The sequence below is a fragment of the Bubalus bubalis genome, chromosome 1 (genome assembly GCF_019923935.1).
Source record: "Bubalus bubalis isolate 160015118507 breed Murrah chromosome 1, NDDB_SH_1, whole genome shotgun sequence".
NCBI classification, from domain to species: domain Eukaryota; kingdom Metazoa; phylum Chordata; class Mammalia; order Artiodactyla; family Bovidae; genus Bubalus; species Bubalus bubalis.
In genome coordinates, this window is record NC_059157.1 from 163852394 (window position 1) to 164113434 (window position 261041).

The following is a 261041-nucleotide window of genomic DNA, read 5'->3' on the forward strand; positions in this document are numbered from 1 at the left end:
CGAGGCATCATGTTAAACCCCTATTCCAGAAGAGCCTATGATGCAGAGATTAAGCAATGTTTCTAAGATCACCTAGTCAGGAAGCAACAGGCTTCAAATGCCACAGCTCCTGCTCTTAACCTGTATGCAGGGCTTGCTGTTCTGTTGGGTTTCCTACAGTTCCTTCCTAATAAGGAGTCACAAAAATGCCCAAATAGCTAAGCATAGAGAATCACTAGTAGCCTTTGAATAACAGCTTATTAAAAACCTTTCACTGTGAAAGAAAACCAGGAAGCGCTTGTTTCCTGGGGATGTGATTTGGAAAAGAAATATGCATTTGTTAGTGGTGGGGAAAGTTCTTGTTTCTATATTTTCCTAAAAAAAACATATATTACTGAACTGATAGAAGTCCAGCTTTGGTCAAATTTGGGGGGAAGGGAGGGTTGTTTTATGTCTTGTTCTGTAAAGCAGGATTAGGAAAACTGAAACTTATTTAATTTGTATTTTTCTAACCACCCACTTCTCTGGTTCAAGGTTTCCTAACTTTCTTTGAAAGTAAGACAAAGCCTAATAAAAAATGAAAACCCCATGGCTATCATGAAAAGCTTTGCTCGAAATAGATGGAAACTTTCTATAATTTTTGAGGGGAAGTTAAAATAAAAATCTAGATGTCCTTATCAGGCAAATACAGCAAGATTAATAATTGCTTTGGGAGCCTGCCAAATTTCCGAGAAAACAGTAGAGTGGAAAACTTTCAATATGGAATTGTTTCCAGGCAATACGGTTGGGCAGAGGCAAAGAAGGCTCTTGGGATTACTATAATATAACCTATCTTTAGCCTTGAGTTTCCTACAAGGCAAGAGTATAAACTGGGTGAGACCCCATTGTACTTCAGCACTGGTGCATTTTGGGGACAGATATCCACCTGCCAAAGCAGGATCCCTGGCTCAGGAAGATCCCCTGGAGAAGGAAATGGTAACCCACTCTGCTTTTCTTGCCTGGAGAATCCCATGGACAGAGGAGCCTGGCTGGAGTCAAACATGACTTAGTGATTAAACAACAATATAATTGCCAATGACTAAAATTGCTACAGTGGTTTGGCAGAATGACACTCTTTTCTGGGTTAAGGGAGCCAAGAGTCCTGCTGGGTTTCCCAGTCACTATAGGGGTGGCTTCTTCCCAGACACTGCAGGTCAGATCTGTTATGTTTGTTTGCAAGGCAAAAGACAGTTTCAAAGAGCAAGATTTTTAGTATAGATTGGTCAACTCTGTATGTAGCGTTTAATTCAAAAGTTGCCCACATTGGGTTGGCACCAATGTAAAACTCCCATGACATTATCTCTTAAATCCTTGAGGTTAAAAACCCGCCCTGAACATATAAAAGCCAGCCAGGCCTTGAAAGCTGCACTTTCCACGGCCTCTTTCTTCAGCTTTTACTTGGGAAGGACAACGGTCTGGTTTGTTTAGGAAACACTTTATGAGCATTGTCTAAGCTCTCATTGTTGTTGGCCCAACCTCTGCTGAAGCTGAGATTGGTCTGCTTTGTTTGCTTAAAACAGATTTAAAGCACCGAAATGTCATCATTGTTTGTTTAGCTTGATCAGAACCTGATACTTATTTCATTTTCTTTACAGCAATATGACTGCTAGAAGAATTACCCCAAGACAAACGGAAAATCTTCCTCTGTGTCACTGTAATTTATATATTTTACTTGTCTTAATTTGTAAAACTTTATACTAGTGTATCATACACTACGTGTTCTACTTTTATAAGTGTGTATAAAGACTGGCATCTTCTCCGGATATTGGTGTTTGAACTTAGCAGAGAAATTCTGTTTTTTTGTAAGAGTAAGAAAATAAACCACACTCTGGAGTTAATTTAACAGACTGACAGTGTTCAGCCTACCTGAGATAAACTCTGGCTGAAATCATGTTTTTGAGAAACATTACAATGATAAATATCACATTCCAGTTACTATTCTATATATTTATATGTGCATGTGTTTATTAAATGAAAGATTTCTAGTTGCTTTTTTAAAGACCATTAAGGAGTAAATCCAACAACCTGAAAAGATATATTTTTTCACTGTTTATATGGTGTTTCCCATTTGTATGCAAACCTCTAACAAGGGGCCTTTTGAACGGATTCATGTTATGAAACAGACATGTAATTCCCCAGCTTGGGGGTTGGGGGGCAGATTGAGAATACGTGAATCTAAATGAATGAGTCAAAATAGGCAAAGCAGTGAGTTATAACAAGGACTACCACATCCTGGATTTTTCTGACACGTGGAAAACTTTTTGGCCTTCAAAGACAAGACTGAGGATCATGGACATAAAAAGAGAAAGGCCTGGACAAGAAGAAAGATGGGAAATGGAATAAAGCAGTTGATCATCTTGGGAATATAGGGATGGAGGGGCGGGAGGACCATGAGGAAATACCCCCAAATTTACTTGTTTCGATACAGCAAATAAAGTATTCACTACCATTTTGTTGTTTGGTTTCATCGTCCTTTGTTTCATGTTCCTCCTTTTTTCTTTCTGTTTTTTTTTTTTTTGTTTTTTTTTTTTTCCCAGTCTGCAGATTGTATGGCCTCCATTGTTAGGGGCTTTGTGTCTTCTGGTTTCTTGATCACTTTCTCTTCTTCAGCCTCTTTCTCCTTTTCTATCTTCCTCTGCTATCCATGCATTTGGGCCATCCACCTCATCAGGCAACTTTCCTTTGCCTTGAGTGCTCCAGACAGCAGGCTCCTCTGGAGGTAACAGACATTTTCTCTCTTTACATCTCGCATCTGTTATATTGTTAGGTTCTTTCAAGTGACAGAGTCCCCTGCCCTACTGGGAATTGTATACAAAAACTGTCTGCTTTTGGTGTTTACTGGCCTAGGCAACAGACAAACTAGTTAGTTAATAAAGAAGCCTCACTGGCTGTTAGACAGCAGAGCTCCTCCTGAGACCAAGGTCTCCTGCCTAAAGGGTTCTAATCTTTCTTGTGCCTTGGTCTTTCAGGCAGTCTGGTGAAGGTTATGGACTCCTTTGAAGAATACTGTTTAAAATGCAAAAAACAAAGACATAGGATAAGAAAGTAAACCCAGATATTGACTATTTTAACAAAACATTTTTTAAAATCATAGTTGTCTTGCAAGGCAGCTCCATCACACCAGCACCTGTAGACAGGAAAGCAGTGATCAAGAGTGATCTAGCAGTGAAGGAGATCAGCCCTGGGATTTCTTTGTAAAGAATGATGCTAAAGCTGAAACTCCAGTACTTTGGCTGCCTCATGCGAAGAGTTGACTCATTGGAAAAGACTCTGATGCTGGGAGGGATTGGGGGCAGGAGGAGAAGGGGACGACAGAGGAAGAGATGGCTGGATGGCATCACTGACTCGATGGATGTGAGTCTGAGTGAACTCCGGGGGTTGGTGATGGACAGGGAGGCCTGGCGTGCTGCGATTCATGGGGTCGCAAAGAGTCGGACACGACTGAGCGACTGATCTGATCTGATCTGAAGAACTACTGTACTTTTTATTTATTTATTTGGCTGCATGGGGTCTTCATTTCGGCATATAGGATCTTTAGCACTGGTGTGTAGGATTTTTAGTTGTGACATATAAACCCTTAGTTGAAGCGTGTGGGGTCTAGTTCCCTGACCAGGGAGCAAAGCTGGGTCTCCGGCATTGGGAGCACGGAGTCTTAGCCACTGGACCCTCAGGGAAGTCCCAGAGCTACCGGACTTTTGAAATACGATTCCAATTGAAATGATCTTTTGAGATACATCCAACAATTTCGATGTGATACAAAAAGATGTGTAATTTGGTATTGTTGTTCAAAGTATCCTGATTCTGCTGTGACTTCTTCCATGCAGTCACAATAAAGGATATATTAATACTACATTTTCATTAGAGGTTAATAAAAACAATGATAAAATTTTTTTCCATCCAAGTTTAACAACTTCCCTTACCATAGATAGCAATCCATGGGCCTCTTAGGAGTCCTTAGATACTAGGTTAAGCAGGTGGCGCTAGCAGTAAAGAACCCACCTGCCGATGCAGGAGACATAAGAGACACAGGTTCGATCACTGGGTTGGGAAGATTCCCCTGGAGGAGAGTATGGCAACCCACAACAATATTCTTGCCTGGAGAATCCCTTGGACAAGGGAAACTGACAGGTTACAGCGCATACAGTCACAAAGAGTTGGACACGATTGAAGCGACTTAGCATGCACATGCATAAGAACTGCAATAGAAAGAAAAAACAAATATCATATATTAACATATGTATATGGAATCTTAAAAAATGGTAAGATGATCCTATTTGCAAGACAGGAATAGAGATACAGACGTAGAGAATGAACATGTGGACACAGAGTGGGGAGGAGAGAGTAGGACAAATTGAGAAAGTAGCATTGACATATATACACTGCTGCTGCTGCTGCTAAGTCGCTTCAGTCGTGTCCAACTCTGTGCAACCCCATAGACGGCAGCCCATCAGGCTCCCCCGTCCTTGGGATTCTCCAGCCAAGAGCACTGGAATGGGTTGCCATTTCCTTCTCCAATGCAAGAAAGTGAAAAGTGAAAGTGAAGTCGCTCAGTCGTGTCCGACTCTAGCAACCCCATGGACTGCAGCCTACCAGGCTCCTCCGTCCATGGGATTTTCCAGGCAAGAGTACTGGAGTGGGGTGCCATTGCCTTCTCCACATATATACACTACTCGTGTCAAATAGATTTATAAAGCAATTATACTCCAATTGAAAAAGATAAACAAATACTTTAGAAAAAGAACAGAGGATCCAAAAAAGAGGCATAATGATCCACTGATTAAGCACTTTTTCCCCCTAAATCTATCCTCAAAGGAAATGGCAATAACAATTATTAATGACAGTAATAATAGCAACTCAACTGAGTTCCTTCAACGTGTTCATTACTCTACTTAGTTTCTACACGTATTATTTCACTGAGATCTCTTAACAGAGAGGTGGTGCATGTCTCCCGTATATGGAGTCGAAGGTCAGAGAGGTTGACTAGTCTGCCCCAAGTCACATTTTGCAAGTGACGAAACTATGCTTAAATCCAGGTCAGTCTAACATGAAAACCCACTAGTTTCCTTGGCCCCTTCCTCTTTCTCTGCTGCCCCTGCCCAGATGCTGGAGTCTTGTCTCTGGAACTCAGACTCTTCCCCCACCAAAGGGGGCTTTGGCAGGCTTCTGTGACCCTTTGGAAAAGGGTCTCATTGGAAAATGAAACTCATTGGAAAAGACTCTGATGCTGGGGAAGACTGAAGGTGGAGGAGAAGAGGGCAACAGAGGATGAGATGGTTGGATGGCATTACAGTTCAACAGACATGAACTTGGGGCAAACTCTGGGAGACGGTAAGGGACAGGGAATCCTGGTATGCTACCATCCATGGGGTCTCGAAGAGTCAGATACTACTTGGCAACTGAACAACAAAAGTGACCCTTTAGTCATCCCCCTCAGAGCCCGAATTTGAGTGGCTCAAAGTTTCTCCTAGTTTGTAGATCCTTTCACAGAAATTGTCCAGAGGAAATAGCTTACACAAATTGCCTTCTACCCTAGTTTATTTCTATTCATAGCTCGTATTCTGCATCTGTCATATACTAAACCCCTCAGTTTGGCTGGGAATTCCCCCAGGAACTGTACTGAAACAGCTTATTATCACCTGGCAACATGAAAACAAAAATTTCTTTAGAAACTGAGTCACCTGAACAGCATATATGGCTTCAAGGTTAGATAGTTTCCTCTGAGGATCATTTCGCTGTTGTTACCAAATTTACAGGAAACACTTGCATCAAGGAAACCTCTCGAACCGAAATCTAAGGAAATTGGTGGGATGTACCTTCACTACAATTTGGTTTTTGTAGGTGTGTGAGAGCTCTTCGATTATGTTTTCTCTGGCACTTAATGCTAGTGGGAACGGGTATGGGACTTGGTGCAATTTTTCAGAAAGATGGCAATCTAGAAAGTCTGCCCAACCTTTTTAACCCAATATTTTTGCTTTTAGAAATTCAAGAGGCTCATCAAAGATGTTCAGTTTCCAGGAATAATTTTGGGAGTATTGTTTATACCTAGAAAACTGACAAGAGCCTTAGTGTCTGACAACAAGGAACTGGTTTGATAAAACATAGTCAGCATAGTAAAATATTATGCATATTTATATTTATAGCATATATGTACACATATTAAAAAGTATTTTGGATCAGATTCTCGGTGACTTTGGTTTTAATTCATTTTACTTATCTGTACTTACTGAAATGTCTTCCATAAACACATATTACTTTTGGAAAGAAAACAAAAAAGAGGAAAGAAAGATTCAGTCCTAAAATTTGGGGAGCAGTCCACAGTCTTTAAAAGGACAGTCCCCAGGTGTATGAGAAAACCATTGTTCTTGTGGGCGAACAGAAGAGTCACTCCATGGTAAATCCTGGAGAATAATTGTGCCTGCGATTAAGTAGAGGGATGGGCCAGGTGAGACAAGCAATAACCACAGGCTAAAAATATTACAGGGAAGCCGTAATTCCCACTCTGTGTTTGGGAAATGTAAGCACATGGTATCTACTTAGTCTAGCTACTAAATGAGATTTTTCTAATAAATAACAAATATATACCTTTTTTTTGTTCATTTTAAAAATGAAAGTAATGAAAAGCTCTACTTTGAGCAGGACATTTTGTAGCACAGCCTGAGTTTTTCTCACTTCACTTCTCTGAGATGAGAGGAGGATTAACAACAGCCTAGGTTTACAGGACTTGGCCCAGCCTGGTTTGTGAAAATGATCCAACATGTCTTAACAAGTAGAGGAATTGAGTCATCTACCCAAAGCTAGTACACATTGTTCTTCTTTCTCTTTTCACATGATATATTTTTGTGTGTATGTGTCTGTTAATTTAGATACTTATTTCAATTATTGCAGTTATAGAAGTCTACTAGGCCTTACTGGAGCTGGGTTTCATGTGAACTCTTGGAATTGATTAACCAATATCTCACACTCTTCCTGTCACTTGCTCGCTCTCTCACACACACACACACTTGCCACATACTTACATACATACATTTTCTGGCAGTCTGGTGAAGCTTATGGACTCACTTGCATAAAACAGAGACATAGGATGACAAAATAAACCCTGATATCTGACTATCTTATCAAAATACTTTTTAAAATTATAAGATAGTTGTTTTTGATAGACAGCTCCTTCACAGCCAATTAGAAGGAACAGACTACTGCAAATGAGAAGCCATGGGTGAATCTCATAAATAATGAGAGCAGAAACCTTCTGCACTACCCCCTTCCCCAATTTTATATACAAGATTCTGGATGTAATCTTGACTGAGGTAGCCAAATCTTTAAAATAGAGGGAGAGGTGGTAAGTCCCCTTATACAATATGTCACATATTAGGTTTTTATAGGAACAACACTATTAAGTCCCCAAGAGGGGCTGTTTCAAGATGTCAGTATCCACAAGTTGCATCCTAGAAGTGGAAGACTCTGTGTCAAGTGTTCCACTTGCTAATTTTCACCACAATCCCCTTTGTAACATGTGTACAAATATCACTGATTCGTGTGCAGGGTTTAGGGTCAATTGTAGTGACCTCTCCTGTCTCAGCTGGAGACAATGCTAGAAGGGTTTGAGAGTAAAACTGAGGTCACCAGGCTCAGATTGCTCTCAGTATCTGACTCCATGTCATTTAGGGCAAACCTTTAAAAGCAATAGCTTTATTATTTTAATTTTTATTTATTTATTTAAAAATTTTATTTATTTTTAATTGGAGGATAATTGCTTTACAATATTGTGTTGGTTTCTGTCATACAGAATGGCCATTATCAAAAAATCTACAAGCAATAAATGCTAGAGATGGTGTGGAGAAAAGGGTACCCTCTTGCATTGTTGGTGGAAATGTAAATTGACACAGCCACTATGGAAAACAGTATAGTGCTTAGTTGCTCAGTCATGTCCAACACTTTGCAATCCTTTGGATTGTAGCCAGTCAGGCTCCTCTGTCCATGGGATTTTCCCAGCAAGAATACTGGAGTAGTTGCCATTTCCTCCTCCTGGGGATTCTCCCAACCCGGGGATCAAACCAGCATCTACTGTGTCTCCTGAATTAGCAGGCTTATTCTTTACCTGCTGAGAACAGTATGGAGATTCCTTAAAAAACTCAGAATAAAACTATCATATTAAAAAAAATGTTTTTTAATGTCGGCCATTTTTAAAGTCTTTATTGGATTTGTTATAATGTTACTTCTGTTTCATATTTTGGATCTTGGCCCCAAGGCATATGGGATCCTAGCTCCCTGACTAGGGATTGAACATGCGCCTCCTGCAATGGAAAGCAAAGTCTTAACCACTGGATCACCTGGGAAATCCCCTAAAACAATAGTTTTAAACCTACAGGCAGCTCTCCCCATAATCCCTAACATTTATTATATTTTGAACCTTAAAATTTTTTTTATCTTTTTGTTACATGAAGTAACATACATGCAAAAATGTACAGCTCAACAAAGTTTTACATGTGTTTATTTACACACATGTAACCACCAACTACATCAAGATACAGGACATTTCCAGCACCCAGAAAACTCATGTCCTCTCCCAGGAAATAAGCACTCCTGGAGTAACTACAGTTCTGATTTCCGTCAGCATAGATTAGTTTTGGCTGTTCTTGAACTCAGTGTAAATTGATTCGTAAAGCATGTTTTTCTGTGTGTCTGGTTTTTGTCACTAAACATTATATTGTTGATTGCTGACTCCCCAAATATTACCAGAACAATCTGTTCATAAGACAAAGCTGTGTGTGTTACTCACTGCCATCAGGAAGAACATCGCCTTGAAAGAGCTTTGGTTGGAGCAGGGAGGAAAAAGATGAATTTGAGATTTTAATTCTGGTTTAAAGTGAGTCTTTTGATGGGAAGGCTTGACTAGGATTAATAAAAATTATGATATCTTTTTAGGATTGATGAGAAGAGCAAGGCAAGGATTTTGAGGTGAGAGTTTCAAAGACTCTTTGAGATGGAAATTGCTGTCATTCACTGTTGAAGAGATAATGGGTCTTTCAGGAAGTTCCTATAATGAATAAAGTTATTTGTCTAGGCAAGAGTATCATGGAATAGGGACCTCCATTGTGCTCCAGTGGCCAAGACTCTGTATTCCCAATGCAGGGGGCCTGGGGTTTGATTCCCTGGTCAGGGGTCTAGATCCGGCATGCCACAACTAAAGGCCCTGAATGCTGCAACTAAGACCTAGTGAGAGCAAATAAATACAAATAATTTTTTTTTTAAAAGAGTATCCTGGAAGAGTAAAGCTATGCTAACAAAGACTGTGTGTAGGTGCTTAGTTGCTCAGTCATGTCTGACTTTGTGACCCCATGGACTATAGCCAGCTAGGCTCATCTCTCCATGGGAATTCTCCAGGCAAGAGTACTGGTGAGGGTTGCCATGCCCTCTTCCAGGGGATCTTCCCAACTCAGGGTTTGAACCCGGGTCTCCCGCATTGCAGGCAGATTCTTTACCACCTGAGCTACTAGGAAAGCCCATGCTAACAAAGACTATGGAATAATAAACCATGAAGTGGTTTATAATTTCAGTCTTCAGTATCCAAGTTCAGAGTGGGGGATAGATGGTTTGAGTTTGTGATATTTTTGAGATTCATCTGTGTCATCTCATGTAGTGGTAGTTTGTTTATTTCCTTTGTTGTATAGTACTCCATTGTTTGAATATACTACAGTTCATTTACCCATACAATTATTCATCGATATTTGTGTGGTTTTCCAGGAAATACATTGCTAACATCATTCTTGTACATGTTTTTTGGTGAATATAAGAACTTGTTGATGTAAGTTTATTTTTGTCTTGTTAAGGAATCAAACTGTCAATGGAGATCCTTTTGTTGGGCTTTAGTTGGCATCTCAGGGGACCCAGAGATTCCCCTTGGCCCAGCAATCCCACAGCTTGGTTCATATCTTCCTGCCAGGGGACTGTCAATCACTTACTGGTTCAATATTTCTGGATTGTACATTGTGAGTTCTGTACTGCACAAGGTGCTGAAGACACAGCTTGGAGATTTTTCCAAGCTCTAGGAGACAGAGTCTGTGACTATGTTGCTCACTATTGTATCCCCAGCTCCTAAAACAGTTCACAGCATGCACTAATTGCTTGATGATCAGAGGTCAGCAAGCCATGGTTCATGGGCCAAATCTGGTCTGCTGTCTGTTTCTGTAAATAGAGTCATGGCGACACAGCCCTGCTTCTCTGTTTACTTATTGTCTATGGTGCTTTCCTGCCACAATGGTAGACTTTAGTAGTTCTGACAGTGAACACATGTCCCACAAGGCCCAAGATATGTCCTTATCTAGCCCTTTACAGAAAGTTTGTTGATCTCTAGCCTAGCTGCCCATTTGTCTAGCTAGAAGTTGATACTTCTACCCTATGGACTGTAGCCCACAAGGCTCCCCTGTCCATGGAATTCTACAGGCAAGAATACTGGAGTGGGTTGCCATCCCTGTCTCCAGGGAAACTTCCTGACCCAAGGATTGAACCCATGTTTCCCGCTTTGTAGGTCTATTCTTTATCATATGAGCCACCTGGGAAGTCCCATTACAATGGGAGTGGAGCACAATGAGTATTGTTATTTTTAAGCTTATTATAAAATTTCTCAAAAAGTTACAAAAAGAAGCAGAGAGAGAAAAAAAATGAACCCAATTTACCTGCCGTCTAGCTGTAAGGATGGATATTAGAGGATGTATTGGTCCCCCTGTGGCTCAGTAATAAAGAATCTGCCTGCCGAGAAAGAGAGGCAGGTTCAATCCCTGGGTCGGGAAGATCCCCTAGAGAAGGAAATGGCAACCCGCTCCAGTATTTTTGCCTGAGAAATCCTACGGACAGAGGAGCCTGGAGGGCTACAGTCCGTGGGGTCGCAAAAGAGTTGGACATGGCTTAGAAACTAAACAAAAGCTAAACAACAATAGCTTCCTAGTTTCCTAGCTGTAACAAACTACCACAGCTGGATAGCTTAGTACAACAGGAATTTATTGTCTCACAGTCTGGAGGCCAGAAGTCTGATATCAAGGTGTCAGCAAGACCTCAGTCCCTCTGAAGATGCTGTTTCAGACTTCTCTTAGCCTCTGATACCCTCAGGGATTTCTTGGATTGTAGACAATCATCTTCTCCCTGTGTCTCTTCACATCGTCTTTCTTCTGCGTATGTCTATCTCTGTGTCCAGATTTACATGGACACCAGTTGTGTTGCCTTAGGGCTCACTCTAACCATCTAGTTTCAACTAGATTACCTCTACTAAGACTGTATTTCCATATAAGGTCACACTCTGAGGTGCTGGGGAGTATGACTTCAACATATCTTTTTTGAAAGGGGACACAATTCAACTCAGAACAGAAGAAGGGATAGCAGTCTCTGACAGAGACTTTATCAGCATCTTCTAAACCAAACTGATGTCCTATGCCATGTCCTTGAAAAGTCTGGGAGGAAAAAAGACAAAAGAAAAAGTTTGGGAAAGAGTGCACACAATACACAGCTTCCTGAAGATCCATCACATGCATTTCTTAAGCACTGAGAAGTCTTATTGAAAAACCTGTTTAACTCAAAACTTCCCAAATTATCTAACTATCAAACCCTACAGTTGCAGCTTTGGAAAGAAGTGAATGACAGATGAGAAGAAAAGCACAGAGCTGGAAACATGAGAAAATCATTAAATGATGATTATATCATTAGAGGATACAGATTAGAGGAGTCCTTCCTTGCTGGCTCAGAAGGTAAAGAATATGCCTACAATGCAGGAGCCCTGGGTTCAATCCCTGGTCAGGAAGATCCCCTGGAGAAGGGAATGGCTACCCATTCCAGTATTCTTGCTTGGCAAATTCCATGGACAAAAAAGTCTGGCAGACTACAATTCATGGGGTCTCAAAGAGTTGCACATGACTGAGCAACTAACACACTCAGTGACAACGAGGAGTTTAGAATGAAAAGAAAATTTCATAAAATTAGCTGCTGCCTGTTCAATGGACAGGAACTCTGATATGTATTCTATCTTTTACCCTTGAATAGGCGTGCAGGGTACCACCTTTGCAGATCTTGCTCCAATTCTATAGGAAAATATTATGTGCCCTTCAAGCAATACAGCTCCCTAGGTTTGGAAGGAATCCTGACTCCCAATTTTAGAGAAAAATTTTCTCCCAACATTTTCTATCGTAGTTATCTTGGTCTCCAAGGGGAAGACCTCTCTGAGTGGGAAAGGCAAGAGAATTTCAGAGATATAATAATCCAGTTGCTAGACATTTCATCCCTCCATAGTTTAGGGTCAAGTCAGTTGTCCCGCAAATTCCATTTGTGAGTCCATATGTGTTTATCACAAGATATTCTTGTATTGGGTTGGCCAAAAAGTTCATTTGGGTTTTTCCATATGATGTTACAGAAAAATCCAGATGAATTTTTGCCCAATCCAATATGTGCATATGGGCAGCGGTATATGTAATCTACAAAGCCCCGCAAAGGTTGAAAAACAACTTCTATCTGGGCATTGGTACGGGGTGGGGGGGCAGGTAGGGGAGAAGGACATTCCAAAGGTGTGTGACAGGCAAAACTGGAGGTTGGAAAGAGACAGAAATGAAATGACATATTAGTAACCAGTTTCTGCAAAGGCAATCTTGGTGATTCAGTCTTCAGCGTCCATGGCCAGAGGATCAGGGAGTCATGAGTCAGGTAACCTGTGAACAACTGTGTGTTTCTTTCATTCAGGGAAGCGTCACCCTAGAGGCAATGATGAGTCTCATGCTGTATAATGAGAGGAATATTCATGTCCACATCCTCAGGGCTCCCTATGCAGGTGAGGACATCGGAGTTTGATGGTTTGTGGAGATGGCCCAGATGGAAGAATGGGGCTCAGGTATAGCATGTATAACACCAACAGTGAATCCTAATGTAGCCAATGGACTTTGAATGATTATGAGGTGTCATTGTAGATTCATCAGTTGTAACAAAAGTACAATCTGGTGGAGGAAGTTAATAATGGAGGAGGTTGTATACGCATGGGGGCACAGGGTATATGGGAACCCTTCATACTTTCTGTTCGGTTTTCCTAAAATTGAACCTAAAACTACTCTAAAAAATTAAGCCTGTAGAAAAAAAATTGCTGTAGCTTTTGAGATTTCCAATGTCTAGGCCACACCCCAGATCAATTAAATCAGGACATACAGGGTTGCAATCTAGACATCAATGAAGTTTTCATAAAAATTTACATACAATTTCATACAACCCATGTAATCCCAATGTATGGTCAAGACCGAGATTTACTGCCCTCAGTTCAGTTCAGTTGCTCAGTTGTGTCCGACTCTTTGTGACCCCATGAATTGCAGCACACCAGGCCTCCCTGTCCATCACCAACTCCCAGAGTTCACCCAAACTCTTATCCATCGAGTTGATGATGCCATCCAGCCATCTCATCCTCTGTTGTCCTGTTCTCCTCCTGCCCCCAATCCCTCCCAGCATCAAAGTCTTTTCCAATAAGTCTTTTCCTCACTCTTCGCATGAGGTGGCCAAAGTATTGGAGTTCCAGCTTTAGCATCAGTCCTTCCAATGAACACCCAGGACTGATCTCCTTTAGAACGGACTGGTTGGATCTCCTTGCAGTCCAAGGGACTCTCAAGAGTCTTTTCCAACACCACAGTTCAAAAGCATCAATTCTTCGGCGCTCAGCTTTCTTCACAGTCCAACTCTCACATCCATACATGACCACAGGAAAAACCATAGCCTTGACTAGACGGACCTTTGTTGGCAAAGTAATGTCTCTGCTTTTGAATATGCTATCTAGGTTGGTCATAACTTTCCTTCCAAGGAGTAAGCGTCTTTTAATTTCATGGCTACAATCACCATCTGCAGTGATTTTGGAGCCCCCAAAAATAAAGTCTGACACTGTTTCCACTGTTTCCCCATCTATTTGCCATGAAGTGGTGGGACCAGACGACTGCCCTAGGAGTGATAATTTCACAGCAGTGAATCTCAGATCCGGATGCCAGTTAGACTCACCAGCACTTTAAAAATATGTAGATAGACTCACTCCCTGAAATTCTGATTCAGTTGGTCTAGGATGCATCCTGGGCACTACTGTTTTTTAAAAAGCTCTTCTACTGATTCCAATACGCAGCCAAGGTTGATCTGCAGCAAGAAGGACAACTTCCTGGAACATATGCTTTAAACTCTCCAGGCCTGTCCCCAAGGGAGACATCACCAATCAGTGCCAGTGAGCCCAGACATGGCCTTAGCATCCTTCTCTACTCAGCTCATCAGGCAGTCACCAACAATGGATCAGAATAGCCAATGGAATCCCCTTGGCAGCCCTGTGTGAAAGATTTACTCCCTCTCCAAGGCAGAGCCAACAAAGCCATCTCTGGTTTGGAGATCAATTCTACCTCCATCTCCATAACTTGGAAAGTCTGACATTTTCATAGAAGAACTCGCTAAGGCTGTGACTCTGTGGCAACTGTTTGGGCTTTAGAACAATGTTGTACCTTCATACTGTGCCTATGGTCTTCAGATCTCAAGGACTTTTCTGCAAACATTAACTCATTTGTTTGAAAAGCTGTGGTGCTGTAAAGACTAATGAGATAATGTTTATGCACTCCTGTGTTCCCAAGATGAAAGGCAGCATGCTATTCATGTAAAAGATTCAGAGGCCACTGAAAACTTTCCCAGGAACTGGCAATTTTTTTGCTTTGCTGTGAATATTGTTTAAGGCCAGGAGAGGGGCCACACCACTGTTCTTTGGAGAAGGCTCAGTGATGTGGGAGGGATAACAGCAAGAACAGCTTGGTAGAATCCCAGGCTTTGTCACCTTCTAGTTTTGTTACCTCAAGCAAGTTTCTTAATGTCTCTTCCCTCATACGTCCAGTGGGAGTGATGATGCCTAATTATGTGTGAGAATGCTGGCTTGGACCCTCATGTCAGCTTAAGGAGCTTAGAAGTCGTCTTGGGCTGGTGTGAAAGAGCCGTATGTGCAGTACATTTTCTCATCACAAAGAGGAAATGTACAGGACAGTGCTGAATACGAATCCAGAAAAGAGGGACTTCCCTGGTGTTCCAGTGGCTAAGACTCTGTACTCCCAATGCAGGGGGTGTGGGTTCAGTCCCTGGTCAGGGAACTAGATGCCACATGATGTAACTAAAGGTTCCCATGCTAACTAAAGACCCCATATGCCTCAACTAAGATTCAGCATAGCCAAATAAATAAATGAGAAAGTGAGGGTATTAGTCACTCAGTCATGTCTGACTCCTTGTGATCCCATGGACTAGCCCACCAGGCTCCTCTGTCCATGGAATTCTCCAGGAAAGAATACTGGAGTGGGTAGTCAATCCCTTCTCCAGGGCATCTTCCTGACCCAGGGATCGAACCTGCATCTCTGACATTCTATCATTAAAAAAAAGAAAAAGATCATTAGGCACTATGTGTATGTGTATGTTAGTTGCTCAGTTGTATCGGACTTTTTGTGACCCCATGGACTGTAGCCCACCATGCTCCTCTGTCCATGGGATTCTCCAGGCAAGAATACTGAAGTGTGGTGCCATTCCCTTCTACAGGGGATCTTCTGGACCCAGGGATCGAACTCACATCTCCTGCATTGTAGGCAGATACTTTATCATCTGAGCCACCGGGGAAGCCCAAATAAATAAATATTTTTTTAAAAATCAGAAAAAAACTCCCTTGACTAACATGAGAATTGTGAGAATTTATGTCTTTTAGAATTTTCCCATGTAGATCTATAATTAAGAACAAAATCTATGCTGAGTCCAGCTTGGCCCTAGCAATCATACTGATCTCTCTAGTGAAAATAAAACCTCTCAACAGGTGGCCACTCCACAGAAAGCTGAATAATGGGAATGAATAAGAAAGCTTTCATTTCTCCAATATATTCAGAGAAACTCCTGCCTTAAAAAAGCAGACAACGTGTTTTATCAGTTCTAAGATGGACATTTGATTATACTATAACATACCTGAGCTTGGAGCCTATCTTACTAGTGAAGGTAAATCATAATCTAACAGCTATTCTTTCCTTTCCTTCTTTTTTTTTCTAAAGAAAAAAATTTTTTTGACGTGGACCGTTTTTAAAGTCTTTATTGATTTTGTTACAATACTGTTTCTGTATTATGTTTTGGTTTTTTGGCTGGGAGGAGTGTGGGATCTTAGCTCTCCAACCAGAGACTGAACCCACACCTCCTGCATTAGAAGCCTAAGTCTTAACCACTGGAAGTTCCTCCTTCCTTTCTTAATGGTTCATTGAATAAATGTGGCATCATGAAATCAACCTTAGAATCTAAGATTGAATCACCTTAGGGTCAGTGAAACATGACAGTAATAATCCCTCAGGGCTGTTAGAGGCTTCAGTGGGGGTATTATTGGAAAACACCTGTATTTATTATTAACTGCTGCATTGAAGATTACACCCAAATTTAGTAGCTTAAAGCCATAAACATTTTCTTTTCTTCATGGGGGTCAAGAATCCAGGAGCAGGTTAGCTCCAGCTCTAGCTCAGGATCCTTCTTGAGGCTGGGGTTACAATGTCATCTGGGTCCACTGTCATCCAAGGCTCGACTCGGGGTGGAGAATCCACTTTTGAGATCACATGGCCCTGGGCAGGAAGCTTCAGTCTCTTGCAGTGTGGCCCTCTCCACTGAGCTGCTTGCACCAAGGCAACTGGTTTCTCCTAGAATGAGTTATCTGAGAGAAAGAGAGAGAGAGACCAGGATGGAAAGATGGGAACTGCAGAAGTTACATGCCTTCTCTTCTGCCATATTCTACTGGTCACAGGCCCTCCTTGGTATAAGAGGGGAGAGCATGGAAGGCAGGGATCCCTGGAGCCATCTTGGAAACTGGCTACCACAACATCCAACACATGGAGTGATGAAAAGGAAATAAGAAAAAAAACAAATTTAGTTTTTCTCCCTTGTACAGCATTTTCCTTTTTACTTTATATGAGTTTTGTTGGAAGAGATTGAGTCTTCCAATCTCTTGATTGATTGGTACTACTTTAGGTTGTATCATCATCAAACTTATAGTTTCAGTTTATTCAGCATATAGCTATAGTGGCGAATGGGATGAAGGTGAAAGGATGTTGAAAAGAACATTTTGTGTTTGGTTATTTGGTATAGCTGGAGGTGAGAATCTTTCCTTCTGGCTTCCAGCAAAATGGAGACTCTTATGATTTCAGTAATCTCTCTCTTCAAAGAAATGTGTCCAACCTCTAGGGGCTAGTCACCCAAGAGAACTCGGGCACCCTGGTTCTTCTGACCTTTGTAGAGCAGTCATTTGGCACCAGATGGGAGCTCTAAATACAGCGAGAGCTCATAGGACATCAGACCTAGGCTCCTCTGGTTGAGCATAAGGGGATCAGCTAAGCAAATCACCGTCAGTTGGCATAGTGCAAAGAATAAATATGGGCATTATAAAATTCTGGAGCCATTGAACCCTGATTTTCACAGTATTCTTAGAAAAAAGAATTTTTTTTCTGGTTACTATAAGATGAATTTATGACATCCCTGGATATTATCCCACATATCCTGAGTATATGATTCTCAAAGTGTGGTACTAACCCAGGATCATCAACATCACTTGGAAATTGGTTTGAAATGCAAAGTCTCAGTCCTCACTCCAGATCTAGTGAACCACAGCCTACATGGAAATGGAGCCCAATGAGCCATCTGTGTTTTACTGAACCCTCTAGGTGATTCTGATGCTCATTTAAGCTTGAGAACCATGCCCTGAAAAGCTTGAAAAGCACTGCCCACTGTAAAACCCTCTTCCTTGGTGTAAGACATATTATTTCTTCAATACCACACCCCACTCACCAAATACACACACACAAAGGCAAAACTAAATTTTAGTATATGGGGATGCACTATAAAGAAAACTAAGAACATGATTACTATAAAGTCAGGATAATGGCTATTTTTAGGGAAGAGGGAAGGACAAGCGGGCTGTGCAGGAAAAGGCACAGGGAGGGCTCCTGATGTGGTGTTACCCATTTGAAGGAGAGTGGGAGCACCCATTGTGTGTCTAGCTGGGCTTCAGGAAGACAGACAACACAAACATGATGGCTGGGGATCTGATACACATACATACCTGTTCCCAGCACAGAAGAGCTAGACAGCTCTCCTCATAAAGCTAGAGTCTCCAGCAAATGAAACCCAGTATATTTTGACAAAATATGGGATGTTTTTCAACACCAATAATTGGTTTTCCAATTCTCTGGACACCAATTAGGGGTCAAACAATTAAATACAATTCTGATACTAACTCTCTGGAGTTAATTCCACAGATTTAAGGGTTTGGTCCCCCAAGACTGCCCCTACTTCAGATGCCAGTTGCAAGTCTTGGCCACTCACACTTCTGACCAAATGGCTATAGTTTGGAGGTTCTCACCACCCTCTTCTTAAGCTTGATAATTTGCTAAAATGACTCAGAGAACTTGAGGAAACACAATGTTTGCTAATTTACTATTAAGATATAACTCAGCAACAGCCAAATGAGAGAGATGCCTAGGGCAAGGCCCAGGAAGGTGGACACAGTTTCACTCCATCTCCGGCTGGACCACCCTCCCCAGCACCTTGCTGTGCTCACCAGCCTAGAAGCTCATCAAATCTTATTGTTCTAGAGTTTTTATAAAGCTGCGTCTCCAGCCTTCCTTCCACTTCCCAGAGGCTAGTGGGTGGGGTGGGGCTAAACCTTCTAACCCTCTAATCGCTGGGTTTTTCTGGTGACCAGCCCCATCCTGAGGCTCTCTAGGGGCGTCACCCTAAGTCACTGCATCAGCACAAACTCAGGTCTGGTCAAAAGGGGTTAATTATGAATAACAAAGACATTCCTATCACTCAGGAAATTCCAAGGGTTTTAGGAGCTCCGTGCCAGAAACTGGAGACAAAGGCCAAATATATTTCTTATTATACAGCACAGAGGAAAAATCTGAAAGGGGCAATATGTTAAATGTGACAGAAACTGGACTGGGAAGTCAGTGAGTTCAGGAGACTCCAGGCCTCACCCAGGGCTGTCTGCGCACCGTGTCCTCTTCCTCTCTCCCATCTTCCATCTGCACCACCTGCCCTGCTGCCTTCATTTCTCTTGTTGCAGATGACCCTCCTCCATGCAGTAGTGTGTGGGCAGAATGCACGGTGTCACATAATTCCTGAATTAAATGATTTATCATCCCAGCTTAGGGACGCCAGAGGAAAGCATCATCTCTTCCAGTGTCCATAAATACAATTCCAGGGAGGGGCCATATTTGCCTTGCTTGGGCCACAAAACCAACTTGCTGTGGCCCTGGAGTTTGGGTATCTTGACTGTCTGGTGTAGAAGGAAAATAAAAATGAAATGAATATTTCCAAGAGAACACTCTAAAATAGAGCCAGGAGGCCGTTGACAAAGTCTGACGTATACCCGTCTCAGCCTGGATGGAATTTGACCTTTTGACCATGCATTGTCCTACGCCAGATACTTATCAGACCCTTACTCTAACATAACTCATGGTAGCCTGTCTACTTATCAAACTCCTACCCTAAAATTATTTTCTGACGTGTGTTAGAGTGGATCACAATCTTCACTGGGCAACTTTAACCACCTTGTGGCTTTTGTCTTTTTAAGCGTTTGACCTTTTCTTTTCCCCAGAACACTCTTTAGATTTATTTGAATCTGTGTCTTCTGAATTGTAATTCTTAAGGCCTCATACAAGGCTCTCTATTCTTTGTGGCCTCAGTACTGGGCATGGATCATACAAGTGGGTGACTAGGGGTGGTTGGGACTGGCCAAACCCACTAGGATCACATGGAATGCTAGAGGGCAGTTCCCCAAGGAAAGAGAAGAGGAATTCCAGGTGGCCAAGACAATCATACATGTTTGCTGTAAGTTTTGATGGAAACCCCACATGGGGTATTTTGTACCTGGGATAGAGAGAGGGACAAAGTAGGGAGGAGAGTGAGGTTATTCTGAACATAGGCTATAGTTTGAACTCATCAGTCCCTGGAAAAAAGACATGTGTGTTCAGTGGAGGGATGCAGAAAACTAGAACAGATGCCTTGAGGTCTGCCTTGCCCATCTACCTTGAGTCATTTCTACCTCTCATCAAACGTCTAAGAAAATCCTTGACCTTCCCAGCTGGGAGTATTCTCCAGAAATGGAGATGCAGTGTTGTGTGGCGGAAAGAGCACTGGACTAGAAGTCAGGGCCCTCCGTCCCTGACTTGATCGAGTTCACTCCCTTCTCAATAAATATGTCATTAGATCAGATCAGACTGCATGCTGCAACCCATGGGGTCACAAAGAGACGGACATGACTTAGAGACTGAACAACAACAATAAGACCAGATCATAGTTAAGCAGAGTATTGTGAAAACAGGGACAGGTCTGGGACTGGGGAGAAATAGAAGGATGAAACACCCCAAGGGGCTGGATACACTGACTATCACAATGTTATTGTATTACAAATCTATAACTTCATTGAAAAATAAAAATGATAGATAGAAATATATTTTGTATTATTTTATTTTAGACCCATTAAAGGAAATGATCTTCTCTTGTATCTCTTCACTTCTTTAGTGAGAAAACTACAAGCTACTTTTCCCTGTGTACCAGGATGAAAATACCTTGTGGACTCCTGGGGAGAGTTTTCCTTTAAGAGAACACATATCATTTATGCCACACGGAGTCACGTAAATGAAGGGTGAATAGCCCAGACTGCCTAGGGAAAGGCAATATTGAGAGAGCCTTTGTTTGGGAAGTTGGGAGTCAGGAGGATAAATGGTAGAAAATATGCTGCCATCTTCGCCCTTGGCCATTACCGCAGAAAGGTTGGGAGGGAGCTCTGTGAACAATAGAATGTATTTCGGCTCAGAGCTCCAGGAGCCAACTCCTGGTGTACAGAAGCTAAAAGACCTTGGTTGAAAGGGCAGCCACGCTGGAGTCCACAGGAGAACTGAGTGCTGAGAGAGGTCACTGACCTCTGTGAAGAGCCCCCGTGGCGCTTTTAGGGACCAGCATCCTAAGGGCTCCTCAGAGAGGAAGCATTTTAAGGTGAACCAACTTGTCTTCGACAGCGACACCGTGTGGCTGAGCGAAGTAAAGACAGCGCTGGGTCAAACGCCTTTTCTCGGGTTGAGGCTGCCTGGCCAACCTGCGTTCAAACTTAAATAATTGGAGAGGGAGCGCTTCAAAAGGGAGACAGTGACCTCATTTCTAGGCTACAGGGAGCTACAGGGATTTTTTCAGAATTGCTATTTTGAGTTGTTGGAACAATTCGTTTTGGTTACATATATTCTGAAACAAATGTTAGAAATAGACTAACATTTCTGAAAATCTATAACCACATCATTTAACTTTTGTAGGTTCTGCTGGAGTCCTGAGCATCACGCTCCAGGCCACTGGACACAAGCTTTGTTTCACTTCCTCTTTCACCAAATGATACGCCGACTTGTTTTCTGAAAAGGGGGAACAGGGAAGAGGGGGAGGACTCAGTTTTTTGACTTTCAAATGGGACTCCTCTGGGATCATTACATTTTCCTCTAAGGTAACTTTAGCTCAAGGGTCTACATACTTAAACGGAACTGTTTAATATTTTAAGAATTTCCTGGGAAAGTTACTCATGCTACTCACTGTAGATTTCCTGTTGAAGAAATGTTTCATTTTTTTTTTTCTAGCTGAACACCACAGCGTTGATTTCTCAAATCACTTATAGATTTATTAGGAATATGTGTTTGTGCTCAGTTGCTTCAGTCATCTCCAACTCTTTGTGACCCTGTGGACTGTAGTTTGCCAAGCTCCTCTGTCCATGGGATTCTCCAGGCAAGAATACTGGAGTAGGTTGCCATGCTTTCCTCCAGGGGGTCTTCCCATCCCAGGGGTGGATCTGGTGACTCCTTCATTGCAGGCGGATACTTTACTCACTGAGTCACCTGGGAAGCCCCCTTATTAGGAATAGGGCTGTGTAAATTAGTCAACTGTGTATAGACCACGTGGCTTGGAGTGTCATACACTCAAACAATAGGGAGTGTATGAGCCCCACCGTCTATCAGGTGGGGCTGGGCATTGAAGCCCTGAATTGGTACCAAACAAAGCATAGCCTCTCTTGGCTGGAGACAAGCACAGAAAGAGGAGAGAGGAGGAAGATCCCAGTCAGTCTCAGCTGCCATTTAATTAATAAGTGGCATAGAATTAATACCCAAACATAGAACCAGCCCATGAAATCAGTCATTCACATGGTGGGCAGTGTTGTTCTGAAGTTAGGTGTGTTGAGTGCTAGATTTGAATCTCTCAGTTCCATCACTTAGCAGCTTGTGTGATCCTGGGCATGTCACTGAGCCCTAAGTACCTCAGTTTCCTCGCCTGAGAATTGGAGATAATACCCACATCTAAGGAGGTTTTAATCAGATAATACTGGCAAAGTGCAATGTTGGCAGAAGTGCTCTGTAAATTGAGCTTGATTGTAATAATGATAGTGACTCAAAAATTTGTAGACCAATCAGATCACCCCTGTATTTTTCTTGGGTTCAAATCAAGAGTTGATCCATTTAATAAAGAGTTGTGGGTTTAAACCAGATTAGATTCACCATGTTTCTCTAACTCTTTGGGTCTTGACCAAATACAGACTACATATCAGACTCATTGGGGGGAGTTTTGAAACTATAGATGCCCCAAATTCCAACTCAGAGTCTGATGCTGTTGGTCTGGACTGTGCGTTGGGTTTCAGGATTTTCGATCATGAATTAATGGGCAGCCAAACTTGGAACCCACTGGTCTAATTGAATATGAAGAGTGAGAAAATTTGAGTATGAAGAGTGAGCAGATTGGTCCTTTGGTCCCAGGCAACCAGGGAAGTTGCTAATGGCTTTCTCCTTATATATCTACATTTGTGCTAGAAGTTGTCTTGGAAACAAGCAGTGGGAGAGAGCGCTAAAATGTGTCACTAAAAACTGACCGATGGACCAATAATTCTAACTTCCTGAGGCATTCGTGAGTTCTTTCAGTACTCAGGCATGTGTCTCAGCCAGCAGTTCTGGGATGCCTGGAACAGCTGGAGTCAGAAAGATGGATACGAGGAGCAGCTCTGCCACAGCTCAGTCAAGGGAGTGTGTGCAAGTCCATCTGCCTATGCCATCTCAGCTTGGTTATCTGTGTGTGTTTATGGAGGTGAAAACGTTCTTCCTGCAAACCTCACAGAGCTGTTCTTAGGTCACCGAGATTCTGTTGAGAAAACATTTTGCAAACTGTAAAATACTATATGAATGAAATCCAATACCCAGTAGAGATTAGACATTGCGGTTTTTTAGACAACAAAAAAATCCCCTGCAAATTATGGTTTTTGTTATTTAGAGCTAAGTTTTCCACTGCCCTGTAGCAAAGTTGTGATAGAGACCATTTTATATAGCGATTCTATATGCAAGGATTCACAAAAGCAACACTGCAATGCACTTTATTTTCTATTCTAATCAGTAACTTATCATGATAAACCTTCTGCAAAACACTATCTAGGAGGTGGGGGCTTCCCTAATGGTTCAGCTGCAAAGAATCAGCCTGATAGTGCAAGAGATGCAAGTTTGATTCCAGGGAGAAGGAAGGATCCCCTTGAGAAGGAAATGGCCACACACTCCAGTATTCTTGCCTGGGAAATCCCATGGACAGAGGAGCCTGATGGGCTACAGTCATGGGGTGGCAAACATTTGAACACGACTGAGCGACTGATCAGAAACATGATTAGGAATTAGGCCTATCTGGTAAAAATGACTCCCTTTTTTGCAGAAAAATAATTACTGTAATGAGTTTTTGTTATGCAAATATAAAGCACAAAGTCCATGCAGTTTTACTGAGGATGAAGTCATGGGCATTCAAATGAAGGGTTTTAATTTGTTATGTAAATCTAGGGGTTTTGTTTGTTTGTTTGTTTGTTCTTTTGGGATTTGGGTTTGTTTGTTTGTTTTAGCAGAATTATTTCTTTCCAGGTTATGGTGACTCTTGAAAGCATTTCTTTTGTTAAACAACAAAATGTAGTGGAATAAGTTTTAAAGATCTTATTGGTTCATCAATTAATGAATCTGGCAGTATCCTATCTAGCAGATAGAAAGGAGCTCCAATTAATTGTACAATTCAAGGTGGGGGTGGTTATAGACCAACATGAGCTGGAACAAGAAAGTTACACTAGGCAAAAGCAGATTGGTTATTGCAAGGCTATTTCCTTACACAGAGCAAAGAGAAGCCTTGCTTAGAGCCACGTCAGGTACCTTGTGCTGAGCAGAACACTGATTAGTTGATGTAAACCTTCCTTTTCTGGGAGAGCCCAGCCTAGAAACCTAGCTGAAAGTCCTTATTTCCTGACATGGAAGCAAGCTTCAGCGAGGGCCCAATCTGGTTACTTTAACACTTTCCTAAATCTGATTCAGACTGCCTAGCATGTGTACATTATTGCGTGTTCTTAAGGGGTTATGTGTGTTGTGTTATGAACACCTAGATGCAGAGGTGGAGCTTGTCTGTAGGGACCACGGAGGAAAGCTGCTAGCTGATTTCTTTATCTCACACTGCAGAAGAAGGGTTATATGGAAAAGGCAACTGCCCATCTAAGGAAAGGTTAAAGGTATATTGAGAAGCCGGCTAGAGCACATGTTAGGAGAAGTGCACTGATTGAAACCGCCCACCCTGGCCAGGCACCATAGTAACCATTTGCATGAGTTGTTTTATGACAAGAGATCCTGATAAGGAATATGGAACTAATAAGCCACCACCAACCGGAAGGGTTCAGGAAAGGTCTAAAGGAGACACCGCATGTCCATCCACTTCCCAAAATCCCTCTCGCTAGCATCCATCTTGGCTGAGCGATGCGTGAGCCACCAGGAAAGACTCTGAATTAGAATGATTGGCCAAAGACCACCTGGAAACTAATCCCATCACCATAAAACCCGACATTGCAAACCACGCGGCAGAGCAGTTCTCCTGGGTTCCCTTACCCTACTGCTCTCCATCTGGGTGCCCTTTCCCAATAAAATCTCTTGCTTTGTCAGCACATGTGTCTCCTCGGACAATTCATTTCCGAGTGTTAGACAAGAGCCCAGTTTCAGGCCCTGGAAGGGGTCCGCCTTCCTGCAACACACAGACTCCATCTAGAGTCACATTGCCTTGTTTGAATCCCAGTTTTAATTCTTACCAACTGTGTGACTTCAGTCAAAAAATTAACCTCTCTGTGCCTCTTTCCTTTTTCATTAACTAGAGATAATAAAAGTACATAAAAGTCATTAACTTGTTATAAGAATTAAATTAGTTAATATTTATAAAATGCCTAAAACAGCCAGAACACTGTAAGTACCTTGTAAGTGTTAAATAAACTTTTTCATATGAAAATTTTTTTATTTGGGAAATTAACAATGAAATAACCAGTTTGAGAGTCCACATTCCACAGAAGGCTAGAGCTGAGTTTCGTTATGTAAATATGTACCAGAAGGTGAGCTGTTTGATTTATTGGTAAGAAGAAAATATGGCAAATGATAACAATAACAAGCAACTTATTGGATAACGGGCTTTGCACAATGTCTTTAATTAATACATTCATTAAAAAATTTTTATTAAGAATCAGCTATGCACGAAGCATAGTGAAAGGCACTAGATATACTACATTTGTCTAGGATGGGTGTGAATCCTGCCCTGTGGGCTCCAAGAGGAGACGTGAAGGATGAGATGGTGCCCAGGAGCCAGGACAGGTAAGGACAGAGCTTTAGCAAGGCTAGGACCTGGGAGCAGGACACACTTGAGTTTTTATTAATAGCAGCTGAAAGGCAATTTGGGTGGTTGATAGTGGAGGCAAGAAGATGGCCAGCAGGGGATGATTCTCTGGGCATGTTTCACTTGATGTCTCTAAGGCCCTAGACCTGACATTGACTCCCCTTGATTTTCATGTTGCTTCTACCCCCTTGGTTTTCTCCCTTCTTATACTGGGGTGACTGCAGCCATGAAATTAAAAGACGCTTACTCCTTGGAAGGAAAGTTATGACCAACCTAGATAGCATATTGAAAAGCAGAGATATTACTTTGCCAACAAAGGTCCGTCTAGTCAAGGCTATGGTTTTTTCCAGTGGTCATGTATGGATGTGAGAGTTGGACTGTGAAAAAACCTGAGTGCCGAAGAATTGATGCTTTTGAACTGTGGTGTTGAAGACTCTTGAGAGTTCCTTGGACTGCAAGGAGATCCAACCAGTCCATCCTAAAGGAGATTAGTCCTGGGTGTTCACTGGAAGGACTGATGTTGAAGCTGAAACTCCAATACTTAGGCCACCTGATGCTAAGAGCTGACTCATTTGAAAAGACCCTGATGCTGGGAAAGACTGAAAACAAGAGGAGAAGGGGATGACAGAGGATGAGATGGTTGGATGGCATCACTGACTCGATGGACATGGGTTTGGGTGGACTCCAGGAGTTGGTGATGGACAGGGAGGCCTGGCGTGCTGTGGTTCATGGGGTGGCAAAGAGTCAGACACGACTGAGCGACTGAACTGAACTGAACTGAGAACCTCAGACTGTGACCTTATTTGGAAATAGGATCTTTGCAGATGTAATTGGTTAAGATGGTTAGTTAGATGGATTAGGATAAGCCTTAATACAATGACTAGTGTTCTTATGGGCTTCCCTTATAGCTCAGTTGGTAAAGAATCCGCCTGCAGTGCGAGAGACCTGGGTTCCATCCCTGGTTTAGGAACATCCCCTGGAGAAAGAAAAGGCTACCCACTCCAGTGTTCTGGCCTGGAGAATCCCATGGACTGTATAGTCCATGGGTCACAAAGAGCTGGACATGACTGAGTGATTTTCAGTTTCACTTTTCAGTGTTCTTATAGGAAGTCCATGTGAAGACAGAAAGATGAAGGCCATGTGATGACAGAAGCAGAGACTGAAAGGATTCAGCTCAAGCCAAGGAATGCCAATGATTGGCCAGCAACCACCAAAGCTGGATGATTCAGCATAGAATAGATTCGGCTTCAGAAACTCCAAGGAACCAAACCTGCTGGCACTTTGATTTTGGACCTCTAGACTCCTAAACTGTAAGACAATAAATTTCTGCTGTTCTAAGCCACCCAGTTTGTGGTGATTTGTTATGCTGGCCTTAGGAGACTCTTACGCATCTCTTCAACTGTGCATTCTCAGTCCTTTCTTGTTTTCCTCTTCCTGTGCATACTCTTGGTGTGATGCAGGGTTTCCATTCTTTGTTGATCTGCTTTCTTTACACCCTTTCCTTGGCTCCTGTTGACAAACAGCTTTACTACCAACTCATGGCAAATAGGAAAGAAGTCTGGGAGTCAGCTTGGATACTTTCCTCTATTTCAACTCCCACATTCTGTTGCAGGAAGGAGGACCCCTTCCAGGGCCCAAAAGTGGGCACTTGTCAAATACTCAGAAATGAATTGTCTGGGGAGACACATGTGCTGACAAAGCAAGAGATTTTATTGGGAAAGGGTGCCCAGGTGGAGTAGGGCAAGAGAACACAGGAGAACTGCTCTGCCACCTGGCTCACAAGGTTTTACGGTGATGGATTAGTTTCCGAGTTGTCTTTGGCCAATTATTCTAATTCAGAGTACTTCCTGGTGGTGCACACATTACTCAGCCAAGATGGACGCCAAACAGAAGGATTCTGGGAGGTGGTTGGGCATATAGTTCACCCTTTGACCTTTCCTGAACTCTTCCAGTTGGTGGTTCCATGTTTCTTACCAGGACCTCCTGTCGTAAAACAGCTCATGCCAATGGTAACCATGGTGCCTGGCCAGGATGAGCAGTTTCAATCAATCTGCTTCCCCTAACAATTCCACTAGTCATCAGGTACATGTACACTGAACTTTTACAAAAATTAATTTTCAAGAGTAATGGGGAATAACATTTGCATATGATTTTTTAAAATATATCATGAATAGATGATATTGTTGTAGCCATGCATTCTGGGAAACAAACTCACTCAGAAGGACAATGCAGATAGTGGAACGCAGTTTATTACACCGGCGGGCCCAAGGCAGAGTCTCCTCTTAGCCAAGGACCCCGACCAGCATTTGTGAAAACCTTCTATACCCCATGTGTACATGTCTGAACCCACCACCCCAATTTCCTTGAGACTTACATAAAACAAAGGAAGGGTAAATACAATCACAATAACCCCATCATTCATGTGTTATGTGTTCAAACAGTTAATAATCAAAAGCCTGCGGTTACATTCCGATAGATACAGAAAGAATTTATGACCTGTCCGGAGGCAGGGGTGATTAGAGTATGTTTTCTCTTAGGCCATGAGTAACCTGCATGTGATCTTCAGGATTCCCCTGTCCAGAAGGGGTCTTATCCTTCTATTGTAGTTTCCATAGGCTCTAAGCACAGAGTTCAGAGTCCATTGGAGAGGTGGCCAAGCATGATCAGCATGAACAGGCCGAAGATGGAGTCCAGCTCTGTCTGTTTTGTCCTTCAATATCTGTTAATCTCATACTCCTAATTTGTCCCACTCTCTGTTCCTCTCCCCTTTGATAAACACAGATTTGCTTTTCATATATTAATGTTGTAAATCAACTAAACTTCAATTAAAAAATATATGACTAGATAGACGTACAGACCAATGGAACAGGCTAAACATCTCAAAATAAGCCCAAGTATATATGGAAATTTAGTAAATGATTAAGGGAGTCACTAGGGAAAATATTAACATTAACTTTAAAAAAATGCTGTAGGGACAACTGAACTACCACTTCAAAAATGATAAAACTAGATATCTATCTTACACCATGAAAGTGTGAAAGTGTTAGTTGCTCAGTTCAGTTCAGTTGCTCAGTCGTGTCCAACTCTTTGTGACCCCATGGCCTGCAGCACACCAAGCTTCCCTGTCCATCACTAACTCCCAGAGCTTACTCAAACTCATGTCCATTGAGTCAGTGATGCCATCCAACCATCTCATCCTCTGTTGACCCCTTCTCCTCCCACCTTCAATCTTTCCCAGCATCAGGGTTTCTTTCGTATCAGGTGGCCGAAGTATTAGAGCTTCAGCTTCAATATCAGTCCTTCCAATGAATATTCAGGACTGATTTCCTTTAGGATGGACTGATTGGATTTCCTTGCTGTCCAAGGGACTCTCAAGAGTCTTCTCCAACACCACAGTTCAAAAGCATCAGTTCTTTGGCACTCAGCTTTCTCTGTAGTCCAACTCCCACATCCATACGTGACTTCTGGAAAAACCATAGCTTTGACTAGATCGAACTTTGTTGGCATAGTAATGTCTCTGCTTTTTAATATGCTGTCTAGGTTGGTCACAACTTTTCTTCCAAGGAATAAGCATCTTTTAATTTTATGACTGCAGTCCCCATGACAACTTGACAGCTCATCTTGAACAAATTCCTTAACCTCTTTGTGCCTCAGTTTTTTCCAGTATAAAAACTGGGTCTAACAAGAGTAACTGCTCTGGGAAAGGTTAGCTGATTTAGTATAGTTAAAGCATTTGGAATGATGACTGGCATACTACTATCATCAACAGCATTATTATTTTACAATATGAAATTCAGTATAATGCATTAAAGAAATTTTGCAATGCCCCTCTGCCAAATCAAACAGTAGCAAGACGTGCATTGAAATGTAAATTTCTCTTTCACATCTGAGCCTGATCAACCACTTTTCCTCCCCAGGTACAATTGTTACCAGCTGTGGCATTTATGAATGTATTACCTTTTAGTCCCAAATCGCCCCTTCATTTCTCTGCCGTGATAATGAAACATCTTTCCCTTGCCAGCTGACACAGTGTTAAACTTTGCCAGTAGAGGACGCTGAGAGACTCTGGAGGACAAATAGGCTTTTTTTCCTGGTTCTGTGGGCTTGCTGGTCTTCCTCCTGTGGCGCTAGGCTGGTCCCGACAATGGATCTCATCCAGCAAGTTCCGCGGGCACCCCAGCCGGCTTCCCCTGGGCCATCTCAGAGACACTTCTGTAAAACAGCTTCCTGGCAGCTTTCCAGTGAGTCCAGTCGTGGCCCAGGCAGTTTCCCATCAAGTTCCACAGCTCTTGCCACAAGGCAGTTTCTGGTTGAATTTCATCAGCTCTCCCACCCTACCCCCTGGCAAGTGATTTCTTTCCCACAAGCATCAGCCTCCAGGTTTCCCAGTTGAGGAATTCCCCGCTTGTCAGCCTGGCCTATGACCTGAAAGTTTGTCGACTGTGAACCAGTTCAAGCAATCCAGCAATCTAGCAAAATACTCCAGCATCAGTGGAGCTGCCCCTTCTCCAAGGAGGTCTGTGTCCAATGAAGCTCACTCTTCCAAGTTCATCCCTTTCTTGGGTACCCTTTCTCAGCCCTAGTGTGTGTTAGTGACACAGTCATGTCTTACTCTTTGTGACCCTATGGACTGTAGCCTGCCAGGCTCCTCAATCCAGGAAATTCTCCAGGCAAGAATACTGGAGTGGGTAGCCATTTCCTTCTCCAGGGGTTCGAACCTGGGTCTCCTGCATTGCAGGCAGATTCTTTTCCATCTGAGCCACAGTTCTTTTTTTTTTTTTTTTTTTTTTAATTAAAGTGCAGTTGATTTACAATGCTATATTAGTTGTAGGTATACAACACCTCAACTCCATATTTTTATGCATTATATTCCATTTAAAGTTATTATGGGGACTTTCCTGGTGGTCCAGTGGTTAAGACTTCATGCTCCCAATGCAGGGGGCACAGGTTCAATCCCTGGTCAGGGAACTAAGATCCCACAGGCCACATGGCATGGCCCCAAAAAAAGTTTTAAAAAGTTATTTTAAAATAATGGTTACCTTCCCTGTGCTATTCATTAATCCTTGTATAGTATTTATTTTATACATAATAGTTTGTACTTCTTAATCACTTCTGTCTATCTTGCCCCTCCCCAACTTGTAATCACTAGTTTGTTCTCTATACCCATGGGTCTGTTTATTACTTGTTATATCCATTCGTTTCTTTTTTTAGATTTTACATATAAGTGAAATAGAAAACATTTGTCTTTTTCTGACTTACTTAACTATGAATAATAACCTCCAGATCCATCCATATAGCTGCAAAGATAAAAATTTCATTCTTTTGTATCACTGAAGAATCTTTCATTAATATTTCATATATACATATCACATCTTGTCTCTTCATCTGCTGATGGACACTTGGGTTGCGTACATAGTCTGACAGTTGAACATAATGCTGCTATGAACATTGGGGTACATACATTTTTTCAAATTAGTGTTTTCATTTTCTTTGGACATCTACTGAGGAATGGAATTGCTGAATCAAATGGTAGATCAGTTTTTAATTTTTTTAGGAACTTCTATACCTTTTCATGGTGGCTACACCAATCTACATTCCCACCAACAGTAAACTAAGGTTCCCTTTTCTGCATACCATCAGCAACATTTGTTGCCTGTGATCTTTGGGATGATAGCCATTACAACACAGATGATACATGACTGTAGATCTGATTTGCATTTCTCTGATGATTAGTGATGTTGAGCGTTTTTTCATGTGCCTGCTGGCCATCAGTATGTCTTCTTTATTGCTTTTTATTCAGTTCAACTTCATATATATGAGGTTGTCACAGCAAGTATGCTGGGGTGGTTTGCCATTCCCTCCAGTGGATCCACTTTGTCAGAACTCTCTGCTATGACCTGTCTGTCTTGGGTGGCCCTCTATGGCATGGCTTATAGCTTCATTGAGTTACACAATCCCCTTCACCCCAACAAGGCAGTGATCCTTGAAGGGGACTAAATATTAAAAAAACAAACAAACAAACAAGCTAAAATCATGGCATCTGGCCCCATTACTGCATGGCAAATAGAAGGGGAAATGTGGAAGTAATGACAGATTTCCTCTTCTTGGGCTCCAAAATCACTGCAGACGGTGACTGCAGCCATGAAATCCGAAGATTGCTTCTTGGCCAGAAAGCAATGACAAACCTAGACAGTATGCTAAAAAGCAGAGACATTACTCTGCTGACAAAGGTTTGTGTAGTCAAAGCTAAGGTCTTCCCAGTGGTCACATATGGTTATGAGAGCTGAACCATAAAGAAGGCAGAATGCCAAAGAATTGGTGCCTTTGAACTGTGGTGCTGGAGAAGACTCCTGAAAGTCCCTTGTTGGACACCTAGGAGATCAAACCAGTCAATCTTAAGGGAGATCAACCCTGAATATTCACTAGAAGGACTGATGCTGAAGCTGAAGCTCCAGTATTTGGTCATCTGATGTGAATAGACGATTTGCTGGATAGCCCCTGATGCTGGGAAAGATTGTGGGCATAAGGAGAAGAGAGTGTCAGAGGATGAGATGGTTGGATGGCATCAGCAATGCAATGAACATGAACTTAGGCAAGCTCTGGGAGACTCTGGATGCCATCCAACCATCTCATCCTCTGTCGTCCCCTTCTCCTCCTGCCTTCAGTCTTTCCCAGCATCAGGGTCTTTCCCAATGAGTCAGTTCTTCACATCAGGTATTTTAGTTATTAACCCCTTATCAGACATATCATTTGCAAATATCTCCTCCAATTCAGTAGGTTGTCTTTCTATTTTGTTGGTAGTTTTCTTCACTCTTGAGATAGCTTTTAAATTTAATTACGTCCCATTTGCTTTTCTTTGCTTTTGTTTCCCTTGTCTGAGGTGACAGATCAACAAACAAACAAACAAAGCATTGCTGCCGTGATCCTAGCAAGGGAAGCCAGCACCCCGGGTACTTTTCCACCTGCTGCCGCCATGCTATGAGCACACTCTTCAAGAGTGGAGTCTTGGCTTCTTACAGCCCTAAGGCAAACTCCACAGCTAAGTCTTCTCAGTGTTGGAAGCCCTAGAGTTTTCTTCAGAATTCTCTTACATTTAGTAAGTTATTCATCATTTTCCACATTAAAGCTTCACTACTCAAATTATTGTGCAATTTCTGTCTCCTGAATGGATCGTGACAGATAAAACAGCTCCTTGTCATGGTCTTCCAGAGATATCCTTCACCTATATAGTATATGCATGTAGATAGGTATCTAGATAGAGAGATAGATCATATCTTTTTATTATATAAATAGTAATGTAACGTTCTGTGTTTTTCTAACTCAGACGTCATTGCATATCAGCACATATAGATTTATCTCACTTTAACAGTTGTATAGTATTCCATTATTATATAGACTGCCATTATATGGCAAGAATTATGCCATAATTTATTTAACCAGTTTCCTACTGGTAGGGAGTGAGATCATTTCCAGTCCTTTCTCTTTACAAATAGTATTCTTACTTGATTGGTCCATATGCCCGTGTGCAAGCATATCTTACCTGAAAAATCACTTCTTGGAAAAGATTCTACCTTCTTAAATTCTCTCCAAACTATCTCCATGCCCACTTCTGTCACTGTATTATAGGCATTTTTCATTTTAAAATTAATATTTAGTACTATTATTAATTAGAAGTAATAAAGTATTTTGATACATTTTAATTGTTTAAAGAACATAAAATCAGTGAAAAACAAATTCCAAGGAAAAGTATCATCAGATGCTTTGAGACAGGCATAGGCATGCATATTTATATACACAGAACTTTCTCTGTGTATTCCCAGAACATAAACTTCTCAAGAATCCATTATATGCTTTTAAAAGTTAGTAACACTTTCCTCAGACTTGTGCCAAATTGGCCACTAAAGTAATAACATAAGAATGGATGAAATTATTTTAATACATTCTGAAATACTCCTCAATGTAACTCAGTTCAGCATTTCATTCTTGCAGCAGTTAACTGGCTATATCAGGTACTGCTTCTTTTATTAGTATTTATGTTTTCTTGACCATTGAAATATATCTTGCCTTTCTTTCCTTTATTCTCTATTCAGTCATTCCTCAAGTCTTATTATTCTTTTTCTCTTTTTTCTTAAAGTGGAGTATGTTGAGATATGATTTCTATATAATGAAGCTCACACTTTATAGGTACACAGCTTTGATAAATGTATACAACTGTGTTATCTCCACCACAATGAAAATGCTATATAAACTATTTCTATCACCCAGAAAGTTCTATGTGCCTCTTTATAATCAACTCCTCCCTCCACACCAGCCCCTTTAAAACAATGATCTTATTTCTATGCCAATAGCTTTGTGTTTTTCAGGATGTCCTATCAATGGAATCATCCAGCATATAGTCTGGCTTCTGTCATCTAACATAATGCTTTTAAGAGTCATCCAAGTTGCTGTGGTATCAGTAGTTCACTCATCTTTATTGTATAGTATTCATTCATGAATGTAAAATTTATTTATTATCTGTTCACCAGTTGATGCTTCCAGGTTTCAGTGGTTATGAAAAAAGCTGCTCTAAACATCCCTAAACATATTTTCACTTTTCTTGAATAAATATCTCAGAGTGAGATTGTTGGGGTTTTATGGTATGTGTACATTTAATTTTGTAAGACTCTGCCAAACTGTTTTCCCAAGTGGTTGTACCATTTTGCATTCCCATCAGCAAAAATGAGAATTTCTGCTGCTCTGCATCCTCACCAGCATTTGGCCTTCTTTATTTCTGATGAAATCGCTGCAGTAGTTTCTGGAATGATCTCTTGGTTCCATGCCTTCCAAACTCTGATTTATCCTTCAAATTGAAACCAGAACCAGTCTCTAAAATGTCCTTCACTCTTTGGTGACTTTGACTTTCTCAGGGTAAGTCAAAGTCAGACTGACAAGTTTCTCAGGCTCTCCAGACTGACATACAGCTCAGACTTTTCTAGCTCTGAGTTCCTTCTCACCAACCCCCTCCACCAACAACATCCATTGTGTCCTACCTGGGCAGCTGGACACACCCAAGCTATACTGACTCCAAGTTACAGCATGGACCATGCTCTCTCCAGATTCAGTGCTTCTGTGCAGCCGAAGGCAATTGTTTGGGCAGAGCATTTATTCTCTATTTTGTATTCCCAAGATGAAAGTACCCTCTGAATTTTGGGTAGTGTTGGTATTTACTCAACTGTCTACCAGGGAACTATTTTTTTCAACTATTTTTCATGAAAACTTTCACAAATTCAGAAAGGTTAAAAACTAGGACAATGAACATCCAAATTCAGTTCAACAATTGTTGTCATTTTGTTACATTTGCTTCATTTGTCTGTCTGCATTGCATCCTTTCTTCGTCTCCCCCTTCTTCTTCCGCAAAGCCATTTCAGATTTCAGATTTTTGCTAAACCACTTGCTAAATATGTTTCAGGCATATCTGTCCCCTAAAAACTAGAACAACCTACTTTATAACTATACCTCCACTATCTCCCAAAAAAGCTTAAAGCCACTTTTAATATTGTCTAACATTATTTACATTGATATTTTCCCAGTTGTCCCCAAAATGTATTTCATCACATTTGTTTTCCAAATCAAGATCTCATTGAGCTTTATACATAGCATTTATCCACCAGTGAGCATTTATCTTGGATTGGGTATCAGTTTGCCCTGCTACCTGCTTCTGTTAAGCTAGATGATTCAGTTCTGTCCCTGCCCTTCCAAGGAATCTTCAATGAACTCCCAGCTCCATTCAGGCAGGTTCCTGTGAATTTCTGTACTTTCCAGAAGCTTTTGCTTAAATCTATTGGAGAGCCAAGATTTTGTATTACAAAGGTTTTGTTGAACTTTTCTATTTATTCTACCAGACTCTGGGCAGAGCATCTTGAGGGCAAGGACTAGTGTTCTTTGCCTTGGTAGTCTCCCTGCTTTGTAGTATTTGCTCAATATCTATTCAAAGAATAAATGAGGGCCTGGGACTTCCCTGGCAGTCCAGTGGTTACGACTTCACCTTCCAAAAGAGGATGGGGCTTTGATCCTTGATTGGGGAGCTAAGATCCCACATGCCTCATGGCCAAAAAATCAAAACATAAAACAGAAGCAACAAATTGTAACAAATTCAATAAAGACTTTAAAAATGGTCCATTTTTAAAATGGTCTTTAAAAAAGACTTTTAAAAATCTTTTTTAAAAAAAGGAATAAATGACAGAATATGGTTTCTCTTCACTGTGAAGAGCTGGGGTAAATAAATGGACTCAGGGCTGGGAGCCAGGGAGAAGAGGGTAAAGGGAAGTACAACAAGGTTCTGAGAGGTCATTCCAAATACAGAATATTGCTTGGGGAGCTGTGGATAAAAATTGCATTAATATATGCCTTCCTGTCTCTCAGGAGGCAATAGGCTAGATATTTATCATTTGTTGGTGATAAGCATAGAATCTAGCAGCCCTATAGACATTTTGGACCAGATAATTGTAGAGAAAGAATTATAAACACCCAAATCAAGGGGACTGCATTCCAGTGGTCCATTTCTGTTTACACAGCTATTCAACTGCTGCTTTCCTGCTGTGCTTTTAAGGAAACATCCATTCCCAGTGGGTCCCTATACTGGACTGGGACCAGAACTTTGTGCCCACGGTGAAATAAGGGAAATCCCAACGCATCTACTCTGAACTCCCAGAATGAACTTTCTTTCTGAATATTAGCCTTTTCTGCAGTTCAGCTTTTATCTTGGTGGCAGATTTTTCTCTTTGATAAACTTCTTTCAGATACTTCCTTCTTCTCCACTTCCCACCACCTGTGGGATTAATTCCAGGATCATATATTAATTCTGATCCCAGAGTGACTCAGAAACTGCACACCAAGACTATTTTAGGTGGAGTGTTTCCTCCTGAGTCACCCCATCCCTTCATAGCAGACATCCTGCGGATTTCCTCAGCTCCGCTGTTGAGAACAGAAAACCAAAGCCAAAAGCAGCCAGTAAGCACAGCAAACCAGTGATGCTTCCTGGTTCCTGGAGGACTAGCAAGAAAATCCTGATTTAGGAAGAATTTCTTGGCAAGAAAATTGGGATTTTGCTGGAGACACATGGCTTTAGGAAGGTTCTTTTAAAATAAGTCCAGATATTTTTTTAAGGAGACAGGTTAAGAATGAGCTCTCTTAGGAATGAAATTAAATAACTTTTTAAATTGTCCGGGGAGACTTCATTAGATGCTCTCGTTAATGAGATAACCAAAGCCAAGGAGCTTATTCATCTCCCCTTTTCACAACTTTATCAAGTTTTTCATACCCTCTTCATTCACTCCTGTCAGTCTTCCAAATGGTGATGGATCCTACACCTCCCACCCCCAAAAAATACCTATAGCTATCTGTGACATGGAAGCATCATTAGAGACATCTTTTGGGGCTTGACTAAGACTGGGAAATAGTAGCCAGGCGCATTGCTTTTCCGTGACCCCATGTCCACAGACATCAGCAATCTATCTAGCCAAACTATCTGGCCTGTATGTTTCTCCCATTGAAACCAACGTGTCTTCAAAATAGCAATGTAGGCAGCCATTATCGAGGAATCCAAATATCCAAACTTGAAACCTATTTGTGGACTTCCCTGGTGGTTAAGAATCTGCCTGCCAATGCAGGGGATGTGGATTCGATCCCTGGTCTGGGAAGATTCCACATGCTGTGGGGCAATTAAGCCTTTGCTCCACAACTAAACACATCACGTGCCTAGAGCCTGTGCTCTACAACAAGAAAAGCCACCACCATGAGAAGCTGGCACACCACAACTAGAGAAAGGCTGCACACAGCAACAAAGACCCAGGGCAGCCAAACATAAATAAATACACTTAAATAAAATCATTTTTTTAAAAAGAAGAAAATAATTTGCAATGAAGAAGAGGGGGTTTAATATATAGAGGTATATCAGGTGAACATGGTGGAAGAGTCCAAAGATTATGTCTTAAGTCTTGGGCTTAACTTCTAGTTCCTGGGCAAAGTTTTAAAAATGTTTCTTAGAGCCATTGTTTTACATGCAAAATGGAGTTAAGGCCTTCACCTCAGTATAACTGTGAGAATTCATTTTGTGATTGTTTTTAATGTATGTGAAAGCTTTTAGCACAGTGCCTAGGACAAAGATACTCAATGGATGTCAATTCATTATGATAATTTTGAGGGGGGGCTCTGATTGGGAGCTCACCTTGCTGACACTAAAAATTCCTGGAAGCCACAGCACTGATACAAGGTAGGAACTGCTCAAGGATTCCACTCTCCATAAATTTTATCGAAAGGTCTTAGTCACTCCTCTCCAGTGCAAAATATTGGCAATAAGAACTTTTATGAAGTTTCAACTAAACCCTCTTAGAGCCTCACAAAGAAGTCTGGTAAAACACCATTCTTTCTGGGTTTCTTGGTAACCAGTTACCCTCTTTAGGGATTATCCTGTTCTCCCCTTCATGTTCACCTTGTTTCAGTGCCGGTTAGAATCTAAAACTAAAAGCCAAATCAAGCATTTTCATTTTTTTTCAACATTTTTGCTTAAAAGTTGATGGGAGAGAGATGGTTGACTATTGGCTGGAGAGACTGTACATTTCAATGCTAGATGATACTGCAGCCTTCTGCCCCACCTCAGTTCACTTCCCATCAAAGTTACTTTCTTTTGTTCCTTGAAGATTTTAGTACCAGGCTCACAGTCATTGTCTCTCGGACTGCCATTGTCATAAGCATTGATTTTAATATTCATTTCAAGGCATTAATACAATATCCAATCGTCTCCACTGCTTTCTTACAATTCTCTTGCTTGGGGTAAAGTAGCCACCCTACTTCAGCTACTCACTCCCATGGTCACACCTTGTATTAGTCTGCTAGAGATGCCATGACAAAATAGCACAGAATAGGTGGCTTAACCAACAGAAGTGCATTTTCTCACAGTAATGGAGACTAGAAGTCCAAGATCAAGATGTGGGCAGGCTTGGTTTCTCCTGAGACTCTCGTCTTGACTTGCAGATGACTATCCTCTTGCTGAGTCCTCCTATGGTCTTTTCTCTGTGCACAGGCACTTCTGGTATCTCTCTGTGTGTTCAGATTTCTTCTTACAAGGACATTAGTCAGATTGGATAAAGGTCCACGCTACCAGCCTCACTCTAACTAATGCCTTCTCTCCAAATATAGTCACGTTCTAAGGTTATGGGGCACCAACATATGAATTTCAAGGGAACACAGTTCAACCCAAAATACACCTCTAGACTTTGTCTTCACCAATTACTGAAACATCTTTTTTTTAAGCTTTTCTTTATGGTAAAATCACATAATATAAAACATACTATTTTAACCATGTCTAACTATATAATTCAGTAGTAATAAATACATTCTTATTGCTGAATACTGAAACATCTTAATTTCAAATTCCAGCATCTCTTCATCTCAATCACTACCTTCTACCTTTTCAGCTCTTTATCTCTTTGCTACCCCAAACCAATAATTCTTCAACTCCACTAGGACACACAAATCCAGCCCTCTTTTTTTTTTTTCAGACTGTCGCTCTGATTCTTTCATGTCCTTACTTCCCTCCTTCCTTGGATTAGATTCCATAGTTGATCACTATAATCACTCTCATATATTTTCTTGAATCCTTTCCCCCGTTTCTCTCTCTCTTTATGATGTTTGCTTGGCAAAATCCAAATCCTGGCTGATTTTAGCTTTCTTACTACTCTCTGCCCATGCCTTTGCAGTTGCACTGCCTTGGGAAAAGCACTTGACCATGTTTCTAGTCTCACTATAAACTCTTGACCTTAAGTGGGCCACCCGTGCCTGCTGGCATCTGCTACCTCTCTCTAGACCTCTCACCATCTTGCTTTTCTAGGCAACAGTTTCATACCTTCTTCTCTCTCTAAAAACCTGTAATACCCTCTCCCCATCTTTATTCTCAGCCAATAAACCTGCTTCCAGTTTCACTGAAAAAACAGGAGCCCTCAGAAGTTCCCACAATTCCAATCCCATGTGTCCCATCTTACTTCTGTCACTGAGCATGAATGACCCAGGCTGCTAGCTTAGGCCAGTTCCTCCATTTGTGCATACACTCCTGCTGCTTTCCACTGACTCAAGAACACAGCTCCAGGGACTTCCCTGGTGGTCCAGTGACGACAAATCTGTCTTGCAGTGCAGGGGACACAATTCAACCCCTAGTCAGGGAACTAAGATCCTACATGCCGTGGAACAGCTAAGCCCATGCACCCCAACTACTGAGTCCACTCGCCGCATCTGGAGTCTATGCACCTCAGCGAAAGATCTCGCATGAGGCAACAAAGAGCCTGTCTTCCATGACTAAGACCTGATGCAGCCAAATAAATAAACTAAAAAAAATAAACACCACTCTATCAATTCTCCCATTTTTCTCTTGCCCTCCCCTCCCCTCCACCACTCCCAACAAAAAATTCCTATCAGTATACAAATGTGCTATAATTTTTCCCTTTAAACTTTTTCCCTTGACTCCCACTTTCTCTTTAGCTAAACTCTCCAAAAAGTGTTATCTCTTCTCTCTGTTTCCAATTTCTCCTTTCTTCTTCCCTCATGAACCCATTCCATTTGGACTCAACGTCTGTCCTACCACAAAGGCTCCTCTTATCAAGCTCATTGATGACCTCCATATTGCTAAATCCAATATCCATTTCTCAGTCCTCCCACATTACTTGCTCTATAGGCAGTCTTAACTCTAACTGACTACTTCTTTCTCAACTTAGGAATTCAACTTCCAGGATAAGTTCCTGGTTCTTCTAACTCACTGGCCACTTCTCAGTCTCCTTTGCGGACTCCCCCTTCACATCCCCAAACTCAGTTCTCTGGACTTCCCAAGACCTAGTCCTTGAACCTCTTTTCTAATCTACATTTACCCCCAGAGTTTTGTGACTTTAGATACTATCCATACACTGACAACTCTCATACTCCACCCCAGACCTATTCTTTGAACTTCATGTTTGTGTATCCAATAGCCTGATTGGCATCTCCACTTGGATTCTTAGAAGTGTCTCAAATGAGAAGTCTGGAACTAACCCTCTTCTCTTCCCCTCTCAAACCTGTTCAACCTGCTGTTTTGCTCATTTCAGTAAATGAGAGCTTCATTCTTCCTGTTTTTCTGGCCCCAAACCACATAGTCATCTTTGACTCCTCTCTTCTCTTCCAGCCAAAGTCTCACCAAATACTGTTGGATCTATCTTCAAAATATAGACAGAACCCAGCCTTTTATCACCATCTCTGATTCTACTATCATTGCTGAACCACTGTCATTGGTGGGAACACTGGATTGGTGAAATGGCTTCAGAATTCATCTCTTTCTTTCACCCACACCCTTTATAACCTAATCATGATGCAACAGCTAGAGTGAGCCTTTTAACATGTCAAGTCATTTTTCTATTCAAAACTAATCTCAGAGACCTAGTTAGAGGGTCAGAAATTTCAACCCCACCCTGCAACCTCTGGGGAGGGGAAAGGGGCTGGAGACTGACATATCAACTAATTGCCAATGACTTAATAATGTCTATAGAATAAACATTATTAATGTTGAAAATTAACAGAGGAGCCTGGTGGGTTACAGTCCATAGAGTCACAAAGAGTTGGACACAACTGAAGCAACTTAGCTTGGATGCAATTTTGATATTGGGGGCTTCCCTGATGGCTCAGTGGTGAAGAATCTGCCTGCCAAGCAGGAGACTTGAATTTCATCCCTGGGTTGGGAAGATCCCCTGGAGAAGGAAACGGAAACCCACTCCAGTACTCTTGCCTGGGAAATCCCATGGACAGAGGCGCCTGGTCGGCTACAGTCCATGGGGTCATAAAAGAATCAGACATGACTTAGGGAAACAACAACAATATTATAGTTTAAGACAACTAGTTTCTGGGTTTGTTTTGTTTGAATCCAAATGTGGCTCCATGTAGCTCGACTTTTTTAAAACGTATAAGTACAGTACAATTTTAAATATTTATATAAAATAAGTTTTTTTCTCTTGAATTAAAAGAAAATATGTTACAGAGTATTAATACTTTCCAAAAGATAATAAATTAAACATAAATACTTCTGGGATCAACATTTTAAGGTTTCATGATACAAAACTCTTTGGGTATCAAGAAAAATAAATAAACAGACTTTACTTCTGATTTCTGTACCATTTTTCCCATTATGTTCCTGTAACTCCTGTCTTTATTATTAATGATAACTTGCATTTATTGTTTGCTGCTTCTCTATCATCTGACACTGTTTTGCACACACAATCTTGTTTAACCCACACATTTATCTTTGCGGGAAATGTACCATTTTTTAATTCCCATCTCACAGGTTAGGAAGTTGAGACTTGAGAAAGTTGTCAAGCAGTGTTCTGAGGTTACCAGTAGAAAGAGTGGCAATGAGGTCAGACAACCCTTGAGTTCTTTTGTTTCATTTTGTTTGGCTGCACCATGCAGCCAAACTTGTGAAATCTTAGTTCCTCAACCAGGGATTGAACCCAAGCCCTTGGCAGAGTCCTAACATTGGACCACTGGGGAATTTCCAAACCTTGAATTCTTTAAACCACTGTCTACATTATATTTAACATATTAGAGCCAAGGTTCCTTCCCATAACCTTCTCCTTATCTCATCAGAATTAGAGGGGTCTGTGGCTCTTTACGGAGAAGGCAATGGCACTCCACTCCAGTACTCTTGCCTGGAGAATCCCATGGACAGAGGAGCCTGGTGGGCTACAGTCTATGGGGTCGTGAAGAGTCGGACACGACTGAGCGACTTCACTTTCACTTTTCACTTTCATGCATTGGAGAAGGAAATGGCAACCCACTCCAGTGTTCTTGCCTGGAGAATCCCAGGGATGGCGGAGCCTGGTGGGCAGCCGTCTATGGGGTTGCACAGAGTCAGACACGACTGACGCGACTTAGCAGCAGCAACAGTGGCCCTTTAAATTTAGGGCAATAATTTGGAAGGGAGCATTCCTCAATTCACTTCAGTCTTATTACTCATAAAATGATAATCAAATCACTCAACTTTTTTTTACTTCCTTTTCCTAGACAGTAAGAGATATGAATTTATTCCTGTTATTATTTCTCAGAGAAGTAGAGACAAAGATGCGAACTCTTAAGAGGAAAGCTGTTCCAGTTTTCTACCAATAAACTCATCAACTGTAATGTTTCTTCAGCCACCAATTTGCCCCTTTCTTTGTCCTTTTTGTGTCCCCTGTAGTTTAAACAGTGCTTGGTGAATAGTGAGCATAGAGAAACAAAAAGAATACTAAAAAAAAGACAGATACATAGAGTCAAAATATTTGGGCAATTTGCACATCCCATGCCAGTATAAAATCCCTTGGTCGTTTCCTCGTTAAGCCCTGTCCTTTGCTTGGTATGAAACTTGCCAGACTCAATTCCAACCCCCACCCCAACTTCCTTCTGCAAACACGCTCAGGGTTCCGTCTTGAGTGCTCTAACTCAGAGGAAAATGACTTATTTTAAAAAGCGGTAAAAGCATCGCATTCCTTTGGCACAGGATGAAGACCAGCTCAGCTCTTCAGCCAGTTGATCTTTGTCTATTGTTCTCCAAACAGTAAACCACTATTTCCACATCGACAAGATCCTGGGCTGCATTTCTGTCCGAGTCCTGGCTCCTCATGAATATGAACTGAAGGGCTCTGACCCAGAAAGTGGTAGGTAATCTCGAGAAAGAAAAAAAAAAGACAGGTAGGGGGGAAAACAAAACAAAAAACAGGCTTGATGTAATTCTACACTCTTGAAATCTCCTGCAGGTTCTGAGCAGGGTAAAATGGGGTCTCGGAAATGTGGAAGCTGCCTGAGTAGTTTGCTGATTCCTCTTGCACTTTGGAGTATAATTGTGAACATATTATTGTATTTCCCCAATGGGCAAGCTTCCTATGCATCCAGCAATAAACTCACCAACTACGTCTGGTATTTTGAAGGAATCTGTTTCTCAGGTATCATGGTAAGTGTGACTTTGGAGAACTTGGGATTGCCGAAGGGGAGTTTTTACTAAGAATTGACTTGTTCCTAGTGAAAATGATGAATCATGGAAAAATCATTCTACAAGTCCTGGGTTTGGGATTTGGAAGATGGAAGGGGATAAAAAGGCAGGAAGTCTGTGAGGACTTGGAGGGTAGCTTTGTATTCAATAAACTGCTTATTTATATAGCTTCAGCAATGCAGGAAGTTAGTCCTATTAAAAGTTGATGGGACGTAGAAATATTATGTCCTCATGAAAGCTGTGGACATAATATTATGTCCTCATGAAAGTTGTATGTGAACTTATGCTATTGAATCTCCAGTAGCATTGCCCTTTTCCAGAATGGATTTTCTGTTTACACTCAGGATTTCTCTAGCTTGGAGGGGTATTAAGATAATAGAAAAGGCATAAACTTGAAGATTCAGACAAACTTGAGTTTCAGCCTAAGCTCTGTGATTTGTGTCATGAGACTTGAAAGCAAGCGACTCAGTGTCTTTGGGCCTCTGTGTCCTCATTTGAAGAATGTGAATGATGACATTTACTTTTGAGGGAAATTGTGGGGATTAAATAAAATCTCATGTACGAAGTGCCCAGGATAGAGACTGACATGTAGGCAGCCAGTGACTATTGTGATTATTAATACTGACTGAAGGATGGGCCATACCATTATTAAATTGTCTGACATTATACCCCTAATGATAGTGGTGTTTTTGAGAACTAAATCAAGATATCTACAGTAAGAATCCACGAATGAACGTTTTCCTGATGACTTTGTGCTGTTTAAGAACAAACTGATAAAAAATCATGTTGGCAATTCAGAGGAAAAGACATTTTTCCTGGTCGTATCATTTCTAAAAACTCCCACATTGTGTGCTGTAACTTTGCTACACTAATAATAGCAGAAAAGAAAATCCACTGTAGTCTATCTCTACACTTTTGTGGGTGTTTAATTTTGTAATATTTGAACAGCTATGTTGAAAAATGGTTTCATTTAGTTTCCGCTTTCACATTAAATTAATAAACTTTGAATTATTAATACCCAGTGCTACTGCACGTGCTATATGCTAGGTATATAATCGATGTTGATGGTGATACTATAAATAAATGTAAGCCTTTGGGAGAAATTTTTGATATGATATATGAAGACCTATGAAAATGCTTATGTGTTTTGACTCGGTGATCCTAAATCTGAGAATTCATTCTGAGGAAATAATCCAAAATAAGGAAAGAAATGTATACACAGATGTTTGTGGCAGCGCTATTTGCATGCATGTGCTCAGTCACCTCCTCAATTGTGCCCGACTCTTTGCGACCCCATGGACTGTAGCCCGTCAGCATTATTTATAATAGCAAAGCTAGAAGCATCATAGTATAGACATGGCCAAATAAATTATGGTCTATTAATTTCATAAGTGATGAAAGTTATGATTATGACCATGTAATAACATGGACAAGTGCATATTATTTTGTGTTAAGGAAAACAGATATAACGAAATTGTGAATACAGTATGGTTGCAGCTATGTAAATTACACACATGTGGGAGTAAATAGTCAAAACATGAGAAAGTAGTGGAATTTTTGGTAATTTTCCTCCATTATTCTTGAGCCCTCTGTACTGCAGTTATACTTTACAACAAAAAGAGAAAGCAGTTTCTCTTTCAACACAGAACTTGCCTGTGTTTCTCCTTTGACACTGGACTCTAGGGTTTAGGTTTAATTATTTCTAACAGTATTGTAATGAAGCTGATTTTGGCACCTAGTTTACTGTGTCTTATCTTGATGTTCTTTCTCTCAATATATAATTGTAATAAACAGGAGATTTGCAAGGCATTATTAAAGTTAAACCAGAATCTCTTTGAAACGGTGATAACTAACGGTGTTGAAAGGAGGGGAATGTAGGACTAACTTTTGCTTATAGTCCATGTAAAATTTTAAAACTGTGAAAAGAACTTATTCTTTATTTTTCACTGTTTAGGACTTCTTAAAAAATACTCTTTCAAGCGCAAATCCTCTTAGGAGAAAAGAGAGGAATATAGATAAATAATTAAATGATGGGCTGAAGGAATTTGGAAACTGGGAATGCTCACTCCAAGCAGTAAAATATCAATGGGCTAACTCCACTGCAGGATTCAGTACGGAACAGTAGGAGAAAAGGATAGGTGGAGAATTTGCCAGAAACAATTCACGACTCATACTTCACCAAACCAACAACTGTAACATAAAGAAATCCATGTTCTTTCCAGAACTTAAATCTTTTGCCTAAGATATCAAGAGAGGGAAGTAGAATACACTGAATTCTTTCGGTTTGTTGATACAGGCAAATACATTGGAAAATTTTAATCTGAGATGATCTGAATGTACTCTCCTTTGGATTAAGATTTAGTTTCAGATTAACCATACCTTTCACCTGCCTTCTCAGAGGGCAGTAAGTGAAAGAGGATGGAAAATGCCAAGATCTGGAGGATGGTTTTCCTTTGTTCTACAACCGAGTCAGTAAGAAGTGTAGGTTTGCTACAGAGAATGGTAATCTCATGTCCATACTATTTATTCCTACTTAATCATTATTTCTTTAAATTTTTGTTTATTTATTTTAAAAATGTTAGTTATTTATTTTTTACTGTGCTGGGTCTTCCTTGCTACGTGCATGCTTTCTCTACTTGTGGCAAGTGGGGGATACTCTCTTGTTGCAGTGCATAGGCTTCTCATAGTAATGGCTTCTCACGTTGAGACCCATGGCCTTAGTTGCCCTGGGTGATGTGGAATCTTCCTAAAGCCAGGATAAAACCCGTGTTGCCTGCATTGGCAGACAGATTCCCAACCATTAGACTACCAGGGCAGGCCAATCATTAGCCTTTCATAGTTTATAACCATGAAAATAATAGCTAATATTTATCAGTCACTTGTTATAAATCAAGCACTCTGTTCAAGATTTTACATGCAATACCTTATAATAACCTAAAGAGGTGAGTTCTCAGCACCATTTTATAGGAAAGGACTCTCAAGTTTACACAGCTATTAAGAGGAGGAAGAGCTGGGATTTGAACCCAGATCTACGAGATCCCAGAGTCTATGCTCTGAAACACCGAGTTCTGGTTATGAGCTTGAATGCAAACTAGTATTTCATTTCTTATATTTTTTCTCTTCCTTACAATAGATGCTTGTAGTAGCAGCAGTTCTTCTTGTATTGGAGAATGACAACAACTATAAATGTTGCCAGAGTGAAAACTGCAGCAAAAAATACATGGTAAGAGCAAATAGTATTTTGAGGATGGTTGAGTGGGCTCTGGCTTTCTTTCCTCTCACTCAGAAACACGAAAATACTGGCAGTATTGTACCCTTTCCGTGATCCTTTCATTTCAGAGTCCAAGAGTTTACTTGCACAAAAATTCTCTTCCACTTTGCATACAGTTTTCCTCCGCTTTTGTTCTGCTTATATTCTTCTAGAAATTCAAGATTTAAAGATACATGAAATTAGAATATAATACTACCTCTTCCTAACTGGGTTTTTGTGGTCTATTTTTTCCCTTATCAAGTTTACAGAGGCTAATTTACAAACAGTGAAGTGAAGTGAAGTGGCTCAGTTGTGTCTGACTCTTCGAGACCCCATGGACTGTAGCCTACTACACTCCTCCGTCCATGGGATTTTCCAGGCAAGAGTACTTGAGTGGGGTGCCATTTCCTTCTCCAGAGGATCTTCCTGACCCAGGGATCGAACCCAGGTCTCCCGCACTGTAGGCAGATGCTTTACCTTCTGAGCCACAGGGAAGTCTGACAAACAGGAAATGGCTTCAATTAAAAGTGCAAAATTCCATGAGTTTTGACAGTGAACTCCACGCATGAAACTACCATCATAGTCAAGAGATGGAACATTTCCATCATCCCCAAAAGATTAATCTTTGATCTGCTTTTTATCATTATAGATTAGTTTCTATTCTATATAAATGGAATCACAGAAAATTCATCTTCTGTGTCTAGTTCCTTCCAAGTAGTGTGAGATTTATCCCTGTATTTATTATGTACATTTTCAAATTGGAACTTTAAAAATAATTAAAATAGAATCAAGAGAGAATAATACAACCACATTTTCTAAGCTTATGCTCAACAAGTAGGTGTTCAGTTCAGTTGCTCAGTTGTGTCCGACTCTTTGTGACCCAATGAATCGCAGCACGCCAGGCCTCCCTGTCCATCACCAACTCCCGGAGTTCACTCAGACTCACGTCCATTGAGTCGGTGATGCCATCCAGCCATCTCATCCTCTGTTGTCCCCTTCTCCTCCTACCCCCAATCCCTCCCAGCATCAGAGTCTTTTCCAATGAGTCAACTCTTCGCATGAGGTGGCCAAAGTACTGGAGTTTAGCTTTAGCGTCAGTCCTTCCAAAGAAATCCCAGGGCTGATCTCCTTGAGGTGTTGGGCTCCTGTATTTCCATCATTATCCAACTTCCCCTCCTCATGATCATTATCACTTATTCATATTTGCATCACACTTCACAGTTCGTTCACATTTACTCAGTGAATTATATTATTGCTATTCCTGTTTTATAGATGAGTCACTTGTGACTCAAAGAGAGTATGATGCATTAACTAGGAGGAGCTTTACCAGAGGTCTTGGAGGCATTCTTTGCAACAGTGGTTCTACACAAGGGCTGTACACTACAATGATCTGGGAGCTTGGTCTTAGAATCCCACCCCCAGAGACCCTGACTTAGTTGGTTCCAGGTGCAATCAAATTTAAATGTGCAGCCAGGATTGTGTGGCTTGCTTTCCTTGACCGTTGCTTTTGAAAGATTGAATTAGTTGTGTAATTTACCACTGTGCCTCTTGTCAGGGAAGAGTTAGAAGATTGAAATATGTTCCCTCTGTGTGTCTATTTTTTTAACCAATTGACTCAAACAGCCCTCAGTAATTGCTGGTATGATACTACAGAAAAGTTTTCAAAATTGTTTAGGTGAAACAATGGATTCAAGTAAATTTTAACTTATGATACTCAGGAAATTTCTAGAAAATAAATGTTTATACCATTAAGTATCTAAAAAAAAATCCATGTGTTCAGTTTGCCTTAACTCGCTATTAGCATTTCCAGCACAAAGTGATGCTAGAAATATTGTAGCATTTTGACACTGTCTTATAATTGACATTGCATGAGACAACTGGCATCTCAGTGAGAAGAGCAGGAGGAAGGGAGAAAGAATTCCTTGGATTCCCTGCTTGGTTCTTTCAAAGTACAGTCTAGAATAGGGATTCCAACTGATGTACTCCCAGATGCCAAATATTTGATAGCAATGATATATGTAAGGCTGTAGACATTAGAGAAAATTTTCTATTTAAGGAGGAGAGGGAACTGCTACTCAGATCCAACCAATGGCTACCACTATATTGGTAGCCATATAATTCTCAGCTTTCAATAGGAAGTGGAAATACGGAGTTTTTAAGTAACACTTTACAATTATAAAATGTTGGCAATTAATTCTCGTTTAAACACACCGTGCAGGGCAAATTTGGGCCTGCACCGGTTTGTGACTTCTGAAGCTCTAGAGTGGAAATTTAGGTCAGCCAAGATTTATTTCGTAGAGGAGAAAGACGTTTTCCTCAACCCTCTTAAAATCTCTGGTTGGGTATGAGAATTAAACTGATGACATATTAACATGAGAAAAGCATACAAATTATATTGAATTTTTACATGTATATGGTGATTTTCGTAAGAGAATGAAGACCCGAACATGTGATTAGAACACCAAGCTTCTAAACTTTTTAGACAAAGAAGTAATAAAATTGTGAAGAATGACTAAGACAGAGAGATTTGGGTTAGTATAAAGAAAGGTGAAGAAGTAACTAGGAAAAGAAACGTTTATTAATACAGATTTCTTGACCCCAAATTTCAGACTCTGTAAGAATGTCTTGTTTCCTCCTGGTTCAGGGATGGTACCTCTCACCTGGGTGTTTTATGGGGAAGAGGGGTGAGAGGGTAGGGGAGGTCAGAGTGAACATTCTGCTTCTGTGGTTTCCTCAAACTCCTTCAGCTTAAGATATTAATGTGCCAAGGTGCCATATTTTGGGGTAGTGTGCCCTCAATCCCATTATTCTTCTGTCTGAAACTTCCCTGAAGAAGTTTCACAGTCCAGAAAATGAGGGCATAAATTGTCCAATAACTCAATGAATCAGTCTCTCAGTCCTGGGCATTTGCATGAAAACAAACAAGCAAAAAGTTAATAGCTAGAATGAACTATAAACTCAGGTTTTGAGTCCCGAGGGTGGCTAGTTGAGAAGGTCTGTAACTGAGAAATCTTCTAGTTGTTGAAACTCCAAGTCAGATGGAGTGAGAGCAGGGAAAGTTAATCTAACCGAGTTTTCTGCTTTGTAGCTTGAATGTCTCTGGAAAAGTCATCAGGTGTTCTGCTGAACTTTCTGAGAGGCTCACAGCAACAGGAACAGATTGTCTAACATGAGCTATGGTGGTGTTTTCTCTAACGTTTATATCAAGTTGCCTAGCTTTAGCTTGTCCAGTTTCAGAAAAGGGGAAGTTTTAGTTCTTAATGATTCCAAGTCAGAAGAAGGGTGGAAGAAAAATTGGAAACATTAATCTGGGGAATTGTAGCCAGATATTGAAAGAAACTAAAAGAATTTAGGATCCAGTCCAGTGTATAGGTGGATAACAAAAACTCAAAGACAATGAATAAGACTAGAATCTGATATCCACAAAGTGTGTTATGATTTTCCAATGATTTTCCATATTTTTTCCTATACAATAACCCTCATTTCTACCAGAAATAGCCAAAGACTAATTCATTTACGAAATAAATCTAGTTGCATTAAACTTTGCCTGATTATTTACATAAGTTCAGCAAGAATAGTGTGACCATGTAGACTCTTTTAATGTCCTCTTTGCTGGAACTTTTCATAAGGAATCTCAGATGAGACTTTTCTAATCCTCTCCCCAGGCTAGAAAGACAAGCCAAGGATTGCCATCAGACTTGATGTAAAATTCCCATAGATTTCAGTTAATTTCTTTCTTCTTTAGGTCCCCCAAATATCCTGAGATTTCTGCACCTGCCAGGAAGTGACTTTCGTTACCCACCTGGTAAAGCCGCTGGGAATCCTGTAAGCAAGGTACCAGGCCACTTTTTCCAAGGGACTTCATTGGCTCCATAAAGTCAACCTTAGTTCCTTAAAGTTGTCTGGTCATATATAATTCCGTGCATATTCTCAAATACGACATTCTAGTCAAAGCCTTGGTAATATAACCAATTTTTCCAATTGTGTCATGTTAAAGAAGAGCAGATTCTTATTGAACTTATGCAAATAATTATATTGCCAGAAAAATAAAAATAATCACTAAGAGTTTTCAAATTTTGGAGGGATCAGGTAGGAAGATAAAGTAATTATTTCATCTTTGTTCATAAAGGTATACTTTACAAAATTGCTCTAAGATATAGATAGCTGAAGAGAAAAGAGAAAACAGTTTCCTTAAATATGGAAAGCAAAACACTAAGGAACCAGCAGTGTTTTAAAGAGAAAGTGATAAAGAATTATAACTCATCAGTTCCGTGTACTTAATTTTTCTCCTCCATGATCTTGTGTTAACTATTTTATGAATCCATCAGTTTCTCTATAAGAGTTTTGGAAAGTTTTACTCAGTTCAGTGATATGCTGTTAAAGTTATCACAAACCTGTACCTGTTAGCATTCTTTCTATGAATCTCCTTGAAAATAAACACTTCTGCAAAAGCATCAGAATAAAACAATGACTCTCTGTTAATGACAAAAGACTTTAAAATGGCCAAGGTTAAAGACTTAATGAGAGTTTTTGTGTGTTTAGTTAGTCATGTCCGACTCTTTGGGACCCTTTGGCCTGTAGCCCGCCAGGCTCATCCTTCCGTGGAACTTTTCAGGCAAGAATACTGGAGAGGGTTCTCATTTTCTCCTTCAGGGACTCTTTCTGGCCAAGGATTGAGGTCTCCTGTGTCTCCTGCATTGCAGATGAATTCGTTACCCATTGAGCCATCAGGGAAGCCCTAATGAGAGTTTAATATAATACAAAAGACAATAAACTTTGATTCCTTTTGAGACATACAACATTTTAAGATAATAACTAGAATTATGGCTGTTAACATTATACTGGGGCTTCCCAGGCAGCACTAGTGGTATAAGAAGATGCCTGGCAATGCAGGAGATTCAGGTTTGATCCTTGGGTTTGGAAGATCCCTTGGAGGAGGAAATGGTTACCCACTGTAGTATTCTTACCTGGGAAATCCCATGGACAGAGGAGCCTGACAGGCTAGAGTCCACGGGATCACAAAAAGTCAGACATGACTGAGCACACGCACACACATTATATTAGGACATACTTTTCTAGGAATGCCATATAATTTGTGGAACATTTATATTAGTAACATGCACCCTACAAATATAACCTAAAAAGGCTAAAAATCACTTCTTATTTGACAAAGCTTCCCATGTAATTTAATATATCAAGTAAACCTAATTATTCTCTCCCTCTCCTTCTCTCTCTCTTTTTAAGGAAAGAGAAAATATTACAGAGATGTTTCACTGGTCCTCTGGAAAATCCCAAATTTAGTTGGAGGTCAAAAAGACTTAAGAATTTGATTTGGGGGTAACTTTGTCAAAAATATCAAACATTAATAGGATCACAAGTCACTGTGAAACAATACTTGTGATCCATTTCACTAAAGATAAACAATTTCAAAGGTAAATACAGAAAGTTACATAATTGTAAGACAGAATAGACAAACAAGCAAAAACCTTTGACTCTAAGTAATGAAGACTCTATTGTCTTAAATAATCAAAGATGTGGTAAAAACAACATGAAGCCCCGGAAATTATTTTGATAAAACACAAAATCTTTGCTTCTGGGTAGATTACACAAAAGGTTAAACACCTTTCATGATTTCTTATCAAGAGGATACCAACAGTCCAATAAAATTTGTGATAAGATCCTATTCTAGCTTTTCATCCATGTACTTTTGACATTGAGGGCTTCCCAGGTGGCTCATTGGTGAAGAATCTGTTTGCCAAGCAGGAGACACAGGTTTCTGATCTCTGGCTTGGGAAGACCCTTTGGAGAAGGAAATGGCAACCCACTTCAGTATTCTTGCCTGGGAAATCCCATGGACAGGGGAGCCTTGTGGGCTACAGTTCGTGGGGTTGCAAAGAGTCAGACATGACTTAGTGAAACAACAACTTCTCATGTTAAAGCCAGATTGACCACATATGATTTCCTCTCTCTCTCTTTTTTCAACTGTCTATATTCAGCCAATTTGTCCTTTTTTCTCCTCTTCCGCTTTCTGAAACAACCAATTATTTTATTTGGAATTACTCTTTTCCCTTAACAAAAACTCATCTCTATAGCTCATACCTTTAATCAAAAGCACATCTTACTTTCCTTCCATACAGAGTCATTCCTTAATTACTTCTAGTAACTTTGACTGAGTAGGCTCTGGGAGTTGGTGATGGACAGGGAAGCCTGGTGTGCGGCAGTCCATGAGGTTGCAAAGAGTCAGACACAACTGAGTGACTGAACCGAGCTTTAATTATATATGTTAATCAGAATTCTTAACCTTTAGAAATTTTAATTTTTAGTGTAAACTAAGAAGTAAGCAATTATGAACTGTTACATATCAACATTCTATTGATTGGAAAGTTTATGAATATATCATATTATTTCATAATTTCTGGAAGTATACATTTCCTCATAATATTAATACAACTTTTCAATGTGGCACAAGACATTTCACTAACAAGCTCAAATGATTTGTCTATTATCAGAGGACTGGGGTAACCCTGCTTAAATTTTTTCTTCTTTTTCTTAAGTGCAGAACTGTTCTGTTTCCAATCTTTTATAATGTCTTTTATAATTGTTTCTTATTTTTTATAATTTCTGCCAACATTTTGTGTTAGAAGAGGTTTGGGGATTGGTAGTTAGGTGAAATTTTGGTTTTACAGCTGCATTTCTGGTTTTGTAAAGACTCAGTTTGTAAGACAAAGACAATTGTATTTTCATTCCTTTAAGAACTGAGTTGTAGCCTGAATGATGGCAAGAGGCTGACCTGCCCATTAGACTACATTATCCTCAAGCTGTTTCCTTACATCGGGGAGAAGATTTCCAGCTATGATGCAAATGGAAATATCTGCATGTTCTAGATTTAGATCTCTGTGTGTTTGGAACATTTTCATAAATCATTCTACAAAGCCTTCCGCATGTTTTCTTTTCCTGTGAGTAGAGTGTTATTGCCACTTGGGAGAGAAAGCTTTTTTAAAAAGGTTTCTATCAGTCTCTGAATATCAACCTCCAATTCAGCCAACTTCTAACCATACAACTCTTTAAAAAATGTTTCAAGTATTTAAACCAAAGGTATACTTATCAAGTGACTCAAAATCAGCACTTAACCATGGGTACAAATGTGAAAGTTGCTGAGTCGTGTCTGACTCTTTGGACCCCATGAACTATCGCCTGCCAGGATCCTCAGTCCATGGAATTCTCCAGGTCAGAATACTGCAGTGGGTAACCATTCCCTTGTCCAGGGGATCTTTCCAACTCAGGGATTGAACCCCAGTCTCAAGCATTGCAGGCAGATTTTTTTATCGTCTGAGCCACCAGGGAAGCCCATGGGCACAAAAGATGTCCCTAAATAAGGTATAAGAGATACAGCCTTCTTAAGATCCAAAACCTCTTCCAAAGATAGCTGTTGGGCTACACCCCACAGGCTTTCAAGCTTCAAGACAGAGGAAAGCTCCTGGAGTCAGCAACTGAGACATTAGAGATTTAATGGATGGGAGCCCTTACACACTTGAAGCAAGGTCCTGGAGTGACAACCCCCATCCCCATCCATGTGCAGTGGATGGCAGGCAGGGTATGGTGGCAGTCTTCACTCCCTGGCGTGGTGGTGGGGGGAGATTGCCAGCTATAGTAAATTTACTTCAGTTGGCTCATTAGTTACCAAGGAAACCATCAGAAGGGCACACCTCTCACTGGTCCTTTAATAAGAACAATCATTAACTGAGGCCTGAGGCAAGTATATAGGAGGGTCAGTCTTGTGAGTAAGGTGTAGGTGAAGCAGGCACTGGTTGAACAGGATATGTACAGACAGCAAAAGAGTGGCCATCTTGAGGGGCCTGACTATACAATAGCCAAAAGAAAAAAGATTCAGACAGTCTCTCCAAAGAGCAGCTGGGAGGATTCTAGCCACAAATGGGGCACAACCACATTTTTGTATAGTCATCCTTACAGGGCTTACAATCTGACATTTGGCTGTCTGCTAAAGCAAGAACTGACATTTGCATGCCCTGATGGACAGAAAGCCCAAGCCAAGTTTTGAGGACACAAAACAAGAGACAATCAGGAAAGCAATACCCATTTTTGGGAGGGAAAGGATCAATAACCAATTCAGGGACTTCCCTGTTAGTACAGTGGCTAAGACTTTGAGGTCCCAATGCAGGGAGCCTGGGTTTCATCCCTGGTCAGGGAACTAGATCCCACATCCTGCAATGAAGAGCAAGGATCCTGTGTGCCACAACTAATACCCAGCATGGCTAAATAAATAAATAAATAAAAATAAATATTAAAAAAAAATAACCATTGCGTACCCCCAAACCAAATTGTAATCAGAGTCACAATCTCAAAAACTAATTCTTACAAATGCTTTTCTCCTGCCAGTCTGAATCTGGAAAGGAATGGATCTTTATCACCTTCGTCCAACTGGCCCACCCAGTTTCTTAGAGAGTTAAGAAACTAACTCAGCAAGAATTCTTCTGCCAGCTTATGTCAGAGGTCTAGGGTCTCTGACTGCAACCTCAGGATTGAACAGGGTGTCCTCAGGAAATGGCACTCCATGGTGGGTGACAGAAACTGTAAGAAAGAAAAGGAAGTTTTCCTCCACATTTTTAGGGTCCCTAACTAGGTCTGAAAATTAAACTGACAAAGACAAGTTGAGAAAAGCATACAGATTTTATAGAATATATCCATGTTTTGGTGAGACTTCCACAGGAGTCTACACAAAAGAATGAAGATCCAAAGATAAGACCAGAGTAGGAAGCTTCTGTACCTTTTAGACAAAGAAACAACAATTAACTTGCAAAGAACTGGCAAGTCAGAGGGGTTTGGGCTAGGAGTACTAAATAGTGAAAAAGTAGCTTGGAAGGTAAGGTTTAGTTTAACAAGGTTTACACAGATTTCTTGGTCCCAAATTTCCAGTCTGGTGGTAGGAATGTCTTCCTTCCTCCTGGTGCAGGGAGGGTACTTTTCACATGGGAGTTTTATGACCCGTTTCAAGGAAGAAGAGTGGAAAGGTGGGGGAGGTCAGATAGAGTGAACTTCCTGTTTCTGCCGTTTCCTCAAACTCCTTCAGCTTAAGATATTAATATGCCAAGATGCCATATATTGGAGCACCATGACTTGAACCCCATGAACTTCTTGGTTGCTATCATTTCCTCTGTGGAGTGTCATTTTCTGCCAACATTCTGTGGGTCATTATCTTTGGAAAACAAATCTTGGCCAGATAAGAGCACTTGAAATAATAGATAATATTTTGATTATATTGTTCACTTTTCAAATAATTTTTATATGCATTCTATCCTTTAATTTTTGAACCAACCCTAGGTGTTCTAACTATCTGCATCATCTAAATTTTATAGAAAATGAAACTGTGACTCAGAGAGTCTTATTCCCACTTTATTTTGAAGCTACTTTGTTTGATTGTGCAATTGTATCCTCTCATTAGAGTGTAATCTATATATGTATACATATATATGTATTATGCTATGGCTGCAACTTTCCCAAATAAGAAAATTCTCTACTTATCCTTTTAGCAAACTGCTTAAGGCTACATTTGGTAAATAAGAACTCAGTCTTTTGAAAACATCCTTCTTCCTTTTTCAAAGATGGCTTTGATGAATAGGTAATATTTTTTACAAAGTATAACAGAAATCTACTGGAAAAATAACTATTTATTTCATCCTATGAGGAGGCAAAACTCTATTGTAATCAATATGAGAAACATAATTTAAAAGAGCTTTCATCCTATGTGAAGCTACCAAGGAGATCACTAATATCAAATAGGAAAACAAAGCATAATTGTTTTTTCTTTCTTTCATTTTTAAAATGCTTCTTTCTAATTTTCCATAATTATCATGTATCAATGTTCGGTTCAGTTCAGTTCAGTCGTTCAGTCGTGTCCGACTCTGAGACCCCATGGACCGCAGCATGCCAGGCCTCCCTGTCCATCACTCCCGGACTTTACCCAAACTCATGTCCATTGAGTCGGTGATGCTATCCAAACGTCTCATCCTCTGTCATCCCCTTCTCCTCCTGCCCTCAATCTTTCCCAGCATTAGGGTCTTTTCAAATGAGTCAGCTCTTCACATCAGGTGGCCAAAGTATTGGAGTTTCAGCTTCAACATCAGTCCTTCCAATGAACACCCAGGACTGATCTCCTTTAGCATGGACTGGTTGGATCTCCTTGCAGTCCAAGGGACTCTCAAGACTCTTCTCCAACACCACAGTTCAAAAGCATCAATTCTTCAGTGCGCAGCTTTCTTTATAGTCCAACTCTCACATCTATACACAACTACTGGAAAAACCATAGCCTTGACTAGACGAACCTTTGTTGGCAAAGTAATGTCTCTGCTTTTTAATATGCTGTCTAAGCTGGTCATTACTTTCCTTCCAAGGAGTAAGCGTCTTTTAATTTCATGGCTGCAATCACCATCTGCAGTGATTTTGGAGCCCCAAAAAATAAAGTCAGCCACTGTTTCCACTGTTTCCCCATCTATTTGCCATGAAGTGATGGGACCGGATGCCATGATCTTCGTTTTCCGAATGTTGAGCTTCAAGCCAACTTTTTCACTTTCCTCTTTCACTTTCATCAAAAGGCTCTTAAGTTCTTCTTCACTTTCTGTCATAAGGGTGGTGTCATCTGCATATCTGAGGATATCAATGTTACATTCATCTAACATCTAAATAATTCTAAACAAAGACATATAATTTGAGATAACTTTTGTTCCACAAATCACAGGTTTTTTCTTCTCATTTTTAATTATCTCAGCTTTTGAATTTATCAACTGGCTTCTGCATGTTTTTGTTTGGCCATCCTACTCTCACTTGAAATCAACATTTTAAAAACTAAATTAAATTTTCTCCCTAACCAAACTACATTTCTTAACATCCCAGTTTCTGTCTCCTTTTCATTCAAGTCCCAAACTTTAGAATTTTTTTCAGCCCATTTCTAGCTACTCATTGTCTCTTTAATGTCTCTTTCCATCCAGTGCATATCTTTGTCAACACAACTTGAAGTTTTCTCTACTTGGAATTCTTCTTTGGGGCTCACTCACTTCTGGTTGTTAGGCTACCCTTGTTATAAGAAGTTTCCAAAATAATTTATTGGCTCATGTCACTTTGTTGCCCCAAAGCTAATCCTATGTCTTGTTGGGAAAAAGGCTATTCCAGGTCTATGTTCTAAGTTACTTCAGTTGTATCTGACTCTTTGTGACCCCATGATCTATAGCCCACCAGTTTCCTCTGTCCATGGGATTCTCCAGGCAAGAATACTGGAGTAGATAGCCATTCCCTTTTCCAGGGAATCTTCCAAACCCAGGGATCAAACTCACATCTCCTGCATTGGCAGGTGGATTCTTTACCACTTCCAGGTCTAGGGATACCTTGTGCCAGAAAGCAAGGATGGGCTCAAGAATGACAGACATATGTCCAAGGGCACAGGGATTGACTTGAAGGGATGTTCCCACTGGTCATATTTGGGCCATATGAGCACCTAAAAGAATAACAATTATGAGTTATAACACAATGAATTAGAAAATCCATGAGTCCACAATAAAGCAGAAACAGAGAGGCAGAGAAGAGAAACAAGAAATAGAAGTTCTTCTGTGCAGAAAAATGATAACTTACAAATGAGGAAAAATGATAGAATTAGAAAGCAGCATTGGGCTTCCCTAGTGGCTCAGATGATAAAGAATCTGTCTGCAATGCGGGAGACCTGGGTTTGATTCCTGGGTTGGTAAGGTCCCCTGGAGGAGGGCATGGCAACCCATTCCAGGATTCTTGCCTGGAAAATTCCCCATGGACAGAGAAGCCTGGCAGGCTATAGTCCATGGGGTCACAAAGAGTCAGACACAACTGAGCAATGAAGCACAGCACATAATGCAACCACTGATTATGATAATTGGCAATCAGTGAGTATGAGGATCAGTTCACGTCAGTTCAGTTCAGTCGCTCAGTCGTGTCTGACTCTTTGCAACCCCATGAATCACAGCACACCAGGTCTCCCTGTCCATCACCATCTCCTGGAGTTCACTCAAACTCACGTCCATCGAGTCGGTGATGCCATCCAGCCATCTCATCCTCTGTCGTCCCCTTTTCCTCCTGCCCCCAATCCCTCCCAGCATCAGAGTCTTTTCCAGTGAGTCAACTCTTCGCATGAGGTGGCCAAAGTACTGGAGTTCCAGCTTTAGCATAAGTCCTTCCAAAGAAATCCCAGGGCTGACCTCCTTTAGAATGGACTGGTTGGAGCTCCTTGCAGTCCAAGAGACTCTCAGGAGTCTTCTCCAACACCACAGTTCAAAAGCATCAATTCTTCGGCTCTCAGCTTTCTTCATAGTCCAACTCTTGCATCCATACATGACCACTGGAAAAACCATAGCCTTGACTAGATGGACGTTTGTTGGCAAAGTAATGTCTCTGCTTTTCAATATGCTATCTAGGTTGGACATAACTTTCCTTCCAAGGAGTAAGCGTCTTTTAATTTCATGGCTGCAGTCACCATCTGCAGTGATTTTGGAGCCCAAAAAAATAAAGTCTGACACTGTTTCCACTGTTTCCCCATCTATTTCCCATGAAGTGATGGGACCAGATGCCATGATCTTCGTTTTCTGAATGTTGAGCTTTAAGCCAACTTTTCACTCTCCTCTTTCACTCTCATCAAGAGGTTTTTTAGTTCCTCTTCACTTTCTGCCATAAGGGTGGTGTTATCTGCATATCTGAGGTTATTGATATTTCTCCTGGCAATCTTGATTCCAGCTTGTGCTTCTTCCAGTATGAGGATCAGTAGATGCCAAATCCATCCATTGAAATGTCTTTTGGGAACAAGATATGACAGTATCTAAGTATTAGCTTACAAATTATTTCTAATTGAAAAGTAGAAAATATCCATTTATAGATCCAAAGGACACCACTTTAATCAAGAGATCAAATTTAGCATCATCGGTAGCAGTAAGAAGCCCATAATGGACACACACAGATCAAGTGTTCTTGCCAAAACATTTCATTCAAGTCCAGTTGTGAGAAACAATCAGAAAATTCTTAAATGTGAGACTTTCTACAAGAAAACTGGCTGGGGCTCTTAAAAAATAATTGAATATCCTAAAAGAAAAAAGTCAGTATGAATAGTATAGATTAAAGGAAATTAAAGAGATGTAGCCTTGTGCATAAACCTTCATTGGCTCCTGTACAAAAAAGTGAAAACCAATTGCAGAGTAATAGAATATATTTCTTCTTGGAAGATAAGTACTGGTGTTTAGGGATGAGATATCCCAATACCTGCAAGCTATTTTCAAATGGTTAAGCAACAAAAATGTAACAAATGTATTTTTAAATTGATGTGTGTATAGATGTACATATACATACAGAGAAGAAGGGAGGAAGAGCAAGCAAAAATGGTAGATGTCACAAGAGGTGAGTCCAAGTAAAGGGTAGTATATTTTCAACATCTGTGTAAACTTGAAAATTTTTTAATGAAAGGTTGTGGGAGGAGAGAAGCCACTTGCCTAGAAGGATGATGTCTGATCTCCTTGATCCAGCATCCAAGGCATCTTTTGCCTGGATCTCCTAAGCTGCATTTACTTTATAAGCTGGATCATGTCCTATTGACCCTGTTTTCTCAGTATCAGCACCATGCCCATTTGGTCTTCATAAACTCCCCTCTACTCCTCTGCAGGAATTCCTTCTTATTCTTTTTACTGGAGTATAATTGCTTTATAATGTTGTGTTGGTTTCTGCTATACAATGAAGTGAATCAGCTGTATATATATACATATATCCCCTCCTTCTTGAGCCCCCCTCGGCACCCCCATCCCACCCTCTAGGTCATCACAGAGTACCAAGCTGAGCTCCCTGTGCTTTATAGCACATTCCCACTAGCTATCTATTTTATATATGGAATATTACTCAGCCATAAAAAGAAACAAAATTAGGTCATTTGTAGAGATGTGGAATTCCCTTTTAGATCAGACCAATCTACTTAATCTCACAACTTAGCTTGTATAGATCTATCAGTAAACATTGCTCATTCTTTCTACTCAAATGAAAACACCCTGCTCCTCATCAATCCATTCTCACTTGAGTATAAACATGACCATATAGGCTAACACCTGCTATTTCCCTGCATATTCCTGTATGTGAAGATATTCAATTATGATCTAAGAGAAATACAAGGATCATAACTTTTGATTCTTAGAGAATCCACCCTACCTAGGAAATAACATCTTCAATAAAAAAGTATAGATTGATTGATACACATCCCTTTATTGTATTCATATATGAGTTTAACATTATTTTGATATCAAACTTCCAGGAAAAAAAGGAAGAAATTAATTTTCTCTGTGACATGCCAAGGGAAAAAATCATTTAAAAACTTATTTTTCAGGTCAAGTGGGTTTCGACTAAATGTTTCTATTTTTCTGTGGACATTGGTTTTGCACAGACTTCAATAGGCTTGGATGAGTAGGGGAAGGTTACCTATCTGATCATTTGCTTACAATATCCTCTTATCTCATTCTATGGCACTAACCTCCTTCTATGTTTAATTTAGACAGTGCTGTCGATGATCTTTTCTGCTCTTGGAATTGCTTTCTCTGGATACTGCCTGGTCATATCTGCTCTGGGCCTTCTTCAAGGTCCGTATTGCCGTACTCTTGATGGCTGGGAGTATGCCTTTGAAGGCACTGCAGGACGGTAAGGAATAATTCTCTGATTTGGGAGGATATCTGAAAGTCAGAAATACCTGACTTCATGCTCATACTCACTTTCTGTGATCACTTTGTGGTTCTGTGCATCTACCTTAGTCCAGAATTTTCTTAATAGTTTACTGATATTCTGACCAATTTGTTCCTACATAGTCATTGTTTATATATATATTTTTTCCTCCAGTCTTTTAATCCCACATGCATGACAGCATGTTGAGGCTGCCATTAGCATTTCCAGATGAAAGCCATGTTTATGCTCTACTGCAGAACAACTTCATGGTTATTGTGGTCTGGCAATTGCTGGAGCTTTGGGGATCTAAGTTGTTCTGAGAAGTCAGTCTTGTTTTGTGGCCAAAGCACATTGGACATGTAGACTCTTACAGATGTAAAATGGCTTGGCTGGGATAGCATCACAGTGCCCTCAAATGGTGCCATCTGGGGCTATACCATCAGGAACCACACAGAGATAGAACCAGGCAGAATGGGCGGTGAAGTGTGGTCTGAGATCCAAGGACAGAGTAGGTGCAAGAGTTTGTGGAAGCAGCCAGGAGCTTACTGAGTGTGTCACAAAGAAGACTCCAAGGGGTGGCCTTGCTCTGAAGGCTGGTAGTTCAGTCAGGTGCTGAGGGACCCAAGCCTGGATTACAGAATGCCTCATACTGGCATTGTACTGGACTTATAGGTCCTTCAGCTCGAGAATAAGAAGGGCCTGGACAGAGATACAGGAGAGATCCACTGAATCTCTCCCTGTCTCATTCTGTGCTCAGAATTCTAACAGAATAAATGAAGGGGGGTCTGTACCTTTCCTTGGGGAAGTTACACCTTCTTCTCAATTCCCCATGACTGGCTCTATTGTTCAGTCTCATTCATGGGACTGCCCTGGTGGTCCAGTGATTAAGAATCCACCTGCCAATGCAGCATGAGCCTTCCAATGGCAAGAACTAAAGAGGCTCTTTAGTTCTTGAAAGTGAAAGAAGTGAAAGAAGGCTTAAAACTCAACATTCATAAAATGAAGATCATGGTATCTGGTCCCAGCACTTTATGGTAAACAGATGGGGAAACAATGCAAACAGTGACAGACTTTATTTTCTTGGGCTCAAAAAGCACTGCAGGTGGTGACTGCAGCCATGAAATTAAAAGATGCTTGCTCCTTGGAAGAAAAGCTATGACCAACCTAGACAGCATATTAAAAAGCAGAGACATTACTTTGCTGACAAAGGTCTGTCTAGTCAAAGCTATGGTTTTTCCAGTAGTTATGTATGGATATGACAGATGGGCCAAAAAGAAAGCTGAGTGCTAAAGAACTGATACTTTTGAACTGTGTTGTTGGAGAAGACTCTTGAGAGTCCCTTGGACTGCAAGGAGATCAAATCAGTTGATCCTAAAGGAAATCAGTCCTGAATATTCATTGGAAGGACTGATGCAGAAGCTGAAACTCCAATATTTTTGCCACCTGATGCAAACAACTGACTCATTGGAAAAGACCATGATGCTGGGAAAGATTGAAGTCAGGAGGAGAAGGGGACAACAGAGGATGAGATGATTGGATGGCATCACTGACTTGATGGACATGAGTTTGAACAAGATCCAGAAGTTGGTGATGGACAGGAGTTGGACACAACTGAGCGACTGAACTGAACTTTCAATGCAGAGGACATAGGTTGGATACCTGGTCTAGGAACTAAGAGCCCACATGGGTACATTCTGAGTCATGTCTGATTCTCTGCAATCTCATGCCCACCAGTCTCCTCTGTCCATGAGATTCTCCAGTCAAGAATACTGGAGTGTGTTGCCATGCCCTTCTCCAGGGTATCTTCCTGATCCAGGGATCAAACCCAAGTTTCTTGCATCTCCTGCATTGGCAGGTGGATTCTTTACCACTGTGCCATCTGGGAAGCCCAAGATCCCACATGCCCTGGGGCAACTAACTGACCAACTACTGAGCCAGTGCAGCCAAAAATAAAAGTAGATAAATAAATATTTTAAAAAGGAAAACAGAGCTCACATCCATTTCAGGCCTTACATACTCACCTCATCCTGCTGGACAGCACAACTGCTTCTGTGCCCATAGTTGCTTTTATTCTAAAGCTTCCTCAAGACTCCACATGCTGTGAGCAGAGCTCTCCTTCAGGTCCGAGAACCTAGAAAATTATTTCAGGTTTTTTCTGAACACTTGAAGGAGACACTCCTTTGGGACTGAAGGGGCTAGGAAAGGGGGCCCTAATGCAGAAAGTCCCACTGGGTACAAAGACTCATTTTTTATGCTGTCAACCCTTAAAGTTTTCCCCACCACCAAACCAAATAAGGCTCCAATTTCAATGCAAAAGTTGCCCAAATCAGTTCTTTTTTTAATATTTATTTTTATTTTATGTGTTTTTTGGTTGTGCCAGGTCTTAGTTGCGCCTCGCAGGATTCTTGATCTTCGTTGTGGCATGTGGCATCACAACTGGGCCCCCTGAATTAGGAGCTTGGAGTCTTAGGACCACGAGGGAAGTTCCCCCCAGACTAGCTATTCATATGTACATTTATTCAACAAATATTTATTAAGCACCTACTATGTCCAGGCCTTGGATTAGGTGCTAGAGAATCAAAAATAAATCACACAGGTTCACTTCCCTCTAGAAACTCACACAAACCTAAGAGAACATTCTGCTGAGATGACAGCCTGAGAATGTACATTTCCCTTGGAGCACAGGGCTTCTATGCTTGTGAATCTGGGTTCAAGTCTTCCCATCTCCTACTTACAAACTGTATGGCCTTAGACAAATGTCTGGATATCTCTGAAACTCTGTAAACTGGAGGTAATAATCATTTTGCAATTGAAAATTAAACAGAAGTAAAGCACAAATTAAATGTAATAATCTCTCAACATGCCAAGTTTTATTATTAAAATCAGGGCTTTGCATAACCTTCTTTACCATGTGATGCCTTCCATCTGCTAGTGGCGGGCAAGTTCAGCCATTGGTTCAGCCGCTGGCGTCCTGACCAGTGAGAATCCTGAATCAGTCTCATTCAACAAGCATTTGTTGATCTTTGCAATGTGCCAGGCACTGCCTTAGGCCTTAGATGTGCCCGTTCAGAGATGGATAAATCACTACAGTGTTCTCATAGTACACTATTTAGTGAGGAACTAGATACACAGACAAAGCTATGGATATATTTATAACATAATGAAGTAAATGCTGTGTTAAACGGTGTATAGGGATTGTGGAGAGAATGAACATCAGGGCAAACCAGACCCTGCTAGTGTACTCATGCCTCATTCTATTTATACAAGGAAAATAAATAGAACCATATCCTAGGATAAAAATAGAAATCTTGCAAGTCATCTTCCTTTAAGGTGTTGGATGATCTGTGCAAAGGATAGACTGGGAACAGTCTAGAGAAAGGATCTTGAAGTGATTATCTTTCCTGATGGCTGAGATTGAACTAGGATTAGGAGGGTGTATGAAATGGCTCTTGGGAAATGATCACAGGAAATTACATCTGCATCATGCTTTATAGATTCCAAAGCATTTCTACATTCTTCTCATCAAATATTCACAATAATCCTAGGGTTAGGTATTTTACACCCATTGTCCAGATCAAAGAGCTAAAGTTCCTAACCCTAGATCCTACAGATCCAGGAGTTCTGAGTCCATATTCAGTACTGTTTACCACTTCAGACATTCATTAGCAATATTAAGAAATTTTCAAGAGTGCCTCTGAATGTCCCAGAACATAGAGAAAAGGAAATGAAGAAAGGGAAGAAGGAGAGTTACATGCCACTTGGCTGGCACCAAGGTTGCCTGAATGGCTGCTTTGGAAAAAATCATCTTGCTATTAACAAGATATTTACAAACAACTCTGCCCTGTAATTGAACTTAATTGTTTTTCTTCAGGGGATTTTTTTTTTTTTTTTTGAAGCGATCTGTTTTTATTTCAATTTAGTTCAACAAAGAGAGTGTTACATTAGGAGAAATTCCAATGGCCATAACTGACCTGGAAGTGGGCAAAAGTCAGTCAGGATAATTCAACATGGTTTTAAGATTATCTTAAAGGAAGGTGGTTTAATCCTCAGAATCCTGTGCTTAGCTAGATGAATCAAACTGCTGGGTCTTTTGCATTTTCCCTTCATATGCTCAATTTTCTTAAAAGCTGCAGAACATACAGTGGACCCCAGACTAGCAGCATCACCTGAGAACTTAGAAACACAAAGTCTCCAGTCCCATCCAGACCTTCTGAATCTGAAGTTCTGGACTGGGGCCCAGGAATCTGCATTTTCACAAGCCTTCCAGATAATTGATGTATGCTCAAATTTGGGCTTTTCCAATAGCTCAGCAAGAACCTGCCTGTAAAGCGGGAAACACAAGAGACTCGGGTTCAGTCCCTGGGTTGGAAAGATCCCCTGGAGAAGGAAATGGCATCCACTCCAATATTTTTGCCTGGGAAATCCCATGGACAGAGGAGCCTGGCAGGATACATTCCATGGGGTCACAAAGAGTAGGACATAACTGAGCATGCATGCATGCATGCTCAAATTTAAGAATCACTGTTATAAAGGGCTTTGGGACAGAGTATAGGAATAACTAGCATCATTTCTCTTTGCTGTTGTACCACCTGTTATTTTATATCCGATGCTAGCTCAGCCCTCTCAACCCTGAGAGCCCAGGCTAACTTCAGGCTCCTAGGAAATGGTCAATCTCTGCCTCTTTTGGTGTTGACATGTGCAGCTTCTCATTGCTGTTGAATTCTTCAGTATGCATCTTGCCTCCTAAGTGAATTAGAATTGTCTGAGGCAAGCATGTTCACAATAAACATAGCCCAGTGCTGTGTATACCACATGTTCAATATTTATATTTGAACAATTTGATAAATTAATATTGAATAATATTATGTATTAAATATATATATATATTAATTTCCCAAACGTATGAAAACTTACATCCTTCTTCCTTGGATCAAGTCTTTAAGCTTGGCCATGTGTCGTGTTGACCAACTCCTTCTTCTCTCTCAGTTTCCTTACAGATTCCAGAGAATGGATTCAGTGCCTGGAACCCGCGCACGTAGTGGAATGGAACATCATCTTATTTTCTATTCTCATAGCTCTCAGTGGACTTCAAGTGATTGTCTGCCTCATCAGAGTGGTCATTCAGTTGTCCAAGAGTCTCTGTGGAACCTATTCAGTCATCATCCAGGTAACAGACCCCCACTGGCACCTGTACCTCCTCCTTTGTCCAGGATTCAGTGTGTCTTGCTGGAAGACTTTTTGGAATTGCATCATTTTCCTTCCATTCCTACTGCCCTCATCTTTACTCAGCCTCTAATATCTCAATTTTTCCTTATATTCCAGTGTGTCTGTTGGCTTGTCTAAATGGACTGAACCAAAGGAGTAATTGTAAAATCATCTTCTGTGTACCATGGTGAAATGTTGCTCATTCAAAACATTTGAATGAGCAACATTTCTATGTAGAAATAACTCAAAGCTCAAAGAAATCTGACCATTCATTAAGAATGTCCCTGTTCATAAAATTGTCGAAGGCTCACAACCTAATCCCAGTGAAGTAATTTCTCTTTTGAATGCTGCTACATTCAGCTATTCATAATAATCTTTCTTTATTATGGAGTTATTAGTGAGTGGTTTTGAAGAAGGGAAATATGTCTTTGTCCTATTGAAATGACAGTACTTCTGTTTCATCTGCTAAAATATTAATGTTAATTTAATTATGGTTGAAACTGCTAAAACTATTCAGCAAGTTCAGACTAAAGAGAAATCAAGAATGAGACATCTTGCATCTTGTTTAACAACATAGAATGGTTAATACCTTTTCTAGTAATTTCAGATATTTTCCTGTTCTATCACGTTTAGAATGTAAACTATAAGTTTAAGTTGCTACCTGGATTATGGATCATTAATCAAGTCAAGTTTACTCACTTCATTTTTCTTTATTTCTTGTAGCCTGGAATCATTTGAATAAGGACAAGAATGTTTTTCTTCATCAAGATATGGCCATCTACCTATGTCTTCTGAATGGACTTGAGGGTCATTTTCAAATGATGTTTTTTTTCCCTCCAGATGGTATTTGCTGTCCTCACTGGAATGCTGTCCTTCCTTTTAAAATTTTTTTCAAAGCTATATGTGTCAGGATCTTCAGAAATATTCATACCTTTTTGATCAAATAAAATCAAATAAATCCAACTTCAATAAACTTCACTCTGAAAATAAATAAGAATACAAGATAAAACTTTATGCAAACACATATATTAGAACATTTTTAATATTCTGGAAAATTAGAAATACCCAGAAAATCAAACTTTATGGAAAGGATTAAATAAAGCTTGGTACATTCTTTGTAATATGATATAAAATGATGTTTTAAAGATAATGAGTACTGGGACCTTCCCTGGTGGTCCAGTGGTTAAGACTCCAAGCCCCCAGTACAGGGGACAAGGGTTTGATGCCTGGTTGGAGAACTAGGATCCCACACATTGCATGGGGCAGCCAAAAATATAAAAAAATAAATAAAGTTTATGAGTTGTACTAGTGAAAAAGCAGATTACAAATTTATATTTGCAGTATAAGCATAACTATCTAAAAAACACAAAACCAAACAATCAAAATATAGGATAAAAACTAAATCTAGCTGGCTTTACACAAAAATGTCAACTGTGGTTGATTTGGGTCACAGGTGACCCTTCCTACTCTTCTATATTTTTCATGTTTTTTTTTATTACTTTTTACTATTCAAATACTTTTTAAAAAACATATTTTTACTGTAAAAAATTTGCTATTTTTCCAAACTTTAAAGGAATATGCTTTTTCCAAATGTTTTCCAACCTTGACTATCTGTAAACATCACAGAATAACACTTGAGTCAATGTTCAGTGGGGAAAGTAGTGAGATAGATTAGCCAAAAAAAAGTTGTACATAAACTTATACACTCTAACTAGCCCTTGGCCTTATTTTCTCACTCCTGGTGGTGACTATGGTGGGCTACAAGAGGTAGACTTCAATGAATGAGCAGTTGAGGACACGCTCAGTGGTTTAGAGAAAGTGATGACTGACTAGTTGATACCTGTGTCATGGGAAGTTACCACTACTGCATTTATTTATTTTTTAAATTTTTTAAAAAGTAAAACACTTATGAGCTTTCTACCTATACTTTGTATAACCTCCTGGAGGACATCAGTCATGTCTTACATTTTGCCATCATCCATAGGGCCTAGCACAAAGTGGGCATAGGAGATACTTGACATTGCACAGTCATGCCAGGCTCTTCTGCTCTCTGTGGCTGCTCCCCTGAGTGTCTGTCTCCATCATAGGCCCACTGGGCCTTAACACTTCTGTCACTTCCCCATTGCCTCTTTCCATTGACACTGTCAATGTTGCTCTACCAGCACCTACGCCATGCCAAAGCTGTGCAATAGTAACCAGCAGTCTGGAGAATGGCTCTTTCCTTGGTGCCTGTTCAACCTCTTGTTCATTGTTCAGTCACCCAGTCATGTCTGACTCTTTGAGACACCATGGAAATAGCTATAGCTCAACCTATAGCTTCTTTTAAAGAAGGTGCCCTGTCCACAGCCTTTGCTGAAGCTAGTGAGCATCCTAAAGCAAGGCGTGTTGGATACCACATGATCCCCATGCCTGGGACCTAACTAACAGAACTGGGACCAGCACCCAAGTCATAGGCAACCTACTGTTACTTTAGTGGCAGATGATTTAGACTAAAGGCAAACACTGTCCAAATGAGATTGGTGGTTATTTTTCCTTGAAAATTTGAATTGCAAAACCAAAAATGAAGCAATGCAGACAATGCCTGCAGGAAAATAATTAAAGATGAGGAAGGAAGCCAACATCAGAGAGTTTCTCTGATTACTTTATCATGCCCACAAGCTCGTCATATCCAGCAGTCTTGTTTTTCAGGTCTCTGAAAGACTCCTCTTATAAGTGAACTTCTAGCAGGTCAGCACCACCAGATTTGTCAGTAAGATCTCAGTCGTGTTTAGATTCAGTATGGTACCACACATTGAGCGGACAGTGAATTGATGTCAGCTGAATGACTTCCCAATATTCCCAATTGGGAATATTCTCTAACAACAAGAAAGAAGAAAGAAAGTAGAAAGTGTTTGTTGCTCAGTCGTGTCCAACCCTTTGTGACCCATGGACTGCAGCCCACCAGGTTCCTCTGTCCATGGGATTTTCCAGGCAAGAATACTGGAATGGATTGCCATTTCCTCCTCTAGGAGATCTTCCCAACCCAGGGATCAAACCCATATCTCCTGTGTCTCCTGCATTGCAGGCAGATTCTTTACCCACTGCACCATCAGGTAATCCACAAGAAGGGCACAGTCAGTACAGTATTCTATCAGTAAACCAAATATTAACCAGCCATCCAAATTTTTTTTTTTTTATATTTAAAGAGTATATGCTAGAAATTCCCTAGTGGTCCAGGGACTAGGACTCCACAGTTTCACTGCCTAGCCCGAGTTCAACCCCTGGTCAGAGAACTAAGATCCCACAAGCCAGGCAGTATGGCCAAAAACAAGTATATGCTGATGATGCAATTTTAAGTAAAACATCTGTATACAAATCTCTCTATGCAGTTTGAACCCAAATTTTCAAATCACCACGTAACTACATGTGGACATGTACAAACATTCAGACACATAGAAAAAATACTTAAATGTTAATAATTAATAATTATCACCTAAATACAACCTATGGGTTGTATTTCTTTTCTTCATATTGCTCATTACTTGAAGAATTAGAAAAAATAAATGTCATTTAAAAAACAAGTGTCCTCTAATCCTTTCCGAAAAATCCATTTGAGGACCTTAAAATAGGAAAGAACTGGACATGAAACTGTGTATGATAACCTTTTCCTTACACTTTTAAGAAGGGAACTATTTCATTTTTTAAGTCTCAGAGAGGTTGAGTGTTGCCAATTAATCCTAATGGGGAATGATTTCTATTTTGTTCATTTATGCTTTTATATTTATTATCTCTCTCTTATTTTCCTTGCTTCTTTCTCATTGTACTTTCTCTGACTTAAATTGAAAGCCTAGTTTATTAATTTTTAATTTTTCTTCTTTTTTTAAGCATGTAAGCATGTAAGTGGTCCCAGGACTTCCCTGATGATCCAGTGGTTAGGAATTCACCTGCCAAAGCAGAGGAAATGGATTCGATCCCTGGTCCAGAAAGATTTTGTGAGGCAACTAAGCCCATGTGCCCCAACAATTGAGCCTGTGTGCTGCAACTACTGGAGCCCACATGCTTTAGAGCCCGTGGTCTGCAACGAGAGGCCACTGCAGTGAAAAACCTGCATACTGCAACGAGAGAGTAAGCTCTACTCGCCACAACTAGAGAAAGCCTGTGTACAGTAACAAAGACTCAGCACAGTCAAAAATAAGTCAAAAAAAAAAAAAGACTATAGTGGTCTCCTCTTATCTGCAGGAGATACACACCAAGGCTCCCATTGGATGTCTGACACCATGGGTAGTACTGAACCCTATACATCCTATTTTTTTTTCCTACACCTATAAACCAACGATAGTTTAATTTACAAATTACATACAGTAAAAAATAAATAAATAACAGCAATACCTAATAATAAAGTAGAACAATTATAACAACATATTGTAATAAAAGTTTGTGAATGTGATCTCTCTCAAAATACCTTACTGTAGTGTACTTACCTTTCTACTGCTGCTGCTTATGAGAAAATAAAATGACCACGTGATGCGATAAGGTGAATGATGAAGGGATTGTGACTTAAGAGTTAGGCTACTATTGATCTTCTGAAGGAGGATCATCTGTTTCCAGTTATCTGGATCATTGAGTCATGATAATATCAATAATGATCAGATGTGGGGAGTGGATGATGTCAATGGTTGGGGATCTCGAGCAGGACAGAGTAGGACCACATAAGATTTCATCACACTGCTCAGAAGGCATGCAATTGAAAGCATATTTAATTAAACCTTTGAATTTTCCATCTAATATTTTCAGACCTCAGTTGAAAATGCAGAAGGTGAAACCATGGGCAAGGGTGGGACTAGTTTATTCATTTTTATTTAAGTACACTTTGGCTGCATCTCACAAGCTTTGAAATGTTGTCTTTAACTTGTTATTAAGTTATAAATATTTTCTAATTTTCTTTATAATTTCTGGCTCAAGCTATGAATGTACTTTAAAATTCCTAAATATATGAGTTTTTGTTATTTTTTGAGATTTCCACTTTATATGTATTTTGATCATAGAATGTGGCATATATGATTCTGATACTATGAACATTTTAAGGCTTGTTTTCTGGCTGAAATTTATAAGTGTTCTAATGTACTTAAATATTTTGTCTTCTTTAAATACTGGGTATAGGATTCTATAAGTGTCCATCAGGTAAACTGCTAATTTTGTTGTTCATATATTCAATATCTTTCCTTTTGTTTTCTTGATCTAGAGTTTCTTTGAGGATTAAATGAGTATTATATGTGTGTGTGTGTGTCTGTGTGTAGTAACTTTATCTATTATATATGTATGTTTATAGTATATAACATATGAGATATATTTATATATAAAACTATATCATGTATATATATATATATATAATGGTGTCTGACACATGGATGAGATTTATAAGTGGCCTAAACATTGTGGTTTAAAGATGTACTCTGGAGTGAGATAGCTCAGATTCAAATCTGGGCTCTGCCTTATTTGCTGGGTGACCCTGGTCAAGTTTACTTAACCTCTCTGTGTGTCAGGTTCTGAATCTGTAAAACAGGAATAATAATAGAGTTGTTGCAAAGACTGAGTTAGTACATATAAAGCTCTTAGACCATGGTGACTTAAACCTGAATCCAAGTGCAGTTAGAGAAGACTTGAAATTGTTGGACTTGGAAATGCCACAAATACAGCAGAAGGGACAGAGAGTAGAAGGAAGTCATGTTAGAGAGTCATAGGAACAGCACAGGGTGCAGGGTTTGGGGAGAGAATGCAGGTAAAGGTAAGAGAAGGCATTGCTAGGCTAGACAGAGTGCAGGAGAGACCAGCTTTTCTCGCCCGCTCTAAGACTGTGAACATAATAGCCATCATACTCAGGTTCCTAAAACCCCAGCCTCTGGCCAATACACTTCCATCTCACTGAAAAACTGTAAGTTTAGTTCAGTTGTTCAGTCATGTCTGACTCTTTGTGACCCCAGGGATTAAAGCATGCCAAGGCTTCCCTGTCCATCACCAACTCTCAGAGCTTGCTCGAACTCATATCCATCGAGTTGGCAATGCCATCCAACCATCTCATCCTCTGTCGTCCCCTTCTTCTCCTGCCTTCAATCTTTCCCAGCATCAGCATCTTTTCCAATGAGTCAGTTCTCATTAGGTGGCCAAAGTATTGGAGTTTCAGCTTCAGCATGAGTCTGTCCACTGAATATTCAGGACTGATTTCCTTTAGGATAGACTGGTTTGATCTCCTTGCAGTCCAAGGGACTCTCAAGACTTTTCTCCAACACCACAGTTCAAAAGCATCGATTCTTTGGTGCTCAGCTTTCTTTATGGTCCAACTCTCACATCCAGACATGTGATAGCTTATGGTGAATGATGTCAGATTTGTGATCTCCAAAGAAGAAGATTTAGCTTTGGTACAAGGGACCAGGCTTGATCACTCAAGAGCTTTTGTGTAGCAGGGTTTTCTTAAAGTGAAAAAGGGACAGAGTTAACTTCTGACATAGACATCAGAAGGGGGATGGAGAGTGCCCCTCTGCTAGTCTTTAGCCAGATGTTTTCTATCTGTTAGAAAGCTATTAATCAGATAAGAGAGACACCTCAAGGCTGACGGAGTTTCACCAGGCCCTTCTCCTATAATATCCATTTTTGAGATAGGATGGCATGAGGTTTGTCATCCCCCAACAATAAAACAATTGATATGAATACTGTTGTTGAGCTATTATCAGCCCAAGGTCTGAGAAAAGTTAAGTTCTGGTGGAACCAGGTGTTATCATGGTTCCACAGAACCATGAATTTTAAGAGAAACACAGAAAACACAGAATTTTAAGAGACACTTGCAGCCTATTTCCTCCATTTTGGAGACCTTTGGCCTTCCTGCCCGTTACCCACCTCATGTGACTACTAGAAAAACCATAGCTTTAACTAGACGGAATTTTGTTGGCAAAGTAATGTCTCAGCTTTTTAATATGATGTCTAGATTGGTCATAGCTTTTCTTCCAAGGAGCAAGCATCTTTTAATTTCATGGCTGCAGTCACCATCTGCAGTGATTTTGGAGCTCAAGAAAATTAAGTCTGTTACTGTTTCCACTGTTTCCCCATCTATTTGCCATGAGTGATGGGACCAGATGCCAAATCTTAGTTTTCTAAATGTTGAGTTTTAAGCCAGCCTTTTCACTCTCCTCTCACTTTCATCAAGAGGCTCTTTAGTTCTTTGCTTTCTGCCATAAGGGTGGTGTCATCTGTCTATCTGAGGTTATTGATATTTCTCCTGGCAACCTTGATTCCAGCTTGTGCTTCATCCAGCCTGACATTTTGCATGATACACTCTGCAAATAAGTTAAATAAGCAGGGTGACAATATACAACTTTGACCTACTCCTTTCCCAATTTGGAACCAGTCTGTTGTTCCATGTCCAGTTCCATGTCCAGTCATGTTGCTTCTTGACCTGCATACAGATTTCTCAAGAGGCAGGTCAGGTGGTCTGGTATTCCCATCTCTTGAAGAATTTTCCACAGTTTGTTGTGATCTACACAGTCAAAGGCTTTGGGGTAGTCAATAAAGTAGAAGTAGATGTTTTACTGGAACTCTCTTGCTTTTTCGATGTCCAACAAATGTTGGCAATTTTATCTCTGGTTCCTCTGCCTTTTCTAAATCCAACTTGAACATCTGGAAGATCACAGTTCACATACTGTTGAAGCCTGGCTTGGAGAATTTTGAGCATTACTTTGCTAGCATGTGAGATCAGTACAATTGCGTGGTAGTTTGAACATTCTTGGCATTGCCTTTCTTTGGGATTGGAATGAAAACTGACCTTTTTCACTCCTGTGGTCACTGCTGAGTTTTCCAAATTTGGTGGCATATTGAGTGCAGCACTTTCACATCTTTTAGGATTTGAAATAGCTCAACTGGAATTCCATCACCTCCACTAGCTTGGTTTCTAGTGATGCTTCCTAAGGCTCACTTGACTTTGCATCCCAGGATGGCTGGCTCTAGGTGAGTGATCACACCATCGTGGTTATATGGATCATGAAGATGTTTTTTGTACAGTTCTTCTGTGTATTCTTGTCACCTCTTCTTAATATCTTCTGCTTCTGTTAGGTCCATACCATTTCTGTCCTTTATTGTGCCCATCTTTGCATGAAGTGTTCCCTTGGTAACTCTAATTTTCTTGAAGAGATCTCTAGTCTTTCCCATTCTGTTGTTTTCCTCTATTTCTTTGCACTGATCACTGAGGAAGGCTTTCTTTTCCATCCTTGTTATTCTTTGGAACTCTGCATTCAAATGGATATGTCTTTCCTTTTCTCCTTTGCCTTTAGCGTCTCTTCTTTTCTCAGCTATCTGTAAGCCCTCCACAGACAACCATTTTGCCTTTTTGCATTTCTTTTTCTTGGGGATGGTCTTGACACTGCCTCCTGTACGATGTCACCAACCTCTGTCTATAGTTCTTCAGGCACTCTGTCTATCAGCTCTAATCCCTTGAATCTATTTGACACTTCTACTCTATAGTTGTAAGGGATTTGATTTAGGTCATACCTAAATGGTCTAGTGGTTTTCCCTACTTTCTTCAATTTAAGTCTGAATTTGGCAATAAGGTAAGCCATAGTCAGCTCCCAGTCTTGTTTTTGCTGACTATATAGAGCTTCTCCATCTTTGGCTGCAAAGAATATAATCAATCTAATTTTTGTATTGACCATCTGTAGAGGACATCTTCTACAAGATGGCAGAGTAGAAGGACGTGTGCACATCTTCTCCTGCAAGAACTCCAAAATTACAACTCACTGCTGAAAAACCATCCACAGGAGAATGTTGTATCTCACCAAGAAAAGATACCCTGCGTCCAAGGACAAAGGAGAAGCCCCCACAAGATGGTAGGAGGGGTGAAATCATGTTTAGAATCAAACCCCATACCCACCAGAGACATTTGGAGGGCTCAAAGAAAACCTTGTGCACACCAGGAGGTCCCACAGAGACTGAGCCAGACTTGCCTTTGAGTATTTGAGTGTCAGCAGTGGCCTGCCACAGGGGCAGGGGCTCTGGGTGCAGCAGATCTTGGTGTGGCATAAGTCCTCTTGGAGGAGGTCACCATTAACCCCACCATTGAGCTGCCAGAACTTACACAGGACTGAGGAAACAGACTCTTGGAGGACACAAACAAAACCTTGTACATATCAGGACCCAGGAGAAAAGAGCAATGACCCCACAAAAGACTGACCCAGACTTGCCTGTGAGTGTCCAGGAGTCTCCAGCAGAGGCATGGGTTGGTGGTGACCTGCTGCAGGGTCAGGGGCAACTGAATGTGACAGTAGATAAATGGGACTTTTTGAAGGAGGTTGCCAGTGTCTTCATTCAGTTCAGTTCAGTTCAGTCGCTCAGTCTTGTCCAACTCTTTGTGACCCCATGAACCACAGCATGCCAGGCCTCTCTGTCCATCACAAACTTCCGGAGTCCACCCAAACCCATGTCCATCAAGTCAGTGATGCCATCCAACCATCTCGTCCTCTGTCATCCCCTTCTCCTCCTGCCCCCAATTTTTCCCAACATCAGGGTCTTTTCAAATGAGTCAGCTCTTCACATCAGGTGGCCAAAGGATTGGAGTTTCAGCTTCAACATCAGTCCTTCCAATGAACACCCAGGACTGATCTCCTTTAGCATGGACTGGTTGGATCTCCTTGCAGTCCAAGGGACTCTCAAGAGTCTTCTCCAACACCACAGTTCAAAATCCTCAATTCTTTGGCGCTCAGCTTTCTTTATAGTCCAACTCTCACATCCATACATGACTACTGGAAAAACCAAAGCCTTGACTAGAAGGACCTTTGTTGGCAAAGTAATGTCTCTGGTTTTTAATATGCTGTCTAGGTTGGTCATAACTATCCTTCCAAGGAGTAAGTGTCTTTTAATTTCATGGCTGCAGTCACCATCTGCAGTGATTTTGGAGCCCAGAAAAATAGTCAGCCACTGTTTCCCCATCTATTTGCCATGAAGTGATGGGACCAAATGCCATGATCTTCGTTTTCTGAATGTTGAGCTTTAAGCCAACTTTTTCACTCTCCTCTTTCACTTTCATCAAGAGGCTCTTTAGTTCTTCACTTTCTGCCATAAGGGTGATTGTCTTCATTACCTCCACCATAGTTTGGTCTCAGGGCAAACAACAGGGAGGGAACACAGCCTCACCCATCAACAGAAAATTGGATTAAAGATTTACTGAGAATGGCCCCACTCACCAGAACAAGACCCAGTTTCCCTGGCAGTCAGTCTTTCCTATCAGGAAGCTTCCATAAGCCTCTTATCCTTATCAGAGGGCAGACAGAAGACAACCACAATCACAGAAAACAAATCAGACTGATCACATGGACCACAACCTTGTCTAACTCAATGACACTATGAGACATGCTGCGTAGGGCCATCTAAGATGGACAGGTCATGGTGGAGAGTTCTGACAAAATGTGGTCCATTGGAGAAGGGAATGGCAAACCACTTCAGTATTCTTGCCTTGAGAACCCCATAAACAGTATGAAAAGGCAAAAAGATATAATACTGAAAGATGAGTTCCCCAGGTCAGTAGGTGCCAATATGCTACTGGAGAAGAGTGGAGAAATAACTCCAGAAAGAATGAAGAGACGGAGCCAAAGAAAAATAACGCCTAGTTGCAGATGTGACTGGTGATGGAAGTAAGGTCCAATGCTGTAAAAAACAATATTGCATAGGAACCTGGAATGTTAGGTCCATGAATCAAGGCAAGTTGGAAGTGGTCGAACAGGAGATGGCAAGAGTGAGCATCAACATTTTAGGAATCAGTAAACTAAAATGGCCTGGAATGGGTGAATTTAACTAAGACAACCATTATATCTACTACTGTGGGCAAGAATACCTTAGAAGAAATGGAGTAGCCATCATAGGCAACAAAGGAGTCTGAAATGCAGTACTTGGATGCAATGTCAAAAGCGACAGGATGATCTCTGTTCGTTTCCAAGGCAAACCATTCAATATCACAGTAATCCAAGTCTCTGCCTCGACCAGTAACACTGAAGAAGCTGAAGTTAAATGGTTCTATGAAGACCTACAAGATCTTCTAGAACTAACACCCCAAAAAGATGTCCTTGTCATTATAGGGGACTGGAATGCAAAAGTAGGAAGTCAAGAGATACTGGAGTAACAGGCAAATTTGGCCTTGGAGTACAAAATGAAGTAGGGCAAAGGCTAACAGAGTTTTGCCAAGAGAACACAATGGTCATAGCAAACACCCTCTTCCAACAACACAAGAATAACTATAAGGAGTAGAGGCAATTCAAGTTTAGTATTATGAAAACACTATTTATATTCAGCAAGACTCCAGCCAGTTCTGCTTCCTGCTTTGTGAGATGAAAATGGGAATTAGGGACAAGATTCCAGTCTTGGCAGGAAACCTAAGCAAAGAGTCAAGCTTGAGGGTGTGTAATGGGGCAGGTGGGGTGGTTTTGTAAACCTGGCCATCCATGTAAGAGCCAACCCACGCCTGACCCAAGGAACAGAAGCAATTCAAAATAAAAGACTTTTACGGGTTAATATGAAAATACACACATGCATACAAGTGCACACATGCAGACACACATCTAATTTCATTCCTGCCTAATATTACATTAGATGTACAATAAAGAGGTTAAAAAAAAAAAAAGACATAAGCCAACAAATATGGGGAAATTATGGAGGAGACAACAGCAATAAAATTTTGGAAGCTATGAAGCATACTGATGAGATGTAACTGAAAAAACAACTCAAAAAACATGAAAATCCTGAGCTATCACTGGGGAAACTGAGAAAACCTGACTTATATCTTGAAATCTTCAAAATACTCCTAAGTGGATAGCACCAGATTCCTCTGAAACTGGGAGTAGAGGAAGACCTCTAAAACAAGAAGATTTGGGTGCATCCCTATGTCCCCTCTGCTCCCCAAGCCACTGGGAAGGGGCAGACATATAAAGTATATTCTCTGGAAATGGTCAAACAGAGGGTCTCTGAACTAGAGAACCAGGTTCACCCAAGATAGGGCTACTACACCAAAATCAGAGATTAAGGGACTGGTACATCCTTAATGATGACTATGAAGGCACACCCATCTCCAAGCCCTCTCATCCCACTAAGATCTCAGAACAGCAGCCATTATTTTGCTTTCCAAGCTGGAGTCTCTTTCTCAGGAGTCTGGCCAGTACAAGAGGAAAATATAGATACTGTGATAGACTGAATAAGTGAAAAGCCAAAGTGTTAGTCATTCAATTATATCCAGTTCTTTGCCACCCCTTGGACTTTGGCCCGCCAAGCTCTTCTGCCCATGGGATTCTCCAGGCAAGAACACTGGAGTGTATAGCCATTCCCTTCTCCAGGGGATCTTCCTAACCCAGGAATAGAACTCAGGTCTCGTGCAATGCAGGCAGATTCTTTACCATCTGAGCCCCTAGGGAAGCCTGATAGGCTGAATAATACCCCCCACCCCTGCAAATCAGTTCAATTCAGTTCAGTCGCTCAGTTGTGTCCAACTCTTTGTGACCCCATGAATCGCAGCATGCCAGGCCTCTCTGTCCATCACCAACTCCCGGAGTTCACCCAGACTCACGTCCATCGAGTCAGTGATGCCATCCAGCCATCTCATCCTCTGTCATCCCCTTCTCCTCCTGCCCCCAATCCCTCCCAGCATCAGAGTCTTTTCCAATGAGTCAATTCTTCTCATGAGGTGGCCAAAGTACTGGAGTTTTAGCTTTAGCATCATTCCTTCCAAAGAAATCCCAGGGCTGATCTCCTTCAGAATGGACTGGTTGGATCTCCTTGCAGTCCAAGGGACTCTCAAGAGTCTTCTCCAACACCACAGTTTAAAAGCCTCAATTCTTCGGCACTCAGCCTTCTTCACAGTCCAACTCTCACATCCATACATGACCACAGGAAAAAACCATAGCCTTGACTAGAAGGACCTTTGTTGGCAAAGTAATGTCTCTGCTTTTCAATATGCTATCTAGGTTGGTCATAACTTTCCTTCCAAGGAGTAAGCGTCTTTTAATTTCATGGCTGCAGTCACCATCTGCAGTGATTTTGGAGCCCCCAAAAATAAAGTCTGACACTGTTTCCACTGTTTCCCCATCTATTTCCCATGAAGTGATGGGACCAGATGCCATGATCTTCATTTTCTGAATGTTGAGCTTTAAGCCAACTTTTTCACTCTCCTCTTTCACTTTCATCAAGAGGCTTTTGAGTTCCTCTTCACTTTCTGCCATAAGGGTGGTGTCATTTGCATATCTGAGGTTATTGATATTTCTCCCCGCTATCTTGATTCCAACTTGTGTTTCTTCCAGCCCAGCCTTTCTCATGATGTACTCTGCATATAAGTTAAATAAGCAGGGTGACAGTATACAGCCTCGATGTACTCCTTTTCCAATTTGGAACCAGTCTGTTGTTCCATGTCCAGTTCTAACTGTTGCTTCCTGACCTGCATACAAATTTCTCAAGAGGCAGGTCAGGTGGTCTGGTATTCCCATCTCTTTCAGAATTTTCCACAGTTTATTGTGATCTACACAGTCAAAGGCTTTGGGGTAGTCAATAAAGCAGAAATAGATGTTTTTCTGGAACTCTCTTGCTTTTTCCATGGTCCAGCAGATGTTGGCAATTTGATCTCTGGTTCCTCTGCCTTTTCTAAAACCAGCTTGAACATCAGGAAGTTCACGGTCCACGTATTGCTGAAGCCTGGCTTGGAGAGTTTTGAGCATTACTTTACTAGCATGTGAGATGAGTGCAATTGTGCAGTAGTGTGAGCGTTCTTTGGCATTGCCTTTATTTGGGATTGGAATGAAAACTGACCTTTTCCAGTCCTGTGGCCACTGCTGAGTCCTTATACTTGTGAATATGGTGATTTGGGGCTTCCCTGGTGGCTCAGGCAGTAAAAAAAATCTGTCTGCAATGCGGGAGACCTGGGTTCAATACCTGGGTTGAGAAAATCCCCTGGAGGAGGGCATGGCAACCCACTCCAGTATTCTTGCCTGGAGAATGCCCATGGGCAGAGGAGCTTGGTGGGCTACAGTCCATGGGGGTCTCAAAGAGTTGGACATAGCTTAGCAGCTATGCATGCATTTGAATATGTGACCTTGAAATGGACTTTGTGGATGTGATCAAATTAAGAATATTAAAATTGGGAGATTATCCTGGATTATGCAGATGTGTCCAATGTAGCCACAAGGGAGGCAAGAGTGGCAGATTCAGAAAGAACAGAAATGGAAATGGGAGAGGAGAGAAGCTGCTGCAGTGCTGGCTTTGAGGATGGAAGGGGACATCAAGGCACGCAGCCAGCCTGGAGAAGCTGGGAAAGTCAAGGAAATGACTTCTTGCCTAGAGATCCCAGAAGGAATCCAGGCCTGCTGAAGTTTTGCTTTTAGTCCAGAGATGCTGATTTTGGACTTTCTGCTCTCCAAAACTGTAAGACAGGAAACGTATGTTTTATGTCACTAAGTTCATGGTTATTTGTCACAGTAGCCATAGGACAGTATTTTGTTGGCTCAAAAGTTCATTTGGGTTTTTCCATAAGCTGGTATAGGAAAACCATAAATAATTTTTGGTGAACTCAATGTTATAATGATATTTGAAATTACTCAATAAATGGCTCAACCAGTTCACCCAGAAGTGAATTTCAGAGTCCATAAGCTCCACCACCCCCCACCATACACACACACACACACACACACACTCAATTCCAGTCAGCTGTTTCCTCCATTCATTGCCATCAGCAGATAGACAAGGATCCCCAGACATCTGATGAAAACCTCCTATAGGAAAGACAGAGATCAAAACAAATTTAAATAAATACCAATTTGGAGGCAACCAACTTGCAGAAAAGAAAGCCTAAAACAAAATAAAAAAAATTATTACTCATTCCTTAGAAAGATAAGAGAAGATTCTGTGCTCATGAAAAAAAAAAATAAGAAAGCTATTTTAGCAGGAATATTCATAGGACAAAAGAAGAGCTCTGGGGAGTTAAAAATAAGATAGCATAAACAAAATCTCAGTAGAAGACTGGGAAAATTAAGTCAAGGTATTATTCAGACATTCAGTTCAGTTCAGCCACTCAGTCGTGTCTGACTCTTTGCGACCCCATGAATCGCAGCATGCCAGGCCTCCCTGTCCATCACCAACTCCCGGAGTTCACTCACACTCATGTCCATCGAGTCAGTGATGCCATCCAGCCATCTCATCCTCTGTCGTCCCCTTCTCCTCCTGCTCCCAATCCCTCCCAGCATCAGAGTCTTTTCCAATGAGTCAGCTCTTCGCATAAGGTGGCCCAAGTACTGGAGTTTCAGCTTTAGCATCATTCCTTCCAAAGACATTAGAGCAGAAAGAAAAAAATATATTTTTAATGGTGTGAAAATTAAGAAAAATAGAGAACCAGTCAGTCAGAAGTTGAATACTAAATAACAGGAATTTCTACAACAGAAAAAATGGAGGGCAGAAATCATTATAATTCAAAAAAATTCCATGAAACTGAAGAGCATGAGTATCCAGATGGAAAGAATAGACCAAATGAAGTTTAAACTACCCTCTCCCCAACTGAAAGAAGATAGTGTATATGCTTCCAGAGAGAAAAGAACAGGTCACATAGAAACATAGAAAATGTAGGGAATCATATTGGCTTTAAGCTTCTGAACAGCTCTATTAGATAAAGACTGTGGAGCAGTGCCTCTTAAATTCTGAAGGAAATTATTTCTATGATGTTTGTGTGTTAGTCGTTCAGTCGTGTCTGACTCTGCGACCACACAGACTGTAGCCTGCCAGGCTCCTCTATCCATGGAATTCTCCAGGCAAGAATACTGGGGTGGGTAGCCATTTCCATTCCAGGGGATCTTCCCTGACACAAGGATCAAACTGGGGTCTCCTGTATTGCAGGCAGATTCTTTACCATCTGAGCCACCAGAGAAGCCCCCCGGGAGAGAATGCACTTCACCAAAATGAAAGAATTATTCTTCCTCCAAGAAGAGGAAAAAATAGGGTTCAGGAAACAAAAGACAAAGCATAGGAGAGAGGTCAGGGGAAGCCCCTGAAAGAAGGGAAAGAATGTTCTAGAATAAAATCTGTTCACCACATGTAAAGGAACCAGCCCACTGGAGTGGTGTGCCTTGAGAGACAGACATGCCCAGGACAGTCATCACCAAGAACCCTGATGCCAATATCGTATCGTTTTGACCTCAGGCCAGTAAGCCTGGCTGCAATTTCTATCTGTATTTGGTTTGGCTTAACCATGTGCTGCTGATGTTCCTGCTCTTTCTGTTCTCCATGGTTTGGATCTCCTAAGGGCACTCCACTCCTGAGAGCTGGAGTGGAACCAGACTGTGACCCAGAGACTTTCAACTTATTTATTGCCCTTTCCGAACACAAACAGGTTTATGTTTGCTATTATTTTTTCTTCAAAAATAAACAACATATTGTTTAGGGATAGATATCCTAGTGAAAGGACTTCCTAGGTGGTGTTATCAGTAAAGAACCCACCCACAAATGCAGGAGATGTAAGAGATGTGGGTTCAAACCCTGGGTTGGGACGATACCCTAGAGGTGAGCTTGGCAACCCGCTCCAGTATTCTTGCCTGGAGAATAACATGGGCTACAGTCCATTGGGCCACACAGATTTGGATGCTACTGAAGCGACTTAGCATGCATGCATGAAAGTGAAAGTGAAGTCGCTCAGTCGTGTCGGACTCTTTGCGACCCCATGGACTATAGCCTACCAGGCTCTTCCATCCATAGGATTTTCCAGGCAAGAATACTGGAGCATCCTGGTAAAATCTTAAAATGATACAGAATAGAAAAATTTACTTTCCAGGGTATGAGCTGTGTTCACCAAGGTAGATTCTAGTGTCACCTTGGCAATTCCTGGATCTTTAACTATCATTTGTGGCTTTCATACAAAATGTTTCATTGACGGAACTTTCCAGAATGCTCAGTGAGAGGCGGAGGAGCGGCAACAGCCCAAGCTGCACACAGCAATGCGCTCCTTCCCGCTCCAGCATCGGCCCGCACACCGGCTGTATAAAATGGTGAAAAACCACTTACTATGATGATTTGGGGGGTCAAACCCAATGCCACCCAAGAAGAACTGAAAAAGGCTTACAAGAAACTGGTCTTGAAGTACCACCCTGATAAGAATCCAAATGAAGGCGAGAAGTTAAACAGATTTCTCAAGCTTAGGAAATGGTCTCCGATGCAAAGAAAAGGGGCTTATATGACAAAGGAGGAGAACAGCAATTAAAGAAGGTGGAGCAGGTGGTGGTTTTGGCTCCCCCATGGACATCTTTGATATGTTTTTTTGGAGGAGGAGGCAGGATCCAGAGAGAGAGGAGAGGTAAAAATGTTGTGCATCAACTTATAGTAACCTTAGAAAATTTACATAATGGTGCAACAAGAAAACTAGCCTTGCAAAAGAATGTTATTTGTGACAAATGTGAAGGCCGAGGTGGTAAAAGGAGCAGTAGAATGCTGTCCCAATTGTCGAGGTACTGGAATGCAAATAAGAATTAATCAGATAGGACCTGGAATGGTTCAGCAAATTCAGTCTGTCTGCATGGAGTGCCGGGGCCATGGGGAGCGGATCAGTCCTAAAGATAGATGTAAAAGCTGCAACGGAAGGAAGATAGTTTGAGAAAAGAAAATACTAGAAGTTCATATTGACAAAGGCATGAAAGATGACCAGAAGATAAAATTCCTTGGTGAAGGAGACCAAGAACCAGGACTGGAGCCAGGAGATATTATCATTGTTTTAGATCAGAAGGACCATGCTGTTTTTACTGGAGGAGGAGACCTTTTCATGTGTATGGACATACAGCTGGTTGAGGTATTGTGTGGCTTCCAGAAGTCAATATCTACTCTTGACAACCGAACCATAGTCATCACTTCTCATCTAGGTCAGATTGTCAAGCATGGAGATATCAAGTGTGTGCTAAATGAAGGCATGACAATTTATCATGGGCCATATGAAAAGGGTCGCCTTATCATTGAATTTAAGGTAAACTTTCCTGAGAATGGCTTTTTCTCTCCTGATAAACTCTCTTTGCTGGAAAAGCTTTTCCCTGAGAGGAAGGAAGTAGAAGATATTGATGAAATGGACCAGGTAGAATTAGTGGACTTTGATCCAAATCAGGACAGACGGCACCATTACAATGGAGAAGCATATGAAGATGATGAACATCATCCTCGGGGTGGTGTTCAGTGTCAGACCTCTTAATAGGGCCCTTGAATAACACTCACTGCTGGTGTTTTATTTGCAGTAGTGATTGAGTGAAGGACTATAATCATAATATGCTCACTACTTGCTTTTGTTTTAATATTCAACTTTGCTGCTGCTGCTGCTAAGTCACTTCAGTCATGTCCGACTCTGTGCGACCCCATAGACGGCAGCCCACCAGGCTCCCCCATCCCTGGGATTCTCCAGGCAAGAACACTGGAGTGGGTTGCCATTTCCTTCTCCAATGCGTGAAAGTGAAAAGTGAAAGTGAAGTCACTCAGTCATGTCCGATTCTTCGCGACCCCGTGGACTGCAGCCCACCAGGCTCCTCCGTCCATGGGATTTTCCAGGCAAGAGTACTGGAGTGAGTTGCCATTGGTAGTGTTTAAAAGTTAAATGAAGAATAAACTCGAATATAAAAGCTCTGATTTTGCCCTGTATGTATGATGACTTCAATGTGCAAGATAAGTTTAATACTTGTGAAAATTTCCCCTAGCATTTGTCAGGCCATACTTTGTAATTGATTTCAGCTATTGTACATGGAATAGCTTAGACTGAAATGCCAGGTATATGTATTGACTTCAGTGTATGACCCTTAATTACTAAGCTATGAAATTAAAACTGTATTTAACTGACGGTCAGACAAAGAACTTAATTTGTAGAGAAGTGTTGGTCTGTATAGTTGTATTAAGTAGGATTCATTATAATGCTTCTGCATTTATTCTATTGCCTTAACTGTTACCTGAAGATGGCCTGCTGTATAATTTAATTTAGCCTGTGGTATCAGTGCTAGAGATGATACCTTTCTAAAGAAGGGGTTTATCATAATATGCTGCTTCTTGAGAGCTTGCACTTGTAGAATTGCATTCCCTTCTGCTGTGCCATCTTTTATTAATATATATAACTATTGGTCCTGGTTACTTCCCCCCCGACCTCTTCTCTTTGGACCACAGTAAGCCTTAGAGTAGTGACTTCTGGAACAGGGAAACTTAGAGGTTAGAGTGGTGAGAACTTTACATAGAGAAGTAATTTGCATATATGAGATAGGAAGGTGTTTTTGTAGGTATGTTACAGGCTTACTTTAAACCATTTAACTTATGCTCCAGAGTAACTGTAACTTAATGTTGGTAGTATAGAAAATTATGATGAATAGCTTTAATTGTATGTTTAAAGTCATATGTTCACAAGCTTAAATATGGTATCAGAATTTAAGCAATTCTTGAAATTTATGAATGTTTCTTTAATATACTGATTACAAAGCAAAAAAAAAAAAAGTTTCACTGAAAGTCTTGGGAAATTCTAGTTCAAGGAAACCCCCAAGTACAGCATCCAGAGATTCACAATAATATTGAGATCTTTATCTCATATTCTCCAAAATTTGTCTGTGTAACCCAGATCTAGTCCTATAGTTCTCTCTGTGTTGCTTCAGATATTTGAGCTCTGGTGGTAGGAGAGTTAATAACTTGTCACTCTTGACACTAGGGTTTATATATTTGAGCAATGCTCTTCCCCCATGGCTCAGTGGGTAAAGAGTCTGCCTGCAATGCAGGAGACACAGGAGACATGGGTTCAATCCCTGAGTTGAGAAGATCCTCTGGAGAAGGAAACAGCAACCCACTCCAGCAGTCTTGCTTGAAAAATCCCATGGACAGTGGAACCCGGCGGGTCTTCATTCCATGGGGTCTCAGAGTCAGACATGACTGAAGCAACTAAATCCACACAGAGACATGTTTGGAGAAATTTATTTTTATCTGTAGACCAACTCGGAGGCCTGAGAGCTTCAGAAAGCAACTTCTGAACTCTCCCTCCACCCTTTTATCTTCATGAGACTCTGGTTTTCCACTTGCAGAACCACAGCATCTAACGTAGGGTACAGCAGAAGATACTCATTGAAGTTGGAGATCTTTAAGGCTGGGAGCTGAGTTTTTTTCTGCAGATGAAGAATACAGAAACCTACTCATTGAATACTACGGAGTTCTCTTGGCCTCGGGGCACATAAAGTTATTACCAAAAGATCCAGGGGAGGAAAAAAAATAACAGAACTAGAAATAAGCCTGGGAAATAAGCAAGATAGGACCCTCTGCCCTGGGTTACAGGATTAAGGCTTGCATTAAGTGATTTAAGAGGGTGTGGAAGGAAACAAGGCCTTGCTCTGGATTGAATGCAGTAAAGAAGTAGGGATAATTCTACCATTGGATGTCTTCATAAATCTTGTCTATGAGGCAAAAGGGTTAAAACCAAAGGTGTAATTGGTAAAGAGGTAGCCTTCAGTTCTGGCCAGAATAAGGGAATGCTTGGTTACTGTAAAGATTTGGACAATGTTCATGCTCTCTCGTGTGTGTTCAGACATGATTATGGAATGGTCCTGTTTTCATCTTGATCTACCCTGGTCACCAGTGGTGTTGTCTGATATTGGTGTTCTAGAAATTACGTTCAACAGAACACCAGGCCTACCTGTGAATGCCAGGCCAATTCTGGATGTCAGGGGCTGCTTTTCTCTTTCTCATCAGCCCTCCGTATCTTACCTCTATGCCCTTCTATGCCTTGTTTTGTGGACATCTGGTCCTTCATGGAGTCTAGACCATATTGTGAAAGCTTGCAATTTCTATAGTCTTAACCCAAAAAGGATACAGGGATTTATCTCAAATGCACCCATTTGTCCTGGCTCCTAGCTCTTCTACTTATAGAATTTCCTCTAATATCAATATCCTACTTGATAGTTTGCTACAGAGTAATCTAGATTACAAGGCAGAACATTTAGTAGTAAGACCATCCACCAGCCTTTAAGGCCTTCATTTAAATTTTAGCTTTAATATCGAGTTGGCCAAAAAGTTTGTTCAGAAACATCTTATGGAAAAACCCAAATGAGCTTTTTGGCTAACCCAAAACCTACTTGCTTTGGAAAGTTGTTTAAAGCACTCAAGTTTCAGTTTCCTCATCTAGAAAAACAGCTTAGTAAACTTCCCTTTCCGGATTGGCTGACACAATTAGAACCAGTGTTTAGAAGGCAGCTAAGGAAAATCTGATGGCCGTTTCAACAAACAGTAATTATTGGTAAATGTAATAGAAAAAATAGAAATAGGTATGAAAGTTGCTGGCACATTCCTCTTGTTTTTAAACTCCTCATCTTGTCCCCACACCATTTATATTCCATTTGTTTGCCTTGTTGGAAGATATGGTTAGCATCATACATTCTGAGCAAAACTTAACATTTGTTGATATTAATAATATAGAAGTATGTGAAAGTGAAAGTCACTCAGTTGTGTCAGACTCTTTGAGACCCCATGTACTTAAATAGTCCATGGAATTCTCCAGGCCAGAATATTGGACTGGGTAGCCTTTCCCTTTCCCAGGAGATCTTCCCACCCCAGGGATTGAACCCAGGTCTCCCGCACTGTAGGCAGATTCTTTACCAGCTGAGCCACAAGGGAAGCCCAAGAATACTGGAGTGGGTAGCCAATCCCTTCTCCAGCAGATCTTCCCAACCCAGGAATTGAGCTGGGGTCTTCTGCATTGCAGGCAGATTCCTTACCAACTGAGCTAAATTATGAGGACAAGTAAGGTCACTTGAAATAAACATTTGACTTGGAATCCAGTGATTTATATTTGAATCCTGGCTCCATAACTGGGGAGTTTACATCCTGCAACTACATACCTGACCTTTGAGCTGTCCATATCTCAACTGTGAAACAAGTATGAGGGGTGGAAGTTAGGGGACAGTGTTTTGAAGATTACATTGGGTAATTTTTTTTTTTTCTGTAAGGTATTTTAAATATTGTAAAGCTTTTTACAAACATAAAGTTCCATTATCATTGGGTCTTTATGCATAGTTTTATGTGCTCAGTTTATTTCTTTAACTTATTTTCAGCTATGAAAGAGGAAAACCAGAGGAGAATTCAAATTTTGTCCAAGGTGTTTGTGCTCACATGTTGGGACAAAATTCAGTGAAGCTTCTCTAAATCAGTTACATTATGTTCCTGGGCTAGCAACCAAGAATATAGTCAAATAATGATGACTAACATCAAATCCTGCTGTGCCAAAAAACTGACCTACTGAGGGCTAAGCAGGAAGAGAGGGACAGGACTGCAAATATAATTTGCCTATGGGTGCGTGTGTGCTAAGTCACTTCAGTCATGTCTGACTCTCTGTGACCCTGTGGACTATAGCCAGCCAGGCTCCTCAGACCATGGGATTCTCCAGGCAAGAATACTGCCATGCTCACCTCCAGAGGATCTTCCCGACCCAGGGATTGAACCTGCATCTCTTATTGGCAGGTGGGTTCTTTACTACTAGCTCCACCTGGGAAGCCAAATTTACCTATGGATGCTGCTGCTGCTGCTAAGTCGCTTCAGTCGTGTCTGACTCTGTGCGACCCCATAGATGGCAGCCCACCAGGCTCCCCCGTCCTTGGGATTCTCCAGGCAAGAACACTGGAGTGGGTTGCCATTTCCTTCTCCAATGCATGAAAGTGAAAAGTGAAAGTGAAGTCACTCAGCTGTGTCCGACTCTTAGCGACCCCATGGACTGCAGCCTACCAGGCTCCTCCGTCCATGGGATTTTCCAGGCGAGAGTACTAGAGTGGGTTGCCATTGCCTTCTCCCCCTATGGATGAGCCATAAAGTATAATATTACCCAAGACAAAGTGTTCCCCACCTCAACTCCCAAAATGGAAGTCAGTTCTAGTCATTTGTTGAGAAGAAAACAAAGAAACAATGGACATTTACTAACACCATTTTCATTGTCTCAGGGGAGGATGCTAAGTTTCTTTAAATGCATACACTGTGTCAGGCTGGAAGAGGAGCCCTGAAATTTAATTATTATAACCTTCATATTACAAGTAGGAAGGGATGGGAGTTCAGAAGGAGTGTGCACCTCATTCCCAATCACACATCTAGTAAATGGCAGAGTGGGAACTGGAAATAGATCTGTTTGAAGTGATGTGTTTGAACTTACTGGGGTAACTTACTGAGAGCAAAATATGCCAGCTCAATGGCTCTTCTATTATCTACATTCCAGGCTAAAATTAATGTGCCTAAAAGAAAGAAAAAAGAAGTTATAGAAGGTAAAGAAACATCTGAAAGTCCTTTTAAGGGCATCTTGCCCCCTGCCTGATGGGTGGCCCCTTCTATGGCAACTAGTCTAAGACACAGTGGCAGGGAAGCTTGTAAGGTTTTTCCATACACAGAGGAATATGCGTGACTGCGGCATCCAACTGCTCCAACCAAGTTGGATCTCCTTACTGAGGCCAGAGAGCCCATCCCTAGCTCCTCTTTCATGAAACCCATTGTCCATGACCTGGGTCCTCCCCCAACCCTGTTCAGCTGCTTCCCAAAGGGTGCTTGCTCTCCTGGGGCTGATTTCTCCACCCACCATGGTTCCTCCAGGCCTAGCTTTTCTGAATTTCTTCTAGTATCTGCTGGTGACATATAAATCTCCCAAAGCAGTGGTCTGTTTCCCTAGCTTCCTCTTAAAGCTAACCAGAGCACTCACAAATGTGAAAAACTTAGTAATATGACAGCCTAGATGTCTTAGCCTTTGTAGAATTTAGTAATTGTTGCTTATAAGGAAGATACTTATATTCTCATTATTTTTCAATGAAAAAAGGATTAAAAATTGCAAATATTTTGTTGTTTTTAAAATCAAGTAATACGGAAATGTACTCTTCTCATAAAAAACATTTTTAATATAATAATTCTTTCTCTTCCTCTCAGAGCTGTATTTAGTTTATTATGTCCTTAAGTATGCATATTTATCTATATAAACAGCCAGAAAAAAAATACTTTGATCTTGTGTATTATTAAAAAATAAATGAAGGGGCTTCTGCACCCGTGCAGAACAGCAGTTACTTAACCATTTCCTTACCTCCAATCACCTTTCCCCACGCCTCAGATCACTCTGCTTCTTTAACTCATAGGTATCCCAGCTTTGAGGAGACAGATGTGAGACCTGTTCTCCTCTTTGTGTAAAAATCTTTTCTTTGCCACAAACCTTGGCATCTTCGTGTTTGACTTGCTGCCCATTGGACAAATAAACCTGATTCAGTAACACAGTAAATTGAGAAAGAGAGGGATATCTGTAGACTAGACTAAACTGGAGGTGATTCTTATCATGCAGAAATAGATAACAATCTTGAGGGGCTAATGAATAATCTGTGTAGCCCATCTACTCAGTAATTCAAGCAAGCTCTTAATTGGTAAGGTGTACTAGGTCAAGAACCGGCATTCTCTATGTGTTGTGCAACATTTCACCTGAGCTGACTAGTGAAAACTAAATGCATTTGGAATAGAAATGACATATATGTAGATGTAGCACTTGATGAACTCTTATGCAACCCTGACTTATGTAAACAAACATAAATAAATAAATAAAGGAAGAATATGTGGATTATAAAAGGAAGGGAAACATAACTCAGTTAGCCTCTCCAGGTGCAAGGTTTGAAAATGAAGATCCTTTTTTCACTGACCTATCTGATTTTTATTAGTTCTCTAGGTTGGACAATAGATAGGTACTATTACATAGGCATTGAAGAAACTACTTGGAACTATGCTCCTACTGGTAAAAACATGCTCAATGGAGTGCCTTTTTCGGACGATCAGTAAGTAATACCTTTGCGTTGAAAAATTTGCTATCAGACACAAATGTTGGTAATTGTTATACACTGATAAAATGCTGCTGAAGAAGTTTCCATGATAGACTCTTTAAGGGCACATTTTGCTATTAGAACTGCTTCCTTTGAGTTTTTTAGTATAAGCGTACATGGAAGCCAGCTATTAATATAAATCAGAAATTGCTCCTTCCTGGGATTCCTGCCACTCTTGCCTTCACGATACATATTTCAGGGATCATCTCTAATCCTGTATTTATCATAGATTTTGTATAAGTGGTTGTTGTTGTGGTTGTTCAGTCATGTTTGACTCTTTGTGACCCCATGGACTGCAGCACACCAGGCCTCTCTGTCCCTCATCACCTCCTGAAGTTGACCCAAGTTCATGTCCATTGCATTGGTGATGCCATCCAACTGTCTCATGCTCTGACGCCCTCTTCTTTTGCCTTCAGTCTTTCCCGCATCAGGGATGAGTATGAATGGTACTCAAGAGCTAAAACAACGCTTTTCCTTCTGGTATGGAGTCTATGGCAGAGATTGTAAAATTGCAGCTGTCTTCTTGATTTTTCTGTTCAGAAGATCGGGACAAAGAAATCTAAAGGTTATATGAGGGGTTCTGATTCACTATGTTTGTCTGCCAAAATGCTCCCAATTCTACCAACAAATCCCTGAATCATTGAAATGTGTAAAGAATCTTAAATTGTAACATTGATCTAATGTTGGAGAGCTAAAGTAACCTCGAAGTAGGGTCAGAAACCTTCCTCCATACATGGCTCAGTACAAAGAATTTCTAAGTCATTAGAACCGAAATGCCATGCCTATGACTTGATACATTTGCATTTCATCTCTTCACCAGACTTTCCAGGCTTCTCCTTGCCTATGGTATTGTTTCTGACTTATTCTAGATTTTCACCAGTGTCTGGGTTTTCTCTGCAGAATTAGACTGGAAAGATTCTTACTCCTAGTTTCAGCTGATTTGACATTGCTTTGTTTTCAGTTAAAATTTGTTAAAGTTCTTGCTTGTTTGTTTGTTTACAGAGAGTTTCAATCTGAAACATATCTCCAACCAAGCCGAGATAGGATAGGATCTGTTTATAAAAAGGCTTTGTATTTTGGGTACACGGATGATACATTTCAAACCACCACTGAAAAACCATCCTGGTTGGGATTTTTAGGTCCAATCATAAAAGCAGAGACTGGAGACCTCATTCATGTACATGTGAAAAATAATGCTTCCAGAATGTACAGTTTCCATCCTCATGGACTCAGCTACACTAAAGATAATGAAGGTAAGTGAGTTCCTGTTCCTTAGGTTCCTGAGTTTTTGTTAATGAAGAGTACAAACCTCAGGAAAAGCAAGGCAGTCATGAACTAAAGGAGTCGTTTGGGTGAATACAGATTTTTACTTCAGATGTCTCAAATTTTTATATCCCAGATTGTTCTTCAATTTCTCATTTGAAATGAATGAATGACAATCCCCCTCCCCCATTCAACTTCTGGGAAAGAAAACACACTTTTCTCTCATGTAAATAAATAAATACATAAGTTTGGAGGGTAGGAGACACTCATGAGCTAAGTGTTAAGTTGGCAGAAATACCGTCCTGCCATTTCATATCCATGTCCTGTCATCTCATTTTCTAGTGAATGAGGGTTAGCCTCTTAGAAAACATCAGTGTCAGGTGAAGTCACTATTTTCCAGACAGTATCTTCTCTCTTAAACATCCACACTCACAGCTGCTTGATGGTGTTGGGAAAAGGAAGGGAAGAGAATGCTAACACAAAATAGGGTTTTGTGTTCTACACGGAGCAGGTTGGTCTCAAAAGAGGATAAAGGATGAGAGGTTGGTCATGCTTCAAAGTCTCTTATTGAATGAGGGAATGTTATCCATACTTATTAGATTCCAGCCTCAAATGGTGGAGATCTGAGGCAAAATTCCAGGATAATAAAAAAGAAGAGGGCAAGGCCCCAGATTCAGAACAAAGGCAGTAGCTCAGGGTAATGTCACCTGTGCAGAAGACCACTTCCTGACATCAGTGGGCAGCTTGTAGGTAACACAGATGCTCTTTTTTCTTTTTTAAAAACTTTTTATTTTGTGTTAGGGCATAGCCAGTTAACGTGTTGTGATAGTTTTAGGTGAACAGCGAAAGTACTCAGCCATACATATACATGTATCCGTCCTCCTCTAAATTCCCCTCTCATCCAGGCTGCCACATAATGTTGAGCAGAGGTCCCTGTGCTATGCACTGCATCCTTGTTGGTGATCCATTTTAAATATAGCAGTGTGTACAGTAATATGGATGCTCTTGATGCCCTCTGGAAGATGCAGTTCAGGTAAAGCCGGGTCATGGGGCTTCCCAGGTGGCTCAATGGTAAAGAATCTGCCTGCCAAGCAGGAGACGTTGATCCCTGGGGTTGGATCCCTGGGTCAGGAAGATCCCCTGGAGGAGGAAATGGCAACCCACTCCAGTATTCTTGCCTGAAAAATCCCATGGACAGAGGAGCCTGGCGGACTGCAGTCCATGGGGTGGCAAAGAGTTGGACTCGACTGAGCGGCTAAACAACAACAGTAGCTTGGATGCTCTTGATGCCCTCATTCCCAAATCTGATTTGCAATGAAGATGATACAGAGTGCAACTCAGGAACTCTCTGTATCTAAGACCTACACAGATGGTGCACAGTGAATATTTGTGGAATCTATCGATAAAGGTGATGATAGTTCATTCATATGCTCCCTGACTCATTTCAATTTAAGTCTGGAAACTGGCCAAGCTGGGCATTCAGGTAGAAACCAACTAAGGGGAATCTAGGGAGACAGGAGGCAGGAGACAGGAAGGGGGAAACACAGACTTTCTAAAAATACAAATTAACACACTTTCATGGCTTAATGCAGAAAGCATGAGTCACGTTAAGAAAAATGTTGTCCACTGGTTGCTGTAACCACAGTGCAAGTTCCATTTTCTAGGCGCTCTCTATCCAGACAACACTGTGGGCCTGCAAAAGGAAGACGACCGTCTAGAGCCAGGGGCAGAATACACTTACACGTGGTTTGTAGAAGAAAATCAGGGGCCTGGTCCCAATGACAGTAACTGCGTAACACGGATGTACCACTCCCATGTAGACACTCTAAGAGATGTGTCTTCAGGACTTCTCGGACCAATTCTGACTTGTAAAAGAGGTAACATTTAAAAAACTCTCACTGTAGCAAAGAGAGCCAATTAGGATGTGTGGGGTCTCCCTCACTCTCCTAGTGGAATTTTGCTAACAAACTCTCTTCCTGTCTTGACCTTGAGTCTCCAGTCAGAAAAGTAACGTTGCAATTTGGCCTCTGAGCACCAGATGGCGCGCTTGAGTCCAATGTCTCCATTCAAGTCCAAGAGAGCGGGTTGGACACTAGACGGTAGCCAAACCCAGTAATCTTCATCCTAGTCACCCTCACACAAAATTCCGCCACCTTTCTCCTATAGAGAAGTGTTGAACCCACAGGGTGGGGGGAAATAGGGAGAAGAGAAACCGCCTGTTCCTTGCATGCTTAGTTCCTTAGGGTTCTGTCTATGGAGGTGAAAGGTTTTCCTTTTATATTTTGAATATCAGATTCAGAATCACTAGTTTATTTCATAGCAAAAATAATTTTCGCAAAGAGTAAGTTTTGCCATTCTTTTTGTTTTAGGAACCCTGGATGGAGATATGGAAAAATATATCGATGAGTATTTCATTCTGGTGTTTTCTATAACTGATGAAAAACATAGCTGGTATATCGATGACAACATTCGTACATACACTGAAGCTGGTCAAGTTAATGCTAATGATCCTGACTTCGAGGAGAGCAATGTCATGCGCTGTAAGATAATGAAGAAATTTCTCATTCCTTATATCCTATAGTTCTAACTTCTATGACTTTATTTTGTGATTTCCTTTCATTTAAGTTTGCTTCGATGAGTTTCTGTTTTCCAGTTCTTCATTCTGGGTCTGGCAGGCTATGTTTCAAGGGGTCGCAAAGAGTCAGACACGAACATGCCATTTTTGCCGTGAAAGAAAGTGAAAGTGAAAGTCCCTCAATCATGTCAGACTCTTTGCGAGCTCATGGACTATACAGTCCATGGAATTACTCCAGGCCAGAATACTGGAGTGTGTAGCCTTTCCTTTCTCCAGGGGATCTTCCCAATCCAGGGATGAACCCAAGTCTCCTCCATTGTGGGCGGTTTCTTTACCCTCTGAGCCACAAGGGAAGCCCAAGAATACTGGAGTAGGTAGCCTATCCCTTCTCCAGCAGATCTTCCTGACCCAGGAATCCAACCGGGGTCTCCCACATTGCAGGCAGATTCCTTACCAACTGAGCTATCAGGGAAGCTCAGTGTTGCTATGAAGGCATCTAGAAAATCCTGCCGGTTTCCAAAGTGTCATAGCAAGTGAAGTTAGATAGATGCATTTTTTCCCCTAACATCTGATATTGATAAAAATAGGTGGTGACAACAGAGAGATGTAATTCTTTAAATATTCATTTGGCTGTGTCAGATCTCAGTTGCAGCAGATGGGATCTTTTGTTGTGGTGCACAGGACTCGGTAGTTGTGGCACCAGGGTTTCGCTGCTTCATGGCCTGTGGGATCTTAGTTTCTGACCAGGGACCAAACCCATGTCGCCTACATTGCAAGGTGGATTCTTAACCACCGGACTGCCAGGGAAGTCCCCAAATATTTAATTTTAGGGTAATACAATATTATGGAAGAACTAAGACATAACTGACCAGAACTTTTATGGAAATGTGCTTCTACATAGAACTTTTCAGGAAAGGTGCTCTTGTTATCTCAGCCACCCTCAGCTTTGTCTCCTTCTTCCACAGACTTAGCTTCTTTCTATTCTTTTCCCCTTTTCACTGCTTCCTACCTTGCAGCTTAGTTTTCTTCCTCTTGCCTTTAAATTTGTGTTGTCCTCAGTTTTAATCACAGGTAATGTTTATAGCCTCCTTTTGGGGGGAAACAAACCAAATCCTGTTGCAGATTATGCATGAGAACAATGATGGCATGCCAGATTTATGTGATAAGGAAATGCATAGAATATACACCATGTGGCCTTGCGGTAACATGCTTGCTTGAAAGGTTAATTTACTTCTGCTTTCAGCAATAAATGGATACTTGTATGCAAATCTACCTGATCTCACCATGTGTGCAGAAGACAGGGTCATGTGGTATTTCATCAGCATGGGTAGCCTGTTGGACGTACACCCCATCTACTTCCATGGACAAACTCTGATATCTCAGAATCATAGAAAAGACACCATTACCATCTTCCCTGCCTCCATGCGTGATGCCTTCATGGTGGCCAAAAGTGTTGGAGAGTGGCTGCTGGACTGTCGGATACACGGTAGGGATTTATTCCTTCTACATAATACAGGGTCAGGGGACTCCCATAACAAACGCCTCATCTTCCAAATGGGGAAAGATGTCACCATCAGGCACGTGACAGGATTGCCTTTTGCAAAGTCAGTAATACACTCAGAACCAGAACTCAGGTCTCTGACACTTTTAACTTTATGGTAATAAGTACTTTTAGTCATATAGGATTTTTGTTGTTGCTGTTTTTACCAAAAAAAAGTATATCCAGTGAGCCTTGAGTGTCTGACAGAGTTCATATAATTACTCTTCTTTTTTAAATTGAGAAAACAACTTCCAAGAGGTTGAAACACTAATCCAAAACCCTGTGAGAGTCAGAAATTATATAGGGCCAAGTGTTATGTAAATTCTGAACCGGTACCCAGTAATGGTTTCCTGGTTTATTTCCCTCTTCAATCACACTTCATATTTAATAATAGAAAGGCCCATTATGAAATTACTGATCTTCTCTATTCTTAAATCTGACTAAACTCTACATGCAATCATGTAAATGTTTTGTATTATTTTTCAGTCAGAAAACACAATTGTTACTTGAACTGAAGAGTTTAACTTTTCTCCCTTTTTTACAAAAATGGGATTTACTTCTCTGATCAAAACCTTTCTTATTTCTAAGTCCAATACTTTGGTTAGCACCATACTTCAATTAATTATTTAAACAACTAAACAACACGTACTTATTGGGATTTCCTGTGTGCTGTGTTCCTCCCTCCCAGGGTTGTGAGAAAAGGGAGACCCACACACGGCTGTTGTAACTCAAGGACAGAATTTAATGATATTAATACAAAAGTTCTCACTTAGAAAGGAATATTGCTTTAAAATATGTTTTAAAGATTAAAATGTACACCAGACCTACTCCTCCTCTTGACCTCATTTATAGATGTTGCCTTTAAGCCAGGTCTTTCCTCTTCAACTCTGCAGGAAAGATAGGGTCAACCTTGGACACAATGAAAAAAGCCTGGCTAGTGGACTACACAGCTTTCCCCTATGTTTCTTCTCTTCCCATGGTGTAGTTTGGGGTGTTTTTTGGTTTGTCTGTTTGTTTTGGCTTTTTTTGTGTTTGTTTTGTTTTTAGTAATTATAAGAATGCATGAATAGACTTGCTGGAAAGAAAGGAAGAAAGCAAAGAGGAAGGAGTGGAGGGAGGGGAGAATTTGGTGAAGGCAGCAGGCAGAAAGAGCGAAAGTCTAATGTGGTATATGACAGCCACCTCTTAGGAGCTCCAGAGAGCTTCTAAGCTACTTATTAATTAAATAAGCCAGGTGATAAACTTGTGGTAGCTTCAATTTTGGCCACAGGAAAGTGCTTACACCACCAAAATTAGCGCGCGCACACACACACACACACAAAATCAGATTTAGCATTCATCTTTGGAGAAATAGTTTAAGAATGTGCCATTAGTCCAACCCTACCCCACCACCATCCCAGTTCCTGTCCAGTGAATAATCCCTGTAAGCCATTTGTGTTTACACAAATGTGTATTTGTGTATTTGTGGATACTCGCAAAGCTGTTTACTATGTATTTTCATACAATATACATGAACACTTAGAAATAAAAATGCACAGGTACTGTTTTAAATAAGGAGATCGCACCCCATATAATAGGTTTTATTTAACTATTAACTTAAAAAAAATAGGTTATTATTTGTATATAATAGGTTTTTCTATCTTCTGCTGCTTGCTTTCTTCACTCATCCTTATATCTCAAAACCTTTTCCATGACATTCCCTATACTTCTAAGCTACTCTTTTATTTTTTAAGTTTTATTTTTAAAATTTTTATCTTATAGTTGCTGTGTTCCTTCTACTGTACAGCAAAGTGATTCAACTATATATATACATATACATATACATATACATATACATATATATATATATCCCTTCTTTTTTGGATTCCCTTCCCATTTAGGTCACCACAGAACACTGAGTAGAGTTCCCTGTGCTATACAGTAGGTTCTCATTAGTTATCTATTTTATACATAGTATCAATAGTGTATATATGTCAGTCCCAATCTTCCCTCTCCCCTCCTTTCCCATTTAGTATCCATAGGTTTGTCTAGCTTACTTTTCTAAATGGCTGTATAGTTTTCTGTGTTTGTTTGAGATGTAGGCTAATTTATTTAACCATTCAGCTATTGATAGATATCTAAATTGCTTTCACTTTCTTGGTTCACTGTGTGTGTATGTGTGTGTTAGTCGCTCAGTCATGTCCGACTCTTTGTGACCCCATGGACTGCAGCCTGCTAAGTTCCTCTGTCCATGGAATTCTGCAGGCAAGAATATGTCCATGGAATTCTCCAGGCAAGAATCTTTTCCATGACATTCCCAAAATAAAGCTACTCCTTTATTTTGTGTTTTATTTTTAAAATTTTTATTGTATAGTTTATTTACAATGTTGTGTTAATTTTTACTGTACAGCAAAGTGATTCAGCTATACATATACATATATGTATATCCCCTCTTTTTTGGATTTCTTTCCCATTTAAGTCACTAACAGTGTTATAGCTAGCCACTTTTTATTTGTATCTTTTTATGTATGTGCAAATTTTTATCTTGCCTAACTGAAATAAGCAAAAGTTTTTAATGGAAGTGTTCTTAATTTTAAAAAAGGCTGCCTAATCACCTTCCAAAAAGTCTGTATGAATTTACACTCCCACCTATGTTGCTCTTAAATCAAAACACAGGACTTATGCTCTTATGGAAACGTACCTGCCTTGGTTTTCTTCCTGCCTGCCAACTAGTTAATCTAGTAATGAATGGTAACAACTTCAGAACCATAAGGGAAGATACTTTTGATTAAACAGACTCAAATTCCTCTCAGTAGGCAGGTACCATATTCCTTAGGAGTTGGTCCAGTGCTGGTTATTAATCTCCACTAATATCCACTCCTCAACATTCACTTTGGCATCCTGAGTCTGGTACTTGCTTCATACATTTCAGGATTTTAACAGATTCCTTAAATAAAATACCTCAAATTTCTGAAAAGAAAGGGAAGTTGCAATGTTGTTGGCTACAGTTTTAAAAAATATATATATGGACTAAGAAAAATGTTTTAATGTTTTCATAACATTCTCTACTTGGATTTACTATTTTTCAGAGAGTATGCAGGCTTTCTTCAATGTAAGAGATTGCCAAAAATCTCCAGCAGATGTTACGGGGACACAAGTTGTTCATTATTACATTGCTGCTAAAGAAATTTTTTGGGACTATGCGCCATCTGGCATAGATTTCTTCAGTGGAAATAGTTTAACAGAAGCTGGAAGGTAATGATTCAGTGATTAAAATATTCATGGTTAAATAAAGATAATTGGACTTTTTCATAACCTAGCTATTCCTACAAGGACTTAAGCATTTTATAATAAAAAGATACTGATAAAATAAAGATGGTGTACACCTGTGGCGGATTCATGTTGATGCATGGCAAAACCAATACAACATTGTAAAGTAATTAGCCTCCAATTAAAATAAATAAATTTAAATTACAAAAAAAAACAAAATAGAATGAAAATCTCCAAGGTCCCCAAATACTGGCATTCTTTGGCTTTATATGGAGTCTTACTGGATCTCTAATTTCAATTTTAATAATGCTGACGTGTTATACCACAAGCAGTATGTCTAAACACACACTGGTCCTGATAAATAATTAAATCTAGCATTTGGCAGCTGGAGGCTATCGAAAAAAAATAAAGATGGGAAAATAATTATAATAATAATTGGAAAATATTCAGCCGAAGAATCTTTGCTATATAGCATTTTTCTCTAAATGCCTTGGAAGCCACTGCAAAGAAAAACATACTTCTCATCTTTTTCTTAGCATTAAATTTTAAAATGGATTTGTTTATAATTATAAGATACTTAAAAACATAGTGAATTATGTTGTCAATTGCAAATTTACAAAAATTAAAAAATATTTCTCACATGTAATTTGTACTTTCCTGCTAAGATCTGAGGGTATAGTCAATCATTTCTTGTGTCATCCTTAAATCATATTTTATATGTGTGTATATATATATATATATTTACTCAATAACACCTAAGAATTTATTACCAATTATTTCTTTGGTATACCAAAACTAAGTATACCAAAACTAAGTTTTGGTATAACCAAAAACTAAGACTAAAATACATTACTGTGGTATCAGCATTTAGAAGTGCACAAAAGTTTTTCTGTAGTCTGACTGATAAATATATTTACCAACGTGAAAATTACAGGAGTTGTAATTCTTTTGGTCTATTGAATGAAAGTTTTATGTCCGAAAATATTAAGTTCTATAACCACCAAAAAATAATATTCCCATAGCATTTATTTTTTTAATTTACTTATAGAAAATTTAAGAAAACTGAGAATGTTCTATCAAATGAATATTTTCTTACTTTAATATTTAAGAATATTTTCTTACTTTAATGCTCATCAACAAATTATTCAATCTGTGTAATGGAAATTTTGTGTTAATTATGAAAAGCCTATCAGGGCTTAGAACAAAAATTAGATTCAACTCTCATTTTATATTGACTAAAATAAGTATGAATTAATAGATTCTTTCAGCTCACATGATTCTCCTGGTTATGAAATTTGATGCTGTCTCAGCATTGCAAGCCATTATTTCCTCTTGGAAACACTTGTCCTCATTTTATGTTATTACAATAGAATTAAAAAGTTAAGAATGACATCTCTCATCTCAGTACTCTAGCATCTCATCTCAGCACAGTTGTTTTAAAAGCAATGTTTATTACTACCTGCCTTAAAAAAAATCAGTCTTAATGTTTTTAAAATTTTATTCCAAAAGAAAAATGTATAGATCAACTAACAGGTAGTCTACAGACAGAGACTTGTATACATGCACAGACAAAAGACTGAAAAGACATCCATGGAAAATGTTGATAGTGATTATATAGAGATGGTAGAATTATGAGGATCTTAAATTTTTGTTATATGTTTTTTTTATTTTCCAAATTCTCTACAATGAGCATGCATTATTTTTATAAATACATTGCTATTGTTCAGCCTCTGTCGTGTCTGACTGTTTGCAGTACATGGACTGCAGTGCACCAGGCTCCTCTGTCCTTCACTGTCTCCCAGAGTTTGCTCAAATTAAGGTCCATCGAGCCGGTGATGCCATACAACCATCTCATCCTCTGTTGTCCCCTTCTCCTCCTGCCTTCAATCTTTCCCAGCATCAGGGTCATTTCCAATGAGTCAGCTCTTCACATCAGATGGCCAAGTGGAGCTTCATCACCAATCCTTCCAATGAATATTCAAATCAAAGGGTTGATTTCCTTTAGGACTAAAGGGTTTGATCTCCTTCCCGTCCAAAAGTGAAAGTGAAAGTCGTTCAGTCGTGTCCGACTCTTGGTGACCCCATGGACTGTAGCCCATGGAATTCTCCAGGCCAGAATACTGAAGTGAGTAGCCTTTCCCTTCTCCAAGGGATCTTCCCAACCCAGGGATCGAACCCACGTCTCCCACACTGCAGACAGATTCTTTACCAGCTGAGCCACAAAGCTCTAAAAAGTCTTTCAAGCACCATGATTCGAAAGCATCAATTCTTTTGTGCTCAGCCTTCTTTAGTCCAACTCTCACATCCATATATGACTACTGGAAAAACCATAGCTTTGACTATATGGATCTTTGTCGACAAAGCAATGTCTCTGCTTTTTAATATACTGTCTAAGTGTGTCATAGCTTTCTTTCCAAGGAGCAAGCATCTTTTAATTTCACGGCTGCAGTCACCATCCATAGTGATTTGGGAGCCCAAGAAAAGAAAATCTGTCACTGCTTCCACTTTTTCCCCTTCTATTTGCCATTAAGTGATTCCATGATCTTAGTTTTTGAATGTTGAGTTTTAAGCTAGCTTTTTCACTCTCCTCTTTCACCCTCATCAAGGGGCTCTTTAGTTCCTCTTCACTTTCTGCCATTAGAGTGGTATCATCTACATATCAGAGGTTGTTGATATTTGTCTTAGCAATCTTGATACCAGCTTGTGATTCATCCAGCCTGGCATTTCACATGATGTATTCTGCATAGAAGTTAAACAAGAAGGGTGACAATATACAGCCTTGACGTACTTCTTTCCCAATTTTGAACCTGTCAGTTGTTCCATGTATGGTTCTAACTGTTGTTTCTTGACATGCAAACAGGTTTCTCAGGAGCCAAGTAAGATGGTCTAGTACTCACATCTCTTTAAGAATTTTCCAGTTTGTTGTGATCCACACAGTCCAAGGTATTAGAGTAGTCAACGAAGCAGATGTTTTTCTGGAATTCTCTTGCTTTCTCTATTTTCCAACTAATGTTGGCAATTTGATCTCTGGTTCCTCTGCCTCTTCAAACCCCAGCTAGTACATCTGGAAGGTCTCAATTCAGGTACTACTGAAACCTAGCTTGAAGGATTTTGAGCATAACCTTGCTAGCATGTGGAATGAGTGCAATTGTATGGTAGTTTGAACATTCTTTGGCATTGTCCTTTTTTGAGATTAGAACAAAAACACCTTTGCCTGTCCTGTGGCCACTGCTGAGTTTTCCACAAATAGATTACAAGTACTAGATTACAAATACCTTAAAAGATGCATGTAGGTTCTTGCTTTCTTTTCACATGGTTATTGTAAATGTTAAAGTTCTCTGTTTCTACTTTCTCTGCACAGTGAATCCCACTTCTATTTTGAACAAGGCCCAACCAGAATCGGAGGAACTTACAAAAAACTAGTTTACTTTGAATACACAGATGCTTCCTTCCAAACTCAGAAGGCAAAAGCAACACACCTTGGACTCCTTGGTAAAATTATTTCATAGCTTGTGGGATTATAAACACAATTTATACATATTCTGTGCCATCAAAAGAGTACTCACCAACTCACAGTTTTTGGGATTCCCTGGTGGTTCAAATGGTAAAGAGCCTGCCTGCAATGCGGGAGACCAGTATGAATCCCTGGGTTGGTAAGATCCCCTGGAGAAGGAAATGGCATCCTACTCCCATATTCTTGCCTGGAGAGTCCCATGGACAGAGGAGTCTGGCAGGATTCATCCAATTTGAAACTACATTTTTTTTGTCCCTGCAAATCCATGTGAGTTTCTAAGATACTGAATCACCTAGACTTCTTTTCATTGGACACATTTCTGGTTCATGGCATCATCCCTTCAGTTTGTTCCTAGAAGAACCTCACCCAAGTAACACAACCTGACAATGACATTTATGAACACCAAGGACAACTCCTAACTCTGTTGGTTTCCAGGCCCTGTCATTAAGGCAGAAGTGGGGCAGATCATCCAGGTCACTTTCTACAACAATGCTTCCCGGCCGCTCAGCATTCATCCCCATGGATTGCTTTACAACAAGAACAACGAGGGCTCCTTCTACAGAACACCGGGAGGAGGCAAGTACCACAGCTCAACCCAGGTGCAAGCAAGGCAGACAGCAATACAGCGTCAGCAAGAAAATCAGACTCCTCCTAAAATCCTTGGGCCGCTTACTTTTCACATCATCACAAATCTGTGTACTTACGGTGGCAGAGGGGGTCTTTGGCCCTGTTCAGCTGTCACCCAAGGTACCACAGTGTGAGCAGGACACAGTTCTTGATTACAGAGATCTCAGAAGCTAGACTAGGGTACTTTGGGTCGTAGGTCCTATTTCACAAATGTTTCTTTCTTACTAGGTACCCCGTCGCCCTCCTCATATGTAAATCCTGGTGCAACATTCGTTTATACATGGGAAGTTCCAACAGATGTGGGACCCACTTCCACAGACCCCAACTGCCTGACCTGGTCATACTTCTCCTCAGTAGATTTTAAAACAGACATCAACAGTGGCCTTATAGGGCCTCTTCTTGTGTGCAGAAATGGAAGTCTTGGAGAGGATGGCAAACAGGTTAAGTGATGGGACCTATGTCTGGGTATGCCTTGGTGAGAGGTGGCCTGAAACGGATCTTCAGGGGAAAGGCAGTGTACAGTGGGCACCTTCAACTTCTGTGTGCTGGTGTCTCTCAGTTTTACTCTTTCCTCAGCTTCAGACCTGTGTCTTCTCATGCCCAGTGAACTCTGGGCATATTCCAAACACCTTTATTTCTGCTGGACTGTTCTGTAACTTTTTTAAGATTTTTTTTTTATATGGACCATTTTAAAAGTCTTTATTGAATTTCTTGCAGTATTGCTTCTTGTTTTTTATGTTTTGGTGTTTTGGCCACGAGGCATGTGGGATCTTAGCTCCCCTGCTGCTGCTAAGTCACGTCAGTCATGTCCGACTCTGTGCGACCCCATAGACAGCAGCCCAACAGGCTCCTCTGTCCCTGGGAATCTCCAGGCAAGAATACTGGAGTGGGTTGCCATTTCCTTCTCCAATGCTTGAAAGTGAAAAGTGAAAGTGAAGTCGCTCAGTCGTGTCCGACTCTTAGCGACCTCATGGACTGTAGCCTACCAGGCTCTTCCATCCATGGGATTCTCCAAGCAAGAGTACTGGAGTGGGGCGCCATTGCCTTCTCTGCTTAGCTCCCCTACCAAGGATCAAAACCACATCCCCTGTATTGAAAGGCAAAGTACCAACCACTGGACCACCAGAAAAGTCCCCACTTGACTGTTTTAACTCTTTGTCTCCCTCTAGACAGCCACTGCATGTCCCACCCCTCTCTGAGTCATCTCTTTTTCCTCTATCCTGTGTCTTAAAGAAGGACACCACCAAGCCCAGGACTTCGATCAACAACTCCTTGTTTCTCACCTCCAGCATTGGTCACTGGCTCTCTGATCCCATTGCCTTATTTGAGGCAGCATCATCTCTTTCTGAATTCCTGTAACCTCCTAACTCCTATCCCTGCTTCCATTCTGCTTCAGTATAGCTCCACATTCCTCCCTTTCTAATCAGATTATAGCACTCTCAACCCTAAAAATCACCCTACAGTCTGTTGGCTCAGAAGGCATCATATCAGACCCCATGGATCCTTCCAGATCCATGCTCCCCCCACCCCCCGCCCCCCAACCCTGCACACTCTATTCTGGTCTTACTGTAAAGTTAGCCTGTTAGTCCTGAGTAAGGATGGCTAGTTCACATCTCTTTGATTTTGCCCTTCTTCTCTCTGTCTGGAGCGGACTTTCCTCACTGTTTTACCTGCTAAAAGGGGAGAATTTTTAATTAAAACTCAGACTGAGAGTCCCTTCATTTTCTTCAAACAATATTCCGCAACTAAAGTTAGTTCAAGTTCCCACAGGTTATTGCAGTTCCTTCTGTAGGTTTCTGTCAGAGCACTGTGCTCAGTCACTTCAGTTGTGTCTGACTCTTTGTGACCCCATGGACCATAACCCGCCAGGCTCTTCTGTCCATGGGATTTTTCAGGCAAGAATACTGGCATGGGTTGACATTTCCTTCTCCAGGGGATTTTCCTGACCACGGGACTGAACCTGTGTCTTTTGTATTGGCCGGCAGATTCTTTATCACTGAGCCACCTAGGAAGCCCTGTTAGAGCACGTCCCCAGGCAGTTATTTTTACTGGCCTGTCTCTCCCACTAGACTCTAAGTGCCTTGAAACCATAGATAGGGTTTTATTAAATTTTTGGTAACAAACCCAGTCCTTCTGTGGCATGTAGTAGGTGCTCAATAAATGCTTAATGAGTGAATTTCCCTTGTTCTTTACTCACAAGTGAAGTAATATCCAAGTTCTTTTGTAATTCATGTATTGGAAAGTCTTATAAGGGCTTCCCAGCTGGCTCAGTTGGTAAAGAATCCTCCTGCAATACAGGAGACACAGGTTTGATTCCTGAGTTGGGAAGATCCCCTGAAAAATGAAATAGCAACCCACTCCAGTATTTCTGCCTGGGAAATCCTATGGACAGAGCAGCCTGGTGGGAAACAGTCCGTGGAGTCACAAAACAGTCAGACGCAATTTAGCAACTAAAGAACAACAACAAAAAAGCCTTATAAATCCCCAGTGTAAATATATAAAATTGAGTGTATATTTTATTTTAAAATATGGCTATGTATTTATCAGATCAGATCAGTCACTCAGTTGTGTCCGACTCTTTGCAACCCCATGAATCGCAGCACGCCAGGCCTCCCTGTCCATCACAAACTCCCAGAGTTCAACTCAGACTCACGTCCATCGAGTCAGTGATGCCATCCAGCCATCTCGTCCTCTGTCGTCCCCTTCTCCTCTTGCACCCAATCCCTCCCAGCATCAGAGTCTTTTCCAATGAGTCAACTCTTCGCATGAGGTGGCTAAATACTGGAGTTTCAGCTTTAGCATCATTCCTTCCAAAGAAATCCCAGGGCTGATCTCCTTCAGAATGGACTAGTTGGATCTCCTTGCAGTCCAAGGGACTCTCAAGAGTCTTCTCCAATACCACAGTTCAAAATTATATAGCCTCATAATTTTTACAGTACATATAATTTTTCTACTTTATCCAAAAATATAAATATATACATATATTTCTTCAGAAACCCTAAAATACATACTTTCTAGAATTGAAAACATTTTATTTAACTTACTTTTTACAAAGCTTCCAAGAGAAGCCACTATAAACATCTGTGATTATAGTGTTTAGTTTTATGGAGTTAAGATATAGGGGGTCCCTAGAGTATGAGCTTTACATGAAAACAGTGGTAGAGATTTCTCCCAACTTCTTAGTTCTGTGATAAATCTATCACTGGGATTCATACATTTGTATAAAAACTTCCATAAGTGGGGAAGTTAACTGATCAGTTTTTCCAAGAACATACAAATCCCATTGCATGGGAAATCCTATACAAGGGCCAACCATTTGACTAGACTTTGGATATGTACTATGCATATTTTGTGTTTGTTTATTTTTTCTATTCTCCTCCACAGAAAGGAATAGACAAAGAATTTTACCTACTTGCCACAATATTTGATGAAAATCGAAGTTATCTCTTAGATAAAAATATCAGGATATTTACCACAGAGCCTGAAAATGTGGATACAGAGGATCCAAACTTCCAAGAGTCTAACAAGATGTATTGTAAGAGAACACTTAACTTAAAAGATAAATGTATTAAGCAGTTTAATTTCACTAGGCCTAAAGAATTACAGATTTTTTAAGAGAAACATATTTTCCCCTCAATGGTTGGCTAATATGTTTCATGTTTTCTTTAAATATAATTTCCCAATAAAAATAGTGCCTACTAGGGTGATTATGTTACATTCTATCAAATGTTTACCAATGCTTTTTTGGTGCAATACATTATTTTAGCTATTACTAAATATGATACAGAAAAGACATATTTCTCTATTGCCAAAGTAATGGAATGGATAGGTGGGGTGTTTCTTGAGTTGGTTGGTTGGTTTCTGAAGACTTTAAAGTGTGGAGGGAAAAAAGAATGGTCTAGAATCTGGAGACTTGGACTCTGGTCTCAACACTTTCATTCATTAGCTTCATGACACTGAACAAGTCTCTCTGATCTTAGTTTCATCAAATCTAAAAAAAGGGGGTTGGCTTGGGTAATCTTGATATCTTACATGAATGAACTGCTTAATGAATAGTCCTTGGTTGAGTCCAAGAGATGTCAAGTACCAATAAATTAAACAATCTTTTCTTTGTCACAATGTCTTGCAGCGATAAATGGATACATGTATGGAAATCTGCCTGGACTAGATATGTGCTTAGGAGACAATGTTTCATGGCATGTTCTTAGTGTGGGATCAAGTCAAGACTTACATGGGATATATTTTTCAGGAAATACCTTCACTTCCTTAGGATCAAGGGATGACACCATAGTTGTGAATCCCCATATCTCCCAGACACTTCTTATGACCCCTGATTCCACAGGTAAGTTGTGGATCTTCTCCATCAGCCTGAAATATGCCCAAACTATGAAAAAGCAATGTCTTCATATGCACTGAATATTGTTTGTACAGGAAAAAAGGAAGTTATCCAAAAAATGTTTAAGAATACTTTTGCCCTCCTCCATTTAATTTATAGGAGTGTTAGTATATCATTTTCCGTACACAAAAATCCTCTCAGCCCTTTCCATTTTTCTCTTCCCAGGTAGCAGGCTCTAAATCAACTCATACTTTTCAAAAGCAACAAAGATGCTCTGAAGCATTTTAATTTGCTTTCATTCTATTATCTGCTGCATTTCTTACTCTTCTGTCCATTTGTTTCCCAGGTCTTCCTCCTTCATCAACCTTTCCCTTATTTTTTACCCGTCTCTTTTTCGCCTTCCTCTCTTATCCCTCTCCTTGCTAGTTTTGCTCCCTTGGGAAATATTTTTACTTCAATGAGGTTGACTACTTCTGGCAGTTTTTTAAAGGCACCTTGTATCAGAAAATTGTTAAGGGAATCAGAGGAGCCTTCCCTCTCCTCTGAATATAATACCCTCATTTATAAAACAGGGATTGTAATAATTCACAATCCATAAAAAGCAATAAACACAATCATATGAGATAGATGCAGTGTAGTGAAGGGCATGGTATATGTTAGACTTAAAATTTTAGTATTTTCTTTCATCCCACCTTAACAAAAAATAAAATAAACAAGCAAACAAAACCCTCTTTGGTCAAAAAGTACTGACACCGGTTGAATACTGGCTATACAATAAACAAGTGAAAGTGAAAGTCGCTCAGTCGTGTCTGACTCTTTGCGACCCCATGGACTATACTATACAGTCCATGGAATTCTCTAGGCCAGAAAACTGGAGTGGGTAGCCTTTCCCTTCTCCAGGGGATCTTCCCAACCCAGGGATCAAACCCAGGTCTCCTGCATTGCAGGCGGATTTTTTACCAGCTGAGCCACAAGGGAAGCCCAAGAATACTGGAGTGGGTAGCCTATCCCTTCTCCAGTGGATCTTCCCGACCCAGGAATCGAACTGGGGTCTCCTACATTGCAGGTGGATTCTTTACCAACTGAGCTATGCGGGAAGCACTGCAATAAACGTATTACTCTATAAATACCATGGATTTGTATCTTAACTCTTTGTGATATCACAAATTCATCTGACTATATATTTACATTTCAAAATTTTTTATTCTACTTTCCAAACAAACAGTGCTGGTGATTATGAGTAATCAGAAGATTACTCAGCCATTTTTTAAAAAAAGAAATATTGCCATTTGCAGCAACAATGATGGACTTTATTATACTAAGTGAAGTAAGTCAGACAAAGAAAGACACTTATATGTGGAGTCTAAAAAAATGATACAAGTGAACTTCTTTACAAAATAGAAGTAGACTCATAGACATAGACAACAAACTCATGTTTATCAAAGAGGAAAGGGGGATAAATACACAGTACTATGTATCAAATAGATAAACAACAAGACCTACTTACAGCACAGGGAACTATATGCAATATCTTGTAATAACCTATAATGGAAAAGATTCTGAAAGATACATATACATATTACTGAATCACTTTATTGTATGGCAGAAACATTGCAAATCAACTACACTTTAAAAAATAATATTTTAAAAAGATTATCCAAAAAGAAGTAATCACAAGAAAAAAAGAAAGGTCTTTCTTCACTACTTTCTCTTCTCTGCTGTACTCATTCACCTAGTGGCAAGTTATCACCCATTCCCCTCCTACTTCTTCCTCTCCTTTCCTCTGTAGATGTTTCCCTGGTCTTAAAAAAAAAAAAAAAAAGTAGTCTGCTTTTTTTCCTCTTTCCTAAACAGTATCCACCACAGTAAACACACAGCAATGTGATGATAAGTAACAATAACCACAGAAATATGTACAGAGTTGAAAGAGAATGCTAATGTTGATTAAGGTGATATCAATATTAATAGAAACAAAGTCAGAACACGAAGGGCATAAAATTACCAAAATAAAAGACAACTGGAATTTAGGTGGAATTTTCTGGTCTGATCCATGCTGGAATTTGTTGTTGTTGTTGAGGTGATTTGTTTTCATTGTGGTCACTGTTTTGGGTTCTTATTAATAACATATTATTCTGATTTCCTGCAACTTCCTTTCACTACCTCCACACTACCTCTCTGCTCCAACCATCATCATCCCTTGTGGGTTATTGTAATAGCCTCCTAATAAGTCTCCTTCCTTCTTCCCTTGTCCACTCTGGTCTATTCTCAGCACAACTGCCAGAATGTTCTATGTCACTCATAGACTCAGTTAAAGCTACAGATCTTTCAGTGGCCCACAAGGGCCTATGTGACTTTGTCCTCCATTCCCCACCAATCCTGTCTCCTAGTACCCTCAGCCTTGCTCACTCTAATCCAGACCCCCAGGCTTCTTAGATGGCCTTCAAACGCACCAAACAGACCCTCAGGCAGGGAATTTGCTATTTCCTCTTGCTGGATTGCCCTTCCTCTGGATCCACCATCTACCTCTTGTGAATCTTTGCCCAAATGTCACTCACCCATCAAGACCTACCCTGATCATCCTATAAAATATTGTTCATTACCCTCTCCCTCCACACATTCATCCAGAATTCTCAATACTCCTTACACTGTCCTACATTTTCCTTAATCCATAGCACTTATCACCTTCCAACCCACATCAACTTTACTTACTAGGTTGGTTGTCTGTCTCTACAACACCCTGCAATATAAACCTCAAGGGCAAGAATGTTTACCTATTTTATTCATTAATGATTCCCAAGTGCCCAGAAATATGCCTGGCATAAAGAAGATACTCAATAAATACTTGTCAAATTAGTGAAAGAATGAATGAACCATCTTATAGTATTTCTCTGGGGGATGTATATCTTATAGATGACTTAGAGAAAAGAAATCTGAATGCAATGCCTTAAGTATGCTTTTCTTATTCCCCTCTAGGCATTTTTGATGTGGTTTGTATGACCTCAGAGCACTATATTGGAGGCATGAAACATAAATACCAAGTGAGGAAGTGTTCAGAGCCAAACCCAGATCAAACACAGTACCAGGAGGCGAAGGTTATTTATATCGCAGCTGAGGAAATTGTGTGGGATTATTCTCCTAGCAGGGAGTGGGAGAGAGAACTGCATCGTCTCCAAGGACATAAGTATGGCAGTGACTTCCATCTCTAACTGGGCAGGGTTTATTCTGTAGTCCTCCACCCTTTCCTTTCAGTCTTGTGTGTGTGTGTTTGTGTGTGTGTGTATGTGTGTGTGTTTGTGGTGTGTGCATTTTTTTGTGCGTGGTATGTGTATGGCATGTGTAGTTTAGGACACATTTAATTACAAATAACTTCAAAATGTGTGTGTGATGTCTTTAGTTATAAATACTTCTAATCTTTCCAAATAGTAACATAATTCTTCTTTGCTGTTTCTTCTTGTCTCTCTTTTCATTTCTTGTCTTCTCTCTTCCTTATGTATTTTACTACCCAATCTCACCACTTTAGGTATAATAAGTGTAATTTCAGCTACATTTAACATTTGGAATCAGTCAGAATTTTTTTGTCTTCATTTGTTTCCAGCTATTGCTATTCTTCTTTGAACCTCAAATTGAAGACACTAATTTTTATTTTTGTATAAAATTTGATATCTTTCTCTGATTTTTCTTTCTTACTATTTATTCATTTGATCAAAACTGAATTTCATCCTAAAAACATGTTTTAAGGTACAGGATGAATATCCAACAATCTTACCAAAATGAATATTTTTTTTAAAAAATGAAATTAATTTCTAAGGTAAAATAGACTTTCAGTCAGTCAGTCAGTTTAGTCGCTCAGTCGTGTCCAACTCTTTGCGACCCCATGAATCACAGCACGCCAGGCCTCCCTGTCCATCACCAACTCCCGGAGTTTACCCAAACTCATGTCCATTGAGTCAGTGATGCCATCCAGCCATCTCATTCTCTGTCGTCCCCTTCTCCTCCTGCCCCCAATCCCTCCCAGTATCAGGGTCTTTTCCAATGAGTCAACTCTTTGCGTGAGGTGGCCAAAATACTAGAGTTTCAGCTTTAGCATCAGTCCTTCCAATGAACACCCAGGACTGATCTCCTTTAGGATGGACTGGTTGGATATCCTTGCAGTCCAAGGGACTCTCAAGAGTCTTCTCCAACACCACAGTTCAAAAACATCAATTCTTCGGCGCTCAGCTTTCTTCACAGTCCAACTCTCACATCCATACATGACCACAGGAAGAACCATAGCCTTGACTAGATGGACCTTTGTTGGCAAGGTAATGTCTCTGCTCGTCCATGGGGTCACACACAGTCGGACACGACTGAAGTGATTTAGCAGCAACAGGTTGGTCATAACTTTCCTTCCAAGGAGTAAGCGTCTTTTAATTTCATGGCTGCAATCACCATCTGCAGTGATTTTGGAGCCCAGAAAAATAAAGTCTGACACTGTTTCCACTGTTTCCCCATCTATTTCCCATGAAGTGATGGGACCGGATGCCATGATCTTAGCTTTCTGAATGTTGAGCTTTAAGCCAACCTTTTCACTCTCCTCTTTCACTCTCATCAAGAGGCTTTTTAGTTCCTCTTCACTTTCCACCATAAGAGTCGTGTCATCTGCATATCTGAGGCTATTGATATTTCTCCCGGCAATCTTGATTCCAGCTTGTGCTTCTTCCAGCCCAGAGTTTCTCATGATGTACTCTGCATATAAGTTAAATAAGCAGGGTGACAATATACAGCCTTGACAGACTCCTTTTCCTATTTGGAACCAGTCTGTTGTTCCATGTCCAGTTCTAACTGTTGCTCCCTGATCTGCATATAGGTTTCTCAAGAGGCAGGTCAGGTGGTCTGGTATGGCCATCTCTTTCAGAATTTTCCACAGTTTATTGTGATCCACACAGTCAAAGGCTTTGGCATAGCCAGTAAAGCAGAAATAGATGTTTTTCTGGAACTCTTGCTTTTTCGATGATCCAGTGGATGTTGGCAATTTGATCTCTGGTTCCTCTGACTTTTCTAAAACCAGCTTGAACATCTGGAAGTTCACGGTTCACGTAATAGACTCTAGATATTAATAAATTTCATTATTCCAATAAGTTCTTCCATACGAGAATTTGTCTAATTTAATGGTTAAATTAATTAACTGTGATTTTTTTGTTTTTATTTTCTCAAAGCGAAACAAACATGTACTTGGATAGAGTTGAGACATATCTTGGGTCCAAATACAAGAAGGTTGTATACCGCCAATATGATGACATCACATTCACAAATCAAACAGTACGAAATGAAGATGAAATACATCTGGATATACTAGGTATTAATACACTAGAAGATTGGTTTGGGGTTTGTCATCTTGTCCTCAACCATTGGAAATTGTTGCCTACATAAGGATATTGTCAACTTCTACCTCAACGGAGAAAAGTGCCTATAATTCTAACTTTAATTTGTTTGCTGGTAGACACTTTTATTGGGAAAAGAAAAGTGATTCAAATATTTTTAAATGGACAACAAAGATATCATAGACAATGAATACAGTTAGTTTCAGATTATATGGCTTCTTGCACACAGAATCCCAAGATTCTGGGAGGGACCTTAGAAATAACATTTAAAGATAATTTCTTTGAAGTTAAAACAAATCCCAGAAACCCTCATATAGTTAGGAGGGGGCCTTCTTTGTTTAAATTTAAGTGTTTAAACAGTTAATTGCTCAAGATTTAATTTCCTCTTCTGTCTAGGAGTGAGAAAAATATAGCCCATACCTCCACCTTTGACAGATCAGCTAAAAAACTAGTAAGTGCCTCCTAGGCACCCACATGTAACATTTCTATAAGTCACACAGCATTTCCATAAGTCACACAATGTATTCACTTGTTATGTCAAATGGCATGTCCATACATTGCATAGTGTTTCCAGAGGTCACAAGGCATATCCATACGCCCAGATCTTATTTCTGTCGTGATATCTGTGTGTCTATTGGAGGCCATGTTCTGGCATGGCACCCTGAGAAGATGGATGTGCATGCTGACAAGGAGGAATTTTAACTTTTCTTGGCTCCGCGTCAGCCTCTTGGGCTTTGCAACCCCTGGAGGGAGGTCTGTGGTATTCAGTTTCCAGTGCTTTTGAATGGACCCTTCAAAAAAAGTAACAGTATTATATTTGTTTTCTCTAGGATTCTGGCCAAATGCACTAAGATAAATAACACAATATGACCCTCTAGATTCCTTTATTTACACACACACACACACACACACAAACCCCACTTTTTAGAAAAGGAAAAGCAAGCATAGTGTTTGAGATGGTAGAATTGCCATGGGCGGCAAAGAGGTGCTTTACTTCATTAGTATGTAGTATCTACCAGGTCTCTTCGGGGTTCTGATATTAATAGTTATAGCACGTGTTTCAGGAGAGTTCTGTCTGCTTTATTGTTGTTTAGTCACTAACTGGTGTCAGACTCTTTGCAACCCCATGGACTGTGGCCCCCCAGGCTCCTCTGTCCATGGGATTTTCCAGGCAAGAATACTGTAGTGGGTTTCCATTTCCCCCTCCAGGGGATCATCCCAACCCAGGGATCAAACCTGCATCTCCTTCATTGGCAGGTGGATTCTTTACCACTGAGCCATCAGGGAAGCCTTAGTTCATCTCAAAACCATCTCTGTTTCAGAATTTTTAGAGCCACAAATTCTATCTGCCTTCAAATAGAAGTTTTATAATAAATTATATACCTCCAGCTCTTAGCATGGGATAAAAAAGAGAGTAAAACGAAGGGTCAATTTGTGAGAGATAATAGCCCTGGGTCAATGAAAACACCTTGCAGTTTCTCCCAATCTTCCACTAGGGTAAAGGGGGGGTGGGGTGCAGAATAAAAAGTTTTAAATGGTGAGGTTGGTCAAGAAAGAAAATGTTCTATTTCTAAATTGTGTGTTTTCATAGGCATTAACTAATGCTCATCGAAGTAAGTTTTCTAGAACTGGAGCTTATAAAAATTCTAGATGATTTAAATTTTCCAGGCAAAAGCCATGTGTCATAAAACAGCAATGGTCCATTTGTTAAATGTGTTTGTGTTTCATTTGGCTTCATGTTAAGGAATATAATAAGTCATTGTGTATATCTTAAGGGGGCAGATGACTCATAATTTAAAGTAAATAACAACTATCCATCCATTTTTCTTTTTGTATTTCCTAGGTCCTATAATATTTCTCAGCCCTGGTGAGAAAATCTATGTTGTCTTTAAAAATAAAGCCTCAAGACCATATTCTATTCATGCTCATGGAGTGAAAACAGACAACCCCACTGTTGCTGCAACACAGCCAGGTACCTGCTTTGGGAGAAAGAAAAGTCCCAAAGCTTTTATGCAGGACTGTGAGGATAACGTCTGCTCTTTTTTCCCTCTTTTTTTGTTTGTTTCTTTCTTTTGTGAAATACCTACTATATTTCATGCCTATGTCTTTATTGAAGTATAGTAACTGATTTACAATATTATACTAGTTTTGGGTGTACAACATAGTGATTCAAAATTTTTATAAATTATACTCTATTTATTATAAAATACTGGCTTTATTCCCTATGCTGTACAATATATCCTTATAGCTTATTTATTTTATACATAGTGGTTTGTACCTCTTAATCCCCTGCTTCTATCTCGCGTTTCCTCACTTTTCTCTCCCCAGTGGTAACCACTAGTTTGTCCTCTATATCTATGACTGTTTCTTTTCTGTTATATTCACTAGTGCTTTGTTTTTAGATTCTACATATAAGTGACAGTATAGTATTTGTCTTTCTCTAGTTGACATTCCATTAAACATAATACCCTCCAGGTCCATCTGTGTAGTTGCAAATGGCAAAATTTCATTCTTTGTAATGGCTGAGAGAAGTGAAGTCGCTCAGTCGTGTCCGACTCTTTGCGACCCCATGGACTGTAGCCTACCAGGCCCCTCCCTCGATTCTCCAGGCAAGAGTACTGGAGTGGGTTGCCATTTTCCTTCTCCAGGGGATATTCCCAACCCAGGGATCGAACCTGGGTCTCCCGCATTCTAGGCAGATGCTTTAACCTCTGAGCCACCAGGGACTCAATGGCTGAGTAGTGATATATATATATTCATCTCCTTCATCTATTCATCTGTTGAAGGACACTTAGGTTGCTTCCATATCTTGGCTATTATAAATAATGCTGCTATGAACATTGGGGTCCATGCATCTTTTCAAATTAGTGTTTTCATTTTCTTTGGATGTATATCCATAAGTGGAATTGCTGGATCATATAGTAGTTCTGTTTTTAGTTTTTTGAGGAACCCTCATATTGTTTTCCATAATGGGTTGTTCCGACTTACAAACAAAATCCAAGTTAGTAGAAGAAAAGAAAACATTAAGATCAGAGCAGAGATAAATGAAATAGAGATTTTAAGAGTAATATAAAAGATCAATGAAACTAAGAGTTAGCTCTTCAAAAAGATAAAACTGATAAACATTTAGTCAGGTTCATCAAGAAAAAAGAGAGAGAGTGCAAGTAAATAAAATAAAAAATGAAAGAGAACTTACAACTGACACCACAGCAATACAAATTATCATAAGAGATTACTACAAACAATTATATGCTAATAAAATGGACATCCTAGAATAAATAGATAAATTCCTAGAAATATGCAATCTTCAGAGATTGCATCAGGAAGAAAAATTGAAAACATGAAATGAAACTGAATCTGTTGAAAAAACAACAACAAAGTCCAGCACCAGATGGCTTCATGGGTGAATTCTACCTAACTTTTAGGAAAGAGTTAACACCTATCCTTCTCAAACTCTTTCAAAAAATTGCAGATGAAAGAATGCCTCCAAACTTATTCTATGAGGCCAGCATCACCCTGATACCAAGACCAAACAAAGATACCGCAAAAAAAGAAAATTATAGGCCAATATCACTGATAAACATAGATACAAAAATCCTCAACAAAATACTAGCAAACTAAATCCAATGATACAATAAAAGGATCATATACCATGATCAAGTAGGATTTATCCCAGGGGTGCATGCTAAGTCACTTCAGTTGTGTCCGACTCTTTGCGACCCCATGGACCCCATGGACCGTAGCCTGCCAGCCTCTTCCATCCATGGGATTCTGCAGGCAAGAATGCTGGAGTGGGTTGCCATTTCCATCTCCAAAGGATCTTCCTGACCCAGGGATCAAACCTGCATCTCTTATGTCTCCTAGATTGGTAGATGGGTTCTTTACCACTAGCGTCACCTGGGATAGTTCAATATCCACAAGTCAATCAATGTGATACATCACATCAACAAATCATCAACAAATTGAAGATTAAAAGGATATGATCATCTCAATAGATGCAGAAAAAGCTTTTGAAAAATTAAACAACTATTTATGATAAAAAGTCTCAACAAATTGAGTACAGAGGGAACATACCTCAACATAATAAAGGCCATATATGACAAGCCCACAGCTAACATCATACTCAACAGTGAAAAGCTGAAAGTGTTTCCTCTATGATCAGAAGCAAGACAAGGATGCCCACTCTCACCAGCTTTATTCAACATAGTATTCAAAGTCCTAGTCACAGCAATCAAACTAGAAAAAGAAATAAAAGGAATCCAAAACTGGAAAAGAAGAAGTGAAACTCTTACTGTTTGCAGATGACATGATACTGTACATTGAAAATCCTAAAGCCACCACCAAAAAACTCCTTGGGCTCATCAACAAATCTGATAAAGTTGAAGGATACAAAATTAATGTACAGAAATTTATTGCATTTATATACACTAACAACAAGATATCAGAAAGAGAAATTAATGAATAAATTAAGAAATTAATCCCATTCACAATCACATCAAAAAGAATAAACTACCTAGAAACAAACCAACCAAAAGAGGTAAAAGACTTGTACTCAGAAAGTACAGAAAGCTCTTGTACGCCGAGAAAAAAATTTGAAGACAACACAAACAGATGGAAAGATATTCCATTCCTGGAATGAAAACAAACTATCCCACCAAAAATAAACAAACACGGCCAAGTAACTGCTTTGGGGAAAAGAAAAGCCCCAAAGCTTTTATGCAAGACTGTGGGGCTAATGTTCTTTCTTAAATAGGAGTATAGTTCCAGGTGAGAGACATTAGTGGACTAGGAAGGAGAAGGGTCGACAGAGGATGCGATGGTTGGATGGCAACACTGACTCACTGGACATGAGTTTGAGCAAATTCTGGGAGATGGTGAAGCACAGGAAGCCTGGAGTGCTGCAGTCCATGGGCTCACAGAGTTGAGTCTGACTTAGCAATTGAACAACAGCAAGAAGGGCCTGAAGAACAAGTTTGAGAGAGAAGTTCCTTTTGCAAATGAAGTTTGCTTCCAGGATAGGGCACCATGTGTATACAATTTGTGTGCAGCTCTCCCACCTCTTTACCTGTCCAGTTGTCAGGTATTTATGCTGTGTTCAATGTCTCCAACTCAAGTGCTAAAGTAGGAGTTGAGTACAAGGTGCAGTGTGTGAAGAAGGAGGCAAGGGAAAGAGTTGAGCAGCTAAGAAAAAGGGAGAAACCTCATGTGCTAATCATCGTGACATGACCCTGTACAGCATGCCACTCAGCATTCTAAACTTAAAGGAAATGAATGCTTTTTAATATAAATGCCCAGGAGGGAGACCCTAAAATGAAGATTTGTGTGCAGACAGTGGTCTTGGGATAAACAATTTGGGGGGAATAAAAAAAGAAAGAAGCAAAATTGGACAGGGAAAAAAGGTTTAACAGAGATGCAACCTCAACAGAAGTCACAGCCACAACTCTGAGAAATTTCAAAGATTGGGTAGCCTGAAGCAACGTAGCAGCAGCAGCAGCAGCTCTCCTGAGTTGGGGTAAGAGAACTGGCACCTTTGTATCACTTCTGAGTCATTGGATGCAGGCATGGGGGACATGGCTGTTGATACCTGGTGGAGTATTTTTCAAGGGGGATATAAAAGGGGCATCCAGAATGTCCTCTTGTAGAAAGAAATGGCAACCCACTCCAGTATTCTTGCCTAGAGAATCCTATGGGCGGAGTAGCCTGGTAGGCTGCTGTCCATAGGGTCGCACAGGGTCGGACACGACTGAAGTGACTTAGCATGCATGCATGCATTGGAGAAGGAAATGGCAACTCACTCCAGTATTCTTGCCTGGAGAACCCAGGGACAGGGGAGCCTGGTGGGCCACCGTCTATGGGGTTGCACAGAGTCGGACACGACTGAAGCAACTTAGCAGCAGCAGCAGAATGTCCTCTAAAGGTGCCCGTCACAATAAGTAGTTCTGGAAATTAAGGGTATCAAAGAAAGAGTCAAATTCAGAAGAAAAAAAAAGTTGTGGGGCAGAAAGACTAAAGATAGACTTTGATGATAGGTGGAACATTCCCTTTTGATTTAAAAGTAGACAGTCCTACCATGGGACCAAAATGAATCTCCTGCCAAGGGAGTTTGCAAGTCAGCACTTTGTTCTGATTTGCCAGGAAAGGATCACATTACGTGCATTTCACTAACACTTCTGAGTACCTGCTGTGTCCCTGGACCTGTGCAGTGTGCTGGAAGGAGAGGGCTAATACTAAGATGATTGTTCAAGATTTGGAACTGGGGAGGCTGAGGATGGGGTTGGTTAGTGGAGAAGGAAGACTATGTCACAGGTGCTTGGGAACACCTCTGGAAGGGAGAGATGTAGAATGATACAGCAAGGGGTGAGGGTGGGGACCAAAAGAACTTTCCTGCAAGAGTCAAGAAGATTCAAATTAATGCAAACAGCCTTGGGGGTAGGGAGGGGAAGGAGGTGCATGTGATCTTCAGATTGGAAGGTTCGGAGCTGTGATTCAAAACAATTCTGTCACATCTCACAGACTGAGTTATCTTCACTACAAATGAGTATTTGTTGAACAAGTGAATTAGATTTAACAATTGATATTTTTCAATGGCAGAATCACTATAAAGGTTTTTTTTTTAGTTTACTTATTTATTTTTGGTTGTGCTGGGCTTTCTCTAGTTTCAGTGAACAGGGGCTACTCTCTAGTTGCGGTGCATGGGCTTCTCATTGCGACGGTTTCTCTTGTTGCTCTAGAGCACTGGCTCAGTATTTGTGGCAGTTGGACTTTGTTGTCCCTTGGCACATGGGATCTTCCTAGACCAGGGACTGAACCCATGTTCCCTGCATTGACAGGCAAATTCTTTACTGCTGAGTCCTCAGAGAAGCCCCCATTATAAAGTTTTGATCCTGTAATGCTGAGAATCTAACAACCAACACGGACAGTGACATCAACCTTGCCCTGTGGGTCAGATGATGTAACACCAAGGGCTTCCTTTGCACCATCTTGTCTAATCCCTAAATTCCCATTTTATGTGCACGAGGAAAAGCAAAGTGAAGTAAAAGTGTTAGGCCCTCAGTCATGTTCAACTCTCTGTGACCCCATATGGACTGTAGCCTGTCAAGCTCCTCTGTCCCTGGGATCATCCAGGCAAGAACACGGGAGTTGGTTGCATGCCCTCCTCCAGGGGATCTTCCTGACTGAGCATGAAGAAACAGAAGTCTAAACCATGTAAACACATTGACTAAGATCACAAAGCAAGAAGCTGTGGAGCCAGGAGTGAAAACGAGGACTATGCTGTTGAATATCTGTATAGCTTTAGGGTTTGTTCATTTTCTGGTTTTCCATAAAGAAATGTGATTTAAAAGATTCAGTTTAAACACATTGCATTTACCTATTTCAGGAGAGATCCAAACATACGTTTGGCAGGTTCCTGAAAGATCTGGTCCTACCTCAAATGACTTTGAGTGCATACCTTGGTTTTACTATTCGACCGTGGACATAGTTAAGGTAAGCTTCAAATTCCAGTTTTTATACTTAGAAATTATGACGAAAGCAAGGTTTTATTTTTCTTTAAAATCTCAGTTTTATGTAAACTTTCTAAATACTGCTTAGTTTTTAATTCTATACAAGTTTGCATTTTTCAAGAGCAAAAAATTATTACATTATGATTACTTAGATTTAGAATATTTTCCAACATGTTACTGTGGATTGAAGTATATATATATATATGGAATATATATATATGGGATAAACACATATATATGTATAATTATATGATAATACCCTCTTCTTTGTTTCATTGGATAAGATTTAGTTTCCAGAAAATTAAGGATGAAGTTTTAAAATTCTGTAATTAGTTACAAATTAATGGACACACAGTATTTATCTTTTAAAAACTCTCAACTTAAGGTCCAGTTCATTTGTATTAAAAAAAAAAAAAAAAAAAAAAGAGCTCATTTTCTGGCCTTTTAGTTATTTTTGGCCTGCTTTCCACCAAAACCAAGAGCAGACACAGACATTCAACCCCCAAAGAAAATAAATACAAATGAACCAGGGATCCCAACTGAAAGTGGCTGCAAGAACAAATGTATTATTGGTGGGGGAGGATCCATGACCTTTAGACAAGTCTGTCAACCAACTCCAGTGCAAGGGAATTCTAATTAAAACCGAAGTTCTGTTTTTTAATTAAAATTTCAAAGATAAAGCTAAATCCACTCGGGAATGTATCTAAAATCCCTTTCAAGAGTTTGTTGTTCACTTTGGACCTCAACTCTAATGAGTGAGATGATCATTGTTTTTTCCAATCAAGAATTTAGCAAGTTATTTGTGGAAATTCTGATTTGAAAAAAAAGAAAAAAGGAAGAGAATTTAGCAAGTCAAATATTGTTCCTTATGCTCAGAGTTAGAACCCTAATCATTCAAAACTCAGGATCTAACCTCACTCAAACGAAAACTTGTTCCCACTCTTTTCCTTGTCTGGGGGAGTTTTTTAGCTGTGGACACAGTTCATTATCTTGCTTTGTCTCTCCAGGATCTTAATAGTGGACTGGTAGGTCCTTTGATTGTATGTCGAAAAGATACCAAAGAAAACATAGTTCACCGTGTTCTCTTCTTCCTGACTTTTGATGAGAATGAATCCTGGTACATTGAAGAAAACATCAATACCTATGCTCAAGATCCAAACCAAGTAGACAGGAATGATATTACTTTTAAACGAAGCAACAGCATGCATGGTAATGTCCACTCACTAACTCACTGACTGGGGCCTACAGGTGGTTCTCCCCAAAGGGAACAGATAAAGGTTTGCATCCGTCACTCTCAGCACAGTCTAAAGAACACAATCCATAGAGCTGGGGTGCAGATCACATAGACCAGGGGCCAGCGAACTTTTTCCATCAGGGGCTGGATAGTAAAGAGTTTAGACTCGTAGACCATAGCGTTTCTGCCTTGAACTCTTCTACTCAACCCTTGTGACACCAAAACACTCACATGTAAGTGAGTATTTACACGCAAATGTAAGTGGCTTCAAGTCAGTAAAACTGCACTGGAAATAGTATTTCACACAATTTTCACATCAGGAAATTTTTTTTTTTTATTTTGTTCAACTGTTTAGAAGTTTAAAAACCAGTCTTTGCTCATGAGTAGTAGAGAAAAGGACAGTGAGCGAGCTGGAGTTGGCACTCAGGCTGCAGACCACGGTCCTAGCAGCGTGGTGAATTCTAATGTCCCTGGAGCCCTGAGAACAATGCAAAACTGAGGATATCAGCTAACATTCCTTGAAGGGCTAACTACATGCTCTAAAGCACTGTCTGAGGCCTTGAGGAGATACAAAAGCCATAAGGTGGATCATCTCTCAAGTTGTTCAGCGTGTTTCCACAGTAAAAGGCTGACTCAAAGGGATGCTGTGACAGGATTGTAAATAGCACTGTGTTTTAAATTCTTATTTGGGAGGTCAAGAAAGGTTTCATGAAGGTGAGGAGAACTTTGAGTATTTAAAGATGCCTAGGAGCCTCTCTAGTGGAAAACGAAGGGAATGACCTTCCAGGTGGATGGAAGAAGGTAAGCTAGGTCACAGAGCGCCTGGAAAGAAAAAGCCATCAGTGTGGGGAATGAATACCATGTTAAGAATTTAAACTTGATCTAAACCAGGGTTTCTCCAGCTTGACACTATTGACGTTTTTGGTTGGATAACGCCTCGTGGGGGAGCTGTTCGGTGCATTGTAGGATGTTTAGCAGGAGCCATACTCCCAACCCCCTAGATGCCAGTAGCCCTTCTCCTCAAATTGTGAGAACTAAAAAAATGTCTCCAGACACTGCCTCCCTTGGAGGAGAAGATCCTGTTGAGAACCACTATGCTAAAGGTTTCAAGAGCACTGAGCTAGAGAACAATAGAAATAGATGTATGTTTTCCGAACAATTCTGGCACTTGTGCTCCAAGTGTGGTCCATGAACCAGTAGTGGCAGCCCTTCAGAGTTTGTTAGAAATGCAGTATTTCAGCCTTCACACGCCCAGTGGATCACAATCTGCATTTTAACAAGATTCCCAGCCATGCACACACTGAAGTTTGAGAAGCACTGATCTAAAGCAGTGTGTCAGTGTCTCCTAGTTTTTTCCTATTACTCCCCTCCATCAGCTAAAAGCATTAGAGCCCAACCTCCACAGATAAATGGTTATTAATTACATATGATATGTGTGTGCCCGTGTGCTCAGTCGTGTCTGAGTCTTTGCAACCCCATGGACTGTAGCCCACCGGGCTCTTCTCTCCATGGGATCTCCCAGGCAAGAATACTTAAGTGGGTTACCATTTCCTCTTTCAGGGGCTCTTCTTGACCCAGAGATGGAACCCATGTCTCTTGTGTTTTCTGCACTGGCAGGAGGATTCTTTTACCACTGAGCCACCTGAGAAGCCCAAAGAAAGGGCTTCCTGAATTAATTATATATTTGTGTCACTGTGATAATATATTCCACGTATTTCCAAAGACAGACACAAAATAGAAAAGGAAAAAAAGGATATATAGTTTTTTATCTTAATATTTTCTTCCTATTACCCATTGGAAGCCATATCTGGTGAGGATTAAAGCGGGGGCAAGACAAGACCTCAGGCAAATGGCCATTCCTGGAGAAGGAAACGGCAACCCACTCCAGTATTCTTGCCTGGAGAATCCCATGGACAGAGGAGCCTAGCGGGCTACAGTCCATGGGGTCGCAAAGAGTCAGACAAGACAACTTAGTGACTGAACAACAAATGGCCATTCCAGTCATACTCATGACAGGTCATGAAGGAAATGGGATCACACTGCTAATGTTCTGAGCCTATTGAGATAATTTCAAGTATGCTTTAAATTTATAGACCTATTTAAGTATCCACCAACTTAAGTATCCTTAGTTGTGAATTATTCTAGAACAACCCACTTATGTTAAAGTCAGTGCCTCATTTCCTCAGGCAAGGAAAAACTCTCCAGCATCAGACACACCCATGAAAGGGTGGTTTGGTCATGTTTAACAGTGTCCTTAGGCTAGCTTGAAAACCCTTATGGCCTCTGAAAACATCATGGTGCTTTCTATAAGGTGTTTTTTAAAAAACATTATTTCAAATCCTGGTCGAATATAACAAACTGTGTCCCCCTCTCCACCCACAGCAATTAATGGAAGAATGTTTGCAAATAACCAAGGCCTGGTATTTCACGTGGGGAGTGAAGTGAATTGGTATCTGATTGGCATAGGGGATGAGTCTGGCCTGCACACAGTTCACTTTCACGGCCACAGCTTTGTCTTCACGGTAAGAGGCCTGGGCAGCTCCTCTTAATTACTTAAGTACCTTGTTATTGGGGCAGCATAGAAAGATAACAGAATGAGAAAGGAAATGACCACGCCAGAACGCAAGTTCATTACATACAATCTGCAGTATGTCTGATGCAATAGTTATACATTTAGCTCTTTATATCCCACAGACATTTGATGAATGCTTCTGAATACATGAATTGCACTTCTTACTTTATTCTAATATTTCTCAATAAGTAAATAAAACATCTATAATCATCTTAATTTTACCCCTCTTTCCCAACTTATCTTTTTAATTTTCAAACTCTCAGTCACATAAAATAAAAATACCTTGAACACTCCTATATATTTTTGCTGCATTTGCTTTCTCTCTGGTTTTTTTTTTCTCTGAATCCAACTGAAAGTAAATTGCAAACATCATGACTATTCACTCCTAAATACTAAAGCAGGTGTATCCTAAGAATGAAGACAATCCTGCCTCAACCACAATAATATTATCATACCCTTTAAATTAACATTCATTGAATAATATAGTCTAACATACAGTCCATTCAAATATCACTAGTTGGCCCCAAAATGCTAGTTGTAATGGTTTTTCTTTTAATCCCAGATCTAACCATTTATACTTAGCATTTGGTTGTCATTGTCATGGTGGTTTTAGTCACTAAGTCGTGTCTGAGTCTTGCGACCCCATGGACTATAGCCCACCAGGTTCCTCTGTCCATGGGATTTCCCAGGCAAGAATACTGGAGTGGGGTGCCATTTTCTTTTCCAGGGGATCTTCACAATGCAGGAATCAAACCCAGGTTTCCTGCATTGCAGGCAAATTCTTTACCAACTAAATATCTTTCCTAAAATCAGGATACCATATGACGTTTATTTCCCTGATCTTTCATGATCTTTCATTTTTGAAGAGTCCAGGCCAGTTTTGTAGAATGTGCCATATTCTGTATTGTTCTGATCATTTCCTTGTGATTGAATCCATGTCAAACCCCTTGGCAAGAACACTACCTAGGTGTTGCTGTGTATTTCTCGTATATAACATCAAGAGATACACAGTGTCATCAGGTCCTAATACTGTGAAGGTTAAAGTTTGATAACTTTCTGAAGGTGATGGGTACCATTCTCCCCACTTTGAAAGTATCATTTTCCTATTGTAACTAATAAGAAATCTGTGAGGTGATTTTTATGTGGTTTATTACAACAGTTTTTCATCTTATAGTTTAAAAAGTATCCATTGATGATCCTTGTCTGACTCAGTTTTTCTAATGGGGATTCCAAATGGTGACTTTCCAATTCTACCATTCTTTTAACATTTGCTATAAAATTAAAATATGAACTAGGTGTGAAGTGGCTTTGCAGTACCTTTATTTTATTATTATTGTATTGCCATCTTTTTCTACTTTATGATTTCTTGGTTTCCTTATAGCTTCTGTCTGGTTTGCTTCCCATCCCTCCACCTGTCACACTTCTTTGCAGTTGTTTTTCCTGACCATTCTTGCTGGCTATTTCTCTAGTTTATTATAAGTATTTTCAATTTTATCCTTCCTCTGTCTCCAAGTTAGTATCATTTATTTACTTAGAGAGCTTTCTCTTTATTTCCTCATCCTAATCTTATATAAATGTTAATGTGCAATGCAGGATCGATTATATTTTTTGCATTCGACACCTCAAACTTCCAATCTAACCGCTTGGCATGATACAGTCTATCTTTTATACATTTATAGAAGTTTCACATAAAGCTTTCCTGAATTCTAGATGCATTCTGTTCATAGTTTCTGTAATGCTTTGGGTCTATCATAAAAATAAATGATTATGTACAACTTAATTTAGACAAAGCTTTATTTGTGTGTTGCTTTATTTCCTTTAATAAAATTATTCCCTGTAAATTTTTTTTGCTTAAAAAACTAATTTTATTATAGGGAATTTTATATAATAAAGTACACAGAATAATATAATGAATCTCTTTATCCATTGCCCAGGTCCAGCAGTCTTGACATTTCCATGCTCCCATCTACACTCCTCATATTTGTTAAGGAAAAACCTAGATAACAGGGTTGTTGTTAAGTTCTTAGATGTTTATATTAGACTTTAAAAATTAGAATGCTGCTGCTGCTGCTAAGCCACCTCAGTCGTGTCCGACTCTGTGTGACCCCATAGACAGCAGCCCACCAGGCTTCCCCGTCCCTGGGACTCTCCAGGCAAGAACACTGGAGTGGGTTGCCATTTCCTTCTCCAATGCAGGAAAGTGAAAAGTGAAAGTGAAGTTGCTCAGTCGTGTCCGACTCTTAGCGGCCCCATGGACTGCAGCCCACCAGGCTCCTCCGTCCTTGGGATTTTCCAGGCAAGAGTACTGGAGTGGGTCACCACTGCCTTCTCCAAAAAATTAGAATAAAAGAGATTAAAACCCAGATATAGTTTCTTACAGTGTACTTATTGTTCAGTTCAGCAATGCCTGTGATATTCCTATAACCATGCCAAGTGCTATGTGGAGATGAAATCAGAGTTATCTTTCAGGAGCTACATTTACATAAATGATCACAGTATAAGGTGTCAAATTAAGTGGAATTTATGGCAACACTTCTATAGTGGTGATTATAGCTAACCTTTGAGTTTTTATGTACTAGATGATATGCTTAGTGTTTTGCATGGATTTTTCATTGAACCCACACAACTTTCCCGTGAAAGACATACTATTTTATCACCATTTTACAGGGAAGTGAAGGATGGACAAGATAAAGAACTTTCCTACAAGCAAGAAGTGTTAAACTTAGGATTTGAACCCCTGGCTCTCACTCCAGAGCCCCTCACTCAACCTCTTCACAAAACTGTCTTCCTTTAGAATGATCCAGTTTGTACCATGCAGACTAGTACCACCAGTTATCAGCTCTAGCCGCCCATTCTAAATTCATCACAGATGGATACAAGGTCTTTCCCTTCTCTTGAGGCTGAATTTATCTTTATTTAAAAAAATTTTTTTATTGGAGGATAATTGCTTTATAATGTGTTGGTTTCTCCCATACAACAACACGAATCAGTCATAATTATATACAGAGTGAGAAAAGTCAGAAAGAAAAAAACAAATATATATTAACACACATATATATGGAATCTAGAAAAATGGTACTGAGGCTGAATTTAATTACTCCAGCAATGATCCAGCTGCTGGAATCTACTCTCTGGGACATCTAGGGACAGCAAAGCAGCCCTCTGGGGTTACTAACTGGATCTTGGGACAAACCAGCCAGTCACCTCCTATTCCCTAAGGCTATGATTTCCTTCGTATACATTTCCAGGTATATATGGTACATTTCCCAGTACCTTGTGCATGCCTTGAAGTGAAAATGTGTTCAGTTGTGTTCAACTCTTTGTGACCCCATGGACTGTAGCCTACCAGGCTCCTGTCCATGGGATTTTCCAGGCAACAGTACTAGAGTGGATTGCCATTTCCTTCTCCAGGGGATCTTCCTGACCCAGGGATTGAACCCAGGTCTCTTGCATTGTAGACAGACGCTTTACCGCCTGACATTGTCAATTCATTTAAATTGTTTCATATTGTTTCTTACATTTTCTGACATCTTAGAAATGTATCTAATGTCATCCTTATTATTGTCACCTTTGATGCAAAATTAATTTCCCTAAATAGCAATGACTTAAGGCCCTACTCTGCCTCTAGTGGGAGATAGCTCAGCCTTCCTCCTCTCTACCGTCCAGTTTCTCCAGAGAGTCTTAAGAGCCTAAATTTCTTCTAGTCATTTACAACTCTCACTTCCTGCATCTGCTCAGCTTCCTGCCTTCTCCCCTAACTCCTGTGGCTGGTATTTTCTCATCTCTCTGAGCAGCTCCAAATTGGAATACACCCCCATTACTTAAAATTTACCTGTGCAAGTATAAAATCAAGGACATTGTGGGTCATAGAGTTCAAGTGAAATTTTGGGGGTAAGTTAGAGGGGTTTTATTATTGTTATTACACAGTGAAAGTGTTATTGTTGTTACCAGTTGACATTAAATGTCGCTGTTTTTAATTATCCTTCCACCATGAACCTCTGGCTCTCTTGCTTTTTACTGTCACTTTCAACACTTCTTTCTCTGCATTCTTCCTCTCCTGACTCTCTTCTCTCTTCTCCTCAAATTATTCTGGACCCCATCATGAGCTGCACTCTCCAACACATCCCCCACCCTCCAAACACCTCCCATCTATCAATATGATGCAGAGAAATTCAATCCCTCTTACTCTTTTTCTAATCCATCCAAGCCAGGCCTTGCACTTCATTTATCAAAATCAAAGTAGCCTACAGACAAGATAGTCTGCTAAACCTCAGGTTTTCTGTTTAGGGGAGAAATTGGCCATTAAGCCCTCAGCCTTCAGGCTCAACCCCAGAGAGCAGAGATGTGGCTCCTCTCTTTCCTGAAACTGTGAGTTTTCCTGATTAGTTACATCTTGAGAAATGATCATATTCATGTCACCACCATCCCTAGTTACAGTTAGAACATGTGGGATTTGTGAAACTGATGTTCTCTGAAATCTGTAGCACTCTGTATGAGACTCCGATAAGGTATCTAAAACCTGTACTGACACAAGTACCCTTTTAGAGCGAGATGTTTTTCCTGTGGCCTTTCGCTTAAAAGCCCTGGGACTTCCTTCGCCAAACTCTCAATTGTATTCAGAGGAGAGGTTCAGTGGCACCTAATGCTTTCTAATCATCATCTGATAAAGTATATACAAGAGAGGAGTTATAGCAAACGGTAAGTTGGGTAACCAGGAACAAGTGAAGGGCAGGGAAACCTGGTGTCCTTGGGGCTGCGGTCCTTGGGGCTGCAGAGTCGGACATGCTTTAGAGGCTGAACGACAACAAAAGGTGTAAATGACAGATATCTCTTAAAAGCTATTTAATTGTGTTTTGCCTTTTTTTGTTGAGGACATGGGAGCGTTTCGCTCTGATGTGTATGACCTTCCTCCTGGGAGCTATCAAACTGTAAAAATGTATCCAAAAGATGTTGGAATATGGTTATTTCATTGCCATGTCAACGTTCACATCGGGGCAGGAATGGAAAGCGTTTACACTGTAATCGAGTGAAAAGGTATGCCAAATTCATTAGAAGTGCTGATATTTAAATAAGTTCATATAAAAGTGTTTATATAAGGATATCTGATCTACTGAATATTTACATTTACAATAATCAAAGATTGCTGTTTTGATGTGACCAAGATAATCTAGCTTATTTTCTTTATAAATTTAGGTAAATTGTGTCTAATCTGATAAAAGATATTTTAGAGTTAAATGTAATCTCTAGATTCCTATAATAGCTGCATCCGGATTTGAACAGATAGTTCATGAAGATGAAATACAAGTGACTACTGAACCTATAAAGATATATAAACTTGCTTATAATCAAATCACATAAAATTGTATTTAGACAACAATAAGATACTTTTGAATAAGAAAGCAATCTATTTGGCAAGGTTTTTTTTCACTGGTAGTATCAATAACAGTGTGGTGAGAGGGTAATTGCACATACTTTGGTGGAAGTATATACTGTTTTCACAGTTCTGGAAAGAAACTATTGATAAGTAACAATTCTAATAATTTCATTTTCACATTCAAGTGACATTTTATTTTCTCTCATTTCCATTTCCCCCTTCTCTGATACATTTTATTAGCAACTTTTTATGAAAATAGTGTCTTTGTTACTGAGATTTTTATCAGTTCCTTGGTTACTTAGACTATTCATGAAGTCATTTTCCTTTGGTCTTTTGACAGAATGATTCTAACATTTTGACTCAGTAATTTTACATGACAGTTGATCTCAGAAAATTATCAGCAATACTGAAAAATATTTATCACTATGTTATTTTGTGCTGGTGGAAAACTGAAAATTAGGAAATGATCTATTATAAGTTTTGCTACATTTATTATCTGAAGTATTATCCCATTTTAAAAATCATGCCTTAAAATTTTAATGGGAAAATGCTTATAATACAATACTAAGTGGTTAAAACCAGTCTACAAAATAGTATTTGAAATATAATCCAAATTTTATATATATATATATATATATATAATAGATATATGTACATTAACAGAAATGTTAATGGGCACTTTCTCTAGGTAGTAAAATTCTTTTTTTTTTTTTAGGTGGTGAAATTCTGAGTGAGGTTTATTTTCTTCTTGTATGCTTCTGCTTCTGCTGAGGTTACTTTTAAAATCAGGAACACTATTGAACATATATGTCATACACTATTTAAAATATGCTGTGCCACTCTTGAGTTCTGTGGGATCCTCTTTGAATTTAAGGACCACATTTCTTACAAAACCAAAGATGTATTAGCTCCAAATATAATTTTTACCTACAATAAAATATTAACATCAAGAATAATATTATTAACACAGTAATAGTAATTATTACTCTTATTCCTGTAATCATTCATATTCATTCTTTTTTAGTTGAAGTATTGTTGATTTACAATGTTGTGGTAGTTTCAGGTATATAGCAAAGTGATTCAGATATACATATATTTAATACATATATTATATATATATAATATACATATATTCTTTTTCAGATTCTTTTCCCTTATAGGTTATTACAAAATATTGAATATAGTTCTCTGTTATACAGTAGGTCCTTGTTGGTTACCTATTTTATTTTATTTTTATTTTGGCTATATTGCATGGCTTATGGGATCTTAGTTCCCTGACTAGGCATCGAACTCATGTCCCCTGCAGTGGAAGTGCTGAGTCTTAAACACTGGACCACCAGGGAAGTCCCAGTGATGTATTTTATGTATAGTAGTGTATATATGTTAATTCCAAACTCCCAACATATTCATCCTTAATAAATGATATTTTGGTGTGCTGTCCAAGAAACAAACCCCCCACTTTTAACATGGTTTCTCTGGGAAACTAGGTTTTTGTGTTACAAATACTCTAAAGCAAAACTTGGTTGGGTCTTCAGGTCTTTCTGTCCACATGGCAGAGTGACAGTGATGTTGCTATTGATTTAGTAAGTAAACTTTTCTTGCAAAAGCACTGGTAGTCATTTTAAGGATGTTCTTAAGACTTATTCAAACTTAATATTTTTTCCTTAAATTTATGTAACCATTTTAGTTTAATATTCCAACCTGAAACTGTATGAAACTTTCTTTTCTATAGCACAAATATCTGCCTGCTATAAATGTTGACAAGTCCAGGAGCAGAGTTAAAGTTAATGAATAAGAAAAACTTTAGGAATGAAGGAGTATAGGAGGAGCTGGCTAAAGATGTTCATGGCAATGTGCCAGGAAAACTAGCTAAAAATAAAAGTTTTCTTGGTAAATTTTGTGTATGAGCTGCTTCATCTTTCTGTCCATGGAATAGCATCTGTAGGGCTGTAACAAGGCTTTCAATAAATAGCAGTGGAAGTGGACAAGCGGGACAAAAAGAGTAGGTGCAAATAAAAGTCCAGCTCAGTTAGAAAAAAACTGTTGCCTCATGGTTGCAAGCCTCTAGAAACTGGAACAGACTGAAAATAGCTTCTCCCCTAGAACTTCCTAAAAGAAACAGGCCCACTGACACCTTGATTTTAGTCCAGTGACACATATGTCAGATTTTCAGCATACAGAACTGTAAGATAATAAATGTATGTTGTTTAAAGTCACTAAGTTTATGGTCATTTGTGACAGCAGCAATAAAAGACTTTTACACATCTATCTAATTGGTTGCTATGAAAACTAAATGAGATAAAATGTGTAAGGCTTTTTTACACTGTGTTGGCATACAGTAACCATCCAATAATTATGAGTGGACTATAGGCTTCCCGGGTGGCTCAGTGGTAAAGAATCCACCTTCATACAGGAGATGGGGTTCAATCCCTGGGTCAGGAAGATTCCCTGGAGAAGGAAATGGCAACCCACTCCAGCATTCTTGCTTGGAAAATCCCATGGACAAAGAGCCTGTCCGTTTACAGTCCATGGGTTCGCGGAAGAGTCAGACATGACTTAGTGACTAAACAACAACAGCATTATTAGAGTTAACATTCATTCATTCTTTCAATATTTATTAAGCTATGTATCAAGCACTATGCTAGGTTCTTGAGATTCAATATAAAACAGAGCATAGTTATTTGTACCAAGGAGGCCATCTGAGGAGACAGTCACATAAACAGACCATTCTGATATAAAACATGTACAAATTATATTTTTAAATTTTAATATTTTATGATGTGTGACATCTTCGGGGGAACTTACTAGCTGGGGAGGGACTGCTGCTTCCAGAGCTAGTTATTTCCTCGAAATTGTAACAACTTGTTGTGAGCCAGACTTTTATATACAAAAACCCCTCAATCCCAAGTCCATATCCCTAGTTGCCTGCTTGTGGTTCTCTTTCATTGTTAATAAATGAAATCCTTTGATTTCTATATTAGTCAAGGGAGTGAAAGAACAAGGATGAAAGAACAATTGAAAACCTTATGCCATTAAAAAAAAAAAAATCCCCTTTCTCTTAATGCTGTAGACATCAATACCATAGATTAGAGTTTTTGCTAGATTAGAGTTTTGGCTTTCTCTCTTCCCCTGCCTCTGACCCCTTAACCTGACAGAAGGTGATGAGTGAGACCTTGACCCACTAATGGGCAGCCAAAGGAGATGAAGTCATCAAGGACCTATCTGCCAGTCATTCCCTAAGCAGTCCTGAATTGATCTGTGGCAGAGAAGAGGCTAGGCCGTGCTCACCCTGCACTGAGTCAGTCAGGGACTCATTATCAAAGTTCTGCGTGTGACCCACTCACTGATGAAATTCCAGAGTCATGCAATTTCCTGTGAAAAAGACAACACTGTGGGGAGTCTGACTGGTCAAGGCCAGAATGACCTGCTATTTATATTCACTGTCTCCTGCTATCACAGCAGTGGTTGCTTTGTTAATAATTCTGGAGACATAGAGTAGAAGTTAAGAGCCAGTTCTCACGAGTCAGCAAGAAACAAATTAGAGGACTTCCCTATGGTCCAGTGGTTAATAACTGCCTGCCAATGCAGGGGGCGTGGACATGGGTTCAATCTCTGGTTCAGGAAGATTCTACATGCCGAGGGGCAGCTAAACCCACACACCACAACTATTGAAACTGTGGTAGAGCCCAGAACCACAGCTACTGAGCCTGCACTCCCTGGAGCCTGTGTTCCCCAAGAGAAGCCCCATCAATAGGAAGCCTGCACACTGCATCTAGAGAGGAGCCCCTGTTCCCTGCAACTAGAGAAAGCCAGTGCACAGCAACAAAGACCCAGCACAGCCAAAAATAATTAATTATTTTTTTAAAAAGAAACAAATTAGAGTATAAGCACGAAGACGGTTGGATGTCATCACCGACCTGATGGACATGAGTTTGAGCAAGCTCCGAGAGCTGGTGATGGACAGGGAAGCCTGGCATGCTGCAGCCCATGGAGTCGCAAAGAGTTGGACACAAATGAGCCACTGAACTGAATGAATAGTGGAGGTAACAAAAAGACTGTGTCTTGCCAGCCAGATACAGCTGGAGCGATATTCTGTAGCCATTCAGAATTTTGATTGCTAAATGCACAGAAGAACCACCCAGTCCAGAAGTCTTTCTGTTGACAAGAAAAGAAATTGTGGAAAATAATGAAAACTTGTGATATGTGGGGATTCCCTGGTGTTCAAGTGGTTAGGACCCTGGACTTTCACTGTTGAAGGCTTAGATTCAATCCCTGGTTGGGGAACTAAGATCCCACAAGCTGAGGCCTTCGCTCCCCCTACTCACAAAACACCCCCAAAATTTATATATAACTCTACTTGGGTTACTAAATGGTCAACTCGGGAATACAGTAATTAATTATAACAAGCTACAAAGTTATACCTTGGGGTTCTGAGGTAAAAATCTGACAGGGACTTCCCTGGCAGTCCAATGGTTAATACTTGGCCTTCCAATACAGGGGTTGTGGGAAAACATAAAACAGAAACAATATTATAACAAATTCAACAAAGACATAAAAAAAAAAATCTAAAAAAAAAAAACCTTCTGACATACACAGCTAAGAGAATGGCTGTTTGATCCAGTTTAGAGTTCTCTCTTCTCTTTTTCAAAAATGCCCTAGGTCAGCTAAGTCTCTCCTGTTGGCTCCTCTGCCTTCTTGCATCATCCTAGTCTACGCAGAGCGCAGAAATTCTCAATTGCAACATTATTCAAAGTTCACCCTTGAGTACCAACTCTGGAATCACTGTAAGGAGGTTTTTTAGGGTTAACTGCCCACAGCTGGCTACTTACTAGGGCCCAGTGACCTCGCCTCTTACTGAGACAGCCCTGAGGTTCACAGCCATCTCCCCACTTCCTGAAAGCAGCTACTTGCATTTTAACTGGAAGGTCAACTGTCTCAAAACAGGACAGAAATATGACTTCCTGACCCTTCCTGTATTACACCATAAAATGTTTACTTGCTCTGGTCAGGGGTGTTACTGTTTAACTGTTTAACTGTTTCCTTTCACCACAGATATGAGTGCTATGGGCTTCCCTGAGGGGCTCAGATGGTAAGGAATCTGCCTGCCATGCAGGAGACCTGGGTTTGATCCCTGGGTTGGGAAGATCCCCTGGAGAAGAGAATGGCTACCCACTCCAGTATTCTTGCCTGGAGAATCCCTTGGACAGAGGAGCCTGTTGGGTTATAGTCCATGGGTTCACAGAGTCAGACATGGCTGAGCGACTAACACTTGATGAGTGCTATCAGGATATATTCTGGAGCCTTCAGCTCAGTAACTATCTGAGCATGAGTGGAGGGGGAGGGTAGAAGTTTCTGGAAGAAGTGACTTCAGGACTTGTTGTGGTGCTCTGAGCACCATCCTTCCATCCTACAAGGCTGAGTTTGTACATAGAGTAGAAAATGAGTAAGAAGAAAATGCCCGGAAACTCAGATGACAGGGAATGAAATGGGCTCACCTAAACTGGAAGATATCTTGAAACTAAAAAATGAGACAGGCAGCTCCAAATAATCAGTGAATCCATCTGCTACAGGATAATTTACTCACTGAGTAGGATTAGGTGGACAATGACCCAGAGCATTTATAGCTGCACTCTACACCACTGAGGGGCCATTGAGGCAATTTTATAGTTAACCTAGAATATGGAAGGGCTTCCTTGGTGGCTCACATGGTAAAGAATCTGCCTACAATTCAGGAGACCCAGGTTCAATCCTTGGGTTGGGAAAATCCCCTGCAGAAGGGAATGGTTACCTCTCCAGTATTATTGCCTGGGAAATCCATGGACAGAAGAGCCTGGTAGGCTACAGTCCATGGGGTCGCAAAGGGTCAGACATGACTGAGTGGCTAAGCATGCCCACATGCATGCAACTGGTCTCATGGTTCACCAGGAATATGTCAGAAAAGGTCTTCATCATTGGAGGCTAACAGAGTACAGAGGCCACCTGGACCTAACAGTCATTAAACAATATCTATTAACTACAAAGCCCTTGATGATAGAGAAGTGATTTCCCATGTACTACAGTCCTGGGTAGGGTCAGTGGAAGGACAGGAGGAACTGTATGAGACCAAGATGGCATCAGTTATGTCAGCAGCCATACACTCCACCCTCAATATTGTGATGGGTCAATAATCTTATCATTCTTGAGAGACCCTAGGGTCAGATACCAGAGGTGGCTTGTGCCCCAAACCCACAGCAACAATATGAGCAGCAGCAAGAACAAAGAATTCCTACTAATGATAAAAGAATACTAAGAACTATGCTTCCCCATTTACCTAGAGAGAAGTAAGCCAGCAATAAAAGCATCAGCAAAGGGAACTGACCAACGGCACATGTTTCGGTTCCTTGCTGGAACCAGATGCATGTTTGCATCTTTGAAAGTTTGCAACTTGAAGGTTCCTATGTAGGAGACTTACTACATTTGTATTTTATCAAAAACAACCTCAGGCATCACTTTAGTCTTACCAGTACACATCATTCCCAAGAACTTTAGTGACTCTCCTGGTCCTTGCACCTTCTCAGCATTTGCCTCCCATCCCCTTGCTTTTAAGTATCCCTGAGGTGATGCAGCAGCTTGAGAAGAGACAGCAAGTCTTCATGGGTCAACATGATGTCATCATTGTAATGACAGAGAAAGAGGGAGGGAGAGCCCATTTCTCCAAGTCCCAAGCCAAATCCCATGACATATAGAAGGGCTGTGCAGATAACCTTGGGCTAAGACAGTAGAAGTGCATTGCCTCCCTTCCCACATGAAGACTAACTGTCCTGATACCCCTTATCTAAGAGAATACTGAAAAGGGCATTAGACTATGGGACTTCCCTGTAGCTCAAATGGTAAAGGATCTGCCTGCAATGTAGGAGACCAGGGCTCGATCCCTGGGTTGGGAAGATCCTCTGAAGAATGATATGACAATCCACTCCAGTATTCTTGGAGAATCCCATGGACAGAGAAGCCTGGCAAACTACAGTCCGTGGGGTCACAAAGAGCTGGACACGACTGAGCAACTAACACACACAATTGTAGACTCAGTGATTTGTCTTGAGAGAAAAGGAGATTTGTGTCCAAGAGTTCAGCTGTATTTGGAACTGCTGCATAGATACAGGGTGTTATTGTGTTTAATTCTCTACAGTCTACTGTCATGAGCCAGGTGCCATTTGTTTTTTTCCACTGGCAACATAGGCTTTGTGCAGTCTTATAACCCTTACCTTCTTAATACTATGATGGTAGCCCATATTCCGTCCTGTCCTCCTGGTAGGCGATACTATTTTATTGTTACCACTCTCCTAGGGATGGACAACTCTACAGGGTCCCATTTAGTGTTATCCAAGACATAAACATCTGAATGCAGCATTCCAAAGAATAGCAAGAAGAGATAAGAAAGCCTTCTTCAACGATCAATGCAAAGAAATAGAGGAAAACAACAGAATGGGAGAGACTAGGGATCTCTTCAAGAAAATCAGAGCTACCAAAGGAACATTTCATGCAAAGATGAGCTCAATAAAGGACAGAAATGGTATGGACCTAACAGAAGCAGAAGATATTAAGAAGAGATGGCAAGAATACACAGAAGAACTGTACAAAAAAGATCTTCATGACCCACATAATCACGATGGTGTGATCACTGACCTAGAGCCAGACATCCTGGAATGTGAAGTCAAGTGGGCCTTAGAAAGCATCACTACGAACAAAGCTAGTGGAGGTGATGGAATTCCAGTTGAGCTATTCCAAATCCTGAAAGATGATGCTGTGAAAGTGCTGCACTCAATATGCCAGCAAATTTGGAAAACTCAGCAGTGGCCACAGGACTGGAAAAGGTCAGTTTTCATTCCAATCCCAAAGAAAGGCAATGCCAAAGAATGCTCAGACTACCACACAATTGCACTCATCTCACACGCTAGTAAAGTAATGCTCAAAATTCTCCAAGCCAGGCTTCAGCAATATGTGAACCGGGAACTTCCTGATGTTCAAGCTGGTTTTAGAAAAGGCAGAGGAACCAGAGATCAAATTGCCAACATCTGCTGGATCATAGAAAAAGCAAGAGAGTTCCAGAAAACATCTATTTCTGCTTTATTGACTATGCCAAAGCCTTTGACTGTGTGGATCACAATAAACTGTGGAAAATTCTGAAAGAGATGGGAATACCAGACCACCTAATCTGCCTCTTGAGAAATTTGTATGCAAGTCAGGAAGCAACAGTTAGAATGGGACATGGAACAACAGACTGGTTCCAAAGAGGAAAAGGAGTTTGTCAAGGCTGTATATTGTCACCCTGTTTATTTAACTTATATGCAGAGTACATCATGAGAAACGCTGGACTGGAAGAAACACAAGCTGGAATCAAGTTTGCCGGGAGAAATATCAATAATCTCAGATATGCAGATGACACCACCCTTATGGCAGAAAGTGAAGAGGAACTCAAAAGCCTCTTGATGAAAGTGAAAGTGGAGAGTGAAAAAGTTGGCTTAAAGCTCAACATTCAGAAAACGAAGATCATGGCATCCAATCCCACCACTTCATGGGAAATAGATGGGGAAACAGTGGAAACAGTGTCAGACTTTATTTTTCTGGGCTCCAAAATCACTGCAGATGGTGACTGCAGCCATGAACTTGAAAGACGCTTACTCCTTGGAAGGAAAGTTATGACCAACCTAGATAGCATATTCAAAAGCAGAGACATTCCTTTACCAACAAAGGTTTGTCTAGTCAAGGCTATGGTTTTTCCTGTGGTCATGTATGGATGTGAGAGTTGGAGTGTGAAGAGAGTTGAGCACCGAAGAATTGATGCTTTTGAACTGTGGTGTTGGAGAAGACTCTTGAGAGTCCCTTGGACTGCAAGGAGATCCAACCAGTCCATTCTGAAGGAGATCAGCCCTGGGATTTCTTTGGAAGGAATGATGCTAAAGCTGAAGCTCCAGTACTTTGGTCACCTCATGCAAAGAGTTGACTCATTGGAAAAGACTCTGATTCTGGGAGGGATTGGGGGCAGGAGGAGAAGGGGACGACAGAGGATGAGATGGCTGGATGGCATCGCTGACTCGATGGACGTGAGTCTGAGTGAACTCTGGGAGTTGGTGATGGACAGGGAGGCCTGGCGTGCTGCGATTCATGGGGTCGCAAAGAGTCGGACACGACTGAGGGACTGATCTGATCTGATCTGACCACTACACACTTGACAGTATGGATTCATAAGCAAAACTTGCTAGTGGTGATTGTGAAGTCCAGGTCTTATAGGACATCTATACCCAAAATATATCCAGGTATGGGTGTTACGGATGTGAGAGTTGGACCATAAAGAAAGCTGAGTGCCAAAGAATTGATGCTTTTGAACTGTGGTGTTGGATAAGACTCTTGAGAGTACCTTGGACTGCAAGGACATCAAACCAGTCAATCCTAAAGGAAATCAGCCTTGAATATTTATTGGAAGGACTGATGCTGAAGCTGAAGCTCCAATACTTTGGCCACTTGATGCAAAGAACTGACTCATTGGAAAAGACCCTGATGCTGGGAAAGATTGAAGGCATGAGGAGAAGGGGACGACAGAGAATGAGATGGTTGGATGGCATCACTGACTCAATGGACATAAGTTTGAGCAAGCTCCAAGAGTTGGTGATGGACAGGGAAGCCTGGCATGCTGCAGTCCGTGGGGCTGCAAAGAGTTGGACATGACTGAGCAACTGAACTGAACTGAACTGATGAGTGAAATATAAACCAGAAAGGGATGGGGAGGCAATCTTCCAATTTGTAAATACAAGCTCATATGTTTCATCCATACCGTTCGGCCACATATCGATCAGTGGGTCATATTGCCCCTTGGAACTTGGATGGATTCCCATAAATCTGGGTGCACTGGGCACAGATATCTCTTAAGCCAGAGTGGTCTTCTATTGGTGCGAGACTGATAAATAGTTCAACATGGGGCCTCCACAGTTAATGTATCTGTGGCCCTATGGCCCACACCAAGGAGCAGCTTTTACCCCAGCCCCGATCCCCAGAATCGGGAGTATCAACCCCTATTCTTCATCTTCCCAAAGTGACAGAGTGCAGGCTTGTGCCTCTTCCTCTTGCTGTCAGTAGAATAAACTGTTTTTCTTTGGATAATACTTTCCATAAGGTTAAAAGGACCCAATAAGGTTGTTTATATTCTCTTCAGGGGTCCTGATTAATACAAGGTCTTGTCATAACTGTTCATAGGAAATTCTAGTCGAGCCCCCTTTAATTTCCTCACTTTTTTTTTTTTTCTCTTTGGCTTTATCTACCTGTTTATTTGGGCTTCCCTGGTGGCTCAACAGTAAAGAATCCACCTGCAATGCAGGAGATGGGGACTCAATCCCTAGGTTAAGAAGATCCCCTGGAGGAGGGCATGCAACCCACTCCAGTATTCTTGCCTGGAGAATCCCCTGGACAGAGGAGCCTGGTGGGCTGAGGTCCATGGCGTCACAAAGAGTTGAACATGACTGAAGCGACTAAGCATGGCACCTGTTTATTCCCCTTGTGCCAGATCTTTTCAGTCTCACTTAATTCAGCTGTCATAAGCCACCATAGTCTGAATGGGTTGATTAACCATCCCAGTCAAAACTGAAACTAAGGTCCCTATCTCAGGTCAGCAACCAAGCTCCTGGAGTGGACTGCAGGATATTATCCTTCATACCTGCTACAAATAACTCCTCAACAGGTCTTGGAAATTAGGAGCATAGACAGCATGCTTCATTGCTGATTCCCTCACTGTTTCTTGTAAATCTTGCAAAGATGCCATCCTAAGGGTGGGGACAGCATGCTTCACTCATTTGGCTAAGACAGACAAATGCTTGCATGTACCAATTCAATCAAGTTAGCTAGGCCACCTTGGCCACATACAAACATTGCCAGAGGCTGCGCTATAACTGTGGTAATTTTAGACATCTCAGACATTTCTGACCCATTTAACATGAGGCCATCTCCCCAAGTATCCCAAAATGGAGCCCCCAGGCTGCCACTCCTTCTCTACTATTTTGGTTAAACCTGACAGTAATTCTTTTAACTCAGGAGAGGAATATTCTGGTACTGTTGTTTTGGAGTTTGGGAGGGTCTCCTTTCAATTGTCTCCTGGTTCCCTAGTGGCCTGTGTTTCAGCTTGCATCAGAGGCCGTGCTTCTTCTTCCTCCTCTATAATTATGTCCTCATCTTCTGACAAGTCTTTATCCCAAAGATCACACTTCTAGGTCCCAGTTCGCTGTGAAATAAGAGTCCCCACCTTTGAGCCTACTGCCCTGCATTTTAGCTATCTTACCTGCTATCACTTCAGTATGCTCTTCCTGTTGTATTTTCTTTGATATGAAGTCAGAAGTGGCAGAACATGGGTTTCCCTGGTGGCTCAGTGGTAAAGAATCTGCCCGCTGATGCAGGAGACATGGGTTTGATTCCTGGTCTGGGAAGAGCCCTTATGCCATGAAGCAGCTAAGCTGGATGCCACAACTGTTGAGCCTGTGCTCTAGAGCCCAGGAGCTGCAACTTCTGAGCCCATGCACTGCAACCAGTAAAGCCCACATGCCCTAGAGCCTGCACTCCACAACAAGAGGGTAGCCCCTGCTTGCCACAACTAGAGAGAGTCCACATGCAGCACACAGAGACTCAGCACAGTCAAAAACAAATAAATCAATAAAATTATTTTTTAAAAAAAGAAGTGGCAGAACATGCCCTCTAGTCATCCCCCTCTAACACCAAAATCTCTTTAGTTTTCTCTAGTTTCCTGCTGAACTGTAATTCCTTTTCTGTGCTAATCCTTATAGGATATAACAAAGGCCATGCAATAGCTAAAATAGTTTGCTCACTTTCTTTTTTTATCCACTTTCCCTTTCCCACCATTTCAGTTAATATATCTAGGAAGCGCTTTGACATTTTCCAAGTGTCCTGAACTCACACAGTAGCCCAAAGGGTCCCATGAACGTAGCTAGGTCACCCCACACAGAAGAGATGGCCAGCCTGGGTTTACCCCACCGCACCTGGCTTTCCCCCAGCATGGCCCATTCCTGTCTCATTTTCAGTCTCCTGGCTGGCTCACCAATTGTTGGGGCATGGAGGGGACAAAAAGTGCCCATGAACTGAGAAGGTATCTTGACACCAGAAAATGAGGCAGGCAGCTCCACATAATCACTGGATTCATTTATTATAGGGTAACTTACTCAGAGGGTAGGATGGAGGACAAAGATAGAGAGATCCAGAATTCACAGCTGCTTTCTGCACCACCCAGGGACTATTGGGACAATTCTACAGTTAACCTAGGGCATCAGGGTAAGTGCTTGGAGACAGAAGGCACCGTCCTAAGTCAAGAGTTATGAACGTGTAACTAGTCTCATGGACACTGGGAATACATCATGGTCTTCATCACTGTTTGGAAGCTAATAGAGCATAGATGCCACCTGGACCTAATAATCATTAAACACCTATTAACTACAAAGCCTGTGATGACAGATATGTGATTTCCCACATAGTACAGTCCTGAATAGGGTCAGTGGATGGATAACAGGAACTGTACAGTTCCCAAAGGGCATCATTTACACCATCAGCCATACACTGGCTCATACAGGGGCTTCATACCAATTAAAAAGCACCCTCTCTAGGAGAATGAACTGCTAAAAGAAGTTCCCTCTGTGTGGACCATTGGAAAAAAGGAGCATTTCTGGGCACCAAATTTTAAAAAGAACAGCATCTTGCAAGACACAGGGTTTGGCCAGTGGAGTCTGGGCAAGATGTTAGCCCCATTCAGGTCCCCTCAGCAGGCATGAGGGCACAATTGTTTAAGGTGGCTCTAGAAGGAGGTCTTGGGACATTCTGGGCATGGTGACCCAATTTTCTGAATCAGGACAATTAGTTAAGATTATTGCTAGAACATTATTGCTAGGTGAAAGGAACATCTCCACTCCATGACCTAACATGGGTCATTTCAAGTAATATGAACAACAGCCCTCTGAGACTGATTTAAAGATGAGGAAAATGAGGCTGGGGTCAAGTACGTATCTTGCCTGGGGTCACATGGTGTCATCAGATTTTTATCTTCATACTGCTATTTTCCTCGGCATTTATTAGCCTCATTCATTGCTGCTAATATGTACTAGATATTTCACCCTTCATTTGTATATCGTTGGTCTCTCCCCAGTAGAATATAAGTTGACAAGCATAGGGATTTGTGTCTGTTTTATTCCCTGCTATATCCCCACAGTGCTTAGAACAGTGTCTGGCACACAGGGGGTTCATTCAGCAATACTTACTAAATGAATGCATTGTTTGAACATTGGGGTGCTTCCTCCTGTACCAACTATTTCTATAAACCCCATTCAGTAAATACTTATGTAATGCATTGAAGTATTCTAGAGAAAAAGCTCCCATCAACATAAAATGTTCACTGTCATCAGGATTTTCTTCACCTAAAAAACAAAAAGTCTTTCACGCCAAAATTCATGTCCACATCAAAGAGGGAAATTCCAGGTTAATAAACTAGGTCTTGGGCTTCCCTGTTGGCTCAGGGGTAAAGAATCCACCTACCAATGCAGGAGGCATGGGCTCCATCTCTGGTCTGGGAAGATCCCACATACTGTGGAGCAACTAAGTCCATGTGCCAGAACTACTGAGCCTAAGTTCTAGAGCCTGGGAGCCGCAACTACTGAAGCCCACCCGCCCTAAAGCCTCTGCTCCACAAGGAGAAAAGCCACTGCAATGAGACGCCCACACACCATAACTAGAGTAGCCCCTGCTCACCGCAACTAGAGAAAAGCCCATGCAGCAACGAAGACCAAGCACAGCCAAAAATATATAAATAAATAAAATAAACGAGGGCTCTGTCCATTTACTAAGGCCAACTTTTGCCTTTAAGGACAGGTTTATTTATTTATTTATTTTTGCTGTCTGGTACACAGGGTTATTGTTACCATCTTTCTAAATTCCATATATATGCGTTAGTATACTATATTGGTGTTTTTCTTTAATATCATGTATGAAACGAGTCGCCAGTCCAGGTTCGATGCACGATACTGGATGCTTGAGGCTGGTGCACTGGGACGACCCAGAGGGAGGGTATGGGGAGGGAGGAGGGAGGAGGGTTCGGGATGGGGAACACAGATATACCTGTGGCGGATTCATTTTGATATTTGGCAAAACTAATACAATATTGTAAAGTTTAAAAATAAAATAAAATAAAAAAAAATTAAAAAAAAATAAAGACAGGTTTATTTGTTTCTGATTCTTCAATAACCAAAACAGTGTCTTCGACTCCCATTATCCTCTGCTAATTATTTTTACATAGTGATACACAATAATCTGATTAACTCTCTATGCAGATGTGTTTAGAGCTTATAAAATAAGTAAAACTTTCAAAATAAATTCTTATTTGGGAGTACTTAAATTTGGCATGCTAAATATCATGTTTTGTATCTTGAATATGTAACTAGGTTATTGTTAGACTTTTCCAAAGTAAAGAGCTGCTTATTTTGATTCATTTTGCATAATTTTCATCCTGATGTATTAAAAGTTCACTGTGTGCAGGGCATTGTATTGTAGCATATTGTTAGAAGAACAAAGGGAACATTAAGACATGATCTCTGCCTTCCTGGAATTTACACAATGAATTGTAGAAACACAGACTTATGCACACTCCAGTGCCTCCAACAATAACTGTTGACTTTTTATTTGTAATTAGAGAACCCAGGCAGTGGAAAACTAGGTTTTTCCTGGGTTTACGAGAACTGAACCAAAGTGGAAAATGTTATTTGCTTTAACGAAATAATTCCGTCTTATGCAACATAACATTCTGTCAATCAAGCAAATAAAGAAAGAAAGCCTTATTTATAAAGTTGCCTGCTTCTGATTTCATTCCATTGCTTCTTGGGCTCCAAGAGGGGAAAAAAAAATGAAGATTTTCTTGCTCTGTATTTTTCTAATTTTATGTGGTACCTCAGCCTGGGCGAAAGATAAGCATTATTACATTGGAATTATTGAAACAGCTTGGAACTATGCCTCTGGCCACGGGGAAAAGAAACTTATTTCGGTTGACACGTAAGTCATTGCTTTTTCTTCTTTGTAGACCAAACCTAAATTATCAATTAAAAAATAAAGCCAATAAGATGAAATATTTCTTTAATTTGTTATATACAAAAACTAGAAAATATGGGCTTGAAACTCTGGACACTAATAAATCTCTAATTCCTGGGATTTTGTTTGTTTTTTGGGATGCTGCCTTATTCCTTCCCACTTGGTCCTGAGGAACTGTGTGGGTTTCTTTTAACCCCTTCTGGTCATTACATCTCCCATCATGGTTCAGTCTTTTTGTCTGTTTATGCAGAAGTTCTTTCATCCAAAGAATGACTGCATAAAATTTTCTGTTTACTATTCCATTTCTGATTACTAGAGGTAAAAATTAAAGGCTTTTTTAATCCTTCAAAAACATTTATTTTATATATCAAATACAATCTTAATATGACTCCACCTAATACTTGTTGGATGACTCTGGACAGATAATTACATTCATCTTTCTCAGACTCAGCATCCTAATCTGTTGACAAAGACAATAAGAATACTTCATAGGGCTGTTTAACGAGTGGGTGCCTGGAAAGCTCTTACAGTGCTCGGCACATCATTCATGTGCAAAAAAGCTCTATGTAACTTACGGTTTTCTTTCTTAAAGGTTTTCTTTGTTTCAGTTGAAAAGCCCCTTATTTCAAGCAAAGTTCATCACACAAAAAAACAGGTTCTCCTTGAAGATTTTTGTAATGAAAGATTATCTATATGAAGGTCATCACTTTTAATAATGTTAATTAAACATTTAACACCAAATTAAAATTTGTTACTCAAACCCATATTCATTATATTTAAAGATGTATTTTCGGAGAAGGCAATGGCACCCCACTCCAGTACTCTTGCCTGGAAAATCCCATGGACGGAGGAGCCTGGTAGGCTGCAGTCCACGGGGTCGCTAAGAGTCGGACACGACTGAGCGACTTCACTTTCACTTTTCACTTTCATGCATTGGAGGAGGAAATGGCAACCCACTCCAGTGTTCTTGCCTGGGAATCCCAGGGACAGTGGGGCCTGGTGGACTGCCGTCTATGGGGTCGCACAGAGTCGGACACGACTGAAGCGACTTAGCAGCAGCAGCAGCAAAGATGTATTTTAATGGTGAAAGTGTATTTTAATGGTGATAAATGTGTTTTAATACTGATACTTAAAAATGCATGTTAATGGTGACAAATGAACCCAATGACCATTTGCTGCTAACACTGTGTCTAAAAAATAGCTTAAAAGGTATGCCAAATTTCATAATGTTGACTCTGTTGATGGGTATACATTATTAATTTTATGTATGTTTAAAGTTTTTCAAAGTAAAAAAAAAATAAATGCATAGATGATAATACCTAATTGTTAAGTTATTAATTTAGTAATAATCAGTGAGGAATTTTTCTGACCTAAAAATAACTGTTTGTAAATAAAACTAGTATATTTTGCAATTATATTTTTAAAATATTCATTTATTTGACTTTGCTGGATCTTAGTTGCAGCATGTGGGATCTAGTTCCCTAACCAGGGATCGAACCTGGGACCCTGCACTGGGATCACAGAGTCTTAACCACTGGACCACCAGGGAGGTCCCTGCAATTATTTTTTTAAGCTTGGTTTTGAGCTAGTGTTCTCTTCTTTTGGAGATGACATATTCTTAGGCTTCACAAGAACCATTATTTTGTATGACTTCAGCATTTTCCCTAACTAAACAATTATACACGTTTTTTTAATAGGAAATCTAGATACATTTTTTGAAAAGGTCAGATACATTAGGAAAAAAAATACTGTCATACAGTCCTACTCCATGCCCTCACCCATCCTGCTGCCATTATTCATGGTCAAAAATCCAATCAGTTTTATTGTGCATCAACCAAGTGCTAGACATTGCCCTGACCATACTTTAACAAAGTCTCTAATTCTAGACATTTAGAAAAGAAAAGGGCTTTGGTAAGAATTTTTTTTCAGGGAGGGAAGAGAATTTTTTTTATTTTTAAACAGCCTAGCGTCCTGCGTATGCTGGGGAGGTTATACAACATTGGCTCAATCATCTCCTGCTTCAACAACAGCCTACAGTTGTGCTAACTATAGATGGCACTGCTCACTCTGTCTGTGATATTTTTTAATATATCTGAACAGCAAATATTGACTAGACCTTCAGCAATTTTGCCAATACTATGCTACCGTTTGCATCAGATTTGCAGAATGTCCAGCTGCTAATACATTCAGCCTTCTATAACAAAATACACCAGACAGGATAGCTTAGCAACAACAGAAATCCCTTTCTCACAGCTCAAGAGGCCAGGAAGTTCAAGGTGCCAACATGGTCATGTTCTAGTAAGATCTCTCTTCTGGGTTCATAGCCTTTTCACTGTGTCCTCACTTGGTGAAAGGGACTAAGAATGTCTTTGGAGCCTCTTACTCCATTTATGAGAGCCTCACCCTCATGACCTAACCACCTCTAAAGACCTCATCTCCTAATACCATCACATTAGGGATTAGGATTTCAACATATAGTGGGGGATAGGACATAAATATGCCAAAGGATGATGTAATATAACCAGATACAATTATTGACACTCATCGTGTGAAGGCTAAAAAGGAGTGCAGATAAATAGGCTGAGAAACAGGTTGAAAGAGGTCAAGATGGTTGTTAGGCAGAGAATTAGGTTTAAGCTGCTGTTGACCTTGAAGCTCCGGAACAAGGAAGCGGAAAGTATATATGGAGATGGTAGAAACTCCATCTGCTAAATTCACTGGTGATCACTAGTACCTAGAATTTGGAAACACTAAAATATTTTTTAATTAATGAAAATGAATGAATAAAAGGTGTGTAGGAAGCTAGACAAAATTATAGGCTGTGTTGTCAAAATTTCCCCTTGCTTCTAATGTAGAGAGATATACACCATAGAATAAATCAGAAAATAGAATGAAATAAGAAAAGTCAGTTTATGGAGTTATACATCAACTAGTAGAACAGGAAACATTGGCAGATAGAAAGGAAAAAATGTGTAGATTCTTTTAACTAGGAAAATAAGAGTTCACTTCTTTTTATTCCATCAGAAGTATTTCTTTCTAGTGGGGTAAGTTCAGTTCGATCGCTCAGTTGTGTCTGACTCTTTGCAACCCCATGGACTGCAGCATTCTAGGTTTCTCTATACATCACCACTCCTGGAGTTTACTCAAACTCATGTCCATCAAGTCCGTGATGCCATCCACCATCCAACCGTCTCATCCTCTGTCATCCCCTTCTCCTCCTGCCTTCAATCTTTCCTAGCATCAGAGTCTTTTCAAATGAGTCAGCTCTTTGCCTCAGGTGGCCAAAGGATTGGAGTTTCAGCTTCAGCATCAGTCCTTCTAGTGAATGTTCAGGATTGATTCCGTTTGGGATAGACTGGCTGGATCTCCTTGAAATCCAAGGGACTCTCAACAGTCTTCTCCAATACCACAGTTCAAAAGCATCAATTCTTTGGCACTCAGCTTTCTTTATAGTCCAACTCTCACATCCATACATAACTACTGGAAAAACCATAGCTTTGACTAGATGGACCTTTGTTGGCAAAATAATGTCTCTGCTTTTTAATACACTATCTAGGTTGGTCATAGCTTTTCTATGGGGTAAGGTAGAAAGTAATTTCCTTATATTTATCAGTGTCTTATCTATCACTTTAACACACCAATAAACTGTTAAAGATCTGTGAAATATATTTTCTGCTCCTAAGTTGAAGTGAAAGTTAAAGTGTTAATTGCTTTAGTAGTGCCCGACTCTTTGTGACCCTATGGACTATTATAGCCTGCCAGCCTCCTCTGTCCACAGAATAAGTTATTTGTATTTAAGGGCTTCTCTGGTGGCTAAGACAGTAAAGAATCCACCTGCAATGGGGGAGACCTGGGTTCGATTTCCGGGTTGGGGCATGGCAAGCCACTCCAATATTCTTGCCTGAAGAATCCCCATGGGCAGAGGAGCCTGGCAGGCTATGGTCCATGGGGTCACAAAGAGCCAGACATGACTAAGCAACTAAGCACAAGAATAAAAAGGGCTTCCCTGGTGGCTCAGTTGGTAAGGAATCTGCTTGCAATGCAGGAGACTGCAGTGCAGGAGACCCAGGTTCAATTTCTGGGTCAGAAAGATCCCCTGAGGAAGGAAATGGCAACCCACTCCAGTATTCTTGCCTGGGAAATCTCATGGACAGAGGAGCCTGGCGGGCTACAGTCCATGGGGTCCTAAGAGTGAGACACAGCTTAGCGACTAAACTACCACCACCACCAAGAATAAAAGACATACATACAAAAACAATTAGCAAACGCAATACTGTGATCTGGGCCCATGGTAGACACTAATTAAATGTGTATTGATTTTGTTAGCTACATAGTAGCAATAAGTAACAATGGTCCAGTTTTCTTCAGGTTGCTTCTTTGTCCTGGTGACCTACAGGAAGCTAGAAGTAAGTGAAAATTTCCTTAAACAGAAGAACTATCACAAAACCCTTTTATACTAACTTCATTGGCCCTTACTCAGGCTTGGTGATTTTAAATACAGTTCTTGCAAACATTGTTAAACCTAGTTTTCCAGCCCATTGTAGGTTTGAGAAATAAATAAGAAATACTACAGTGAAGTAGTATACATAAGCAAACTCAATGACCAATAAAAAAATGAAAGCCCAAATTTTGACCAAATAGAGAACAAACTAACAACTTGCACTCTATGATATAATCATAAGTATTATGATATTGAGTGATTGGGGTACCATAACCTTTCAGTAAATGTTTATATTTCCTATTATCATCATAACAGAAGTTGAATTTTTCCCAGTACATGATGTTTAAAAAAACAAGGATGCAAAGAAAACATTTTAAAGAAAAAAAACTTGCACAAAGGCATTCATTTTACCCCTTCCAAAATGGTCTTAAATTTTTAAATGATTCTTAAAGAGGTAAAATTATGAGCTAAAGTCATGTGGAAGTCATTTATGATGCCTTATACTCCGAGGCTGCCAAATAAAAAATAGTAAGCAAAATCTGGTGTGGTATAAACATTTCACATAAGACCGTCCATGTGCAGAAGCGAATGAAGTAACTATACCATTTCACACTTTTTAAGCTCTACAATTTATTATCACAGTTGCTATTTTTCCCCAAGAACATATCCAAAAGAGGGCTAATACCTAGATAGAATTTTCATGCTGTGCTAGTGAAGCCAGGCTAGTTAGAACCTATAGCTCACTCAGGTGTGTGTTGTATAAACCCAGGTTGAGTCTTTGCCTACCAAAGTAGTCTTTGCCTACTTTTGGACTTTTCTTTGTGATTCCTGTGTGTAGTAGGCAGAGTTTTTTTTAATTGCCCCCAAAGACATCCTAAACCTAAAATTCTAGAACCAGTGAATATGATGATCTATCACTCCCATGGTTTATGTTATATTCAAGGATACAGTTGACTTTAGAGACATGATCTGGGTGGGCCTAGTCTAAAGCAGAGAATTCTCTAGCAGAAGAGGAGGAAGTCAGAGAGATTCAAAGAAGTTTGAGGGGGATTCAACAAACTGTTGCTGACTTGGAGATGGAAGAAGTCACTTTGGAAGGAATACAAGTGGCCTTAAAGAACTGGGAGAAGTCTTCAGCTGTGAGCTAGCAAAGAAGCAGGAATTTCAGTCCTATAACCACAATGAACTGAATTCTGCCAATAACCTGAGTGAGCTTGGCAGTGGACTTCTCCACAGAGCCTCCAGACAAGTACTCGTACAAGCCAACACCTTGATGTCAGCTGTGATAACCTGAGGAAAGAATCCAGTCATGCCATGCCAGACTGCTGATCCATGGAACCGTGAAATTAATAAATAGGTGCTGTTTAAAGCTGCTTTGTGATCATTTGTTATGCAGCAATAGAAAACTAATATACTATGTCTCAATTAGTGAAGCCAAGAATCCAGAGACTTATCACATACATTACCCACACTTTAGTAATCATGTCTAAACATAAACCAAGACCTCCTTGAGTGCATTCTGAATTTATGGGAGGGAATAGCATTATTTCTGTTTTACTAAGGCAGTGTAAAAATTGTTTTAATTACCCTACCATTAAAAACTCACTTCTGGGTCTGAGCTTACCAGAAATTAGAGGAATTGCTATAGGATTATAGGGCTTCCCTGCTGGCTCAGATGGTAAAGAATTTGCCTGCAATGCAGGAGACCCAAGTTCGGTCCCCTGGAGAAGGAAATGGCTACCCATTCCAGTATTCTTTTCCTGGGAAATCCCACGGTCAGAGGAGCCTGGAAGGCTATAGTCCACGGGGTCACAAAGAGTCAGACATGAATGAGCGACTAACACTTTCACTTTCACTGTAGAATTGTAAGAACTGGGGAAGCTAAAAAAGTAGAATGTGATTACTGAGAGGGAGACATATCTATTGAAATGAAGTAAAACAACATATCACAATTTCCAACAGAAAGAACAACAATTAATGTGAATCATTTGTTCCCGTCAAAGAACAACCATAATAGATTCCTTTGACTGGATGTCTGACTGGCAAACTTCCTGCAAGCTTCCAGTAACTGACCCTTTGTCCCCAAAGCTGTGCTCTTGATGTTAAATAGACAGTCCCTAATGACCCTTTGATGTGTCTTTGGAGACACAGCATAAACAAACAGACCTCCCCCATGTTATCGCATTATGTGAAATATTTACCAATTTGCTTAAGACTTAATTTTGTTTCAGAAAAAAAGACAAGATGGGAAACACATTTTGCACATTGCTATGTGTATACAAGAAATCCAAATATTAAAATTTCTGAAGATTATAAATTCAGATCAGTTATTTTTAAAGTATTTTTCACCACCTCCCCCCACCTCCAAAAAAATCTTTGTATACACAAAAAGAATCCCAAAGCTTAGGCAATACTCCCCCTATTTCAGGAAATAATGAATACAGGAGAATTTCAGTGCAATGAAAGCATTTTGACAAAGTCTGCTGCAGTTTATTGCAATGAAATGTGACATATTCCTTAATTAGTTTCAGACACACATTCAGGAAATATAAATACACATTGTATCTAAAGGAAGCCTCAAGAATTTGAGGGCTATTTTTAAACTTTGGCTTTATTTAAAATGTGAATCAGGCTTCCCTGGTGGCTCAGTGGTAAAGAATCCACATGCCAATCCTGGAGATGAAGGTTCGATCCCTTGGTCAGGAAGATCCCTTGAAGAAGGAAATGGCAACCCACTCCAGTATTCTTGCCTGGAGAAACCCATGGACAGAGAAGCCTGGCAGGCTACAGTCTGTGGGATCACAGAAGAGTTGGACATGACTTGGTAAATAAAACAGCAAGATGGGAATCAACAGCGCATGGTGAAACACAGATTAGAATCTCTATTTAAATATCACTGAAGGTGAATCTCTTAGATTCATAGACACTGGTGAAAACTTGCTGCTAGGCTTAGACAGGTCTGTGTGAGACTGAGTGGCCCAGGTTCTGATGTGACCCGAGAGGAATTCCATCTTTGAGCTATAAGCTTTCCAGCTGCCATTGTGTGCTTGACTGAACTGCCCTCTTCCTGACCTCCTCTCAGCAAAGTGGACTGGATGAATCTGTCTTTAATCTCAGTGGCCTTCAGTGCTTTGGAATTTTGCTGCTGTTACAACATCTATTCATTAAGATTACTCCTGTCTGTACTAATGTGGCAGTTTAGGGGGAAGAAGTCACACCCCTTCTCATTGTTTTTTCATGTATTTTAATGTGCTTAAAGTCTCTCAGAGCTTTTCTCAATTTTTTTTTTTTTTGGTTTGTTTTAACAAAATGGAAATTGCAACAATTAGAAAATGAAAACAAATATGATGAATAACGGCTTAAGCATGGATTTGCTGTATTGGTTATAAAAGATGTAACTTTATTTTTCTAACTTCCAGTTTGGCCCTTCTCCCACCACAATAGGGGAAAGAGACTCCCATCTCACTCATTTTTTCAGTGAACAGGTTGAGAATCCCAGGGCTTAAACAATCCAGCATGACAACTTAAGGTGCTCATTGTAAAAGCTCTCTGGTCAATCCAGAGCACGGGACTCTGCTATTTTCAACATCTGTTCCTGCTGCCCAAATGCAGCTCAGAGACCCTTCTTACTGGTCCCCTCACTCAAGCTCAATCTGGTATCTCCATGCCACCATGCCAGGAGAGATTTGGCCACGACCGGAACCAGCCACCTTTCTGTCTCAAGGCATCCAGGAATCCCACTGTCTCTGGGATTGGGCAGCTTTCTCCCCCTGCATCTGGAGCCTCCCCTACTCGGGTTGCCCATGAGCACAGAGAGGCATCAGAACACACGGGGGTTATTTGTTAGTAAATGCAGATGCCTAAACTCCACCCCAGCAGCACAGAAGCAGAATCAATGGGGCTGGAGCCTAGGAACTTGCATTTATCAAGGTCCTCAGTAGATTCCTATGCATGTGAAAATTAAGAAACATTGGGCCAGAGCCTTAGATTTAAAAAATAAAAACAGGCCTTTAAACTCTGCAACAGACAAAGATCAGCATTCCCACACAAGCTCTGCTCTCATCTTGAAAAAAAAAATAAAAAGGAAAAATATTCTTCACTCTTTCCGATGAGCTTACCACTGAGAAAACAAGCCTAAATTTATTCCTTAGTCAGGTTATACAGCCTCACAAGGGTTGAGTGGAAAATAGTAAGGCACCAAAAGTCACTGAGATCAAAGTAGACAACACACACACACACACACACACATAAACCCTAGATCATTAGCCAGATGTTAGCATTTTTTATTCTAGTGGAGGAGACCTCAAGTGTGGAAGGGCTGCCAAAGTCCAGGTTTTAAGTGGGTTCTCCTGAACGACTAGAAGCCACTGCCCACAGGTAGATTCCACTGACCTATCCCGGCTTCCGTCAAAGATAATAACTTAAGAATCAGTTCAAAAGTTTGAATATCAAGCTCAATTTCTTTCTTTTCCTTTCTTTTCTTCTCTTTTTTTTTTTTTTTTCCTGGCTACTAATCACTTTGCTGATATTTTCAGGAAAGTTTTATGCAACTATTAATCAGCCACTAACCAGAATATAAACTTTCAATGTTCAAGTACTTGTGCTAGCAAGGGATTAAAAAAACCACAGGGGTAATTTGAAATCAAAGGTAATTAAAAAACCCATATACATTATATGTATCAATTCCAACTTTGATTTAGTTTTGCTAAAAGAAATCAAAACAATAGCATTACCTTAGCATTATTAGTTTTGCTTTAGGAAAACAAATATATACACACAATTTAACATCTCACACATCCAGATTGATTGCTTGTAAACTCAAGTTTTCTTCATGACTGAAAGAGGTGCACAAGAAGTGAGAAATGGCTTAGCTCTATTTTAATAAATTTATATATTTATATATATTCATAAGGTCTCTGTGCTTTAACATTAAAATCTTGTAAGAAATACTCTGGTAAGATGTATTATATTTTTATGGAGCATTCACACATGGTTGTCTGCCATACAGCTAATGTAGGACACCTCACATTATTAAAATAACATGGCTAAATGCCAGCTCTTCTCTTCATTTTTTGGAAGCATCCTTACAACAACAGCAAACATTTAATATCATATGGTTATTCATTTCTCTTTCATTATAATGTTATCCCTGGAAATGATGGCTTCTACTAAGGTTGTCTTCTTTTCCTTTGCAGGGAACATTCCAATATCTATCTTCAAAATGGCCCCAATAGAATTGGAAGCGTTTACAAGAAGGCTGTGTATCTTCAGTACACAGATGAAAACTTCAGGACTGTTATAGAAAAACCTGTCTGGTTAGGGTTTTTAGGCCCTATTATCAAAGCTGAAACTGGAGATAAAGTTTATGTACATCTGAAAAACTTTGCTTCTAGGCCTTATACATTTCATGCACATGGAATGACTTACTATAAGGAGCATGAAGGTCAGTTCAACTCAAAATCTTGCTGGTATCCTCTCTTCCTTTTCAGTAGCGGCATTTTTTAACTTCCAAGATTATGGACTTTCCTCCTGGATAAGACCTGTAACAATGTTCTTTAGCTCTGAACTATTTTATGAATAAGTGTTTTGGTTCATCCTAATAATGCTGTGCTTCTCTTGGTTATGCTTGCTTACGTGGAGTGTGAATGTGATAGGATTTCTGGGTGAACTCACATAGTGAGAGTCAAAGAGAGCTGGACTTCCTTCCCAGTGCCCTACACCTTTCCAGATAAATAGTCAAACGAAGAGAAATAGTGAGCATTAAAGCCTGGAAAAGACAAAAATCCTGAAGGAAGAAACAGGACTCAAGATACGGGGATTGTCTTCTCTCTAAAGTTCCTACATGTGAACTTACTGTAACAATTATCGCCTCAAAATTAACGGACCCGTGTTTGAGTGCAGATTGGCTTTTACTTGGCTGAATGACCTTGGACAAGTTACTTAAATTCTCTATGCTTCAGTTTTCTCATCTATAAAATAGGAACAGTGAGAGTATATAATAAGAATTCCATAAATGTCCGTTATAAAAAAAAATGCTGAGGCCATGCTACAGTTCATGGGAATTATAAGGATCAAGCTTGGAAATTAGGCTAAAATTCACCTTAACTAATTATTGGCTTTGTATTTAAAAGAGGGATTGCTTTACAAGGTGAATGTTTTGATCTTTTATATATTTATGTGTTTTTGTAAACAAAATAATTATATTCATAGCATAAAAGTTTACTGCCATCTTATTTTTTACAATTTCATGTTGTATTAGGATATAAATAATTTTTACAGATGATCATTGTATTGTGGCTGTGTTAGAAGAAAAAAGAGTACTTATCTTTCAGAGACACATACTCAGTTATTTATAAATGAAATGACATGAGTCAGGGGCTCACTTTAGAATAATTTACTGATGATGGGGATTAGAGTGGGTGAGAGTATAGATGAAACAAGATTGGCCTTGAGTTGATCACTGGTAAAGCTGAGATTTTGGGCACATGGAACTTTAGTATATTATTCTCTTAATTTTTGCATATGTTTGGAAAAATACAAAATTAAAGTAAAAATTAAAACAATTGCATGGTTATTTCATAGGCAAAAATCTGATATCATACAAGAAACTTCAAATTATAGCAGAGGGTAGCCATTTTGCTCTTACTTCCATACCATAACCCCAGGGCAAAAACATTTTTTTGTTTTTGTTTTTTAAATACAGTTGTATGGCATTTTAACATGACCCTAATTCTGAACTCTAAGAAAAAGTGTTTTTTTTTTAATTGCAAACCCATAGTCACTATGGGGCTTCCCAGGAGGCGCAGTGGTAAAGAAGCTACTTGCCAATGAAGGAGATGGGAAGATTCTCTGGAGAAGGTAATGGCAACCCACTCCAGTATTCTTGCCTGGAGAATTCCATGGACAGAGGAGCCTGGCAGGCAGGCTATACAGTCCATGGGGTCTCAAAGAGTCAGACATGACTGAGCACCCAAAGTCACAATGCTCCTAATTCATCTATTACTGCTTCTTGAAGACTCAGTTCAGTTCAGTTCAGTCGCTCAGTCGTGTCCGACTCTTTGCGACCCCATGGACTGCAGCACGCCAGCCTCCCTGTCCATCACCAACTCCCGGAGTTTACTCAGACTCACGTCCATTGAGTCGGTGATGCCATCCAGCCATCTCATCCTCTGTCGTCCCCTTCTACTCCTGCCCCCAATCCCTCCCAGCATCAGAGTCTTTTCCAATGAGTCAACTCTTTGCATGAGGTGGCCAAGGTATTGGAGTTTCAGCTTTAGCATCATTTCTTCCAAAGAACACCCAGGACTGATCTCCTTCAGAATGGACTGGTTGGATCTCCTTACAGTCCAAGGGACTCTCAAGAGTCTTCTCCACTCAGTCAAGTATAAAAAAATGACATTTTCTATGAAACTTCCAGACCTTGTTGCCATTAGCTTCTTATTCTTCTGTGCTCAAGTAGAACATCACTGCATTCCCAAGGGGATACATACTAGATATTGAATAAATGTTTGCTGAATGAATTAACAGACCATCTATTTTTTTCTTTTAAGTTCAAACACATTCGAATTCAACCTGTCATTTCATTGCATGTCGTTTCCTAGGGGCCATTTATCCTGATAACACCACAGGTTTTCAAAAGGCAGATGACAAAGTGCAGCCCGGTGAACAGTGTATGTACATACTGCATGCCAACCCAGAACAAGGTCCTGGTCAGGAAGACAGCAACTGTGTGACCCGGATTTACCATTCCCACATTGATGCTCCAAAAGACATCGCCTCAGGACTCATTGGGCCTTTAATACACTGCAAAAAAGGTACGTTTCCTCATTATTAGTCTCAATAAATTACCAAAGACAGTACACAGGGAGGTTTATTCTTTAAATATACATTAAGTCTTCTGTGTTATGACTGAGTAGGGAAGGTAGAGGGGTGGTGAGTCTAGAAAAAAAGGAAGGGAAGGGTAGGCAAGGGTAAGGAGAAAAAAGGGTGCATGAAGCAACATTTAGGTTACTGAACATAAATTCCCTAAATATTTCCAAGTCTATAAAACAGGAATGACTAGTCCAGATTTCTGGTCTGTTCGGAAAATAAATACTAAAATTGTTTAAAGCTATATGAATCACATGCTAAAATTCATGCTAAAAATTAAGTTCTACTGAAATAGTAATTTTCACTTCAGATTCTCTGGATGAAGAAAAAGAAAAAAATATTGACAAAGAATTTGTGGTAATGTTTTCTGTGGTGGATGAAAATCTCAGCTGGTACCTAGAAGAAAACATTAAAACCTACTGCTCTGAACCAGAGAAGGTTGAAAAAGATAATGAAGACTTCCAGGAGAGTAACAGAATGTATTGTAAGATTACACAGGATCTGTTAACTTTATCTTATTTTTCTCAGTCCATGAATTATGCTAACCTTATTCCCTTACATGAATAAGTAGTGTATTCTAATCTATGCCCTTGGTAACAAAGCATATTGGGTATGCAAATAGATATTCAGCTAAACAGGTCCAATCAGAACTCTAAGCCAGGTAAAGCCAGATACATCAAACCATTTCAAAACTAATAAGGATAAATCAATATCAGTTATGGTTAAATATATATGTGTGTTATATCTACATATTTTTTATTCTCCCGACTCCTAAAAATTAAAGCAGCCTAAAATTATTAAATTATATTTTAAAGCATTGCACTATAGTTAAGAAAATAGTTCAAACCACTAATTCTAAAAGATTTCTTTTACATACATATTATCCTTCACTACCACCCCCAACTTTGCATCATTTTCCCCTACATTTTAGCTCACTTTATTTCTTCTAAAAATGCTTTCTTTATTGCCTAGGCTTCTCCTTAATTCTCAGACAGAAAATAATGGGTTTAGTAAGATAATCTATCACTTAGAATTTGCATAAAATTTCAAATCCCTTAATACCTACTAGACCAATAAGTGTAGATTTTTGTTTGTGTTTAGCTTCTCAAAAATAGCTCTTAGGCAGAAACTGAGAATGCAATAATAACTGTACTATCAAAGCAGAAAAATAAACAAATTAAACACGGGACAGATTTTTGTTTCCAACTTCTGCTTATTTCTGGCTAGAAGATCCTCTTTCCATACTTTAATCCAGCCTCTGTTCTGTGCTAAGCAAAGTAGATGTTAGAGACTCAAACATCCAGCCTGGCTAAGCCTGGTTTGGTATCCCTGTTGCATTTGGTTCACTCACAGTACTTCCCAGAACTGATTTCTGCTTAAACTCTAAGACCTCCCAGTTTGAACAGTGACTCTCAGTTTTTTAGAAGAATCTTGGGCCATCCTGCTTTTGACCTTTAATTTTAGAAGAATCTCGGGCCATCCTGCTTTTGACCTTTTAGATCTTTTCCTCCTTCACATTTCTTCCAATTTTGTCTTTCAAATTAAAAAAAAAAAAAAAAAAGCTTCCTTTGTGCTCTTATTGAAAGAGCAATTCACATCACTGTAGAAAATTGGAAAAGTTCTGATAAATAAGCAAGAAAACTTTGACATCATCCATACTGCCACTACCAACATGATGCATATGGTTGATTCATAAATAAGCATGTCTTTTTTTTTTTTTAATTTAATTTTATTTTTAAACTTTACATAACTGTATTAGTTTTGCCAAATATCAAAATGAATCCACCACAGGTATACATGTGTTCCCCATCCTGAACCCTCCTCCCTCCTCCCTCCCCATTCCATCCCTCTGGGTCGTCCCAGTGCACCAGCCCCAAGCATCCAGTATCATGCATCGAACCTGGACTGGCAACTCGTTTCATACATGATATTTTACATGTTTCAATGCCATTCTCCCAAATCTTCCCACCCTCTCCCTCTCTCACAGAGTCCATAAGACTGTTCTATACATCAGTGTCTCTTTTGCTGTCTCGTACACAGGGTTATTGTTGCCATCTTTCTAAATTCCATATATATGCGTTAGTATACTGTATTGGTGTTTTTCTTTCTGGCTTACTTCACTCTGTATAATAGGCTCCAGTTTCATCCACCTCATTAGAACTGATTCAAATGTATTCTTTTTAAGCATGTCTTTTTTCTATTTACTATATATGTGTGTGCATTTATATGTATGTATGAGTGCACACATTTGTATTTGCAAATATACACTTGAACATACCAAGGTGTATAGTTTATAACAAGGACAGCGAATAGGTTTCATCTTCAGTGTTCATGTGCTAATACTGTGTTGACAAAAAACCTGAGGCTGAATTCAGGTCCAAAATGAAGAGTGCTGTGATTGGTTAATAATGTCTGATGTGGGTACAGAAGGGAAGAATAGTGACATGTGTGCCAGGTATTTTCCATCTCAAATTGATTTTATTTTTGTAGCTGTAACTATCAATATTCCAGGCACCAATATATGTTAGTCACAGTCTCTCCTCTTGACTTACAGCTGTGAATGGATATGCTTTTGGAAGTCTCCCAGGACTCTCCATGTGTGCTAAGGACCGAGTGAAATGGTATCTTTTTGGTATGGGTAATGAAATTGATGTGCATGCAGCTTTCTTCCATGGTCAAGTGTTGACTAGCAAGAACTACCGTGTTGATACAATCAATCTCTTTCCCGCTACCCTCTTTGATGCTCTTATGGTGGCTCAGAACCCTGGACAATGGATGCTTAGCTGTCAGAATCTAAACCATCTGAAAGGTAAGGCATCTATACCTGAAATTAACTGTCAGTTGAGAAAAGAGACATGTCTCAGTTACAATATTAATGGGGTGACTATTGGAAATTAGAATCTAAAAGCTAAATATCTTTGGAATGATCTGAACTTTGAACTGTTAATTTTATTCCTCTGAAAGTATGGATCATAATGTAATTTTTTTAAAAAGACAAAGACTGGAGCAATTATAAAGTAATTAAAGCTGAAAATATGTTAATTTTTGGAAAACAAAAATTGGTCCTGAAGTATAGTCTTACCGTAAAAGTATAATACTGCTTATAGCTACTCAGATTTGTAAAATATACAATATTTTAAACACCAGAAGATGTGTATATTGGTGCTGAAAAGTAACTTGTGTTTTGACTTGATTCTGTTAAATACAACCAACTTTGTTCTTTATGAGTCCAGCTATTCCTTGTTTTTACATGCTAAATCTCTTTTCCATCTCTTTAATATAAGGAAAAGAAATATCCCCAGTTCTTGGAAAATATTAGTTTGTAATATTGGTTTCCTGAAGAAACTAGGTCTAATGTGGGTCTTTGAGTAGGTTACTTTGAACTTCAAATATAATCTCATTCATCAAAGGTGACCTTGGCTGCAGCAGGCCCAGCACAGCAGGTGCATAACCATTTTATCCAAGGGAGTGATACAATACATGATCACTCTATTCCTCCTCCTCTATTTCATCACATCCCTTAAAATATGGCAAAGCTTCTCTTCACCACTTACTTTTTCTCATTAAAGCACTGTCTATTTCAATGCTGACTCACTGATAACAAAAGAGGGAGGGATTCCTGGCAGCCCAGTGATTAGGACTCTGCCGTTTCACAACAGAGGGCAAGGCTGCAATCCCTGGCCAGGGAATTAAGATCCCACAAGCCACATGACATAGCCAAAGAAACCCTAGTGAAATAAAATAGTGAAAGTGCATTTCTCCCCACACCACTTATCTATTAATGTGTCCTATTTTTTTTTTCATCAAAAGACGATCATAGTGAAATCCTACTGAAGTTCATTCCACATTTTTGAAAACACAAGTAATACCACTTCTCTGTGGCATATAGGCTTTTTTCCACTGCTTGAATTTTCCATGACTGATTCATTTGCAGCTGTTTACTCGTTCATAGTATTGTTTCTAGCTGTCACCGGCAGCATTGATAAGGCAATAGGAGAGAGAACAATGGCTTCATTAAACAGTGGCGCCTCTGTGTGGTTTTCAGCTGGTTTGCAGGCCTTTTTCCGGGTACAAGACTGTAAGAAGTCTTCATCTGAGGACAATATCCATGGCAAAAATGTTAGACACTACTACATCGCTGCTGAAGAAGTCGTCTGGAACTATGCACCCTCCGGTATAGATGCCTTCACCAAAGAAAATTTAAGAACACCGGGAAGGTAATTCAGAAAAAAAAATGATATTTTTTCAAAATATGACTCCTCCTCAAAAAATCATAAAAGGCTATTCAGCAATTAAAATTTTAACTGATACTTGAAATTAACTAGACTTCTAAGTAATTATTGAGGTGTTTGGTAGTGAGTCCAAGTTGGAGAAATAGGACTTCTGAGTCCATCAAAAAGAATAGAAATGTTGTCAGATGCTCAAGAAAATCCTCAGAAAATGTTGAAAACAAGATTGATTCATTAGCTTTCCATTCCTGAAACCAGCCTTGTATAATCTAGCAGCATTGGGTATATTCACAAGGCTGTATAATTATCAGCACTGTGACTCCCAGAGCTTTTTCATCATTTCAAGTAGAAATTATGTTCAACAGGTCAATAGCTGAGCTCTACCCAAGCTTGTGACTTCTGAAGCAGAGATTTAAGTCCCTGCTACACTGACAGCCAGATATAATGACTCCCTAAACGGTATCTCCAGCCCAGAAGGCTCTTATAAATGGCAGCTTTTCATTCTGAACTTCTTAGTGGACACCTCACTTGGATGAGGCCCTCTCCAAATCAATATGTGCAAGCCTGAACCCTCTGTCTTCCCCACAATTCTGAGCTTTCTCCTCTACACGAATGGTACTGCCATTCATCCATCACTCAAATCCCAATGCCTGAGCATTATCCTTGACTCCTTCCCTCCTTCACCAATCCCTCCTTCTCTCATCAAATGCTGCCTCATTATATCCTAAATATTTCGGGAAATTTGTTTGCATCTCTCTAACCTCTTTGCTAGTACCTCTGAAGTCATCATTACCCTCATTGAGATTTAAGAGAAGCCTACTGACTTGGCTCCCTACCACGGTCTTCCAACCACTTAAGGAATCCTCCTAAAACACTAATCCTTTAAAAAAATTTACACATATATATTACATATATATATATACATACATACATACATATATATATATATATATATATTTTAGCCATGCCGTGTGGCACATGAGATCTTATAGTTTCCTTACCAGGGATCAAACCCACACACCCTGCATTGGAAGCACAGAGTCTTAAGCAATGGACCACCAGGGACATCCCGTAAAACACTAATCCTTAATGCTTATATGTTTCAAAGCCTTGAGATGTACTGAAACTTTAACTAGGTCCTCCCACCCATCCCCCATTTCTCTAAGCCTCCATCTCCAATCCTCTGTCTTACCCTGCATGCTATGGTCCTGCCCTATTTTATAAGACATGCTATGCTCACTCTTCTCTGAGCCTTCCCGCAGGCTGTTCCCTCTTTGTAAACACCTGCCCCATTCTCCCCACCACACGTATTCCATCTTTTTAATGCCACTTCTCCTCTAGCTAGTTCTTAAAATCTCTTCCTTTGGAAAGCCTTTGAGGCCTCTTCCCGCTCTACTTAACTCCAGGAGAAATGTTTCATAACACCCAGTGCTTGTTACATGTTGTTATATTGAACGGTCTGTAGTCTATCTTCTGGGACAGATGCAAAGTCCATGTGGACAACGATGGGTCCATTTGCTTATGGGTATGTCGTCATCATATGGCGGGGTTCCTGGCAAAGAGCAGGTGTTCAGTACATTTGTCTGTACAGGAGAAGAGATAAACAGGGCAGCTTTGTCAGGTCAAATGCCTTTCTGAGATTTAATTTCTTCATCTGTAAAATGAAGAGACTGGGGAGGGAGTGATTAAGATGGCAGAAGAGTAGGACCTGGAGCTCACCTCCTCCCACAAATACATCCAAACTATGTCAAGATGTGGAACGATTCTCACAGAACATCTACTGAATGTTGGCAGAGGACCTCAGACTTCTGAAATGGCAAGAAAATCTCCACATGACTGGGTAGGACAAATGAAGAAAAGAGAGAGTGAGAGAAAGGAATTGGGGCAGGATCTGTGCCCTTAGAGGGAGCTGTGAGAGAAGAAAGGTTCCTGCACCCTGGAAATCCCCTCACTGGCGGGACAGAGCGGGAGCTTCACCTCAGAGGAGAGCGCAACAACCAGTTTGCAGAAGGAAAAATGGAGAGAGGCCTGCCTGCACAGAGAGTCAATACCAAGACCCTGAGCTCCCCAGCCTGAGATGCCTGATGCAGACGGGGGCTGGGTGCTGAAGCTCAGGCTTCAGAGGTCAGACTCAGGGAGAGAACTAGGTGGGGATGCGCCGGAGACAGCCTGAAGGGGCTGGAGTGTGAGTGACTGAGAGTGTAGAGCGCCATTGTTGGGGGCTGTGAGAGGGGAGGGGTGGGACCCCCAGAGGAGCATCTTTCCTTGCATGCTCTCAGGCAATGGGACACATCACAGGATCCCAGGAGTGCTGGCAGGCCACTGCATCTGCACACCTTCCTCAAGGGGATAATGGGGGCACGCCCTGAGGAAAGAGGTGGAAGGGCATCCAAACTCAAAGCAGCCCTTGGGCCAAAAAATATTAAACCCACACAAGCTACGCAGGAGCACTTCCACATGTGTACAGCCTTCCATGACTACGGTAGATGACTGTTTCTCCTAAACTCAGAGTGAGGGAAACGTAAGTACAATGAAGAAGTAGAGGAACCACTTCCAATTAAAAGACCAAGAGAAATCACCTGAAGGAATAAAACAGACCACTTCAGTGTAACAGACACCAAGTTCAAAAACGTGGTCATGCAGCCATGAAAAGGAACGGATTTGAGTCAGTTCTAGTGAGGATGAACGTACGGCCTGTAAGTCAGACAAATATTGTATATTAACACATACTTATGGAATCTAGAAAAAATGGTACTGATTAACCTATTTGCAGGGCAGGAATAGAGACTCAGATATAGAGAACAGACTTCTGGACACAGCAGGGGAAGGAGAGGGTGGGATGAATTGAGAGAGTAGCGTCGAAATATGTGCATTGCCATATGTAAAATGGATAGCTAATGGAAAGTTGCTGTATGACACGAGGAGCTCAACCTGGTGGTCTGTGACAACCTAGAGGGGTGGGATGGGATGGGAAGTGGGAGGGAGATTCATGAGGAAGGGAACACATGTATACTTATGGCTGATCCATGTTGATGTATGGCAGAAAGAAACACCACATTGTAAAGCAATTATCCTCTAATCAAAAATAGATTAAAAAAAAAGAAAGGATATCATGAAAATACTGAAGAAATTAAGAAAGACTATCAACAGAAATGCAGAGTACTGTAATATGGGGAGAATAATACCAATTTTGTTGCATCGTCATGTGAGTTTCAGACAATAAATGAACGTTTCTGAGTGCTAACATGCAATAAACAGTAGTTACTCTATTTTTAGACAGTTCATAATTTATTTAAAAGATTCTATTGTAGGACAAGTTATTATCTGTTAGGGGTCGACATGGGTCCTCTTGAAATTTTTTTCACTTCACTTGAAAAAAAAATTAAATCTCTGTGCCATGAATCTCTACCTGCAGTCTTAACATCTTTCTACAGAATGCCTAGTACTATCTGCTTGTTTGAGTATTTGGCAAATCATGGGTAATAATTCTAAGCCTTGGTCAGAACTTTTCAGTTAGTATCCCGTGTGACTACTGGGCTCTGTTCTGCTCTCAGCTCCAGAATTAAACCCTTTCTCTTTTGGCAGTGCTTCAGAGGCATTTTTTGAACAGGGTCCTACAAGAATCGGAGGGTCGTATAAAAAGCTGGTTTATCGTGAGTACACAGATGCCTCCTTCTCTAATCAAAAAGAGAGAGGCCCTGAAGAGGAACATCTTGGCATCCTGGGTAAGTCTGCACAGAATACATAAATACTAGCGTACCCTTGGGCTTTCCCGGTGGCTCAGCGGTAAAGAATCTGCCTGCCACTGCAGGAGATGCAGGTTCTATCTCTGGGTTGGGAAGACCCTCTGGTGAAGGAAGTGGCAACCCACTCCAGTATTCTTGCTTGGGGAATCCCATGAACAGGGGAGCCTGGGGGGCTACAGTGCATGGGGCCACAAAAGAGTCAGACACAACTTAGCAACTAAATGACAACAATGTACTTGTCCTCTAAACTACAACCAACTTAAGAACAGAAGCTTCAGAACCTGAAGCATGATTTCTACATACAAACTATTCATGGAGGAGCAAACATCAATAAAATGCAGTAGCCAATTATTTTCCCAATGTAAATTTACCCACAGTAAATCTTCAACATGAAAAGCCAGGCTGACTTCAATTGAGTGTCTTTTTTCTTTCTTCAAAGAGGTAAGGGGTGACTTTGTTTTAATAGACAGTGAAGCTGTTAGCTTCTGCTTTTAGTTAAAGGTACATTCCCTTAGAAATAAAATCCAGCTGCTACTAATGAGACAGGTGGGTTTGTTTTAGAACCTCCTTCTCCCCAGGCAGAACCCAGAGATCTTTTCTTGTGAAGGCACATGGGCAGAATAGCAAGCGCGTGGATTCAGTCTGTTCTCACTGTCTGTCCTCACCTATTAGCCATGTGACCTTTGAAATACTCAACTCTCTGTGCCTGCCCCCTTTCTATAAAATGAGAATGATAGTAACAACAATAATCCCTACCTCATAAAGCAGTCATAAGGATTAAATGAGTTAATTCACATAAATACTCAGGAGAACATATAGGAAACTCTCAATAAATATCATTTTATATATTACATAAAATACTTGAGTACTATGTATCTGTTTTTATTCTTTATTTAGTAATAATATTAATTTTGGTGATGGAAAATACACAACAGTGTTGCTTTTCGCAGCCAAGACAAATTTAACTTACCCCCTTTGGGTGGTCAATGTTTATGGCATTCTCTTAGAGGTCCGTCTAGTCAAGGCTATGGTTTTTCCAGTGGTCATGTATGGGTGTGAAAGTTAGACTGTGAAGAAAGCTGAGTGCCAAAGAATTGATGCTTTTGAACTGTGGTGTTGGAGAAGACTTTTGAGAGTCCTTTGGACTGCAAGGAGATCCAACCAGTCCATTCTGAAGGAGATTAGTCCTGGGTGTTCTTTGGAAGGACTGATGCTAAAGCTGAAACTCCAGTACTTTGGCCACCTGATGCAAAGAGTTGACTCATTGGAAAAGACTCTGATGCTGGGAGGGATTGGGGGCAGGAGGAGAAGGGAACAACAGAGGATGAGATGGCTGGATGGCATCACTGATTCTATGGACATGAGTTTGAGTGAACTCCGGGAGTTGGTTGATGGAAGGGAGGCCTGGTGATGCTGCAGTTTATGCGGTCTCCAAGAGTCGGACACGACTGAGCGACTGAACTGAACTGAACTGAACTTGGCTCTTGGGACCAAATAGCACACGTCTGGTCCACAGTAAACCAGGATGAGGAGATGCAGGTACTGAGTAGTTTTATAGATGTGTGAAGCTTGTGAACTGATTTGGTTAAACATGGTAACACATTTCATTACTTGAAGTTAACTCAAAAAACCCTTCTCATCTCTTTCCAGACTCCCCATGTCAAATTGATAATGGACTTTAAAAAAACCAAGCTTTCCATTTGCCACAATAAGCATGTTGCTTCCAGAGGTTCTTTTTAGAGTACAAGACAGAGAAATCAACTGTCTTATGTATTCTGTAGGTTAGATATCAGGGAGGATAATAATTCTCTCTTTATCCCCAGGTCCCGTCATTTCTGCAGAGGTGGGAGACACCATCAGAGTCACCTTCCATAACAAAGCAGCACATCCCCTCAGTATTGAGCCCATTGGAGTGAGAGTCGATAAGAAAAACGAGGGCACATACTATTCACCAAGTGGAAGTGAGTACAACATTTGGTAATCAAGCTGTAATGTTTATAACCCACTGTGCTGGTCACCCCAGGAAAACGGCCCTGAAAAAAACCAAAGGCAGGAACTTCTGAGGAATCTTCTCATATACCATCCTCAGGCATCATGCCAGGAAGCAAGTCAATCTCTTCTCCTACCCTTTGCAGTTGGTTTGTGGAATTCTGTCCTATCTTAATTGGGTGATTATTGACAATACTGAAAGTAACTTACTTGGATTGTATCAATTACACATTTCCAGAGTTCTATTTGGGTAACTGCTAAATTTGAAAAAATATTCTTGTAGTTATAAGATTATATGTACATTTTAGAATGTTTTAAAAATATAAAATTTGTAGCCAAACATAATATCCATAGTTCTATAGCCAACCACTATTATATTTTTGTATAAGTCCTTCACTCTTCCATCTGTGCACATAATATTTTGATATCATAGTATTTAAATATGAAAAAGTGAAAATGTTAGTCACTCAGTCATGTCTGACTCTGTGACCCCATGGACTGTAGCCCTCCCTGACCCAAGCTCCTCTGTCCATGGGGTTTTCAAGGCAAGAATAATGGAGTGGGAAGCCATTCCCTTCTCCAGGGGGGTCTTCCTGACCCAGGGATTAAACCCATGTCTCCTGCTTTGCAGGTGGAGTGTCTATAGTCTGAGCCAGCAGGGAAGCCCTAGTATATAAATATACTTAATGCTATAATTTTGTACCCAGAGTTTGGTTTCTTAACATTATAAATATTTTATAGGTATAATTTTAATGATACAAAATATTCCACTATATGGAAGCATTTAGGTATTTTTGTAGGTCAAGGCTAGCCAATGAAGACACTCTTCTGGGTCTTTGATTTCTTGTATCCTCACATGTAGGAAGGGGCTAGGGAGTTTTGTGGGATCTCTTTTGTAAGGGCAATAACCCCATTCAGAAAGGCTCTACTCTCATAACCTAATCACCTCTCACCTCAAATACTATCATATTGGACATTAGGATTCCCATATATGAATTTTGGAGAAACATAAACATTCAGACCATAGCAAGCACCAATCTCAGACAGAGGTGTAGAGAAGACTTCCTGGGGGAAATCATACTTATTTGTGACCTGACACCAGTGAACAAGTAGGATTCTAGTCTAATTTATAAAGGAGCACAAAAGTGGGTTGTCCTAGACTAAACCCAGTCTACTCCATGGCTCAAATGACCACATCAGAAAGCAAACTTAACCTCCCCCATGTGACGTTTCTTACAGGTGGGCCTCCTCCTTCAGGCTCCCATGTGGCACCCAAAGGAACATTCACCTATGAGTGGACTGTCCCCAGGGAAGTGGGACCCACCTACAAGGATCCTGTCTGTCTAGCTAAGATGTATTATTCTGCTGTGGATCCCACCAAAGATATATTTACTGGGCTTATCGGGCCAATGAAAATATGCCGGAATGGAACTTTACTTGCAAATGGGAGACTGGTAAGTCCAATGAGGGAAAATGAAAATGATTTTCAAATCCCTTTGAATTATCATTATTATAAGGAAGATTCTGCGGTTTGAGGCAGTGAGGGCTCCACGTGCATGCATGCATGCTCAGTAGCTTTAGTCGTGTCCAGCTTTTTGTGACCCCAAGGACTGTAGCTCACCAGGCCCCTCTGTCCATGGGATTCTCCAGGCAAGAATACTGGAGTGGGTTGCCATACTCTCCAGGGGTTCTTCCCTACCCAGGGATCAAACCCACATCTCCTGCATTGGCAGCAGATTCTTTACCACTGAGCCTCCAGGGAAGCCCAAGGGTTCCACACATAATACTTGTTACAATTTTTTCTTAGGCTTTTATCTTTATTGTGTGGACACTCTCTGACTAACAGGATTGCTTCAAAATGAGTTGGAAACAAGATTTTCCTTGGAATCCAAAGTCTTTTATGATACAATTAAACACACACATTTTAAAAAATCACCTAAGCGTCTGTCTACAATGCGGGAGACCTGGGTTTGATTCCTGGGTTGGGAAGATCCCCTGGAGAAGGAAATGGCAATCCCCTCCAGGACTATTGCCTGGAAAATCCCATGGACAGAGGAGCCTGGTTGGCTACAGTCCATGGGGTGGCAAAGAGTCGGACATGACTGAGCGACTTCACTAAGACTAATGATAATAAGTCAGTTAAGATTCACTGAGGAAAATATTGCTTTAAATATTTTTTATATTTGTCTGAAGGAGACTGGCATATTACTATTTAGTTATACTGCTAATTAACCTTCAATTATTTGTATAACATGTAAGAAATAACACTGCTCACACATCCATAAATATTTTTTAGAAATGGGAAAATGACCCTCTGATCTAGAAATAGAAATACTTAATCTAACCATTGTTTTTATCTCTAAAATAAATATGGCAATATAAATCTTTGAAAGAGAAAGATTCCTTTGAAAATGAATTCAATACAATTACCACACCTTAAAGCATCAAAAAACATACATTTTTATTTGGTTTTGCTTAAAATAAAACATTTCAGACTCTCAGTTTATGTTTAATTATATTCCATACATTATGACTTATAGTATTCTCATAGACATTACTTATTAAATTCTTAGAAATTCATTTTTGTTTCTTCTTTGATCTAAGAGTTACTTGAACCAAATATGATCTTTTACTTTTTAAACTTTTTGTCCTTTTATGAGTAATTTTCAGTTTTATTGCCTTATAATTAGGAAATATGACTTGTAAACTTTTCTCTGTTTTCAGAGAAGTTTTCTTCTCTGAAGAAACTACAGAGAAGTTTTCTCTGTAGGTCAGCATGTAAGATTATAGCAGCTCCCTTCTGGAATCCTGACACATCTGAAAATGTCAAATTTGTTGTGCTTTGCTTGGTGTCTATCTAAGTTTTTCTATCATAATCTTTTCCCCTCAAAACAGTACTTGCTACTCCATCTTACTCTGACATTTATTGTTCTAGAGAAGTCTGATGTTCATAACTTTTAAAATGGATTATTCTAGAAATTTGTCTATCTCTGAAATCCAAAAAATTTAGCAGGATATTTTTAGGTATAGGTCTATATTACTAATTTTGTCTTGCTTTCAGTGGAGTTTTTGAATCTGAGTAGTCTTTCCCTTTTATAGTGGTAAACATTTCCACTATTATTTATTACTATTAGGTAATAACTTCTCTCAAATAATTACTATGTGCATATTTTTCATCTTTAAATCTTTTCTTCTGACTTACGGGAGCTTTCTTAAGACCATCTGCATCACTATTAATAATTCAGTTTTTTTACAGGGTCTAATCTTCTTAGATTTTTAAAGTTTAATAATCATGTTTTTTTCATCTGCAAAAATGATCTCAGGGAAAAGATATGCCATAATCCCTCAAGTTTTCTCTTCTTTAAGGGAGTACTTGTTCTTGGGGACTCATATGCTTTGATTCCCCAGTCCAATTGCCTTCTGATCAACTACTGAATTATTACAGATAGCATTTCCACTTCCTTATTTTTCACCAGGGACAGGGAGGGGAGGGGAGAATGTCTAGAATGTTTGAATTCTTGCTCCAAATCACTTGCAGGCTACTTCTTCTCTTAAGATGTATCTGCTTCCACCTGCTTTGTCTTACAGGAATTTTTCAAGTTTTCATGACTATGGATAACACTTTCTCTAATTTATAGCACAAGTACATATCACCCCTCCCCTTTTTAACAATTTTGAGAGGCAAGTTCAAGTGGAATGAAGAGTGTCAGAACTTTTAGGTGCAGAAAGAGGCTTAGATTATTGTGTTGAACTAAAAATCCACTACACAGGTATCAGTCAGCAATGTGGATGGACCTAAATAGAGACTGTCATACAGAGTGATGCAAGTCAGAAAGAGAAAAACAAATATCATATATTAAGCATATATGTGTAACCTAGAAAAATGGTACAGATGAACTATTTGAAAAGGAGAAAGAAAGACACAGATGTACGGACATTAAAGCAGGGAAGGGAGATGGGATGAACTGGGAGACAGGGATTGACATATATACGTTACTATGTATAAAATAGATAACCAATGACTATATAGCACAGGGAACTCTATTCAATGCTCTGTGGTGACTTAAACGGGAAGGAACTCACAAAAAGGAGGTGATATATGTATCTGTATGGCTTGTTTACTTTGCTGTTCAGCAGAAAGTAACACAACACTGTAAAGCAACTATACTCCAATACAAATAAAAAATCTCTGGTGGTCAACAGGAGTATTTTGTGAGTTCCATTTACAAAGTGGAATGGAAACTTCAGTTCTGGTCCTTCTTTTAGCAGGTTTATCCATAAATAGTATTGTGTATGTGGAAGTGTTTCTGCTTTACTCATTCTGTCTTCACCTCATTGTTCTTTATTTTGATTTTCAGAAAGGTGTAGACAAGGAGTTCTATTTGTTTCCTACAGTGTTTGATGAGAATGAGAGTTTACTCCTGGATGATAATATTAAAATGTTTACAACAGCACCTGATCAGGTGGACAAGGAAAATGAAGATTTTCAGGAATCGAATAAGATGCACTGTAAGTACTGCATCATCCACCAATATCAGGCTATTTCAGCACTGCACATGTAATGCTTTTAATTAAGCTGATACTAATAGCTTTGCCCACTGACTGCTTTAATAAATGATTAAATACCATAGTGCTCTGAGGGTAATACTGTTAATTATTTGATATATCGGTCAACTGAATCTTAGTTTCACTAAACTCAGAATAATAAAACATAATATATGCCAATTACATCAGTTCAGTTCAGTCGCTCAGTTGTGTCCGACTCTTTGCAACCCCATGGACTGCACCATGTGAGGCCTCCCTGTCCATCACCAACTCCCAGAGTTTACCCAAACTCATGTCCATTGAGTCGGTGATGCTATCCAACCGTCTCATCCTCTGTCGTCCCCTTCTCCTCCTGCCTTCAATCTTTCCCAGCATCAGGGTTTTCTCAAATGAGTCCGCTCTTTGCATCAGAGGGCCAAAGTATTGGAGTTTCAGCTTCAGCATCAGTCCTTCCAATGAACACCCAGGACTGATTTCCTTTAGGATGGACTGGTTGGATCTCCTTGCAGTCCAAGGGACTCTCAAGAGTCTTCTCCAACACCACAGTTCAAAAGCATCAATTCTTTGGCGCTCAGCTTTGTTTACAGTCCAACTCTCACATCCATACCTGACTACTGGAAAAACCACAGCTTTGACTAGATGGACCTTTGTTGGCAAAGTAATGTCTCTGCTTTTTAAAGTGCTGTCTAGGTTGGTCATAACTTTTCTTCCAATAAGATTCATAGTCCTTAAAATGTAGTCCCTAGGTCAGATGTTTCAGCATCACCCAGGACTTGTTAGAAATCCAGATTCTTGGACTCCAACCCCAACCTACTGAATCAGAAACTTTAGGTGTAGGGCTTGAAACCTGTGTTTAACAAATCCTCTCTGTTATTCTGATGTATGCTTAAATTTGAGAGTTACTGGATTAGATACTTTTCTTACCTGTGGCTTAATAAAGACAGGCTTCTTTTATGGTTTCTACTCTGAATAAACTTAAATGATTCTCATCTTTGACTACCCATAAAAATCCCCTGAGAGTTTAAAAAAAAAAAAAACCCAGAAACTATTAAAACTGTTTTTTAAATGCTCAGCACAATCTACAGATATTTTTATTTCACTGAAACAGCATCAGATTTACTTTTTAGCTCCCAGTGTAATTCTAAAATGCAGTTAAAGTTTAGAGATAGTGAACTCTATCTCTATTGTTTAAAATGTCCACACCACTAATGCACAACATGTGAAAATCATTGTAACTAGAAGAAAAAAAAAGTAAATTTGTATTACAAATTGAACTCCTCCTCTTTGAACTCCTTTTTATGGTAAGTCATGTCCAACTCTTTGGGACCCCATGGACTGTAGCCAGCCAGGCTCCTCTATCCCTGGGATTTCCCAGGCAAGAATACTGGTGTGGGTTGCCATTTCCCTCCTCCAGGAGATCTTCCTAACCCAGGGATCGAATCTGTGTCTCCTACATCTGCACTGGGAGGTGGATTCTTTGCCACTCTGCCACCTGGGAAGCCCAATACAAACTGATGTTGTTTTCCAAATTGGATTGATAATAGTCACACTACCCATAACAATCTTTATTTTGCATTTTGGAGGAGTCAAGAATATTATCTATTAAAAAGAGCAATGAGAGGAAACTTCCTGCACATACTCTTCCCTGTTATTCAAGATGAATCAGAGAATTTTCCATCCAGGGCAACAAACACATTCGCAGTCTACAGCACCTAGGAAGAACTGTTATTACTCATCCATTTGGGTGCTCACAAATATGGCCCTTGGGAAAACTGAAAAATGACTCACTGAGAACAGTGAGATTCCCAGGGCCCAGAACTTTAAGAACCCAGCATTCATGAGACTTCCCTGGTAGTCCAGTGGTTAAGAATCCTCCTTGCAATGCAGAGGACATGGGTTCTACGCCTGATTGCAAAACTAAGATCCCACATGCTGCAGAGCAACTAAACTCTCGCAGTACAATTGCTGAGCCCATGCACCTCAGCTAGACAGCCCATGTGCCACAGCTAGAGAGTCTGTGGGCTGCATTGAAAAATCCTGTGTGACACAATGAACAGTCTGTAACTAAGACCCTACACAGCCAAATAAATATTTAAGAAAAGAAGAAGAACCATGCATTCAGCTCTATGTCTTCCACCCAGGGCTTGCCTGGAAGTGTTGAGTTCAGCAGGAAGTTCTAGAGACATTACTGACATGTAAAGGGGTGGGCAGGCCCAAATGGGTCTTTTAAAAATTAGATAAACCCAGTTGGCTCTGGAAAGTCTGAGAGGTTGTCATGAAGTAGGACATATGATTAAACCAGTTTCAAAATATCATTTTCCAACTTTTATAGCCATGAATGGATTCATGTACGGGAATCAGCCTGGTCTCAGTATGTGCCAAGGAGATTCGGTCATGTGGTACTTATTCAGTGCTGGAAATGAGGTCGATATACATGGGATATACTTCTCAGGAAACACTTTCCTGTCAAGAGGAGAAAGGAGAGACACAGCAAACCTCTTCCCTCAAACAAGTTTGAGTCTCTTCATGAAGCCAGATATTGCAGGTGAATTCTGTTAATGTCAAGGCAAATTTCTGTTGGGTCTACTTGTGTGGTTTTGGTTCAAAATGCTGTGTTGGATGTTAGCTCATCCTTTCCCCAAGCCTCCTAACTACCCTTTCTTTCCTTGGTTACTGTCAACTAAGTATTTGCCAGGTAGGTCCATTTTCTGTTTTTGTGGTGGGGAGAGAAGGGGTGACAAAAGTGGACTGAGGTTTCTCCCATTGGTGCTCAGTCACTCAGTCGTATCTGACTCTGTGACCCCATGAGCTGGAGCCCATCAGGCTCCTCTGTCCATGGGAGTCTCCAAGTAAGAATGCGGGAGTGGACAGACATTCACTTCTCCAGGGGATCTTCCCCACCCAGGGGTCGAACCGGTGTATCTTGTGTCTAACCTGCATTGGCAGGCAGGTTCTTTACCACTAGCAACACCTGGGAAGCCTATTTCCACCTAGTCAAACCCTCAAGATGGTCTCCTTTTCAATTATGTGCCTTTAAAGGTAGCTGGCAAATCAGACTAGAAAAGAAATGTCTCCCATAAAGGCTCTGCAACCAAACTTTGTGTCATGTTTCTGTATCCTACGTGTGTCTGTGTGCTCAGTCGTGTCCAGCTCTTTGAAACCCCATGGACTGTAGCGTGTAAGGCTCCTCTGTCCATGGGATTTCACAGGCAAGAATATTGGAGTGGGTCACCATTTCCTTCTTCAGGGAATCTTCCCAGCCCAGGATCAAACCTGCCTCTTCTGCATTGGAGAGGAAAGGCCATCCTAGATGTTGTGTTGGCTTATTGCTGCTGCTGCTGCTGCTGCTAAGTCGCTTCAGTCGTGTCTGATTCTGTATGACCCCATAGACGGCAGCCCACCAGGCTCCCCTGTCCCTGGGATTCTCCAGGCAAGAACACGGGAGTGGGTTGCCATTTCCTTCTCCAATGCATGAAAGTGAAAAGTGAAAGTGAAGTTGCTCTAGGGAGAGCCAAAAGGAAAACACAGGGGTGAAGGGTCAGATTCATAAGAAATGTTATTCTTTCAAATAAGAAGTTGGAGACTATGGAGTCAGAGAGAAGCTGGGAGTGTTTTGTTTTTATGGGGTTAGGGGGGATAACTAAGAAACTGAAAGGATAAGCCTCAAGAAGGAAAAGTATAGAAAGGAAATTAGGTATGCTCCTTTCCATACAATCTGGCATATGTAGTCTATGTCCTGAAATGTGACTAATTCCTAATTCTTGTTGATGGGGCAATGGGTCTTAAACGTAGAGGGCAGGTTGAGCGAGTCTTGGTGAGGCCATTCATTCAAGACAACTGGATTTGAAAGACCAGATGTTCTATTCCTTCATCCCTCTTTTGGCCAAATATCAAAATATGCAAGGAAATTGGGATGTGAAGTTGGATTTCTGCTTTCTTGACTCATGGGTTTGTGTTATGTCCCTTCCCATTTCTATCTTAAAATGACAAAGTCTCCTCAAACTTGTGCTGCAAGATGATACAGCTTATAACAAATTTTCTATTTTAAATATTTCTGGAAAATTTCTCCTTGGAATTATTGAAAAATGTTACTCGAAGCACTGATATCCTGGAGTCAGTCATTAGGCCCTCGCCCTCAGCCTACTGAGAGCAGATTTAGGTGTGTTTGTGAAAAGATGGGGTATTGTTAGTAGCAAACAGGTTGCAGAAAGCCCATTAATCTTAGTAGAAGACTCTTCTACTAAGAACGTTGTATGATCAGCCTTGTTGGCTTATTAGTCGTCTACAATGGAATATCCTATATTAGAACTATAGATATGCAAATTCAGAGATACGGATAGAAGTGTCTCTGAATGAATAAAATAAAAAACTAAAACAAAAGAGAATTTTACCCAAACATGAAAATATGCCAACTTGCCTCAGGCTTTATTTGGTTCATCAAATGCCACTAAAAGGCAAGACAGGTCCTATGTCACCTTTTCCTTTATTAGACAAATGTAAATACAACATTTAACAAAAGAGATAATGGTGTCTGCTTTCATTGAGCTGAAATTCTAATGCAGGGAGACAGACAATAATCAAGTATATTAACACACACACACACACACACACACACATATATATCAAGCGGTTATAAGTACTAAGAAGAAAAATAGGGCAGGGGAAGGAGCTGATGACAGATGAGGGAAAGTGGTCAAATCCTCACAGGAGGTGACCTGCCTTTTTATTTACCATTCCAGGGACTTTTGATGTGGAATGCCTCACAACTGATCACTACACAGGTGGCATGAAACAAAAGTACACTGTGAACCAGTGCAGCCAGAGGTCTGAAGATTTATATCTCTACCTGGGAGAAAGGACCTACTACATCGCAGCGGTGGAGGTGGAATGGGACTATTCCCCAAGTAGGAAATGGGAAAAGGAGCTGCATCATTTACAGGAACAAAAGTAATTCTCTAGACTCTGACTCCCAATTATTTTTTAGCTTTTTCTTTCAGAGAAGTAAGAATTATGCTAAGTTAAGAAGCAATGAACAATTGCATTACACAATAACAACAAAACAGCAACAAAATGCTTTCCAGGGGCCCTTCCTCCTTCATTTCTGCTTCTTTCAACTATCTCTCAGAAAAATTTCCATTGATCTCCTTTGATGCTTTGTAGTCACTCATCTTACTCTCTTTTCTGTTAGACTGTCTTCTCATACCTGCATACTCCTGTCATTGTTTTCAAACTTAAACCAAAATAAATGCCTACATTCAGAGCTAAAATAATTTTCTTTACTAACCATTTGTTGCTTATGTTTCTTCCAAAGATTTCATTATGAGTCTAGTAATCAGTTACTTCATATTTTTGAAAGTATTATATATGGAAGCATATTTTAAATTTTTGAGGGCACTAGAGCAGATATGGTCTTTGCCCTACCCGAACTTACAGGAAAATATGGTTCAAAACTACCAATACCATGTACACTATGGAAATGTAAAAGTGAGTTCAGTGAATAAGTGTAAATAAAGGGTAGTTATTGGAGCTTCAGAAACAATACATTTAGAGACACATCACCTGACACTTCTACGTATAGCTCTTCTATACTTTGCCAAATACTCTCCCCTTTACCATCTCTCATCAGGCACTAACCCTTGGGGGATATGATTTGAGAGATTGGGGTGGAACGTGTTCAGAGCTGAGGTGTACAACATGACCGGTAACCTGTAGCTAAATGATGCCTAGCTGGTTAGTTTGACTGCCATGAGAAGTATGATTTCTTGGGGGATTTTTGTTGTTTGTTTTTATTTGGCTGCCCTGGGTCTTAGCTGCGGCATGTAAGATCTTTCAGTTGTGGCATATGGGATCTAGTTCCCTGGACAGGGATTGAACCTGGGCTCCCTACATTGGAAGCATGGAGCCTTAGCCACTGGACCACCAGGGAAGTCCTATGAGTATGATTTGTGATGTAAGGGAGTAGATAGCTATTTCAGTGATTAAGGTAGAACTGTCAAAATATACAGAGTCAGTGAAAGCTTTAGATAAAGGGAATGGCTGGATAAAAGGGCCACTCAGTTCCTATAGTCTAAAAATACTACAGTAACCAGAGAACACTTCACTGATGAAATCTGGACTCATAACATTTCAGAGCCATAAGAGACACCTTAGAGACAATCTCACTGAATACCTCATTTTAGAGGTGAAGAAATGGAGGCTCCAACAGGCAATGAGTAGCTGGAGGTCATTTTAGCTGTGACAGTCGGGGCCAGGACTCCTAGGGCTCCACTGCTAGCTAGGTGTAAAGACTAGCTAGACTTTCTACCACACCTGTTTATTGTGGGGCTATTTTGTTTTTTATTTTACTATTGTTTTTTATTGGAGACACTTGTTTATTGTTAGTCTTCTTCTTTCTTGTTCAAATGGGACAGTGATATTAAAAACTAGCATAATGAAAACTATTTTTATTCAAAATTTAGAACTCAACTTTCACTTTTCTTAAGACAAATACTAATCTTAATTGTGTGTGTGTGTGTTTAGTCTTTCAAATGCATTTTTAGATAAGGAAGAATTTTACATAGGCTCCAAGTACAAGAAAGTTGTGTATCGGCAATTCACTGACAGCACATTTCAAGTTCCTGTGGAGAGAAAAGGTGAAGAAGAACACCTGGGAATTCTAGGTACTGTCCCAGCTCCAGTTTATCAGGTGTGGGTTGGTGATATGGTGCTCTGTGTGGTGAGTCAGTCCATGTCTATGGGCTTAATGTTCTTAGTTCATATATTAATGTCATTCATAAAATGAATTTTTTATTCATTCATTTATAAAAATAAAAAACAGAAGCTACTTAGTACAATGAGAAGCCTATATTTACTAAAAATATTGCATAAGAAAATATTACTTATTTCTGTCAGAAACAATGGTATTATATCCCATTTACTAATAAAATTATATATATTTGGTGTTTATCAAATTGATGCCTGTAGTTTTGATGAAATTGCTAGAGATCCCTTTCTACCGAGATTCTTAACCAAATTCTCCATTTTTCTAGTCCACAAAAAATAAATCATAGCTATTTACTTTTAAGAAGTAAATGATTAACCTCAAGAAGAAATATACATATAAACAAGCAAATAAGGAAAAGGAAAAGAGTGTTATGGTGCACACAGCCAGGGGAAAGTTGCCTTCAAGTTTTCAGGAATCACTTTAAGACCGAATGTCTAAGAACTTTCCAACACTGGTCTTGGGAATATTCTTGAAAACTGTCAACTGCAGGGGAAGCTACTCCGAAACCCACTGTGTTTTTACACTAACAGAATCCCCTGGGCTTTCTTATCCTCAGTCCCAGGAGTAAGACACCCAAGGAAGAGTGGCACTGTTGTTGGGTCACAGAAATTTTTTGTCAGGAGAGAAGCTAAAATTGGCTAGAAGGCAGGAATGGGATGGGTACCCCACCCATCCTTTCAAAGGCAGTACTGTCCTTAAGTCATAGGAAGGTCTAGAAGTTCTGATGATGAGAAATGACTCCCGGCCAGGGTAGGGTCATGGCTGATGGCTATGATTAGGCCACTATCCTGCAGGAAATTTCAGGCTAAAACCTCCCCTAGGACTCTTGATTAGAGATATACCCTTAGTCTCTATCTTTAGAGACAGCCATAACTAGTGTTTTTATCCTGAATCGTCCAGGACCAGAGCTACTACCGCATGAAGCCAGAGGGGAAAAACAAAAACAACATCCTTAATGATTTAAAAAAAGTTACCTGAGTTAGAGCTTCCAATCTGATGGGTATATAAGCCAGTCTTCCTTTTCACTTTTCCCAGGTCCACAACTTCATGCGGATGTTGGAGACAAAGTTAATATTATCTTTAAAAACATGGCCACAAGGCCCTATTCAATACATGCCCATGGGGTGAAAACAGAAAGTTCTACAGTGACTCCCACTGCACCAGGTATTCATGGTAGGGGGAGGGATATGTTTTAGTAGACTTTACAGCTTTCCACAAACAACTGCTATCCAGATGAGTGCGTCTTGAGGGAGTGAAGGAGGTGGCTAAGAGGGCACAAAGGCAGTTGCATCTGTGTGAATGTATACACATACCAAACGTTTAAAAATCCACAGAATTGTAAGGAAAAGAATCTGATGGTTCTGAACACATAGTCAAGGTTGTATCAGCAGAGATGATCTCCGCAGGCTCAGCTAGAATACATCCTGGACAGCACCTACCACGTGGCTGACTATTTCCATGCCTCTATCCAAAGACAGGGTCCTAAGGGCAGAGGCTGCCATTTGGAACTTTAAATCCTAGTCCAATATCTGGCTTACTAAATGTCTCTTTAATTCAGAGTTGACAACTGTAATTGATTAAATATATAAATATGCATTTTCTTTAATAAGAACTATAACTTTCTTCTATTCATTGGAAAGTTGGCTTCAAGGAAAGGATCATTTCTCAGTAACTTAGCAGTTCTCAAATTTATCAAGTGAGAAAAAATACTCTCTAGAGTTGGTCTTGTCAATACAAGGAAATGGAAATAAAAAGCTCTGCCCACATGATCCTCATATTCTTCCAAGATAAACAGCAAATAAATATAATATCAAGTCGTAGAAAGTGCTATGAAAAAGATTAAGATGGATGAGAGACAGTAAATAACAAGGGTGCTATTTTAGGTGGGGGGGGACAGGGGGGTTGGTCAAGAGGTCTTTGAGGAGATGCCACTGGTAAGACACCTAAATGATGAGAAGTAATGAGTCACAGGGAGTTGGAGATGGAGAGCATTCTAGGTCCTGAGATGGAAGTAGACTTGGTGTGTCTGAGGAACAGCGTGGAGGCCGGAGGCCAGAGGCCAGGGCAGAGTAAACAGGGGCAGAATGTGAGGAGATGGGATCCAGACAGGGCAGGGAGCCAGGTGTAGGAGGAGGGAGGGGGACCTCAGAGGCCATGGTTACAATGTTGTATTTCATTCTGAAATCCCATGTGAGGGTTTAGGTTGAAGAGTGATGATCTGATGAATAGTTTTTAAAGGACTGGTCTGGCTGGTATGTGAATAAGTGACTGTAGGGGATAAGGGTAGAAATCAAGGGTTGGTTAGGGGACCATCCCAGAGAAGGCAATGGCACCCCACTCCAGTACTCTTGCCTGGAAAATCCTATGGACGGAGGAGCCTGATAGGCTGCAGTCCATGGGGTTGCTAAGAGTCGGACACGACTGAGCGAATTCACTTGCACTTTTCACTTTCATGCATCGGAGAAGGAAATGGCAACCCACTCCAGTGTTCTTGCCTGGAGAATCCCAGGGACGGGGGAGCCTGGTGGGCTGCCGTCTATGGGGTCACACAGAGTCAGACACGACTGAAGTGACTTAGCAGTAGGAACAGGGGACCATCCCAATAATTTGGGTAAAAAATTAGTTGGACCCAGGTAGAAGCTGTTGAAGTGGTTAGTTGTATTCTGGGTCTATCCGGTTGGCCAAAAATTTCATTCAGGTTTTTCTGTAATATCTTACAGAATGCCTGGCTAACCCAATATTTTAAAGGTGGTGTTAAAAGGACCTGCTGAAAGAGTGGTCATTAGGGAATGTTAGGAAAGGTGGAGTCCAGGAAAGCCCAAGGTTTGAGCATTGACCATTTATGGCAGAGCAGGTTGGGGCAGGGAAGGAAGAAGAGAACAAAATGCTCTTTTCTGGCTTATGAGAATAGGAGTTTAATGAAAAGACAGTATGTTCAGGTAATGAATCTATGCTTTATATTCTCAGTGAAATGTTCTGCTTACAAAAGGGTGAGGACACAAGAGCGGGTAAAATGGAGGACTTGAGTAAAAAGGAAAAAAAAAGTCTGCCATATCCTCTGACATTGTCCCTCATGTCCTGCTTGATTCCCTAGTAAAGGTTTGTCAGATTCCAGTTAATTAAACTCTGACAGCAGGAATATATAATGGTGAGATCTACATAAATAGAGTGGACAGTAAGTGGCCATGGCTGCAAGTCAGGGTCTTGTGAGCAGTTGTGCAGGAAGCCCTACAGTGACTGGCAGCAAAGATCAGGTTGGAGAGGGGCCCAGAGCAAATGGAAGATGGTAAAGATGTTGGTAAGACAGGAGGCTGGAGCAACTGGCTGTCTTCCAAGTGTGAAGGTCCAGGGTGTGGTCATGTCCTGTGTGTGGCACAGTTGGAACGGAACAGTGTATGGTATGACAGAAGGGGGCATACAAGAGAGGTCACTGCCAGGTCAGTGACTCATGAGATCAAGAGGTCTGATGACTTGCCAGAAACTGAAATCACTTAAGATAATGGTGATAAAAGAGAAAAGGCAGGTGGTGGTGAAACTGAAGGAATTACACAAGGGCAGTCCAGAAACACAGACACAGAGAAGATGGTAGGGAAGAGGTTAGCACTCTTAATTGAGAGCTGAAAAGAAAAAAGTGTATTAGAAAAACACAGTAACGTGGAAACTTACATTACCATATGTAAAATAGATAGCCAACGGGAATTTGCTGTATGGCTCAGGAAACTGAAACAGGGGCTCTACATCAACCTAGAGGGGTGGGATGGGGAGGGAGATGGGAGGGATTTTCAAAAGGGAGGGGATATATGTATACCTATGGCTGATTCATGTTGAGGTTTGACAGAAAGCAGCAGAATTCTGTAAAGCAATTATCCTTCAATAAGAAAATAAATAAATTTAAAAAACAGATTCCAAATTAAGGAAAGTTCTGTTGCAGTTTTTGCAAATTTTGAAATTGAAATTCTCATCTCCTAGTTTTGTGATGTGGCTTCTGTGTCAAGGCTAGTTAATTCACAACCAACAAAGATGATATTAAAGTGTGTCTTACAGGTGTTTTTAAAACTAAATTCTTTATTTTTCAAATTCAAACAGAATTTATTTAGAAAAATTATTTTTTAATTGTTAGTTTCATTATCCTTTAGGTCAGAGGTGTAACAATTTCCTTTTTAATATTCTTCTCATCATTGGAGACATTGAAACTTCTGCCTATTTTCTGAGAAAATAGTAACAGAGAGTCACAGGTCTTGGCATCGGGATGCCTGTGATCTAAGTTGTACTTTTTGTTATTTATTAGCTCTATATCTTAGAGCAAATATCTTGTGTGCTCCTGACTTTCATCATCTTTGAGATAACGAAGGTTATTATGTTTCCTTCTAGTAAAACTAAATTCTTGTAAACAACTTTGAATACTTCTACTTTTTTAAATGAATTACTTTGTGACATTCCCAGTTTCTGGGTCACTGTTTTTCAAGGCTTTGATAACAATTTGAAATACATATATCAAGCACATATCAAATGTAACCAGATATGTTAACTCTTGATTAATTTAGGTGAAACTCGCACTTACATATGGAAAATCCCAGAAAGATCTGGAGCTGGAAGGGATGATTCTCCTTGTATTCCATGGGTTTACTATTCAACTGTGGATCGGGTTAAGGTAAACTTTAAATCATTTGTGTTTTGTGCAGACTCCCAAAATAGACACACAATTGAAGGAAGATGAGGTTAGGGTTTTCCTGTGGTCCAATTCTATGTTAAAAATCACAGGAAAGTAAGCTGCTCTGCAATTCATTTTGGCTTTTCTTTTTTATGGTTTAAGGTTATACATTTACAGTTATAAATGTATTAACCTTATAACTGCTGATTAAGGATATCACAGAATTAAATATTAATACAGTATCTTATTTCCCTTTTGATATGAAAATATATTAAACTCAAAGAACTGAGGTATATGATTTCAGAGTTCTATTATTACATGGTAATAAAAGTGCTGATGTCAACATTCAATCACAGCACAGCTAAAGCTGCTGTTTGATTAAATATTTCACAGCCAAAAGCCCTCAACAACTAAAAATCAGAACATGTACCAAGACTCTTTTGTTGAATTAAGCCTCTAGTCCAAATCTCTCTTCTGAGTTCCAGACCTGTCTATATACCTGCCTATTGAACACCTCTACCAGCATGTTCCACAGGCACAGAAACTCGGCAACTCTACAACAGAACCTGAGGTCTTCATCTAGCTCTTTCTTCCTGTATTCCCAGTTGTGATAAATAGCACAAGAAACAAACCTAGTCATTTGTTCAAGCTAGAAACCTGGATATAGAATATCCAACTCTTACCCTTGGCTCACCTGAGCAATTTGCTCACCAACACAGAGCTCTGTCCATTCCTTCTTGTCTGCACAGATCAGGTGCTATTAATTTTCCTCAACTACTGCAGTGGCCTCCCGGTCTCCGGTCTTTTCCCCATCCAAGCCTTCCTTCACTCTACCACTAGGATCACTGGTTTAAAATGTAAATATACTGCCACTCCATGTTCAAGTTTTCAATGGCTACTTATGACCCACAAGACAAAATCTAAAATGCCTAACATAGTACAGCTCAAAGGCCATTTAAGATCAAATCTGCATTACCGAAGCCCAGTCAAACCAAACTTCTTGTAGTTTAAGTCCATTACAATCTTCCCCATGTTCATTATTATTTTATGTACCTCCATGGCAGAAAGTGGGTCATTTCTTCTATTCATCTATTTTCCCTACTAGATTGAGTTCCTGAAGGCAGGGGATTTGTTTCCTGTCTGGTTTTTAATGACTGGCATAGTGCCTAGGTTATGGAATAGGCAAGCCAGCACTGTTCATTTGGGGTTGTATTCAACTGCTGCTCATTACTTGAGCCAATATTTGGCCTTTGCAACACATTTCTGTTACTTGCACCATCAACCACACAACCTACCTATGACTCACCCTTGTTCCAATTTACTCCAAGTGGAAAGTTACTGACTTGACTGAACCACATTAGGCAAAGTCTACTAGTTATATCAGTCTCTGACTTAAACAGTAGATTTACTACTTCAAGTAGTACTTACTTTAAGTGCTACTTAAAATCCTGAGGTCATGGGGGATAAGGTCCCAGTTCTCTGAAATCCCAACCCGTATCACAAAGACAACTAAGTTTTTGCTTGGTTTCAGGATCTCTTTAGTGGATTAATTGGCCCACTGATTGTTTGTCGGAAGCACTATTTGAAAGTATTCAATCCCATAAAGAAACTGGAATTTTCCCTTCTGTTTCTTGTTTTTGATGAGAATGAATCTTGGTACTTAGATGACAATATCAAAACATACTCTGATCACCCTGAGAAAGTAGACAAAGCCAATGAGGAATTCATGGAAAGCAATAAAATGCATGGTATGGTACATTACTCTAAAACCTACTTTTTCGCTTTTCTTCTTTCAAATAAAATTACTTGGGAAACTATTCATTTGTTTTGTTTTATAATAAACTACTTCTGCCACACTTGCATGTGAAAGAATTCTATTCAAAGCAAAAAGGGGGCTATATTCAAAATCATCAATCAACTTCTCTCGCAACTCCAAAGTCTCATTCCTTCTTAAACTCAAACCTAAGAAGACTTTTGGTGCTAAGTGACTAGAAAAGCAGTGTGGTGTTATTGATCTTAAAGTACCCATTTCCCTTATCTGTAGTGAAATAAGTTCTATTACCTAAAAAAAGATCCCATATATTAACCTAATGGGGTTTCCCAAGTGGCACTAGCGGTAAATAATCCACCTGCCAATGTAGAAGACATAAGAGACTTGGGTTTGATCCCTGGGTCATGAAGATCCCCTGGAGGAGGGCATGGCAACCCACTTCAGTATTCCCGCCTGGAGAATCCTATGGACAGAGGAGCCTGGCAGGCTATGGTCCATAGGGTTGTAAAGAATTGGACATGACTGAAGCAACTTAGCACAGCACAGCACATTAACCTCAAAAACCCCTTTTCTGTGAAATAGCTGTTGGTTTAAAATATCCTGGAAGGCAATAAAAATGTGTATTTTCCCCCAGCTATTAATGGAAGAATGTTTGGGAACCTGCAAGGCCTCACGATGCATGTGGGAGATGAAGTCAACTGGTATCTGATGGGAATGGGCAATGAAGTAGACTTGCACTCGGTACATTTCCATGGCCACAGCTTCCAATACCAGGTAAGGGCCAACCACAGTCATTATTCCTGCTCTATTTGAAAATGCTTTAATGCAAATGAAGGAAATATTTCCTCAGACTTAAGAAAAGTTTAAGGTTTCAACAGACAAATTATTTTCAAAGAGTGTAGCACATAGCTATTTCAACTGGCATTCCCAACCTTTGTTACACCTTGGGCTTTCCCTTGGATTTAGTTTTTACTGGCTTTTCTTAGAGTTCTGCTCACATATCTATGGACAAGGTATTTGAATAGAATCATTAGCAGAGCGGGTAGGAATGTTCACGTAATGATGGATTAGAGAGTAGAAACAACAGACTTTATTATAACCTTTGCCTGTTCTAAGTTCTGGATTGTAAATAGCCTGAAATGAACAAGATCAGCAGTTTGGTGTCCAACAATTGATTGGTTCCCAGGTCTCAATCCCACTTTGACTTCTCACCCAGTGCTGGTTTCAGCAGGAATATACAATCCTTTTGGAAATGCTTTTGTCTTACCTTTGAGTTAATGTAGAAAATTCAGAAGCTACCACAAAGCACAGTACAGAAACATTTTATTACCACTTTTTGTATTATTCCTTAGCAGACTTTCAGTTCCATCCCTGTAGAAATCCCAAGTACTCTGTCAAGACTCTACCTGAACTGCTCCCAGTCTTGGCTTCTCCACTGGCCTCCTTTCCTACTCCCTCACTACCCACCAGTCTTAAAGTTTCACAGACAGTCAGCTCATCTAGGATAGGTTTAGCAAGAGTGATATTAAGACTGAAATGAGGTCATGGCTAGATTCCCTTGTGTAACTCCAGTGCTCTGATAAAAAGACAGAACAGTCAGGTGTTACTGACTGCTGAATTCACTTTTATCTCATCTTTTCCTTCACATCTATTTATTGGTCCATTGTGCCAAGGATTTAGCAAAGATCACATATCTTTATATTACACACAGAAATACGCAGGGTCTCTTTCTTTTTTTAATGAATTTAGTCATTTTTCTAATATCCCTGAGATGGCCAATGAAAGATTATTTGAATGAACTTTCTCGTATAATAAAGATTATATACAATATTGGTTGTTTTTCTAATTAAGCACAGGGGCGTTTATACTTCTGATGTATTTGACCTCTTCCCTGGGACATACCAAACCTTAGAAATGACTCCAAAAACACCTGGAATCTGGTTACTCCACTGCCATGTGACTGACCACATTCATGCCGGAATGGAAACTACTTACACCGTTCTACCAAACAAAGGTGAATATTCACTTAGTGATTCTAGAAGGCATATATGAATATAATTAAGATGCACAATTTTGTCTATATACTTGCTCCCAAATGAAGCATTTGTGAATTTGCTACCCTGATTTCTTCTTTCTCTACCTCCAAGCAGGATTCTTTTTTTTTTTTTTTACTGTTAAATGCTGTGGGACACTGCTTATCTTCTGATAGCCAGTACTGATACAGCACCAATAGTTTTTTTAGTAATACAAATTGACACCAATTTGATACAGTGTAATCCATAGTCCTAAAACTGACATGTGTAAGAGAGTAGTTGTGATTTAACAAAAGGCACATTTAAAATTTAATGTCTTTTTAAATAGAAAACGTTCACATTTTTTTCTAGGTAGTAACTGGTACAGGAAAAAGGCCCCCACCAACCTCATATAACAAATATAGTTTCAAATAGTCAATCAGGCAGAACAGAGTCTTTCTGTGCTTCTGTGGGGAGGGGAGGCATTACTGATTATTGTTTGACAATGACTGTATTAGTCCATTCAGGCTAAGTTTTGTTGTAACAAAAACTGGTTAATAAAACTAGTCCATTTTGTTGTAACAAAATACCAGACTGGGTAGCTTATACATTGTTGTTCAGTCGCCCAGTTGTGTCCGACTCTGCAATCCCATGGACTGCAGCACGCCAAACCTCCCTGTCCCTCAGCATCTCCCAGAGTTTGCCCAAGTTTGCCCAAGTTCATGTTACAAAAATTTATTTTCACCATTCTGGAGTCTGTTAACCTGAGATCAGGGTGTCAACACAGTTGTGTGAGGGTCCTTTTCTGGGTTAAAGATTCACTACATCTTCCAATGGCAGAAGGGACAAGCTAGCTCTCTAAGGGCATCTTTTATAAGGGCACTATTCCCATTCACCAGGGCTCCAACCTCATGACCTAACCACTTCCCAAAGACTTTATCACCTTGGGCATTAGGCTCTCAACATATGAATGGGTGGGGGGAGGATACACAAATATTAGACCATAGCAATGATCCAGGAAAAAAAAAAATCTAAATTCCCTGCTCTGCCCATCCCAGCAAGAACACTCCCTCCTGTGTAAGCACATGCATACAATAAAATCACAGAAAAACAAATAGCCCTTTGACGGATAAACACTAAATACCAAAGAAATGTGTTACATAAAGAGTAAATTCCTGCTACCGACAAGGGATCAATGTCCAAAATATATAAATAGTTCATACAGCTTAATATCAAAAACCAAACAACCCAATCCAAAAAATGGGCAGAAGATCTAAATAGACATTTCTCCAAAGAAGATATACATATAGCTAACAAGCACATGAAAAGATGCTCGATATCACTAATTATTAGAGAAATGCAAAACAAAACTATAATGAGACATCACCTCATACCAGTCAGAATGGCCATCATCAAAAAAATCCACAAATAATAAATGCTGGAGAGGGTGTGGATAACAAGGAACTATCCTACATTTTTTATGGGAATGTAAATTGGTGCAGGTGCTATGGAGAACAGTATGGAGGTTCCTTGAAAAACTAAAAATAGAGCTACTGCATGACCCTGTAATTCCACTCCTGGGCATATATCCATAGAAAACCATGATCCAGAAGGTTACATGCACCCAGTGTTCACTGTAGCACTGTTTACAATATGGAAGCAACCTAAATGCCCATTGACAGAGGAATGGATAAAGAAGATGTACATCCACACACACACACACACACACACACACACACACAGAGGAATATTACTCAGCCATGAAAAAGAAATAATCTCATTTAAAGCAACATGGATGGACCTAGAGATAATCATATTAAGTCAGAGAAAGACAAATATCATGATATCACTTATGTGTGGAATATAAAAAAAAATGATACAAATGAACTTAAAAAACAGAAACAGACCCATAGACATAGAAAACAAATTTATGGATACCAAAGGGGAAGTGAGGGGGCAGGAGATAAATTAGGAGTTTGGGATTAACATATACACAATACTATATACAAAATATGTAAACAAGGACCTATTATATAGCAGAGGTCCTATACTGTACTTAATATAAAAACCTATCATGGAAAAGAATCTGAAAAAAAAATGTATATATATATATATATCTGAATCACTTTGCTACTCACCTAAAATTAACACAACATTGTAAATTAAATATTTTTCCATTTTAAAAGTTGAGATTAGAAAAAAAGAAAATTCCTGCTTTATGGTTGCAGGCTTTGGTGTTTCCTGAGTCTTCTGAGTTCAGAACTGTTGGAATTGGCAACAGCAAATCCAATGAGGGGAAATGATGTAGAGAAAACAACTCCTTGTACTTCCCCATCAAACTGGCATAAAAGTGAACACATAAATGAAAGAAAATATAGAAGTAAATATATTTCAAATACTAAAAATCACTGAAAGATTACTCACTGGTACAAATGAAGGTTTCTGTTCCTGTTCCTATACAAAGACCTCATTATATGAAAAACTATTTCCATTAAAACCCTTTATTACAAAGTGTGGTACTGAGAGCATCAGAACACCAAAGATCCAGACAAACACTGCATGTAATGCCAGTAACTGCTGAACAGGGCAGAGTCAGAGATGAGAAAGAAAACCTTTCTTTAGACGGTTTAAAGAAAATTAGCACACATGGAAACCACAGGAAAGGATGACCCTGCTTAGGGAAATAATCCAGAGTGAAGGAATACCGAGGCAGGCATTCTGGAAATTCAAGTATGCAAATGCCTGATACACAGAGAAAGCTGCTATAGGCTAAGTCTACACAACAGAGAGAAGGAAGAGAGTCCTCTTGTAGGATAAGCCCAGGAGACGAGGGAGGTGACTTTGCTTGGTTAGGAAAAGGGAAACTGTTTTAAAAAGTCCTGCTAAAAACTGTGGAACAAACAGCAAATGTGAAGGCAAAACACAAGTTGGAAAAAAAGATTAAAGAGAAATTTGGCTTTTCACAGACTGAAAGAAGCAATTATGAACACAAAAGATAGTTTGAATTATTCACAGAAAAATGGGGAGCCACATTTGTCAGTCTGAATTATCTTTAAATGAAAGTCTGGTAAAGCTTTGGCCAAGTCTACCTTGATTCTAAATCTTAGAATTTCAGCCTCCCATGACACAGACAAGGGAGAAAATCAAGTTAGAGTGAAAATTTTCAGTAATAGGCACAGGGAGACAGTTTCCTCCACAAGGAAAAAATATCACTGGAAAAGAACTGTGGATATCCTGTCATGCTTAAAGTAATGCCTCATTTCCTCTACCCAAAGAAACATAACAAAGACCTCCCCTAATAAATACAAACAGTACTTTGTTTAAACTGACACTGCCCCAACAGCCAGATAACCTCTCGAAGCTGTCTGAGGAGAAAAGCTTATTTGGTTTTAAGTTCCTGATACACAGGGAATGTATATTCTGTACTTCTAGGAGATGCCCAAATCCAGTTCAGTGCTCTGCTTGGCAAATATCTAACCACATACTAACTCAATAAAAAGGAATTTTTAACTTTTTTGGACACCATGTCAGACTTACAGAAAAGCTGCAAGGGCAGTACAAAAAAAATCCCTGTATATTTTTAACCCAGATTCCCCAAATGTTAAGTTTGCTCAGCATCATCTATTTTCTCATCCTTTCTCCTATCTCCCTAACCACAAAGACTACAGATACTATACATACATATACTCCTATTTGCTGAAAACAAGACTGTTCTTATCAACACAGTATGCCTACCAAAATCAGGACCCTTTTCGCATTTTCTCAATTATTCTACTCATGTTCCTCATAGAAAAAGAAACTCCTATTCATACGCTGTGTTTGGCTGACATGTCTTCTTGTTTCCTTGGTCTAGAGCAGTTCCTTGGTCTTTGTCTTTTACCACTTTGACATTTTTAAAGAATACAGGGCAGTCACTTTGTAGAATGTCCTTCAGTTTTGGTTTGTCTAAGGTTTTCTCAGACTTCCCATGTGGCTCGGTGGTAAAGAATACACCTGCCATGCAGGAGATGCAGGTTCAATCCCTGCATTGGGAAGATCCCCTAGAGAAGGACATGGCAACCCACTCCAGTATTCCTGCCTGGAGAATCCCATGGACAGAGGAGGTTGGCGGGCTACAGTCCATGGGGTCGCAAAGGGTCAGGCAAGACTCAGCAACTAAACAAGGTTTTCTCATGATCAGATTCAGGTTATTCATTGTGTTTTTCTCAGCATGTCATGAGACATAAGATGCTGATTTGCTCAGTTACTGGTTGTGTTCATTTTGAGCATTTGATTAAGGACATGTCTGCCAGGTTTCTCTACTATAAAGTGACTATTTTTCCCTTTATAATTAATAAGGTTCTTATGGGAAGGAAAGTTGATTTTTCAATAAAGCAGCACTAGAATGAGAGGCAGAAAAGGCAACGGCACCCCACTCCAGTACTCTTGCCTGGAAAATCCCATGGAAGGAGGAGCCTGGTGGGCTGCAGTCCATGGGGTTGCTAGGAGTCAGACACGACTGAGCGATTTCACTTTCACGCATTGGAGAAGGAAATGGCAACCCACTCCAGTATTCTTGCCTGGAGAATCCCAGGGACGGGGGAGCCTGGTGGGCTTCTGTCTATGGGGTCGCACAGTCGGACATGACTGAAGTGACTTAGCAGCAGCAGCAGCAGCAGCAGCAGCAGAATGAGGTGTGTTTTAAACATATAAAGAGCAGAAAAATATAAATGAATCAAGAATAATTAAACAACATAACCTTTAAAAATTAGAATACATTTAAAGCACCATATGCTAATCTTTTTAACTGCATGATATACGCTATTCTTAATAATGGTCTTAAAATTTCTTTTTCTATAGAGATCAAGTCTGGATGAAAGAAATAAATTGGTGATAAGTGGAAAAAAAAGAAAAAACAATGATTTGTAACAATGTATGTGAAAGTGTTGAATAGAAGGCTTACTTTGGAATGGCTATAAGCATAAAAAAAAAAGACTGAAAATACACGTTGTACATTTGTGCAGAAAACTGTCACATTGTTTCATATCTAAAGATCCATAGACTGTATTTTGACACAACTGACTCAAATACATCTAGTAATATAACTGATTAATATAGGTGATTCATATCACCACCATTAGGTAGGGCTTTACAAAACTGTATTACAAAAAAAATCTATGACTAGATGTTGTCCTGGACAGTTCTTAAAGGATCACTATTAAAGACTCAATGATTTCAATAAAAATAAATAAGTAAGATTCAATGAAATGTTTCCAAAATTTGGCTTCTCATCAATCCTTCTAATGTACTGTTGACTTCATTCCTAATGGACCAGTGGACAAAGGGGCATAGAGGTAAAGGAAGTAAAATAAAAAATCAAACAAGACAAAATAAAATAATAATAAAATTTCAAAACAGTGAGACCAACATTGAACTTCTAATCTATAGAACTGTAAGATAATTTTGTGTTGTTTTAAGCCACTAAGCTTGTGATGATTTGTTACAGCAGCCATAAAAAATCGATAGGATACTCTTCTAAGATGTGCCATTTATTTTAGGTCATGCATGCTAAATTGCTTTAGTTGTGTCGAACTCTTTGTGACCCTGTGGACCGTAGCCCATCAGGCTGCTCTGTCCATGGGGTTTCCCCAGGCAAGAATACTGGAGTGGATTGCCATTTCCTTCTCCAGAGGATCTTCTCAACCCAGGGATTGAACCAGCATCTCTTAGGTCTCTTGCATTGGCAAGTGGGTTCTTTACCACTAGTGCCATCTGGGAAGCTATTATGTATCAATTATACCTAAATAAAGCTGTTAAAGGAGTTTCCCTGGTGGCTCAGAAGTTAAAGAATATGCCTGCAATATAGAAGAGTTGGGGTAGATCCCTGAGTCAGGAAGATCCCCTGGAGAAGGGAATGGCTACCCACTGCAGTATTCTGGACTGGAGAATTCCATGGACAGAGGAACCTGGGGGGTTACAGTCCACGGAGTCACAAAAGTTGGACACAAATGAACAACTAACACTTTCAAAGCTGTTAAAATTTTTTATTTTTTTTAGTTAAAAATTTTTTTAAATAAAATAAAACAAGATTTAAAATATCTTAAAAATAAAATATTTATTTAAACATTTAAAAATAAAATGTTCCCTATCTGAATTTTGTGAACCCCTGAAGTCAAAAGGATGTTAATCTGGAACTGGAAAAAGACAGAGTTGAAAAATAATCTATAAATTAAATTCTGGTAAAAACAAACACTGCCATTATGAGAAAAGTTTTTATAATACAGTTGTAGAAACACCAAGTGAGTAGCATTTTCCCCCAGTCTTAACTAAAGTCAAGCACACAATCAGTGAGCTGAACTTGGACTCAAAATTGTCTAATAAGAAGCTAAAAAAAGAAGACACAGGTCTTTATATTTCTTTATTTTTCACATACACTCTAGCTAAAAGAGCAAGAGTACACATCAACAAAAAATGGAAACAAAACTTTGACTGAAAGACATGCATTCAACAAATTACATAAGTAGCCAGACAAGAAGAAAGTCAGCTTTGTAAACTTTTATTTCATTTGATTCAGAGAAACTCAGCATGAGCTTTGAAAGTAACAAGAAAATAAAAGTTTGATATCTTTTACCGTGGGAAAACAATAAAATCTTTCTCAAGGAAAATTATTGTTTTTTAAAAGTGACACAGTAGAAAAATCTGGAAAAATCAAGAAGGTTGAGTTCTGGACTACTTGGAATGACATTCTTTTGAATACACTTACAAACTGTTTTGTGTTCCTGGGACGAAAAAGACTGCCGTGGCTCCAACAACAGTAAACTGATGTTTCTTGGTATAAAAGTCAGCCTCTACCTTTAAAAATATATGCTTTCCTTGAGGGAATTCCAATGTCTTGTAGCTTTTTTTACATTCTGGACAATTAAATGGACTCAGGTCATAAATTATGAAATTAGTAATAACACTGAGGTAAGTAGACTGAAAGCATTTGCAATATATGTACATATTCAATATAAAAATCCTTTATATATATAGTTTATATGGCATTCAGCTTTTCAAGATTCAGTGTCACGTGCCATTGTGGTACATTTCAAATGATACTTTCAAGTCAATGATTTCTTTCGACTGCAGTAAAGAAGATACGGCAAGAAAAACGCTGCAGTGCCATCTTCTGGGAGGACGTTTAAGAAATCCCTTAGTTCTAGTTCCACAGCAACAACTGACAGTGTTTCTGTTTGTAAGAAAGAATATCTGAGTTAGAACTGAGATTCTGCCTTTCACCCAATTCTCTTATCACTCAACCAGTGAGAAGCTAATTCAGGTGACAAAACATTATAACTATGGTTAAGAGAGAGGGAAAAAAAACAGTCTTTTAAATCTAAAAATGCTTTACAGTTCTAACAACTTATTTATTCTCTCTAGAATCATTTGTAGGAAAATACAATCAACTGAACACTGTTTTTAATGTTAAGACTATATTGCAGCTCCTTTATAGACTGTCTGCGTGGCGCCAGTGCAGGAGACTCAAGAGACACGGGTTCGATGCCTGGGTTGGGAAGATCCGCTGGAGTAGGAAATGGCAACCCACCACAGTATTCTTGCCTGGGAAATTCCATGGACAGAGGAGCCTGGCGGGCTACAGTCCATGGGGTCGCAAAGAGTCAGACATGACTGAGCATGCATGCATGCACACAAGCGCACGCGCATGCACACACACATACACAGAGGGCATTAACTGTTAGATGAAAGTGAAAGTGAAAATCAAGTTGCTCAGTTGTGTCCCACTCTTTGTGACCTCATGGACTGTAGCCTACCAGGCTCCTCCGTCCATGGGATTTTCCAGGCAAGAGTACTGGAGTGGGTTGCCATTTCCTTCTCCAGGGGATTGTCCCCAACCAGGGATCGAACCCAGGTCTCCCGCATTGTGGGTAGGCGCTTTACCATCTGAACTACGTGGGAAGCCCTAACTGTTAGATGCCATTTTCCTAAATCTTTTCCTCTCTATTGGAATTTTCATGTTAATAAGCATAAATCTGTTTTCAAGACTATTTACTTTTTTCTCAAACTGCAAAATGTGTTATAATGAATATTAAATATTAAGGAAATTGGTAAACATTTTTACAAAGATAACTAATTTTATGACTCTATTTTTCTTGATACACGCCCTCTGCTGGGAAGAAAAGGGAATGACATTTAAGAACAATGTTTCTAAACCTTCTGCAGTGCCATTCTCTGATTCTTATATGCCTACCACTTACCCTATTTGCAGAGTAACTGAAATATTAAAATTTCTGCTCAGGTATGTGTGGGTCCATCCAAAGCCAGCTGTCCAATATACACAAGCTAAATCACCCCTTACACAAAGGAATGACATGCTCTTGTTGCTAAAAAGTTAGTGAATGGTATGACAGGAACATATGAAAAAGATCCCTGGCTCTGGAATCAAGACAGACTTGCGCAAGGATCACTCTTCGACTTACGCCCTGGGTGACTTTGAGGTCAAACTCCTGAGTCTCAGATTCCTCATCTATCATGCAGTGGTACCACCCACTAGCTTCCAGAGTCCTTGGAGAATTATTTAAAAGACAATGATGCAATCTGACATACTGACATAAACCAGAATCTTAATAAACAATAACTACTAACTAACTTGCAAAACTCATGAATTATCAACACTTTCCTATTAAACTAGTTTATTTGGTCTAAATGTGGAACCTGTAAGAATAACCTACATACAAAAAAACTGATTTGGAAACCACTGTAATTATAGAGCCAACAAAAATCTTGGCACTGCCCTATTCTCTTCTGCCAATTAGTGAGGGGCTTATGCAGGTTAGGACTTCTCTGGTGGCTCAGATGGTAAAGAATCTGCCTGCAGTACGGGAGACCTGGGTTCGATCCCTCGGTTGGGAAGATTCCCCTGGAGGATGGCATGGCAACCTACTCCAGTATTTTTGGGGGGGCTTCCCTGTCCCATGGACAGAAGAGCCTGGTAGGCTGCAGTCCATGGGGTCGCTAGGAGTCGGACACGACTGAGCGACTTCACTTTGACTGTTCACTTTCATGCACTGGAGAAGGCAATGGCAACCCACTCCAGGGTTCTTTGCCTGGAGAATCCCAGGAACGGGGGAGCCTGGTGGGCTGCCGTCTATGGGGTCACACAGAGTCGGACACGACTAAAGTGACTTAGCAGCAGTAGCAGCAGCTGGTGGCTCAGAGGGTAAAGCGTCTGCCTACAATGCGAGAGACCCAGGTTTGATCCCTGGGTCGGGAAGATCCCCTGTAGAAGGAAATGGCAACCCACTCCAAGTACTCTTGCCTGGAAAATCCCATGGACTGATAAGCCTGGTAGGCTACACGGTCCATGGGGTCACAAAGAGTCAGACACGACTGAACGACTTCACTTTTCACTTCACTTATACAGGTTGCAAGAACAAGGTCAATATCATAAATCCGTACAGTACTTTAAATCCTCCAGTGTGTCTAGAAAATATGTGTTGAATGTTGAAAATGGTTATCTCTGGCTAGTAGAATTTAAAATGACTTTTTAAACTTCATAGTTTACTACAGTGCTAGAACTTTTACTAAGAAGTACAGTTCACTGACTCAAAAATAGTAATAAGTATTTCCTTGAAACAAATTAAGCCAATCACTAACCCCAGTTTTAGTGGCTCTGTTTTAGTGCAATGGTTCGCAACAACTACAGTTTTGCCCCACGCCCACCCCCAGGGACATCTGGTAATGGCTGGAGACACTTCTATTTCACCTGGGCAAGTGTTACTGGTATTTAGTGGGTAGAGGCCAGGGATGCTGGTAACATCCTAAAATGCACAGGAGATACCTACACACAAATTATCTGGTCCAAGATGTCAGTACTGACAAGGCTGAGAAATGCTGCATTAGAAAGTAAGAAATCCAAGCTCCTAAGTATATTGGTGGTGGTTTATTATACTAAACTTTATATATCTATATTATTATATTTATATTAAATGTTTATTATATTATATTAATAATGGTATATTATTAATATATAAATCTATGATCTCCATCTCAACCATACCATCTTGCAATTTTTGCCTAGCATTTTACTCCCTAGTCAGTCTTGAACTTCTCATTAGTCCCAGGCACTTAAAAAACTGGTTTGCTTCAGGCTTACTCAGTAAGTAGAAGGCTTGGAACTCACCTCCAATTCTAACTCCAATCCTGGTCTCTTCTAGATATACCACAGGTGCCAACATAAAGACAACCCCACCCTCCCCAATAAAAATGGACTTGAGGTTATTCAGGTGTCTCCCCTTCAAATAAGTAACTAGTTATAGACTCTTCCTATGGAGAAGCACATTGCTGGCAAGGAAAGTGTAACATGAAAAATGTTAAAACATGATTCCAGCTCTGAAGGTATTACAATCTGATAAAGGTAAATTGCACACAGCACTTAGTTCTGTGAGCCACACACACACTATATGCACATGTGTGTGAACACACACATATTAAAGATACAGAAAAATGAACATGGGGAGGAATGATTATGGGTAAGTTACGGTTAGAGAGTTTGTGAATGTGGATCAGAAAAGGAAGAAGGAAGAGTCTTGCCTAAGATAATGACACTACTGGGGGATGAAGATGTGAGGTATCTGCTCCAGAAAGAGATCCACCAACAAGAATAATCAGCTCAAAATTATGTGATAAATCTGATGCAGATGGGACTGGGCAATCAAACACCTGACACTGCTACCTTCCAAAAATGAAAATATCATACAGACAGATGGGTAGGACAAGTAGTATAAACATTCCTCATCTTCCCAGTCACAAACATACACCTTTACTTAAATGAGGATCTCCAGAAACCACCATCCAATGGCCACTAGCTTTGCCTAACACTCAAAGTCAGTGACCTCAGCTGGAAAATACAATTCCCACACTGTCAACTTCTAATATTTTAGGCACATTGGTATCAATAAAACCATACCTTTGTCATCAAGCCAACCATTAACAAGTGATATTAACACATAAGAGAAGAGAAACAAGACCATATAGCTATCAATATTTATAAATGACTATAAATTATAAAAATTCAAACAGTAACTACCTTTGCTATAAAATACTGTGTAATTTAGAGATACTAAGCTTCTAAATCTTTGAGAAACTTGTCATTCCTCAGTACTTGCTTATAATTACAACTAATAATAATAAATAATCTTAATTTCCTACATGAAGTAAATTAAGCACCCAGATCATTAAAACAAAATGGACTTGTCTTAATGGCTATTCCAATTTTTAAAATACTGAGGCTGTGAGTTTCTCTATGATAAACTGTTAAGTGTTTGAAAAAATTAACTTAGAGGAATCAGCTCTAGAGCTAAAAGTGAAGTGAAGTGAAGTCTCTCAGTCGTGTCCAAGTCTTTGCGAACCGCGTGGACTGTAGCCTACCAGGCTCCTTAGTCCATGGAAATTTTCCACGCAAGAGTACTGGAGTGGGTTGCTATTTCCTTCTCCAGGGTATCTTCCCGACCCAGGGATCACACCCGGGTCTCACACACTGCAGGCAGACGCTTACCGTCTAAGCCACTAGGGAAGCCCAGGGAAGAGCTAAAAAAGATAAATGAATATCAAATGTGGTGAGAGGGAGCATATGAACGTTAAAGGTAAGCTCTCCAGGTAATTCTCAGACCCTCAAGCTCAGACCCTCTTCACCATAGTTGAGAATCACATATAATACACGAGAAAGCAAGGTTTCAGCAAATTATGGAAATGAAGACTCTCAAATTTATAATCAAGCAAAAAAGATTATTTTACCTTTTAGTGATGATAAGTAAAGTTGATATTTCTCTCCACCACATTTTATTCTCTGACAAAGTTCAGGCAGCAGTTTTTTCCACCACAAAGTCTATCTTGGGAAAAAATGAGTACTTTTAAAGTTTGATGCATTTTATACTCAGATTTCTAACAGGAAGAAAAAGATTGTGCAAGGAAGCACAGGGCAAAAATACATCAACTTGGTTAAGGCAAAGACTTTGTTCAAAGTTTTCTGCTTAAACTATAACATAAGTCAGATTTTTACCTTGAAAATCTTAACAATATGTACACTGTACATATACATGTACATCACTATAAAATCAAAAACTCTTCTAATCTTAAAGACCAGATAACCCACAAAGGATTTTCTCATCATTCATTATGTTTTCAAAATCTTCAGATAATAGCGGACTTCGTCTCCAAACAACAGATTTTTAGTGAAGATAACATACCAGCACAATACATGTTAACAGCCTCTAATAGTACTCAAAACATGTAACCTATTAAACATACATGTTCTTTTGACCCACATAGTCCTGTGAGGTTGGACTGGCATAATCTGTCCCCATTTTGCAGAGAAGGCAACAAAATTATCATTTGATTATCAGAGATAAAGACTAAAAAACATAATCTGAAAAGCATACCCGATTCTCTTCTTTCAGCTCGTGATTAGCATACGGGATGACTGCCTCCGGGCATCTCTCTAACAGCCTGTCTATGCACTGGTCATACTCTTTCAAACGCGTATGACACAGAACATGGACACTGAGGCCAGCAACAGTATCTTCTGAGAGTGGCTCCAAGAATGGAACGATGGAAGCTATGTCAAATGAAGGACCACATATAAGAGACTATGAACAGAAAAGTGAAATGTTATGGAATGAGGCACCCAAAAAACTAAAGCACAACATACCAGAACACAATTTAAAAAAAAAAATCTCACTAGTCAAAAAAAGAAAAAAACATGCAATTTTAGAGCACATGCTTGCTTTGAATGGACCGCGTACTTAAACGAATGGGAAAGCTTTAAGACTTTATCCCAAGGACATAATCAACATGGTGGTCAAGATTTATGTCCAATGATGTTTAACTCAAGAATATCCATAATACTGAAAAACTAGAAGAAATCTAAATGTTCATCAAGAAGTGATGAGTAAATAAATTATGGTACATTCAAATGATGGAATATTTTGTAGCTATCAAAATTGTTTTCAGAGGCAGTTAAGGACAAAATGCTGCTCATGATCAAATCAGTTAAAAAAAATACAAAATTATATTCAAAGGATGATCAATTTTGTAAAATCTACATAGGTACATGCCTTTGGAAGAGCATCAAAATTTGAAATAGAAACCAGTTCACTGCATAGAAGGATAAAGCCCACTTTTGCTTTCTTTTTCACACTTTCCAAGGTTTCTATAATACGCGTGCACCATATAAAAACCAAAAATAAAATTTAACACTTAAGAAACCTAAGCAAACTAAGAACTAATAATTTGTATCAACACCATTTGCTGCAAGCTAAATGACTTAGAGCAGCTGTTCTTTCAGTATTCAGAACGTGACCAACATTTTACTTTTAAGCATTTAAACTACTAATATTAATACTACTTTTGATTATACCACCAAAATAATCTCTGCTTCCCCTTTATTCTGGATAAAAATGAAATGGTCATATCCTGATTTTCTCCTTCTTTATCCTTTTTACTACAGCATCTTCTCAGACTCACAGGAGAATGTGGAACATGAACTATCCATTTACAGTCAGCATTATGACTTTACTCCAAATATCTATCAAAGAATGGCTAGGAGAATAAGGTTGGTCTGTTTCCTTCCTGCAATATTCACTTTCATCTCAATAATTTTCTGACAGTAACGTAGCAAATATGAAATAAGATGATTAAAGTGAAATGAGTCAAGATAGTTGAATCCATATTATCAAGAAGTTTAAAAATAAGAAACACCAGACAGAGAATTCTCTGGAGGTCTAGTGGTGCGTCCACTGCAGGGGACACAGGTTTGATTCCTGGTTGGGGAATTAAGATCCTGCAAATGCAAGATGTGGCCAAAAAACAAAAAACCACCAGACAACCAGACATGCATCACTGGATAAAAAATGGCCCACAGGTTACTACGACTCTTTAAATTACTCAATGTCTGCTCCTCACCAGTGTGTTTCTTTCCCACCCCCCAATACTGGAAATGGACTCTCCACCCTCAACACAGGCACTATTTATTCCCTTTTCTGATCTCCTTGGGACTGGAATTTACAGAATTCTCTACACAATCACACCTGTGGCTCCAAGAGGAGGGAAATGGCAAAAAGGGGAGGGGAGGGGACCAGGACAATTCTGGTAAAAGGCAGGCATTTACTAGCTACTGTGTTCTAAACACAGTAGTGCTTTTTTTTTTTTTTTTTGATAGATTTATAGATTGTTTTTATATTAATTTTTGCACAAATATACTATTACAATGTTTTTTGAGGACAAGAGACAGAGACATATTAAATCTGCGTGGTGGTGGTGAGCTGGTGGGTAGAGGGAAGTCAGACAATTTTGAAAAAGCTCTTTAGGTGATTCTGAACCTCCTCACTCCGAGGTAAGAAGAGACGAGATCTTTTTGTTTCTTGATAGTTCTTTTTTTCTAAATGACAAGATTGATTGATTGACCCCAGATAATTTAGAAAAGAGTTAGAGTTAGGAAAAGGATTTAGAAAAATTTAGGCTAACTGAACCTTCTATCCTGTATCAGTAAAGACTCCCTTTTAAATACTTTAAAATGGATTCTAAAGGTCAATGAATTATACTTTTTCAAGTAGAGATTTTTAAGTATGCTTTGAAGCTTTATAGGGGATACTTAATAGCACATATTATGACTTTAAATATATAATTAACACATATATTCTAGGAGGGCAAGGTCTTGCCTGCCTCATTCAATGCTATACATCAATCACGTTTATGATCTAGGAATATTTGTGGAATGAACACATCTGAGATTTAGCCCTCAGTAGCCTCTGTATCATAAGGGTACTAGAGATAAGAATCTGCAAGAATCTTCTTTGGTAATTTTTTTAAAAGCGTAAGTAATTCTCTATCTGGAGACATCATAGGCTGTCTAGAGGCTAAGACTAAGCAATATGGTCTCTTGAGTTTCCCTTCCTGACCTCCACTCCCAATTCGACATTTTGGTTTCTAAAAGCAGTAACTACATTTACACCAAGTTCCCAGCATAAATCAGGGGTTGCAAAAAGCCTAACGAGGCCAAACCAGATGACCAAAATGTACAGAGGCAGCTGGGTATAAGGAAAATGGACGCCAGACACTCTGCCTCTGGACCAGGGAGACTGGAGACGAGCGTGGCAGCCAGGACTGTGTGAGCCCTGCGTAAGGAGGGAAACCACTAGGGGCTCCAGCCCTCAGGTCTCAGGCAGTGAGGGCCCAGGATTACAGCTGAATGAAAGTGCTGCTGAGTTTTTCAAAGAGAAACTTGAAACTCAACACTTCTTCATTTGAAATCTCAACTTTGACATGTTAGCAGTTACACTGGGCAGACCAAACACAACAGATGTGAGCATTATATTCAGTCCTCAGGCCACTGACTCCATCAAATAAGATCACGTAGACTTGCAGCCCAGCCCCACCCACCAAGTCAAATGTGGACTTCATTTCTCACTTTCAGTCAAAACACTGTCGAGGTAAGAATTCTTGTAGCATGGGCTACATTCTCTTGATCACATTTCTTACTTTAAAAAAAATCTGGGGCACATGTGTGCCCATGGCTGATCTGTGTCAATGTGTGGCAGGGGCTGCCACAGGGTTGTGAAGCGACTGTCCTCTAATTAAAATAAATTAATTAATTAAAAAAAAAAATCTGGGACTTCCCTGGTGGTCCAGTGGCTAAGCTCCAAGCTCCCAGTGCAGGAGCCTGAGTTCGAACCCTGGTTAGGGAACTAGATCCCACATGCCACAAGGAAGACTGAAGATACCATGTGCTGCAACTAAGATCCATGTAGCCCAATATGTAAATTAATAAATATTTGGGGGAAAAAATCCTTTAAGGAACCAGATAAGCTGGCCACTTTAATCTATTTCCTATAAGATAGATAGGAGTGCTTGGCTTGGGCTAGAGGCCTAAACTGTATGAGTGAATGCTAAAATTTAAAAAATTAATTCAATCAAAAAAAAAAGTGAATCACAATGAAAACACCATGAAGCATTTGCCATACTTTCATTTCACAAAGCATTTTCAAGCACATCCTGAAATTGAGGCAAGACTGTCACAGGACTCGGTGAAGCTCCTCGCCCACCCACCAGCAACAAAACCAGCCTTCCTGTCAGCAGTTTCAGTTTCAGGCAGAAGCAGCAGGAATTCCCTGCAGAGCTGCTGAGGATGCCTCACTGTAGATTCTGTCGCCCAAACTATACCCTCTCAGTTAACAGGACAACTGGGGGCGTACCAAATTTAACTCCTATACTATATTATAATATACAAATTGATAAGAAAAAGAGGCATCTTTATTTACCTGTAATTTTGAAAGGTCTTCCATATAATTTTTGTCGACTAAGGATTCGGATGAGATTAAGACATTAACCCATGGATTGATTAAGCCATAATGACTACAGGTGTTTATCTAAAATGTAAAAGAAATTTATTATAAACAAAGTACAATAAAACAAGGTTTTCTTCATCTATCCCACAAAAAGCAAGCACTCTCCAACTTTCTGCTGTGTCTCAAAATTAGTTATACATTTTCTTGGGAATTGGGAAGAAAGTCTTAGAATGTATTCCCCTGGGAAATGTTTCAGCCTTGCTGCTTCTTACTGAACAAATCTTTACTAAATATTTCCTAACATTTTAACTTTCAAAAGGGTGCAAAGAGACAGTTTCTAACAAAAATGGTAATACTTCTTTTAAGCTAATTACATTAAAAAAAAGTTAATAAGGGCCTGCCATGGTGGTCCAGTGGTTAAGACTCCATGCTTCCACTGCAGGGAGCACGGGTTCAATCCATGATCAGGCAAGTTCTGCAGGCCATGCAGTGTGGCCAAAAAAACCCAAAAAGTTAACAGTAACATTGAAAATGATTTTTATTTCTACTACTTTCCTTGGGAGGCAAAACCTCGTCCATAAGTTTTGAAGAGAATTCCCATCAAGACTCCCTTTTTCAAGAAAATCCACATTAGCCTTGCATCCATAAGGGGTAAAGGGCTCCCTGGGGTGAGGAGAATAGGAAGCGTAAGAGCAGAGTTGTCAGAGTAGCTCAGACTGCAAAAGAGCTCTAGACTGTGCAGCGGACAGGAAGTGGAAGTCTAGGGAGGAAGTGTCTGTCCCACAGGCCTTCTGCAGTTCCTCTCCCAGCAGGGAGGTCGGCAGGTGTCTCTTCTCTCATGTTCTGCTTCATGACCATCACCTAAGGGAGTGCAGATGGGTTTGGGGGAAAGCCCTATTCCCTACACTTTGGCTACTGAGGCACCACTACAAGGAAGTAATAAAGGAGTGGTAGGAGGTGCTCCTTAGAATATAAAATTTCAAATGTGCATGCCACTCACAGGCAAATTATAGGTGTGTTTTTAACTCCTGCTTAAAGAAAGAATCTGGTAGAACTTCCCTGGTGCTATAATGGATACGGATCAGCCTGCAATGCAGCGGACATGGGTTTGATCTCTGGTCCAGGAAGATTCCACATATCATGGAGCAACAAAGTCCATGCACCACAACTATCGAGCCTGTGCTCTAGAGCACGTGCTCCACAACAAGAGCTGCCACTGCAGTGAGAATCCCCTATAGTGCCACAAGAGAGCAGCCCGTGCTTTCCGCAATTAGAGCAAATAGGCACACAGCAATGACGATCCAGTGCGACCAAAAATAGAATTAAATAAATAACCAAATTTAAGAGTCTGGTAATATTACGTTTGATGTTATACTGTTAAAAATAAGTGTCATTATCATAATGTGTATCAAGTTTGATTCACTGTAGTATTCCATTATCTTACCAGGTCCTCTGATGTTCTCAATGGTGTGGTGTCTGGAGGCTGCCTCTTCGATAATCTCCAGATGTACTGTGATGTGAGCTTGAAAAATAGTTCCTGAAGCACCACATCTGGGAGACAGGCTACCAGCTGAGCCTCCCAAAAGTCCACTAAGAGCTGAGGGATCGTGTCTCCATCTTTACCACAAAGCACCTTGAGAACAGTGAAACAAGCCCCTACGGCTCAGATAAATATAGCACGGATCAAGTTACAGCTGGTCTGAAAAGCACTCCATCACGCGGGCCATGTGTTCAACAATTTATCCACTAGCATTAGTGACATGGAAAAAGCCAATTTAAACATTTCAACATACTCCAGGTTGCATGAACAGAATTTTTCAAGAAACATTTTTTTAACCTGTACTTTTTTAAGTGGTTATGTGTAAGTCTGGTATTTCAATAAACAAATGAAAATCTGCTTGTCTTCTTCTACTCCTCACTTCCCACCAACTTCATCAGGCCATCCAAAATAACATGTTCAAAGGGACAAACCTTAAAGAAGGAATCTGCTTCTTCAATTCCAATTTTGTTGTTCTTCTGTAAGGCCAGGACTGAAGCCACAAGCAATCCAGGCTGAGTCTCCTTCAAGTGAACAGCAAACTCAGTTGGAACAATCTGTCCTTTCCTCTGCTGAATCAATAGCCGAGGTTCCAGAACGAAGCCACATACCAACTTCATCTTCAGATTAAAAAAAACAAAATTTAGGAACAGAATATATATTGCATTCATCTTGGAAATACATGCTACTGCATTCAAGAATCACTAATAAGCCATTAACAATTTATTGTAATCTCAGTTTTTGATTACAAAGACAATTCTAAAGACATCATTAATAACTGTCTTCCTAGAAGTTATTATTACATAGTTAAGCATCAAAGTGTCAAATATTAGAGACAGCTTTAAATTTAGGTCTACCTAGGATTCTTCAAAATTATGAAAATTCATCTTCCTAGAATTCTACTCTTCAAAGTAGAGGACATCTCCGTGTTGACTTGCTCTCCTCACCATAACAAAATGTGCCGTTTGTACAGTAATAAAGAACTCCTGCTCTTCTTGGTTACACCTGAGAGATAAGCATTCAACTAATGTCACTTCTTCATTTCTTCCTCGACTGATTAACTTCTTTGGCTCATGTCCCTACATGGCCACTCTTCCAGGGGGAAGCCACCTTTTCTTTGATACCCCATTCAAATGCCCAATCTTTCACAGTCATTTGTGATCTTCCCAAGGGCAGGCTATTTCTGCAACTGCTGGACACCTAAGGCTCAAGGTTAACATCCCACTTGCTGTACTTGAATATACACCACTGTTCTGTTTTAGGGACACACCCCACACCTCCTCAAGCCAGGTCACACTGTCAGCTTAGGGCAGAGCCTATATGCTCTTCAGTACCAAGCACTGTACTCTGAATAAATCTGACACTAAGATGAAAAGTCTTTGGATACCCCTAGCTACCATTTATCATTTATTATTCTTTCTCATTTCCAAATCCAAAGCCCAAGCACTCCCACTTTGGGTCACTTCCTTTTAATATAATATTAAGTCTATTTTTCTTTACCACTAAGGAAAAATGAGCTACACAGAAGCCAGAAAAAAGATAAACACCTCAGGACCACTGGGTCCTACGTTAGCTGGCTATTAATACTAGGTACGGCACCATACCTCTGAATGGCTTTTCATTTCATTCCTGTGCATGTCAAGATCTCCCATTTTCAAAGCCATTGCTGCCTTGGCCAATGTCACTAAAACTGATGAAAATCCAGAAGTATCCAGCTTCCTTAAATACTTTATGGCAGTTAAAGGATCAATATTCTTCATAGAAGGACTACAGAGAATATGTGGCAGTTGCTTTGGCTCAGCCGCATAAAACATCTGAACTACTTTTGCTGACAATTCCTTTGGTGAGCAAAATGAGAAATAAAAGGTCAGTCAGCCAATAGAAAGCAACAAAATCTGCATAAAAAAAAAAAGCGGGGGGATAAAAAAGCAAGATACAACATTCCAATTAATATAAAATTTTGCACTATGTTTTGATTTAAAAAGAGAGTTGATGATGATAGCATGGGAGAGCTGAGGTGACCTAACATGATCTCTTTGTACCAAGTTGTGGTCAGTATTTCTAATACTAACAGGTGTTCAGAAGAAAACAAATACTGGATTAAATTCCACTCAAAAGTCCGTTATACAAAATTACTACTTAGTACAAAATATATTTAATATACAAAAATAATATTTATAGAAGAAAATTTCATTTCTCTTAAAACCTTAAAATATTTGGAATCACAATACCCAATTCTGCATATTTGTATTCAACTATTTAAAAATACACGAAAGGGAGGACGTCCCTGATGGTACAGCAGATAAAAATCCACCTGCCAACTCAGGGGATACAGGTTCAATCCCCGGTCTGGGAAGATCCCACATGCTGTGGAGCAACTAAAAGCTCATGAACCACAACTACTAAAGCCCATGCTCTGGAGACCAAGAGCTGCGACTGAAGCCCAGGCACCCAAGAGCCTGTGCTCCACGAGAGAAATCACCATAATGAGAAGGCCATGTACCACAACAAAGGGTAGCCTCTGCACAGTGCAACGAGAGAAAGCCTGCACAGGAATGAAGATCCAGAACAATCGAAAAATAAAAAAATACATAAGGGGCTAAAAACAATCCTTAAAAATGTCTGAAGGTTGCTGGGCCAGGATTTATAAAAAAGTTTTAGACACTTGGAGAGAGGGGCAACTAGGGTTTTGAAAAGGGCTGTGGATGAGAAGAGGGCAGGCAAGGCCCAGGTTCTCTGCCATTCTTCTAAAGACATGCCACTGTCACATGGGCAGGTCACTCAACCACAGTGGACCGCATCTCCCTGTCTATGTAATGAGAAAGTATGAGAAGATGATTCTAAGTTCTTTTTCAAGCTGTAATTCTATGAGTATTATTAATGAAGAAAAAGTGCACCCTAGTTACCTTTTTTAGAAAAAAAAGACTATACTACCAATGAAAATACTTGGAACTTAATTTTTTAAAACAGAATTGCATAAAAAGCTACAGTGAAAAGTTAAAAATACTAGATCTAACTAAGCAGGAAGTTGTATTCACTTCACTTAATTCTTCATCCAGGTTTTCATAAAGTGAATGATTAATGTAGAAGATTAATCCCCGCTCGTATTTCTGTGATCCATCCTCTACTGCCCAGTCCACTCGGTTCAAAACTTCCGCCATAGACAAACCAGACATCTTATAGTATGGCAAGGCAAGGTGGGAATGCTGGGTTTCAAGCCTAAAGGGAAGGAAGTGGGAAAAAGAAAACCCTCAGATTTGTCAATTCTAAGTTTGGATGTCTAACACATTTGATAATAAACCAGACCATGCTTTCCAGAAGACATAAATACTTTTCTGTGGCCAATAAGAGCTGGAACAAATTCCTAAGTTTTGTTCTGCAAAGTCATTCTAATTAATGTAGCTTCTTTTTGCTTACTCATAATAAAATCAGAGAAACAAGTGAATTTTAATATTCATAATGCGGCTCTACAATAATGGTGTTTATAAGCAGGAAAGTGTTAGTTGCTCAGTCATGTCCAACTCTGTGTGACCTCATGGACTATAGCCCTCCAGGCTCCTCTGTCCATGAAATTCTCCAGGCAAGAATACTGGAGTGGGTAGCCATTCCCTTCTCCAGGGCATCTTCCTGACCCAGGGACTGAACCTGGGTCTCCTACACTATAGGCAGATTCTTTACCATCTGAGCCACCAGGGGAAGACCATAAGTAGGAAAAGCCTTTCATTAATTTATAATGACTCCCGTGGTTCAAGTAAGCCTTTAAAACAATTATATTAAAAAAAAAATTGTAAAGATCATTCTCAAAAATAGAAATCATTATTCTTCCTAGTGTCCTTTTCTGACATTATAAAACCATTGATTACTAATATTAAAACCACAGACTGTCCAACTAGGATCTCTCCCTCAAAGCTAATAGGCAACAGATGAGTAATACAGTTGTCTCAGGTATTTTAACTGGTCATGCCCTACCACCTTCCAAAGGCCTGAAAAGAAACTTCAAATTTCTAAATTAACTGATGGGAGACACAAACACTGCTCATCTAATAAACTGTAAGCCCTTGAGTAGGAACAGGTCATGTTTACCTCTCTAAGCTTAGCACAGTACCTGGCACACAGGATGTGCTCAACAAGTGCTGAGGAATAAATGAATAAATAAATCACAGCCCCTCATGTGTCCTCCCATTTGTCAGGTAACTGCCGGAAGTGGAAAAGTTGGTAAGTTACACCTGAAGCTCAGGTGGCTTCTTTAGCGAGCTTCCAAGCAGCATCACCAACCTGCTGTAGCAGTCGCCAAGGTGCACACAGCTTTCTTTAAATGCTTCTAAAAGCTCTGCCTTTTCTCCAGGTTCCAACTGACTGGCATCCATCAGGGCTGCTCTCACTAATAGGTGAGCCTCACTGAGAACGTGGATGCAACTCTGGGTTTTTGCAGTCTTGTAGGCGTTACTGTAGTCTACCTAACACACAAAGAAGGCAAGCAGTTCATGATTCTGAAGACATCGCCCCAAAGTTTCCCAGGTCTATAAGTTGTTTATAAAGTTACTATCTGGACACATTAAATCTTAAGAAATAAAAAGTGGTTATTTATCATTCTGATAAGGCTTAGCTAAAGTGGCTTTCTTTTCCCCCACAACCAGTTTATGGTATGAGCCAGTTTATAAACATACAACAGTATGAGCCAGTTTATCACATACATGATTGTAAATACTCTGTTACACAATGCTAACCATCAGAGAAAGCACAATTAGTACTATAATACTAATGATACTGTTAACTCAGCAATAATTTGATCACAATTTGATACAACTAATGAACATATCTGAAAGACTTAACTATTTTTAAAGTTCTATGATTTAAATCTTTCTCAAATTTAGATTGAGCATCCTTCCTTTATCTTAGTTTCAGTTGGTGAATTTAGATTCTGCTGCATCTAATTCTATAACTCAGTGGGCTTATAAAAATTTTCACTAGCTAATCTGAGTCAATCAGTATTTTTAGACTCCAACAGGCAAATCATCTGGATGATGTCTAAGACTTTCAATTAAATAAGACTGAAAACCCAGGACAAAGCTGATAAAATTATCAGCATTAAAATGCCAGGGACAAATCTGGCAAAGCCTTCACCTGATGACCAAAATGAACATTACCACTGAAGGACAAATGAATATTCTGCACCTCCCCATGTGAAACTCTGAGAAAGATACAACATCATCTACATAGAGTTCTGGCCCAAATCTTTGTGACCCATGGACTGCAGCCCGCCTGGCTCCTCTATCCGTGGAATTCTCCAGGCAAGAATATTGGAGGAGGTAACCATTCCCTTCTCCAGGGATGCCCCCGACCCAAGAATCAAACTTGGGTCTCCTGCATGGCAGGCAGATTCTTTACTGTCTGAGTCACCAGGGAACCCAGCCAAGAACACATAACCTCAACCTAATCATGAGAAAAGAAAAAAAATGAAATGAAATGAAAAAATTAATGTTTAAAAGGTGGAGGAGGAGAAATATTTTTCAAAACTATCTGTTATAAAACAAAGAGTGAAATCTAAAAATGCAACAATATAGTGAAAAAACAAAAGAAACAGTCTTACAGATACAGGGAACAAACTGGTGGTTACCAGTGGGGGAAGGAAAAGATAAAGGAGTAAGAATAAGAGGTACAAACTACTACATATAAAATAAATAAGCTACAAGAATATTCTGGACTACACAGGGAATATAGCCAACATTTTATAATAATTATAAATAGGCTATAACCTTTAAAATTGTGACTCACTATGTTTATACCTGTAACTTACAATATTGGACATTAACTATACTTCAACAACAACAAAAAGAAAACAAGAAAAGTTTTGCTTAATAAAACAAAGGCTATGAACATATTTTGGATGAAAGGAGGCTAAAGAGACATGACAGTTAAATACATTACTTGATTCCTAGACTGGATCCTGGACCAGAGGATGGGGGAAATGCTACTAGGCCATTATTGGATCAATTGACAAAAATGAAATATGAACCATAGACTAGATAAAGTGTTGTGTCATTGTTAAATTTACTGAAAGACATGTGTGTGCTATAACTGTATAAGCAAGTATCTAAATTCATAGGAAACATGCATTGAAATATTTAGGGGCATTGGGAGAGGATGTATGCAATATACGTTCCAATGGATCAGAAGAAAATATGCAGGCATGACTGTGCATTTAGAAAGTACAAGAGTGCAAAAAGGGAGAGAGAGGCTTCAGAATGAAGTTGAACATCTCTTTCTTGTCACTGGTTTCCAGAAGCTCATTGAAGCGGATGATGAACAAAAATTTCGTACCTTCTATGAGAAGCTTATGGCCACAGAAGTTGCTGCTGAGGCTCTGGGTGAAGAATGGAAGGGCTATGTGGTCCCAGTCAGTGCTGGGAACGTTAAACAGGGTTTCCCCATGAAGCAAGGTGTCTTGACCCATGGCTGAGTCTGTCTGCTACTGAGTAAGGGGCATTTCTGTTACAGACGAAGGAGGACTGGAGAAAGAAAGTGCAAGTCTGATGGGGTTGCATGGTTGATGCTAACCTGAGTGTTCTCAATTAGGTCATTGTTAAAAAAAAAAAGGGGGAAAGGATAGTCTTGGACTCCCTGATACTACTGTGCCTCATCGCCTGGGGACCAAAAGAGCTAGAACTTGAAAACTTTTCAATCTCTCCTAAGAAAATGAAGTCCGCCAGTATGTTGTAAGAAAGCCCCTGAACAAAGAAGGTAAGGAACCTAGGACCAGAGCACTCAAGATTCATTGTCCTGTTACTCCATGTGTTCTGCAGCACAAACGTGGATGTGCTGCTCCAAAGGAACTGTACTAAGAAATATAAGGAAGAGGCTGCAAGATATCCTAAGCTTTTGGCCAAGAGAATGAAGAAAGCCAAAGAAAAACACCAGCAACAGACTGTCAAGAGACAGAGGCTGGGCTTCCCAGGTGGCTCAGTGGAAAAGAATCCACTTGCCAGCACAGGAGACATGGGTTCAATCCCTGATCCAGGAAGATCCCACATGCTATAGGACAAGCCTGTGCACCACAACTACTGAGCCTGTGCTCTTGAGCCCATGTTCTGCAACTACTGAGCTTCCATGCCGCCAGCTACTGAGGCCTGCATGCCCTAGAACCCACGCTCCAGAACAAGAGAAGCTGCCGCAATGAGAAGCCCTTGCACCCCACCTAGAGAGCAGCCCCTGCTCGCCGCAACTACAGAAAAGCCCGCACAGCTCAAAGACCCAGCACAGCCAAAAACAAAAATAAATAAATAAAAATATTTGAAAAGAGAGAGAGAAAGAGATGGAGGCTGTCCTCTCTGAGAACTTTTACTTCTGAGTCTGAATCCAGTCAAAAATGGGATGTTCTAAGAGTCACAAATAAATAAGATCAGACATCAAAAACAAAAAAAGAGAGAGAGAGAGACAGAAGCATAGGGGGTATAATGTTGACTATGTTGACTACGGGTAAATCTATGTGGGGAATATACTGATTTTATTTGTACTATTCTTATTCTCGCAACTTTTCTGTAGATTTGAAATTATTTCAAAATAGTTTATAAAAATCATCAGGGATAAGTAGACAGCTGTCACTCTTAGAAAAGGAATAAAGATACCCACAGGACAATACCACAAGTGCTGTGGTGTGCTAGGGCCATCTGTTAATATTTCAAAGAAGTGTGAGACACAGACATATGATCTGAGATTTCTTGCCGCTCCATTGCATGATTCTCTTGCCAGGGTTCAAAGTAAAGGTTGAAGGCTATTTATGTTTAGACTGGCTAATCAATTCCCATAGGAGAGTGAGTATGAACAAGGGAGTCTTATTTTAGTGATGGGAATTTCTCTTAGATCCTCAAATGTCATGAGCTGTGAAAACAAGAAGGTGAAGATATACAGTCCTCTGTAAGAGCCTTGAAGCTGGCTGGTTGTGGCATTCTGAACGTGTGATACTTAGAATCAATTTCTAACGATCAATTAGACTCTAAATTTCTACAAAGTAGAAGTCTGAAAGGAATACCATTTCTTTGTACAGTTGCACTGGTGAGACCGTATTCACAATATACAAATTCCACCCAGCTTCAGCTACAGGAGGTGTCTTGGGATTAACACCGGTCCTTTTTCTAGAACTAAAAGCAAGACAAAGGACAAGAATTGTAAGACAAGACATATCATTAATAAAAGGCAATTTAAAATGGTAAATACCAGATACCTAAAATATTGTAACTCTGATACCATTTTCATTTAGTATTTTCTTTGGTGATTTATGCGGGAGACCCAGGTTCAATCCCTGGTTTGGGAAGATCTCCTGGAGAAAGAAATGGCAACCCACTCCAGTATTCTTGCCTGGAAAAATCCCACGGACGGAGGAACCTGGTAGGCTATATAGTCCATGGGGTCGCAAAGAGTTGGACATGACTAAGCGACTTCACTTTCACTTTGGTGATTTAACTACACAGTCGATTTTTAGAGAGCATTAGTGTACAACACTATGTAGGCCTAACAGCAGTTAACGTACTACATTCGCATGGACTGGTCAACCAACCGCTTCCAATTCATTCCACAAGTATTCTTAAATGGGCAATAAGCTCAAAGAACAGGCAAGACCTCTCAAAAAGAACACAGACTTGGCTGTGAAAATCCCTGCGACCTGGCTCTCTCCAACACGTGGCCTTCGTGAAGCCAGGGCTGCTGGGAAAATGTAAAACACAGAACTGTAAGTCAACTTAAAGCACTATCTTATTTCCAGCTTTCACTGTATGAAGCATTTTCTGCAGTATGCAGTCTTTTTTAAAATGCAAAGTTTTGGCCAAATGAATTTTCAAATACATTAAAATTTTTAAACCATTTAAAAAAATATAATACTTTTAAGACATCAAATGTATAAGATTGCAAGTTATTTTTCCTCTTGCCAGAAAGCTTTTAGGATCAGTCAATTTTAGACCACTTTGCGCACACTCTAAGTGACCAGTTACCCATGGCAACCTGGTTATTTCTGCTGGTGGAACAAAGCACAGACACAAATAATTCAAAAATGCAAAAACTACAGTGTTTGATTTGAAATACACTCTATGTTCCTTGCCCCCTGCCCCCAACAGATTTCTCTCCTACTTAAAATTTCCATAGAGGAATGTTCAAATTAGATTGCATTCCTACCACCAAGTTCACAGTATAGGAAACACCGATTAGAAGCATAACCACTTTGGAGTTAACCATTTTACCCCAAACAATGTGAAAGCAGAGAACTGAAGTTAGAATTAACCTGAGATTAGAAGAATGCACTTTAATTTTAAGGTAGATTAACACAGAATTTATACATCACAAATGTGCTTTCAGGTAAGAAATGCATTAGTTAATTTCTTTTCAAGTTGAAATACCAGAAAAAAAAAAAACTTTGGATAAAAATATCGCCACTGAAAGGTCAAGGAAGAAAAATAATAAAGAGCCTTGTAGTTTGGATTAGCCTAAGAGGCTCAATCTCGCTCATTAATTACACAGAAAAACATGTCCTTTAAATTCTTATTATACAATACCACAGATTTTTACTGAAACAGTTTTATAATTTATTTTCTTCTAAAAACTCACAGTCAATTACAAAGGATATTATACAGAACATTAAAACCTTCTTACTCTGGAAAAAGAACACCTAGAAAACCCATCTGATCATTCAAATTTTTGATTTAAAAAAAAGATTAGTGAAGATGTACACAAAATTTACCAGTAACACAATTCATTCCAGAAATTTTGGCAAGGATGTCTGGGGGTGAAGGGCATGCTTACAGAAGCCTCTTGGGTGACTCTCTTCTCTCCGGAACGGTTTCAGGGTCTGCCTTGGTCAGAAGTACAACGTGGTTTTTAAAGTGACAGATGGCTTTCAAGCCTATGAAAAGCTGTATTCTTAAAGCACAGACATTCATACTGATAGGTGGGCAAGCCTAATAAGGAAAAATTCACAAATTTAGCCAAGGAATGAAGTACATGAACTTCAAAAACTTCTAAAATCAATCTATTGGATACAATCTCTCCTTTCCTGTCTCTCTCCGCTACTCAAATAATCCAAATTCCTATTCTTATCAGAGCAAGAGGCTATCTTATCTAAACCATATAACTGACTATCTCATTCATGTGTCCACCAAAGAGCTCCACAGTATGTGTTGACACTGACTTGAAGAAAGCAGAGAGCCTCCAGGAACCCTGCCCTGAGCTGGTTACTGCCACCCAGGGAATTCCCCACTAACAGTGGGCTGGCTCAGGTGGTACCTTCAAATGGGCTTTTAGTCAAAATCAGACACTATAAAAGGGCAGTCTACTGCTCGTAAAATACATAAAAAGGTTTCTTAGTGGATGGGTGTGTGTAGAAATGCGGGCACATTCAGATGGCCCCTGTTAGCTCTGCAGGTATGAACACTGCCTGGAATGGCTAACAGGCTGGAGGTTTGCCAGGCAACTGAAGGAAACCCTGGACCAGCAGACAGGCTCCTGTCCTTGTAAGGAAACATTCACCCAAGCAGAATGGATAAGAAGCTAACTGAGGAGCTCTTTCTGGGACTCACAAAATGAGGCTGCCAGGTCTCCCTGGCTCCTGCATTTAATGGTGTTTCGATTCCGAAGTCATCTTCCTCGTCCCTTTCGTACAAAGTGCACGGGGATAACCTTCCATCTATTTTTGTCATTCCCATGAATAGTTAAGGTGGCCTTGGTGATGCTGAGCCAGAGTCTCCAGGGGAAAGGGAAATAAAGATAGCATGCCTTATGGCCCTCTCTCTGAGGCTGTGAAACCTTTCTCAGACACCACAGCTTCCAAAGCCTGAGTCAGCAAGGGAGCAAAATGATGGCGTGGTCGTTCAGGGGAATCTAGGATTTCAGGGTGGTGGAACTGCAGGGAAGGGGGAGCCAGGAGGTGTGACCTGTCTTTCCCTCTGTCACCTTCAAGGACTAGCCTCAGGGGCAGCGTCCTCTACTAGCTGCCCATCTCCCCTCTTTTCTCCCTTTCTCTGTGTTTCTTCCCTCTGGTTTTATGAGACTATGAGAAGGCCTGGAATTGAGATTTATTTTCAAATGCAGATTGATGCTGCCTCAATGTGTTATGTACCCCTCAATCCACCATCACTACCTACACAAGCCTCGGTCTTCCTGACGTTTAAAACAAAACACAAGGCAAGATGGGGTGGAGAGAGAGGAAGCAAGAGACAAAGAGGCTGTCACCTTGCCATGGGTACTAGGGACATAGCCATTATTTTTAAAATAATCTCTTGAAAAGGCTATGTGTGTCTCTTAAACACAGACAGAAGGGCATGGGAAAGCTGTGATTCTGGTTTCCCAAGAGGCTGAAGGTAGGCAGTAAGCCTGTCAGCAGCAGAAAGTGACAGGCAGCCCACAGAAGAAAAGAGAACTTGGATGTGATTTCCAGAAAAAGGCAGCACAAAATTTGGGTGACAGTGATAGTGGGAAAGTGTCTCAGACACATTAAGCACTACACGCCATCATCACTGGACACTCATCTTTCCAGAAAAAGGTGTTCCGGGTGCAGATGGACAATAATGTGTGAACAGAGGCCATCATGATTTGGGGGTTCCCTGAAGCATGGATATGCACAACAAATACCCATCTCAGAGGTGAAATTGCACATGATGAACATGGTGCAAATCATCAGTGTATTTCTGAGAACAGAAATTCAGGGTCGGAAAATAGAGGATTTCATCATAAAATTGTCTATTTGGTGATCAAAAGCTTTTCAGAGACTAAGCAGATTACTTCTCACTAAAAACGAGGTTACTGACCTAGAATATCAATTAACACTAGATCAAAACTATGGAAATACAGGACACTTGTTGAAGGCTTTGTAAAATGACAAAAGAATGATCAGTATATCCAATAATGGTATAAATAAATCATCTGAATGCACTGCATTCACTTCTGTGCTCTTAGATATACAGATTTCTGAACTGTTTTAATAGCTCTATACAACTGCCACCAATACTTCTGATCAAAATGAATAAAACTGTAGTATACTATAGTTGTGATGTGCCCTCTCTGAAGTTACACTATACATATTCTTTACCAAATTTTAAAAACATGCATTATACCTAAATTCTGAATGATGTTTTCAAAGCAATCTTAAAAATTACCATCTAAACCACAAACTGCAAAATGCTTACCATTTTACATCCCAAAGCTCTAACTGAACAAACAAGACTTTAATGTCCGCCCAGCTTAGACGCAAAGAGCGTAAATTTGCAAGCACTCATGTCTGATCTTTAGGTTGCACTGTCATTAGCCAGCTCTGACCTTCAGGGTGCTGTCCACATACGGGTTCTCCTCCCTCGCGACCACCGCGCTGCACCGCACTGTGTAACACTGCAGGTTGTTACTGAGGAAAGAGGAGAAAGCCCACTGAGCAAAGCGGAGGCCAGGGACCAACACGCCCACTGCGGGAGGATGTCACAGGACCACAGAGTGACGAGGCGGGTGGCAGAACACCCCAGTACTCATCAAACGCTGACAAGTTAGGCTGCTTCTGAACAAGGAGATTACCGCAGAAATCCTATGGAGTGCTTTTTTTAAACACATAACTGGTCCCCACTGCACCCCTAACCAAATCACAACCTCTGGGGGTTGAATCTGTGTTGTGTTTAGTCACTCAGTCACACAGACTCTTTGTGACCCCATGGACTGTAGCCCACTAGGCTTCTCTGTCCATAGAATTCTCCAGCCAAGAAAACTGGAGTGGGTTGCCATGCCCTCCTCCAAGGGATCTTTCCAACCCGGGTATCCCTCTCTGTAAATAGATTCCTTTCCATCTGAGCCACCAAGGAAGCCCACGGGGGCTGAATCTAGACACGTATATTTCTACAAAGCTCCTGGTGTGACACACACTCCTAGTTAAGAACCACGGATCTGGGTCAATACCCTTTTTTATTTACAAAATGATGGCTCAGGAACCTGCCCAAAGTTCAGACAGGTGACTATCAAAGCCAAGGTTAGAACCCAAGTTTCCCGATTTATTATTACATCAGGATGAAATTGGAGAAGGCAATGGCAACCCACTCCAGTACTCTTGCCTGGAAAATCCCATGGACAGAGGAGCCTGGAAGGCTGCAGTCCATGGGGTTGCTAAGAGTCGGGCACGACTGAGCGACTTCACTTTCACTTTTCACTTTCATGCACTGGAGAAGGAAATGGCAACCCACTCCAGTGTTCTTGCCTGGAGAATCTCAGGGACAGAGAAGCCTAGTGGGCTGCCGTCTATGGGGTCACACAGAGTCAGACACGACTGAAGCGACTTAGCAGCAGCAGCAGCAGCAGGATGAAATGGAGCTTGGGTTGTGCTGAGCAACACATTTAGATTATGCAAACTCTCTGAAGCAATCTTCAGAATCATGTAATCCAGAAGCTTGTTTTTAAAGACTAGAGCCTACAAAGTACATGGTTGGTCCAATTCCTCTTTGGAGAATGGAAATCAAATCAGACCCAGGTCTCCTCATTCTTCATACTCCTCTTTTCACAACTCCAGGCTACATTCTGCACAGCAAAGCAACCTGGACACTTCACTGTAAGTGCCTGTGTCCAAAAACCTTGATAGGTTTCCTTCTGATATTCCCTAAGCACCTCGATCTCCAATATCTAAACCAAACTTTCCTTCTGCCCCACACCACACCAGCCTCCATTCTTTCAGAAAAGCAGGCTAGGGACTCTCCTGGGAAGCCAATGATTAAGACTTCCACTTTTCAATGCAGGGGGTGCAGGTTCAATCTCTGGTCAGGGAGCTAAGATCTCACAAGCCTTATAGCCAAAAAAAAAAACCAAAACATAAACAGAAGCAATACTATAACAAATTCAATAAAGACTTTAAAAATGATACACATCCCCCCTCCCCGCAAAAAAAATCTAAAAAAAAAAAAAAAAGAAAGCAGGTTCAAAACAGATGGGTTTTCTCATGTCTCCTCCATCCCCAGTATCCCACCAGACATCAAGTCCTGTAATTCTCTCCTCTCCGTGCTTCCTTCTCTTTTCACTGCTACTGCTCTGCCCAAATACAATCCCTCACTATCCTCACTGAACTATCCCAACAGCTCATTAGTATGTTCAAGCCATCCTCCACTGTGGCCACCATCCATTTTCCTAAAGTAATGCTCTATTCATATACTTTTCTTTGATCAAAATCTAAAAAAATTCCTTAATTTCCAAAGCCCCAAGTTCCCTCTTAGGCACTATTTTCCCCACTTTTCTTTGTTTCAGCAACTTTACATTTATAGGACATTACTACACAACCCTTTGGAAACTGAAAAGACCAGAGACCTCTACACTGTTCCCCATGCCAGAGAGTAGGAAGAGAGGGGAGCACGCCCACGGGGAGTGGGTGTCAGAATCTTCAGCTGGGTCCTGTGCTGTGTGAAATACACCACAGCACCTGCTGGAGATTCTGATATTACCACTCAATTGGGAAAAACAAAAAAAAGCACTGTCCTATGCAATTACTTATCAGAAACTCCAACAAACCCGGACATAGCTTTGCTTGTAGCTTTCCCTCTATCTAGAATGCCCTTCACTTTCAGTCTCTATCTGTCAAATCTAACTAGCTTTCGGGCCTCACTTTCAACACGGAAACTTTGCCCGTGTGACTTGGCCAGAAGTAATTTCCCTCTTCCCATAGCCTACAACACTTCCATGTAGTCTTAGGACATTTTTCACAAATCTCCTAGTGTTTGTGTCCCTTGTACGTGTCTTTCATCCTCTCTTACGTTGCTGTTTGCATAAAGCAGAGGCTGTGCCTTATTCATGGTTGGTTGGCCACAGGGCTCAATGCAGTGCCTTGCCTAGAACCTGAACTCAAAAAAACAGGAAATCAAACCACAAGCCTTACTAGCTGCTGAGATAAAAGGAAATGAGATTATATTTAGGAACCCAGTTTACATGCCAGCTTACTAGGAGGATAAGGCAACTCAGAAGACACTCACCACTGATTAGCCACATGACCCTGACCAACCCCAACCTCTGGACTCTCTCCCCATCTACACTACTCAGAGGGTAGAATCAGGCAGGCTTTCTGGACTCTTTACAGTCCTAAACCATATCAATGAACTCAACTCACATAGAAAAGATATGACAGCAGTGAAAAAAAAAATTTAGGAAATCTAAAACTAAAGAGATGCCCTGACTGTTGTCAAGAGCCCCCACTGACTTTTCATTAGAATTCCCTATGAACATCTTCCCTCATGAAGAACCTTACCCATTCTTAGAAAGATCCCCATCCAGTTTAAGAAAACAAAACAAAGGCAAAACCAGAATTTAAATCTCTGATGTTGAAAAGGCAGTTATGAGCCATTATTTAAAAAATAAATAAATTAAATAACCCCCAGGTGTATATCATTAATTTATAGTGCTATCCACTGGTTCACATAATTTTCATTTAAAGATTTAGAAAGCACCTCAGGAATTCACAGAGAAATAAGTGACTCAAAAGCCAGCAAGGGACTGGAACATACCTTGTGATGACATGCAGAAACTGCGGGGTAAGCACCGCTTGCTGACATTTCTCGGGATATTGGTAAACCGACAATAATTCAACAGATTTGACAATCATGTACAGGTAGCCCACATGAGGTAATGAGAAAAAACAAAAGAGGCTCAGCAACACTTTTTCCTGAGATGAATTTTTTCTATCAGAAGTAAGAGACCCTGCATGCAAAAAAACAAAACAAAACAAACAAACAAACCATGAAACCAGTAAATAAAAGGAATCAATATTTTTACTTTTCTGTGCAAAAACATCTATAAACAGATAACCAAAGAGTTGCTGAGGTGCTTATATAAGAATGCCAATAAAAAAATGAAAAAAGAGTGATATAATTAGAATATCAACATTTTGAAAACCCTAATAAATTAACAGATCTAGGTAATCATCATCGATAGTCATTAACATCACAAAAAAGAGCCAGCCTGATACAACGTACGTCCAAGAGAACTCAAGACTATTTGCATTACCAAGAAAAAAAAAAAAAATGATCATCACCATCATCTGATCAAGATTTAGAGCAGCACTGTCAATAGAAATAAAATGTGAGCCATATATGTGATGCAAAGTTTTCTAGTAATTGCTCTTTAAAAAATAAAAACAGGCAAGATTTATAAAACAGATTAATCCAACATATCCAAAATATTATCATTTTGATGCATAATCAATAAAAAATTAACAAGAAAGTTTACATTCTTTTTTGTGGTACTAAGTCTTTAAGACCTAGTGTGAATTTTACACTTAAAGCATATCTTAATTTAGACTAGTCACACTTCAAGGTGCTCAACAGCAACATTGACAAATGGATACCATACTGAACAGTACAGCTTTAGATCACAGAGAAGTATAGGAGATACAAGGAGCATGTTAAATGACACTGTGGGGAGTCAGTCAGCAAAATTCAGACTGTGGGAAATTCTGTACTAACAGTCCAGTTTCCTGATAACTAACTCGCAAAGAGAAATGAGAGAGAAAGGCAGAGCCTATATAGCAGAGAGACATAAAAGACATAGGAGCCAATTGCAGGTATAGAACCTTACTTGGAATCTGATAAACTGCAGAAAAAAATATTTAGACAATCAGGGAAATTTGAGTAACTGATGGGTATTGGATGATATCAAGTCATTTCTTAAAAATGTGAAATGACATTTGGGGTTTTTGTTTAAATAAAAGAATTCCTTTCCTTTAGAAACATATGCCAAAATGTTTATAAATGTAAAGGTATAAACTCTGGGATTTGCATCAAAACAATCTGGCACAGGGCAGGGGGTGAGTACAAGGCAACACTGTTGAAGCTGTGTGATGGGGACCCTGGGGGTCACTGTACTGTTTTTCTATACCTGTGTGCCTGAAACTTTTCATAATAGAAGAATGTATAAAAGAGATAACTAATGAGAATCTACAAAAAAAAAAGGAAGAAAATCCAATTACTACACTCTCCACAATTGGCCTAAAACAACTGATCCAGTTTCTACTTCCTCTTCTTTCATACACACATTTGTGCTCTAATCATACAGAGAGCTGCTCACTTATCTCTAAACATACATGATCTTTCACCTTGCACATGTTGGCTTCCCTGAGGTAGTATCTTACCAGAATCTCCATCTTCTAAAAAAAAAATTTTTTTTTTTATCTTCTGTAAGTTTTACTCATCCATCAGGGCCCAGCTGACATGGGCACTGCTCAACCCCTCATCTGTCCACTAAGTAAACATCCATAGGCACCTACAACATGCCACTGTTCTGGGTTCCAGGGATACCACAGCGCGTAAGACAGAGTAACTGCATTCATTCTAGTGAGGGGTCTGGGGTGGAGAATAAACTCTGCAGTGTGCAGGGAGGGAACAGTTTAAACTGAGAAGTGGGAAGTCCTCTGCGGCGAGGTGATACTTGAGCTGTGAGCTGAAGACACTACTCTTGCAAGCTATGAGGGAAGTACTATGTTCTGAGCACTGGAAGAGTAAATCATAGATCTTAGACACGAGTGAGCTTGGTGTAACCTAGCAGCAGACAAAAGCCACATGGATGGAGAAATGTAAGAGGGTGAGCAGGACAGAAAGAGCTCAGGGTCAGGGTAATGCAGCCCATGGAAAGGATTTGGGGTTTTGTTCCAGGTGCTGCAGGAAACCCCTGGATAAGAGCTAACCCTCTATGGTGGCTGTGGGCCCTTGTCTCCTGCCTTGTGTTACAGCTCCCTCTCCCTGGCTTCTTTCAGTTCCTCAAGCAAAGACTCTCCATTGGCCACAACCAAACCTGTCCGCCAATCAGCCCCATTCATTCTACAGATCCTCTTTCTCAGGAAGCCTTCCCTGACCCCCAGTGAGGTCAGGATCCTTTGTTATACATGCTTAAGGCAGGATTCTTCTCTCACAGAGCACTCCCATCAGTGTGTAATTGTATACTCCTTCTAATGTTCATTCCATTCATGCCTGCTTCCCCCCACAAGACAATAAGCTCCAAGAGTGCAAGTACTTTGCCTACTTTTGCTCATTACAGGAGCCCTAGTATTCAGCACAAGACCCAACATAGTAGGTACTCAATACATGTTCACTGCAAGAAAGAAAAAAAAATAAATGTATAAGTTTAATCAGAGTAATATTTATACCTTTCCCTAGCCATCACCTAAACATGTGAAGCAGGCCAGCACTAAGTACAGAATTCAATAATGATTCTTAATCTGGGTTGCCCATTATATTTCTGTGGTGATTTTAAAAAACACTGATGCCCTGGGACTTTCCTGGTGGTCCAATGGTTAAGACTCTGTGCTTCCACTGCAGGGGGCACAGGTTCCATCCCTAGTCAGGGAACTAGGATCCCACATGCCATGCAGTGGGATTTAAATTTTAATTTTAAATTAAACTATCTTTTAAAAAGTTAAAAAAATATATATATACTGATGCTCAGGCATCAGTTGACCAATTAAGTCAGAATCTCCAGCATGGGGAGTTCCCTGGCCATCCAGTGGTTAAGACTCGGTGCTCCTAGGGAAGGGGGCATGGGTTTGATCTCTGATTGGGGAACTAAGATTCCCATATGCTGCAAAGCATGGTCTAAAAAAAAAGACTCTCCAGTATGTTGAGACTGGGCATCAGTGTTTTAAAAAGCATCCAAGTAAGGCCAATGTGCAGCGAGGCTGAAAACCATTGCTCTTAAGTGAATTTCCATCCAGCCCACATTTTACCATCTGGCTCACAAAGCCATCATTAGCAGCTCTGCCAAATGACCCAGCTGGAACCCAGATGAACCTCAGCTGTAACAGGGCCCTGATTTTCTTTTGGGGGCCTACTGACCATTTCAAAAAGAGAAATGGGTTTTGTCAGTCATTTCCTCTCCATGGCTTCTCCTGGCAGACATGATTTCCGTTTTGTGGACTCACTGTTATTTGCTAAGGAATCTAAGGCCACAGGGAAACTCAGAAAAACCATTACTCACATCAGACTCCCCACTCTGCCCAGTGCCTTTCCAGCTCACTGCAGTGCAGCACTCTCATACTTACCTGTTTGGTAAATGGGTAGAAGCTGAAGTGAATGCAACCTGATGTCATCAGACAAGAGACAGGAAGAAATATCAGGAGCAAAACGTCTGTGAATTTAAAGAGAGACAGAGGAGAGAAGATCTAATTTCCATTGTATTAAGCAGGTAAATATATATTAACTTCTGGTGAATAAAAAGCTATCTACTACCTATAGAGCAGGTGCCGAACGTGGAAATACTTTATTTTTTCATCAGCTAATCCCGTTGACTCCAGTGTAACAGATATTCCTGACTGTTTGCTTTTTTCACCAAGAAGTTCCATGGGCTTTTGGCAGATAACAAAATCATCTGACTCAAGCTGTGAAGTTTCATTACTGATGCCTTAAAAAATAAAATTGAAGAAAATTATGTAGTAACTTCAAGTAATTTTCGAATGCCAATTAGATTTCACCACATGCCCCCACCAATATAGTATTTATGCACACACATCCCGTGTATTTATAAGGCGCTATGGTTTTGAAATGTCTTAGCACTTGCTCATTCCTTCCTCACAACTGACAAGTAAAACAGGACATGATCATCATATCCACTTTATACATAAGGAAACAGAAACTCAGAGATGGTATTCCTAACCCAAGGTCATTTGACTAGTAAATATCAGGACTGGAACTAGAAACTGCTCCTCTAGCAATAGATGTTTCATTATTTTTAATGACAAATATATGTTGAAATACATTTATATGCTACAGAATACATCACATGTTACAGAATACATCACATGCTACAGGAGAAGATATGGACAGCCAGATCATAAACCCAAGTCCCATGTATCAGGAACATCAATTTGTGTGAAAGTTGCTCAGTCGTGTCCAACTCTTTGTGACCCCATGGACTATATAGCCTGCCACGCTCCTCTGTCCATGGAATTCTCCAGGCCAGAATACTGGATTGGGTTGCCATTTCCTTCTCCAGGGATCTTCCCAATCCAGGGATTGAACCCAGGTCACCCGCATTGCAGGTGGATTCTTAACCATCTGAGCCATCAGGGAAGCAACCACACCATAAATAACGTGGCTTGTCAATATACATACTAGAGCCTTTCAGAGATTGCCAGAAATAAGGGTTTTTCTCTATACCCCAAACAAGAAAGTAAGCTAAATTCATTATTTACCTTCTGCCTGTTTCGTGGGATTGGTGGTCTTATGTGGATGGTGGTTAACACTCTTTCTGTTTTTGGGGTCTGACTCCAGTTTTACGATTAAGACTTCTAACTCTGACATGACAGCGACATATCCAACACAAAAAGAAATTTCAGCAGGGGTGATGTTATCTATGTGGATAACTAAAGAACGTTCAAAGTCCAAAATTGAGAATTCTTCATTAATGATCTGATACTTCAAACTAAATAAGACTAAATTATTGGTGCAGCCAACAAGAAGGTCTCCTTTCACAGGGCAGCAGGAAATGCACAGGGGGGCCTCAGAAAGCGGCATTTCCACAATAGACATCTGGTCTCTGAAGGTTTCGCTGAAGGGTGCCTCCATGTCGTGTCCGACCATCCGGATACACACTCGGGAGTTTTCAGTCCTTTTATTTCTCCAGTTCACATAAGCACGCAGGAATGTAGCTTTGTTCTTCTCTTCAATTGCTACCAAATAATCTCCTGAGAAGGAAGTAAGATTACACTTAGAATTTCTAATTAGAAACCACAACTTACCTTGCATCATGAAAAGGAACTAAAACAGAATCCTAATGTGAATGGCTGAATTAAAGATTGACCAGAACAAAAAGCTCAACACTTTGCCCATTTGATGGGAAGAGCCGACTCACTGGAAAAGACCCTGATGCTGGGAAAGACTGAGGGCAGGAGGAGAAGGGGGTGACTGAGGATGAGATGGTTGGATGGCATCATCAATTCAATGGACATGAGTTTAAGCAAACTCCGGAAGATGGTGAAGGACAGGGAAGCCTGGTGTGCAGCAGGCCATGGAGTTGCAGAGTCAGACACAACTTGGTGACTGAACAACAGAACAGAACTCTAAGTAACAGGATCTTGGGTGTATTTTTAACTGACAATATGCATTTATTTAGGTTCTGAAATATAATCTCACCCCATTTTAATGTCTTCTTATTTAGTTGCTAAGTCGTGCCCAACTCCTTTGCAACCCCACAGACTGTACCCCACTAGGCTCCTCCGTCCATGGGATTTCCCAGGCAAGAATACTAGAGTGGGTTGCCATTTTCTTCTCCAGGGGATCTTCCCTACCCAGCTATCGAATCTATGTCTCCTGCATTGCAGGGGGTTCTTTACCACTGAGCCACCTGGGAAGCAGTTAATATCTTAAGATGACCTATTAAATATTCATGTAGCTTACAGAGAAATTCTATGACTTATTTCTATGATAGCTCTACAAGTTATTGTAGCTCTGAATTTACAGCTCGAACAAAGCTCTCCTGACATGAAGAGTTTGATATCAGAGTGATGCTAAAATTAGGTATAAGGAACTCTGAATAAATCAGTGGAATATATACTGCTACCATTTCCATCCCCACAAGTCATATTTTCATGTCAACTCTGAGAAATAGCATAAAGCCACACATAGCAAGTAAAATTTCAATCCAAGCCAGTTTTCCCTTAATTGTTGATTTTCTTGGATTTTCTAAATTACAGAGTAATTTTGTTATTGTTGTTTATTGTGAGAAGTCAAAGTGATGAAGAGATACAAAATGAAAAGCAGAATGATCTCTCCCCTGCAGTCCAATCCATGAGGAGCCAGTGTTAATACACACAGCTTGGTATGTGTCCTTCTAAATCTTTCTTTCATAGGATCACGGAGTGGTAGTTTGTCATTCTTGCTTTTAACTAAATGGAATCACACTAAACATATTTAACAATCTGCAACTTAAAAAAATTACCTCAAGAGGGAGGGGATACATGTATAATATGGCTGATTCGCATTGTTATACGGTAGAAAGCAACACAACATTGTAAAAATTTTTAAAATAAAATAAAAAATAATAAAAGGATTTTTTTTAATTACAAATTTATTACCAAGATTTCCGTATTTTTCCCTCCAGGGTAGATACATGGATACCTAACATCCTTTTCAATATCTGCAAAATATCCTGTATATACCTGGGTCATAATTTATTCAGCAGTCCCCCTACATTTAAGTACTGGGTTGACCAAAAACTTTGTTTGGGTTTTTCTATATTGTCTTACAGGAAAACCCGAACGATCCTTTTGGCCAACCCTAAATTTCCAGCTTTTTTGTTTTTGCCACTATAGTTTATGCTGTAATAAATAGGCCTATACCTACATATTTACTTGAAAGTAAAAGTGAAAGTTGCTCAGTCATGTCCGACTCTTTGTGACCCCATGGACTATACTATAAAGTCCATGGAATTCTCTAGGCCAGAATACTGGCGTGGGTAGCCTTTCCCTTCTCCAGGGGATCTTCCCAACCCAGGGATCAAATCCAGGTCTCTCACATTGCAGGCTGATTTTTTACCAGCTGAGCCACAAGGGAAGCCCAAGAATACTGGAGTGTTAATTTCAATGGTGTAGATTTTCAAAAGTAAGACAATCAGTCAAAGGGTCAGTACATTTTAAAATTTAATAGATATTGCCAGATTACAATCACAATTACGTATTACAGATTCAAATTTCCACCAGTGCTGCTTAAACAGCCCTGTTCCCCGACATCCTCACCAGCACTGCCTCAATATGATGGAGGAAACAGGGACTCTCATGGATGTAAATATCATTTACATTTTCTGGACCACTCATAAAGCTGTTATATGTTTATACAGCCATGTACAGTTTCTCTTCTACAAGTTATCCACTTTTTTTTTTAATTATATTGTTTTTCTTATCAAGGAATAGCAGCTCTCTGGGTAAAAACGATATTAATCCTTTGCTGGCCATGAAAAGCAAATCACTTTTGGTAGTCTGTAGTTTGACTTTTGACTGCTATGGTTTGACTCTGTCTGACATCTTTTACCATATGGAACCAGATATGTATCTTTTCCATCTTGGCTTCTGTGTTTCCTGACTTGTTTAAACAGTCTCTTGCATCTGTCAAATTACATAAACACACTCTTACATATTCTATTTGGGGGGTGGGTAAATTAAATTTTTAATCTTTAGAACTTTCTGGGTTGGAGGGGAGAAGTCAAGGTTCTTTCAAATAGAGAACTCACTAAATGCTAGACATTATTATGTAAACAAGCCCTTCTCCAATGAACTGACATTGAAATGCTGTGGTTAGCACAATTGCTTCCCACATACAGATGCAGCAAGCAAGCGGGGGCAGCCCTTTTCTGAAGACACTCAGTGGGCTGGCCAGGCCCCTCTCCTCTGGACTGAGCCAGGCTTCAAGACAGGCAAACCTTCTCCTGATGCTGGTTCCTTTGATGCCACAGACGTGAATCCTGCATCTGTTTTCTCCCCAGAGATCCTGGTTGTGGTTTAGTCACTAAGTCGTGTCTGACCCTTCAAAGATCCCGTGGACGGTAGTCCACTGCGCTCCTCTGTCCATGGGATTTCTCCAGGCAAGAATACTGGAGTGGGTTGCCATTTTCTTCGTCAAGAAATCTAGGTGGAATACCTAACTATACCCTGTGGGTTCCATACATTGGCTCACTCTGTTCCAGAGAAGGTCTGATGGAGTTGAGAGCAGAAGATACCATGTGGCCTCCATCTTCCTTAAACTCTCCCAGTAAATACATTAAACAAAAGAATTTTTTATTGTGGTAAAATACACATAACATAAAATTTACCACTTTCACTATTTTTAAGTGTACAATTCATGGCATTAGATACATTCACATTGTTATGCAGCCATTACCACCATCTTGAAAACTTTTTCATCTTCTCCCAAACTCTGATCCACCAACAATAACTCTACATTCCCACCCTCTGTACATGTATGTCTTTTACTATTTACATAATACAATAAAGCATCAATGCTGAAAAGCATGGATTATGTGCAAATACATAAATAAACTATTTGTACACATCTGCAGATCTAACTCAGAACTCAGGTACATAAAATTGAAAGCAAAACTAATTGTGTGTAGAGTAAGAGTGAAAACCAGGACTGAACATCAGAACATCAGAAGTAGTGTCTGGTGAACACAGACTTGGGCAACCACCATTCCACTTCTGTCTCTATGAATTTGACTATTCTAAGGTACCTCATAAGTAGAATCATACAATATTTGTCCTTTTGTGTCAGGTTTATTTCACTTAGTGTAATGTCTTCAAAGTTCATTTGTATTGTACACATATCAGAATTTCATCCCTTTTTAAGGCTGTATGGATACACTGCATTTTGTTTATCTGTCGATGAATACTTGGGCTGCTTCCACATCTTGGCTCTGAAAAATAGTATGTATACTGGTGTACAAATGTGTGCACAAGTCCCTGCTTTCAGTTAATCTGTGTGTATACCCAAAAGTGAAATTCCTGGAGAAGTATACAGTACCAGTATTCTGGCCTTGAGAATTCCATGGACCGAGGAGCCTGGCAGGCTATAGTCCGGTTGCCAAGAGTCCGACACAACTGAGCGACTTTCACGTGTGGAAATTCTATGAATTTTTTCAGGAACCATCATACTGTTTTCTATAGCAGCTCTATCACTTTACTCTCCCATCAGGAATGCACAAAGTTTCCAATTTCTCCACATGCTCATCAACACTTATCTATTTCTATTTGTTTTGATAATGACCATCGTAATGGGTATGAAATGGTATCTCTTCGTGGTTTTGATTTGCGTTTCCATGATGATGAGTGATGTTGAGCATCTTGTCCGGTGCTTGTTGGCAACTTAGATAAATATCTATTCAAACTCTTTGCCAATTTTCAAATTGGGTTGTTTGTTGTTTGCTGAGTTATGAGAGTTCTTCTGAATACTACTCCCTTATTGGGTATATGCTTTAAAAATATTTTCTCCCTTTTCTGTTGACTGCTTTTTCAAATCAGTTGATAGTGTCCTTTGATGCACAAAATTTTTTAATTTTGATGACAGCTGAATTTTCCATTCTTTCTTTGTTGTCAGTGCTTTGGTGTCATATTCAAGTTACTAGTTACTTAATGAACTTTAAAACTAAAATACTTGTTTAGTTATAATAAAAGGTTTTATACATTTTATTTTATTTTAGAAAAATATAAGCGTTTTTTCATACATCTACAAATATATGCCTAATTACTGGTAAAGTCTATATATCAACTGTTTATATGTAATTTGCAAACTATAGATAGTACCTATGCTGTCTTATGTTTTCAAATTAATAACTTGTTTTATAAACAATGAACTAGAACTTGCTAAGTGTGTCTTCCTGATAAGCCTTATAAACAGACCTTTAGAGCTCTCTCAGTTAATCCTCACAATCCTTCAAGGCAAAATCCACTTCTCCATTTTATAGATCAGGAACCTGAGACTCAAATAAGCTAAGTGAAGTAAAGTCACTCAGTTGTGTCTGACTCTTTGCGACCCCATGGACTATATAGTCCACGGAATTCTCCAGGCCAGAATACTGGAATGGGTAGCCTTCCCTTCCTCCAGGGGATCTTCCCAACCCAGGGATGAAACCCAGGTCTCCTACATTGCAGGCAGATTCTTTACCAGCTGAGCCACAGGGGAAGCCCTCAAATAAGCTAAGTATCTTGCTTAGGCAACACAGCCAACAAATGATGGCACTTGGGCATAAATCTGGATCTGGTTAGTTCCAAAGTCAACGGTCATTCCATGCATCTCTCAAAATGTTAAAAAGGAGATATAAGTCTAGAGGATTCTAGCCCTTCATAAGAGAAAGGAATTAAACTTTTCAAAGCATTATGTGCTCAGGGCTTTATTTTACTTATTTTATGACAGCTTCTGTCTTTATTAAGTAAATTTAAAAATCAGTATTCTATTTATTCTCAAGCTGAGAGTGATGATTAAAAAAAAAAAAGTAAACTTTTCCTTTTATGCTTCAAGATCATAACCCTGGTTAACACTAATCTGTAAACTAAAAGGCTGCACTCTTATGACAAAACAATTATCAGAAGGCAGAAATAATATATGATGAATCAAAATATGTTTTATGACTTAAAAAGTTGAGGGAGGGTAGGGCTTTGTTGTTCAGTCACTAAGTCCTGTCTGGTCCAACCCTTTGTGATCCCAGGGACTGTAGCATGCCAAGCTTCCCTGTCCTTCAGTATCTTCCGGAGTTTGCTCAAACTCATGTCCATGGAATCAGTGATGCTATCTAACTATCTCCATCCACAGTAGGGCCTGCTGCTGCTGCTGCTAAGTCGCTTCAGTCATGTTCGACTCTGTGTGACCCCACAGACGGCAGCCCACCAGGCTCCCCTGTCCCTGGGATTCTCCAGGCAAGAACACTGGAGTGGGTTGCCATTTCCTTCTCCAATAGTAGGGCCTAGGGGGAGATAATAGACATTCTTGGGGCTCTTCCATGCACTTGTGCTATGTGGTCTTGTTCTCTCTGCCCCACAGCTCCAGACATCCCATAAACAAGTGTCCAGCACCAGAAGTCCCTACACAGCACTCAACTCTGGCCACAGAGATCTTTTTTCCTTGAGAGCAATGAGTTTCCCAAATCTCTTCTTTCTCCCTTCACACACAAAACCTAAAATAATTTCAATTACTGATGATGATATTAGGGGCTCATCCTTCAAAATTTCAACCTACATTCTACCACCTCCAATCTTTATGAACGGAGCCTGGCATCCTGCTAATTAGAGACAAAAAGAAATTGAAAATGTTTTCTTCTTGTGCAAGAATCTGAAAAGCATTTATAGTGAATAGAAATTGCTGATCTAAGATTCACTTACTTTTTGATGGGGTGAGAGTAGGGGAGACACTGGGCTTAGAGCAAGAACCCCCAAGTCCAAGCCAGTGTTAGTGGGAGGAAAGAGGTCAAAAGGAAAAAGCTGAGATGTGTAAGAGGAGTTATCAGCATATCAGCATATCTAGCAGTCCTCTACCTACATTTTGGAAGAAGCTGCACCCAAGCATTAAGTTCAAGCTAAAGGAAAAAGCTGAGATGTGTAAGAGGAGTTATCTGAATATCAGCATATCTAGCAGCCCTCTACCTACGATTTGGAAGAAGCTGCACCCAAGCATAAAGTTCAAGCTGAAAGTTACCCTTGAGCTATCTGACTTATGCTAACACCATACCACATGACTCCCGAAATTTTTTTTAAGACAGTCAACGGAATTACAAAAACATCTTTGTTAACTTCAAGGCATGAGTACCACCATGCAACTCACTGCCTACAGCAGTCAATATGGCTCTATGTCAGTGATTCTCAATCCTGACTAAACAGTAGACTCACCTAATGCTGAACCACACCCCAGGAAATTATTACCGTTTCTCTGAGGTCCAGTAATCTTTTTAAGCTACCCTAGGTGATTCTTAAACACCAGTAGAGGCATCAAAGGATTCCCCAGAATCACCACTACTGACAGGCAAGAAAGCTAGAGATTCACACAGTGCTGGTCACTTACAACTCTACATTAAATGTCCATTTGGAAGAATGGGGCCAATCATGTAAACAGTGGTTATCTGTCCCCCACGAGCACACACACACACATACTAATGTTGAAACTCGTGAGCTTGCCACTCAATAGAGCTCCTGAAGGTAAAGAATTCATAGGTCTAAAAAGGAGGTGGGGAAATCTACTAATATTGTGAAATGATTAGAAGAGCAATATCATTAAAAATACCAAAATCAGAGCCTTCTGCTCACAGAGAATTTACAGATCTAATTAAGTGTTTTTCAAACTGGTCTGTAGACCCGAAGGCCCCTGTTGATGTCTAAACTATTCAGAAAGAAAAACTAGTAACAATATAATAAGTTGCTCATAAAGCAAAGGCATCCAAACTTTGGAGCTAGCTGTTTTTATGTAAATAATCACAGTAAATAAAAGGACTTTTCATTTTTTCTAACATGTAGCTTTACTCGACAAAATGAACAGTCAGATACCGCGTATGGTAGCCCCGCAGTTTTATTGCTGACCCACAAAATTCCAAGGTCTGGAAACCACTGATCTAGTTTTCCACTTTCTTTTTTTTTTTTTTTTTTTTAAACACAAACGGAGACCCGAAAGTTTCTATAAACTCACACATAGTCAGTTGTGGACAGAGAGTTTAGACAGAGCTCTACTATCCTCCAGGTTCATGCTCTTCACTTTATTAGTAAATACCTCAGTCACAGGCTTTTCCATCTTAAATACTGCAATTCACACCCCTATTGAAAAGCAGAATTCAAATTTTAAGTGTATTATCAGAATTTAAAAGAATCCTATGGTGAATTCTTCTGTAAACTTAAGTACCTATTTCTACCTATTTGCATCTTTTCCTGGGGGTGGAGGGGCTTGCACTTGGCATGCAGGATCTTAGTTCCTCACCAGGGATCAATCCACGCCTCCTGCAGTGGAAGTGAAGAGTCTTAACCACTGGACCACTAGGAAAGTCCCAAAGTACCTCTTTTTAAATGTTGGATATTTCTAAAATAGGGATATGCCCACTAAGTATCCCCTCGGTACTGCTTCACATTTCTAGTGGGAAAGGAGTAGTGGATGCTACTTTTCTGGGGGGAAAGGGGCCTAAGACCCGAGTTCTACTTACACAGATTTAAAAATCAGCAGGTCATGCGCGCTTTCAAAAATCGACAGGAAACAGATAAAGGACTGGCCATGAGTTGGCATAATTGTTGAAGATGGGATTAACTGGGGGTTCAGGATACCATTCTCCCTACTTTTGTATGTACTTGTTTTCTATAATAAAAGAATCTTACTTGGTTTGTTTTGGTTTCAAGTGTCTGAGTTGAGTGGAATCCAGTCACCCAACCAAGGGCCTTTCCAGCGAGGACACCAGAAGAGCAAAAAAAACCCAACATTCCCCCGGCTCACCAGAGGCCTGCGCTCACCTGTGGTTGCCAGGACAACTGCACAGCTCTCACCTTCCTTTAGCCGCCGGATTGGGCGAGACCATCCTACAAGCAGGAAGTCCTTCCCTACCCAGAGCTGCTGGCGTCACTCGGTCCTCTAAGAAAGAGGCCCCAAAGAGGGGCCGAGGCGCCCCTTCCCCCGCCACTACTTACCGGCCTCACTGTAGGCCAGGCGCAGCACCCTGCCCAGCGTGGAGAAGACGCACCTCGGCTGGCACAGCTCCTGGCCGACCACGGTGAACGCCTCCACTTTGCAGCCAGCCGCCACGAATAGCGTATCGCGTCCCCCGCCGCAGAAGCGCTCGGGCTCCAGCTTGCACGGCACCACCTGCTGCGAGCCAAACGGGTGCAGGTTGTATAACTGCACCATCCTGGCGACCGGCTGCGGGCCTCCCGGCGGTGCCCGCTCCGGCCAACCAGCCCCGTCGGGCACCGGGAGGCCCTGCGCGGTCCGAGGAGACTGAACCACTTCCGCGAGCGATTGCACGGAGCCGAGTCACGTGAGCACCAGGCGGCCCAGCCTGCGGCGCCGATTTTTAAAGAGGCAGCTACACCTTGAGGGTGGAGTCGGAGGTGAGGACGCGGCCGCGGCTCGCTGGACCTCGGACCGCGCCTCCACGCCCAAGAGTTAGCGGGCACGGGAACCAGTATGTCTTTCCCTTCATGTTTTCATGATACTGCTTTGGGCCAGGCGAGATGTTTAGGCCCTTGAAGCCGTTTAAACACTTGATCATCTGTTCTACCCTTTTCTACTTGCTGCAGCCTGTGAGCTTCTGGAGAACAGGGCTGCAAAAACTGAAGTGGAGGGCACACAGCTCAACTTCGGGCTAAACTGAAGAGTTGCTCAGAAGCACTGGTCATTTCAGAATGGTTTAGTTGGAAAGAGGAATTCCTAGAACGTCCTTGGCAAAATAAATAAATATTTGCTGAAGAAGCGTGGATATCATCTAATGAACTCCAAATATTTGAAAAAGATTAGTTTGAGCCCAAAGGATAGAAGGACTAAGGATGGAACCCACTGGTTCTCACTCCAGTGCGCCCAAGACTCAGTTCAGTTCAGTCACTCAGTCGTGTCTCACCCTTTGCGACCCCATGGACTGCACCATGCCAGGCCTCCCTGTCCTGGAGTTTACTCAAACTCATGTCCATTGAGTTGGTGATGCCATACAACCATCTCATCCTCTGTTGTCCCCTTCTCCTCCCGCCTCCAATCCTTCCCAGTACCAGGGTCTTTTCCAATGAATCAGTTCTTCACATCAGGTGGCCGAAGTATTGGCATTTCAGCTTCATCATCAGTCCTTCCAATGAATATTCAGGACTGATTTCCTTTAGGATGGACTGGTTGGATCTCTTTGCAGTCCAAGAGTCTTCTCCAACAGCACAGTTCAAAACCATCAATTCTTCAATGCTCAGCTTTCTTTATGGTCCAACTCTCACATCCATACATGAATACTGGAAAAACCATAGCTTTGACTAGATGGACCTTTGTTGGCAAAGTAATGTCTCTGCTTTTCAATATGCTATCTAGGTTGGTCATAACTTTTCTTCCAAGGAGAAAGTTTCTTTTGATTTCATGGCTGCAGCCACTATCTGCAGTAATCTTGGAGCCCCCAAAAATAAAGTGTGTCACTGTTTCCATTGTTTCCCCCATCTATTTGCCATGAAGTTGATGGGACCAGATGCCAAATCTTAATTTTCTAAATGTTGGGTTTTAAGCCAGCCTTTTCACGCTCCTCTTTCACTGTCATCAAGAGGCTCTTTAGTTCTTTGCTTTCTGCCAGAAGGGTGGTGTCATCTGCATATCTGAGGTTATTGATATTTCTCCTGGCAATCTTGATTCCGGCTTGTGCTGATCCAGCCCAGCATTTCTCATGATGTACTCTGCATATAAGTTAAATAAGCAGGGTGACAATATGCAGCCTTGATATACTCCTTACCCTATTTGGAACCAGTCTGTTGTTCCATGTCCAGTTCTAACTGTCGTTTCCTGACCTGCATACAGATTTCTCAAGAGGCAGTTCAGGTGGTCTGGTATTCCCATCTTTTGAAGAATTTTCCACAGTTTGTTGTGATCCATGCAATCAAAGGCTTTGGCATAGTCAATAAAGCAGAAGTAGATGTTTTTGTGGAACTCTTGCTTTTTCGATGATCCAACAGATGTTGGCAATTTGATCTCTGGTTCTCTGCCTTTTCTAAAACCAGCTTGAACATCTGGAAGGTCACAGTTCACAAACTGTTGAAACCTGGCTTGGAGAATTTTGAGCATTACTTTACTAGCATGTGAGATGAGTGCGATTGTGTGGTAGTTTGAACATTCTTTGGCATTTCCTTTTTTTGGGATTGGAATGAAAACTCACCTTTTCCAGTCCTGTGGCCACTACTGAGTTTTCCAAATTTGTTGGCATATTGAGTGCAGCACTTTCACAGCATCATCTTTTAGGATTTGAAATAGCTCAACTGGAATTCCATCACCTCCACTAGCTTTGTTTGTTGTGATGCTTCCTAAGGCCCACTCGACTTTGCACTCCAAGATGTCTGGCTCTAGGTGAGTGATCATACCATTGTGATTATCTGGGTTGTGAAGATCTTTTTTGTATAGTTCTTCTGTTTATTCTATCTAATCCGTATTCTGTATCTATTCTTGACATCTCAGTGTGGAGCTCGTGGTTGCAAATTAAAAAAACAACATGACTTAGATTAAGCAGGTATTGGAGCTACTCTTTCTAATTCATCCGGGGGGAAAAAAAAATCTAAGTATGGATTGAGGGATGTTGTCTTACTTTTGGCATGCAGGTACAGGACTGAAAAGAAAAAGCAAAATTTCCTTTTGTCACCCTCATGACCTTTTTTCTTCTAAGATTTTACAAATTAGGGGCAATTGGACTAAAATGAATTAAATCCTACCTCCATTTTCTAAACCCTCTTGATGAAAAAGTTGTCTTCAGTAATAAACTCTGCTTCACCCAACCACTAGGAACTCAGTGAAATAACAGTTCACCAAACTCAGTGAGACCAGGAAGTGAACAAAGAGGTTTGCTCTGGTCAGCCAGTTAGGGCTGAAAACTCATGGAAGGCTCTTCTAGAAAATAACCAGCCTAACACAGCCCACAACTCATTCTTTTAGATACAACACTCATGCATACTCCTTCACAAATATTTGTCTTATGATCCTCTTTTCATTTTCTCCTGTAAGGCTGAAAATGATAATTTTAGTGCTAAATTAAAATTTTGAGACTAAAATTACAATTTTATTGTCATTTCACCTACATTAAAATGTTTACTTAGGGGAGGGGACATATGTATACTTATGGCTAATTCATGCTGATGTATGACAGAAACCAATACGATATTGTAAAGCAATTATCCTTCAGTTAAAAATAAATATTTAAATAATGTTTATTAGAGGTAAATAAATGTAATTTGCTCAAAGTCTGGAACTCCAGTCCCTTCCAGAGACAGCCACTTCTCCCTTACACCTGTGTCTGGTTCATCTAAGATTCTTAGAGATCAGACATGCTAACAAAGGGAAGGTGGCAGTGTGCCGGGTTCTACATTTGTCCATAGCTCTAAACAAGAGCTGCCTATTTGCCCTCCTGTAACAAATGCAGAGATAACAGTGGGCATGCCATCATGGCTAGGTTAGTCTGCTAGGGCAGTCATAACAGAATAACCACAGAATGAATGGCTTAAACAACAAAAAAATTTTTTCACAATTCTGGAGGCCTGAAGTCCAAGATCAAGGTACCAGCATAAATGGGTGAGAGTCCTCTTTGGTTTGCAGACTGCTGACTCCTTGCTCTGTACTCTCTACCTGGAAAGGGCTAGGGAGCACTGTAGGATCTCTTTTGTAAGAGCACTAATCAGAACCTGCAACCCACTCTCCATAAATCTTGTCTGGAGAATTCCATGGACAGAGGAGCCTGGCAGGCTACAGTCAGTGGGGTTCTAAAGAGTCAGACAGGACTGAGCAACTAACAGCTAATAGGATTTCTGTATGTTGCTCAGCATCATTAATCTTTAGAGAAATACACAACAAAAGCACCATTAGAGACCATGATACATTTACTATAGACTAAAAACATCCATCACAATAAGCGTTGATGAGGATATAGAGAAATTGGTGTGGGTGTCAAATGGTACAATAGCTTTTGAAACAGTTTGGCAGTCTCTTAGAAAGCTAAACGTGTACCTACCATATGATCCAACCATTCTACTCCTAGGTTTTTACCCAAAAGGACTGAAGGCATATATCCTTAAAATCACTTGTACACACATTTTCATACACATATTAACATTATATGTAATAGCAAAAACCTGAAAAAAAAACAATTATCCATCTTCAGATAAATCAGTTCATTTCAGTTGCTAAGTCGTGTCTGACTGTTTGTGACCCCATGCACTGCAACACTCCAGGCTTCCCTGTCCATCACCAACTCCCAAAGCTTGTTCAAACTCATGTCCATCAAGTAAATGATGCCATCCAATCGTCTCATCCTCTGTCGTCCCCTTCTCCTCCTGCCTCAGTCTTTCCCAGCATCAGAGGCTTTTCCAATGAGTTAGTTCATTGGATCAGGTGGCCATAGTTAAGTGTCAGCATCAGTCCTCCTACTGAACATTCAAGACTAATCTCCTTTAGGATGGACTGCTTGGATTTCCTTGCTGTCCAAGGGACTCTCAATAGTATTCTGCAACAACACAGTTCAAAAGCATCAATTCCTCAATGCTCAGCTTTCTTTATAGTTCAACTCTCACATCCATACATGACTACTGGAAAAACCATAGCTTTGACTAGATTGGCCTTTGTCGGCAAAGTAATGTCTCTGCTTTTTAATATGCTGTCTAGGTTGGTCATAACTTTTCTTCCAAGGAGCAAAAGCATCTTTTAATTTCATGGCTGCAGTCACCATCTGCAGTGATTTTGGAGGCCAAGAAAATAAAGCATGTTCTGTTTCCATTGTTTCCCCATCTATTTGCCATGAAGTGATGGGACCAGATGCCATGATCTTAGTTTTCTGAACGTTGAGTTTTAAGCCAGCTTTTTCACTGTACTCTTTTACTTTCATCAAGAGGCTTTTTAGTTCCTCTTCACTTTCTGCCATAAGGATGGTGTCATCTGCATAACTGAGGTTATTGATATTTCTCCCAGCAATCTTGATTCCAGCTTGTGCTTCATCCAGCCCAGTATTTTGCATGATGTACTCCGCATATAAGTTAAATAAGCAGGGTGACAATATGTAGCCTTGACGTACTCCTTTCCCAACAAGGAGCTAGTCCGTGGTTCCATGTCCAGTTCTCAATGTTGCTTCTTGACCTGCATACATATTTCTCAGGAGTCAGGTCAGGTGGTCTGGTATTCCCACCTCTTGAAGAATTTTCCAGTTTTGTGATCCACACAAAGGCTTTAGCATAGTCAATGAAGCAGAAGTAGATGTTTTTCTGGAATTCTTTTGCTTTTTTTGATGATCCAACGATGTTGGCAACTTGATCTCTGGTTCCTCTCCCTTTTCTAAATCCAGCTTAAACATCTGGAAGTTCTCAGTTCATATACTATTACAGCCTAGCTTGGAGAATTTTGAGCATTACTTTGCTAGCATGTGAAATGAGTACAATTGTGCGGTAGTTTGAGCATTCTTTGGCATTGCCTTTCTTTGGGATTGGAATGAAAACTGACCTTTTCCAGTCCTGTGGCCACTGCTGAGTTTTCCAAATTTGCTGGCATATTGAGTGCAACACTTTCACAGCATCATCTTTTAGTCTTTGAAATAGCTCAGCTGGAATTCCATCACCTTCTCTAGCTTTGTTCGCAGTGATGCTTCCTAAGACCCACTTGACTTCACCCTCCAGAATGTCTGGCTAGGTGAGTGATCACACCATCGTGGTTATCTGAGTCATGAGTTCTTCTGTGTGTTCCTTCCACCTCTTCTTAATATCTTCTGCTTCTGTTAGGTCTGTACTGTTTCTGTCCTTTATTGTGCCCATCTTTGCATGAAATGTTCCCTTGGTAGCTCTAATTTTCTTGACGAGATCTCTAGTCTTTCCCATTCTATTGTTTTCCTCTGTTTCTTTGCATTGATCACTTAGGAAGGCTTTCTTATCTCTCCTTGCTATTTGGAGCTCTGCATTCAGTGGATATTTGGCACTGTGCTTGGCATTTGGTAGATGTCTCGCACATTCCTTTATTCTATTACATGTTGGTGTCTTAACGGTTATTTCTGATATTTTTCTGTGACCAAGACTCTTTCCCCCAATTTAGGCAGCAGAAACCAGGGAATTATATACTGACTGCCCTCAGGGAAAGAATGAGAGAAGAACCAGAGAATCTAATTCATATCTTTTAAGTTTTAAAATTGTAGATGGATTTGTAGTACAAAAGGACGTGGGAAATTATGCCATTATGCGGGACCAGTTGCCTCCCAAACCACTCTGACTGTTCAAAGTGTGCTAAGCTGAGGTGAGAGAGAGGGTTTGAAGGGAAAAAGGAGTTAAAACCAGGTATGTGTCCCTTTGAAGGGATACTGGCTCTACTCAAACCCACCTTCTGCAGCATCACACAAGAGGGGTACAGGAAAGGATGAAATAACAAAAATCTGAGACTTAAAGAATCTAAGAGCTAAGGACTAGAAAATAACAACAAAATAAAGAGGTGGCAGGCAGAGATGCCAAAGGCCCTGCAGAAGTGGTTCTGAGGTGAGGATAGACAGACAATGGGGTCTGAGCAACCTCATGCCTCCGTGTGTACCCCATGCCACCAAGGATAGTGGGGAGGTGATGGGGGCCATACTCAGCCCCTCTGGTTTCCCACAGTCCTGGACTGGAGGGAAAGGAAATAAGGATGGAAATAGCATCAGAAAAACCTCATACCCACAAGGAGAGGACTGACTGCGGAAAATCAATGGGGAAAACAAACATATTAGTAGATGGCAGCCTGAAGACTATATAGACTAACTTTTCTTCTCTATGGGTTTGCTGAATGCAAGAGCAGTAATCTCAGCTGAAACCTTAGGACATGTATTATCTTAATAGAACCTTTGCTATTATTAGGAATTTTAGAAGCCTCAAGCAGGAGTGAGTTTCAGCTGTAGAGATCTTGGAAGATTGCTAGGGACTCACTGGGCATTCTTTACCTCCACTGATGATCTGGCACTTAGACACCAGAATGGGCAAAGCTAGGGCATTCAGAGGTTGGCACCTGGACAATAAGGTGACATAAGATATTAATCTCTTACTCAAGTAAGTCTTACTACTCTTAGTGTTTAGATCAGCTTGATGGCTTCTACAGAAATGGAGAGTTGCTCTCAAAAATCACGCCATGCCCAATTCACTGTTTTATATATAATAAGGTATATTTATTAAGGGGCTTCCTGGTGGCTCAGATGGTAAGGAATCAGCCTGCAATGCAGGAGACCCAGGTTTGATTCCTGGGTCAGGAAGATCCCCTGGAAAAAGGAATGGCAACCCACTCCAGTATTCTTGCCTGGAGAATTCCATGGACAGAGGAGCCTGGCAGGCTACAGTCCATGGGGTCACAAAGAGTCAGACATGACTGAGCAACTTTCACAACAACAATAAATCTATTAATCCCCAATTCCAAATGTGTCCCTCTCCCTTTTTGTCCTTTGGTAACCATAAGTTTGTTTTCTATGTCAGTATGTCTATTTCTGTTTTATAAGTAAATTCATTTGTATCATATTTTAGATTCCCCATATAAGTGATCTCATATGATATTTGTCTTTCTCTGTCTTATTTACTTAGTATGATAATCTCCAGGTCCATCCACATTTCTGCAAATGGCATTATTGCATTCCTTTTTATGGCTGAGTAATATTTCACTGCACGCACACACAGGCAACACACACACACACATACTGCATCTTCTTTATTCATCCATTTGTTGATGGACATTTAGCTTGCTTCCATGTCCTGACTTTTATAAATAGTGCTGCTGCAAACATTGGGATGCATGTATCTTTGGAATTACAGTTTTCATATTTTCTGGATATATGCCCAGGAGTGGCATTGCTGGATCATATGGCAAATCTATTTTTAGACTTTTAAGGAACTTCCATGTGTCATAGTGGCTGCACTATGCTTACGTTCTCACCAACAGTATAGGAGGGTTTTCTTTCCTCCATACCCTCTTTGGCACCTATGACTTGTAGACTTTTTGAGGATGGCTATTCTGACCTGTATTAAGTGGTACCTCATTATAGTTTTGATTTGAATTTCTTGAATTAGTGACACTGAGCATCTTTTCACATGCTTCAGTATTTTTAAACATTCCAGTGTGCAACAAAGTTTGGGAACCACTGTCTTAACAGACTTCTCTGTCTTTTTTGATTAAGCGTACTGTATAAATCAAAACCTTTACCTAAGACATCGTTTGATCTTTCTAAGTAATATGTATTAAGCTACTGAAAGTAACAGGGCTGTTTTTCAATTGTGACTAACTGCTCATCAGACAAAGAGTCAACAGTGACCTCTGGTGGTGTGCTGAGAACCTAAAATAACAATCTAATTTTGTTCCTACCTGAATACTCTTGTTCTTTGTTCAGTTGCTCAGTCCTCTCTGACTCTTTGCGACCCCATGGACTGCAGCACGCCAGGCCTCCCTGTCCCTCACCATCTCCCGGAGTTCACTCAGATTCATTCCCATTGAGCTGGTGATGCCATACACCCATCTCATCCTCTGTTATCCCCTTCTCCCCCTGCCTTCAATCTTTCCCAGTATCAGGGTCTTTTCTAGTGAGTCAGCTCTTCACATCAGGTGGCCAAAATATTGGAGCCTCAACTTCAGCACCAGTCCTTCCAATGAATATTCAGGGTTGATTTCCTTTAGGATTGACTGGTTTGATAGCCTTGCTGTCCGAGGAACTCTCCAGAGTCTTCTCCAGCACCACAGTTCTAAGGCATCAGTTAGTTCTTCAGCACTCAGCCTTTTTTATTGTCCAGCTATCACATCCCTACATGAACACTGGAAAAACCATAGGTATGACTATATAGACCTTTGTAGGTGAAGGACAAAGTAGGAATACTCTTAACACAGAGAAAAGGTGTCAGTGACCACTCTCCACTACTCCATGCCCCTCTATGACATACAAATATTATCTAGAAAGGAAAATCAAGGCCTAGAGAGTATGTTGACCCAATATCACACAAGAATCATTGATAGCTATGGAACTGAAACTTGACTGGTCTTTCAACTTCCCCTTCCTCTCAAGGGCACCCTCCCTCAGAATGATCTCATCTTTAAAACTTCCCAGTATGAGCACCACCAGTGTGCATCAATAGCTTCCAGATTCTATTTCTAGCCTGTAAGCATGACCTTGATTCTTGCAAATACCAAGTGGTCACATAACTGATATCAGCCAGAAGTGCCTGGAGTGACGATCTCTCTCTTCTATGCCCTCCGGTTTGATTGCTCCTGTGGAGTAGGAGGCAAAGGGTGTGGGGCTGGTAAGGGAAGTCTGATGGACTGGGCCTTCTGGTTAAGGATAACCATTTTGCAAATAAAGAGAATAAGGTTCAATGAGAAATATTACCTACACCATCCATCTCATCATACTTCTTTCTCTCCATCTTGACTCCAACACACTTCATATCAAGTGGGGAAATTAAGCCCATGGACTGTTCTCTTCAGGCAGGCTTCTGAAAGCCCCTGGCAAATCTGTAGCTCCAACACTAATGGGACATGAGAGATGTGGCATTCTCAATATAAAGTAATGAGGAGTGATGCTGGAGTACAAGGACAAAGTATGGAGTTGAACTGTCTGAAAGAGAAGCTGGGATATCAGTAGAGGCTGAAGATTTAGGGACTGCAGGGTGGGGGTGGGGTGGATCCTTACACACAGACTGTTACAGTTGAATCCCTGAAGCAAAAATAGAGTGGACAGACTTCCCTGTTGGTCCAGTGGTTAAGAATCTGTCTTGCAATCCAGCAGATGTGGGTTCCATCCCTGATCAGAGAACTAAGATCCCACAGTCCAGAGCAACTAACCCAGCATGCCACAACTAGGAAGGCTGCTCTTGCAACAAAGACCCAATGCAGCCAAAAAGAAAAAAAAAAAAACTTAAAAAAAAAGTTAGGATGGAATTTGTGACTGAAGATCAAGAGCAAGGGAGAATGGGAGTCTGGAGTTCCATTCAAGTAGTTTCTTTGGAGACTGAGAACAGCCAGTGGTGCCACTACCTTGACCTCTCCTTCGGGAACAGATGCTCAGTGGCCACCAACGTGTAATGCCTAGGGAACTAGGACCCTTGGGAACCAAGAGACCTTTCAGGCCGGCATGAGTTGGAGGAAGACCGACCCCTTACTCTTGTAGCACCTGCCTCCACTAGGTAATAAGCAGTTTCAGGAGCTGCTGTGGCAAACCTCACCTCTTCTATTGCCTCTCCAATTTCCATTTCTCGGAACTTCTAATGCTGCCAGTATGATCTAACAAATTGTAACAAGACCAAAGGAGGCTTCATAAAAGGCATCCCAAAGAAGGTGGGGACTGCCTCGGTTTCCAAGGTAGAGGGAAAGATGCGTGTTGATCTTACCATTTTCATCCCCTATGAAAGAAAAACCTTCAAACTCTGAGTGAAGCCAGAGGCTTCTGTGAAATATAGTCCTGGATGAGAAAGATACATTCTCAAAATCATCTGGCTATGCTGCTGCTGCTGCTGCAGCTATTGCTGCTAAATCGCTTCAGTCGTATCCGACTCTGTGTGACCCCATAGACGGCAGCCCACTAGGCTCCTCTGTCCCTGGGATTCTCCAGGCGAGAATACTGGAGTGGGTTGCCATTACCTTCTCCAATGCATGAAAGTGAAAAGTGAAAGTGAAGTCGCTCAGTCATGCCCGACTCTTCGAGACCCCAGGGACTGTAGCCTACCAGGCTCCCCCGTCCATGGGATTTTCCAGGCAAGAGTACTGGAGTGGGTTGCCATTTCCTTCTCCAGCTAGGTGCTAAAGAAACAAAAATATCTTCTCTCACAGCACTGACAGGTTAATGGGGAGAGACAATGACATTATATTGTTAGGTGGTGGTGAGTGCTGTGGAGAAAAACATGGCCTGGGAAGAAGAGAAGAGAAAGCTTAAGGAAAAAAGACGGAAATGATCATTTATTGACCAACTTTGAATTACTGAATGTTCTACATAAGTCATTTCCCTGGAGCTTCACCACCCTTTAATTGTACCCTCCTTTTTTAAAAAAATTGTAACATCCCAATTTACATGTAAAGAAACTGAAGTTCCACAACACTAGAAACATGGCTGAAGCCATGATGTTAATTAATAGTGGGATGGCACTGACCTTCTTCACTTGTTGTGGGAACAAAGCCCACAGCAGATTTGTAAAGGAGACTGCCCACACTTGCCCTTCCTCAACTCACACTCCCACCTTCTCCAGGACCTGTAATGCTGCACAGAATGTGATCGACTCACCGCTCTCCCTTCATCTTTCGCTTGTTCTCACTCTCTGAAACTCTTATTTCGCTCTGTGCTAATTCCATAAATGGATTCTCTGGCTAGCGTTCGAGAGTTTGGTGACTGTTAATCTCTGCTAATCCCATAAATTAATTTTTTCCATCAGACACGACTGAAGTGACTTAGCAGCAGTAGCAGCAGCATAATTTAATTAGTCACATCATCATTACCCAGGTAAGATATCTGAGGGGGACCCAGGGCTTCCCTGGTGGCTCAGATAGTAAAGACTGCTTGCAATGCAGGAAACCTGGGTCGGGAAGATCCCCTGGAGAAGGGGAAGGCTACCCACTCCAGTATTCTTGCCTGGAAAATCCCATACACAGAGGAGCCTGGTTCATGTGTTCTCCAAGAGTCGGACACAACTGAGCAACTAAGCACAAGCCTTTCAAAAGACAGCCTGTAGGAAAACGTTGCAGTCTCAGGTCAATAGAAGGGCTCCAGAGAACCTATGAGCCATCTATGAGCCATTAACAGAGTGTGTGAGCAGCTTCCTGTGAACAACAGCTAAAGCTTTGGGCAGTTTCCTAAAGCCTCCAGCGACTGTGCAAAAGTCAAATGTGTTGGTTGCTTGTTTCGGTGAATCTTGAAATCTGGGGACATTACAGAGAAAATTTTAAGGAATTCTTCTGTAAGGATCTGAGTGTCCCAGACCTTCTGAAACATCCCTGGAATAAATTCATTCTGTTTTAAGGCCAGAATTCATACAACCATCTCACACCAATGATCAGAATCTCATCTCAGAAGTCTTCTGAATGTGACCTAATATGTCTGATCTTGATTCTATATTCATTTTAATATATCACATATATTTAACTATTTTGGGGAGCAAGTTTCTGCAGATTTTTAACACCTATGGTCCCTTCACATTGAAGGCAGGAGGAGAAGGGGATGACAAAGAGTGAGATGGTTGGATGGCATCACCTACTCGATCGACATGAGTTTGAGCAAGCTCTAGGAGTCGGTGATGGACAGGAAAGCCATGGACGGCAGCCCACTAGGGCTGTTGCAGTCCATGGGGTCACATGTTGCAGTCCATGGGGTCGCAAAGAGTCAGGCACAACTGAGCAACTGAACTGAACTTTTATATGTGCTCTCAGTGGAAGTCAAGTAAATTACATTTGCAGAAGCTTTGATGGTCACACAATATTTAATCATAATGTAAAAAAAAGAAAAAAAAAACAACACAGTGCCCCAGGGAAAAACCCAAAATATAGTGATCACAGGTTTTCATGGGGAATACCAATATATGAATTTTTAATCGAGTGCATCCTTAAAAAAGAATAAAAGAAACTTGAGTACACTATAAATGTACAAGTCCTAGCTCTCAACCGGTTTGGCTGCAATGCCTGTCAGATTTACTCACCAGCTAGATCAATCCACTACATGAACAATGTGGTTGGCATAATGCTGTCATCCCATTGATTCAGTTTAGTTCAGTTCAGTCACTGAGTCGTGTCCGACTCTTTGGGACCCCATGAACCACAGCACTTCAGGCCTCCCTGTCCATCACCAACTCCCGGAGTTTACTCAAACTCATGTCCATCGAGTCAGTGATGCCATCCAACCATCTCATCCTCTGTTGTCCCTTTTTCCTCGTGCCCTCAATCTTTCCCAGCACCAGGGTCTTTTCCAATGAGTCAACTCTTTGCATGAGGTGGCCAAAGTATTGGAGTTGCAGCTTTAGCATCAGTCCTTCCAATGAACACCCAGGACTGATCTCCTTTAGGATGGACTGGTTGTATCTCCTTGCAGTCCAAGGGACTCTCAAGAGTCTTCTTCAATACCACAGTTGAAAAGCATCAATTTTTTGGCACTCAGCTTTCTTCACAGTCCAACTCTCACATCCATACATGACCACTGGAAAAACCATAGCCTTGACTAGACGGACCTTTGTCAGCAAAGTAATGTCTCTGCTTTTTAATATGCTGTCTACGTTGGTCATAACTTTCCTTCCAAGAAGTAAGCGTCTTTTAATTTCATGGCTGCAATCACCATCTGCAGTGATTTTAGAGCCCAGAAAAATAAAGTCAACCACTGTTTCCACTGTTTCCCCATCTATTTGATTGATTTGACAGATTTGTTTAAGCAACTAATTGTCTAGGAAATTCCTTCTCCCCTATTTTGCAACTGCTTCTCTCTGTGTGTCCCCTCTGACAGTACTCACTTCCTGAGGAATACAGTGTGCCCAAATATTAATTCACTCAACAAATATTTACTGTTTGGTCATCCATATGTTCTGGACATTGCCCTAGAGGCTGGGGATATAGTGGTCAACAAAACAGACCAGGCTGCCAGCTTAGTGAAAGTTAAAGTGTTTTGATCAGTTCACACTGCTGCCAGCAGGACACTGCCTTCCCACTTTTCCACATCCCAGCTGACCCTTGGTGTTATAAGTCTTTGGGAATTTGCAGTTTGATATAAGTGAAATGTTATGTTACTACTATTTCATTTCCATTTTCCTGATTAGTAACAAGGTTGGGAAATTATTTGGCACCTAGTTTACCATTCTGTAAAATGTCAGTGCATATCCTTACCCCACATTTCCATTGGATTGTTTTTCTGATAGATTTGCAAGAGTTGGCTGTGTTTTGAATGCTAACTTAGATCTGGTTTCCAGAAGCAGATCCTGATATAAGGCTTCATGTACAGATGGTATACTAAGGGAGCATTGTTTAAGAAAAGGATTTTTTTAAGGAAGTGGATATTTAGAGGAGAAACTGGCGAGAGTCGGGGAAGCAGCATTGGAAAGTGGAAGAAATAGGAAATGTGCTGTCAGGCAATATCCCACAGAAGGTAGTCTCTGCCCCATCCCACAGTGGACTCTGGAATGTGAGTTAAGGCCCACCTGTCATTGGACAAAGTCATGGCCTAGGATGTAAACTCCTATGCATTTCCAGCTCTCTTGTGTATGGGGGCTGCTGCTGCTGCTAAGTCACTTCAGTCGTGTCCGACTCTGTGCGACCCCATAGACGGCAGCCCACCAGGCTCCCCCGTCCCTGGGATTCTCCAGGCGAGAATTCTGGAGTGGGTTGCCATTTCCTTCTCCAATGCATGAAAGTGAAGAGTGAAAGTGAAGTCGCTCAGTCGTGTCTGACTCGTAGCGACCCCATGGACTGCAGCCCACCAGGCTCCTCCGTCCATGGGATTTTCCAGGCAAGAGTACTGGAGTATGGAGGCAAAGTGATCCTAACGATCGAACGCATCCAACTCCGTGCATGCGCGCTGAGCTTTGGAGCCTGGCGCTTGATCACAAGAGGCAAGTACGTGAGGTCGCTCCCTGAGGCTTGGATCTGTGCAGCCTGCAGGCAGGCTGGCAGGCTTGTGGCGTTCTTACTTCTTTCTCTGTCTCTTAATGGAGGCCTTATCTGACCTTCCTACAATACAAGCTTATTTCCCCCAAAGCTCACAATCCGGAAAGAGCTAACAAGCAAACTGGCAAAACCATGTTAGTAAGGGCACGTGTTTTAATTGCTGCTCTGGACGGCAGTGCACGAGTTGGGAAGGTTTCCTGAAGCACTTGAGGTTCTTGCAGAAACCTGAAGGACCTGTAGGCAAAAAGCTGGCAAAGCGTACGGCCTGGGCCAGGATCTGTGGTGGAGGAATCACCCACAGGTCCAGAGACCAGAGCGAAGGTAATCAACAGAGTTTCACCATCTTGTAGGAAGAGAGATGAAATTAAGCGGAGAGGCATAGGGAAGAAGGACCACGTAAAGTGGCACTGAACAGCTTGAACATTATCTGCACTGCAGCAAGGAGGCAGAGGCCTTACCTGTTCTGAATTAAATACTAGGAATATTGGGCACCACTGTGAAACAGATTGGAGGGGTGAAGTTGGGATTCAGGGATTCGTAGGAAGAAATGATAGTGATCTGGGCTAGAGTAGGAGCAATGGAAATAGATAGAAGACGAAATTATGGGCTAGAAAAAGAATGGGTATTAATGTGTGAGGGATGATCAATTACTTTGTGCCTCCAAGGGTCTGAATCTGCCCATTTCAGGATAGGGAAATTCACATACGTTTACCTGAACATTTCATATACCTGAACATTTTCATACAATGATATAAATGAGGATATTTATAAATTATCTCATAGTAAAAAATATACTGAAGAATGTTGTTGTTTAGTTGCTAAATCATGTCCGACTCTTTTGCAACTGCATGGAATGTAATCTGCCAGGCTCCTCTGTCCATGGGATTTTTCAGGAAGAATACTGGAGTGGGTTGCCATTTCCTTCGCTGGGGGAATCTTCCCAGCCCAGGGATCAAACCCAGATCTCCGGCATAGGCAGGCGAATTCTTTATCACCGAGCCACCTGTTCCTAGCCATAATAATAATTATACCCATTTGCAATGTCCTGATAAACAAACATTCACACAGATGAACATGTTGTGTTAGACTAGGAAGAACACAAAGAATCAAACCTAGTTCCCAGCTCTAGGATCTAAGCTCCTCACCCTTCCCCTTACACATAGCAGGGTCTGTTCCTTTTCACTGTGTGTTCTTGAGTTTAGTTTTAAACCTCTCTTGGTTTAGCTTCCAAAAGGCAATTGTTTAGGGAGTGACTTTGTAATGAGGGTGTGACACTTTAAGCATGACTTGTAAATACTAAAGTCACTAATGTGTCTGTTCATGGTTGATGGCACCTGGAGCTCAGAGATGCTAGTTAGAGGAACTCAGCATGTCAGTTTAAGGAGAAGTAGAAAGAAGGGTTGAGATAATACATCTTTCAACTTTTGGAAATGCAAATATAGAGGTGAGGGGGTGAGGTCAGGAGGTCAGGATTCACTTCTGGTGATTTAACCAGAATGGAAAGTGTGGTGATGAAATTAACAAACCCAGTTTTCATCTAATCACAGAACTGATGTGGGCACGGAGGGACAAACTGGGAAATGACAGAGAAACCAAAAAGTTTTCTTCTCATCTCAGGCTCTCCCAGAGGCAGGATGGGGCCACAGCCAACGCTAGGCTGAACCAGTGGAGGGAAGAGCCCAGTTAAGCAGATTCTTGTTGGCCAGGCTGAGAAGAGGCTCCACAGGGCTAGAAGCACACGTCCTTGGCATGAGGAAAATAGAAGGGATCTAGTTTACCCATAGGGACAGAGAAGTGAAAACTAGACTAATGGTTTTATTCCAATCAACCATAGAGAAGAGTACGGAGGAGACCTCAGGTTGAACAGAGAGGAGGGAGCTTGCATTTTAGAGGCCCTAAATCTCCAGCTGTCTCTGGGCTGGCTCCCAGATGTGAGGTAACTAAAAGGAGCTTATAACATGGTAAATCTTGGCTTCTTGGCTTGGAGGAGAGGGTGGTAGACTCTGGAGACTGTATGAGGTTTTTAAGTTCCTGAGGGATTTCCTCTTGTAGAGGAATCTTCCCCAATAGAAAAGGCCTTCCTTACTGCTAGTGTCTCAGACCTATCCACGGGTTCAGGTTGTGTTGGGTATGTTAGGGAAAGGAGGGATTGAGGCTGCATTGGGCAGTGGAGGGGGGAGGGGTGTCATTCAGCAGAACCTCCCATATAGCTAATGCTTGAGAAGCCCTTGTAGCCCTATAACATTTATTTTTCTAAAGTGCCCTTCTTCCCAGTGACTGATCAATAGGGCAGCCCAATCTGTTTTCCTCTGACAAACAAATGAGAATTGATTCAATCTGACAGTACTGTGGCCTCCACACATAAACTAGGTTGCCAGCTACTTGACACCTTCTATCTAGTAGAAGGCTCTGTCACATAGGAGGTGACCAGTAACTGTTTTTCAAATATCTAAATGAATAATTGAATACAAACATTATTCATTGCTATCTTAGCTAATGCAATAAAATAGAGGCCTGAGGGGGGAAACAAAAAGTTTCAAGAAAACAAGAGATATCAAGGAAACTTTTCATGCAAAGATGGGCACAATAAGGGACAGATGGAATGGACCTAAGAGAAGCAGAAGATATTAAGAAGAGGTGGCAAGAATACACAGAAGAACTATATAAAAAAGATCTTCATGACCCGGATAACCACGATGGTGTGATCACTCACCCAGAGCCAGACATCTTGGAGTGCGAAGTCAAGTGGGCCTGAGGAAGCATCACTACAAACAAAGCTAATGGAGGTGATTGAATTCCAGTAGAGCTATTTCAAATCCTAAAAGATGATACTGTGAAAGTGCTGCACACAATATGCCAGCAAATTTGGAAAACTCAGCAGTGGCCACAGGACTGGAAAAGGTGAGTTTTCATTCCAATCCCAAAGAAAGGAAATGCCAAAGAATGTTCAAACTACCACACAATTGCACTCATCTCACACGCTAGTAAAGTAATGCTCAAAATTCTCCAAGCCAGGCTTCAACAGTTTGTGACCTGTGAACTTCCAGATGTTCAAGCTGGATTTAGAAAAGGCAGAGGAACCAGAGATCAAATTGCCAACATCCGTTGGATCCTAGAAAAAAGCAAGAGAGTTCCAGAAAAACATCTCCTTCTGCTTCATTGATTACGTCAAAGCCTTTGACTATGTGGATCACAACAAACTGTGGAAAATTCTTCAAGAGAATTCTTAAAGGGAATACCAGACCACCTGACCTGCCTCCTGAGAAATCTGTATGAGGTCAAGAAGCAACAGTTAGAACTGGACATGGAACAACAGACTGGTTCCAAACTGGGAAAGGAGTGCATCAAGGCTGTATATTGTCATCCTGCTTATTTAACTTACATGCGGAGTACATCATGAGAAATGCTGGACTGGATGAGCACAAGCTGGAATCAAGATTGCCAGGAGAAATATTAATATCCTCAGATACACAGTTGACACCACCCTTCTGGCAGAAAGCAAAGAAGAACTAAAGAGCCTCTTGATGAAAGTAAAAGAGGAGAGTGAAAAAGCTGGCTTAAAACTCAACATTCAAAAAACTAAGATCATGGCATCAGGTCCCATCACTTCATGGTAAATAGATGGGGAAACAATGGAAACAGCAACAAACTTTATTTTCTTGGGCTCCAAAATCACTGCAGATGGTGACTGCAGCCATGAAATTAAAAGATTCTTTTGCTCTTTGGAAGAAAAGCTATGACCAACCTAGACAGCATATTAGAAAGCAGAGACATTACTTTGCGGACAAAGTTATGGTTTTTCCAGTAGTCATGTATGGATGTGAGAGTTGGACCATAAAGAAAGCTGAGCATTGAAGAACTGATGCTTTTGAACTGTGCTGTTGGAGAAGACTCTGGAGAGTCCCTTGGACTGCAAGGAGATCCAATCAGTCCATCCTAAAGGAAATCAGTCCCAAATATTCATTTCAAGGACTGATGCTGAAACTCCAATACTTTGGCCACCTGATGTGAAGAACTGACTCATCAGAAAAGACCCTGATGCTGGGAAAGATTGAAGGCAGGAGGAGAACTGGAAGATAGAGGATGAGATGGTTGGAGGGCATCACTTACTCAGTGGACATGAATTTGAGCAAACTTTGGGAGTTGGTGATGTACAGGGAAGCCTGGAGTGTTGCAGTCCATGGGGTCGCAAAGAGTCAGACGCAACTGAGCAACTGAACTGAGCTGAACTGAACTGGGGGGAAATAAAGGTATGTTCTTGCCTGGGGAGAAGCGACCTCTCTTAACTTTGACAAATCCTGTATGAATCATACTTTCACCATCCATTATGCCCACTGACTTAATATTTTTTGAATAGGCTTAGTGTAGCCTTTATTTCGGAGAAGGCAATGGTACCCCACTCCAGTACTCTTGCCTGAAAAATCCCATGGACGGAGGAGCCTGGAAGGCTGCAGTCCACAGGGTCGATGAGGGTCGGACACGACTGAGCGACTTCACTTTCACTTTTCACTTTCATGCATTGGAGAAGGAAATGGCAACCCACTCCAGTATTCTTGCCTAGAGAATCCCAGGGACAGAGGAGCCTAGTGGGCTGCCGTCTATGGGGTCGCACAGAGTCGGACACGACTGAAGCGACTTAGCAACAGCAACAGCAGCAGCCTTTATTTATTACTTCTTCCTTTAGCATGTGTTCTCAGGTTTTCCTACCTCCAGCTTCAGAAGATAAAAATGTAGTAGCAGTCAGTGCCTATTTTAAGAGTCTTATAAATTTTCATTTGAAAGGCAAGTGGAATGAGTTTTAGATCCAGAGTCCCAAAACCACCTCACTACTTCCTCTCCCCGAAACGATAATGTGAAACTTTAAAGTCAGAATACTTACTGCTAGATACACTGCTGCTGCTGCTACTACTGCTAAGTTGCTTCAGTCATGTCTGACTCTGTGCGACCCCATAGATGGCAGCCCACTAGGCTCCCCTGTCCCTGGGATTCTCCAGGCAAGAACACTGGAGTGGGTTGCCATTTCCTTCTCCAATGCATGAAAGTGAAAAGTGAAAGTGAAGTCGCTCAGTCGTGTCCGACCCTCAGCGACCCTGTGGACTGCAGCCTTCCAGGCTCCTCCGTCCATGGGATTTTCCAGGCAAGAGTACTGGAGTGGGTTGCCATTGGTTACACAGGGATCTTTGATTCAAAACTTCCATGTTATGTAAACAGTTTAATTCCAGGAACACTTTGCTGCTAAGTCACTTCAGTCCTGTCCGACTCTGTGCGACCCCATAGACGGCAGCCTACCAGGCTCCCCCGTCCCTAGGATTCTCCAGGCAAGAACACTGGAGTGGGTTGCCATTTCCTTCTCCAATGCAGGAAAGTGAAAAGTGAAAGTGAAGTCACTCAGTCGTGTCCGACTCTTAGCGACCCCATGGACTGCAGCCTACCAGGCTCCTCCATCCATGGGATTTTCCAGGCAAGAGTACTGGAGTGGGGTGCCATTGCCTTCTCTGAGGAACACTTTGAGGAGGACTAAAAATGCCCCCGAGAAACTTAAAAGCATCAGTAGCACCTGCCATAAAAAGTACAGAATGAGCCGAAAGCTTATTGTAGTTGGTCTATGCAGAAATATATACATTCTAAGTGCCAGAGCTTAAGGAATGGCAGAAGGAGGACAAGGAAAGAAGGATATGAATTGTGAGACTATTTGGTTATGGGGTGAGAAGGGGATGTGATTTATCTCAAAGATTCTCTGGTAAAGGAGACCTCCCTTGCTCTGTTCTAGACATATAATTTTTGTTAAGGTTGTCAGGTTTATATGACTATTTTCTTTAAAATGAAAATATAGGTGTGTTTTATATAAAAGAATAGTAAAATATCTGATTGAAATCAGAAGTGATTTGGATAAATTATCTGAAATATCTTTAAAAAAGTTTCAAGGTAAGTTTCTGAGTAGTTTTGGGGGGATTACCAGTTACCTTCTTTCAATTATATTAATGTAAGCATCTACAAGAGAAAGCATCCCTTTTAAAAAAATATTTATTTATTTATTTTTGGCTGCTCTGGGTCTTCAGTGCTGCATTGGCTTTTCTCTAGTTGCTGAGAGCGGGGGCTACTCTTTAGTTGAGGTGGGTGGGCTTCTCATTGCTGTGGCTTCTCTTGTTGCAGAGCACAGGCTCTAGGGCATGCAGGCCTCAGTAGTTGCTGCTCCTGGGGTCTATAGCACAAGTTCAGAAGTTGTGGTGCACAGGCTTAGTTGCTCCTTGTCAAGTAGGATCTTCCCGGACTAGGGATCAAACCTGTGTCTCTTGAATTGGCATCAGGGAAGCCCAGAGAATGTGTCTTTTATGTAGAATAGAATTTGACTTTTAAATGTTTCATTGTTGTTGTTCAGTCACTCAGTCGTGTCCGACTCTTTGCGACCCCATGGACTGCAGCACACCAGGCATTGCTGTCCATCACCATCTCCCGGAGTCTGACCAAACTCATATTCATTGAGTCAGTGATGTCATTCAACCATCTCATCCTCTGTCATCCCCTTCTCCTCCTGCCTTAAAGTGATTTCATAAATTATACAAAATGCAAGGAAAGTTTATTTACTATATAGATTCAGTCAGCAAAATTACTGAGCACCCAGACTGTCTTTTAGTTATTGCAGGATGTAAACTGTGAACAACATAAAGTCCCTTTTTTGGTGGAGCTTATCTAGGGAAAGGAGACAGGAAGTAATCAAGAAAACAAAGTAATTCCAGTTAGGTGTAAGTTCTGAAGATGACACAGCAGAATAATATGACTGAGTAGGGACAAGCAAATCAAGTCCTGCTGTTTTGTAAATAACATTTTATTGAGAGACAGCCATTCCCACTCATTTAAGTATTGTCTATGGTTGCGTTTCTCTTACTGCAGCAGAGTGATGTAGGCAAAGGTGAACATATTTACTCTATAGCCCTTTACAGAAAAAGTTTACTGACTCTTGGGAGAGAGAGTAACTGAGCAATGAGTACTTTAGATCAGAAAGTCAAGGAAGGCCTTTCTGAGGAGGTGGTTTTGAGCTGAGACCTGAAACATAAGAACCCAGCAGGGAAAGGTCTGGGGGTCCACACAAAGGAAAGAGGAATTTCAGAAGCCTGGAGGCCTGAACAATCTTGGCAGTATGTATGCCATAAATGAAAAGAGGGTCGGTATTCCGAGAACATCAGGAGCCCAGGAAAACGTGGAATGAAATAAGATAAAAAAGAGAGAGGCAGGACTAGATAATGTACTGTGGGAGAATCTGGATTTCATTTTAAGGCAAAGATAATTTATTGGAACATTTTTAGCAGGTGGATGATGGGATATAATTGATGGTATAAAAAGATCTCTCTGGCTTCTGCAACTAGGAGTAGCGTTAGATGAGGAAAACAGACAATAGGAAGGAGTTCAGACAGACCATTGCAGTATTACAGTTCAGCTGAGAGAACAGTGACTTAGACACAGTGATATAATAAAGATGGAGAAAATTAGGCAAATTTGTGTTATATTTTGGAAGTAGATCTAATAGGAGGGATAAAATGTGTGGTGTAAGAGCAAGGGAAGAATCAACAAGTTTTTTCGGCATGCTCTTTACTGAAATGGGGGAAACCAGAAGAATAAGCATGTTGAGGAAGGGGAGAGGTGGAATTAAGAGTCCTGTTTCAGGAAATTTGCTGGCTGACCACTGGTTAGGATTCTGTGCTTTCACTGCTGAGGGCCTGGATTCAATCCCTGGTTGGCGAGCTAAATCCCACAAGCTGTGAGGCGTAGCCAAAAAAAAAAAGAATAGTCCTATTTCAGGTTTGTAAATTTAAGATGTCCATTACATATGATTCTGGAGCTCAGAGAAGAAGGTGGATTGAGATCCACATTTGGGAGTGATCAGTATACAGATAGTTCTCAGGTAGCTCAGCAGTAAAGAACTTGCCTGCCGATGCAGGAGACATGGGTTTGATCCTTGGGTCAGGAAGATCCCCTGGAGAAGGAAATGGCAACCCACTCCAGTATTCTTGCCTGGAAAACCTGGGAGGCTTCAGTCTATGGGTCACAAAGAGTAGGACATGACTTAGCAACTGAGCACACATGCATATTCGTGACAATGATTCTTAACTGAGAATAATTTTGTCCCCCAGGTGAAACAGATTTACCCGATTTACCACAGATTGGGACTTGAACCCATGCGGTTGTGCCCTGCCCCTTTCTTTCCTTCCTGTTACACAGGGACAACTTTGAAGTCAATATGAGGAAAAAAGCAAAGTGAAATGGCTTGAAAATTATCTCATGTATGATTCAGCCTCAGAACAATCTCATAAAACATCATTTTAAGGACGTGACAATTTTAAAGACTTTGCCAAAGTATGACATGTTTTAGTTTTCTGCTCCCACCTGAAATTTTTTACCTCATTTTTATAAACTGTTCATTTTTCAAGTACTTTCTAAAATACCTGTAGTTAAGAAAAACAGTTATGTGTCTTTAACTAAGTTTAGTTCTGTAGTGTGATGCCACATATCCACCCTCCTCCCCTTTTGGGGGGCATTTTTAAAAACTTTGGATTCTTGTGTGACTTTTTATCTCTCTTTGTATATTTTCAATTATTAGATTAAATTGTATGATCTGGGGGAAACATTACACTAGTCTGGAAATCAGGAAATGAGGGTTTAGACCATAGGTCTTTTGGGATAATAAATCCTCAGTGATGATGAAGGAAAATGTGTAATTTTTTTGTGTTTGTTTTGGGACTTCCAACCACCTCAAGGATAGAAATCTGAAACAGCAATATGTGTAATGCTTTCCTTCCTCTTTGAAGGGGGATATTTTGTGAATAGGTAGCTATTTGTATATGATATAATCCTACTGGGATAACAGTATCCTAGCTATACAGTTGTATAATGGTAGGATTTTTAGTCTGATGTGGACTTTAATTTTTTGGTTTGCATGGTGTTTAATGTGAGGGGTGAAAGAATGGTGAGGTAGCAAGGAAGTTATTAGCAAAAGAAAAGAAAGGATTATTTTTAGGCCCATCTTTCTTGGGTGTGGGCTTGGGTGGAGTGGGTAGGGAACCACAAGGGTTTTATCATGCAGATTGCCTTTTTCTCCGGAGGATTGAGAAGGCCAGGGTGACAGATAACTGGTGCTTGAGCGAAATTTCCAGACTGGTTGATTAAGATTACATTATGGGAGAGGTTAAAACTGCAGTTAAATCAGGTATTAAAACTAGGATTGGTATCATAGGTTTTTTTTAGCGTGAGTGACACCATTTGGGGACTATGGTTTTCTTTTTCACAGACCAAAGCGATGCTTTCCTAAACCTGAGATGAGGATCCTGGGCAGGAGGCAAAGGCAGAGACAGATCACAGGGCAGGCCTAATGCTTTAGCCACTCTGGTCTTCCGGCACTTAGGAGCACAAACTGAGCCAAGGCCTAAAGGAGGAGGAAACAATTATCTCCTGGGAAAGGCCTCTGTAATCTGGAACACCACAGATTTCTCAGAGTGGGAGTTGAGAAAAGAGTGTCTCCCGGTTCTTGATGAAACTTTTCAGTCTGTTTCAAGGACTTGCACCTGGGAAAAATCACTGGTTTCTGGAAACAGTGTTATTCTGTTATTTAGGAGCAACATGCTGACGAACATCAGGAAATCACCCTCAATCAACTATATTCCTTGTTAAGTGCTAGAAGACTCATTAGATAATAACTCTATTACAACAATAACAGTAATAAGAATGGGCTTTTAAGAGCAATTATTGAGTGTTTACTTCAAGGCAGGCACTTGATATTCATTGCAGTATTTAATTAAAAAGAATTTTATTTGGCATTCATTTTACCTTACTTCCTCTACTCTATCAGTTCTTGTTGTACTCACATATCTGCCCCAAAATCTATAGGGGTCCCAAATAAGTGTAAGAAAATTTGGTGGTAAATAAGTAAGTTACAAAAGACTATTTTCTATCATTTCCTCTGCCTTATTTGAAAAAATGGTTCAGAAATACTATTGTACAAATGTTGATTTCCTGATTTTGATAATTGTACTATGATTATGTATGTTGTAAAAGCAAATGGGGTAAGAGATATGAGGTAACTTTTTGTGCTAATTTCACAACTTTTCTATAAGTCTAAAATTATTAAAATAGCAAGTTAAAAATTTTGATTTCTTTACAAGAATTTAGTTTATAGCTTTAATTATTTTCTTATTAAAAAAGCAATACATATTCAATATAGAGAACATTTTATATGCATATAGGCAAAAAGAAGAAAATGTAAATCCCCTAATTCAACCAAGAATTATCTGCCAAAAATACCTAGATGTAAATTCATTGAGATGTGTGTGTATATGGATGTATAGCATGTAGTAATTTCAATTACTGACTGTTCACGAAGATAAAACTTTATAATTTTTTATTGAGTTTAATTTGTCTCACCCATCAGTTTGCCTAATGGAAGGTAATGATTTAGTCACTTCCAGGTACTTCAGTCATTTTAAGACTTTGTTGTTGTTTAATCACTAAGTCATGTCTAACTCTTTTGTGACCCCGTGGACTGTAGCCTGCCAGGCTTCTTTGTCCATGGGATTTTCCAGGCAAGAATACTGGAGTGGGTTGCCATTTCCTTCTCCAGGGCATCTTCTTGACCTAGGGATCAAACACACGTCTCCTGCGTTGCAGGCGGATTCTTTACCGCTGAGCCACCAGGGAATCCTTAATACCAATTAAATTCAAATTTCAAAATTCAGTTTTATTTCTTTTACCCTTTAGGGGACTTAATTTTGGGGCTTCATTCATTCGTCTTCTGCAGCCACCCACAGCTGGTATAATTTATCTCACCTCATCTTTAGGCACCGGTCTGCTGTTCTACTTGCTAGAACCATGATCCTGGAGACTCATAAGAGACCCCTGTAGGATTTCCAGGACTGCCTCTGGGCCCCTTAACTGAGCCACCTCATTAGCATTAGCAATTACTCCTTTACTGCCGTGGCACGCTTCAGACCTCTGAGGCTCTCTCTAAGATCTGCAAAATCTTGAGGCTACTCTTTGGAAAACAAGGCAGAGTTTCCTTTTCTTATATTTTCAGGAACTTTGCTAAGTTGTTTTGCATCCCTCCTTCTGTGGTGCTTTGTGACCACATGGACTGTAGCTTGCCAGGCCCGTCTGTCCATGGAATTTTCCAAGCAAGAATACTGGTGGGACTTGCCATTTCCTCCTCCAGGGGATCTTCCCAACTCAGGGATTGAATCTGCATTGGTAGGCAGATTCTTTACCACTACACCACACTGGAAAGCCCTCTGTGGTGCTGGACCCTAAAAGCTACTCAGAGATTTGCTCTGTGAACTCTTTCTTCTACATCATTCCTGAAAATTCTGTTATACTGAATTTTTGTCTTTATCTTCTTTTGGATGAATGAATTGAAAAAACAAGTTTTTACAGCATCATAT

The 261041-nt window shown here is 40.4% G+C and overlaps 5 protein-coding genes, 1 non-coding gene and 2 pseudogenes across 16 annotated transcripts in view; 6 read left to right on the forward strand and 2 right to left on the reverse strand.

Annotated features, from left to right (window-relative positions):
• Window positions 1-2467, forward strand: part of TM4SF1 (transmembrane 4 L six family member 1) — an 8493-nt gene extending 6026 nt beyond the window's left edge. The window contains exon 5 of the mRNA XM_006063119.3: window positions 1614-2467. Within this exon, the coding sequence (XP_006063181.1) occupies window positions 1614-1628 (15 nt within the window). The 3' untranslated portion in view covers window positions 1629-2467. The remainder of the gene's footprint in view (window positions 1-1613) is intronic.
• Window positions 2468-43180: 40713 nt separating this feature from the next.
• TM4SF18 (transmembrane 4 L six family member 18) lies at window positions 43181-71102 on the forward strand. 2 transcript variants are annotated; one of them, XM_006063120.3, is made up of 6 exons: window positions 43187-43418; window positions 43518-43711; window positions 46884-46973; window positions 61558-61700; window positions 66708-66888; window positions 67650-71102. In XM_006063120.3, exons 2-6 carry the CDS (start codon window positions 43535-43537, stop codon window positions 67662-67664), a joined length of 606 nt encoding a protein of 201 aa, XP_006063182.1. In that variant the 5' UTR covers window positions 43187-43418; window positions 43518-43534; the 3' UTR covers window positions 67665-71102. The 2 variants fall into 2 exon arrangements, with proteins under 2 accessions (XP_006063183.1, XP_006063182.1); XM_006063121.3 differs by lacking the exon at window positions 46884-46973 and having other exon boundaries at window positions 43181-43418.
• Window positions 71103-84132: 13030 nt separating this feature from the next.
• On the forward strand, window positions 84133-85194 carry LOC102404014 (annotated as a pseudogene).
• A 6336-nt stretch (window positions 85195-91530) lies between these two features.
• Window positions 91531-131980, forward strand: LOC102404339 (ceruloplasmin). 2 transcript variants are annotated; one of them, XM_044946141.2, is made up of 20 exons: window positions 91531-91723; window positions 92771-93021; window positions 94696-94908; window positions 95401-95571; window positions 96850-97092; window positions 100215-100380; window positions 103757-103887; window positions 104345-104485; window positions 104765-104976; window positions 107921-108071; window positions 108666-108878; window positions 111846-112053; window positions 114068-114207; window positions 116076-116204; window positions 121611-121717; window positions 122742-122943; window positions 125351-125490; window positions 129828-129908; window positions 130412-130574; window positions 131630-131980. In XM_044946141.2, exons 1-19 carry the CDS (start codon window positions 91569-91571, stop codon window positions 130568-130570), a joined length of 3213 nt encoding a protein of 1070 aa, XP_044802076.2. In that variant the 5' UTR covers window positions 91531-91568; the 3' UTR covers window positions 130571-130574; window positions 131630-131980. The 2 variants fall into 2 exon arrangements, with proteins under 2 accessions (XP_044802076.2, XP_025125177.3); XM_025269392.3 differs by lacking the exon at window positions 129828-129908.
• On the reverse strand, window positions 116887-116958 carry TRNAS-AGA. The gene has a single exon. It is a non-coding gene; the product is annotated as a tRNA-Ser (tRNA).
• A 13786-nt stretch (window positions 131981-145766) lies between the features above and the next one.
• LOC102404988 (ceruloplasmin) lies at window positions 145767-205981 on the forward strand. 2 transcript variants are annotated; one of them, XM_006063124.4, is made up of 20 exons: window positions 145767-145974; window positions 155647-155894; window positions 158053-158265; window positions 158631-158804; window positions 160875-161129; window positions 162366-162537; window positions 166135-166274; window positions 168119-168256; window positions 169524-169738; window positions 172643-172793; window positions 175162-175374; window positions 177569-177776; window positions 179349-179488; window positions 180628-180756; window positions 184137-184243; window positions 185775-185991; window positions 186649-186788; window positions 187866-188028; window positions 201510-201614; window positions 205793-205981. In XM_006063124.4, exons 1-19 carry the CDS (start codon window positions 145829-145831, stop codon window positions 201611-201613), a joined length of 3273 nt encoding a protein of 1090 aa, XP_006063186.4. In that variant the 5' UTR covers window positions 145767-145828; the 3' UTR covers window position 201614; window positions 205793-205981. The 2 variants fall into 2 exon arrangements, with proteins under 2 accessions (XP_006063186.4, XP_025145881.3); XM_025290096.3 differs by lacking the exons at window positions 201510-201614; window positions 205793-205981 and adding an exon at window positions 192866-193273 and having other exon boundaries at window positions 145770-145974.
• HPS3 (HPS3 biogenesis of lysosomal organelles complex 2 subunit 1) lies at window positions 194411-235393 on the reverse strand. Of its 8 annotated transcripts, none has more exons than XM_025290106.3 (17): window positions 234993-235368; window positions 226050-226541; window positions 225088-225259; window positions 224901-224986; window positions 221377-221569; window positions 218180-218261; window positions 215672-215826; window positions 213912-214020; window positions 210158-210339; window positions 208921-209101; window positions 207487-207720; window positions 206317-206502; window positions 205790-205978; window positions 204319-204426; window positions 200443-200649; window positions 199799-199889; window positions 194411-195233 (listed from the first exon to the last, which is right to left on the reverse strand). In XM_025290106.3, the coding sequence occupies exons 1-17, from the start codon at window positions 235207-235209 to the stop codon at window positions 195106-195108; spliced, it is 3012 nt and encodes a 1003-aa protein (XP_025145891.3). In that variant the 5' UTR covers window positions 235210-235368; the 3' UTR covers window positions 194411-195105. The 8 variants fall into 8 exon arrangements, 4 of the variants coding, with proteins under 4 accessions (XP_025145891.3, XP_025145900.3, XP_025145922.2 ...); XR_003110625.3 differs by having other exon boundaries at window positions 195122-195233; window positions 199799-199893; window positions 234993-235379; XM_025290115.3 differs by lacking the exon at window positions 205790-205978 and having other exon boundaries at window positions 234993-235381.
• LOC112586210 lies at window positions 212128-213453 on the forward strand (annotated as a pseudogene).
• Window positions 235394-261041: the final 25648 nt, after the last annotated feature.

Bases quoted from the DNA above. Each gene is read 5' to 3' on its own strand.
- TM4SF18 (XM_006063120.3), top strand. From the start codon at position 43,535: ATGGGGTCTCGGAAATGTGGAAGCTGCCTGAGTAGTTTGCTGATTCCT. The intron at 43,712-46,883 runs GTAAGTGTGACT...TCCTTACAATAG, and splicing joins TCTGTTTCTCAGGTATCATG to ATGCTTGTAGTAGCAGCAGT. The intron at 46,974-61,557 runs GTAAGAGCAAAT...TGTTTAATTTAG, and splicing joins ACTGCAGCAAAAAATACATG to ACAGTGCTGTCGATGATCTT.
- LOC102404339 (XM_044946141.2), top strand. From the start codon at position 91,569: ATGAAGATCCTTTTTTCACTGACCTATCTGATTTTTATTAGTTCTCTA. The intron at 108,879-111,845 runs GTAAGTTGTGGA...ATTCCCCTCTAG, and splicing joins TATGACCCCTGATTCCACAG to GCATTTTTGATGTGGTTTGT. The intron at 122,944-125,350 runs GTAATGTCCACT...CTCCACCCACAG, and splicing joins ACGAAGCAACAGCATGCATG to CAATTAATGGAAGAATGTTT.
- LOC102404988 (XM_006063124.4), top strand. From the start codon at position 145,829: ATGAAGATTTTCTTGCTCTGTATTTTTCTAATTTTATGTGGTACCTCA. The intron at 175,375-177,568 runs GTGAATTCTGTT...TTACCATTCCAG, and splicing joins CATGAAGCCAGATATTGCAG to GGACTTTTGATGTGGAATGC. The intron at 180,757-184,136 runs GTATTCATGGTA...TGATTAATTTAG, and splicing joins AGTGACTCCCACTGCACCAG to GTGAAACTCGCACTTACATA.
- HPS3 (XM_025290106.3), bottom strand. From the start codon at position 235,209: ATGGTGCAGTTATACAACCTGCACCCGTTTGGCTCGCAGCAGGTGGTG. The intron at 206,503-207,486 runs GTATGGTGCCGT...TTTAATCTGAAG, and splicing joins AAATGAAAAGCCATTCAGAG to ATGAAGTTGGTATGTGGCTT. The intron at 199,890-200,442 runs GTATGCTTTTCA...TTCCCAAGATAG, and splicing joins AGCTGAAAGAAGAGAATCGG to ACTTTGTGGTGGAAAAAACT.